This window comes from Passer domesticus, chromosome 7 (assembly GCF_036417665.1).
Source record: "Passer domesticus isolate bPasDom1 chromosome 7, bPasDom1.hap1, whole genome shotgun sequence".
In the NCBI taxonomy this organism is placed as follows: domain Eukaryota; kingdom Metazoa; phylum Chordata; class Aves; order Passeriformes; family Passeridae; genus Passer; species Passer domesticus.
Window position 1 is genome coordinate 9488599 of NC_087480.1, and position 213542 is coordinate 9702140.

Here is a 213542-nt window from a genome sequence, read left to right on the forward strand (position 1 = left end):
AGCAGCCACTGAACTGAGACCTTATTGACACCCACCTCAGTAAAAGACAGACTCATCCCCATCTGCTTGGGTGCCCGGGATCCTGAGCCCTCCTCTCCCTGCCCTGCCCAGAGCCAGGCCGCCACTGCCCGCCCTCCCTCCCGCTGTTTCTTGGGTACTGCTCTGGGTTTTTTCTACGCTGTACCCTGCACGCCCTGGCCTGCCAGGATGTCCCACAGTTCCAGCTACCGTCGCACAGCTTCTGATACATCTCGTCCACTACCCCGGAATTTTTGTTCATTCCAGCCATTCCAGCTGGGTGCTCCTCAGAGTCCTGCTGGGCACTGGGATCAGCTGCCCCAGGGTTTGAGGAGCAAAGCCTCTCTTCTCTCCTCCATCCCTTCCCTCTGGGCCCAGCCGCCATTGCCGCCATTGCCGGGTGCTCCCCGGGCCCGCACCACAGCGCCCCCTGCAGCCCTGGAGGAATCACCGCCCTGCCCCGCCCAGCGGGAGCCAGCAGCGCCCCTGCTGGCCGCGCCCGGAACTGCCCTGCGGGGAAGCGCCGCGGCCGAGCCGCCCCGGGCTCCCGGCGCTGGCTGCTGGCAGGGCAGAGCTGCTGGGTTTGCCTTGTTATACACACCCACAAAGAACTGTTATTCCTATCCTCACATCGCTGCCTGAGAGCTCCTTAAATTCAAAATTATAATAATTTGGAGGGAGGGGGTTTACATTTTCCATTCCAAGGGAAGCTTCTGCCCTAGCAGAGCAGGACCTGTCTTTCAAACAGAGACAGATTTAAAATCTCTGTATTAGATCTTTCAGTATACAGGGATCCATATTTCCAGCCAGTGGGTTACTGCAATGTTGCAATAGGATATCTTTCTCTTCCTATTATTTTCCTCTGTCGCCTTCTCAGATTCTGGACTGTTCTGTAAATTCCCTGTATTGACAATTTGCTATCATCCTTGGTGGTTTTCTTCCATTTCTTACTTTGTTAGACCCCAAGCTGTTGGAATTGGATGGTAGGCAGGTCTTCAAGTGAGAGTGATAAAAAAGGTCTTCAATTACCAGAGCCACCCGTTCTTACCATATATGCTGTATGGACTTCTTTCTTCTAAGTAAATGCTTCTTTTTTTCATATCAGTTACATAAGGAAATCTTTTCACATTCAAGGTGATATATCTTGGGCAATAACAAAGAAGGGAGAGACCAATATTCCACAAACACTATATTCCCCAGAACTACAGAAGACAAAGCTCATTTTCTTTCTAATTTCCTTCCCATATCAACTAATACCTTATTTATATTAATTCAATGAATTCTAAATAAAAAGAGAGTTGATTCCATACCTAGTTCTGCAAAGGCTCACACCAAAATTAAAACAGATTCTTTGAAATTAGAAGAGAACTGAATGTCAGTTTTCTGCGTAAGTCTGAAAATTTTATAAGTACCAGACTGCTGGCTTAGGGGAGGATAGGAATCTCTGATCAAGTGGAAAAGAAAAATCAGAAATCCTTAAACCTCTAGTGAAAATTTTAAATCCTTTTTGCCTAAACATCTATTTCTAAGAATCTATGTGCTGTTTTCCAAAGACATTTTCATTAGAAGACACTTCTGCAGATTTGAGCTGAGATGTGGTAAATTCTGGTAATATATAAATGCACACAGGTAGGAAAACAAACTTTTGATTGGCAGTTAACTGAAGTGATTATTCACTACTTGGATCTAAACTAGATTCTCTTTAAGAAGAATATATTTCAGTAATTAGGTACAAAAATTAAATATTCAGTCATCAGATGTTTCACAATTGAAATGGGTATGAATTGAATATAATGCCCAAGATTTCTTGAAAACTGTATTCATAGGTATAACATAAAAAGAGAGTATCCACTTTATTAATATTATATAGGGAATACCACTACATTTTTATTTGATTTACTGCTTCCTGATGTAATAAATATAGATGAGCACAGCAAAGTACAGATTTAAGTAAGAATTGCAGGGTTGTGTTATGCCAGCAGTGCCTAGTGTACAGTTAATCGGAAAGCAGAAGGTAATATAAATTGTTTCTGACATTATGGCACTATAATAACACTACATTTCCAGCACAGCTCCATAGCTCTTAGAATTAGAAGGATGTATCCTGACGATACCACAAACCCAAGAAATATGAAGATATTTGTCCATACTGACTGTTTCCACATTTGTGTCTTAGTTGTGCAATTGTAATTGATATGTTATTATGGTTACAGTCCATGTATGGTTCTGATAAAAGTTGCTGGATTAATTCGCTTCTGCTACCTAAAGTTGAAATAGATTCCAGTAATGGAGTAATGACTTTTATTTATGAACAAGTTTCCTCTTTGACCCTGTTCCTATACAAATCTTGATCATTCTTCCATGTATTAAAACATATTCTTATGTGCCAGACCCAATCATTCTGCCAGGATGTATCTGGTACAATCTTAGCTCCAATGATAGGGGTGATAAACCTACTACACATCTCTGTGGTTTTAGGATTTCACCTGTTAACTGTTCTTTGGGAAAATGAATAACAACAAAACAATGATTCAAGTAGTCTCTGAGCCTGTCTCTAAAACTAACCAGCAAAAAGTAACTTTCAGAGAACTTTAGACATACTGTAAACTCTCATAATGAGAAGAGTAAGTCTTTCTCGAGGCAGCAAGAAACATCTTTTTTACAATGAATTCTGAATATTAATCCCTACAGTGTTTTACTAGATAGACTAATGCATTTACTCTGCTAATTCACATAAAATTTCCAACTTTTAAAAACAATTATTTTGGCAAGAATATTGTGTAGAAGACAGCTTTATAGATTAGCTGTAAACCGCACAGCAGAATATTTGTTAAACTGTCTCTCGTCTGCAGCTTTCTAATTTCATTTTATGTCTCTGTTATTGCCTGGTAATGAAAGGTAAACAGGAGAGCTTCAATAGTTTGTTCTATGGCCACTCATAATCAGATCTTAACTAGATGTCCTTTTGACCTGTTTTCCAAAATGAAGCTGTAATGTCTGTATTCATTTTCCCTTCTGACACTGTACTTTCCCCTTGACTCCTTCTATCTGTAGTTTCATCTTGTCCCTGAATCCCTTTTCATCTTCTCTTCTGTCTCTCCCCACTGTCACTCTATCTGTTAACTGTCTATTATAGAATTAATCAGTTTAGCTAATCAAAATGCTGACACTGACATAAAGATTGTTTAGTTGTGTGTCCATTACATTCATGAAGAAATAACTGGTTTAAAAAAAGGTGTAAGACACATTTGATAATACATTTATTAGCAATTATGACGTGATTTGGTTCACGCTGGGATAAACAAAATATTAGTTAGAATCTCTCTGCCTGAGCTTCTCCCTTGCAATTAGAAATAGGAATGACAAAAGTAATAATGTCTGCTTAGTGCAGTTAGGGTGAAGCTTCAACAGAATCCTGCTGTAGATTCTGCCATGACTTTATGCTAACACTATGGGTTTAGCCTACTAACATCAGAAAGCACAGTGAGAACGCTGTGTCCCAAATTCCATAGCATTTTTCTAATCCACTATTAGACATCACAATGAAAACACATTAGCTAATTATAAATCATTACCTTCTCCCGCTCAGGTAGATACTCTGAATCCCCAGTGTCCCAGAACACTATAAATCATCTAAACATGAAGCTTGATTATGCTGCAAAATCTTGGTTGTATTTAGTAAGAGAAGCTTTGGGAAAGCATCTGGTATGGCCTCAGTTACCACAGAACTCATTAATTCAAGTCACTGAGCATCCCTAGCAAAGTGTATAAAATATTTCCATGGCATTGATATCCACATAAAGGCAAGTAATCTACCATTTTGTCCCAGGACACACTGGGTTCACTGTAAGAAAGATAAACTGGGATGAGGTCTCTGGATTTCTCCAAAATCCATATGGATTTTGTGCCATTTGTACCTGCTAATCGTGCCATAAGGCTAATGCATAAGCAAAAAGGCAAACTGCACATTCCAAATGCTAATGAGAATAATAACAACAACAACATGTAAGGGGCTTCAGAAGGTAGAATGTGGGTGATAATGGAAATTTGTCTCTCAGCACAGATATATTTTAGATCACGACAAGACTGTCCATTTGTAGATTAGACTGTGAAGCACCATTTTATTGGAGACAAGTTACCCACCCTGCTGGCAGTGTGTGAAACTGAGACTCTGACACATGCCATATTCATTCATTCACTTTATCTCCTCCCTTGTTCTAACATCTATAATGTTATGTATAATTTCTTTCATAATTTTTTCAGTGCACCATCAGCTGCCAGTGTGGCAGGTGGCCGTCAGCCTTACTTAGCTGCAGAGATGGAGAGAACTTTGCAAGAGCAAGTGAACAGGAAGAAAGTAGGGCCACTAGCAAAGCAGACAAAAAAAAAGACAGCAGGACATTAGAAATAGGCTGGAGGTGTGTAGAATAGGAAAGGTAAGTAATTTGGAACAAGACAGAGAAATTATTTGCTAAGAGGAACATGTTTCTGACAACTGTCCTTAATGTCTAAACTTCCTGTACCTGTCTGTAGCTTTCAGATCTGCTGTCCTTACCAAAAGACATTTGTGAGCAGAGTGCTCTACAGCAAAGCCAAGCTGCTCCTCAAGATGCTAATTTTGGGCCTGAAACTTCCTGGTTAGGTGAGCTGGGGCAGTGGCTCTCACCTTGTTTTTTTAAATGTTTATATTTATAAAAGAAGAATATAATCATGCCTCATGGGGATGCTCACAGTAATTCATAAGTAATTCATAAGTAATATGTGTTAAGGGCTTTGAGCTTGAGGAGTGCTATATATACAATCATGGACCTTATACCCTACCTGTCCACACAGAAAACCATTTGTTTAAAAAGAGAGATAAAGTGACAACTGCCATCTCAATCTAAATAGGGAACAATACCATCCACCCTGCAGCCTGATCCCTACTCTGACTGAACTGGAACAGTCTCCATCCTCTGGGAATGATTCTCATAAAGGAACACATGAAGCAACCAATGCATGCACATTGGAGTGAGCAGATGTCACATGTGTCACTAAAAGCATGTGTTACACTCCTGCATCATGAATGTGGTGCCCTGCTCTTCACCTCTACTTCTGGCTTCCTTCAAAAGTAATGGTTTGAATCTCTGTTCTTCATCGGCATTTGTGCAGTAATCTGCAGCAATCTTCAATCTCACACCTTGACTACTTACGTGGTGCTACAGCCAGTGGCACTGGTTGATTATTTCACAAATGCAAAGGCAACTGCATTTCATATTATCCCTAACTGAACGGAACATTGACCCAAATAATGCCACAGTCTAAGATTAAGATTAAAAAAAAGAAGCAGAGAAGCACCAAGGTAAAGTGACCTGCTGAAATCAGAGGAAAAGCAAATATTAAGGGAAGAACAGTCTTTGCTAGGCCTATGAGATGGACAACTCTACCTAGCATTGCTTTTCTGTCTCCATTTTGTACAGTTTTGTGAGCCCCAAAGCAGCAAAAAGAAAAGCCCAGTAGGATCCATACAGCACAGTGTCAAGGAGATGGGTGAAAGACCACAGAGAACCTGACTCAGGCAGACGCACAGCAGCTCCCTGTGGATATGAGGGGCGTCTCAGGGCTGGTGTTCAAGACACTCGGGATGTCCACCACCCGTCCCCCTGCTCCCCTGCGACTACCAGGTTGGCCCTGCCCTGTGCTTGGTGCTGGGGCAGCTCGTCAGCTGACACACACGTTGTGTCTTTTTCAGCATCAAGGATGAAACGGGGAGACTTTATATGAGTTCCTTCCTTTAGAGGAGGTTGGGAAGGACCTAACATTCCCTCGTGTGGGATTCAACTCTTCTTGTCTTTCTTCACTTCACAGCACTGTGGGCGGATGATGCTTCCCTGCTGATGCGCTGGCACTGGAGGAGGGATGGGGAGAACTCGGGCGCAGGGCCGGCAGCCCCCTCGGGAGAGCGCACGGTCCCTCGGCATCCCTGGCTGCGGCCCCTTCCAGCCCTCCCTCAGCATCCCCTGCGCTCACGTCTCTCCCCAGCCCTGTCCCCTCAGGAGGGGCCCAGCGGCACCCGCCTGCCCCGGCCATCACCAGGCCTCCCGCCCCCGGCCCCGAGCCGCCTCTGCTGCCTCCCGGCTCACAAGTTCTGGGGCGCCCGCATCGGGCACGGGCACCTCGCCACCACCCCCGGCCTCCTCTGCCGGCCCCGGCGCGGCTCGGCTCGGCTCGGCTCGGCTCCCCGCCCCTCCTTCCTTTCCCCGCTCCCTCCCCCGCCCGCCCACAGGCGCACGCACCGCACTCTCTCTCACATACACACACACACACCGAGCCGATGCAGCTTTAAAGGGGCAGCTGCAGCCCGGGGGCCGCCCCACGTGAGGCCGGTGCGCTCCCGCCGACCGCAGCCCCGAGCGCTGAGCCGCGGCCGGAGCCGCCGGGGCTGGGCGGGCGGGCCGAGCGGAGCGGAGCGGAGCGGAGCGGCTGCCAGCCCGCCTCACGCCAAGTTTGATCGATAACCCCCTCCCGGCCCGGGCGGAGCAGCCTCGGCGGCTCCGCTACCCACCATCTTTGGGGGAAGTCCCTGCGTTGGGGGGGGGCTGCTGGCGACGGGGGAGAAAGGCAATCTCGCAGCCAATGAGCCCTGCTAGACTGGGGTGAAGACGAGAGCAGAGGGATTTGGGGAAGGAAAGAATAAAAAAAAGAGACGAAAGGAGGGGGACCATCCTCCCCACCACCTCCGCCAGCATCGCCACCGCCGTTGACACCGCTCCGAGTCTCCAGTTGCGCCCATGCCTGTGCCGCCAGTTTCGGTTTAGGGGCTGAACCGCAGGGGCTGAAGAAAATGGGGCAGAGCGCGCCCCGGACCCTCCTGCTGCTGCTGGCGGGGCTGCTGGGGGAGGCTCTGGCGGGGTTCCCCAACACCATCAGTATAGGTAAGCGCCCGCCGCGGCACCGCGACCCGCGCCCTCCCCGCCAGCCGGGGGGAAGTTGTGAGGAGGGGAGCGGGGGGCGAGCCCGGGCGCAGCGGGGAAGGAGCCAGCCCTGCTCCGCTTCGTGCCCCTTTTCGGGGGCGAGAGGCAGCGGCGGTGCCCGGGCTGCGCCGGCGGGCGGCTGCGAGCGGCGCCGGGCTGCCCGCACCCCTCCGGGCGGCGGGGATCGGGTCCGCGCTCTGCGGAGCCGTGCCCTGGAGCAGCGCATCCCGTGGAGCACATAATGTGAGAGAGTCGTGGCGTGAATCTGTAGCGACGTGCCCGAAAGCCGGGGCCGAGCGAGCCGTGAGGCTCAGGGCAGCGAGTGAAGCGGGGGCTGTTCCCTGCCGTCCCTCGGAGCATCATTTCCCTCGGCCGCGCTATCGCTCCACCAGACCGTGAAACCGCACGTTTGCCACGCCGCACGCCGCCGTGTCCCCGCACATAACTACGGTGCCGATATTTTGGTAGTCTGGACAAGATTTAGGAGCTACGGTTCCCCAAGTTAGACTTTTAAATCTCTGTGTGGGCATCCGTGTAGAAGTGGCCTGGTTTTCAAGGTGCACCTGCAGCTCCAAGCGATTCTCATTGCTCAGGGGGCACCTGGATGTGGTGTGTGGCTTTAAAAGCCTAACTTTGGACTTGGAATATGTATTTCATGTCAGTGCTCTGTCAGAGTTATGTGCTCACGTTCAGGCTGCTCCTGTTCATTCTCTCCTGCAGTGTGCAGCAGGCAAATATAACTTATTGCCATTGTTTCTCCTCAAAATTAATTCTGAAATACCTTTTTCCTCTTTTCCTTTTTATTTTTTTCTCCTCACCTAGGTGGACTTTTCATGAGGAACACTGTTCAGGAGCACAGTGCATTTCGATTTGCTGTGCAGCTATACAACACAAACCAAAATACCACAGAAAAGCCCTTCCATTTGAATTATCACGTAGATCACTTGGACTCTTCCAACAGTTTTTCAGTGACAAATGCTTGTAAGTAAATACCTGGTTTTAAAAAATACATTAATTTGTTATCTATGCTGCATTCAGTTCCTTCCTGGTAGTTCTTGGTCATACAGTATAGTGCAACAAATGTGTGTAGTGACTGGAGGTTTAGTAGATTTGCAGCATTATATGGAATACCTTAGGAAAAGTTCTCTTACCACCTCATCCCCTTAGTTTTGTTTTTCAGGAAAACAACCATGTTGTTGATATAGCAGTGCTGTGTAGCTGCAATCAGTGAATTGCTGATGAAGAAAGATCCCTTTTCTGTTGAGGCTACAACCTAGCTGTGTGAAAAGGCATAATTTGCAAATAATGTATTATATAGGGAAAAACCAGAAACCACTGTTTAGAAGTGACCTTGAGAGGGAGAAGGCTAGAGGGGCTTACTTGCCTCATCTGCCTTGAAATACTGAGTTGTTTTCTTACACTGAGAGTCCTGTGCAAAGCTGAGGAGACTGTAAACTGACACATACTGTTAGAGCTGAGGGGAGAGAAAATGGAATCAGAACACTTGGCATTAGGAGAAATAGCTCTGTACAAGCAGTGCACGCATACAATTTGAGCTTTTATTAACAGAAGATGCAAAATAGAACTTTGAGTATTGCTGATGTGGTGTTAAGATGCAAAATCTCTTTCAGAAAGACTCGTGCGTGTTCTGCATTTTAAAAAGCATTCATTTACCAGTAGTAGTTCCTGGATATTTGTTTTACTGATGTATCCAAGTTCGATTCTATACAAGTTTTATTGTAAATTACTGAAAACGAAAGGAGTCCTCTTCCAAGGTAACTAATGCACTTTGCAATGTGGAGATATATGTCTGTACATGATCTAATGGACCGCTGAATGCAATGTACTAACTTCACATTATGAACAGGTTTCCTCTCACAGTTTGCATGTTTATACTCACAGTGTAAAATGGTCAGAGAGGAAGCATTGTACTGAAATAATTAAGAACTTGAGTACAGAAAAATAGCATTTTTTGCTTTAAAACAATTACGTGTTTTGAATAACTTATTTATTTTTTTATTTGCAGGAGATAGGATAGTTCTTACATTCCTGTCCCACTGTATATTCTGAGAAAGTTGATGGTTAAAAATATACAGTAAGGAAATATTTGGACAAATTTTGGATTGATATTCTAACATATCCCCCATGTGACTGCTTCTTGGTAGTGCAGTGTTACACTCTCCAAAGGACTTTGAAGTAGAACCTTTAAAACTTTTGTAGGGGGGTTAATTATGTAATATACAATAAAAATACTTGGTAAAGTGGGAAAAAATGGTAAATAAAAGCGTGTCTCTACTTTGCATCTTATTTTACTAATCCTATCCAGCTTCAACAGCTCTTACAACAAACATCAGACTATTAATCCTTAATCAGTGTAATCCCTTCAAGAGGCTGCATCTCAAGCACAGTTTCCTAAATATCAATTATATGGATTTAAACTAAATACATTGAACTGCTTGGGTGATTAATTATTAATTGTTTTTTAAAAGTTGTTACCAGCTCTTCTCCCACCAACAGAAGTGATCCACACACTTGTTCAGTATATTTAGTCAGTGTTCTACTCATCTTCTGACATCTAATGATTTTTGTCAATGCTTATTAAAAGCTGTGGCAATTTTAGTAAAGTGGGATGGTTTTCTGTAGTACAGGGCTGCATGTTCCACCACCCATATTACCAGTACAGTAAAACTGGGAAAACTGAAATCTCTGGAGAAACTGTCAACCAAAGAAGATGTACCTACAGTAACCTATTTTAAAGCAGAAGATGTGAAAAAAGAAACAGACGAAAGAAAAGGTGACCTTGTCTGTTCTGTGTCAACCATCTCATAATACTGTTGATAAGAAAAGAATACAGTGAGTCTAAGTCACCAGCCATAGGCTTCAGCAGCTGAAAATACAAAAAAAACCCCATCAGAACAGTTATTCTTTTGAATCTGGTACCAATTATCTTTGAAAGTCAGAACACTTAATGTGTATCAATGCATTAGGATGAATTAATAGCTCCTCACACTACCTAACCAAAATTCCAGCCTTTAACCATATCCTCATTTCTTATGGGAGTGGCAGATAATTTCAGTGTGCTGCCATATCCATGAAGGAATTCTTTCCACAACATTTTTGCCTCACTTGGAGATAAGCATATATTGTCTCCAGAGCTGTCACACAGCCGTTTGATCAATATTTGCAATTGGCAGGGTTCCATAGGAGAGAAACCTGCAGTGACTCTGCCTTCACTGGGGAGGGAGGCTGAGGCTGACTGTGTGGTGGGATAGGTACAGGAGCTGAGAGGAAATTGAAGAAAGGAGCATGTGTAGCCTGAGCCTAATGCCTGTACTAGTCAGTATCCGTAAAATATTATTTTTCATTCTCTTTTGCATTGATTTGTATGATCATGACTGTAGTAAGTGTTTCTGTGTGCAGGGATTGAAGGGGCTCTGCTCAGAAAGACTTCGGTTCTTACTGTGCAGCTGCACATCCCGTTTGATGCAATCTGGTGCATTCCAGAGGAGAAAAAAAACCTCTTCTGAAGTATTCTCATGAGCCTGAGAAAAATAGCCCACCTCTGCTACGGCAGATTTGGCAATATCCCAACCTGGGAACAAACTTGTTTAGAAGCAGAAGAAAATTCCTGCCCTAAGCCCCTCCCTCTCATTTCTTTTTCAGTTAAATGATGCATAATCTGATTTATGTACATGTATTCCCTGCTTTGCTGCTAGCACCAAGCCTCTCTCTGTATATTTAATTTACACACATTCATACAGTATTTATCCACTCTGTATTTATCTGCCCACTTATTTATTTAGCCGTATGATATCTTAACAGAGAACAAATGCAAACACAGATGAAAATTCTAGTGTATTTAAAGGTGAATTGAAGTTTATCAGTTGGCTCTAGGGAAATTATTACATTTCTTAAAATGTGCAGTTTCTTGCTATCAGTAGAAACAGAAAGCAAGCTAACTTGACCTATGAATTTCTAAAATCAAAATCAGGTTATATTTTCTTTTAAAATGCTCATGTAGGGAGTGAGCTAGCCTTTTCAAATAATATGAATATGACAACTCAAATATATAAATTTGTCACTGAAGCAATATCTCCCATGCATTTCTCATAATCTGCTGAAGGATGTTGGTGTTAATGTTGAATTGTGTGTATAGTTCTGTAGATCACATTCCCTAGAAATAACCCACGTCTGTGGTTCTGCTCTGCACTTGTAGTGCACTATACTAACACTGCTCCAGCCTCTGCAGTGTCAGCTCATTAGCACACAGATCTCATATTCCCTCTCTGCACTGTCATTGCAAAAAATTGCTGTTGTACACCTTTACAGCCAACAAATGTGCACTTGCCTTATGTACAATTTTCAAGAAATATATAGGAAAGTAAACTAAACGTTATGCATAGTCTTCCTTGAATTTCTCAAAGCATTTTTTAATGAAAAGCATAGTTTTCTTTAAAATCTGTTGATCATGTAATGACAGTGGTGGGATGTGTGCAGATGAAAAGGGGCTGTAATTGTAGAATCTAATTAATCTACAGATAGATTCCATCTCTTAGCTAAATCTAACCTATCAGCTGCAAATTCTTGTACCATTAATTTTTCTGAGTTTTTTTCTTATGTATCTTCTTAATCCAGAAAGCTTTTTCTATTTTACCAAATATAGATGTGTAGTGGGTTTTTTTTTCATGAGCATTCATTTTTCAAGAGACAAAAAAAAGAGGGAAGATGCAAAGGCACGCTAACCTTAGGTTGCTGAAATCCTGTAGGTGGTTGTATTGGCATTTTCTTGAAGGGGTCTGATTTCAGACTTGTAAAAATTTACTTTAGCATCCTTGCAGTCCTTGTGTTTAATCCTAAAAATTCAACTTGGGAGGTTTTAATGGGAAAAGTGCATGTTCATTGTTGTGAGAGTGTTGCAGAAAGTGATACCTCAGGACTAGTAGCAGACAGCTTTTGCAGTTTCTCTCAGAGCTGCTCCCTCTCCAAGACCCAGGTGTGGGGGTGTGTGCTCACACGCACCCTCGCTCGCACTGAGCGCACGTGCACGGGCCCACGTTCCCTTTAGGTGCTGTTCAGCATTTCTTTTTGCCAGTGGGCAGATAATTTGCTTCCCTTGCATCTGTGTGCTCTTTGGCCAGCTGGCAAAGGACACTGATGCTGCAAGTGGTCAGCTCCCTTCTGCCAAAAGCACAAGCATGTGTTGCTGGAAGCATTGCCAAGTTTGGGCCGGGTGCTGCTGGTTTTGCGGGAGCAGCGAGCACAAGGGAGATGCCTGAACTCTCCCAGTATGGAATATACTCTGATTTCTCCAGTGTTCTGTGATAAAACACCTGGAAATGTGCTTTCTACACAACTCTGCTCATTACAGACCACTGAAAACGCCTTTCATGCTGCAAAATGCACTCAAGTATCATGTGTACCTGCTGTATGACCAAGAAAAGCAGCTGGCTTCAGCTTAGGGGTCACGGCTTTTGTGTTATTGCTCTAGGTTGAAAGGTGAAAGGTGTGTTCCAGCCAACATTTGTTTCCACTTCATGGCAGAGCAGATGATTTGTCATGAAACTTAATGTGATCCCAGTGTTAGCAGAAGGAAGGATACCATAAAACTATGTTTTATTATTTCTTATATTAATTTCAGAATAAGCTTACTCTCCTCTGCTGCATACATTACATTTATGTACTGTTTAGATGCTAGGGTGCCATTTAGCTTACACAGTAGAGATGGAAAAAATACAGGGATGGACACTTTTTTGAGAAACTCTGAGTTCACTAAATGAATAAAGAATAAAGCATGGTAAAGAGTGCCATTGACTTGTTTAGTTTTGGAAAGATTTTGTGCAGATGCAGATATGAAATTGTTCCATTATCCTATATAGCACTGGGTCTGGAGGACCCATGGGGCTGTTAGGGCAGGTTGGAGAGCTACTGATTAACTACACCTTCCCATGAAATGTGTAACAGCTGGAGTTTATCTCTGGGAGGAAATGGAGATGCCATGATGGGAAACTAGCCTGTGACAGAAGCTTTTAACAACCACAAAAAAAGCCCCACAGTTTTGTTGAAGGCTGATTTGGGAGCTTGTCCAAGAGCTGCAGAAAACAGTGGGTTTCTTTCCTCTGGGTTCACTGTGTTCAGTGTCTGGGAGGTGGGAGGCCATCCTACTGCCAGTGTAGGACTGTTATGCAAGAAGGTGTGAAAGGAAAGAGCTGATGTATTTTCAGTGTTTCTTTATTGTCACAAACCATCAATTTAACATTTTCCATTTAAAGTACCTATTTTGTCATTACCAGTTTTAGAATGCTAATTTTGATTTAGTTGGGCATCCTTAAAATGTTTTAGAATATGTTATTTTTGAACCATCAACAGTGTATTTTCATAGTTCATTTCAAACCAAGCCAAGCCATATAAATGAAAACCTGCATTCATTTATTGTGAGGAAAGTGTTTTGGGAATTGGTTTTGGACATTTAAGTTACAACCTGAGAGCAGTACTTTCTATGCTGCTGGAGAGCAGAGATCACTGGAAGACCATCACCCCTTTTCTAAGGAAACTCATAAGTCAGCCTAAAAACTCTGTGCCTATTGTCAGGAGGTTTGCTATGTGAAGGCTTGTACTCCACTAGAACAACGTGGTGATCTAAAGCAAAAAATTTAGAAATGATTGATGTAGATAAAACCACTTTCTGTGAAGCTGTGATGATCACTGCAGTGAAGCAATTTCCAAATTTCACCCATGGAGATTCTATTCTAAATATGTATGCACTATATTTCCTGTCAGAGCCAGAGGCTTCCCCTCTGTTGTATCACCTGCTTTATATTATTGTTGATCTTCAGAATATCAGGTGCCTTTGAAACTTCAAATTTGAAATCATCTTTGAGTTTTCATGTGCAGCCATCTGAGAGAGACTCCAGGGTAGACACTCCTGCTCTGCTGCTGGGCACTAATAATTACCACAGAGCCTCACAGTACACACTCCAGCCTGACTGTTTGGAGACATTTCTGTATCAGCAGATATAGAATGCAGAGTTCATTTTATTAGTGCACAGCAATGTGTGAAATATTCAAAGGCAATGAGTACCCTTTGAGTTGGTCTCACAAAGATGTGTTAGTGGTGATACTATTGTATACACACAGAGCAAGAGAGAAACAGGTGACAGGATTTCTGTGTAAAGAGAAAGAGTGAACGTAGGAATATGTCAGTGAATCCACTGAGCAGTCGTTCCTGCATATCCTTGCCATTGCATCTGAGGCTCTGGATCTGTTTTACCATCTTAAGTGTTTCTAAAATAGCAAGTGGCAATGTGCAACTCTGACACAAACACCACACAGGAGGCGCAGAAGCCCTTAATGCGTGAGGATCAATCTGCAGAGACACAGTGCTGTGGAGAACTTGCCCAGGCACTTGTAGAAGGGGTGAATTGCTTTCCTGGAATGGATAATAGTGCAGGTGAGCACTCTTCTGCTGGAATGGAGTGACCTATCTGGTCACTTGCATGTCATTATTTTGCTGGACTGTTTGGATTCTTTAGATATGCTGAAAGTTTTTTTTGCTTGGTTTGTTTCAAGTGCAATTTACTTGTTTGCTTTCAATCCACTTATAACTTAAGTGGTTGGCTTTGAATGCTTGGTCCTGCCCCTTTGTTGGGGCAGATATTTGCTGGAGCTTGTTCAAATGTAATGCTTGAAATTCTGGTCAAGAATTTAAAAAATATATTGGGCTGTATGGGTGCTCCTATAGCTTGAGAGTTTTTTAGTAAAAGGACTGTCTTTAAAATTATATGCAGCTCTCTGAGTAAGAGATAGCTAGTGTCTGATGGTGTATAGTCTGTGCATAGCCACTCATTTTGTGTATATTTCATTGTTTTCACACATCTTTCTCCTGGGCTGATGTGTGGAGTTGTGCTTGCTGATTTCACCATGGGTAGTTTTGTCACTTGCAAACATCAGGTATTTGGGTCTAGCCTATCTGGTAAAGGGACTGAACTTGGGAAATGGTGGAATCCTCTGGTGGCTCATAGCATGATTTGGAGTAAATTGAATTGTCCTGTAATAGCACGGTTTTTCTCTCTCTTATACAAGAGTAGTAAAATTTACCTCTGTCTCAGAGGTACTGCAAGGCTGTTTCCAGTAAAAAACTTGGAGAGCTTAGGCTAACAGCACCTTCTTCGATTTATGATCCCTTCTTCCACTTCCTAAAAAAGACAAACCCAAAACCAAAAAACAAAACGGGAAAAAAAAAAAGGAAAACAAGAAGAAAAAAAATCCCCACTAAAATCCAGCCTGCTTTTGATCCTGTTGAAAGATGAATTGAAATTGGCAATTACAAATTTGCTGTCCTTGCTGTAAGAAGATGTTCATTCCCACTGATGGACCTGGGAGAACATGTGTCACAGCCATACAGCAAGCCAATCTGTCACTTGGCTAAGGAGGAGTTTTCCTCTCCTTACCTGAAATAAACAAAGCTGTTGGAGAGAGAAAATATTTGATACTGGAACGTTTTTTGTCTGCTATGCCCTTTGGGTCTTTATAATAGGTCTGGTCCATAGGACTGCAGCACAGCCTATGCCCAGTTCTTGCTTTCCTGACCCCACGCTCTGACTGCTCATTTGAGTGATGGGAGAACGACCTGTCTTTGCTGGAAGTGCTGCTGTCTGTTGATTTCTCCCAGTGAGGTGTGCTGTAATCAGTATCTCACAGCTGCTAGCTTTTCCAAGAGATGTGCAGCAGTGCATTTCAGGGGTGGCTGCCTCCCGTGATTTCTTTGTCTCATTTCCATTTCAGAGATCTTCGTCTGATATGGGTGCTGCAGCCCACTTAGTGAACATGGATCAGGTCTTGTGGATCACAGGGCTGCTGCATCATGACACACATCTTGATTTGTCTTTGTACTCTGCTGTGCATGCTGAATTCCCTAAAACTTTTTGGTGTGGTTGTCATTGATGTAATTTGTGTTTTTCTGCTGAGGGGGAGCTGCAAGGGGGAAGATGGCTGGGGAGAAGTAGTAATGGGAAAGTTTTTTCTGGTGATGAACTTTTTGTAGTTTTTCTACAAGAGAGCATGGTGAAATACTGATTTTTACCAGTTACAGAGGTTTTGTCTTCCTTAGACTTTACCACTTGTGTCACCAAGTTTGAATTCTAATGAAGTCTGCTGGTCAGAAAACTCAAGTTCATGCATTCTTTTTTTCCCAGCAGTTAGATGAGAGCTAATTAGTGTCTATTGATTTGCAAACGACTGACCCCAACTCTAACCCTGGATTGACTCAAAACTGTTAGGGGGAATTCTAAATTATCTAGCAAGTTTAATGTACTCACCCATCTTTCTCTGAAGTGTTTGTGCAGTGGTCAAGTAGCATCCCCAGAGTGGCTTCACTACTGTTGTGGAATATGTGAAAAGCACTTCAACCTAAGGAAGTGCTGAATGAGCAAACATTCTGCATAATACCTAACTCTGAATTTCTTTTTTAAAACATTGCTTTTTTGTGCCTATTTGCTTATGACTTCTTGATGAATAGAAAATGGGCTAAAGAGAAAAAAGGTACATGATCATAATGTGCCAGCTAATCCTATTTCTTTCCTATTTCAGCCATGTCAGCAGAGTGATTCTCATGACTAATGATAGTTTTTATATATTTATATCGAATGCCTTGGCCAGCTCAGACCTACTTCCTCTGTAGAACCATTATCCCACTGTTCTGTGCATCCCAGAAACTAATTGTATATCCCAGAATATCATGATTGAAATGATGGGAGCTATGTGACTTGCTAATCTTTCATTTCAGATGTAGTTCCAAAAAGGTTTTAAAGATTTAGATTGGGATCAACCAGAAAATGTGAGAATTAAAAATAAAAGCTTTTTTTAATAGTTTCAGACCTAAAAAAAATTACTCAGCTTCAGTTGAAGTCAAATGTTCCATTTTGGAAATGATGATTTCTGTTTTGTGCATTTTTTCCTGGTTGAAGCAATTTGGTGAAGCTTATCCAAGTTAGCAAGACATTTCTGCAGGCACGAATCTGCCTTTTTCATATAAAAGCACCTGTTCTCTCCAGTTTGTATAACAACATATAGATTATGGATGTGAATATAAAATTGTGTGTGATTTGGAAGAAATCCTGCTTTTTTTCAGGGTATATAGTTCAAACTGCTTGTGATGGATTTTATGGATAGACGACTTTTGTCAGTCAAAGTATGTATAGAATGTCTTTCCACACCATCTACAGGCAATTTACTTTATTACCTGGAGAGGCAGTGAGATGAGCCCAAAATTGATCAAAATGAGACCAGTTAACCCTCCTGAAGTTTTCCACTACTCCAGTTTGGTGCTCCAGGTGCAGAAGCTGCTCTAAAGCATGAATCAGTGTAGCTTTCTACATGCAGAGGGTAGTAAATGTTGTGAAGGTTTCTACAGCTGCAGTGTCCTGTTTCAAAGGTGTGTGTTCATATGTGTCAGGTGTGTTTTACTGACTGTTACAGTTCTATGTAGCACAAAAAGGGATTGCAAGTGGAGATACTTAGTAATGCATATCTGTAGTGATCACTGGGACCTAATGTTTAGTGCTTTATTGTTCTACCTTCAAAAAAAAAAAAGGCCTCTGTATCCCATTAGAATAAATAGGGGCAGTCAATGTGGGTGCACAGTTTGTGGTGATTGGGATGGGCTGGCCCAGCCTCATCCCCAGTGGCACAGCTGTGAGCAGCAGGTGAGCAGCACTGACAGCAACGAGCCATGGAGTGCCCAGGGGCACTGACCAACCTCCAAAGGGAGCAGAGGGCACACAGGGGCAGGGCAGGAACATGAGGGGTGTAAAGGGCTGGGCTAAAGAACAAGAAGGGCAGATGCTTGCAGCCTTCTGAGGTGACCTGGTGTTGCTCTGTATGGGCAGGTGCCTGAAGCCTTCTGATGTGGTAAGGTGTTACTGTGCGTGGTGAATGCTCAAAGCCTTCTGAAATTGTATGGTGACACTCTGTGTGTTGTGGCTGTCTCAGCTGTGACAGTGAAGATACATGATGGGGTCTTCCTCTGATGTGATTTACACAGGGTAGATTTGGAGTAGCTCTGTGAAATCAGTAAAGGCTAAAAGCAGAGTGGTCCCTCCTGGGCTGTTCCTGGCCCTGAGTAGGGTCTGTGGGTCCAGGATAGCCAATGGATTCTCCAGGGGAGACCCTGAACATCTTAATCAATAGCACACCTTTCCTCCAGGGCTGTGCAGGTTCTCCAGGCTCTTGGCTTCAGCAACTAACTGAATACATCCTTGTGTTGCATTGCACATTATTTCCTTCTGGAACTTTGGGAAATTTAGCAAAATGATCACGTTCAGCAGTAGTAAGTGTCCCCTTATAAATGATGCTGGGTATCTCAGAAGTATCTGTAATAGACTCTGTGGAGCAGAATCTGCCAAGGAAAGATTTCGTTTTTCAGTTGAAACAAAATAGTGTAAATCAAATAGTCTCCAGTGGAAAGTGCTGACCCTGCTTTTAGCAGAAGTCTCTTATACCATATCTACTTTCAGATTTTCTTTTTTTCCCCTGCTTTCCCAACTGCAGGTATATTTTTTGTAGCTGTGAATCTTTCACTACTTTTCTCTGTATCAGGTTATGTGTTTTGCAATTCTTTTATGGATAGAGGCTGTGTGACATTAAAGACTGTAGACTCTTCTGTGAAATTTAACTCCTTGTGTCTCTTAGGTGCTTGCATGACTAGTGATAGTCTTGACTGAAAAACATTGCACCTTTTTCTGAGTCATTCTAGAGATAATTCAAGGACAAATCTCTGGTAGAACAGGTCTTTTGACTGAAGCATAAAGCTAGCATTTTAATTTATTTTCATGTGTGAAAACGCACTGTTGTTTTTCATAAATGGGGAACCTATTGTGGGTAGTGATGCTAACTCCTGCATCCTGGTCAGGTTCCAGCTTGGATCAGTATCAACATAAATCAGTTATTCTCCCGAAAGCTTTATTTAGATAAATTATCTGCACTTCCTGTCTTAAATTCTTACTGTGTTGTTCTGCAGTGCTAGCCCCTGTTTCACATAAGATGCATTTGAGATTTGAGGCAGTCTCTGCATATGCTGGAGGATACAATTTGGTATTAAAGTATATTTTTCCTTGCGGGCTTTTCTGCAAAGGTTCTGTGCTTCCTTGGTACTGTCTGGAGATTCTCTGTGTTAATAAGAATTGTTTTGTTAATTGATTCCAGAATCTGCTGCACTGGAATAGTCTGCCTTAGTCAGGATCTCCACCTGAATTTTAAAATGGCATCTTTCTGGACAAAATTCTACTTTCTCCTATGTTGTCTCTAAAACTGATTATATCAGCCCAGTCTATTTCTTGTATATGCTGGGTTGATTTCAGTTTACAGCAAAATTCTCTATAGGGAGATTAAAATCAAAATTAATGTTTTTTTCAAGAAGACTGGGTAAAGCTGTGTATCAGATATGAATCACTTCAGTTTCTCAGAGATTCAGGTCTGTAACTGAATGTGCATGGAGTACACTTGAAAAAGTATCTGAAAACTCCAAAAACAGGAGACCTTCTGCAAAGTGGGTGTGATAAGGGCAAAAGTAGCATGACAGTCTCCCCTGCTATCCTGGCTGCCTCATTCCTGGATGAAAGAAGCTCTAGAAGTGTAGAGCATTAAGATCAAACCTCCTGGATAATCAGGACTGTGACTTTGTTCTGCGTGACAGAGAAGGGCCTGCGGTTCCTGCTGCTGCTGCCTTTTCCACTGAGCCTGCCAGCAAAAGGATCAATTAGTGCCAACTGCAGGAGTGCAGCTCCCTTACAAAGGCCTGTGTCCACTTAGAACTGTTCATTTAAGCTCTCATTATGAACTTCAGGTTAAAAACAGTGCATGCTGCCACCTCATCATTTACCTGAAACTGAGAGACTATTTTACTGGTTTAGCCATCCTCCTGCCTAGTTCAGGTGCTTTTTTGCAACTGAGTCCAACTTTAAATCTCCAGGAGAAGTGGATCATGTTGTGCTGAGATGATTACAGTTATGGTGTGTAGAGATTTATTAACAATATAGAATAGAAAGTAGTAACACTAAAATATTGATGATCAAAGATGTGCAGCTTGATAAATTCACCCATCCTTAAAAGCTGGCTTTTTTTTATGAATGCCCTGCAGACAATTTTACTTTAATAATAAAATCAAGGCTTTTGTTTTAAAACAGTCACAGCCTGCTTCATTTCTCAGAGGTGTAGAGGTTGTGAGGTTACCCTGTTTGTCCACTGGTGAGTGTTCTCTTTTCAGAGAAGTTGGTGCCATTAATCCTTTTGCTGTTGGTGGTTTTGCTGAAAACATCCACTGCAATGCTGGCTGATTGTCATTAAACTAGCAATAAGCTTGTAAATTGGATAATGCTACAAGCTGAAGATTATTTTAATTGCCAGGATATAAATCTTCTGAGCAACAGAAAAGGCTTTAAGACTAAAAAGTGATTTTTGGATATAGGTGGAACAATGTGACTTCGGAAGCTTGGTGCAGCAGCACTTTGATTACCTGGGTAATTAAACAGATCAACACACACAGATGTGCTGTTGCTTCCTGCTCAGACTGTGTTCAGAGGGCTTGGGCACTTCTGCAGAGCTCACCTGATGGAGTTTCTTTGGAGCATTACACTCCATGTGAAGGAGCTGAGGTGATGGCCTTGGCTCCCATTCATGATATCTGCAGAAAAGAATTGCTGCAGTCTAGTGGTGTATTGAGCTCTCTGCAGTGGCTCATGGCACCACAAATCCTGCCTGGAAGCCAAGGAGTGCCATCCTCTAGGTTCTTGGGAGAACTGATCTTTCCTCTGTTTTCCCTAGAGCACATACCAGGCCTCTTGTAATTCTTACAGTGAAATAGGGTAGAAAACCTGTAAGAATTCTTGGTGGTTAGGAGATTTTCCTGCAGGGGATGTGTGCCTGAGCCTAGGGCTGGTGACCCACTAATGTGCAGCGTCGCATGCTGGGCAGCAGTGGTGCTGCAGGACTTGCCCGCAGCCCCGCAAGGCTGCCAGGAAGAGACTCACTACAACCACAGCAACTGGATCTTTTTCACTTCAGGGCTTTGGAAGCTTTCTTTGGGATCTCTACTCCACAGGGATGTGGTTTTTCCCTTTAGTCAGCTGTCTTTATTCCTTTTTCTATGTTCTCTGTTCTTGCTTTGCTTTTAGAGGTAGGAGCATAATTTAAAAATAAATGTTAAAAAAGCTATTTCACTTCCCAGAGACAGTGAACAGGACTGTGAATGGCGCCTTCTGTTCCCCGTCTGCCTGGGTTCACCTCGCGCCCATCAGCCTTGGCATTAGTCTCACTCACATGGAGCTGTTTGGTTTGTTTTGCTCTCAATAACTCTTTTGAGAGTGGGCAAATTTCACACTGAAGTAGTTAAAAACCCCGAACTTGGTCACGTTTCCTTGTAAGTGACTTAGTGTAAGTCACCACCCAGGCTGGGTTTGCTCGGATCACTGGAGCTTCTGTGAATCCAGTTTGACTTCTGAGGTATTTACCAGTCCTTGAGGTCGTGTGAGTTTCCTGCAAAGCTGGAACTGCTGAAGCACTGGAGGGATCCTGGAGCTTTCAGTGGGGCCTGTATGTAAATACAGGAACTGTGTGAATGAAAACCAAGAGTAAAATTCATCAGCATTTCTTTACTTTCTTGAAGGCTGCCATGCCTTCTGCACTGATACGAGACTTCTGCAGCTCGGAGTGATGAACCCCCTGAAACAAATGACTGAGATTAGTATTATTTATAGATAGCCACAGAGATCATTCATCCTTCTCAAGCTGTTTATTTTTGGGCAGCCCAGTGAAACTGATGAAATTGCCAGTTGTCTGAAATGCTGCTGCCAGTTGTTTGAATGAACGGTATTGATTATAGTTACAGGACTATTCATCTCATACTGGCACGCATACAATACATGGATTATAAAAATGTTGTCTCTGTTGACAGCTGGGTTATGAAATGATACACTGAATTATATGTCCTTGCAGGCAGTGTCTGCATTGACTTTTCTTACCCTAATTCAAAAGTATTAAAAGTTACTTAAAGGAATGCAGAATGGAGCATTAGACTTTGAAAATATTTTTTTTTGTACCTTTGTTAGAAACAACCAGTTGACAAGTTTATGTTGAAATGAGGTGACACAGAAAAACTCCAGTAAGTACTAACTGGTTTAAACAGTCTTCTGCTGTGGAGGTGAAGAACATTTGGCTTTAAGAGTAAAGGACTTCTTGAAAGTTGCAGATAGAAAAGAGACTATTTAAGTGTACTCTTATTACCACAATTTTAAAATCAAAGAAAACTTTGAGATGAGCCCTGTTTGCAAGGCATGCAGTAGTAGCCTTCTGGCTTCAGAGCAAATACCTTCATCTTTCTCATTTTTTTATTTAAAAAAAATGCATTGATGCAGTGATTGTGTTTGGCTACAGTTACCCTCAAAAGTTTTCCATTCTTCATTTTGTCACTAACTTAATGGTGTGTATCCCAGTTGCCTGGGTCGTTCCATCACAATGTCTTTTGCCATGGGATTCACTGGAGACAAGGTCAGCAGATGGCCTGTTGGCTGTGGAACAGGCTGTTCTTCTAACTTGAATGAGTTAGAACCCCAAAAGTTGAAATAAAAGCCCCTCTCACATTTTAGAGAATGTGCTCTCTCATTAAATCATTGCAGTATATTTGAAGGATTCATATTTTGAAAAAGTATGATCATTAAATAAAGATTAGATAGGTTTTAAAGTACTGTGCTTGAAAATTTCCATTGTCTTACTCTGTAGCCATGAGTGACCGAAAAGAGTTAAGATTTTAGATTTAAAATGCTCAGAGCAGTTTCATTTTAGTTTTACTCATGCTTACTTGTTTATATCTGAAATAACACCACTGCCTCCAGCTGCTGTCCTGAGCAGACTTTCCCTATATTTGCCTGAACTAATTGGTACAATGAGCATAACTTCAGTAGTACACAGCAGTGACAGAAGTAACTGTTGCATGCTAGGGTGTGTTTTAAAATGTGTTTGCAATTGTAACCAATCTATTAAATAATTGCATTTAAAGTTTCCTTAAATACCCGAGTCCAAGTCACTCCAGCTGGAGTTGATTGACTTATCATGCCTCATAAAAACAGATCTATGTCACTGTGGTTCTTAAAATGATTTTTAGCTGTTCTTTTTGACGGTACAGGGTTTACAGATTTGCTATGAATTTGTGTGTTGTTTGGTTACTAAAGGGTCATGTTCTTCCACAGCTTGCATTACGTGTGATAGCCTTCAAGTGGAATATTTTTACCATAATTTCAGGTTTTTCACAGCATGAAGTACCAATTTCATGAATAGGAAAATATTTTTTTCTCTTGTTCTTTCTTTTCCTTTATAGTCTGAGATTTTTTTTTAATCTGTAAAATTCGTAACGAGAAAATTAGTGAAACTAATCTTGCTCTTCATTTGAGTGTCTCTTGTCATTGGTTTTTCAGATCCTAGCCAGCCACTTTTTATCTGTCTGCTTCCTTCTGCTTGCCTTTCCTTTGTCTCAGTCTCTGCAGTGAAGCTGTTCTAATACCACCACTTTAATTGGTGGTGTTTTATTCTTAAATTCTTTCTCCAAAAATTTAATCTCCTCTTATGAGACGGGATATGCTCAATCTCTATGTAAGTGGATGAGTTAGCAGAATAAGTATCTACCTATTCATGCGAGAACAGACACCCCCACGCCCATGCTGTCAGCAGGGAGAGATGGATTCTGTTGATAATTTGTGTGGTGCAGTGGCTGACAAGATACAGTAGCAAGGATAAAACACTAGTGACTGCACTTGGCAAAATTTAGTGGTCTCTTCAGCTGTGAATGGGTCTGCTTAATTGTTCCCCTGCTGAAACCATGCATCAGAGCAGCACAAGCTGAGCAGCTGTGATGGCTGAACTTGCTCCTGCTGCTCATGAGCCAGACAGACTGTAAATGCAAACAGTAGGTGCTCCCCTTACCTCTAATTAAAGCATGGATGTGGGTTTGACTGTTCAGCTGCAGTGTCAACTTGCTCACAAAGCCAGCTTGGGAGGTGATAAGCAGGTGTTTTTACTAGACACTTTGCCATTCTGGCTTCCTCGACAGAAAGGACAGCCTGAGGGTGAAGAAATGTACAGTGATGAATCTCTCCTTTTTTTTTCTTTTTTAATTATGGAAAACTGTGGCATTTCTACAGTTCACTTTAGTGTAAAGAGGAAAATGTCCTGTGAATCCTAAGGAAAGGTGTCCTTCCCTAAGCAGAATTGTCTCATTCTTCTGTGGAGCTGCAATATGACTGCTTCTGTCCTGCTTGTGGTTTAAAGACACAAGATCAATTGTGATAATAAAGATTACCTGTGATGGTTATCTGCTCTAGAGAAGAGAATGGCAGAGGAAGAAATAAGAAAAGGTGATAATGTCACTTGAGAGGTTGCTTGTATAGGGCTTGTAGCTAAACCACCTTATTTAATATTCTTCAGTGTTCTGTGCTCTTGTCCATAAGGGCATTAACACCTTGTTGGAGAGTTTGGATGTTGAAACTGAACACCCTAATGTCCAAACTTGCCTTTCAACAGTCTACTCAGCTGTATGAAATGCTGTGTGGATATCTAATTCAGGCCCCAGCTTTGTTCTGTGTGAGTAGCAATATCCATTGCGGGAGGCAATCTGTGTAATCTCTGTTAGGTGTCAGTTGGGGTGAGTTGTGTTGTCTTTCAGGAGAATGAGAACATGTAGGCTTGCTAAGCTTAAATAACTGGTTATTTTCCAGATCTAGTTAATCACAAGCCCAAGTCCTTCCTCTGAACCATCCTTCCAGACCCATCCATTCAGATAGCCTTTTCCAGTCTTGGGCAGGAATTACATTTTTAAACTCTAATTTTGCTGTTTTAGAGGAAGAGCCCTTGCTCTTGTGTTTGACAAATCTTATTTTTAAGAACTCTTGGGTTTTATTTATATTTTTCTTTTTATTCAAACTTGGTTTTATTCTTTTTCACTGCAGTTGTGTCATGGACTAAATGTATGTCTTGTACAGACAATATCTGCTGATAACAAGGACACAGATTTTAAAGTTATGTGTAATAGTACTGTGATCAGTGCTGTTTCTTAATAAGCAACACAATATTATTGCTCCATTCCTGGGGAGAGTCTCACAAAGATGAGTTAAGTTTTCCAGAGTGGGATTAATTTCTCACTTGCTCCCCCCAGTCTCCCAAAACTGGTATTCAGAAATAAATCTTTTAGGAGAAGAATTTAATTATCTTGCATTTCCCACATTGTTGGCTCTAATTAGCTGACTGTGCTGTGGATTCATGCCCTCACTTGGGAAGTTTGAATGGACTCTGTAGATAAAACAGTTTTAGAAAGAGACTTCAGAACATGAGTTGTCAGGAGGCTACAGCTCTGTAGAGCATGATTAGTTTCACTTATTACCTTGACCCAGCACATTTATTCTGCTTAGCTGAAGTCATGAAAATCCTAGATACTGAATTTATTTACATTTGTTTCAACCATCCTTTTGGTAAAAGAAAATATTTTTATTGTGAAATTTCCATGGTTTGCTTTATTTGCAGTAATACTCTCCCTCTTTTATGTTTTTATTCAATGTTAATTGTGTGATAGCAGGGTATGTCTTGTTTGAGAATGGGTTTGGATGTTGGGAGAGAGGAAGAATAGGACCAAGTGTGTGAAGGGAAGCCACAATTTGGAAAAGGATCTGGAACCAAGAGTTAAGTTGCACTTCTTTCTAAGATGTGAAATGGCTTGAAAATACTCACTTCTAGGGGACAACCTTGATGTGTCTGCTGTCTAGAAGGATTTTTAATTACTGTATCATGGGAAGATTTCATGGAAGGGGAAGTTGTTTTTTTTAAAGAACAGAAATGAAATAATTTGGAACTATTGTTTAGTCCATCTATTCATGGCTACTAAATTATCCTGTTACTGTCAATCTCTTTCTATTCCTATAGTAACTCAACAAAGTAAGATGAAAGATTCAGTGTAGTTTTGTTCCCCCCAGAGTGAAGAGGAGGCTCCTAGCAGATGGCTACCACTGAATCCTTGTATGACCCAATAATTTGGATGGAATTAAATATTACTATCAAACATAGATTAAAACAATAAAATCCCAAAGATTAAAGAGACAGGGTAAATTCATTAATTCTGTATACTATGTGTGAAGTTATTTCCTGCTGTCTGTACTTCTAGCACCAACATGACAGTCAACCAGAGGGGAAAAAATGGCTTTTTTTTCCTTTCATTTTTGTAAGTGGCAGCAATTGCTGACTTGTTAAAGGATTACACTTCTGTGTTTGTTAGTCCCATCACTTTGTCTTCTTTTTATTTATCCAATAGCAAGAAAAGAGAGAGAACTGTATGTAAAAGTATACTGCTAAATCCATAAAAAATTTTGAGCAGTCCATGGTTTTTCAATCCATGGGGTTCATAATTTAGTTTGTTTGATATGGATTCTGTAGGTCTCAGGACTTCTTGAAATACTGGAATATACTGACAGTGCTTAACCAAAACTAGTGATAACATGTGTTTACATTTCTGGCAATGTTTTTGCAGATTTTTCTTGGTTTAGTGGAAAACCATAAAGGTCAGAAGCTTGCTGTATGTCCATGTGGTAACTTCAGGGTTCAGAACCATGATCCTAACCAGAAAGAGCGTTACAAGTGTATTATTCTAATGAGAGATTAGAAACAAATCAGAATATTTTTAAATGTGTCACATTTACTTAAAGCAGATTCTGCAGTGAGTTTAGCCCCAGAAGCAATGAATAGCATAATAGAGGGACTTGAATGCCTGCTTTTCTTTTATAGGTGATATCTGTAGAACAGGAGGTAAGAAATATTGTCTGGGCTTCTTTGGGAAGCTTGGAGGAGCTGATGAATTCATCAATCCCTTTTATGCAGCTCTTCTGGAGGATTTAAATCTTCCTGTCTTCAACTTATTAAATTATTATGAGAAAGTCATTCTATTGTTATCAAATTCATTTTTCTTATACAAGTTTCTGTGCTATTTTTGTTATAGAAAGGTATTGTCTCACTGATAACATTGCCACTGGGAAGGAGGGCTTGGACTCACTCGTGCAAATGGAAAATACACGGAGAAAATCAGAGTACAAAGAAGTCTTCTGTGCCTATAGCTGACATTTCTTTGAAAATGAGGTCTCTTAAGCCTTCTGGTATAGACTGGAGAGACACTTCACTTAGTCCATTAATCTATCTCAAAAGCTTTACTACCTGAGTTCAACAAATAAGTCTGTTCAAGGCCTACAAAATTTTCAAGTCCAAAAATGGTCTGTTGATGGGACACTTTAAAAAGCTTGACTGTCAGGGAGTTGGTTTGAGAATCGGAGTAGGAAAATTCAGTAGCAGTAGCCCAACCTCATCTCCTACAATGCATCAGTTTAATCAAATACAATTATTTGGGCACATTATCATAGCCCTTTCTGTTGTCTGCTGCTTAGGCAGTACAGAATTACATGAGATGGATTTGTGTGTGATGCAGAGAAAGAGAGGTTTCCTGGTTTGGAACCTTTGTGATGAGCTGCTTTTTGCTGAATGATGTGAGTGCTTCTCTTGACTATTACACAGGTTCTGACAAGAGACAAATATTTTAAATTTACCTTGAAACTGGCCGTGGAATTTTCAGGTTAAAATTGAGAATCATGAATCTGTAAAGACTGGAGGATATTGTGTGTTACTTTATAAGAAATTAGTAAAGCAGAAATTTAATAAGTTTTTATTTGGTAGGACATGGTAGATTTAAATTAAAGTAAGGCATTATTTACAATCTCTAACTGTAGTCACATATCAGTTCCTATTCTGTTGTGCATAGCAAGCTGATTTTTTAAAAGCTTTTTTGACAGGCAGCTGAAAAATTAATCGAGTTCATAGAGTTCATGAAATGGTTCCTCCCGTCACTGTGTCTGTGCCTGCTGTGAGTAAGGGCTGCCCAGCTCCTGAGCCTGGTCATGTCACCCAGAGCTGGCAGTGACTCTCTCCAGTCTCATCTCTCACTAAGATTCTCCCTGTCCTTAGCACAGTTTTGTTCCATGGTTGACCTCCCAGAACAAGTGGTGCTGCAAGCAAGGGAGAAGCGGCAGTGGGGACAGGCCTTCAGGGTGATGATGGTCTTCTGGAAAGAGCTCATCCTGCAGCTCACTGCAGAGCTTGAGGAATGGTACAGCCCTGGGGGAAATTGCCTTAAGGCAGAGAAATTTATTGCCATCTGTCATCCAAAATGCTGCAGTTGAGCTGTTTGGTAAATTGGATGTCAGACCTACTGTCCTAAAGATACACACTGTCCTTTTGAGACTGTTTCCTCCAACTCTGTACTGATTTGGGTGTTGCACCAAGAGTTGTGTTTCAGACAGTGGTGAGACTCATCTGCTTGTTCCTTGGCTGAAAAAAATATCCCCTAAATGGGATAATTCCTAATGGTTTGTCGTAGACTGAGAGCTGACGTGTCTAATTGAAGGAAACATCCACAGTGCATTTCTCTTTAGAAATTCCTATTTACTTTCTGCCGTAAGGATTGGTGTTCTTGTTCCCAAAACCAGAAAAGGCTGGGATAGTGTTGCAGCAACATTGTTGCTTTGGACTTCCCCTTGCTTCATTTTTCTCTCCCTTCTAAGCTTACTCAATAGTTTTGCAGGATGCTCGGAATTTTTTGGAGTATACAAGCAAGTTGTTAGCAGATTTAGTGATTTTTGTAAAAAGCCAGAGAATAATTTTTTTTGATACTTGTAATAAAGTGTCAGAATATTTTTCAGAAGAAAGCTTTTGTTTGCTAACCATATTTCCAGTAGGGAGGAGCTGCAATGGCAATAACGTAATCCAGATTTTTTTTTTTAAGTATCTGTGGTTCTACATTCATTTATATTCATGCTGATAAGACCACAAACATGGTAAGGTCACAGGAGGATTTTCTGGCCTGCATGATGTTTGTGAATAAGAGTTCCTAACTCTTAGGAATGGAAGTTGCAGGAGTCTTCTCATTTTCTGTTAACTCTCCTGGTAAGGGGGAGGGAAGGAGGGGCTGTAGTTGATGCATGGATTTGCAGGTGTTTTACTGCTAGGAGAGATTTTACTAATGTTAGTAGAGAAGAGACCAAGGAGGTGTGGAAGTGTAATGATGTAAATCAAACTAAATCATCTGACAACCCCTCATACAGCTCAGTTGTAATCCCTCATGGAAGTGGCCCACTGGAGTGAGCACCATGGTAATTTGACCCTCAGCTCTGATTCAGTGTCTTGAGCTTCAGTCTGTGTCTGTCCATCAAAACACTGAAACATGTTCTTAAGTTTGTGCACATAGCTTTGGGATGTAGGACATTAAGTAAAACCCTCTGTGCATGTAGACCAAGGTTAGGTAAGCTGTGGTTCTTCAGGTGTGTGTGTTCTAGAAAAAGTCAGATGCTGCCCTGCACTGCCACTGTCTCATGATGCACTCAGGATCTCTTGGTCCTAGAACCAAAGGGCTGCTAGTCTGGCCTTGATGTGAGGCAATTAGCTCTTGTTTGTCAAGTGGAGGTGTGGGAAGAGTCCCACTGCTCTATCAGCATCACTCATACCCCTGCAGACCACAGTCTCATGCTGTTGTTAATGATTTATGAGATTGTTCTCTGCTTATAAATGTTGCAGCATCTTGTGGAGCACAAAAAATGCATGTGCACCATGTTAACATTTTGCTATGTGGGTGGCTGAGAGCGGACTTTAAACCAGTATTTAAAGCTATGGCATGGTGTCCAAACCCTCTGAGATTAACAAATAATTCCAAACTAGGTCTGTCTCTCTTGGCCTCCCCTTCCCCCTCTGAAAGGGCAGCAATCACTTAAAAATTAACATGTAGCAATGTGACTTTTCTTTCACAATCAGGCTTTTGCTATACCATTTCCATCAATTTTGGCTTCCACTTTATTCAGCTGTGCACCAGACAACTCTTTTGTTATGTGCCAATTAACCCAGCTTGATAAATAGTGATTATGCATAATTCATAAAGAATAATATTCTTCTTGTTTCCTGTAAATAAGGCACTGGCTTAGCTGAGGGTACTGGACTGTGAAATACTGTCAGATGTGATCATGAAGGTCCAGGAGGCTGATGGCAAGAAAAAAAATCTGAGGGCTCAGGGAGATAGAAATAATATCAACACAAATAGATGGGAGGATGGTTTGGAAGGGCAGTTGGGATGTTGCTAAATATCACTATTTCTGTAGTTTGCACTTTCAGTGTGATTAATCTTTTGGTTCTAGTCCAGCTTTCACTGAATTCCATGTGAACTTCTCCAGTGGTACTGGTGGGTATTTTATTGGACCCCTAAGGAGCATCTTCAAATAATTCCCTGGCTCCTGAAGCCAGTTTCCACAGACATCCTGTTTCTGCTTCTGCATTAATGGATCTGAAGCCTCTCAGACTGATCAGCTGACAGCAGTGGAACACAAGGGTGAGAATTGCATAGCCCATGAACTTTTGAGTAGAATGGGGGAGGAGACACAGAAATATGAAATCCAGTCCACTGGTCCAAGATGTACTTACAGTGACAGTTCTTGCTGGAATACCATTGCAGAGCCTCCAGGAAAGTGTGAGGGACTGTTGCTTTGGGTAAGCTGGGCTGTCTGTCAGCCAGCACCATGCTCTGCAAACATAGAGCCAACTGGAAACCCTCCAGAGCTGGAGGCTGCTTGCACAGCTGCTGTCTTGGCATTTGCTTCCCCGTTCTCCTTGAACAACCTTAATCATGACCTTCACCTCCTGGTGAATTTTACCCAGCTCAGTGCTTCAGGTGTGTTGGCCACTTCGTCTCTTCTCTCATCCTCTGTAATATATCCCCACAGGCCTATAAGTGGCACCACCTCAGCAGACTCAGCTCATCTTTCATCACACTGCCAGAGCCTTGTTTTGATTTATTGCCTCTCACCACAGTGGCCCAGAATGAAGTCAACTTCTGAAATCACTTAGGAAAGGATCTGCTGAACAAGCATACATTTAATAAAATGCCTCTGCCTTTTTACTTCCTCCACACTGAGATGTTCCAGTGATATAAGAAATCCCTTCAGAGTACTGGGGTACTGGAGATTGCAGCTGCTGATTCACGGCATTGCCTTCAGCTGCTGCTCTTTGATTCAGCCCTACGTTCTGCCTAACATCCTCAGCTACAAAATGCTGCCCTTTTCTGATGGGTATGATTTATTTTATTTTTTTTTTCATACCAAAAAGCTCTTGCTTTCCCTTAGCCTATTGTTTAAATTGTTAAGATGGATCATCTCTGAAGAAGGTAACAATAGTGAAGTGGGTACTCCCTGGTCTACCCTATCTTGTCAAATTCATGTTAAAAACACTTTTTTGAACATGTCTTTTTGTTCCAAGGCAGAGTGCTTAATGGCTTGTGGAACTCTTATTACTTTGAATATATTTACAGAAACATTTGTGTAACTGTGTTTAATAACATGCATATTCTAATAGAATATATTGCCTGCTTGTAAATAAATGGCTGCTAAATTTTTTGGTGTGTTATAACTGGACAATTTTTGAAAGAATGGGGGTTTTCATATATTCCTCCTACCAACATTTTTAGAAAAATTGCTTTGGAAAACAAGAGATACAGTTACAATCTAAAGTGATCAGAGCAAGCAGGCATGACATACCATATTAAATTAAAAGCATTTCAAATGGTGCAACAGATGGAAACAAGTTATTTCACTTGAGTGAGTGTTACATATTTGTGTTGCATGCACGCTGTCCGTGCTTCTGCAGAGATTAGTCACGAAGCAGGAGCTGGATATTGGATGTGAGGAACGCAAATGATCGTTGTTTGCTGTGAGTATATTTAGACTCTCCTGCAGAAAGCTTTGACAGGTCCTCTGGCTCCCTCACACAGGTGTTAGCTCATCTCCCATGGTTCATGGAGAAAGGAGTGTGTGGTTATGTGTATAGGATTGGCTGAAGCGTTTGTGAAGGTCAGAGCTCAGTGAACTGCTTTACATCCACTCATTAAGTTCCTAACACTCTCTGAACCCGAGGAACGCCTCTGCCATAAATCTTAAGCATGCAGGATGGTGGAGCTGCAATCAGGAGCAGAGTGTTGGCATTGCACATGCTGCTGCTGTTGGCAAGGCATTGATTATCCTGGAGCAGCTGAGCAGAAACCTCTCTTCAGCAGGGTATGAAAGGCAGATACCAATGCCTTTCATGTCTCTCCAGCAGTGAGTTTGACTATCTACCAAGAGAAGCCTCTTGTGCTTCTCCTGCAAGCATCTACTTTGGTGTCAAGATCACCATAGGCAGAAAGCTGAAGAGGTCACAAAGAACAAAAATCCACAGCATTTAAATTTGACTTCTACAACAGTGTTACAAAGTCTTCTTTCTAAAAGCTCTTTAAACTGTGTGGTATGTTTTTAATAGCTTTCCTTTAAAATAAATGCTTCTTGTGAGCAGCCTGTGGGTATGGTGGGATCAGGATGAAAAGTGTTCTGTTAACAGTAGAAGATTGTGAATTACCAGGATGGGTTTAAGAATAGAAAGCTTGGTGGTCTGAGAGCTTGAACTCCCATCTTGTAAAGACACAAGCAGGATAATGTAGTATTCTGATCAGCATGTACCTAAGTATAGTCCTTAAGTACCTAACACGTTTTTAAAATCATCTTCAAAAAAATCAGTTGCTTTTTATGGCCGATATATCTGCTCTCACCTGTGATCCATTTTAAACTTAAACCCCTGTTTTATTTCTTTCAAACTCCAATGGTTTATACTTCAAAATGAATCATGATTATCTGACTCACAGCCTTTCAAAAGGAATGTTCTAATAGTACTCATAATCAATGGTATATTTTTTTAAAAATCCGTGTGTAACAGGGATGCCAGAAAAACAAAATCCTTTCATATTTTGGTCCTGAGAAGAGTCTGACACTTCCTGAAAACTGGTGGATTGACTCCTGGGTTTCTTCCACCATCAGAAATGTGTCACAACAAATTCATGTACATTGTTAAGGTTTTATTTGACCACAGTCATATATATAAAAGCCAAAATGTGTGAAGTTTAATGAGTCAAGTATGTCATAAGCAATTGGGCACACTGAAAGAAACCAAGGTTGTGGCAATGGGTGTGTACAGCACTCGGCACCAAAGAACTGTATTTGTGATTGGGGTTCCAAAGTCATCTTGAAAAGCAGATAAGAAATAAAAACTTCTTTAACAGTGTGTGATGGAGTTAGGAAATGGTGACCAAAGTAATCTTGAACAGGATCAGACCAGAGAGTGTTCAAGGCTGCTTGGATCTGAACATGTGTTTAGAATTGCTGTCCAGTAAATGGTTTGTAAAATATGAAAGGCATAAGGATTAATCCATTCATTTACTATTTAATAATATCCCCCTCCTGCTGCCAGAACATGCTGTTTTTATTTTATTTGCTCTACTAAAATAAAATGCAAACTGAAGTGTGTATATTTGGAGAAGACATTAGATAGAAGAAAGCAAGCTGAGTAGTTCTTTGTAAAAAGAAGTAGACAAAACATTGCAATTTCATAATTGAGAAAATTGATGCCATAACTGAAGTAACAGGAGTAAATTATGGTTTTGTTTTGTGCTCTGCTGTGAGGTTTTGGGTTGGGCTTTTTTGTTTTCAGGGGATATTTTTTTGTTTGTGAGGGCATATCTTTTTCTAGGTAAGATGAGAAGTCATGTTATAGCCAGTATCTCAGGAAGATTTGTATCCAATTTCAAGTTGTAGCTTCCTTGGTTCCCTCCTGCCCCCAGGAATTTTCACTGGTAACTGTTCCAGGAATAGCTGCTTTCAGAAATGCATCTTTTCTCACCTGAATTTTAAACAATATTTTCTTCATGACAGAATTCAGTCTTAATTAAAATGTAAAAGATGGTTTTATTGGCTATAGGTAAATGCAGTTCACTTAATTTTACATTTTTAATATGATGGGCTTGTCTTTAAAGGCAGCTCTCAAGTCTGATTGCCTGGAGCCCCCTGAAAGAAGCTCATTCTGCATTCAGGGGCACTGCTGTGCTGATCTCCTCAGGGCTCAAGGTAGAGAATTGTTGCTTTTCATTCTGTGTATTGAAATGAAAGCAAAAGAAAGTAGTAGAGGCATTGTCTGTCTCTCTAAGAGAAAGTCTGTGTTCTTACTGTAAGAGGTAATGTTAATGGTAACCCTTGCTTTATTACAAGGAGGTCAGGATGGAGCCCTAGAAAATGGCAACTGCTCTGAGTTAGGCTGCGTATTATTCCATTGTAAAGTAGTCCCATTAGTCTGTTGGCTGAAGCTGACAGTGAGAGTTGTCTGGAATCCAAGACAATTGGCAGAAGGAAGTGGAGGCAATAAAATTATTTCACAGCTGAGGAAAACCCAGAACACAAAACGAAGGGAGCAGTTTGAGCAGCACATGGTAATGTCAGCTGGACAGAGCTCCTACAGTGCCTGCCCTCCCAAGAGCTGGGGGAGTATTGCTGAGACAGGCTGACAGTGCCCTGTGACACAGGGTGACTTTGTCAGACCTACTCTCTAGGAAACTGATATGGACAAAGGGGAAATTACTTGCTCATAAAACAAGTAATGAAGGAGGAATAGTGTCTGAGGTATTGTAGCCTCCAACCCCTGACTCCAAAACTACCGGGCTGTTGCATCCAGGGCCAAAACGCACTGGATGCCACATCTGGGAGAATCCTGCTGACTTTTACAATCCAGTAAAAAATGGTGTCATCCAGTGGAAAAGCATGTATTAAATTCCACCAGTAACATATCCCTTTTGTTAGCTTTATATATCTCCTCTTTAAACAAACAAAATCCAAACCTGCTTGTAAATGTTCCTAGTAGCGCTTCAGTTGTTTATAGTAAGAACTGGAAGGAAAAAAAAGGTGTCAGAAGTTTTGACTTTAGCTTCTAGGCAATAGACAGTAGAAATGTCAGGTCTTATACAACCTTGTTGTGTCAGGAATACTCACAGTCACTAAAACATAGAAAAACTAAATACCATTAGAAAGCAAAAATAAATTTTAAAAATACATAAATCATCTAATAACTTGTGTGAAGTGGGACGTCTTTTGAGATTCTGGCCTGCAGCCTTCTTGGGATCTGAGTGAAATAAAAACCAAACAAACAAACTTATCTGGTTAATCTTAGCAAGTTTCTGTGGTGGGCCTGATTTGACTGGAGGAAGGATGGAAATGAAAGTAAAAGACATCTGGGTTCATTGGGTTACACTGATGCCTAGGATAGCTCAGCTGCTATTCAGTGTGGAAACTAAGATTTCTATTTATTTGGCTTCAGTAGTTGCATTTTGGTCAGTTGGTTTTGGGGTTTGAGTTTTTTAGGGCTTGGTTTTGGTTTTTTGCTTGGTTGGTTTAGTTTAGTTTTTTTGGTTTGGGGTTTTTTGGTGTGGTGGTGGGGTTTTTTTGGATTTTTTTTTTTTAAGTAAATTCTTCTTAGGACTGTTATCACTCTGCCTCTGAGCATTTTCCTTCCTTGGCAGGAAACACCAGTCTGTCATGACCTGAAAGTTTCTTATCTTCTCTTGACATGTTTGAGAATTCACAGACTTCTGTCATACCATCACTTTCTCTCCTGGACACAATGACACGTGGCAGCTCACTGTGAGAATAAGTCCAGCATTAAATCTCCATTAATAAATACTCACCTTGCACCCAATGCCAAAATAATGGTTTATCATGATCTCCCATTGGAAAACTGCTGCTCAGGACCTCTCCCTCATCTGTAGATATTGAAACTTTTTCAGATCAGGTTATAAAGCAACTTGGTTATGTGCTGTCCTTGGAAACAGATGTGCATCCACATAATTACGAGCAGATTCATAGCTCAGCAAAAAAACCTGCTTTTTTTCTTGAGGAATGAAGTTGAACTAGGACTTGTCCAAATAATCTCTTTAACAGCCAAAGTATGTGTTTGACCATCTGTATTTTTCAAATAGGGAAAAAACCCCAATAAATCAACTGTGATTAATTAAGGAAAAATACCAAAATTCTTACTCAAACATGAAGGTTGTTCTGATTGTCAGTAGAAAGTAGCTTGTAAAAAGAGCTTAAGGCTAAGGTTTAGTTAGTCTTTTTAATTTTTTTCTTGTGGCTCAGTGATATTAGAATAATAGTGTAATTAAAATGAATGTAATTACACATTTGTTTTTTGGAAAACAAGCACAAATACGACTCTGGGTTCATGGATATTCTATAGATTTGTCTGATTGCAGAGGAGATTAGGTCACAAACTGTGTGGAAGACCTAATGCTACAAAATTTTAACAAAACTGTAAGTTAAAAACTGCAAATGAACATGGAGGACTGAGATAATTAGCCTTTTAGCTTTTCCGTATAAAAACTAAGGTTTATTTGCCTTTTAAATAGGCTGGTAAAACTAAGTTGGCATCCTACAGTGCATGCAGTGTAGATAGTCAGGAATAATAAACTATTAAGACACTCCATCAAACAGTTAATCTTTCAAATCTGCTGTGACTACAAACCTGACCCAGAAGAAATAAGAGTGGGTAGGTAGTTGCATTTGTTAGAATATATTTTTGGTGATCCTCCAAAATCAGGAGGAAAAATAATTACAAGTACTCTGAGGACCAAATCCGAGCTCTCGCCTCCATGCGAGCAGCAGCTCCATGTTGGCTCCAGGGTGTTACTTGGAGAAGGTCCTGCTTCGTCAGGGTGTTCACAGGCTGGTTTTTTTTCTTAGATTCTTCACCAATTGATGATGGAAACTTTGCATAAAAGAGCACAATCTGGTATGAAAATAAAGTTTAACTCAGTTGAGTCACAGTTCAGAAGTATTCCTCAGTCTTACACCTCATAAGGGATGATGGGTGAATCCAGGACTATTTGAAAAACTCGTGGTTTTTAGGATGAGGAGATCTTTGAGAATGTTGGTTTACATTGCAAGAAGGGATGATTCCTTGGTTTTCTCTGCAGTTCAGAATCTACATAAAAACTGTGCCTTTAATATATACATGAAAGAAGCTTGATCAGTGTATGCAAGGACACTCACTCCATTAATCCCACTTCACTGATTATTCCTATGGAATTAGACGGTTTAGACACCATTTCAATGATCTGGAGACTAATGTAATTTTTGTTTTTCCCTTTTTTATCTGTAAGTTAATGCTTTTTATTTGTTACTTCAGCAGATAATTTTTTATGGTAGCTTTTCTGCTTTATATCCTGCTGGTATGTAGTTTAACAAAATGCCTTTTTAAACAGTGTATTTAATTCCTCAGTCATGCCTCTGGGAATAAATTCTTACTGTATTATAACTTCTTTTATATCTTTTCTGTGGTTGATACCTCTACAAACTTTCCTTTCAGAAATTACCACCTCTTATTTCCTTTCTGTGTCTCACCAGCTGCTATTTGCTGCTGGTCATGTCCTGTTACAGTGGCTTAAATACTTAAAGAAATTCTTTAACAGCGGCTCTAGTTTTTACATCTAGAGCTTCAGGAAGAAAATCAAATTTTCACACCTGACTGCTGATTTTAGATGTTCTCCATGATGCTGTGTCAATGAGCTGATATTGTGGAGAATCCTTTTTTAAATTACTCTTACAGTTTTTAGTGATCACGAATGGTAGTATTTATGGTGGAAAATGTGATGGTATTTGAGAAGTAGCAATGCTGTACATTTCTGTGTAGAAGTCATGTCTTCCTTACTGGGAATTACTTGGTTTTTTACGAAGTTAAATATGCAGTGTTTTTGCAGAAGTGTTTAATGGATGTCTTGGTTTAGAGACAAGTTTTAGGAGAAAAAAACCTGAAATTAATGTTTCCTCTTAAGAGAAGGGAGTTTGCCAATGAGAGAAATTAATACCAATGGGTGAAAGTGAAAAAAACCCAAACTGTTTATTAAACCAAAAAAAGGGTGCACACAAGGCACAGAAAAGGATTGATTAAATGCTGGAAATTGAAATTTCCAAACCTTAACCCCCACCCCTGCCAGGCCTGTGTGGCCAGGGGGCAGAGATGGCAGCTGTCCCCTTTGTGTCAGGGAAGGGGAGGCACAGGAGCTCACGCAGCCACTCAGGCAGAATAGATGGGAACCTTTCTGGTGTTGGTCTCCTCCTCACAGCAGGCAAAGCTGGTTGGTTTTGGTGTCCTTTCCTTTGCTGGTTGGTCCCTCCTGAGGCCTGGGCTGTCTGGCACAGCCCACACAGGCTGCCAGCATTGGAAGGGGGAAAAAAAGAAAAAAAAACAAGCCAAAACAGTTCAAGGGTGAGGGAAAAAAACCACCCCAAAACAAACAAAAAAATCACCCCCACACAACCAAAAAAACTGAAGGATCTCTGCTGGAGTCCAGAGAAAAAGGTGGGGAAAGAAAAAAATGAAGCTTCTTGCCTAGGCAAGCAAAACTAATCCAACAAAGGAGCAATGTAACGTCCCTGTCCACGGTGTGCAGAGCACACTCTGTGAAGAGTTCCAACAGAGCCTTCACCTGGGGTTCCCAGGCTCCAGCCCCACCCTCTGGTTCATATTAAATCTATAGCAGCCATTTCTGGAGGCTTAGGGAATTAGAGGATTAGGGAATAGAGTATCACCATAAAATCACCCCAATACAATGGGGCTGGTTGTAAATTTTTGTTAAATCCAGTTCTTCACAAGTGTAATTGTTAATGAATGAACATTTTTCTGGGAAGCCTTTTTTCATTACAAATGGGCCATGCTCATCCCTGTTCAGCAGTGGTATGATTAGAAGTGCTGCTGTGCTGTATTGTATTGCAGTTGTACTGTCTTTTTATAATCCAGAGCCCCAGCACCTCACAGATCAGGCTCCCTCTCTATCTGTGATGCAGACTCCCTCCAAGGAAAGAACCCAGGTCACAAGAACTTTGTGCTTTTCCTACAGAGCTGAACAACAAAGAAATTCTTTTTCCTGCAATGTCATGAATCTGGCCATGTTTACAAATCGAAGTATTTTCACTTTTGTCCAAAATGGTCATTGTTCAATCTCTATAAAGGATGGGAAATAATGACGTATTTTCCCAGATAAGTTCATGTGGAAAAAAATCATCTTTGTCTGCATTTTGAGTTTTTTCTGGTGCAAGATGAGTTCCTCAGGACAGCAGAATGGTTAATGACTAAGAGCCTTCAGCTTAAGGGATATCAGCTTTAGTCCCATGAAGCAACAATATGTGCTCCTCATTTGTGTTGTCATATAATAAGTCACAGACTTTATTACTCTGAAAGATTTTAACACTCTGTTAAGAAGACACCATAATTCCTTACTGAAAAAGACCACACAGAGATTTTAGAGTTGTGGACTATAAAGGAATAAAACATTCTGATTTCTTTGAATCAGATCTGAATCAATTTTAGATGCCAGGAAAAAATACCCCTTAACATTCTGACTTTAAGGCAGGCCTGACATTTGTCATGTAGCTCCTCACAGAGTTCTCAAGGTGCTACTCAAGGAAGGAAAGTTATTAACAGACAGGTAATGTAATCCCATGTTTATTTTTGAAGAATAAAGAGGGATTAGTGGATTGTAGCAACACAGGACAAAGCACAACAAAAATTAAATGTGTTCAGGCCAGTTTAAGTGCTACAAAGTTGGTACAATCGTTACTACTCTGAAATTAGTATATATTATTTCATTAATTCACTCCATCTACTGTATCATACAGAATAATTTCAGGAATGGTTGGAGGGCTTACCTCAAATATACTTTGAAAGTTTGACTGTATTCATATATATCAGATTTTAACACCCTTGTCTGTCTTTCTTAGTCTGTTCACAGTTTTCCAGAGGAGTTTATGCCATCTTTGGATTCTATGACCAGATGTCCATGAACACCCTGACGTCGTTCTGTGGAGCCCTTCACACGTCCTTCATCACCCCGAGCTTCCCGACGGATGCAGATGTGCAGTTCGTCATCCAGATGCGGCCAGCCTTGAAAGGAGCCATCTTGAGCCTCTTGACTTACTATAAGTGGGAAAAGTTTGTGTACCTCTATGACACAGAACGGGGTAAGCATTGTCATTTTGACTGATTTTCTGTTTCATAGCTTGCTCTAAGTACTGCCAGCATCAGTACGTGCAGCCCAGTTTTCTTTGGGATGTAGGTAGAACGTTCTGATGGTCCTAGAAAACAAGTTTGTTCTGAAGGAGCTAAAATGAATGGATAAATGACAAGGAGGCATCTTCATGTTACTGATAACTTTTAAGGAGATTGTCTGAGAAGAGTGTTAGCAAAGTAAGTATTCAGTTGGCATGCCTGGTTTCCACGGAACTGCAGACTCCACACTTGCCAGGGTGTTTGAGTCCTTGCAAAATAAATAAGGTCAACACTGTGAAAAAGGCTGATAAGCAGGACCTTCCACTGTGCATGACATTGCAAATCCCACGCCACTTTGCATAAATGCACATTTCTCCTGTCACTGGACAAAGGCAATCCATGCTAACACACACTCTGGAGATGTCTAAGCATTAGTAATGGTCTAAGCATATATTGTGTAAAATCTCTGCTGGAGCCCAGAGAAAAAGGTGGGGAAAGAAAAAGATGAAGTTTCTTGCCTAAGCAAGCAAATTCTGATCCAACAACAGGAACAATGTAACTCGGCTGTGCTGGGCTGGAGAAAAGATGCTCTAGATAGCTCATATTCCAGAGACAAATTGACGTACATGCCAAGAATGACCAGAGTTATGTTTAACTAAGTGGAAATGTATTAAAACCAGGGTGTTCATACTTAAGCCAATTGTTAACTACTAATAAGCAGAAAATGTAGCAAAAATATGTCTAGCAAAATCTGTCAAAAGAGAACTAGACATCAGAAACCATTTTCTGTGAGGAATCTTTCAGCTGCCACCTGTTCTGAGTGTGTTGAATTTGTTGAATTTCCTGTTACAGATTTCACCTGGGTTGCATTTTTATATCAAATAGATGTGCCAGTGCCCTTCTTACCAGCTTTATGATTTTCAACTTCAAGAAATTTTTCAGATCAAAGGGATCTCAGTAGAGACAAAGAAGCTTAAATTCTGTTCCTGGCTCCCATGACAATATTTCCTTAGGCTACTGCATATTGTTAAGGATCAAGTCTTCAGTGGGTGTGCTTTTCATGCTGAAGAATAGTAGCATCACCCAACTAAGAACACAACTGAAACCTAAAAAATAATGTATTGAAAAAGTAATTTTCAGTCTGATTCAGGTGAATGCCAAGCATTTCAAATTTTGAGTGATTTGGAGGTGTTAACTATTTCTAGCACTGAAAAACCCTAGCTTTGAGATTAAGTAGGAAAATATGGAGAAGTTGAGAATGCCATTACTTCTGAAATCTTATAAAATCATTACCCATAAATCTGTTTTTCTAGTTTAGTCCACTTTTAAATGAAAGCTCCTGTGAATAAGCAGTTTGTCTGAGTAAGAAAGGCTTATTTGATGTGGCCAAATGCAATGAACTTACAGTATGTGATGAAGTAAAATGCCTTTAGTTCCAGGACTGATGAAACTTACCATGATTAAGGCTAATAAATTTGCTTCGGAAAGAGTTTCACCAGTCATTCAAGAAATTTGGCACTTTAGACTGGAAAAATCATCCAAAGCTATAACAGTTTCACTAGAACTTGTCTAGATGACATAACTGTCAGACTAAGTGAGATAATAACAGGAGTCAGGAGGAGGGGAGACTTGCAACCTCACACTTGCATTTATTTGCAGTTCTCAGTGTGTACAATCTTTAGGTGGACACAGTCTGAGCTTATTATGATGGCTAATCCCTTTGGAACACTTTTCTCATAATCTTACAGTGACTAACCAAAATCTTGTTGTGACCTCCTGCATCTCACAATGGTGTTAGGCCGGCCCTGTGTTATGTCAGAGTGACAAATCTGAGTGAGATGACAGTGAAGGTCACTGTAGGGTTGTAAAATATAACACAGGGCAAGATAAAGGACAGCTGTGTCTTTAGCATGGAAGAAGCATCAGTACATATAGACAGCTTGATGATGGGCTTTAAGTTGTTTGGGATAAACTTATATTTGGCCATTTTATCTGTTCTTCCTAGTTGCTGCTGTTTGGTAACATACCTATTATTTGCAAAGATGGGAAAAATTGAACAGTTTATTAGCCTCACTTACTGCTATTTTAGTTTACTTCATAGAAACTTGGTACCCATCCTATCAAGAGTTTTAATTCTTCTAGTATTATAATAAATTAGAAAGTTTACTATAGGAGAGATGCAGGGCAATTAGGTCCTGAGAAATGGAGGTTAGATTCCTTTGAGGAGTGGTAATCATGTGGGACCTGAAACATGTGGCAGTTCCAGTAAGCTCACCAGTTTCTTGTGATAGGCCTTCAAATGCCTAAATAATCCCCAAAAGTTTGGACAGCAATAATGGGGAATGACTTCTTGTGTCAGGTAGTGAATAGAGTGTACATGTTCTTTTGCTAAGAAATGCAAACACTAGAGCTGTCCCAAATTTTAATAATTCCTGTCTTAGATACTGAACGGCTTTGGGGCACAAACAATGTGGAGAGAATGTGTTGAGCAGTTAGTTGTCAGTTCCTGAGATAAACTATCATTTAAATAGAGCATTTGTAGGAATATTATAAACTCACTGAGAACCTGAGAAATCACTAAATATCAGACTATTCTTTCTTATGTTCAATATTATTTATGGACTGAACTGATGTTGTAAGTAGCTTTACCATATTCAGCTGAAGTGAAGCACCACCATGTATGAAGCATTGCTTATACTGCTAATACCACAGCATGTTACACATGTCATACAAAACTGCGTAAAGCTTCTTGTGGTTTATTGAACTCTTTTGGTTTAAGCTTAGGAAAATGCAGCTTTGTAGAATTTTTTTCTTTTTGTTCTTTGCCATCAAGTCGTGTAATTGTATGGTTTCCTCCTCAGTGATATTATGTACAATACTGTGGTGTTTGGCTCCTGCAGTGAAGACCAAAGATAAATCTCAAACAACAGAATAAAATTAAGATGTATAATTACATAGATAGGTGGTGAAGCTTTTAATCAGTTGAGTGTGTACATTGTGTATACTTATATTCTTAAGTATAAAATAATTTCTGTTGCTGTGAAATGACTGCAGATTGTGCTCTCAAATGTATATTTATGTGAAGGTGTAAAATTCAGTTTCTTGAAAACTGCTAAAGCACAGGGAAAAAAAAGGTGAGATTCATTAATTTCACCTGCAAGAAGTATGTCTTATTGTTAATTTCATTTGATAAACTTATTCTTCTTTGAAGAAACAGAAATCTAAGAGAAATACCAAATTACATGTCTCTTCTAGTACCACCAGGAAACCCAAAACATGCTTTGCAGAGTGCAATGATGCTTTAGGAAATGGCTGCTTAGGGACGAAAGGACAGTAAGTGGTGTGTAGAAGAAACAATCATACGTTCACTCCATGCCACATGCTTTTAGTTCATGTGAAAGGGAAAGGCAGGGTTGATTTCTGTTTGTGTTAACTCACATCAGTAAGTTGACACTGTTGGTTGCTGTGATGCGTGCAAAGTATCTGATTAATTGTATGGTGCTAACTGCCTCAGTAGGCTTCTCTGCAGCAGGACTAAGACTAATTAAGATTATGTCAGGATGAGATGAGGTGAGGTTATGTACAGAAGGCCATTAAGAATTTAGGTAGCACTTTTCAGGAAAGTCACCTTTTGTATCTCATGCTGAGGATTGTGTTTCATCAAAACCCTCAGGTTTACTTTTAGTCTTCAGCTCTGTCTCTTCTCTTGCTTTACTTTAAATCAGATGTTGTTCCACTGAATTCAGTGAACTGAAGTAACACAGGTGTGAATGTGTGCAGGGGTAAACTTGTGGGTTTCATAATCATCTTACTGTTGCTTGAGAGTGTGAAATACTGCTTAATTATAAAAATGATATGGTGAACTGTAATACTGAAGCTTTTGTTTATTTAAATTTTCATAATGTTAAGTAACATTTTGGTTTATTTTTGCCAGAGAAACACAGTTTTGTACAGATTGTTTGCTTTCCATCTGTCAATGTAACACAGATGTTTTTTCCTGAGTTATTTTGATTTGTCATACCTACTCTGCACAAAGACACATATTTCTGTCAGGCAGATCATTTAAACAAAACCACACCAAGTGATTTCTGTGATTTGCATCGAGTCTTCAGGTCATAGGAATCATTGCAATACAGGAAAGTGGCCAACTGTGTTTGTGTAATGCCTTCCTACTCAATGGCAGCTCAGTCTGGACAGAGGTATAGAGACATCACAGGTTTTTTGTGGCGTTGTAACCAAACCTCTCACTAAATCTGAAGTTCTTCTGTCATTTGGTTTTGATTTAGTATATCAGTAGATATCTAGCAAGACCTAAAGTAATGGAAAAAAAGCCTTAATAGGTATGATTATTGTTGCATAATTTTTTTTTGCTAGCAGTGGCTAGATGAAAGCTGAGGCAGGGAAGTGTTAATCTAATGCCCCAGGTTGTTTGGCTAAGGAGAGTTGAAAATGTTTGCTTTAAAAGCAATTACATCTTTAATCCTTGCTGCTACCAAAAGACAAACATTTGACTTGAATGTAATGGATAGTTAAGGATACAGAAGGCCTCAAAATATAGGTTCAGAAAATATGACCAGTCCTATTTCTTCTAAATATAAAACTTCCTGGTGCTCTGTTGCATAAAGAAATGCCAGGTGAAAAGAATTAGGAGAAAAAAAACAGGTACAACTGGAAGCTTTTCAATGATCATGTGTAAGGCATCAAATTGCCTTAAAATGGGTTCAGCACAAGGCAATGAGGTCTGATTCCCTGCTTCTGCTGAAGACAAAGAACAACTCTGTTGAGTTCTGCTTTTGCAGAATGAGGTTAGTTATCTATTGCTATCAAAGGACAAGACACTTCTGTACTGCTTTCCCTGGGGAATGGGAGATTGGAGCTGATAAAAGTGGTATGTAGAACCAGGCTCATTATAGCTTCCACAAAATTAAATTTATGGGTTTTTATTTTTTTTAATTAAGTAAGAGTTGCATTGAAAGGTACTCATATGTAGAATGTATTTTTTTTTTGTCAAAACGTGGGGTAGGATTAATTTTTTTGGAATCTAAAAGGACTGTGCTTTAGTACTTGGTAAATTCCTAGAGATTTTAGAATTTTGGGTTCTGGTGGACCAACTCTCTCCTGAAAACAACAATGAAGAATGTAAACAGAGAGTGACTGACCCCTGTTTATAAGCACCTTCCATGAGCAGAGAAGTGCAAAAGAGCTCCTCCTTCTACGTAGCTTGTTTCTTAGACTTTTTGTCTTTCTGTGTGTCAGGAAGTTTTATTATAAAGATCATTCTTCAATGAAGGGGAAAATAAAAATCGTGGTAGTAGCTACACCAGCATTAGTAAACCCTGAATTCAGTACCTGCTGTTCAGTCAAATGTCAAAAGAATTGATGTCTGAGCTGTTCATTAATATGTTTATTCTTCAGAGCAGGGGAGTTATCCCACTAGCTGAAAAACATCTCTGAATCCCTTACATAAAGAAAAAAGGAATTAACAGTGGCTTACAGTTTTCTCAGAATTAAACATGGATTTGGTCCATTTTAAAATTATAATTCTTGTTTGCTAGTATGTTTATACCTGCTTAATTCTTCTCAGTTTTGCCTGTGAGGTTGATGCATTGAATTTTGCTTGCACTTTCAAAAGTATGAAAGGTTTTAATATTTTGACATTTTCTTCTGTAAGTATCAGTCTGTGGTGAAGAACAAAGCAACATATAAAGCTTGTTTGGGAGCCTATAAAATAAAAGTGACCTATAAAAAAGAGCCTATAAAAAAGTGACCACAAAACGGAGAGTTACTACAAACTTTGATTCTTCTGAGTTTTTTGGCTCTTTGCAGGAGTGTTTTGGTCAGCAGTCCAGGATATGGGGACTGTACCAATTGCTGGCATTTAGGTAGCTATGTAGATAAGCTGTCTCACTCTCCTTTCTCACTTTATGTAGTGTAGGGAGTCAAATCCTGCCAAGACCTCCCATGTCACAGGACGAGGTGTCACAGGTCTCTACATTTTAAGACTTACGTGCCCCAGTAACTGCCATGCAGAAGTTTTCTTCTAGGTCAAAATGTGGCATCTTTTGCATGGCTTCCCTTGAAAGGATGTAGTTTCAGGTTTTCATGCTCTGCTACAACAGAGAACACACACAGTGTAAAGATCCTTATGATAGAATATCCATTATTTAGATTTAAAGAACAGTCATACTCAATGTACTTGCATGCGAAAGGAAAATGATCTTTCTTTCACTATCAGTCTTTTGGGCATGAGTGATTTTACCGTCTTCTAATACCTAGAATTTATATTTATATAGGGTTTAAAGTCGCAGATACTGCTTAGAGATGTTTGTATAAAATAAAAGAAATTTAACCTCACAAGGAGGCAAACCTTGACATACTTATTTAGGGCACATTGTTTCATTGCTTTCAACAGTATAATGTATGAACCAAAGCTCTATTCAGGAAATAAGCCAGGACCTTAATTGAGATATTTCAGGATTATTTTACTGTTTGATTTTACTGCCTAAATATGTTCAGGAATAATCTGAGTCTGAACAGTTAAATCTAGCTTTTGATGATCGCTTTCCATTTATTTCTTTGGAAATCTCTGAAGTCTCATACCAACTCCTTTTATCTTGGTCTCTGTGGTACACAGATATAGAAAAAGCCCTTTCACTGATCCTTGCCCAAACAAACATTGAGACCCTGCATGGGAGAATGGATGTTGGCCGGTTTTTAGGTGGACTGAGAGCCTTAAGCTTTTTCTCCTGATCTTTCCCATTAGCTGCTATTTGTTTAGCTTACCCCTGGTAATCACTTAAACCATTTTACTAGCTTAGGAACAAGAGGAATGGATCAACTTTGAAAGTCATCCAGCACGAGATGTATCATGCTGGCAAGATGCAGCTTAAGACCAACAGCAGAGAGTTCATGGGGGTATTCTGTATGGCAGCTTTGTGCCTCTTTACAGCAGTTGTGTACACACAGTGGGCTCAGTTTGGTGTTGAGATGCCCGGGCTCCATGCCTGAGCATCCCTTGAAGCTGTTGGAACATACACCATTGTCAGCAGTGTTTTCCAACAAGAGAAGTAACTGCATATGTACAATATATTTGTGTCTTGCTCCATGGAGCCATGGAGAGCAAGGAAGTGTGTCAACTTATTCATAAAGGGTATTGCAGTATCCTCATATCCACATTCACCCTGAGTGTGAATCCAGTTGTGTCTGAGCAAGTGTCAGAGTCTGTCTTGACCTTATGTGAAATCAGGTCATAAACCTGAGGCAGAACAGTCTGGATACAGAGAAGGAATGGGCAGGTTCAGGATAAATGATGTCTGGGAGTCTAAAGTAGGATGTGTCCATCCTTGTTTTACTAATGAAAACAACCAGAATCCTCAGGATCATGAGCTGAGTCCCTGAATATCTTTTGTAGTAAACAGGAAAACCAGCAACTTTGCTACTCACTAATGCCTTGCAGAGATAAGTCTGCAAATTATTGTATTTATAAACTGAGTTGGGTAAATGCATGCCTTTAAATATTTAATCTTTTTCATAAATATGCATGTTTTTTCAACTTTTGGTAGAGCCGTAACATTTAATTTTTTTCATTGTGTGCACAAGTAATTTAAGTGGCAGATGCTTTTGTTCTCAGTTGATTTTATGTCGGCAACAACAAGGCTTAAATGGTCAGAATCTCACTTTCCCAGATTTCCTGAAACAAAGCCAAAGTTTCAACTGTTTCCAAGTGGAGGTGGAGCGGGGAGGGGCTGGAAAGATACATGTGAAGCATTGTTGGCCCTTTTGCTCTGTGGCAAAGGCAAGGACTTGACACTAAGCCAAGCCTTGGAGGGGATGGAGAGCCTTTGCTTGGAACCAGAGGAGACAAGATGGAATTTGTGGATCCTGGGAAGGAGATAGGACTTTTTAGACTAGGGAGGAAGTCTGTAAAAAAGAAAACCTGTATGCAAAAGACTGAGAGTAAATTTTTATCAAACCTATTTGTTTGATGCATCTCACCCAACAGATCTAGGAGTGTCTGAAAGTTATTTTTCTTGATTTCATTATTTTACATCTCTATATGCAGCACAGCTTTAAAAGTCTGGAAGTCTTTGGTGTCTTTAGCATATGGATGCTCCAAGAAAGGCAGACTGGCTTCACCTGGGAGCTTGAGCTGATTCTGTCCATGGAAGTAAAGGGTCTTGCTGACTTAAAATCTGCATAAGGCAGCTGGTACTCTCAGTGGGGCTGAAGAAAGCAGCACTATGTAATGCAAAATCAAGATGAAGCAATTTTCAAGTATGTACCAAGAAGAGATGTGTAACATTGCATTAGTATGTGAACTTGACTACTTCAGTGGAGCAGCATGTTCTGGTTATCACAAGTTTTCCAAAGGAAGGACGTTTTGACACCTCGCTCCTTAGTGCACTTAGGGTGGCAGTTATTTGGTATGTTAGTATTCTTAAAAGTTTGCAAATGCCATCACCTTTCTCTGGGTCTTGACTGTGTTTGCTCTTCCTGTGCATCTTTCTTCACCCAGAAATTAGTCTTTCATAGCCTGAGTAGACAACTGCTGCTGGTGGCCTGTGGTATTTACAGAAGAAGGGTTGTGTCTTACTAACAACAAGGCAACAGGTTCCCAGCATACCTGGGAGAGACTACACCCTTCTTTGAGCTTGGTGTGGTGGTGGTGAGATGATTTTCAGCCCAAAAGAAAGCAAATGAACCATTCACTGGGTGAAGAACTTCTGTGGAGTGAGCAGAAGCTGTTGTAGCTTAATAGAATGACTGTAATAGTTGGAAGTAGTAAAAAACACCAAACACAAAGGAGATTTTTCCAGTGCTTGAGAAATACATGAGTAAATGGAGTATCTCAACGAGTTAGTAAATCAAAGTTTCTCCTTTCACAGAGTGTCCTCAGATGCTCCAAAATAGCTTCTCAGATGAGCAATGATATGCATTTTCTTTTCTCACTGCTAAAAGGGAGACTTCATATGCAGTTTGAATTTCTTTTGATACAGAACTATACCATGCTGGGTGAATGGTGTGTAAGAATTTAGCTTTGTTAAAGCCTTTGTGCTTTTGAAGCAGTTTTTATTTGATGGTCTCAAAAAGCAATGAGAGAATGTTGTATGCAAGGGGTTCCAGTCCCACTTTTCAGATGGAAGATTTGATGTACTGATCAGCAGGTTAACAACCTGGTCTTTATCTGCTTACATGTATGGAAATACCTGTGAGTTGAAAGCACTGTGAGCTTTGACTTAAGAGAGGTTCAGAATGTCGTGCTGGAAGTCAATGGCTATGGTTACTAATGAAAAGCAGTTTTTTATGCTCCTGCACAAGAATTCCTTAAATTTTACCATTAATTTCCCTTTCCACCTGGAAAAATACTTGAGCCTGTGAAGAACATCATAATGGATTAGTTAGAAGTTTTGTATTTACGGTAGTTGTTTAAAGATGCTTGCCATGGAGTTTATATGAATGAATTCATTGGTTATGTCTTAGTACTCTCCTTCTTCTATGACACTTGGCCAATTTACATTTTTTCAGGCATCAGAGAATTTACCAAACTAGTTTGACCACATGCCTTTTCCTTTCCAGAAAATATCAGCTGTTTTAGTAAGCATGAAAATTACTTGAGTGCTTTGTAGAAGGAGAATAAATGTGAATGCATTTGTGACAAGCCCACTCAGCTAGCAGGTAAAATGACCTCATATTGTATTTAGGTTAAGGAGTTTTTAAAGGTTTTTTTTCTCCAGCAGAGATAGATTTTTCTCTGGTTTCTCTTGAGACATTTAATATCACACCTCCTTTTTCTTTCTTTTTTTTTTTTTATTTCCCTTCTTGCAATTCAGATTAGAACAGCACTGTGAGCCAGCATTTTAGGAGGTATATAAGATATGCTAGTACAGTGGGATGAAAAATAGCTCCATAAAGTGATTAAGTATTAATCTCTAAAGAAAAAAAGTTAAAATTTCCTGACATGAATTTTATACTCGGTAACAAGTAATTATTCATTTCTTCAACTCTAGATGCATAGCTTTTCCTGGCCACCTCTTGCTTTGATTCATGATGCAAAGAATCATTGGGAGGGAAAGGTGACCTGAGGTTTTATTCCTCCTCAGCCTGAGCTCATCGTGTTCACAGGCTGTTGCTTTGCACTTATAAGTATTTCTGACTTACCTTGGTTGTCAGCAGCCCAAGGAAACAAATCAGCAGTCAATGATTTGCACAGCTTAGCAGCATTATTCAGGGCCCCTCTTCAGTTTGTTAAACTGAACAGAGTTGTCATCTCTTACAGCAGCAAAGTATCCCCTTTAATGCTGAAGTGCTTCTCCTTCAGTACTTAGGGCCAGGTTCCCCATGCCCCACTCCACGATGCAGGTTAGCCCTGCAGTGTGGATTTGCACGTGGAGTACATCTGTGCTCCTTCCAGGGATAGGATAGAGCCTGAGTAAGGTGCTTTTGCCAAGGTGGTGGCTTGGTGAGCAGTGTGGGCTGGTGGGACACACCTGAGTGTGAAGCTTTTCATAAGGCAGAGCTGTGGCTGCTGGAGCACTCTCGGGTCTGTGCCGTGCCCCAGCACAGTGCCTGGTGCTGGAGCTGAGAGGCTGGGAGCACACAAAGCTGTGCTGGACGTACCAGCAGCAGCCTGCAAGGGTTAGCACATACAAGAAGTGGCTGGTAAGGTTTCTTAGGAGCTTCTGAGGTGTTGTTTGCTTAGAGGATATTTTTGTCAATGCTGATGGTAATAATTACATGCAGTCAATTGTCAGGGCTGTGCACATATTAGGTGTAAGAGGACTGCTGTTATTTGCATAAAATGCTAATGTCTTTATAACATTTCTTCTGTTGTTTATGAAGTTATGAGTTATTTCTCTACTCTATATTCATGTTCAGAAGAGCAGTAATTCATTTTTGGTAACTCACATTTTGATTATCTACCTAACTGTACTTGAGAACAGGTTATAAAGGAGCAGGACCACTCTGCACAGTGCATTGAACCCTCCTGCCCAGGGCCTCATCCACATCCAATTTCCTTTGTTCACTTGTGGCATTTTTTAATCAGCACTTATGTGTGGTGAGTATTCAACTGGGACTTCTTTCCCCTTTGCAAAGTAAGAGACTTCTGGCTGTTCTGTCTTAGCCTAATGAAAGGCTGTTCAGTGAAAAGCCCTTTTGCTCCTTTCCTGTTCTTGTGGCATGGCGTACAAAGCAGTCTAAACACAGTGGCTCTGAGCTGTTCTTCAGCTGTCTAGGTCTCATAGTCATAGTTAAGAGGACTTTTCTAGAGAAGAAAATGTATGAAAGTGGTCATTAAATATTTTCTGAGGGTACCTTAGAATATTTTAGACACTCTGAAACCATTAAATAGTTATGTCAAATAATGTGACATCTTCAGGTGTCTTTTTTAGCAAAAAGTGTTTCATGCTGGTCACTCTGAGGACATAATACTGTAATTTTTGTAGCTATATATGGCTTTGTAAATTCATCCTGTGATCTCCTTGGTGATATAAAAATAATGTTGTAGTCTCCGAATTAACATGGGAAAGGATTTCTTAAAACCCTTGGGTGTCTTTAATTTAAGTGGAGTATTTAATACAGAAGTATGTGTGGTTCTAACAGTTGAATGCATCAAAAAAACTAAAATGTTGGATGGAGGTATAATATAAACAGTATTTTTACTCTATTGAATGTAATTTTCAGTCACGTTATGTCCTGCTGAGCCACCTAAAATATTTCAAAGAATCCGTACTTGTCGCTCATTTTTATGAAATTCCAGAGTCATATACTACATTGACCTCAGTCTATGTGCATTAATTCATCAAAAACTTAATTTGATGAGTTTAAGTCAGAGCTGCAGTATGAAATCATTTCAGTGCAATTTATTTATTTTGCCAGCATTATAAATACATAACACCATTGTAGACTGGATTCTGTCATGATCTGCTGCTACAACTGAAGATACTGTAAGTGTGTTTCTAGATCAAAGAGTGCTATTTGCTGCAATCTTAGTTCTTACTGGCTTTTTCCCCCCTGCTTAAAAAAGGAGATATGATTTTAGGAGCCAATATTAGTCTACAGTTTGTGTAGTTTAGCACATCTTTTATTAGCAAGATAAGGCTTTATTCTTATTCAAGGGGAATGAAAAAGAAAAAAAGAACAAAAATAAGGATATGAAAAATAAAGAAGCCAGTCTCCTGACATTGTTTGGCTCAGCAAGATCAAGCCTTTCAGCTGACTACACCAGTGTCAGTAATTGCTCTGTAGATAGAATTGCCTATTGCTGGCATTATCGATCAGCCAGGTTTGTCCATGAACTGACAGTGATAATCTCAAATTAGATCAAGTTTTTATTAAAGGAATAAAATCAAATCATGCTTGACTGTAGACAAATAATAATGAGTTATATAAACACATAATTATTGCAGTACCATTTTTGCAGAGATTTCTTGAAAGTAAAGCCCCCTGGGTTTTTTTCCTGCCATTTGTTACACAGTTCTCTGGGCAGGCCTGTGGATTTTTAATGGCTTTGTAATGGTTGCCACAAGGAGGTGGAGAGGGGGGTGGGAGTGGAGAGCTGAACTTCTCTTTGAAAGGGGAGGTGTTTGAGGGGGAATACAAGGATGCATAAGTTATTGCAGCCTCGAGGCAGCAGTAATTTATGCACTGACAGCTTGAGTTTCATGCTATGCTATTTTAAAAAGCCTCACAATGAAGTGTCTCTGTTACACAAGTGTCTGTGGTGCTTTAAGAGATTCCACATCAAGTAGACAGTTTGAAGAAAAACTTTTGGAACACATTAATCACAATGTTGTAGTTGTCCTGTTTCAGTAAGAAAAAAAGAGTCATAGAAAGCAGACTTATTTTCCACATCTTAACATGGATTTGAGAGCCCTGAAGTATTTTGCAGGGTTGTCTCACTGCTTATTTGTCTGGTTTTAGATATGTTGATGTAAGTGAAAATTGTCTGCATCTGTAGTATTTTAGTTATTATTGCAGTCATGCTCTCTGGAACCACTTAGCTACACTTTTCAAAGAAACAACAAAATGGATGTGAATGGCAGACATTTAATAGTGACCCATTTGATTTTCATGTTTTCCTTATGCTACAAATCAGAGGAGAGTATAACTGCACATAACATATAAGACCAAACATTGTTTCCCTTTTGACGTGACCATATAGTAATATCTCTGTATTAAAGCATCATTTCCTTATAGGAAAGTATTCAGCTTGGTTGTTTGATTATGAATTCTCAATTATATAGTAGTAATTTTCATTATTTTAACAAATTAACATGAAACTACACATCTGGAGGCATGAATAAAAACTGACTTCCACATTTTGAAGTGTACAGAAGTACACGGAGCTTTCATGAATAACATAACATACTGAGTGTAAGCAGCTGTAGACCATTACAATTTAGATTTAATTTATGTAATCTCTGGGTTGACCTGCTTCAAAAACTGGCCACAGTAGGCAATGTCAGCACATCATTGTCTGTCTCGTAGTGAATTTTAGATGCCAGCTGCATCCTCATAACATTTTATTGGGTCTCCTATGAAAGTTATGGATAAAAAGATAATGTGAGCAATGATGTTATTTGTTCTTAAGTTTTAAGCACTACTCGTATCTTCTTGCTTTATGGGATATTAATTTGCCTTTTTCTGCAGATAGTGTTTCTGTGACTTTAGTGACCTCCCTCTGACTCAAAAGCTGGGTTTTGTCAAAATGTTTTTAACATTAAAACTTTTACTGCAGGGAATTCAGACTGCTACTGGCTGTAACCAAGTTAATTCAGTTGTGTAAAAATCAGCATATGCCTCAGAGCATAGCAAAAGCCATTCATGGTATTTCTTTGAAGTGAAGCTATGTGGACATGCACAGGTGAAGATTTGACCTAATGTATTGAAAAATAATTTCTTTACGTGTCCATTTCAAACAACAGAATTGTAACACAGAGACAAGAACTTGTACAAAGCCATTCTTATAAAAGATTTAAAAATCTGCCCTTTTTTTGATATTCAAATTTGCTCTTTTTTCTAAATCCCAGATAGGTAATCTTTTGTACTCCACATGAATAATGGATGTTATTTAAAATGTTTGCTTAAGAACAATGAGTTCATTGTATCAATAATGAGAAGTTCTGCTGTGGACCACTTTGTAATGTTTTGATTGTCATGATTTATACCAGTCTTGAGGTCAGATGGTAGAACTTCACTTAATTACTGTATTTAACCTACAGTCATTACTAAAGGTGGGGAGGGAATACATTTTTGCTTGGTTCTGCAACGTCTGTCACAATGGGGATTCTTGAGAACTACTTTAAACAAATAATTGCAGATTATTACAGTGGAGTGGAGGGAAACGGAGAGGCTTCAGTGGACATTTAACTAGAAAATTGAGAATTAGCTTCAGTTTTATTACTTGAGGTGTGTTTATGGGAGTTATAGTAAAAAGAATCACAGCCTCAATTGTCACACAGAGACTGGAGTCTAGGAGCAATAAAAGGGGAAATTGCCGTGTCACAAGGGACACTGGTTTTCTGTAAACTAATAAAAATGATGTTATAATGATTTCTCTGTGATCCCTCGGGGATTTTTAGGGACATATTTGTTAAACCTGAAAGCTATTGTATTTCCCTGGTTTTAGGTTTTTTTAATGAATGTCCCGTACATAATATTCCTTGGTGCAGTGTCGTCTTCTCAAGTAACTATTCACAGTCTTTTCTTGTTTCCTTTCCAGGAATTTGTACTTTATTCTGTGATAACATAGCCTAGTGCTATGTAAAAAATGTATATTTTCTTTCCTGCCTGACAGAATTAAAGCTTAGAAAGAATAACTTAAAGTCAAGTGGAACCTGAGAAGGAGTGGGAAATGTTGAGTGAAACAGAAATTGCAAAATTCATTTTGGACCAAGCTGAAAAACGTCAGTTTTTCTGCAAGACATCTGGTCCATGCTATTTCAAGCCTAACTTTTAGTTTAATCTTTGTTCAGTTTTGAAAGTAAGTATCATTAACTTTCATTTCAAAAAATATTTTCCTTCCTTTTCTTCAGCCTGAATCAGGTATTTAGTTATGAATTTTATTTCATTAAATTATGGAATTATTGCCCTTTTGCATTATATAAAATTATTTGAAATGTGTTTATCATTTATAGATATTAATGGGCACATCCTAAATAAAAAACATAAAATTATCATCAATGTATTTTGCTACAACAAATCTAGCAAGTTTTAGTTACAGTTCTTCAGATGCAGAGCAAACTTTTCCATGTTTGTTTTATTTTCTGCTCACAGTCATCTTGTTCCCGTGATGTTTCCATGCTGTTCTATAGTGATGATCATGCATTATCTTTGTAGATGTCTTAAACATTGTTTTATTGGTGGGAATGAGAGATGCTTTCCCTTTGCCCCAAGTGTTAGTTTGTATTTTTGTTAGGAATTATCAGTAACTTGCCAGAGCCATGTCTATTTGTAAGATCTACTCAAGAGGCACGGGTGGTGGGTGTGGGTTCCAGCCAGACAAAAGAGCCACCAGACAATGAGCTGTCAGGTTTGCTTGCTGTCATATTTCTTCCCTGTTACTTTCCAGATAAGCAGCCTAAGTTGTTATTTTTTCTTGCCTCATACAGAAGATGAATGGTATTTGTGGTACCATGGGAGTCAAATGAAGCCGTGGTACAAAGTTGCATCTTCTAGTGGTGAGAGTATTTTTGCAGATGGAGTAGATCACCTAGACAAAATGGAGTGTTAAGACCCTTATCTCTTAGTCCTGGTGGCATGTATTGTTCATTCTCACACTAGCCCTTACAAATACTGGGATGAAAATCCTATTAAAACTGAGACCTTTTCCATCATGTTCAGTTTTCAAAGCAAAGACCCTAAGCAACAGGAAAGAGACTCCAAAATCCATTAAGCTACGTAACAAAAAATTGCCCTGCTAGTAAAGCAAGCTTATTTTGTATTTCTTGTGGAGAATGGAGAAGTTGATGTCTCTACCATCAGCTGTGGCTCTCACTGTGAATGACCACTGCATGCTATTTTGTTCTAGCAGCCAGTTCTAACAGTGTTATACAAAGGCCCCTTCCAGGCCTCTGGTCTTTTTAGAGAAGTCAAACCACAAGATAATCCTTTTTTTCTTTTGAAATTAATAGAAATATGTAGTTTAAAAGGCAAGTCTCTGTACATTGGGGTCTTGCTTTCTAATGGTGCCTGGAAGAGACTTTATGCATGAACTGTGCTTGTTTCACTAATTGGATTGTTGCATTCAGCTGCTGTGAGTTGCTTTGACAATACCCAGTGGAGCCTCTGCATTTTGTGAGCGAGGGTACAATTATGGTGCATCAGTTTCACCACAACTGTAGCTGTTTTAAAACCATCACATTTGCTGGCCACTCAATAAAGGTCATTCTGTTTGTGACAGAACAAGCCAGCCAGAAAAGAATTACATGGCTTCTGGCCAAAAAAAAAAAAAAAAATAAGGGCACCAGAGAAATATTTTATCTTTAAAGATGTCTCCCTTTATATTTTTTTTTTCCTTGGGATTATATCCAAAGAAATGAAGTGTATTATTCATGTGGCTTTTGGGAGAAAGAATATTTGAAGTAGCCTTTTACAATGCATCACTGAGGTCAATATGTGTATGTCAGATACAGGTGTTGCAGTTTTATTTACTATGCAGTGTAGAGGGATGCAGTCTGATCCATCAAAGTAAGGAGAAGCTGGCTTCCACCACATTCCTCCAGAGTGTGGAACAACTGCTTTAATTCAGTCTGAGTGCTGCTACATCAGAGTCTTCATCTCCCACTTTCTTTGTGCTGGTAATGTTATTCTGGAACACTTTGGGGAAAAGGCACAATTTTGGTCTTCAAATGCCAAGTGAAAATTTAAGTAATTCTTTCAAAGACAACTGCTGGTGCAGAACCTCCCTGAGTATTTCAAAGCAATCCCATGGCACTGGAATGTTAAAGGTGGGTCCAGAAGTGTTTGAAGGTCATGCTCAGTGTTGTTGCTCTGAGAAACTCTGTGAAGGACACAGCAACTGAAGCTTCAGTAGGGAGTGAGATCTTTCTCAAATTGTCAATAATGTATTTTATTTAAGTGGAAAATCATTGAAGAAAATACAGATAATAGGAGGAGCTTTCCTGTGCCACACCAGATGTGCAGCTCCATTCAGAATTCCTAGAGGAGTCAGTGGGGGGTATGTCCAGTGTATTAGACTTTTCCATTCTGAATATTATGTCAGTTAGCTGTGAATTGACCTCTGCAACTTTCTAAAATGTGATAATTTGGATTAAAATTTACCCTTTCTCCCTTCTTTGAGAAGTATATTTTATATATTTTAAATTTGGAATGGCAAAGGGTCTTTCCTGTCATTCAGGTTTAGATGCTTAGATCTAAACTGAGTATTTTTATAAACTCTTTCTGAATAACGCACACCAATCTCTTTGGAAATATAGCTGGAACAATTGCAAATGATCTCTGAATTCCCACAAAAATTCTACATGGCTTTAGCTGAAGCATATTTAAGCTAATATTAATTGTCAGTGTTTTAAAACTCTTGGCAGGGAACGGGCAAGATCTAGAACATACACGATTTAGCTCTGTTCCTGCTTCACTCCCAAGGTGTTATAGTTCCAGGGTGTAAGAGGGAGAATAAAATACTACTATATGTGGAAAATGAGGTGGGAGTATTATGTGGAAGGCTGAAGAATTAGAAAGTCAAGTTATTTCTCTTCTGCTGTTCAGGATAGATAATGTGATAAATGCACTCATCTCCAGAGTCCAGAGGGCATTTGGGATTGTGTTTATGACAGGTGGAAGGTCTGAAGTGGTTTATGCAAGAGTACCTGGACACTGATGTAACAAATCAATGGAGGTGTAGCAGGGATGTGCTCCACTGCATGCCCATAGGACCATGGTCTCAGCCCTTTGTGTTTCACAATGCCTTTATTTTGAGTCATCCTTCAGTTCCACATCATCCAAAGTGACAGAGGTAAATCACAATGGGGAAGTAAATCGAGTGGGAGCCATGAAGTGTAGCAGAGGAGGACAACAGTGCTGTTTCTGAAAGATGGGAGTGAAGACAAGACTTCTGTTACAGGGGAGACAAAAGGGATATCCAAAGAATGAGGACAGAGGTCCAAATTGTAGACCTTTTAAAACAGGGACAAAACTTTTGCTGCATTAGAAAGAAAAGGAATCAATGAAGTGATGTGCCGTGCTCCAAACAATGAGCAGGAGTATCTGGCACCGAGAGCCAAGGCCTAAGTGGGAGCTGTTAAACATAGCAGTACAGCTGGAATGTGATTCTAGACCTCTTTTACACTACTTTACATAGCACAGTCACAATCCAGTGTTTAAAGAATATGCTTTATAAATGTTTGTGCTTTTGTTGCCCTTTTTGTATCAGAAACAACAGTAATAGAACTTTTTGCTTTAAAAAGAAAGGTGTTGGCTTGGTATTTCACTGCAGGGAGAGTGTTGTTTAGTATCGAGTACAATCAGGGGGGACCAGCTCCGTGGAGTTAGCACAGGCATCATATTTTGAGCCTAGAACATCTGTACATTAATAATTAGTAAGGTTAGATGGAAATTTCTTATTGAAGTCAACTCCATTTGCTTGCAGGCGTGACCGACCTGATTTTAGCTTGTATTTCATACCTGCACAGAGATAACTACAGTGGCAGGAAGTGTTAAAGAAATCTTACTTCGTTTACTTGGGCATAAACAACAGAAGTGGACAAGAAGTGTCACCCTGTTGCAGGAGGGCAGTGATGGAATGTGGACCTTTTGGTTTACAGTATTGATTTGCACAAAACACAACATTTCCACTCTTCATACCAGGAACCTCCATTGTTCTGTGAAATCTTGCTTTGCTTGAATGACTACAGTTATGGTAACCTGGGAGATCTGAAGAACTATCAGTTCTTGGGTCTCTAGCTGTGTATGCCAGTTTACTGTATATTTCTCCTTCAGATTAGTTAATGCTGAAACTCTTGTATATTTTAGTTTGCTAACCATTGTAGTTTGCTAACAATGCAATCAGATTTGTGAGGCCTTGTATTCATGGAAGAGTAGTCATGCATCAGTATAATATCAAAGTAAATGGAATAAAAGAGTTCTGTTGTTTCACTGAATATCAGATTGACTATTCAAATAACATATAAGTATTTTAAATAATAATAAACACTTGGCAGCATAATTGTATGCAAAGCCCAACTTAATTGGAGTACTGAGCCTGTTTGGTCTCAAGGATGTGTTTGCTACAGCTGCCTAATTTTGCAAAGCAATTCTGAGAAAACACCAAGAACATTTTAGTTTGAATTTATAAAAATGGTATATGTGGTTTACATGCAACCCTTCCTTGTAATAGTTAATCTACTGCTCTGCAGTAGATTGGTGTGGAATTTTCTATTTTCCTTTTCGTCTTCAAGCTAAAGATTGATAGTCTGTCTCCGATATATGTACATCCCATTTAGGCAGACAGTCCTTATCTGTGCACTTGTTGAACATGTTACAGTGAAATAACTAATTAACAGCATATTCTGTAGAGAATTCTGTGCCACTTTTTAAACAGGCCATAGAGTACGTATCCTGAGATGCAGATATCCTATTTTGGTAAGTGGTTTATAAAGGCACACAGGACAGGTCTTTCAGAGGTATTTAGGCTTTCACCACACAGAGAATGACATTGTGGAATGCACGTCAATGAGAACTATGTGTGGCTGTCATTGAAGGCAGTGGAATGCAGGTACCTCAGCTGCTGAGGTTCTTCAGCAGCTGCATCTTAATTGCCTTTGAAAACCTGCTCCCACCATCCTACCCAAGTTGCTTTTGGAAATGAAAGACAGATATCTGTGGAAATGTTACCTCTGCTGTACTGCCAAGTGAGCCTGTTTCTGAGAGAACCATAGGCAAAAGTACTAGTTGTTTTACATTCTCTGGTTATTGCCATTTCTAGATCATTTAACAGAATATTTACTATTTACCAAGTACACATGCAAGAACAAGACTTTTTTCTATATTTATAATATAAAGCTAAGACACAATTTTACATGTGCGGTGATTTTACTGCAGCATCATGGATAGATACGAGTCTGTAGTTCAGCAGCAGTTAACAGAGGTCTAGAGGACATGAGTTCATTAAGAAAGCATGACCTTTTGCTGATACCATTCTGTGTTTGGTGATCCAGCAGTGTACACTTCCATTATGCTAATTTTTGGATGAATTTTGAGGGCATATGTGTGTCTGTCAGAAAGTTCTTTATATGCAGGACCAGGTTTTGCCCAAGGTAAGGTAAGGTTGAAGTTCTACTGAAGCTGCCTCTGAGGTCGTATATGTTACCTGAGTCCAGTTTCCCTGTGAAGCCTGTCATACTGGTGTTGCCAATTGTCAGTTATCAGAGCAGTAAATTAGAAAAATTCTGCCCATGCCCAAGCATTATTACCTTTTTTTCTTTTCTTTTTTTTTAAAGTATCTTGTGCTGTAGAAAAGTCTGCACCTGAAGACCAGACCTTGCTGGTTTGTGGGGCCAACTCCAAGAGTGCTTCTCTGCTTCTTTCCCCAACTGAGCCCATGGAAACTTGGAGAGATGAAGCCAGAGCTAAATGTTTGAATCACATCCTTGTCTTTGTTTAGTGAATCCTCATGCTGAAATGTTTGCACATTTCTGTATGATGCAGCCTAATATTTGATGTGAGCTGCCCTCCTGAGCTAAGTCAGGAACAGCATGTGCCATAAGTGCCCAGAGATCTGACACATATCTGGAGTATCTTGCCCCATCTGAGCTTATTGTCTCCAACCCCTGTGTTTAGAATGTGCAAAATAAAACATAGCAGCCAAAACATATTCTGTGTGTTAGGAGAGAAGGGATATCTGATGCTAAATGTCTGGTTTTTGGTGCAACAAGAGACTTCCATTAGCCAAATGTTGTTACAAGGTTGAATAATAAAAGCAAGGCATTGTTTCTTCTTTAGTCTCTTTCTTGAATAGCAGGTGAAGCCAAAGGGGTTTCCTGACTGGGAGGCAGTGGGAAGTCTCTAATCTGCAGGCTGCTTGAGCCTGTTGTGTGTCACTACCCTGCAGAATAAACCAGGTTATTTTTGAGACAGAGCATTATGCTGCAAGGAAGGGAGTTAGGTCACTGACACAGAGCACTGAGCCCGTCCAGCCTCCTCCTGCCCCTCATCTGGGTGACGTGTTCTGCAAGGTAACTTGTTACCCCCGAGCTTTGTGCTGGGTCAGCTGCTGCTGTTGATGCCATGTGAATTCTCCGGTAACTTTGTGAATTGTCATCCTGTGGTGTCACTACAGGAGGAATCAGTATAAAGCAGATCAGATCATACATTTAGTGCTCTGGTCAATGCAGGTGAACTATTTGTGTGTTCAAGCTCAATTCAGACCAAATCTGTATTACCAAGTAGTTAGCAGGTATACAACTGGTTTAGAATTAATATGAGAGGCTTGTAATTAACAAACACATCATTGTTATGAAGAGAAATGTACTGAAAAAATATTGGAAATAGTGATATATAAAAGCTCCATATTGCCAGCTATTAGCAAAAATGAGGCAGAAATAGGTAGTTGAGTGACACAAACGAAACACGTATGCAGACTGTGAATATGGATCCATAAATTATCATTTATATTACCATAAAAACTCATTTAAATTTCAGAATACTTTTAAGCTCAGTAGTCACCCTTTGATTGCTTTTGCTTTTTTTCTTCTTTTTTTTTTTGTGTTCAGAATAAATGAAAGGAAATTAACTTATGGGCTGAGATATGAAACACATTCCAGCTGCAAGGGCAATTAAAACGCTGGCTACTAAAGGGTGAGATGTTGATGAGGAGAGACTTTGAAAGGGTGATAGCATCTGTTAATGAAAATTCTCAGAGGCATAAGATCTGTTTGCTCAGGTAGTTTGGAAACTGGAAGTGTAGATAAAGGTTAGGAAGTGGAATAAATATTTTTCTAACAGGATTGACTGAAGGTCAGATACTAAGAATAATTTTACTGTGTCTGAAGACATAGTAGCATTATGTCAACTAGCATTATTTTTTTTCCAAGGCATTTATCTGAGGTGAATGCAGGGGGTTTTTTTGTGATGAATATGTATTTCAATTTATAATCTGAATTATGATATGATACACAGTCTCCTGTGATTGTTTCTTCAAAGGAACAATATCTATCATGTTTTAGACTCGGCAGTTCCAAACATGTTAAGAGAAGGCAATAGTCCACACTCATGCTAAAAACCCTAATGTATCATGATAAAGAGTTAACTTGTATTACCAATATTTTTAAGATTACAGCATACTTTGAAATTATGTTTTTCACTCTTTGAATATATGAAGCCAAGTTTTAGGTATTTCCAAAATCCTATGCTGTTGATAGATTTCCTTTTTTCAGAACGTCTGCTGCCTTTAACAGAATAAAGGTAGTGATTCTCTCTTTTGACTAAAAAAGCTATTTAAGCTTAAAAAGAATTAATTTTTATTTGCTTTCTCAGATGGCAATTCCTCACAATACTTTCCTTTTTAACTCTATTTGTAATTGTATCACAATTCTGCAACTTTACGTGGAATAATAAATAATGGTTTCCATCAGCATCCCAGCTCGCTGACAGCCTGTAGCTATTTGGCTTGCTCTAGTAAATAAGAGAAAAATGTTTTCTGAAATGCCATATGGATGGAACGTGGCTTTGCATGGAATGTAAAGACAGGTTGTCTTTTCTAGACTGATAATTGTTAACTCTGTGGTTCCTAATTAGAATCTTTTTTTCTGAGATAAATACGAAAACACAATTAGGTCTGTATTTTAATGTGCAGTAAATCAGCCTCATTGGTTGAGTGTTAGTCAACACATTGGGATTTTTGTTCTGGTTTAGTTTTTCAGTTGCAGGTAGAGGCTATGAGTGATACCTGATGACGATGCTTTACACAACGTTGTTATTTTATGTGTTTTCTTCCACTGATTTCCATGCGTGCTTCAAACACAGAAAATTTACATGACATCTCTCTCTCTCCTGACTAGAGAGAGAATATAAGACACTGTCATACAAATGTACCTGAAGTTAAGGACAGATGAAGTTCACATAGGTCAGCTCTCTGTGTCTGATGTCAGGAGGATTATGGCTGAGATATTTTCTATCCATGGTAACTAGATCTAGGTTGTTTTTTTTTGGTAAACTATGCACAGGGGGTAACAACAAACTAAAATACCCATCTCTGGTGAGTCTGAAGGAAATGGTTGGTACTATCTGTGTGTCTTGGTTACTTCTGTTTTTATCCAAATAAACTTGTGATCTGATTATATCATTCAAATGCTTTTCAGCTGAAGGGTGGTTGCAAGGAGCAAGACTTCTTGCTTGCTCTGTGCAAGAGGCAGTAAGAGAGGCTGCAAAACCATGGTTGTGAGATAGAAGAGATCAAAGGTGAAGAAGACAAGGGAAAGCCTCTACAGAAAGCTGCATCTTGGCAAGGCTTTGATATTGTACTAAAGTTATGCTGTTAGCTTCCTGATCCCAGAAGGATGCAGGATACTCAGCAAATGGTTTATTCTGGATTTTCTGATGGCACTTGGAGCATGTCCTTGCTGAAGAATTCAGGGCACTCAGGGAAAATGGTATCAGTGATAAGTACCATAGGAATTGAACTCCATAGATTTGTATCTCACTGCGTATGTAACAACACTGTGCTCACTGCCTAGATTTAGAGTTTGGGCTCTGCTGGATAGACAAAGCCCTGGGCTTGATAGAGCTTCCCTGGTGAAATATCTGTACTTAGCCATTTTAATTATTTTTTTGTTATTCAGCTATTCTAAAGCTTGGAAGTTAAAACTACATTAGCATTAAAAGGAATTACAATTTGTCAATATGCATGTAAAAGTTTTCTCTTTGGGAGAGCTCTCTGCTACTCCTAGACCCATGTCTCCCAGGTCTCAGCACTGTCTGGTGACAGAGTGCCCTCACAGCTCTGGTAGCATCAGTATCAGTTTCATCACACAGAGTGATTGTGTTGTCCAGTAATATGTTGTCCATATCACTGGACAACACAATGCTCTTCACCTTCTGTCACTTCTCAAAATTCATTATTCCTTTTTCTGATTTTCAGTGCTGATTCTGCCTTCTCTACAAAATTGTTTACCTGTTATATTTTCCTCAAGTGAAATCTACTCTGGTTATGACGTGGTTCCATCTTGTCTGTTCTGTTACCAATCTGTATCCAGAAGCTCTTCACTCAATAGGTATTATTCCTTTGAAAATTATTTAAATAAAGATTTGCATAGCAAAGCTAAAACTAGAACACAGCTCTTTTGATAAACTTTGGATCATATCCTTGTACTGAGGTATCCCTATCTGTCCTACGCCAGCAGATTTGCCCACAACACTGTGAAAAGTCATATGAGTAAGTCCCCCTGTGGAAGTGACAGCATTGCTTACGGCATCTTTTTATCCTGTCCTTGGTTATTGAACTCTTTGATCCCTTACTACATTGCTCTCATTTTACACTGGCACAGCTTCATTCAAACAACGTAGTTGCACTGACCTAAAACTTGAGTAAAATGAGAGGTGAGTTAGATGCAAGGTTGTTATGAAAGAATAGATCAAGGTGAAATGGATTCAGAAAGAGACATTTAGGGGGAAAAACGGGTATTTTACTTGCATTCAGCAGCTCTGAATTTCTGTGGTTTTAGCTGTATCCCATCCCTAAAAAATATGAACCAGATGGTTCCTGTAAATTCTCCTCTAAAGCCAGGCAAGTTCACATTCACTCAACCAAGCTGTCATACCTATTTGTGTATATTTCTCTGTTTACGGATGACAGGTTGCAGTACTGTAGTGTATGTACAGAGGAAACTAGAGGTTTACGGATCAGAAAAAGCAGAAATTTAAAAAAAATAATTAGAATGTGTTTGCTACTTGGTCTAGAAGTTTGTCTGCTACCAGAGTAGTGGAGTGTAACACTTCATGTGTTGGTTACCAGCTAGAAGCAATCAGGTCAAAACCAGATGGATTGCACTTATTCTATTTTATTTAATAATTTGAACATGTGTGAGACTGAAAGAGCATTCCAGGGTCATCATAATTTGCTGAATTGCTTCCTGGTGACTTGTTTAGTAGCTTGTTCCTCACTTCTTCCCCTACTTATGAAGTTGTTAAGCAGACCTGGGTTATGCAAAGCATACTTACCCCACCAACGTGTTGGGATTTTGGATTATGAGGAATTTTGGTGTTGGCTAGTTGTTTTTTAACTCGTGCCTAACATGTTGATCTGTTTGCTTTCAAATTAGTGTTAGGTTCAGTGCCAAACACACAGAATATCCAAGTATATCTCAACTTACCAACTCTGGTACACTTGAAGTGTAAGCTGGTGTCATAGCGATTGTATTTGTCATGGGGGATTGCTTGGCTGGATTGCCTCCTTTTTGGTGAGTTCATTGTGCCCTTGACAAACACAGCTCAACACTTAAATCCCTGAAGTTCCCTCATGGGCTGGAAGCGTAGATCTCTGTATCATGTCCCAGATACACAGTTCAAAACACAAGTATTCAGATCAGAGCCGATGTTCATTCAGGTGGCACAAGCATGCTGTGTGTCAGGAATATACACCCCTCATAGATTGCTGGTATTCAGCAAGGCAAAGGGAAGAGCGAGTGCTCTTCCACATCTGTAGGAGGCTAAAGGTCCAAGGTCTTAACACGAACATAGAGGAAAAGAGATTTACATGAGTGGTAACTTTTTTCAGTAAGTACTTTGGTGCCCGCTGCAAGGGCTCATGTGATACTCCAGATGTTCCAGTGTGATCGTTTAGTCATGTCACATTAATGATTGCTGTTATTCAAACAAAAGTTCAGTGATGTAACACACAGAATTTCGTATGGCTGAGCAAACTGCTGACATGAATTTTGCCTATGTGGATGTGGGAGAAGTTTTGTGAGCTTTCAGAGATGCAAAAAAGTGAAATGTCCTCTTCACTTGTGTTAGTAGGGTCAGTGGAGAGATGCTTTTATCAAAGGAATAATCAGAAAGACTGAGGCACAGACTTTGCTTCCCTGGCAGAAATAGCAAGATACTGGCTGAATTTGTTTCTTAGTCAGATTCAGAGAGGACTGGCCAGAATGTAATTCCATCTGCGTTGCTTAAAGTACAGAGACAGCATTGCAACAAATAAAATTTTCACTACTTTACAAGAAATTTATTTAGAATGTTTTCCTTCTTTGCAAGTTTCAGTCTGCAAAACTCAAAATAGTTGCTTCAGCTCACTGAGAGGCAAGCTGGGCAGTCGTTTGTTCTCGTTTTATTACTGTATTTACCTTCAACCCAATGATTTTGCAGGCTGTTTAGATGAGGGCTAGCTCTTTGAATTCATCAGTATTTTAAAAATAAGTCAGACAATGGCATATTTAAATGTTAAGGCCAGGGTCATCTAAACTTTTAGTGGTGCTGATCAGATTGACTTGTGAGATTGCACTCAAAGATGACAGGAGCAGCCTGTGTGTTACATGACCTGGCAAGTATGGCTACAGCCATCACATGACCAGACTATTCTTAAATCTGTAATGCCAACTTCTTAATAATATAGTGCAGAGAAGGGATGTGGTGCCTTCAGATGAACTAACCTCAGAAGCAGTGCTTCCAGAAGAATGCCTGCCTTTCATCCTACTATTTTTCATGTCCAAGGTATGACTAAAAAAAAGAGGTTGAAAGATTAGATTGGGGTCTAAATAAATTTTTCTTGTGTTCTGTATTGGTGTTAATGACTACAGAATGAGTAGCCACTGAATTTTGGTGATGATATTATGGTCCCTGTTTCAAGATAATCTCAAGTTTTTCTTGCCTTAACTATTTTTTGGCTGTGTTGACAGAAGTAGTATGAACTGGCAACAGTTGATGAAATCCCTTCCTGCACAACTTCTCCACAGACCTTCTCCACTGGTGAATTATCAGTTCTTTAGTGTTTTGGAGTAAATGTGATGGCACACCAAAGACTTCAGACCAGAGTTAGCTGCCATGGCTGGCTGTTGCCTTCTCCTTTAGGGGGAAAAAGATGAGAAGTACCTGTAAGAGTTCTGCACCTCCAGGGGGCTGATAGGTGGGCATTCATGTGTGTCCTGAGGGCAGGGTGTGGACAAGTACCATGTGCAGGCCTGGTCACTGACACTGCACACCACATGGGAAATAATTTCCCTGTCTGTTACCCACGCAGTGCTCCCAAAATGGCACAGCTTGCATTGTTATGCTAAAGAGAAAGAAAAGTTCACATTTCAAGATAAAACAGCCCTTTTAGTTAAACAATCATACTGCTTATGTAACAGCTCTTTTAATGGTAAAGTACAGCTGGAGCCTGGAACATGTTTACAGAAATCCCACGTAACGATAAAAATGCGGTAAATGGTGCTGGAGGCATTAGACCTGGGGAGAGACCTGAGACTGGAACAGTGAGGATGCAGGAGCCATCCTGCATCCTTCCTGAGAGCACGAGGTTTGAACCAGGCTTTAGTAAACCAGGAGAATGGGCTCTGTAAAGGTCATCAGAGGACTGGTGTAACGAGCTGTTGCAGGAAGGGCAAATGGTTCTTCTCAAAGCAAGGATGGGAGAGGGCCCAAGAGAGAGGAGCTGGCACAGCACAGACGGTGCCCATAGGGAGGATTTCAAGAACTGGCGAGGGTAGAGGGGACTATGATGGTGAAGATTTGATGTGACAAGGAGAAAGAGGAGGCAGAGAAGACAGAAATTACAAAGCTCTGGAACTTTTTGGTCTTAGTTTACTGTAATTGTATTTTCATGCACAGGAGAAAGGCTGCTGAGTAATCTTGCTCTTTCTTGAAATGGTAACCACTGACTAATACACATGCATACAAAAATACACATATACTCACACCCACACAAACATGCAATTGCACAAAATTAGGAAAATTGCCCAACTTTCTTCTGAGATATTCAAGGTTTGACAAAGCAAATTCTGACTCAGTGTTAGCTGAAAAATGGTGTCTTCACTCCAGCATATTCATTTTCCTTCTTTCCTTGAGATAGTTCACAAGCTTTGTATGTGTCATTAGCAAAAAACAGAGCTATAAGCAGATATATTTGAAGTGTCAGTTTTTCATAATATTTTCAACTAATTTGTTCAATCTGGAGTAAAAAACCTGGACTTATGGACTGTTGCTGTTTACAATAAGCTCAAGGTTCATACTTAGATGTTATATGAATGATGAAACAAAGTTGTAAATATTTATTACTGAGTGAAATCATGTATTTTCAAAAGCACATCTTTGTACACAAAGCATTTGTAAAACCCCATTAGTGGTATTTATGTTTCCACATAAAACTTCTTCATTTGCAGCCAACTAAGTATCTTAGGCTTAGATCTTCCTGCTACATGTAATGCAATCACAATGCTGTCACAGACATCAGAACCATTTTTGTAAAATATGATGTTAAGGAAGACTGAGTTCATTGTGCTATACATATGTAAATGCCTCTCTTTCAGTAGTCTCAGAGGAAAGAAGATGCCAGAAAGAATTCTCAACCAGCGTACATATTAATTGTCACCACCTTTCATGGGATAGTAAAGTGCATTCATACAATGAAAAGCATTAAGAATCAAGGAGGCTGCACAGGGAAAGTGAGGGCATTTGAGTGAGACCTATAGAAGTCATATGGTAAATTATGATAATCTAATTGTAATCCAGAAAATCATTCTTCTCTTGTTTGTGTCTGTAATGAGGTAATGGTGCAGCTTCTCTGGCTTCAGACAGCCACTACAAATTTACAGCAGGCTATGGAAGATCAGGCTGCAGCACAGGTTCTTTGTTTTCCTTGTACCTCTACAAGGATATCTGAGTTCAGAATAGCTACTGGTGTAATTCACAGCTGTGAACATGTTGTTCCTCTGTAGCTCAAACTCCTTTTAGTTTCAGAGAACTGGTTATCACAGAACATCAACGAGATGGTTGTTGATCCTGTATGTTTATGTGGATGTGTGTAAGCTCTTAAAATCTGGCTGTGGATAAGAAGTCCACAGTACAACTAAATAATTGGACTGAAAGTTTTGCATTATTATCTGGACAGAAACAGCACTCATATGGATATGCTTCAGTACAATAGAACTCTACTGAAAACCACTGGGTGTGCTTGAAGTAGATGACCTCTATCTTTGATTGGCATCTGCTCAGAATTGAAACAATTAGAACTATGCACAAAATTAAATTTTCTGAATGAAAACAGGTTCCTAGCTACATACTAAAATGAAGGAATGCAAATCAATATCTGATGTTTTCTACATAAGCATGACTTGACACAGATTCTGTCTTTAGTTCCACCATTTTTCACTTAGGGACTTGACTTGGGTTCTGCCTTTCGCCGAGGCACAGCTGTTCACAAGAAATTGAAATGCTGCTTGCCTCTGTAATTTCCCACTGTGTAGTCCTTTGCTGTTCTGTGCTGCTTCTCTCCTGCATAGAGGATGCTAACTGAGTTGGTATTACCTTAATGAACACATTGGAAGTGTGGTTAATGCTGCTAGACTCCACATTTAAAAACATTTTTTGAAAGCAGAGTGAGTATCAGTAAAGTACTCTCCTGTGGCTGTGGCTCCAATGACCGGTACAATGACTTAATTGACATTCTTGTGCAGTGCTTGGATCCCTGCCAGTTAATGACCCATTGCTGCAGTCTGCACAGGCAAATCACCCCTTTTGTCCTGCTCCTCAGGCTGATGGACCTCTGCCCAAGTAATGGCTGCAGGCTCCTATTCTCAGCTGGCACAGACCCCAGCATGACCATAAACATCCCTGAAAGGCTCATAATATGGTATATTGGACAGATTCTGATATGCCTTGCAGTGATGTACCACCAAGATGTTCTGCTGAAGCTGATGACTTTGCCAGTGGCATGGCTGAAAGGAGAAACTGGTCCCTATGGTGCTGTTTTCTCAATCAGTGAAGCACTTGCAAGCTCTTAGCTAGTCTGTGTCCCTTTAGATGTTGCAAGTTTTTGTGAACCCTTTGTCAAACATTCAAAATAGCTTGTATTTTTGTTCTGCTTTTAAATAGTTGTATTGTTTCTTCTCCCACAGGATTTTCCATTCTTCAGGCAATTATGGAAGCAGCAGTACAGAACAACTGGCAAGTGACAGCCAGATCTGTAGGAAGCATAAAAGATGTTCAAGAGTTCAGAAGAATTATAGAGGAGATGGACAGACGGCAAGAAAAAAGATACTTAATTGACTGTGAAGTAGACAGAATCAACACCATTTTGGAACAGGTATCTGCTTTTCAGAAATTGTGATCTCTCTGTGACAGACATCATCAATATTTCTAGAACTGCTTATTTCTAGAGATTATTAAGTATCCCTTGTGATGTGAGTACCAACAACTGGCCAGTTGCCTGGTAGAATTAAAATGCCACAGTGATGCTCATAGTTGGTGGTGGCACTTACGTGTTACCTACCAGGAAACATCACCATGATATTTTTTCCCGAATATTAATAATGAATAATTTTTAAGTAGATAAGGAACCTAGAACCTCATCTGCCAGAGTAATATCACTGGAATTGAGGCTGCTTATAAGGATTGCAAGACACGTGCAGTTTTTTAAGTAGAACATGAAATAAAAAATAAAAAGCCAGTGAAGTATCACAGAATCATCTTAAAGAATTCCCAGAAGGAAATCCCGTTAATGAAAAATTACGCTGGTAGTCCAGACAATTCATTAGTACATTTTGGTGCATAAAGTCCTCCCCTCTGCACAGCCAGTGCTCTTGGCAGGCTTAAAATGTGGGTGCTGGAGTCTAAGCACCTTTGTGGGCAACATCTAGAGTGACTGTTTTGCTCTTGCATGGCTTTCCCAGTGATTGCTTTGCCCCAGAGGAATGGCTGTACCCTCTGGCCATCCCAGGGTCTTGCCCACTCTGCCTGTGTCAGGGGTTGTGCTGTGCAATGTGCTTGAAGAGGTGTAGTAACAGCTAAAAATTGTCAGAAGCAGACACAGGACTATTCCCTGCTGCCTGGGCTCACAGTAAAGCTGGTGCTGGTGTGGCACCAAATCCATGCTGCTTGGTTAGTCACAGGCATGTGGGAATTCACTTGCATTAAGACTGAAAAACCCTCTGATTGCTGCCACTTTGTAGATTTAACTGTGGGTTCGTAGTATGGAATAGATCAAGGCATTCAAGACATATGGCACAGATCAATAACATTTAAATTTCATGAAGCATTAGCTTATCTCTTGGAAATGTTGTATTGTAAACTACAAACAAACTGACCTCACTGTCATAAACCCTGGGAAACATGAAAAATATATTCACTGCCTTCCTTTTCAAAATGTTCAGTTCCTGTCAGGCCTTGAGGTGCATCACTGAGGGTCAGGCTGTGGGGACAGCCAGGTGCCACAGCTGCTACTTACAGAGTAAGGAAGGAGATGCTCAAGAGAACAGGGCACAAGCTGTACTAGTCCCTACCTCTGACAACTGGTGTGGTTGTGGTGCTAATACGTGGCATTGCATTTTATGCTGGATTTTTAGACAATATGGTGAGTGCTGTCCTTAAGGAACTTCATACTACAAAGTGTAAGAAACTTCTCTTTTTTTTTCTTTCATTTGCCCATGTTCTTGGAAAAGATGCAAAACACCATACCTACACACAGCCCACTCTTCTGAAAATGCTGCAGGAGAGCACTTCTGAGCCAAGCTGACAGAGCTCTGTGGGCCCCCACTCAGCTGGGAAGCAGGCCTTTTGTTTGATCTGACTTCATTTACATTTGTTCTCATTTTTTCTTCTGTTGTCCAAGTAAGAGGAAAAAAAGTCAAACCACTTTAGTGCCTAAAAGGAAAGCTGTATACCAAGCAAACCACGTAGCAAAAAACTGGTGACTCTTTTCTTCTGCTACTATTCTAAATTCAACTCTAGTGAATTTTAAATTTTGTTAAATGTATGATTTGGTCTTCTGTCAGTGTGATCAACATCTGTTAAGTAAAAATTTGCTACTGGGGTGTCCAGGTTTCCCCAAACTCTACAAAATATGCTGGTGCCCCTGATGCTAAAAATATCTTCTGTCAACAATTTCCAAAGGTTTTTTAATTGGATACTGAAAAACAGTTACTTAAATTTTTGCAGGGAAAGTCAGTAATGGTGGATGGACCCTAGGTTGGTAGCTGAATAGTTATTGTTTGTAGGCCTTTCCTTCCATCTCCTCTACTTACCCTGTTATCTTCTCATAAAGCAGTTAAAAGTTTTCACAAACATGTGTCATATTTAAATCCATCCATCCAGTTTGCTCAAGGGAATGGAGAGTTGTCTTTTTTTCAGCCGAGTGTGTTTGCTGATAGCATAATATTGAGGGGAGAGATAAGTCTGGATTTGCATATTTCAAATCTAGCGTTTTATTGCAGTTTAAAAAGTCAATTCAGTGCTATGTGTGGAGTCTAGGAAGGCTGCTCAGCTGAGAAGCAGTAACATGTGAGCCTGTTACCCCTTGCTGATGCACATTTGCAGCTGGGTTTGTTTTTCCCAACGAGAGCAAAAGGAAGCCAAGACACCCTACCTGTCTGAACCGCTGTGTCAGAGCACGGATGGACAAACTGTGTCCATAGAGGGCTGGTACAGGCTGCCTCTACCAGCTGCCTCTCCATCCCTCTCCCTTTTTTGGCCTCCTAGGAGCAGAACTCCAAAGGTCAACCCTCCCATTAGCTTCTGGGAGTGCTGCCTCCCTCCAGAGAGGGAGTTTATGTGGTTACTGTGTGGCACCTGCTATTTCACTCTGAGTCAGCAGCAGCACTTGCCAGTGACCCTGGATTTCAGAGGCTTAAATAGAACTTATTCAAGAAGAAAAGTCATAGCAGAAATAAACAGACTGTAAACCACTAAACAGTCTACACACGCACTGAGTTTGCTATCAGACTTTTGGGCTCTTGGCCAGCCCATTCAGCAAGCTTGTCAGTGCTCTGCTCCAGGAGCCATGTATCATGGCTTTGTGTTAGTGTGGGATTCAGTAAGTGACCTCTTTTCCTGTATCAGGCTGGTCAGTGTGTGCACTTCTCTTCCTTTGATCCTTTTTTCAACTAGTTCAGACCCAGGGTATACATCTCTTCCATGATTCAGGCTCATCCAAAGACAATTACACATCTGGGGATTTTCTTCTGAGACTGCAGGTCATTCTGGAATATTCTGTACCTTCCTCCAGTGAGTCAGTGACCTTGAATATTCTGTGTGCCTTTAGCATATGGCACATGTGTGTATGTCCCTACATTTCCAAGACCTGTCATACGAAGTATTTCTCTTCTCAGGGCTGTCTGTACCTGATCTTCCCAGCTGTGAGTATAAGGTCAGGGAAAGAGGGCACCTCAGCTCCTACTCTGCCTGAGTAACCTGCTTTGTGCCAAATTGCATACTGCAGGCTGATTTGTTTTCATTCCCAATTCAGAAGATTTTATGATGGGCCTTGTATTTTGTCCTGGAGGTAGGTACCCTGCCCACATCTTCTCAGTAGAATAGAGGGAAGCAGAGAAATCAGTAGTTATTCTGTAAGTTGCCATCTGTTTGTTCACTTGCCCTGTAGTTCTATAACCCCTGAGCATGTGGATCTACATCCCCCTTGCACAACAATACTATATCCAATTCAATCATCTACTGGCCTCTCAGGCATACAGATAGCAACACTTATATCATGCAAAATTCATAAGCTCCCCACACTTCTTGTCCCTTGATGCTAAAATATTCTGTATTTCTTCACAGATAGATATAAAATTTTGTTCTCATAAACAGAAGAACATTTTCTTCTGAGAGCTAACAGTAAGCCTTAGCCTGTTCAACCATATATTTAGAGACATGTTTTTGAGTTAAGAAATATGTTTTTCTTATTCCCAGGATAATAAGCTGTATTTCAGACTAGAGTGGCTTTATGTCCACTTAGAAGAAAATCTCCCGAGGGCAAACAAGGAAGAAGAAACTCCATTCGGAATCAAAATGGTGAAACTTTACAAAAGACCTGTTTATTCCAGAGACTGCCTGCTTTTATCGAAAGGATGCTATCTCCAAACTTAGTCATGAAGGTTAGGCTCCAAGGCAGTGTCTGTATTAAGTGAAGGCATCTCACAAAGCAAAAGCAATATTACAGTAGAGAATGCAGTCCCCAAAGTTTTACAATGACAGCCAGACTGTCAAAGACAACTTAAAGTGAAGCCTCTCTAGGATTAAGAAGGGTAATCTGATTGACTGAACTCTGTGCTGTGCTCGCTCTGACTGTGACGACCTTTGAGTGTGAAATTCTGAGATTAGGATGGAGGTGTGCAGGGTTTCTGTACAGCCCCAGCTGCATCTCTCTGCAGAGCTGCTCGCATCTCAGAGGAGTGAGCTCACTGCACAGCAGTTTTCACATTTAGGGTGTCGTAAGAATTAACACAGAACTGCAGTATTGGGTTGATGAACAGTCATTAAAAATAACAATAGGGAAAACTATAATTGAAAAAATTCAAGACCGCTGTCATGTAAACTCCCTGGTTTATGTGTTCCATTATAAACAGATGGTCTGGTGGGGGTTTGCCTGTGTTCTCTGTGGCAATTTAAAATACAATTGCCTACAAATCCAGAGGGCCACTTGAAGCAGAGCTATGAGTAGCTTCAGCTTCTGCTTTGCTTTTGAAGCCTGGCAGTGCCATGTCCTCTGAAGGCACTGCGCTGCTCGGAGCAGACCCTCCAGAGCAGTGTGCCCGTCACCTTCTCCAGGGCTCAGGGCACAGCTGTGTCACTGGCTGACTTTATCCTCTGTCTGCAGCTGTGTGGAGCAGTGGGGTTCAGCTGAGGCTCCAAGAGAGTATCTGCTTTGTGGACTGTTGTGTAACATCACACTGAAACTGGTACAGTTCATTTTTACATTTCCAATGAACTAGAAACTTAAAATTTAGGACGTTTCTTCATTAGATACCCATGAGTATTGTTGAAACCAGGATGTAAAGCAGAATGAAAGGTCACTTATTTCCCTTCACACCCAGCGAGTTTCAGCAGCTCGCAAGTCCATATGGGCATATGGGGAGGAAAGGGGAATTGCTTAGGTCAGGCACCCTCAGGAGGTAGCCAGCAGAAGAGTAAGAATGGGGATAAGTCAAAAGTGACAACTGTATGTGCCTTAAAGGGCCTGCTCCTGTCAGCAGAAACTCATAAAGGGCAGGAGATGAATTGCTAAAGCAGAGAGAGTAACATCTTGGGTTAATTGCCCACATACAGCACATTTCACACTACCTGAGGAAAGAATTTCTAGCTTGTAAAAAGGAATGTCTCTCCAAAGCCATCATCCAGATTTCATAAAACAAGCCAGGTTCTAAATGACAGGAATTTATCAGAGCATTATTAGTCATCCTGCAGAATGATTGAAGTAATGGCACACAAAGCATAAAAGTGTTCAAAAGACATTAAAGCACAGTTTTAAATGTATCTGATCAAGTAATAATAATAATTAATCCAGAAACATCTCACTGTAAATGTGGAAGCTGCTGAGTGTGGACGATTGCTGCCAAGCTAACTATTGTTTCTTGTGCCAGGGGTGCATGAACCTGAAGTCACCATTAGTGTTTTTGTTTTTCTGTGATTGTAGAAGTTACTCATTTTGTGTTTTATGCTAATTTATGGGATATTAATTCACACACCAATGCACACACATGCATCTGCTTTTAGTACCTTGCATATTTTTACCACAATATTTGTAGTATTCAGTTATGCTGTTACAATCACACTTATATGGCAACCTCTGCATTGCCATTAAATGTACAGAGAACCAAAATCTTTCTTTAGTTATGCTGTTCCAAGTACAGAGTCAACCGCTATCCTGAAGATGATATTTAAATTGATATCACTGTGCTCATACAGAGATTGTATTTGCTTTGAACTTCAGTTAATAGGTAGCTGTAAAAGCTCAATTTGCTGCACAGCTCACCTTTCTATGCAGCTTTTCAGTGCACAGAAATGGTGCACGTGTTTGCCCTGAGCCCTCTGAGGTCCCACTCACTGCTGAGCCTGTGTCCACACTGTCTGAGCTGCTCAGGTTGCTACCCTTGAGGACAAGCCTCAGGTGCCATTGGCCCTCACCTTTCCCAGCTGCTGCATTTGGTGAGCTTTGGGAGCAGATGGACTCATGGGTGATGCTTGTGCCATACCTGGACTGGAGGAGGGGATTTGGTCTTTTATTAGTTCTACAGATATTTTTCAAAAACAACATTCACAAGAAGTGTTTTTTTTAACGACACAGAGTATTTGAGGGAAAGGGAGAGCTGGCTATAATTTGTTCAACATGTGATTCCCTGGGTTTTTGTCTTTCCCTACTTGTCCATCTCACCATCTCTAATAGCTTTGGGAATCTTTGTCACCTCTTCTAAGTTCCTGACTGATTTTGAAACCCCTTGCTCAGTCATCTCTTCCAAGTTTTAAAAATCAGTTTGTGTATAAGTTGCTTTGTTTCATTCGTGGCATTTAAATGTGGTTCTTTCTTCTTATACAGAAAGGATAAGCCCTTTCATCTTAGCAGACATTACCTTAATTTCTGCATCTGTCTCTCAAATAGTTTAATGCTTGAAACTCTGCTTCTAACCAAAGCCTTTCCTTAATTAGTTTCCAAGGCAACCAACCATCTTGGCGACAATTCAGATGAACCAACTGCAGGGAGAGGAAGGAAACACACTATCAAAATGAATAGTAATAGCACAGTACCACTGTGCAAACAGGCGTTGTACATCACCAGAGACAGCACGATAGTTCTGGTGTCTCATCAGTTCATTTACAAGGAAAGAAGTAAAAGAAAAGCTGCACAAGAGTGTGTGTCTTTTTTCCACAGCTCACTAAGCTGGGATTAATGGCTTCAGTGTGATATGGATCACGTATCTAGGGGAGGAGGAGAAGCACTGGGGCTTTCCAGGGCCCCTCGGGGACCAAGTGCATCTCATAGAGCACAGTTCCACTGGAGCTCACAGAGAAAGATTTTCAGAATGGGGGCCACCCCCTGGGCTTTTGGAGCCCAGGTGCTGGTGGTGCAGTCTGGAACACCCTGAGAGTTCATAGCTACATTCTTGTGGGGAGACATCCCCAGAGTGAGGGCCAGAGGTGTGATCCAGGGCTGTGGTGTGTTTGCTGCAGGCTCCAGATGCGTTTGGATCAGGCATTCTATGGCACAGTACATCCCAGTCCAGTCTCTCACTGCTGTAATTGTACATTCATATGGGATTCCTGTCACCTGTGCAATTCCACCTGCCTCTGGGGAGCAGACTTAAGACATCAGGGGGAGCTTGGACTATTTTTAGAGAGAATCAGGCCCTATCAATCAACTCAAATACAAACTTACCCCACAGTATCCAACCAGTCAGCTGGAAAGCAGTGTAATAATTTTAGAAAAAACTAATGTTCCCTGGCTTAAAAAAAGCCCATGTTACTAAATTAAATTTGTTCGTGTCACACCATAGGCATTCATGTGGAGGTATAATGGTGTATGTATTATTGGAAGCTCTTTCTTCCAAAATGTGTAATAAATAAAATTATCAACCATATACATAGACCCTTAAAAAATACCTTAAGTATCTTCTATCCTGGGAAAATGCATGTAAAGAATCAGAAAAGAAAAATATTGCTGTATCTCTGTTACCTCATATAAGTAAAACAGTCGGCCCTGCTGCATAAACTAAACCTAGTAAAAATAAATTAACTCTTCATAATCTTTTTTAGTTCATGGTTTATGCACCAAGTTATATGGGAATATTGCAGAGTGCTTCTTATAGCGAAGCAGAATAAACCTTTCAGACTCTTTGAAAGCATTGAATAAAGCAAATTGAGTGCAATTCCAGTCACAGTAAAATGCTACTTAAAATAAAAAAAATAAGAAAAAGTAACCTTGTCTTTCCTAGAGGAGATTGCACTGACTTTTTTTCTTAATTTTGTAGGGCATTTGAAAAGGAAAGGAAATGCTTAAAAAGGAAAAAAAAAAGAAAAGAGAATGGCTACTATTCAGTATTTTTGGTCTGCTTGAAAGCAGTGCTCTGCAGTACAAAACCCCTTCCAAAAAATTCTCGTGTGAGCACTGGGACTGAATTACTGCGACACTTCTGGGTTATATCCAAATAATAGTTTGAAGTGATCCTGACATGCAGTAATAGTTTATATAAGCAGAATTCTTTTTCCAAGGACTCTTGTCCAATTCCAGGGAATAACACTGGGATTTTACTCTAACATGCTGATGGGAAGTATGGAGAAAATGGGAAATTTGTGCGTTTTTAAAATGAAAACTGTGTGACTCAGTTTACCCGATTTCTTCCTTTCTTCCCCCAGTGAATATAGATCCTTTTACGTTTTGAGCAGCTAAGACTGAAGAAGGTTGTGCTGTGGGATATGAAAAGAAGAAGTGAGCATTCTTTATATGTGTGTGTGATTGCAAGGGTGTGCTCTGAGAGGAGTTGGATGTGCAGTTTCGTGGAACTGAAAGCCAGAAGGGACAGTTGGATATCTCCTGTGCCACAGGGTTTGGGCACATGGTCCAAAGGGCACTAAAAAGCTCCTGTTAGTGATGTGGATACACCACCAAGCTGTGGGACAGGGCTGAAGCACTTCTGGCTTCTGCAGGAGGTTTGGACAACTGAGATTTAATGTAATATTACTATTATTATTAGCAATCTTTGTGAAAGTGACTTCAGGTGTTGTGGAATTTAGGGAGGCACACTAAGCCAGAAGTCAGCTTTGGTAGAGGTGGTTTTGACCTGTCTGATATGGACTTGCAGGTCTGCAAGAGCTGCTGAGGAGCAAGGAGGCAGCAAAAGGAAAGAGAGGGTATGGGAAGCTGGAAATGGGGATGGTGGGACCCTGTCACACGGGATTGGAGCTGGCTGCACTGTAGATTGAAGGAAATGTAACTGCTAGTTACATAATAAGTTGCTAGAAAAGCAACTTATCTGTGATTTCTGTGAGATGTAAAGCCTCCATGGGAAATTTTAGGTAAAATTTAAATTTCAGGAGAACTTGGGATCTTACAGAGGCTTGAAAAAGTACTGGAACTTCCTTGAATGTTAAATCATCTTTCATGATCATTTCTCGAGGGAGGATATTTCTCAAAAAATATTCTAGAATGACATAGGTAATTTAAATATTGTCTCCTTAAAATTACCTATGTGTGAAAACCACTGCTGCAGAGCAACATATGTAATAACTCATTTGCTTCCCATAAATACAGCTGCAAAAACTCCTCCAGAACACAACTGGATTTTTAGTTTATTACCGTTACTTAAGAATGTAAAGAATTCACTAATTAAAAATTTCTGTAACACTTCTCTTCAGGGAAGCTGTCTGGGAACAAGTATCTTTTCGTGAAGGTATCTTGGCAAAATTAGGGGGAAAGCAATTTTGAGTATCCTTTTCATATGGCACAAAGAATTTTTGTTTTACTTGTAACAGCCCCTTGTATCTGATCTTGTTTTTAGTGAACTAGCTTCAAGTGATGAAAGGTAGTTTAAGTTTTGATTGTTTTTGACATGAAGGTCTTTGTATTGAAGGATGTGATTTGTGAAGAGAGATGCAGTCCTGAGAGATATAACATTGGTTTTGTCTGTCTGAACAAAGAAGAAATTTTGATAGAAAGTTTATTTCATAAATTTTATTCTGTTTAAAGAGTAAATTATTTTGATTATGAATGGCAGTTACCAGAGATCATAAAACTCTTCATCTCTGTGTGCTCTGATCTGTTGTTTTGCAGTCGAATATGTCCTTTAACAGTAATTGTGCCAACAGATTTATTAATCTGACAATATTGCTAAATCATATCAAGGAAAATGAGTTTAAGAAAAATTTTTTCAGGGCACAGATGATTTTGTCAACACAGTGAAAGAAATTAGGGGAAAGTATCCTGGCCTCAGTACCAATGTTGCTGTTTGTGGTTTTTTTTCTGAAATAATTTCTAATGTAACCTTTATGCACAAATTCAATGTGTATTCCACTACGCAGTCTTCAATCAGCAAATGTCAGATTAGTTATGGGAAAAGACGTTTTAGCCATATGGAGGGAGAATGAAGTACAGCACAGCTTTCAGATGTTGCATTTCATTACCCTCCAAGGACTAACGTGTACAACCATCATCTATCTGGAGATGGCCTAAAAGCAGAATTTCATTCTTGATGTGACTGTCATGAAGGAGAGAGGCAAGGCAAAGAAGGACACAAGAAGGGGGCCAGAGGGGGAAAAGCTAATGAAGTGCTTCAGAGTCATCATTTCCTCCAAGCACGTTTTTGTCCTCTTCTTCCAGGAGATTCCGGTTCTCTAGGAGAGGATCTCCCGTGAGAGATTCGCTGCGGAACAGCCAAAAGCTGCTTGAATAATGTTTTCTGTGCCCAAACAAATGATCTTGATATTGTGCTGTAGAGAAGAGTGAGGATTTGGTTATAAGATGTTGGCACAAATGTATAAGGTGGCAGTAGCATGAAACTGAAATTCTTAGGTCTATATACTGCACAAAAATACAAAATTGGGACTGTGTGGGAGATTTCTGACTTTCTGTAAAGGGCAGGAAGGCTCTGAAATGGTGGATGAATTAATCTCAAATATATATTCAGTTATTTTTATCTGTAACAAATAATATGTGCATGGAATCTTCATCTTAATATTTAACGCATTCTTCATTTAATATTTAACTCAAATTTAATATAGTACTCATTCTTCATATAAATGAAATCATTGTTTACTGCATATTCTACAGCATCACTATCCCTGGTGGCCAGATTCCTGTCCCATTAATACCAAGTGAGGAGATAAATTGCCTTCCCTGGGTTTGTACTACAGTTACAATCACAAGGTTTTGACCCTTTGTGTGAGGGAAGCAGCTCCTACAAAATGTGGAAATGATTTTGTCTCTGCAGAATTAAAGGCAGGACAGGCATCACTTGTTTGGCAGTGACAGATCACCAGTAGCTGGGATGTATCTTTTATCACCATGAGATTGTGGTTCCTGTGGAACCTCAAATATTGGCACTGGTGGGGTTGGTGTGATAGAAAGAGACAAAATCATGATGCCAAAAAAGCCCTTTTTTATGAATCTACTGAGAGAAGATTGAACCTTGTCTAGTGTTTATAATCCTCAAAGGGAATATGGTCTTCCTTCAGAGGCTTGTGTGTAAATTGGAAAACATGTGAGTGGGCTCTGCCAGCTTACAGTAAAATTGAGCTACTTGGGTTACAAGGGATCTTATTTTCACTGTGGTATCTGGTTAGATGAGAAAAGTCCTGTTCCCACGGGAGAAGTTTTGTTTTCTGTTCTCCTGTTTTTCCTAGTCCTATCTGGAAATTTATGTGACAAGGGGTGACCTGTGCAAACATAGTGAAGAATGGTGATGTGCTAGTGTCCATTGCTTGCATGGTAACGCTCCAGGGGCTGACCCCTGCATTGCTGTTTGCAGTGCCCTGAGAACTGCAGTGCCGTGGCTGCAGACCCCATGGGCAGCTCCCCAGTGCAGGGAGGGTCTGCAGGAGCAAGCAGGAGGCCAGGGAGAGGACTCTGCAGTGCTTCAGAAGTTCCTCCTTTTGCTGAGGGGTAGGAACAGAGCTGAGGTGCAGTACTTGCAGATGGCACTGAAGAGAGGTTAAACATCTTGCTAACATACTGACAGCTTTTTGGGCCTTGCCTTCAGTTTCTATTAAACTAATTGGATGGTCACCCTGATGCTCTGTTCCTCTCCTTTCTTTATTTTGTCCTAAAGACAAATTAGCTGGTACCACTGGTTCAGTAAGGTGTTGCATCACCAGGCACAGCTTTTCAGTCATTCAATCCAATGTAGGTAGGAGCTGCTCAGATCTGAGATAACTCCAGTAACTCAAGTAACTCCATCCTCAGAACAGAAATGCTTTCAATAGGGCTGGGAGCTAGAAAACACCTGACCTGCTAGCCAGGTGAGAAGACAGTGTGCTCCACAGCAATTTAGGCTTGCCAGACAGTTGTTGCTGTGCTTGATATCCCTCTGTTCCCATGAAGTGCAATCAACACTGATAGCTGATCCTGATGACACTGTTAAAATTTTTTTATCCCTGGTCCATTTATCAGTTTTACTCGTTTGCTGTGGGAAAGAGAGTTGTGTGATCACTTCTGACATTTGCTCACTGCTTTGAAGGCAAAGGTGTAATAATTGTATATCTATAGTGAGGTGTAAAGGCACATTACTGTCTAACTAAAGGAAGCTAAGTTCTCCTGTCCTCAGAAATGTGCATGTACACTTGAAAAACAGTAGACTCTTTTTCAAGTGCGGGCTTTTTGTAACAATGGAACCCAAATTAATGGACAAATAACCTCAACAAAAACAACATTTTTTGACTCTGATCTTATGGGAAGTTTCATTTTGCTTACTACTATAGGAAAGAAGAGCTCTAGAGTGAACACTGCCTCATTGTTCCCAGATATGGTCAAAATGGAAAGACACATTACAGCAGGTCAGATCTCTGCCTGTCATTCCATTAAAGTGGCATATTTCTGCCACTTGTCAGGTATGAAAAGCACAGTAAAAATTTTCAGACCTTTTTTGTGGCAATACTGCCTGTCAGCATCAGTATTATATGTTATGGAAAGATCTAATAGACTCATAAAATATTGTGTCTTTGAGCTGTAGATGAGGTAATCTGCACTTTTGTGATCTAGTTTTTTAATTTCTTTTCTCATTTGTAAATAAAGGTTAACAAGTCCTTTAGTCTGACCTCCTGGTCAGACTGCACTGACCAGATGGCAGTGGATTCAAGTGTAGGAAAGATATGCTCCTTACAGGTGTTAATTGGATATGGTAGTTTTCCTTTCAGTGCTGCCAAATTCATGATAGCTCTTTCTCTCAGTAAAAGTGCAAGCATATCCTCTTAGCTTATATTTTTCAATGCCTTTTTAAAATTAAAGCTCACAGAGGCAGGAAGGTAGATTTAAAAATGACTGAACTGCTGGGCTTAGAGGGTTGTGGTCAGCAACACAGAGGCCAGCTGGAGGTTAGTTGCTATTTGGGGTACCCTGAGGGTGCTGGGGCTAATCCTCTTTAACCTCTCTCTGAGTGATCTGAAGGTTGTGGGATGGAGTGCAGTCTCAGCAAGTTTGCAGATGATACCAGGTTAGGAGGAGTGATACACCAAGTAGTTGTGCTACAGCACTTTGGCAGGCTGGTGAAGTGAGCAGAGTGGAACCTCATGAAGTTCAGCAAAGGGAAGTGCAAAGCCCTGCTCCTGAAAAAGAACAACCCCATGCACCAGTACAGACTGGGTAGAGGCTTCCTGGCTGGAAAGCAGCTCTGCAGAGAAGGATCTTGGGGTCCTGGCAGTCAAGCTGACCACAAGCCAGCCCTGTGCTGTCACAGCAAAGGAGGCCAACAGCATCCTGGGCTGCACTGGATTAGCATGGCCAGCAGGTCACTAGAGGTGCCCCTTCCTTTCACTCTGCAGTGGTGAGGCTGCATCTGAAGAGCTGTGTACAATTCTGAGCTCACCAGTGTAGGAAAGACATGGGTGTCCTCATGAGAGAATTGTCATTTTTGCTCTAGAAATACCACAGTGTAAATACCAACTTAATATTAGCCAGTTAATAGCTTTAGTGCTGCCTTCGAAACTTTAGGAAAAATCTGAAAAGGCAAAAAATTTGTAGTTGCCTGTTTGTTATAATGATGACTGATGCAGTGGAAACAAAATTGTCTTTATGCTAGCATTCAAAAAATAACTCCCCTAGGCAGAAGGAAAAGTAAAATTGCCAATGGTGATTTAATTTCTCAATCTGGCATATAGGTCTGCACTTCAAGTAAGCCTGCTGCTGACCAGCAGATTTTACTTTTATTTTGAAAGCAGATACATTTTAGTTATGTTCCCTCTAGATGTTCTCTTAATTAATTGGAAATATCCAAAGAGTTAATTAAAAACACAAACTTTATTTGATTCTATATCAAACCTGACATTATGATCTTTTTATCTACAAAGCAAGAATTATGTGGGATCAGAAATCTGAATTATTCATGATGGTTTCCAGCTATTTTTTTCTCTTCTCCTTTGTTCAGTGTAAAATCTTATAAGCTTTTCTTTCAGTCAAGGTGAAAGCAATATTAAGTCTTGGAAGTCAAACTTACGAAAGACATGTAGCTCTGTGAAATCCTTGCCCTGTAATCCTGGCTTTCTATTCACCACCACTATTCAATATCCCACTTTCTGTATAAGCTTCACAATATATCAGCATTTGATAAGATTTATTTGTTATACTCCTGTTATACTGTTATACTTCTGTTTTCTTTCTTCATAAAAAAGCTTTATCCATCACTTGGCTCCCCTGGGAGTAACACATGTCTGTGATTGTTTCTGCTGGGCTTGCTAATCCAGCAGCTCCCTTCAACATGCTGGACAGTTGGTGCAGGGTGGAGAGTGAAGGAGAGTGAGTTGTACTTGTTAAGATTTAGGACAGCTGTGTAGTGTGTTGTGAATTTTAAACACATTGTTAAGATCCAGTTCAATAGTTATGAGCCAGCGTGGTCGATTGTATGAATAGAAATGCTGTCAGGTCACTTCTGAAAGATGCTTTATGAATTACAACTTGACTGTAGTATGTTGGTCCTCTCAAAGGTTTAATAAACAGAGGCATTTTGAAGACATGACAACAGATGAGACGAAAGTTGAGTCTGATCTATGCTAATGAGTCCTACATTTGCTATTTCAGTGTTGCTCCTGATGCCTGTAGCAGTTCCATGTATGTTTTTCTTACAGCCTCTTACAGACTTCATCTGTGGTGATATTTTTCTCTTAAATGAATACATTTCTGAATAGAAATGTAAAAGCTTTCTTATTTGTTGGTAAGGTTAAAACCACAATTGTTATTCTTAAATAAGTTGTCTCTAACCTGCCTTTAAGGTGAAATTAAAATGTACAGAGAATTCAGTATGCAAATAGCATGCACACCAGATGATCTGAAGGAAGCCTGCATATTTCCACAGAAAACAAATGTGAGTGTAGGAAAGCAGATGCTTTCTACCAACAGAGTGTACATACAGTTCTCAAGAGGACTTGAACAACAGTTTATTTTCAGGCTGCTGGAAGTATGCAAATTCCTACAGAATTAAATGTGAATTTAAAGGAAATGGCATCTATTAAGGACAATACTATCCAAAGAGGCAATTGGGAACTTAATAATTTAATCAAGAACTTGAGCAGGCTCAACAGTATATCTAAAGTCAGTGACTCAATGTCATCTGTTTTTAGCAAAGACATTAAATGATTACGCTTTCTTTTAAAGTGTGGTCTTTGGAGTGTGTTTCTCTGATCATGGAGTAACTTTGTATGGTTATGTATAGATTTGCAGATGGTTCATCAAAAAGCATCGTCTGTTTGCTTGAGCTGCTTGTAGGACATAAACTATGATAATACTTGTGTGTATTGCCAGCATTATGTTTGCTGGTTTTAACCCAGCAAGCCTGGTTAGAATAGATTATGTCCTGACATGCATGCAATCAGCACAATTATACATTAAATTCTTACTGGTGGATGTTGTTCCAATTGATGGCTGTGGGACTGGATGGATGTTTCTGAGGTTATAATCTGAAGGCAAGGGCACAGTTTTGCACAAGTGGCATTGCTGGTGAGTCAGCTGCCCGCTGTGTAGACATGGGAAGTGTTTGTTTTCCTTCCTTGTGCAAAAGCACAGGATTCCTGGAGTGGGGGGAGCACACAGGATGGCAGAGTTCAGGCTTGCCAGACAGTGCTGCCTCCACTGTTCCCCATTGCCCTCAGAGAAACCAGCTGCTGAGTTCATCCTGCTGCCCTTTTGTCCCTTAGCAATTCCATGTAATGACTGTTTGTACGGAGAGATGCCCAAGTGAGGTCAGCCAGGGCAGGCGATGTTGCTTAGTGGAATGTGCAACATAACATTTAGTGGCAATTTTGACAAAACATTGTAAGGTCAGATGTATGCATTTATATGCACCAGAAATGACAGGTTTTGAGGCCTTTTGGAACCTGTCAAAAGGCAATGAAGGTCACTGCTTATAACTTTGGGAATTTAACTTTAGACATTCATACATGAAAAGGCTTGGCCAGGGTTCTTGTAGGGACCTCCCTGTACAACTTGGAGCCTGCCCAGCCCTGCTGTGCTGGTACACGTTAATAAATACAGTAAGATATAAATAAATAAATATAAAAAGAAAGATATCTATATAAAGATATTTCTAAAGATCTAACTAAATAAATACAGTAATAATGATGGGCTGTGTCCTGCACCTCTCCTACACTCCACAAACAGGGAACAAAATAAAGAGGAGTTTGGGTAGATACTGCATTACCTCATTTCAGAGCAGAAATACTTGAACTGATAACTAAAATTAACCTGGTCAGCAGGGAGGACACTGATCACAAGAGTGAATTTGCCAGGTAAGGTCATCTCTGCAAGCAGAGTCTTCCCAGCCCTGGGAGTTACTCTTTGTGGTACTCTGTCCATGTGTTTCACAAACACCAAGGACTATGTCTTGTCTGTAATGCCACAGATCTGCAATACTTGTGCTGCCCATGGATTGAACATAGAAGATTATCAAAATATTAATTCTCTGTCTCTTTTCCGCTAGTTAAGAGTCATCTTCTTACAACTGAATAATATGCAATGTTTTTCTCCACACAGGTTGTAATCCTCGGCAAACATTCTAGAGGCTATCACTACATGTTAGCTAACCTGGTAAGAATTTTTCTTCATGGAAAGTATAGCTGCATTTTAGAGGGTAAAATATTCTGTTCAGGTTGTGGAAACTTTAATCAGGAAGTGGAAATGCATGGATGAGTACTTGGATTTTGAGAAATTGCTTCAGTAAATACTATAACTGGTATGTCATCTCTACTCAGTTTCTTTTGTCAGAAAATGTCATGTCCTCTACTAATTTTAAAGTAATAATTTAACTATATATTTTCCAGTAATTTCTATCCTCATAAATTAGATGTTTCTATCCTCATAAATTGTGACTGTAATTCTCTATAAGTGTATTTTGAATTTAAGCACTCAAGGAAAAATAATTGTAGCATGTTTCTGTATAAGTGGTAAAAAGCTGCAAATTAGAGCAATTCTATCAAGTAAACCACCAAGGCTGTTTAGCCTTTCTTTTGTATTTCAGAGTGTAGGGTGTGCCTATGCATGTGCTGACCTACCAGGAAGAGGCTGTACATTTCTATCTGTATCAGAGCTTCTTCTGGAAAGTAGGATTGACTTTCAGGGATGTTTGTGATGATTTTGAAACACCATCTACTTAAATTCCTTACAAAAAGTCTTGTATTGTAATTAATCTTGCAGGAAGACTCATTTTTAAGTTCTATGCTTACTGTGAGTAGAAAAATGTGAGTTTTTCCAAAACTCTCACTTTCCAGTTGGCAATCCTAATTACTCAAAGATTCTCTGTATTCATGTTTAGTTGTGATTAAAGTAGAAAAGACAAATTTTTAAATATCCTTATTTAGTATAAGTACTGTATGACTTTAAAATGCATCATTTTGCATTATAAGAAGCAGACATGATCTCGCTGATTAGCTCGTGCATAGAAATACAGAGATTCTTATTCTGGGTTGCCTTTTAGTATGTGTAACCACTGACATTCAGATAAACATGACTGCAATCAAGTCATACTAATCAAAAAGACTCCAATTTACTGCCTCAGGTATAAATAACAACAGAGTGGGAGAGAATCATCCCGTTCTGCTTGCACGTGATGTGCTGAGTGATGCTGTGATGGAGAAGTGCCTGGCAAGAGATGGAGTGGTTTTCTTTCCCAGCCCTGAACCTTTGCGTTCACTTTGCTGTACAAATGGGATTTGAGGTCCTTGACCAGTTTTTATCATGATCAGGACAAAAGAGGAAATGGTACTTCAAGTTTCCCTGCTGTTTTCTTTCTGGCTGGCAAATATTACCTACCACATTGCCACAACCCAAAAGGGAAGTTTTCTATTGCAAAGAATAAGAAAATGTTTTAAATTCTGTTCTATGCCACTATCAAAATCCTAATTGTGATAGTAGATGTCTCCTTGGTAGAATATTTTCAGCTAACAAGAGGGATGTTAGGCAGTGTCCTTTGCTGCACTTGTAGCAGGTAAAACTGAACAGAGGAAAGTGGCTCTGGATGACAATGATTTTTTTTTTTCTACGTGTGTCCTCCCAGGGTTTCACGGACATTGTTCTGGAAAGAGTAATGCATGGAGGTGCCAACATTACTGGATTCCAGATTGTTAATAATGAAAATCCAATGGTTCAACAGTTTCTACAGCGCTGGATGAGGCTTGATGAAAGGGAATTCCCTGAAGCCAAAAACTCACCATTAAAGGTATTTATTGTAACCTATCAGTGATGGACATGATATGCTTTTAACAATTATTTGGGAGTTTTTAACCCCAGATATACACATGAGTATGATACAGATCCCCAATGAGAATATGTCACAACATTCACTGTCCTTCCAGAAGAAAGAGGCAGAGGCTGTTACACCAAGTGCCCACCATGGTGGGAGCTCCTCCGAAGCAAAGGCTTGGTCTGGCAAATCCTGTCACTGTGCAGTGGATGTAAAAACTTGTGATGTAAACCTCTTGAGTTAGTCTTGGGCTGGATATGGGGGCTAGTTAGATGAGGTTTTAGATGCAAAATGTGGATTACTAGTCCATTTTAATGGTAATAGAGAATTTCACATGCAAAATGAAGTAGCTCTGGATTCACTAAGGAGCCACTGCTGCCTCCTAGTTACCACTGGCAGTTACCTCATAATCTAAGCCTCTGTTTTGCACCACTGTCCTTTACTTAAATAGCCTGGCTATTAAAACTGAAATTAATAATTTTTTTAATAAAACTTTTGGATGAAAGTCCCGGTTCACTGAAACTGTCACAGTTTAGATGAAGTAAATGCAGCTGTTATTAGGAAACTTGCAACCTCTTACTATCTCACCCGGATTTTTTTCTGCCTCAGTATCTTTATCATAGAGGGGGATGCTGTTCACTGTCCTGTGAAGGAGTGCATCAGGGAAATTCTGTCCAGGCACAGAAGTCATAAAATCTTCTAGGAGCACTGCATATTAGTAATCTTCCTTCTTTCTCTTCTTCTTTTGGTGGGATCTGTTCTTTTTCACTGCTATCCATGTGTGAATGAAACCTGGGTATGGAAGTATACAGACTGGTTTCTCAGGGCAGCCAAACCTAAAAACCACTGCCCTGACAAGACAGTTCATGGCTTTCATGTTTGATTTGGGAAGGACACATGCAAATTGATGGAACAGATTTGGAATTCAAAATTACTTTGATAAACTGGAGTAATGTGTTGGTATGAGTAAGACAAAATTCAGGAAAGCATTAAAATACTAGATAGGAAGGAAAAATCCAGCCCAGTCCCATGCATGGGGGCCCCAGGGTAGGGAGTAGCCCTGGGCTGGGCTAGAGACAGAAAAGGAGCCGCTTACGAGGGTCTGCTCCTTCTGCAGTGCCATTCATTAATGACTGGTGCCATTTGGAGAGATGCTGTTCCATCCCTGGGATTGTGTCATTTCTGAGGGAGGAAAATTTTCTTAATCCCACACCATCTCACAGCCTTTCTGGCATTTCAGAGGCAGAGAAAGGCAAACAGAGGCCCACAAAAACCAGATTAGTGTATTGTTGCCTGTGGATTAGGACTTAGGCCTGCTTTCTAAAGCTTTCTGGCACTGATGCAGAAGTGAAGATAAGTATCCTACTAATCTTAAAAGCTCTGAAATATACAAAGTTAACCTGAGATGATTTTATTCCACTTGAAAGTAATTTACCTTGAGGAAAAAATTATTCTCCCTCCTTAAAAAAGAATCTTAAGTATATGGTAGAAACACAAAGATTACATTACCTTTCCACAAATGTGCAGCTCATTATAGAAATGTGCACAGTATTTGTCAATCAGACAAAAAGCATACTTAAGAATTGATGTACAATATTTTTGATTAGGAAATAAAATTGCCTAGAGATTAAAGTCCTGATGTTTAATTTATTCTGTATTTTATCAGCCTTTCCCTTCTTTCTCTCTTTTTTCTCTTTGCATGCTCATGCATTTATAAGTAGAATTCAAATAAAGTAGAAAATTAGATAGCTCTCTTGGCATGACTTGGAAGGGGCTGCATTAAGGTTACTGACAATTGACGCAGTCTGCTGAAAAAATTATCAATGTGTAAGTTTTATGTAGTGCTAGATTGGACAGCTACTACAAGACTTTTTTTAATACAGGAACAAATACATTAAAATTACTGTCCAGTTCTGTATTATTGTGTGGATTGTGATGTGTATAACCTTTGTTAACTTTCTAAAAGAGGAGAAAGTAATTATTGCAAAGCATCACAGGGAGAGGTAAAGGTGGGCAGGATCAGAAGAGTGCCTGTGCTGTACAGTCAGAGCAGGAACCACCACCCACTCCCAGTAAGTTTAATCTGTTGTCGTTTAAAGCTCAGTGAAATGTCTGCTCTATCACCTTCTTCACAGCCCTACCTTTGCACTCTTTTTTATGACACAGTTCTCTTGATCTGCACATGCAGATGCCCTTTGTTCTGTGCAGGGTTCTTGTGGTTTGGTATCAAACTGAAAAACTTGCAGTAAGATAATAATTTTAAGAAATGCAGAACCTCCAATTGTGCTATCTTGCCCTACAGGATAGAATTAATTTCTGAACATAATAAATCTTGTCCACAAAGATACTAGCTGAATAAGCAGCTGAAACTTGGATTTCTGCCTTTCTAACTCACACATGGGCAGCAGGTCTTGTGTCCTGAACTCCACCACAAGGTTCCTTAGGTGGCAAGATCTTATGGGACCACAGAGAGCCAAAAGAAGGGCAGGTGCACCTTCCATTCTTCATTTCTTCCTTTGTTCTCTTACAAATGATGTGGAGGTATTGAGGTTCACTTACAAGGGACTTGAAATCTGCTCTTACAGACTGAGCATGTTCAATTGCTCCCAGTAGGTTCATGCTGAGAGGGTGTCCTTTACACAGACCCTGAAAGTACAGGTGTGCTGTAATGCCAGTGGAACCCAGGGGTGTCATATACAAAGCCCAGGCCACTCCAGGAGGGAAGAACTTTCAGACAACAGATACATGTGGAAAAAATACAAAAAAAATCCCTCTTTGATGACATTTTCTAGGTGATACTAAATTTATAGCACTGGGGGGGTGTCACCAGATAACATGCAACAAGCAGTGAATGAAGTTGACAGCAACAGGAACATGTAAGTTAAGTTGTCTGGGGGTTTTGTTCCAGAGCTGCTGCTCCACAGAGCTTAGCACCCTCTGCAGATTTATTGTGGAGTAAGGGAAGGCAGATGGTGAATTACCAAGGTGATGTAATGCCTAAAGTGTATTTTGTGATTACTTGCTTGTATAGCTGTTTCCTAAGAAAAGTAATCTTATCTATTCCTTGCCACAGATGCTACCTAATCAGGATAGTGATCCAAACAGAAATGATTTATGTTAACTTCAAGTCAAAGCTCTCTTGGCAATCTTGTTAAAAACAAAAAAAAAATGCCTAATGCAAAAACTCAAATATGAGCTTTCCTTTGGTATCAGTATGGTGCAGCATGGAATTGAAGACATTTGTAGTAAGCTCATCTAGATGAGCAAGTTTCCAATTAAATTGAAATTTTATGCAACTGTGAACTAGTATTGTTATTTTTCTGCTATATGCTATACAGAATGAAAATATTTTTAATTTGTTAATTGAAATAGGTGGAATTGTTACAAAGCACCAGCTGAAGGACAGAGAAGCAAGCAAAGGGTCCACAGTTGATAAGACATCTTGGGGTCAAATTTGGTTTTCAAAGTGCAGTTCATCTCTCTAGCTTTCTGGAGACAGGAATACTTCAGATTTTTTCCAGCCCCTGTAGTGATATAAACTATTTTAAGAAGGTTCAAATCCACTTACTGATAAAAAGATAAAAAAATATCAGTGTGAATTTGGCTTACTGGATAATTTTGGGTCCATGGAATTTTTGTTTTATATAGCCTTGCACCTCATCTCTAAACAGTGACCAGCAGATCAGTCACCAGTCCTGAACAGCAAGTATGATTCTTCTGTTCTAACAAAGAGGAGGACTTGATGTGATACCTGGGGCAATTCTAAAATTGCAGTTCGTTGCTATATTCTCTTTGTATCAATTGCAGTACACGTCTGCACTGACCCATGATGCAGTCCTGGTCATAGCAGAGGCTTTCCGGTACCTCCGAAGGCAGCGTGTGGATGTCTCCAGGAGAGGCAGTGCTGGAGACTGCCTGGCTAACCCTGCAGTGCCATGGAGCCAAGGAATTGATATAGAAAGAGCACTGAAAATGGTAAGGGCAAAGATAACAGCTAAAGAGCAAGAGCAGCAATTCTGTAGTGTTTGTGTCCCGCTTCATGTGCACAGAGCTTCTGTACTCACACAAACAGCTGCAAAGTAAAAACAAAGTTCATGATGAACTTCAAAGGATGGATTAAATATATTCAGTAGAGGGTGAGGTGTTGCATACTAGCTCTCAAAACTGGCCAAAATTTCTCTGGTACTGATGCAGCAGCTGCCTGGTTGTCCCCACCAGAGCACCTACAGTCCCCCAAATTCCCTGGGATGCCCCAGCTTCCCAGGAGAGCAGGCATGAGCCATTTTGCAATCAAACACCTATAGGGGGTTTGTAAAGGCAGGGTGAGCCTGCAAATCTGATTAACATAACTAGACTGGGTCTTTGGTACATGTGTTGTAATTCTTGCAGGGATAGATGTGTTTATGAACTTAAATGCATGTGTGCAGTTTTGATAATTTGCCAGTAAAAAGTAAGCTCAGATTGGTTTAAAACAGTGGAGAAATTGTTGTTGGTCATAGCAGTACTGATAGATCTCAGCACCAGCCTGAACCTAGGAACAGTTTAGCCTCCAACCACTTCTGATTCCTGGCATAACCTTACACTCAGCCAGATTACCTTCTGCAGGGCCAAATTTTTATCCTTAACACTAGTTATGGCATGGGATCCTACCTCACTTATGTCTCTAATATTGTTGATTTTTAACTCTTTTTAGTCTGCTATTTGTGTTAAAGCAAGTGACTACAGAAAAAGTGGATAATGTTTTTGGAGATACAAAAGACAAGACTGCAGCTTTTAATCTGGCTCAAGTAACTCTCAAACAACCCTGTTAGCATTGATTATATTAGACAGGCATAGAACTGGAGTGAGTGAGATCAGAATTAAGCCTGTGTTAGATGTAAACAAATCCTAGGTCAATCTTCTTGCACTTAGCTTAATTACTGCTTTTTCTCAGCTACCAAATTGGGAGGATTATACCAGAATATCATAATGATTATAATCAGATTTATCACTCTTAAAACTGAGATGGTTCAGTCTCACATAAAAAGAGACAGAGCTTTTTTATGCCATTTTTTCACCTCCTAGCATATTCCCTAACTGCACATTCATTAGTGTAGCATTGCACACTTTTGAAGAGAAATAACTAAATTCAATCTTCACAATAAAGAATTTGTACTGTACTGATATATGAGGTATTCATATCAATAGAGAAAACCAACACTGCAATAGGACACTCCCTTATTTAGGAGAACTTCTTAAAAAAACACATTACAAAGATATTAAAAGGCACGATTGGCAAAAAATGCAGAAGGTTGACTTTTAGCTGGTTGCCTTGAACTTTTTTAGCTATTCAGAGTCATGTAAGCGAGGTTTCCGTACACCTCAAACAAGAGCTGCCCAAGATCATCCCACATGGCCTTCCAGAACCCATCCTGTCCATCACCTTATCTCCTTCTATTCAGACAATGATCTTGAATCTTTGCTCAGGAAAAAAAAAACAACCCAATAATTTAATAATTTTTGCTCTCCATTCTGTAGCATCAACTCAGATAAGAATGTTTTTTCCAAGATATCCTTGAAATATCTATCCTGTGGCAGCAGGAAGTCCAGTGCCTCACTATAGTCATCTTGCTGGCAGGATAGTTAAGCATTACTTGAAACTTCTTCCCATCAGCCTTGAAAACTGTGCATATCTTTGTTTCTGAAGCTGGTTCTAACACATCTGGTCAGTGGCAGACTGTTTACCTGGACAGATCTGGACACTTACAGATAGTCACTCTGCAATTGCCTCCACACGCTGCCACCAAAAGTGTTTGAGTCCTGGCAAGCCTTCCTCTCTCAGTGCAGCCAGGTTTTGCTAAGTCCCGAGTTGAGAAACAAATTAAATTTGAAGCCAAAAGGTGTCCAGTGCACGAAGTTCATGTCTCAATGGGCATCAGGATGGAGCCAGGGTAACAAGCTCTGTGAGACACCCAGTGACTGCTGTGCTAAGGTAGCCAGACAGCTTCCAGTAAATGCCAGAGGCAGGCACAGCAACTCACATCTGGATGCAACTTATGTGTCAACTACCCTAGAAATACATTTGCTCAGTCCACACTTGATAAGACCTCTTGGGGTCAAATTTGGTTTTCAAAGTGCAATTTATCTCTCTAGCTTTCTGGAGATAGGAATACCTCAGATTTTTTCCAACTCCTGTAGAGATATAAACTATTTTAAAGGAGGTTCAAATCCACTTACTGATAAAAAGAAACTCCCTATGTGGCGGTGAGAATTTGGCTTACTGGATAATTTTGGGTCCATGGAATTTTTGTTTCATGTAGCCTCACACCTCATCTCTGAACAGTGACCAGCAGATCAGTCACCAGCCCTGAACAGTTTGTCTTTGACTAGTCTAGCACCTCTTCCTGTAAGTTCTACAGTTTTTGCTAAATATTAAAGCTAATTTTCCCCTACTGAAGTTTGAAACTGTTACCTTTTCTGCCTGAGATGACAGCTTGTCAGTGTTGATAAGTGATAAATGAAAATGCCTCATCCTTTCATACAGGGAAATAAGAAAGGGGTTTTTTTGAGACAAAGTACTTTATACTTCCCCTTCAGATGATTCATGTGAGTAGGTAATGATAATGACTTACCGTCTGTACTCCCATCCATCCTGACTGAGACCAAAACCCCATAAGCAGTAGAGACAATTGTCTGTGCTCATTCAGAGAAGACATTCGTTCCTTTCTCCTACACTGGGACTGATCTTAAAATAAAGCACTTCCCAGAATGAACAATGAGATGCCATTCTGGTCTGAACTGCAGATCACTCTGTGCCATATTGTGAGGGGTTTAACTGCACTAATTGTTGCTTGTGCTTCACTGATGCTCCATTCTGTACCAGTGAACCCAGCATGACCAAGCATGGCAGGATCAGCCTTTCTTACATTTAACATACCTGCAGGGCTAATTTTATTTAAATGCAGCTCACTCTGAGTCACCAGCTGAGTGCTAACAAATATTTACAGCTGGAACTCAGAGAATGGGGACTGGGACTGTTTTGAACAGTACAACTGGCTGTGTCAGAAGCAGTACAAGTCTCTTACATAGATAAAAAATAAAGTGAGTCTTTTATTAAAATACTTTTCTGTTTATTCCCTCAAGGTGCAGGTTCAAGGAATGACAGGGAACATCCAGTTCGACACCTATGGGCGGAGAACAAATTACACAATTGATGTGTATGAAATGAAAGCTGCTGGATCAAGGAAGGTGAGTTTCAAGACATGGATCCAGATGTAACACCATCTCAAATACTTGTTCCAACAAACCAATGAAATTCAAAAATACTAGAGATGCAGTGTAATGACAGGGTCCTGAGGAGTGCCCCCTTCATGCTGTCTTCCCTATCCCAGGAACCTTGTTGCATTCAGTTCCTGGACTAAACCACTCACACTGTTTAACATCTGCACTGGTTTTCATATCAAATTCAAAGACAACTTTTTCCCTTAAAACCCTTCTGGAGCTTTTTCACTGCCAAACATAATACCTGTTGTCATGGTCCTGTGCTTAGTCCTGTCTTCTAAATTCCTCTCCATCTTTCTCTCCCTCTCCATATTGGGCTCTAGAACCACAGTGAAGCTGGAACCATTGAAACCTTCTGGAATGAACAGAAATTAAGTTTGGTTTTATTTATCATTTCATAATAATTCTCTTGTCTCCTAAATAAAGTATATATCCTAAGTGGGATAGTTGCCTAGATCGGTGTTACAAAAGAAGTTTAAGGAAGGTGTTCAAAAACATTAGGTAGACAGGGTGACAAAAGTACTGACGGGAGAATATATGCAGGTGAGTCTCTTAAATCCCCAGATTTCACCTGGACATAGGTTCTGAACTTGCTTGATCACTACTGAGATTCCTTAAACAATTCTGCACATTTGATAACCAAATACCTCTAACCATGGCCCAGCCACTTGGGAGGGTGCAGAGAACAGTGTTACTCCTGTGCTGTGCAGAAATACAAAAGCTATTGTGATAGCCCAGCGATGCAGCCAAAGGTCAGCACCAGCCAGCTGATAAAGTCACCTCGTGCTCACAGAGGGTTTTGTGTCCCACACAGGAGGTAATGCAGCTGTGCCTGCATTGCCAATGATGTCTGTGCATCTAAAGCCAGCTCAGGTCTGCAGGGGCTGTCTTGGATAAAAATCACAAAATCAGAGAATTTTACTCAGAATGCTGTGCAGTTTCTTTTCTTGTCTGTAGTATGTTCTTATGCTGTGGATATATGGGAATTTATTCCACAGGCACCATACTGATGTGAATTGAGATAGGGAGAATTTAATGTGTTTTCACCTATATTTGGCTTGTGCTGAATTGCTCTGGGCTTAGAACATTGTTTCTTTAAGAAAATGGATGTAAAGCTGATGTAGTCCCTTAATGACAAAAACAGTGAATGAGAAATTTTACAAAGCCTTAGGTTTTGACAGTTGCTCTTACACGTTCAGGTACCAGAGTCCTTGTAAAGGTATGTAATGAGGTAACAATCTCCATTTTTATAGGCTGGTTATTGGAATGAATATGAAAGATATGTGCCAGCATTAGATCAGCTGCCCTCTAATGACTCTTCATCTGTGGAGAACAGAACCATAGTAGTCACTACCATCTTGGTAAGTTTTATGTTCGTAGTGTGTTTGCGTTTAGGAAACAAGGCACGTGACTCCTGGGGTGCGTTAGACACCTTCTCAGGAGGCAGATGTTGAATACTGTGTGAATTCAAGTGCCTGGAAAGTTCAGTATCTTCCAGAGATATTCTGAGGGCTTGACCCTGCTAACTGATGTATGTTTCAGTAAGTCTGCTCACAGGAGGAGCTCACTGAGCTCACCATTGTGCTTTGCTGCTTCCCAGACACTTGAACTCAATTAAGTGCCTCATGTAAGTGAAGTTATTATGCATGCCAGTAAATGAGCACAGAGATTGATTGGCCTTTGTGCTGTAGAGTCAAATCTTGCACCCCTCACTCAGGTACAGCTCCTGTAAACTCAACCCCTGTGGACTGAGTAAGGGTGGCACAATGAAGCCTGTAGAGGACTGGAACTGCTCTAGCACTGGGTGAAAAGCAGCCTTTTCCTGTGCAATTCCAAAGGAGCAAAGCTCTTCCTGTGTGTCACGAGCAGCAGCACCTGTGTCAGTCCCAACACCTCTACAGACCTGCTCTGTACAGCATTCTTTGGAACTTCTGTGCTTTTTGCAGTTCTACTAAGCATGAGTTAATTTTATGCTGTTTCCTGAAGCATTGTATTTTATACTCCTGTGGATTTAGTGAGATATAATCAGCATTTCAACTAGAATTTTCCAAGAAGGCTAAGGGAATTCAGTAACAAAAAATGCTGCTGAGGATTTCAACCTAGCTTCCCTTAGGCTTCTTTGAAAATATCTCCATCAGAGCCCCATTCTTGGCCACTGGGGCCTTAGGAAATTGTGGTGATGGTACAGGTGTTGGATATGTCAGTCTTTAAACACTAAAATTTGAATTATTGCTACAATGATGCTACTTGACTGTCTAATCAGGCCTAATTCTGCAAACAGATGTGTAACTTTGTTTAAAAGTCCTGTTGTCTTCAATGGCTCCTTACTAGGAATACAGTCAACAGTATGTGTGGCTGTAGGACCAGCCAAGGAGTTTTATGCTGCAGAAATCTCTAATTTCTGTACCAAAGCAGTAAATATTGTAAATATTTGCCAGTTAATATAAAGGATAATAACAGCTCTCATTTTGTGTGGTTTACAGCTGTATTTTACATTCATAGACTTTTGATCTTTACTTTTGTTTCAAAGGAATCACCATATGTAATGTATAAGAAAAACCATGAACAACTAGAAGGGAATGAGAGATATGAAGGATATTGTGTAGACTTAGCTTCTGAAATAGCAAAACATGTTGGAATAAAATACAAACTGTCAATTGTTGGAGATGGGAAATATGGAGCTAGGGACCCTGAGACTAAGATATGGAATGGCATGGTGGGTGAACTGGTCTATGGGGTAAGTTTCTCTTAACCTTCATTTTAATGTTCTTTATAAAAAATATGCTCAAAGTTAATAAACTGCAAAATAAAGATCATCTGTTTGAATACTACCTTTAAAATTCTAGATATTTCTTTGTATTGCCATTTTTATAGTCTGCTTTTCTAATTGTTTCATTGCAGGAAAGTGTCACTTTTTTACTGCTGTTCTCCAAATCAGAGTCCACAAAATGTTGAGAAGTAGCATTGGGCAAACTTCAGATTCTTGTTTATAACAGAATTTCCAGTTTGCTCCTTATATGCTTCTTCTTCATTTGCCAGATCTCCTTTTTCTTTATCAGTCTCTTAAGTGGGTGGGGTGTCCATCTCATTAAAGGTCTGACCTGGGATGCTGAGCCTTGCTGGGTCGCTGATCTTGGTTTGAGTTTTACCAGACCCATTTAACTCCATGGTTGCTTTTCAGGGTAAGAAGTAATGCAGGTGTGAAATCACCCACATGTTTTTTCTCTTTAAACCCTGGGTTTGGCTTCAAAAATCAACTGTCAGACAGGAAAAAAAATAAATAAAAGCTAATTCATTGCATTCTTATTTATATTTCTATATTGGGTGTATATCACTTTGTTTAGTAAGAACAAAAACAGTCCGGAACTACCATTTTAGAATCTTCTTTGAAAATTAGAATTTTGGAATACTGTTAAACCAGATGGAAGGGGGAGAAAATTGGCTTTGCAGAAGACTTCTCAAGCTGATATTTCGTCTTTTTTTTCCTCAAATGCTAATGAGATGATTTGTGATTCCGCCCAAATCTTTTTTGCAGTTTATTTTTAACAAGCTTCCCTTTATTAAAAATATCTGAGCAGAAGTGCATATTTCAATTGCATCCTTTTGTTCTGTGGCTGAGTGTAATTTCTAAAAGTCACCTCAAAATTTCCTTGGGCTAATGCATCATCATTCTTGCTTGGTGAGATAATTATTTTCAAATAAATCAGTCTTTTTTAAGTAATTGCTAGATTTTTCACAAGTTTTCTTACTCTGGAGCAGTCAGTCCTGATGCCTTATTATGTAATTGGTAGCCTGTTCAACTTGAAAATGTTTTATAGGAATAACAATGGTTTTGTTGTATTGTACTGTGGCAGGGAGGGGAATCTACTGATTACAGAAAGTAAACAAGGCTCTGGACCCTTGGATTACTTCTTTGCTTCCCTGTTGCTTTGAGGGTTGCCATTATGCAAATCTTCTGAACTTTGCATGCCTCAGTTGTGCAATTTGGGAAACTGAAGTTCACTCTCTCAGAGAACACAAGTCCATTGAGAACCTCTGAAGCAAAGGTTTAGTTCAGTTCCAAGCAAATTACACTGCACTGGAAACCTATACCCTCAGTTGCTCTGTGTGTGGTTCAAGGAATATCAAGAGTATCAGCTGTAATTGGGTCCTTTTGATGTACTTGCAAGTGACAAGCAATGAAACTTGTTCCTTCACTTATAAAATAACCATACCATGTGGAAAAAGCATGGCAAAAGGCAGCCTGAAATTGCTGCCAACAGAGCACAGGGGCTGCGTACACTAGGGGAGGAAAGGTGTGACGTGGGCTGCAGCCTTTGTGTCTTGAGCCCAGTAAGATTAGTCTGTGCAGCTGCCATACAAGATCCACCTGCATAAAGGGCCTCAAAGGTGCTCTGAGGGCTGGAGCACCTGTCCTGTGAGGAAAGGCTGAGAGAGTTGAGACTCTTCAGCCTGATGAAGTGAAGGCTCCGAAAAGACCTTAGAGCACCTTCCAATATCTAAAGGGGCTGTAAGATAAATGGGGAAGGATGTTTTAGAGGGTCATTTAGAGATAAGACAAGGAGGAATGGCTTTAAACTGAAAGAAGGCAGATTCAGATTAGATATTAGGAAGAAAGTCTTCTTTGTGAGGGTGCTGAGGACCTGGCCCAGGTTGCCCACAGAGGCAGTGGATGCCCCATCCCTGGAAACATTGAAGGTCAGGCTGGACAGGGCTCTAAACTTCCACATCTAGTGGAAGATGTCCCTGCTTACTGCTAGGAGGTTGAACTAGATGATCTTTAAATGTCCTTTCCAACCCAAACCAGTGTGTGATAAGCAGGCTGGCTGCAGCTGCCTTTTCCACAGCCTCTTGAGACCAGCCTAACTCAAGAGAGCTCTGCCTCCTTAGCATCAAACTTAGCCCTAATCACAATTGTGACCTTTCCACACCAGCAAAACCAGCCCTGCAGGCACCACAGACCATTCCTTAAAACAGCCCCAAAACCACCCACCATTCTCCTTTTCCCCTGCAAAAAGGTCAGTGCCTTTGTATTCTGAGCACAGTTTTCATCTGTGTTTTCTCGTTAATGAAAAATTGAGGAATGTTTCCCTCCCTGACCCCCAGCAGTTCCTGTACTCATGCTGTGAGCTCTGTTACTGAAGCCTCTCCACTGCAATGCTCAATTATTCAAAGGTCAGATGTGTCCCGTGAGGTTTGAGTGCAGACCCAAGTTAATGCTTGCAGCCCCGTGCTGCTGAGCCAGCTCCCCAAACTGCCCAGCTGAACTGAGCTTGCAGGCTGCTTGGAAATCCACCTGGCTTTCTGGAGGCAGGGAAAACAGCCCCTGAACTCTGAGTGCAAACCTCAGCAGCCCTCCAGACCTTTTCCCAGCTCTATTTGCAAACATTGTGAAATACCCTTGGCCTCTTTCTCCATCCGTGGAGATGGGGCTGTGTACCACACTCACGAGGATGTGCACTGAGCCCTTTGAAGATGAGAAGTGCTCTAGAAGTGCTAATTATTTGGAGCAAGCGCCTCATTTACCTGCTAACTTTCCTTTATCTCTCTACGGGCTTAAAACTCTATTAGGGAGCTAAAACTATGTTAAGATAATGCCCCTGTGAATCTTGTCAGCAAAATTACTCAAATTTAGCTCCTCCGGATTCCATTTTGGGAAGACAAGAGGCAGATTAGATTTTAAGTACCTTTGTTAGCATCTGTGGAAGATAGACTTGGTAGGATGAAAGGGGCCTGATTGGTTTTGGTACCAGTTATCCAGCAGCTCAGCTGAGCTGTGGCAGAAACACAATCCTTTAGATTGCATTTGTCTCAAGTGATAAGCAGTGACTAGTCATTTGTCAAATACAGCATATTCCTGACCCAGCAGCCTCCTTGCCACCACCTGGCACTGCTGGGGCATCTCAGCCAGTTTTTTGAGTACTGAACCCTTTTTCATAGCCCCATGCATGCAACTCTTTTCTAAAATTGCTCTTGGCACAATCATAGGAAATGAATGGCTTGTCATTTTAACGTTAAAACCCTAATTAACTGCATTTAGTGTTTGGGTTGTGCCAGTTCATTGTTACTATTGCTCTCAATTCCTGTGGAAGGCAGCAGAGTCAGGGGAGAAAGGGCAGCCTCCAGACTCTGCACTGGAGGGGATGGTCCCCAGTCTGCACTGAGCTGCACCCAAAGCTGCAGGGGTGCTGTGTCACCGTGCTGCAGGTCTGGGGGGTGGCACAGCCCTGACTCCAGTGAAGGACTCGCTGGAGGTCAGCATTAGCTGGGCTGACTGGAGCAGTCCCTAGAGTTACACACTGACATTTACACACTGAAATGCTTCCCATTAGAAATGCTCCCTCCCCTGTCTCATATCACGTCAGGTCTGGTTGGAGGGCATAAAAGTCTGCTGTGCTGTTGGGTCCCTGCAGTCAAGGACAGTCTCAGCTCTGCCCCTTGGGCCTTGTGGCTTTGCAAGAGGCTATGCCCAAGCACTTGGTTACAGAGGGATGGCAGCCCTGGAGGCAGGGAATTCTGCCTGAGCAGATAATCCCAAACTCCTCTGCTTCAGGCAGGAGAACCCAGCAGGCTTGTTGGAAAGGGAATAACAAAGCTTTGTGGTTTGTTAGCAATTTTTAAATGTTAGTGATAGTAGTAGTAATTATAATTTTAATACTAATTAATAATAATTAAATTTTATGTAAAAGGAAATGTTTTTGATTTTTCATAAGTCAAAAAGTGTCAGTTCAGGCTGAAAAAAAACCTTTAATTTTGCTCTTTCACTCCAGGGGTATCAAAATAAAACTCTTCATCCTACCAGATACCCATTAAAGCACTGTTATTTTTTTAAACTAAGAGAAATTTCCAAAGAATAACGGAAATTTTCAACAGAATAAAAATAGAAAATAGGTAAAGGCAAGTAGCTAAATCACTCTTAGTCCAGGAGACTGGATTGCTATTTAAATCTAACCAGCAGAGCAGTCCAGCAAGGCAAGTGCTGTCCTGCAGTGACCCAGGGGCTGAGGAGCAGCAGCAGCTCCCTCGGCCCCTGTGCTCGGGGCTTTGTACCCACCAGCTGCTGAGCACTAGACAGTCGTCTCTTCTCTTCTTTGGGGTCAGCCTCTTTCTGTAGGCTTTTATTTCTTCTTCCCCTTTTAAAGCAGGCTGCTGTTCTTCCTTCCCTGTTCAGCCAGGGGAAGCCATCCCTCCCCTGGCCTGGTGCTTTTCACAGTGCTGAGGCTAATTGACAGTAGTTTTAACACAGATCTTAATTGTAACTACAAATGCTTTGGGAATGACAAGAGCAGCCAGACCTTACAGCCTTTAAAACTCTGCTCAGGTTGAAACAAGCCTTTATAAAAACCTCTCAATATGTAAAGTAGCACAAAGGGATGAAGCAGGGCTGTAAGGGACGGGCAGTCCCCGGAACACACAGACTCTGCAGTCTGTCAGAGTGGGACTGCCGGCACATCTCCTGCCTTGAGCAGGCTGACCCGCCCGGGTGGGGCTGGCCTCTGGCTCTACCAGCAGCATGTAGAAATACTAAACGTGGCACTACAGCCTTTGAATCATAGCAGAGAGGCAGACTAATTTGATCCCTACTTTTCCTGAAATCTCCCACATGCTCCGAGTCTGTGGCATGACTGTGCCATGAGTGGGTGAAGCTTCTCCTTTGCTCCTCGCTCCTGGTTTCTGCAGGGGGAAAGCCCAGGTACAGCTGTTGCTGCTGCCCTGCAGCTCAGACCGACCCTTGTCCTGTACACATGGACAGATGTGGGGTCCCTGGCCAGGCTGAGCTGTGCTGGGGGACAGGACCACAGCCCTGGCACAGAGCCACACTGCCATGGTCCTGGGCTTTGGCTGACCTGAGTCCAGGCACAGGCAGAGGAAGCACACATGTCCACCACCCCAAAAGCAGATGTAGCCTTTATGTCTCCATCTGTGAATGGCAGGAGTGTGTCAGAATGAGCTGTGGGCATCCACAGAAATCACAAATGGATTTAAGTTTGACAAACTGTGGCAGACAGGGCCCGCTGCCATTTTAACACCTTAATACCTTTTTACACTGCTCAGCTAGGGCACATTAAGACTTCAATGCAGCATGTTGCGAGTCAGGTATGACCTGTTGGCTTTAAATAAGTGTGAGTTAATGTGTTAAAACCGCATTGCCCCCATGACCTGGCCTCTCAACACACCCTGAATATCCTCGGGGATATTGGACTGCCTTTACAAAGGTAGCTCTTACCAGCCAATACCACAGGTGATGTGTTGCTCTGTCTGATGCTCTTTTCTGGTACCTGGAAACTCAGACTGCACTGAGAAGTGTTAAAACATGCTCTGAGACAGTCACCATTGCAGTGCAGTCTCTTCAGGTGCCCCTGTGTACCTGCATTCAGCACTTTTGGGGTGCACAGAGGTTTGGCTGCTGATGGAAGTCCTTCAGTCAGTGTCCCTCCCCTACAGTCAGCACAGAGTGAGGGTGCTGCCTGGCTTCCTGTCACACAAAGTGACTGCAGTCCAGACCCACTTCTTGAAAAGTGACCCTTGAGCAAAGGAGGTGTTCAGTTCTGCAAGCAGGAGTGACCCATTGCCTGTGCAGGCAGGAGCACAGCCCAGATCTCTCACTGTCTCTAGAGCACAGCTTTGAATTTGAGAGTCATCAGTAGGTCTGTAAGCAGAAGAATCCCATTCCTCCTTTTGGATTATAGAGGTGGAACATCTTATCATTTTTCATTCTCCATGTAGAAGGATATTTCCATTTGCTATTTTTTTTCTCCCTCCCCATAAGCGTCTGGAGGTTTGCAGCTCCCTGGGGTCGTCTTTGAGCAGAGTGGGCAGCGCCTCTGTGCTGCCTGTCCTCTCTAAATCCATCCCTCCCACACTAGTAGGCAAAGACAGAACAAGCCTCAGAGGAATCCATGACATTTCTTGCCCGGCTCAAATGCAGTGAAGATGATGTTTGAAACACCATTAGTCATGAGTGATTAGCAAAGCTCAGTTGTTGAGGTTCTTAAACCCCTCTCCAGTTCTGTACGAAGAAGGGCATGTTTGTGGTTGTGTTCTTTTTAATCGAGCTCAATTTGTATGGGTTCTGCTTATCTGCAGCCATAACAGGGAGGGAAATTCTCAACAGTGCTGCAGTTATTAATGATCCTTTAGGGTGCTTAGACCTCTCCATAAGCTCTCCATTTCAAATACTGTATCTCTAAATAAATAAGCAAAGAGAGAACTATTTTTTGACGTCCCTAGTGCAGCTAATATTCAGGGAAGTGGTGAGCAGCCAGGTTTGGGTGTTGGATTGTATCTGGTCCACTCTCAGTGCCCTGGTTTCCCAAGCCCCTGTGTGGCTGTGCTTGTTCCCTCTGCAGAAACCATTTTTTCACTAAAGGATAAGGGTGGGTTTTGGTGTTTCCAATGCAGTGAATGCCTTTGGTAGGGATAGTAGGAAGGCTATGTATCAGAAAATTAGTATTTGTATCCCGTTTAATATTATAAGGCAGTTTTAAATTATTTACAAAGAAATCTGCCCTGTATGATATGAACATAATAACAATCAGGGCTTTAACAAGTAATTTGTCTGTGCTTCAGCATCAGCTTCATCCCCCCACAGGAGCATCCTGCATGAACTCAGCTGGGCATGGAGGAGATACAGACCTTGTTGCATGCTGCATCAGCACTTAGGAAGAGTTCCACCATGTCTACTTTGGCAATTAAAATATTACTTTGGGAGAATTAAAATTCTCCAAGTCCATGAAAATGCTCCAGAAACTAAATGCTCTTACAGCTGAAGCAGCCTTTCCCTCCCTTGACGGGGTGTTCCAAGGCTGACAGTCCATGTGCAGAAGTGCCTGGCAGGAAGGCACCTGCTTCCCACCTAAGCTTCACTTCACATGAAGCCATTGCTAATTCTCCACAGGGGTCCTGATCCATTAAGCTTGCTCTAATAAGGATTAATTTGTAAATACCTCATTAGTTCAACAGGAAGTACAGTGGCATGGTCAAAGTGTTCAGTCTTCCAGCTGGCTGTGGACTCTGATGACATTCAAAACTGATATTCTGTGTGAATCTCACCCTGACTGCAGACATCTGGTATTTAGCAGGAGCTCAACAAGCAGCAGCTATAAGAGAAATATATGTTTTGGGGGAATTCCTCAGTGAACAAGTTCCAACATCTTGCAAAGACGTTACCTCACTGTACCCATATTCCCCTCCAGTCTCTCCATTACTTAGTTGATGAACACATTGATCTGCCAGGAAACATCCAGGCATCCAAAGGCATTTTCAGTTTTTATATTCAAGCCACATTCAGCTAGATTTTTGCAGTAAGTGACCACAAATCAGCTGAGATTTTTTCCTTGAGGAAAGGGCCACTCAAGGGGAAAGGCAGTGTCCCAGTATGCATGACAAAGTCCCAGTACACATGTCAAAAGGGACTGAGCAGGGCTTTCAGAGGGGGCACCCGGGGCCCTGATTTCCAAGTGGCTTCCTTACATGCCCAGGCATGGTTTTATCAGATTATTCCAAGCAGTGAACTTGTGCATGTACCTTGTACATGCTGGTATGAATTGTCAAGAGATATTCTTGGGTGGCTGAGCAAACCTTGGGGTTGTGTGTGCAAATGGGTGCCCTGCAGAGAGAGGCAGCTGTGGGGAGGGCCAGCCCTCATCTGACAAGGCTGTCACTGGCCTTGGTCTGCAAGCCCTGAGCAGTGCTCTGGGATGGCTGCACGGTGCTGCTGAGCACCAGCAGGCACCAAGCCCATGATGCTCTGATCAGCTGTATGAGAAGCCTTTGCCATTTCTGATTATCAAATGTAAAAACCAAACCAATAGCTAGGAGGAGGAACAGACCAGATATTAATGACAGTCACGTACATCACCATCAGATTTACATAAAGACATATTCAATTATTTTACAGCACAGATTTTAATCATATCTTATTAACATTTCACATTAACTTTTATTCAAACTTCCACTTAATCAGGCTTTATTTTTCCACCAGAAAGAGATGCCTGTTTACTAGTGGGGAAAAAAATCTGATTTAAAAGATGCACAGTGGTTTAGGTACTGATAAGTCAAGGTTTCCCTGAGAACAATTTTTTCTTTCTGAAATTCTTAATTACCAATGAAAGACCTTCTTTAAAAATATCAATAACATGAATAGTTAGAGTGTTAAAAATAGTTTATGTAAGTATGTAGATTCTCATAACACTCTTCAAATGAAAAGGACTCTTTTTTTAGCATTCCATTCCACTCTCATTCAAATACACCTGCTTGAGTACTTGGCTGGATCAAGGCTAGGGTATCTAAGTAGCATGACTTGAATCTTTGTAGCATAGAAATACAGGTACAGATAAATATGTTGAAATTCTATTCTGGAATGTCATTTTTAATTCAGGAAACTAAGTAATTTGTTTTTACATGCCTGCCAACCCATGGACTCCAGCAAGGATGTATAGATTGAAGGGAAGGTGAATGATGAATGATGCAATAGATGCAATTGTGCTTCCAGGTGTCCCAGCCCCAGAGCACAGCCTGTTACAGGCCTGTAGAGCCAAGGTCTCTAAGACAGGAGGGCAGACTGCATTCTCCTCAGATTATCCAGGCTATTTACTCCTCAGGGATTCAGAAATCTGTGTTAACTGTTTTTCAGTGACCACAGAAAGGGTCTGTCTGTTTCCTATTCCCCTTCTGTCCCTTACTGCAGTGGAGTTTTAAAGGAGCATACAAGTAGCAGCACCCAAGTGCAGCTGAAATTCAGTGATGGATTACTTCTCATGGGCTCCTTTTAGAGATCTTGAACTAGTCAGTAAGGCAAGAGAACTTGCTGAAAGAATGGAAAAGAGAAAATTAAAACATAGCAAATACAGAATTTGTCTAAAGTCTTCAATACAAATGGGTGGTTACAGACCATTGCTAGAAAATGACATTGTATTGGTTGCCATCTCACTGTCCAATTTGTGTAGTGTTTATTCATCCATTTTAACTTAATAGAAATATCTCCTGCTGTCATGAGCCCTTTGCACAGATTTGATTGTAATTTTACTTGTTAATAATTTTCTGTTAATATCATGTAGTCCTTAAATTCAACGACTGCAAATAGTCTGCAAAGAATTTATTTCCACTCACTCTTGTAATTTATCATCTGATTCATTAGCCTGAGACTCTAGATTGTGATTCTGTTGTGTATGACTTGTAACTAACTTGGGTTTGTTTTCCCTTTTCAGAGAGCAGATATAGCTGTTGCCCCCCTCACCATAACATTGGTACGAGAAGAAGTCATAGACTTTTCCAAACCCTTTATGAGCTTGGGCATCTCCATCATGATCAAGAAGCCTCAGAAATCTAAACCAGGCGTGTTCTCTTTCCTGGATCCTTTGGCTTATGAAATTTGGATGTGTATAGTCTTTGCTTACATTGGCGTCAGCGTAGTTCTTTTCCTAGTCAGCAGATTCAGCCCTTATGAGTGGCACTTGGAAGACAACACTGAAGAACCACGTGACCCTCAGAATCCTCCTGACCCTCCAAATGAGTTTGGAATATTTAACAGCCTTTGGTTTTCCCTGGGTGCCTTTATGCAGCAAGGATGCGATATTTCTCCAAGGTTTGTTCCATATCACTCCATCACCTTTTTGCATTTTATGGTCATTTTCTGATACCATGGTGCATATATGTTACATTCTCAAATTTCTTTTTAATTCCAAAAATTTTATTTTGACATTTCCATTCAATATTCAGCATCCTCATCAAGCCTCCATGCTTGCTAACATTTGCCTCCAGAGTAAGTAGCATTGCTTATAATGCCATTTATGCATTTCTGCCAAACTTATATTCACCATGTTGAGGCTGTAAAATGCATAGGGTTTTCTGTTTTCAGCAATGCTTGGAGGGCTACCGTGTTTTTGCTGCATATCTCATTTTACGGTCATCTCCTTGGTGCATATAACACATTCTGCTTTGCAAAATAAGATTTCTTTTTGAAAGTCACATGCAACAGCACTTTAAAGCATCTCCACTCCCATCAAGGCTCCTGCTAGTCTTTTTACTTTCTTTTGAGCCTAATTTCTCCAGTTTTGTTCTTTTGAACCATCCTTTCATCCTTGTGTTTACCACCATTTTGCACACGTTCATGTCTGCAGATGTACTGTGCTGCTGTCCTCTGTGTGTGTCGTTAGTGCAGTCCAGTCTGATCTGCTGTCCCTCTGTTCATAGTCAATATGGACTAATAAGCATTGCCAGTTTCCATAAAGATTTTTCTTACTCATGAAGACGTTCTTTCTGGATAAGGCTGTAGTAAAGTATGATTGATATTAGTACCAATTTTAACAGAGAGAACGGCTATTAACTATTGTAGAATTATATTTCTTTTTATAGAAGTATTTTAAAAACCAAATTAAAATAGTGAAGCTCCCTCTAATTGAACAATGCATACCACAGATTTTTTTTTTTAATAACATTTGTCATGTTTCTGCGTTTACACTGGTAAAATACTTTGGTGATGTGCTTGTTATTAGCAGTAAAATTATCTAGTTTCTTAGTGATGGAGCAGTAATTTTGTATATTATGACAATAATTTAATAACCAGTTTCCCGCTATTTTATTTATTAAAAACACCTGCTGAGACTAACAGCAGTTTTCCATTTTAAAAAGTTGCTATTTAGGGGAAGAGAAAGATCTTTTCCCTAAGTACTGACATTCAAAACGCACCTTGTTGGTCTCCAGATTGCCTTTTTCAATACCTGAATCATTGAAAAGGTGCCAGGTTTTCCTGATCCATACAGCATTAGGAGTCATGAGTTGCCTCATTGAAGCAAGTGACAAAATTTCTATGAAGTTTCTTGGGAAGGATCATGATTTTGTCTGTTAGAGTACAGTAATCATCCTATAAATTTGTGTGTGTTAGTTTCCCCAGTTCCTGGTGTCTGGGTGTGCTGCTCCCTGTGCACTGACAGCTGTTGGCCTCCTCCCCCTGTTTGCACTCCCTGTTTCTGCCTTGTGCCTCAGTCCTGCACTGACACTTTGCCCCAGTGCTTGCTGTTAACGGGGATGAGTAGGGATAACATTTAAATTGCTGTTGAGCATGTGTGTGCCCAATATAAAGGACCGGGAAATAAGCACTGGGACATCACATGGAAAGCTGCAGGCATCTGTTTCTGCTAGGTCTGGTTATTGACAGTTAAATAAAAGTGCATAGGATTTCTGGGAAGCTCTCATGTGACTCTTTGGCATAGTCATCCATTTGCCTTATATAACAAGTGGAACACACTGGATTTTTTCAATACAACCACAATAAGTGCCTTGGAAATACCTACGAAAAAGAAAAGGAGAGAGACAGCAGTATGTCTATTTATTTTATCTGTCCATCAGAAGCTATTAGCTCAGTATTAATATATGGCCCTCATTTGAAGATATTGTCCAGTTATTTTGTTATCTTCCATGATAACATTCCAGGCAGTTATATGCATTGTAACAGGAATAAAAAAAAAAAAAAGAAAAATTTAATACTTTGGTTTAAATTCCAGAAACACTGTTTCTTTGACTGATGTGTTGATTTAGGTTGATTAAAATGTCAAATTTCTTTTCTGTAGAAGGGACTATTCCCAAGTATTCGATTCTTAATCCGTATTTTGTACGGTTACACCATTCACAGTGCATTGACTCTATGACTGTTTCATACTATTTTATTGCCACTAAAAGGGGCTTCATTCTTCCATTGTGAGTTTTGTCTGAATAAATTTCTTATATGAGAGCGTACAGCACTCGTAGAGAGATGCCGACAAGCAGTCTGGAGAGATCACTTTTGTACTTGCTGATAAAGGCTCTTTCAGCTGCCTTTGTGTGGAACAGCTGTGACATCTAATGACTAGTTAGATCTATCCTCGGTGAGTATGCTGTGTGGATATTCCAGAGGATATATCCCTATACTCTCCTCTCTGTATTTAATAGGAGTCGTCTAAACAGAATCAGAGAGCAGCCAAAGGCTGGGGGCTAGTGCATCCCTTGATGTAATCAACATTTATTTCAGCAGTTTTGTTCTGCTATCAAAGGCTGCTGTGTTTTCTGCATAGTGAGCTAAAGCATTGAAAATTCACTTTTGAGGGATCAAAAGTAGATTATTAAACTTGCTTTTATGTAAGATGCGTACAGCAAATGGAATCAGGAAAAAAAGTCAAATTTGTAACACAGTTCTGAGCAAAAGTATCTTTGAAATCTCTATGAGAGCATGTATTTTCATTGTGCTCTTTATTCATGTAGAACAAAGAGGCTAGATTAATTAATTGCTGATGAAAAAAGACAAGGGGGTTATCAAACATTGTCTCAAGGTTGGTCATTTAGAGGGTGTATTTCTAGGCCCCTGCTTTCACAGCAGAAGACTCAAGAGACTCCTATTAAAGGCCATGGGAATGTCTTTGTGGGATTTTCACATTAGCAATGAGAGGGTAGCCTGACATTCCTGAAACCCCCCCTGCCATTCCTGTGCTGGAGCATCTCAAGCCAGCGCTTCAGATGCTGTGTGTGCCCGTTGTGTCCCCGAGGGCTGGCGAGCAGCGGGCTGGGGTCCCAGCTGAGCTGTGCTCAGGGTATCAGGGGCTCCACACTAGCACAGGTGTTCAGGGCTGTTTGTCAGCATAACAACTGTCTTGTATCGATCCAAAGAGCCCAATTAAAAATGGAGTAGCGTGAGAAGCTTGTTATGTATCTATAATATAGGAAATCAAATATCTTTTATGGCCTTGAGCAGAAACAAAATCCAAGCTATTTTCATAAATGATGTTTTGTTTGAATGTATTATATGTATTGTTCTCCTGGAAACTGAATGTGAATTTCAATGTTTATTTTGTTTTTTCTCTTGTTACTAATTTGCTCTCATTTGACTCCATGCTTCCTTTTAAATTTCCTCTCAAGGTATGCGCTCTTCCTATTTACTTGCTTTTGAAATCACCATTTGACTTTGTTTTGACAATTGAGTTATAATCCTGTTGTTCCAGATCTGTGTTGCTCCTCTCATTTGTTAGCACTCTAATTCACTTTAAAATAATGCCATACAAATTGAGGTGATTTGGAAAACTATATTAAGCTAAAGCATTAATTGATTGTTTTTAATTACATTATTGCACATGTGGACAGGTATGGCTTGCACCAGAAACAGTGGTGCTGGTATTAAAAGCTTGATTGAGTTTTCTATAATTATTATCTGCGTAATAGAAAAACATTTCTGTGGTTTGCAGTATAAACCAAAGAGCACTCTCTGATTACCAGCCCAGTGTACCTGTACTAACCCTTTTTCTCCCTCTACACCAGCCCCTGCAGTGGGTATAAGGAGTCTTCGTTTGAGCAGATGGACGGGGGGAACTGGGGTTCCTTGGTCAAGGAGGCTGCCAGGCCATGCTTGTCCATGTTCGTGTTCTTCATCTCTCTGTCTGTCTTTCCTTCAGTGTCAACTTTGTGGTTTATTTGATTTTTCTTTTGCCTCATCCTGTGACACCAAGTGACAGCTATGTCAGCCCAGATGCTCCATAGTAGCTGCTGTTTAATCCTTTATGTGCTTGTTGGAAGACTGTGGAGAAACAACTCTAGTGACATCCAGTTTTCTTTGGAGTGACCTCAATTCTTCTGAGCAAGACCCCTCTCTTGCACGTAGGACCCTCGTGGAAGTGACTTTTTCATCAAGGGAGCCCTCTGTTCCCATCTTCTCCTGCCTCTCAGGTGGTCTTTGTCCTGTATCTGTCTGACTTGGTTTGTGCAGGTTACCAACCTCTGGGGTGAGGTATTTTTACCTTTCTCAGTGTGCAGGATGCTGTCTGAACATGCAGCCTGGCACAAACCTTTTATTGTTGCAGTAATGGGAGCTTGAGTTTTCACTGGTTTGGAAAACGCTTCTCTTCTGCACATCTCCATCCTAGCAACCCATCTGTCCTACCAACAGAAGGAGCAGCTACCAATGCAAGCAAGAGATTTCCTATGGGAAACTGTAGGGAAAATGAACACATACTATTTCATTCTAAATGCTTCCACTGAATTTACCAGAACACCCTGATAAGTCTTTTCTTCCTCTTCCTCTTCCTGTTTCAAGACCTACCTTAAAGCAAAGAGGGCCGTGGGAACCTCGAAACTCCAGATAGAACTTGTCCTGCAGTAGGGGAGTAGATGTTTCATCTGCTGGACCTGCTAGCCAAACTCCTCCTCCATCTGTCTCTGAAATTGTCCACATCATTGCAGGGAGGAGAAGTTCAACTCCAGGTCTTCTCTGAAGATGGAAAGTGTGTAGTGAAGAAAGGAGTTCAGCCATCTGAAAGCAATAGACTGTAGGTTTAGTGAGGCATCTTTGTTCCCTCCGAGGTTATGAGACAGATGGACAACTTTAGATTTATCCCACACTACAGCAAGTGAGATAAATCTCTTTCTGAGAATGTCAGGCTCTTCTCTTTTTCTCTGCTGGCTCCAAAGGAAGCCTTATGTGACAAGTTCAGCAGGCACTGATTTGTAGTTGGAGAAAATTGTGTCAGCCCAACTAAGAGGGTATCAAGCTTTACCAAATAGCTAAAGCCAAAACCCTACCTGTTAAGGAAGCTGGCCAAAAAGGCCTGCAGCCCTGCCTGAAATCCCACGCACATGATACCTACAAAGAAAGTAGAGTAAGGTAGATAGATTCCTTAACTGCAGGCAGTATTTTTTATTTATATTGCTGCAAGTTCCCCTTGTAGCAATTCAGTAGCCTTGTGGTAGTGAGCACAATGGCTCCACAGTCCAAGTTGGAACTTGGAAGCCTCTTACCCTCTTGGGTAAGACAGGCAGGGAGGCCTCCTGTGGTGATCTGGTGGATGTGTTCTTCAGCCTACTCTGAAGAACCAGCCTTCATCTGCCCTCTCAGTGGGAGCTGCTGCTTTAGCTCCTTGGGCAGAGGAGAGTGGAGAACAGTGGTGCTTCACCTTTCTCCACATTCCTCTCCCATATTCCAGATTGAGGTCTCTGTTTTTATTGTGTTGGTGATTTTGTCTTTGTTATGATCTTTAATGTTGGATGGATACATTTTTTTTTTTTTTTTTTTCTGAATAATTTGATGGCATTTTCTTAATGGCTCAGGCAATCTCAGGCTCTGGCCAAGAGTGGGCAGTTTACCAGCAAACCCCCCGTGTGGGTGGGGTGGGGGCACGTCACGAGACTTTTGGGTTTTGCCTATCTCCATCTGTTGGTAGGACAACTTGTACCCACTGTCTGGGGATGGCACTGAGGGGCTTGAAGGAAACAAATAAACAGGTAAGAGTTTTCTATTTCTTCTCTTCACACAAACTGAGGACTGCAGCACCCAGGTTCCACAGATGTGTCTGAGATTGATTCTTCCTCCATTGGTATCAGTACAGCTAAGGGAAAACATGAAATAGCTTTGTCTCAGCAGTTGAAATGATTCTTGGTCAACAAGCTGTATTTGAAGAACAAGCAATGTACATGGCAATGAAATTCCCCACCCAGCTGAGTGTAGTGTCACTGCCACCCTTCAGCCCAAATCCAATACTTCGAGGCTGATGTTCAGTTGTGTAAAGCATCAAGATCTTGCTGACAAGATCCAGACCTGCTGACCATTAGGCATTTTGTAATTACATGCTTGCAAATAGGCTTTTTCTTAAGTCCTTATGGAATCCCTTTTAAAAAAACAAAACTCAAAGACTGCAACAAAAACTAAACACAGGGGGTTTTTTTTCTATTTCCTTCTCTGTTGCTCTGGTGCTTATAAAGCAGGGATATGCTTGACTTGGAACAGTGCAACATGCAAATTTTAATTAACATAAAACATAAACCAGCCTCTCTTCTCACTTCAATATGCAAATTCAGTTTGTAATTCCTGCTAGGTTGTGATGAGAGGAGGATACCGAATCATTTTTGGTACATTCTTTTGCATGCTTACTCAGATTTCTTTTTACAGTTTACTGTATGTTACATTTTGGGAGTGGATGCAGTAAAAGGTGCATTTGTGCCCTCTAAGCTGGGCAAAGAGACATGATGCTGTGATATCCCAGCATGTTCAGCACAGGGAAAGGCTGGGCACACAGAGACAAGAGAAATCTTCTGGGAAAAACCTTCTCCAACAAAGGATTTGTGGAAGTCAGGAGAGCTTGTTCCTCTCCTCAAATGAATTATCTCGTAAATTACTGTTCTTGTTTTCACTGAAAGACTACAAAAAGAGTTGCACTAGGTAAGACCAGGTGTGCACTGATTTTTCACTCCTGAGGGAAGTTATCAGGAGCTGGCTCACAGTCCACCTGTTCACATATACCTGGAAGATCTGGACAAAAGGGTTGTGCATGTGAACTTCTCTTCAGTGAAGAAAGAAAAAAATCAAGGATTGTCTTCAAAGCAATTTAATGATGTGTGTTTTTCCATAGATCTCTCTCAGGGCGAATTGTCGGAGGAGTCTGGTGGTTCTTCACTCTCATCATTATCTCTTCCTACACTGCTAATCTCGCTGCCTTCCTTACGGTGGAAAGGATGGTTTCACCCATAGAGAGTGCAGAGGACCTGGCTAAACAAACTGAAATAGCCTATGGCACTTTGGATTCAGGCTCAACCAAAGAATTCTTTAGAGTAAGTCTGTTAAATCTCCCGTAAGTGCCTAGTTAATGGGTTTCAGAGGTTTGGTTTTACACAGCTGTAATAGCCATTCTATGCTTTGTGCAAGCAGGAGAGGCCTGAGTGCAGATTTTAATATCAAAAGGCATTTTATCAAAAATGAGTGGTTTTGCTTAACCTGAAACATCTCAAGATGGAAAACCCAACCTCTGCTGTCACGGGAAGGGTTTTGTAACACCAGTTTCAGAGCCTTGGTCTGATGAGCAATAATGCAGTGGTTGGCACAATATTTAGCAGAGAAAACTCTTGCAAGGAGTGTTGCTCTTGACCTACTTGCTGTGTGTGCCCAGCTGGCAGCCAGTAATGCCATCCGACGTCGGTGCTCACTTGCCAGGATGAAGGGGGATGGGAGGACTATGTGCTGCTCATCCCTGGTGGAGCAATGATTGCTGCCATTGTTGTGTCTTCACTGCTCACCAGCATCTGACTGTGGCTGTATCTGACAGTCGGGTAAAAATTTCGTACCCCAGAACTCTGGTTGTTTTTCACCTTGGTTAGGGAGATGCAGGGTTTGCAACATTTGGGGGTAGGGGCAGGTGCACACTTTTATTTAAGATCATACTTCCTTTCTCCTCTTGCCAAGCCACAGGCTGAACTGCAGACAGTTTGGTGAGAGGCATTAGAAAATCTAAATATGATCTCAGTCCACTTTTATGTCTCTGAAAACGTTGTCCTGAAAAGCTCTCATTTCTTTCCAAGGGTGAACTGGAATGCTCAGGCCTTTCAGGGAGCTCTTGGTTCTCTCTCAGCAGTGCCAATCAGATGCCATTCAAACCAACATTTTTTTGTACAGAAGAGTGGTCAGTGCTGCAGGACTAATTACTGCCTGTCATGCATACTGGCCAGGTGCAAGCAGGAGAGAGGAGGGAGGCAAAAAACCCCTTGCTGCTGTAGGCGGATGAAAAACTGAGGGCTCCTTGGAGAAATACTCAGGGCTCCTTGAATTTACTTAAAATTTCAGTGCATGACACAGACATCTGATGTAAACCTGGAAGGGAATGCAGAGGTGTTTTATGAAGCTTTTGCACTCTGCCTGTAATGTCTTTGTATTAAAAGAGATACTCAGTGGTTCTTAATTAACTGTGGTAGCAGGTACATTACAGCAGCTTCTGTTTGTTTTAAAATTCTGTGAGATAAACACTGACCTTGTAAGACATTAGTATATAAAAATTTTTATTCTGCTTAATTATCAACCCAAGGCAGTATTATGTCTACAACAAAAACGAGTTGAATGAACCTGTCAAAAGAGGTAGCACAATTTGTTCAGAAATATTGGTGCTGTTTATAGTCACTATACTGATCTTAGTGGGAAAAATGCCTTCTTTTGACTATCTTGTTGCAGTTCATATAGAAAGAGGAATTGTATGGGGATGTTCCTTCATTTCCTTAATAGTTTGACACAACAAGGAAACCCCTTCTCACAGAGAGATCAAAGGAATGAGTGTTTCATGTGAAAGGATACAAAGTCTGGTAAATGTATGAATGCTTTGTTGTGCTGCTAATAATCTTGAGATGAGCTGTGTCTCTCTGCTGGTGCTGGGAAAAGCAGGGTTGTAAATGAGCTGATCTGTCAGGAGCTGCCAGCTCCATCAGGCCAGGGCAGGAGCTGGATGGGGATGGACAAGAGCAGAGCCCCAGCAGTGTGGAGAAAGGCTGGAAGGGCCAAGTGGGAAGAAGAATGAGCCCTAAGTGTGCTTCTCTGTCTTTGGCATTCTCAAGACACACAACACAATTTCAGTTGTATTAACTTTTGCAGAGTAATTAATTGGAATAGAGTGATGCATCCATGAAAGTGTTGTAATTAGAGTCTTCTTCAGTTGATTTGAAAAGGGCAAAAGCTTTGCCTTAGAACAAATGCGTATGTACAGTCGTTATTAGTTACTTAATAAGACAGTAAAGGTGGCTGAAACTTTAAATAACTTAGAGGATTCTTGCTTTCGAAGGTCATGCAGCACAGACTGCACCTCTCTGTGTTTTAGGGTACTTGTTCTCCCTTGGCATATCTTTCCACTCTGCTACCAAAGGCAGCAGTGGAAATGACAGTGCTCTAAGTTGGAAAAAGCCATGAGTTCTCTTGAGTACAGGGTGATGCTTATTCTCTGTGTAAGGGAAATATCCTCCACCTATTTTCCCACAGCCTTTTGCTAGTTTAAACAGCAGTTAGCTGAGTGGCTCATGATGATTTACTCAGTGAGAAGGGAGTTTGGCTTTATAACTGGGCCATGGCTTCATACAGGAGGTTCAGGACAGTCTCTCCAAAATCCCATCAAGAAGCTTGTATGGGTAAATCTCTTTCTAGACCTGTAAGGCTAAAATGTTTTGCAGAGATATTAGTCAAATCCTGATCTTAATCACTGCTGTTGGTCAGTGGAAGGTGCCAGACTGACAGTAGAAAGGAAAAAATGCCTCCTGATGCATCATAAAGGGATGACACGTGAGTGAGCTTCAGATCCCCACATCTTGTCTGCATGTGCTAGAAGGAGCTCCTCCAGGCCATGGCTCCCTTCTGCCAGCCCCATTTCCAGACAGCATCACTTTTGAAGGTTTTTTTTACAGTGTGGATACCTGAAACTGGACTGATACCAGCCTCTCAATTCAGATGAACAGATGGTAATGACTTTGAGCCACTTCAGACCTGGGCAGACTCCAGCTCCTGACCTATTTTCCAGCCTTGGCGGTTTCCCTAAGGATGGCAGTGTCTCCCGGGTAGAGGCTGTCCCAGCTCTGGGGTTAAGCTGGGTACACCACTGCTGCCTGAGGCTTGCACAGCGGCTGCTTTGGCGTGACACTGCTCTCACAGTCCCAACACTGCTCTCACAATGCCAACACTGCTCTCACAATTCCAACCAGAGCTGGTATTTTATAACAGTTTCACTGCAGACACTGTTTACACTCCTCACTTGTTGGTGATTCTCTGCATAACGGCATTTGTCCTCCCAGTATATCTAAGATTCAGAGGAACCCTCCTGTATTCTCATGGTTGTTGCTTGTTTCTGCTCAGAAACATCTTACATTTTGCACTAATTAGCTTATAAAGGCGTTTAAATGGCAATCAATAGATTACATCAATTCCCTTTTGGCTTTCAAAGGGCACTCATCCATATTGAAAAGGAAAAGAAAGAACCTCTCCTGAGATATTTATTAACACATGGACTCAGATTAAGGACTCCAAAATTCCTCTTTCTCTTTCTTGAAGGTTGGTGAAGGCCTGTATGAGAAAGAAGTTTCAAATCCCTAAGATATTTTTAAGGGTGTATCTGTTAGAATTAACATCTTCTAATACATTCAATTAAAGCTTCAGCATATCTGAGCAGCTTATCAAATCAATATAATGCCATTTAATCCAAATTTAGCACTGAGCCTAAGTATAATACCACACTCTAATACTTCACCTCCAATATGCATATACTCAAAAGGCATGACCTTTACAATCAATTAGTGATTCTGATCTAAACTTGGCTGTATTTAAACTTCAGCAGGACATGTTTGTAGACATTTAGAAATATAAATTGCCCTTGAATTTATGGTTGTTTCTTTTAATTAATAGCAGATATCTCTGTTAAGAGGCTTCTGCAAAATACCTTGCCAGGTGTATGTTTGATCATTGACAAACACAGCTGACCTGATGGTACACTTCACTGAGAATTTATGTAGTTAATCACTGTTCACAAAATTAAGGAGAACAGGAGGTCTCCAATGAATATTACTTTATTGTAGAAATTTTTCTTTGTATATTTCTCAGCACAAGTTTAAGGATGTCCCCAACCAAACAACGCAGCTACCAAGTGGCTCTCCCGTGCCTCAGGTGGTATGACTTGCCCTGAAGTCAGTTCCTGATTTTTCCTCCTGGAAATGTCATTAATTGCCAGATTTGTTAGGAATTTCAGTAGAAAGACTGAAGGTCCTTTTGGCATGATGGTTGTTCCAGCTCTTACAGTTGGTTTTCCTCACAGAGTGATTCTTTGCAAACCAAGTTTGGATGTGAGTCCTTTCTGGACTTTGTCTATACATAAAATATTTACAAACCCACAGTTTTTAAGACACAGGAAGTCATGTTAAGGATGGCCCCTTAATATGTTTCCCATTTTGAAACTATTCTGAAATCAGGATAGTTCATCAGCGACAGATAGAAAAGCATGAGACGCACTGGCAAGAGGCTTTGCATTTCTGGTTGCCCATACTGAGGAGCGGTGCATGCAAACAGCTACCAGAAAAAGCAGTAATTGGGAAGGGGATTGGTGCGGTATCTCTTGAAAAGAAACTTAAGTACCAAATTGTTTTGCTGGTAAAACTAAAGATAACATAGAAAACAATTCATTGGAAAGCAAAGAAGAAAACACCAGGCAGATTAACACCAAAACAGAAAATGAACATTTGTCTGAAAGAACGGTGAAAGAACAAACTCCAAAATACTCTTGAAATTAAAAGAAAACATTCCTTTAACCCATCAAAAGGATTTAGAAATACCTTCAGCTAAAAGCAGATGGGGTAACTCAGACCTCCCCTCCTGTTCAGTAGAGCCTTGTGTTGGGCTCTGTGAGGAGGGGCCATGGTGGCACCAGTGGGTCCCTCCTGGCTCGAAACAGCCAAGTGCCACTTGCCTCCCCAGCTGGCAGCATGCAGAGAGGGTTCCCCATTCAGTGCCTCTGACAATGGCAGGTAAGGCCAATGCCAGTCAGGCATCCAAGGAGGAGCACAGCTCCATGCCAGAGCCTCAGGAGAGAGCGAGGAATTATGACCGTAATGCGTTCGGAAGCAGCAGTGTGTTACACCCCGTTATAAGTTAAAGAGCTCATTGCTTTCCTCTGATGATAAGGTTGTGTGAAGATGAGAGGGAAATAAATTCCACGAGCAAGCAGTTTAGGTAAGGAGAAGCCTTGGGTTATACACCCCTAGCTGCCATATGATTTTTATGCATTCTGTGCAATCAAGCGATATTGAGATCATCATTAGAGGCTATTAAAAACACCATTGTGAACTCTGTGCACGCAGCACTAAGGGTTTCATCTGTAGTTAAACTCTTTGATTTTTAATTTCAAAATTTATTTTGCTAGTGAAGATGAAGGACTTGTTTCTAGCACTGCAGTCATACAAATGCTTTGCTTTTGCCTTAGGATAAAACTATGATTAGCAGTTTGGAGCTTTCTGTGCACTTGACATCGAGCTAAACAACACAGTCATCATAACAAATTCCTGACAAAAATATTGAGGTGTGATTGTATTTATGAGCTTTAAAGAATAGAATATCACAGAAAAGTGGTAGCTTCAAAAATTAGTTTTATAGATCTGAGATACTCAATGTGGCAGTGGTTAATCATAAAAAGTACTGTAGTTTAACTGTTTTTAAACACAGAAGGTGTGAAAATTTTCTCAACCTATATATTTTCTCTCTCTTCCTGCTTGATATAGGTGGGAGCATATACAAATATTAAAGGGTAACTGCATGTGTGCAGAGAGATCAGAGTCTCTCCATTGCATGGGTGATAGATGGTCTGCTGGTGGGGTTCATTTAATCTCTTGAACCTCCTTTCTGCCTTATGGCCAACAGGCAGTTTTAGAGGCAACAGGAAATCAAATGTGACATAATTGCAAAAGAAATGGTTTCCCATGAAGTGATCTAATGTCTTTAGGCCTATAGATTGGAGAGGAAAATGTATCCTTACAGGAACTAAAATTAACAGCTCATCCATCATCTACTTCTTGGAAAGGCAGCATTTGAATGGAGCTGGGCTTAAGGTGGCTGAACCATTTTACCAATTTCAGCAGGCAAGCTAGGATTTAGCAAAGCTTTCAGTCAACACTTAGTAACAAATATTTGAATAAATCTCTCAATTATCTTCAATAACACATGGCATTTGTCTATCAGTTCTTGTGTTTGTGGTTTAGGCTTTCCATCTCACCTCTATTTCCATACCACCCAGCAATCACCTTCTGTAAGAGCAGGGCTGTGGATTCTGGGGACCAGCTAGTGAGAGGGGCTGCAGCCATGGGAAGCTGGACACAGAGGGGCTGCAGCCATGGGAAGCTGGACACAGAGGGGCTGCAGCTGTGGGAAGCTGGACACAGCAGCTCACAGTGGGTTAACACCATAACTGTGTCTGTACCACAGAGGCAAAGCAGAGAGTGCCTGGGGGGAAAATCACTTGCTGTTTGAATGCTCTACTTTTTGGAGAGAAGCTCTATGATAATGATAATGACATTGCCCAAGACTGCGAGGACCCTGGTTTTTCAAGTCTCTACTACTTTATGTAATGCTGCTGTGTCACATTAGTACATGCTTATTAGAGATTCATTTAAAATACATGGGTGCTGATAAATGACTCACAGCACTGCTACTGTTACTTTTGAATAATTAGAAAATACATGAAGGTTTAGAAGCTCTAATGATGTGAATATGAAACATCCCCTCTTGCAGTCCGCTGGGATTTCTCCATCATTGCCTGTATATTGGCCTTTTCTGTCTGGAGCTGAAAACTCATTAGACCTGACAGTGTTCAGATCATGTGCTGGAAATGCCGTTCTCTGTTAATTTATTACAGGCCAAATCCAGAGCAGGGCTGGTTGTGCTGCTCAGTTGCCCAGACAAGACAACTCTGCTGAATATGTCACTGCTGGAAAGATGCCCCTTAGCCTGACGGCTGACGTAAGCCTCCCTCCAGCCAGCTCGAGTGTGTGCTGCTCCTGCTCCCCAGGCAGGCAGACAGACAGACAGACAGACAGGCTTACCCAGCACAGCTGTCCAGATCCCTGGTGTGTGCCACCCAGCCCCTGTCACCCCTGGCACTGCTTCCTCGGGGCGAGCGCTGCCCGAGCGCCGGCTCTGGCCCTGAGTCACGCAGGATTTACAAAGGCAGCTTGTCTCTGGTAAAGACTTCCATTTTAATTTCCCAGTCAGCACTGCAACAAGGAGGAGTAAAGGCAGCAATAAAGTGAGGAGATGAATATAGTCTGAAGTTCAGTGTTGTGCCAGGAAAGGGCGTTTTAAAACCTTGATTTACATTCTGCTGCTCAGACTGTTACTGACATGTCAGCAGCGTCTGGCTGCAGCCGGAGTGACTCTGCTTGTCTGTGTGAGCAGAGCTCGCTGCAGAAAACTGCCTGTTCAAAAGCAGCTACAGCACATCACCCGCCTGCTGCCAAAGGTCACACCTTTAAAAGGACCATGATACACAGGGAGAAAGTCTCAAAAACGCCTCCTGAAATATTGTATTATTTCTGTAAGACACTTCCTTTTGTAATCAGCCCACTGTCTGTGTCAGGTGTGGAAAAACTAATGATGCTGAAGCCTGGAGGGCTTTATTAAGCTGCTTCCCCAGCTGTTTGGGTGGGCAGCACTGCTGTGGAGTGTCCTTCCCCACCATCACCACCTCCACCAGCCCCCTGCTGGACTCCCCATCCCTCAGCCCCATGCAGAGGTAGTCTGCATTTTGACATAGAGGATTCTAGAGAAAAGCAGCAGCCCAGGAGTTTGCAGGCCTGATCCTTCTGCTCTCTGGGCTTTGTTTGCCCCAGCTGGGAAAGAAAATGCCATTTCTAAAGTCTAAGTTATCTTTTGAGCAATAAACCAACATGACAATGTCTCCCATCATATGCTTGGCTTCAAAATATTATTAGTCACCAGGTCACCCTTTCTTTTACGTGTGTGCATACACATAAATCTCAAACATTTGTGTGCTCCTACAAACATGCAGACTAGTTTACATGTGCATGCTTGAACCTTGCTTTTCTGTGGCATCCCACAAATTCATAAACTGTGGGTGGAGATTGGTAGACTTGGGGTTTGGCCTTGCTGGAAGAGAAGTGCCCTGACCTACTTTCTTCTGCCGAGAATGTAATAAAAGCAAGAGGTTCATGTAATGATGGGATTGATTTTTCTGTCCATATAGGTAAGTAAATTGCTGGCATCACAAGTTATCTGTGGCTAAAAGCTGTGACATTGATCTATTAGACTCTGCCCTATGACCTTCAGTAAATGGCATCTCTGCTTTCATGTCCTCACTGGGAAAAGGGGACTAATGGTGCCCTCTGGCCTTCATGAGACCTATTTTTACCTTCTCAGTAAAGAGCTTGGAAATCTCCGGCAGAGGGACCTTATTAATAATATTTATCATGTTCTTATGTAGCACCATCATTAGGCTGACCATCATTAGGTGCTCCAGGGCTGAGGGTTCCCACCACTGTCCCTCACTCCCCCCCAGAGGCAGCTCTGCCAGGGATGACTCGACATCAGGCTTGGAGGGAGTGGAAAGGCACCAAATCAAAGCCTTATCCAAGCAGCAAACAAGTGGTGCCACTCCATTGCAATTTGCCATGGTAGAGGTTCAGTTAAGCAGCTGCCTAAACCCCGTGGATATCAGTGGGGCCCAAGCCAGGCAGCAGCAGCAGTACCAAGGCAGTCTCTTGGCAGTTTTTTCATTCCTGTTTAGTAGCTTGCTTTTAAATGGTTCATAAGCTCCTGGACTCATTAGCTGCTGCAGAAGAGCTGATTGCACACGTGGAGGAAAAGCAATGAGTGATGATAATGAAGCTACGGTTCACACTTAACTGCCCAGGTTCATTCCAGTGAGGTGTGCCTCCATACACAGTGAGGTGTGATCTGTATAAAGGCAGCATGCATTATTCAGATTAAATACCTGCACTGATTTTAGTATGGACCGTTGTGTTTTGTATCAGCAACATCTGTCTGACTTAAGGGCTGTAAATTTCCCTTGTTAAGGAGCTATCATGTGGTCATACAACCTGTGCAGCAGAGGAGAGTGGTAAGTCTGCTGCTTTAGGACCTTTATTGATGTCTCTGCCTACCTTTATGTGTATGCTGCAGTCAGGATGCTCCACATGGTTTTTTAGTTTGCTACACTTTGTTTATCACTCCTAGTTTTGAAGGCAGAGGTAAAATTAACAGCAGTAGAGTCTGAAATTTCTTGAAGTATAAAACAGAGTTATACAGTTATAAAATATATAACTTAATTTTTAAAATAATATTTATTTGAGTATATGTGGGTCATGACTGGATGATAAACAACCCTCACCTATAGGAGAACAATTTGAGCTTGACTGCTGGGAAATCTCTTCCTGGTCCTTGTCATAAGAAATTAAGGACCTTTTTAGTAATTTTTAATAAAATATCCCAGCGAGCTGCACAAGGAGACATTTTGGAGAAGACCTTCAGGTTGTGGAGGAGGTGGTAGGGAGAGTTAAATGTTCTAAAATTGGTAAAGGACATCTCTGTAACATACTTTAACTAGAAAGGAGAAGCGTTGCTTCCTTCAAACACAACAGCTTCACCCCTACTCAGTAGTGGAGGAGGTGACACAATGTCACTTTTAGCAGAAGTGTGAGACAGATGTCTGCAGAGGGGGAAGGGAGTTCAGTCGTTGGGTGAAGGCTTCATATTTTAGAGCTAAATTTAACCAATGTCAAGGAATTGTCCAAGGTGTGCTGGGGCTTGCTAGGTATCTCTAGGTGATTTGGAATGTGCAAAAGTGAAACCAAGGCACCAGGTCTGGCTCAGCTGGAGCCACATCTGTGGTTGCTGGATTGAAGAAATAGCTGCAGCTGAGAGGCAAACTTGTCTCACTTCCCATGCCTGTGTCACTCACTGGCCACGCTTTTGGATGCTACCACACACTGGCTGATTTTTCATTTCACTGCTTGGAGTCAACCACACAGCAAAACTAGGAGAATTAGAATGAAAGACAGTGTAAAAATTGTGGACTGATGGAATTGGCATCTTCTTTTCAAATGAGTGCATTGCTACCCAGAAGCAACGTGTATTTAGGTGCCAATTAGTAACGGGCCAAGTGAAGTGAGTCCTTGGCACGAGAGCTGCTGGCTCTGCTGACAGGGAAGGGAGCTGCCTGCACCCTTGGCTGTGGTGTTTGTGGCTCATATTTCTGCATAAACATATCAAAATAAAGAAAAAAAAAAAAAAAGCCAGCATTATTGACAAAGCAAAGGCCAGTTCTATTTATATCTGCAGTAAGGCTGCAATAATGAAGACGCTTTAATGTGTCTCAGGGCCTAGATGAAACACTGAAAATGTTGCTTTTAAGAAAAAAATTATGATAATATCCCCTTGAAATCCCGAGGAAATGTGTGTGGCGGACTTCTGGAGAGCAATATCAAAGAAATAGGAGTTGCAGAGCATAGGGAGTTACTACAGTTATGGGCTTTGAATTGGCTTAAATCTTTGCTTTTAAGTTTTTTTTCCCCAAAGGATCTCTTTAAAAGTAACACTTTATTGACAGGGAGAATGTTTTACTGCCACTGAACTCTAGCAACAGTGCAGATCTGTCAGACCTTGCCTTACTTAGGAGTGTAAATCCTTTCTCTGTGGTTGCTTCTGCTGTCTGGCCCCTTTTATGGGTGTCAGACTCCTAGTGGGGCTGGGAGAGGCAGTGTGAATGACTGCAGAGGGGGACAGATGGGTAAGAATGTTCCTTCAACACAAAATTTGGAGCTTTATAGTTAGGAAAGACATTTTTATTTTCTGAAAGTCTTTTCGGGGCTTCCAGGGTAGTTGGGTTCTGTTGAGTCAATTGGAAAATGGGAAAAAAACCCATTTACTAAAAATACCATCTGTCATTTCATCCTGTTGCATCTTTGACCAGCTTGAATCAACTGGTTGTTTCATTGAGCAGGTTTAAAATATGACTCTAGGGGCAGAAAATGCCCTTGAGCATTGCTGAGCACGTGTGCAGGTGTCACAGCTTGTCTGGTGGCACTGTCCCTTTCTCCAAGAAGCCTCATCGTAGGTAATTACTTTCACCTTATTAGGAATTTGGGTGAATGACTGCAAAAATCAGCACTGAGCAAGCAGGACTCAGTGTCTAGAGCCCATCACATCCCTGGTCCTCTCTCTCAGGGCCCTTGAGATCCTCAGCCAGACTGTGCTCCAAAACCAATACATGCCTGATGCATTTTAGAGTAACCTTTCCCAGTCAACATGTGCTTTGTTTGTTTTTAGCTTGAATTTTTGTCTACGTCTACTAGATCAGATTGCTATTCTTATTTAGTTAATTTGATAATAATGAGATATTGTAAAAATCCCACTTGGCAGAAGAAGAGTTACATCCCTCTTTGTCCTGATGCTGGGCAACCAAAGCTGTACAGACCCTCTTTAGCTAGGAGATGCTCTCTCTGCCTTGCTTTTCACGCCCACTACCCAGCCAGCCCCTCTTGTAACTGGGCTATATCATTGTCTCTCTGAGTTCCTGTTGTCAGATGGGCTGATATTAATTGGTTTGCATTTTCAGTTAGTTTTTAGTTCATCAGGAAGGATAAAATAAAATCCTGCCCTCCGTGCTCCTCTCTATCCACTGTAGCACCACCAGCTGAGCATGTTAATCTGAGGAGCAGTGCAGGCAGGGCTTGCTGCCTGTGAAGTGTTTGGAGGCTGGTTGTTAAGCATTTCATTATTCAAAATGCATTAAATTGTCCTGGATGAGGAGGAAGCATGTCTCGATCATCAAGCTGATGGACATTAGCAGTCTTCCACCACAAGTTTGCTAAATTTGAACTAGATTTAGCTACTGCCTGCTTCATTCCTATTCTGCAAGGAAAGCTGTGGACAGGGAACTGGCAAGGAATATGAGGCATAAATTCGAGGTACCCACAACTTGGACTGAAAGCCTTATATAAATCCTTGGGATTTCTAGACTTTGGAGAAATGCAGTTGGCATTACTGCCTTCTGTTGACCAAGCAGGAAAGTTTAACCGGTAGTCCAGGATACAAATTCTTGACAGTCTGGAGGTGGCTTTGAGATCTGAGGGTGGCTTAAATGTTACTGGTGGGGAAGAGCGAGAAGGGGAAGTAACACATTTCTCAAAATTGCAAGGTTTACAAAGCTTGTATGCTGAGCTAGAGGTTGTTAGGGTTTGCTTAGTCTCAAAACAGGGAAATCAGGAAAAAATAGAGATGGGTGACAGGCAGTTAACCAGTGATTTTTTTTTTTCAGCTTATTGCTAATTTATATTTGCTGTCTTTTAGGAAAATTCAAATTTTGAATATTTGATTCTTGATTCATAAAAGATTTTGTAATTACTATTTAAATCCCTTCTTTGAGCATTTCTGTTGGCAGTCACTAGAATGTCATGGTCTCCTGTATCATAGACCTGCCATCGCCACTGTGAAAAACGCACTGCCTTGCTGAAAACTTGTAATAAGTAAATGCCAGCCCTAGCTGCAGTTAGTGTAAAAAAAAAAAAAAAAACAATGCAGAGGATTTGTGTGAAGAGGAGAGGCTCCTTTGGCATCTGTTGGCCATGATGGATGAGCTGGGATTTCCCATCCTCCTTCTGGCTTGGTAGCAGAGATGCACATGGGCGGATAAACCCAGCACAGAACAGGAGCTAAGGCTGGGACAGGCACACACCATTGCTCATTCCAAGGCTGCCAGTTACTCAGCAATCAGTAGAATAAATGTCTGAGATTTGCTTCTCCCTCCCCAAACACTTTGTCATTTGGTCTTTGTTCAGGGCAATGTATCTCTCCCGGAGGTACCTCAACTTTTTTGATCTGTTGGCGTTAATCAGTTACAGGGTGTCATTATACACCTCTAAGCCAGCTAAGCCCAGGGAGCTCAGTCTTGCCAACATGACTCTTCATTTCCCTCCTTTCATCTCTCCCAGAGGTCAAAAATAGCTGTCTATGAGAAAATGTGGTCATACATGAAGTCGGCCGAGCCCTCGGTGTTCACCAAGACGACGGCGGACGGGGTGGCCAGGGTGCGGAAGTCCAAGGGCAAGTTTGCCTTCCTGCTGGAGTCCACCATGAACGAGTACATCGAGCAGCGCAAGCCCTGCGACACCATGAAAGTTGGAGGCAACCTGGATTCCAAGGGCTATGGTGTAGCAACCCCCAAAGGCTCAGCATTAAGGTGGGTGGAATAATATAACAATATCCATGTTGTTATAGTATTCCACCTACCCTGATGTATTGTGTTGTCATTTTCTTTCTTGTGGATTTTGAGGTAACTTAAAAGTTTAAAATCTTCAATATTCCATGGAGTTAAATAAGACGGTAAATTATGGTTTCATTTATTTAATGCATCCATTTTTTTTGTGTTCTCTTCGTGTTGTCCTCTCTGATTGTTTGTTGCTGTTTTAATTTTACAGTTCAATGGCTTTTTCAATTTAAATGGTAAAAGCCAAGTTAACCTGCCATATGTGACGAATGTTAACTGCATGATGTGGTGTTGTTACTTTTTTTCTCAAAGACGATTTCCCCATCCCGCACACTTCAGTTTTGAGCAAATGTTATCCTCCATGCCACCTTCCAATATTTAACCCTGTATTTGCTGTACAGACATTTTGATAGCTCCACGTTCTGTGAAATTTTAGCCAATTTGTCCTCTTGTGCTCCTTTTTTTATACGTTACGATTTCCTAAGCATTTGTGCATTTTTTCTTACAAGTTATGTTTTATCGTTTCAAGAAATGCTGTTAACCTGGCAGTATTAAAACTGAATGAGCAAGGCCTCTTGGACAAATTGAAAAACAAATGGTGGTACGACAAAGGAGAGTGCGGCAGCGGGGGAGGTGACTCCAAGGTCAGCCTCAATGTCACCACAATCGGGTACCTTAGCAAAGAGTAATCGGCAAGGCTGTTATTTTGCTTCTCAAGAAAAAAAATCCAAAAAGAAAGCAGATGAAAATTATTTCACTAATTATGGTGGGGGAAAAAACCGCTATTTTCTTGTTCAGTAGCTCTTTCAAAGAAACAGTCTTATTTAATATCATCAGCGGGTTTGTTCGAGCTTGGAAACCTTATTTAACTAACAGATAGAAAGTCTAGTGTTTGTGGGAGAGTAAATCAGTGAGAGTAAATCATACTAGAGTAAATCAGTGAGGTAACCATACAAGAAACCAATTATCACCTCTGGTCACTGTCCCAACCCTTGAGAGCAAGGGTTTTTGAGAATTTTTTTTGCCAGGACCAGCTGTGACAGCACAGACCTGGAGGTGAAAGAGCTCCTGTTTCCTTTGGCCTTCTGGGAAGATTTTGGAAATGTTACCTAGTGTATTTAAATGTCACCTTTTGTACAGCACTGACCAGTCTTCTGCACACTCCAGTGCAGGAGCCCTGTATCTGTGTTTGACATGCCCTTGATACAGATGTGGACTCAAATCTGCCTCCAGTGGCAGCAGTGGCAGCCTGATCACTGCTTTCCGCTGAGCTGAGGCTCCCCCAGCCTTCCAGGCAGCCTGTACTGCACTTTCCCAAAGTTGCTTCAGTGAGCTCATGTATTGCAAATGTTAACTAGTATGCTTTCCTCTTGCCAACTTTGTTCTGTAGGAATGGCAGTCCTTTTCTGCAGTCTTTAACCCAGCGAGGATAAGCTAGAGCTAGAGTTGGCTGGGTGTTGTTGGTCACCGCGGGTGCAGGAATTACCAAGAAAATTAATTTAAATGACATTGTTATACTGAAATGTACTGAAATTCATTTTTATAGTGACACTCTCCTACATCTAGTAAAACCAGATCTTTAGGGAGCAATAACTCCTAATCTCGCCAATAAAAATGTTTCAGATTTGGTCCAAAATCAATAATAACAGTAAACTGCAATTTCGGACAATTACTGCAAATTACTGCAACAATCTATTCATAAGAGTTGCATACAGTTGGCTGTGTAGGAAGTTGCTCAGCTTGTCATGTCTACTGCTAGCAAAAGCCACTGTGTAATATTAAAGGAAGGAAAAACTCTTGAATTTGGATTGATTCAGTAGCTGGAGGTCTGCAGTGCTCAGCAGCAGCCTGGAGATGAGCAGAAGCTTTTTTATGCTTTTTAGCTCTGCTGCTCATCCTTCACAGAACATTTTTATATGTCATATTTGCCAGTATATTAAATGTTTAATATCCTCCTGGGATCCAGCACCTCATTGTGTAATGCTGCCTCCCTGAAAGAAAACTCTTCATACAAACCAGCTTCAATGAACTTCATTGCTTCAAGTTCACTGAATTAAACCCAGCCATTAACACTTACAGCCCTAAGGAAACTAAGGAGGGCTTTTTAAATGGTCACAATTAGGGCAGGGCCATCCTTCTATTTTTGCTTGTGCTGGAAGATGTTTTACAGAGAACAGTGCTGTCTATTTGGCAGGCCCTTGGCCTGGTCAGGCAGTGTTCAGTTGAGGGAGTGGAGTCTGGGGTGCTGTGCTGATATGAGTTGGTACCCAGAGAAGAGGGAAGGGGAGCAAACACAATAATGTGTGTTTTGCTGGTTTAGCCCCAAGTGATGTCTGTCTGCAGTTTGTTGTAACACGCTGTGGTGAAGGACTTGTTTGAGCTATAGTCACCAGCTCTTGGGGCACAGTTCAGCTGGCAGAAGTCCCCAGAGATGAGAACATGGGATGTAGAAGACTTCCCACAGAAGATTAAGCTGAGGGAGGCGGAAAAGGAGTTAGTGGCTGTTTCTAGAGGTGTGGTAAATCAAGGGCTTTTTTGTTACGAAGTGGCTTTTCCTTTGAAGTAGTTCTGTAGGCCCTGAGCCCTGCAGACTGCAGTGTGGCTCCATTGCAGCAGACAGGCAGAGCCTTCCCATCACTGGCCAGGCCTTGCCCCAGCCCGGCAGGAGCCCCACTGCTCCCTTAGCAAAGATGAGCTCTGGTGCTGCCCCTTGTGCACTGCAGCTCCAGGAGTCTTGCTGGCCTCTCTCTCCTCACTGTCCTCCCACCAGAAGTTGCCCCCGTCATCTCATCCCATCTCTCTGGTTAATTGTTTATATGAGCACGGCTTCATTTGTAGATCATTCAGAGGAGTCGCTGCAAAACTGTTATTTTTTTCCCTTTTCCCTTAAAGGAGGTGGCAGCTGGGGGAATCGGGGTGGGGTGGTGAAGGTGCCTGAGGTGCAGATGCAGACCTTGCCCTCCATCTCAACCATTGCTCACTCGGGGCAGCTCTCTCTACCGGCTGAGCTGACAGACTCCTCTCTCAGCTTCCCCAGTAGAGACCCGGGCTTGGGAAATCGCTGCCCCCGAGTCGGCAATCAGCCTCCTCCCACCTCCTGACAGTGGGTTCTGTAATGGCTTGTGTGTAGATGCGAGTCATGTCAAACTGATGGTGCCAGTTTCTTAAGCCGAATTCCTCTGTGACTCTGATACTTTAGCTCTTGCTGAAAGCCAGAGGTGAGTATGAGCCTGTTTGCTTGTGCCAGTGCCCATCGTTGTACTGCAAGGACCCGGCCACCCCTCCCCTGCTCGTCCTCCCTGCGGCCTCGCGTGCCGTGTGCCTGCGCTCGGAGAGGAGTCGTTCTGAGTTGTGAGTTCGTCTCTTGTTACCCTATCTTACCGCCTCTGGAAAATTAAACAGTGACTTCCATTTTCTCAATGATTTTGAGGCTTGCAGCAGGAAAAAGAAAAGGTGTTCCATTGGCTTTCTGCAGGTTTTGAATCTGTTGGTTTACAGAGAATGCCTGTGGGCATTCCGTGCTCCTGGGGTTCACTCGATTCAAGGCTAAAGAGATTGTGCCATTTTAATGAGTTTGTTTTAAAGGCCTCAGCTGATATGTGTCTTGTTTTCAGTGATGCCAGTCTGTGCCAGTGCTGGTGTGGAGCAGAGGGCACCAGTGTTGGTACTGCCCAGGCAAAAGGAATGACCCAATTTCAGTAGTGGTCTTTATTTAACAAGTCTGAAGGGGAATATGCTCCATCCATACACAATTTCTCTGGGATGCATGTCAATACATGTGGGCTGACTTGGCTGATGCAGACGTTCTGGTACGTGCATCAAAACTCATTCACTTAGCCCTTCTAAATGCGCTTGAATTTTGTTTCATGGCAAAATTATTCTCTCTTCAAATGCTCTTATACATGCAAGCTGAGTTCTCAATCAGGAGAGAATACAAAATAGCAGTTGTAAAAAAAACATATTCCAGGAAATATGTTGCAGTGTATTACAAGTTTAGAAACTAATTATTTTGTTTATTATACAGTCCTATAATCTTGGAGCTGAGTTATGGCTGAATAGGGATTTAACAAGAATTAGACAAAAGGGGATGCAGACGGCGGTCACAGCCTGAGTGACTTAAGTGAAACTAATTATTCAGTTGCATAGGAACAATTTCCTGCTAAGATAAATTTCCATAGTTCTGCTGTTGATAAATTTCTTGTGTTCTTATACCTTCATGGTAACATTTAATGACAACAAACATGGAAGGAGAATGTTTGCATGCAGTTTCTTACCTACTTCACCTGCCAAGATTCCCTGCTAATTATTTGACTTAATTTATTTAATATATTCTTTTTTAGGCTGATACCCCTTTTGGAGTACGTCAGAGAAATGGCATGCAATGTAATATTATTTAATTTCCCAATTGTTTCTTTTTCATCATAGAACTACTTTTCCAGTGTGCTAGTTGAGTTCTGCCCTCAGAGCTGTGCTCCATACAATATCCCATTCCCAAGACCTTTGGAGCTGTGAGCGTGGCCATTAGCAGATGGGATCTGTTCCCCCGTGTCTATGTGCTGTTTTGCTGTGATACATTTTCAGCACAGCCGTTAGCATTTGCAGCATAATTTTTTTAAGTGGCATATTTTTAGAAGAAATCTGTTATGCTTTATTTTAGATGATACCTGATGCCTAAAGAGCACCATTGCCAAACACGTCGTGCATAAAAGAGAACATTTGGGGAAATGGCTATCTTAAAAAGATGCAGCACGATTTATTTGAACCATTTGTTTGAAATTATGTTCATCAGCATGAATTTCCTTGTCATCCATACTATAGGCCTGCGTTATGAGCTGGAAAAAGATAAAATGGCTGATCAGAGCCAGTGACAGTAACACAGAGCTAATTCATGCTCAGAGCTGGGAAAGTAATACAAAATTACTGTATTGTACAAATTAGTGACAAAGCAAAATAATGCTTTAAAAGGAAGACACCAGAATATTGGTTTAATTGACAGCTATTACTTTATAGCATATTAGGAAATAAGATTGTGTATGTTTTGTGGCAGTGATGAAGTCTTAATGCTCTAGGAGTTCATTGAAGCATCTCAGAGCACTGCCAAGAAGGGCAGAGAGCCTGCTCTGGTTTGCAGAAACAGCAGTGCTGTTGTGCAGATTGTTGAGGGTATTTTCCTGGAAGTGGAACTGGGAGAAGTGGCATGATAATTTGGGAAGAGTAGGTTGCCTACACTGGGAAGGAGTTGGTGGTGTCCAAGAATTAGGAACTGTTTAGTTTTGCCAATATAACCTTTAGCATCATGGAGACTGGCTTTGCTGCCTTGCCAAAGCCAACACAGCACCTGAGTGTGCAAGGAGACCTGTTTGTGCAGCATTAATTGTGGCAGACCTGGGGCTCCTGCCTGGATGCCATGCCCTGCCTTTATGGCCACAAGAAATCTTAAAGACTTGTTAATTGTGCACTCCTTTTCATAATATCTGTGGTGCTTAACAGTTAATTTCCATAGATTGCTTACGTGAGTCATTTATCCTGCACTGCAAGTATCAGTATGGGAAAAATCAAGGCGGAAGGCTCTGTGGTACTGGAAAAGGAAAAAAGGAAAAGCAGCAGCTGGAAGTGGAGCTCTCAGCAGCAGGAGCACGGCCCTTCCTTTGTATGTCTCCCTGGGGGTCTGGGCTTGGTTGTTTCTCTTTAATAGTAGCTGCTGTCATTTAACATACAAAGGGAAAAGAAAATGCCTTTCTTCTTCTTCTTCAAAGTGACTCTAATGTTTCAGTATTGTGCTCACGTGGACACAGCACTGGTGCTGCTCTGTGGATTTCTCTGTGCTGCTGGCACTGTTACCCTGGGCTGAATGCCTCTAGCTTTTGCACACGATGTAGCTCTTCCTCCAATGTCTTGTGGACTAGCCTTTGGACTAAGCAGCACCTACCTGCAGCCTGCTGAGGACCCAAGAGCAGGAGTCACAGAAGAAGCCGTTTCAAGAGGAAAATAAAGATGGGGGGAAAATGGATGTGCCTAGAGACAAGAGAAAGAGAAGGTATGGGGATAGCCAGCATGCAAGGTAAGTTGAGTCTCTTGCTCATACCCATCCAGGTTAGAAAGGACCCAAGCAATGGCAGGAAAGGTCCATGCTGCTCTTTCAGATGTTGCAAGTTTGAGTGTGATGTTGGGCACCTGCCCTCCTTTGCTCTTCTTCCACCCTCGCCACATCCGTACCTCAGGTATCAGGCACTGCTGTGAATGAGCTGCAGTGACTTGTTATGGCTTGTATTTCCTAATCCAATCAGCGTGTATTATTGCATTAGCACTTGGCACTTCTCTTAAATTATGATCCTGTTAGTACAGAGTTTAATTTGTTTGAGCTACATTTGTGAAACATATAAATATTCTTTCATAGAGACACTGCTGCTGCCAAACACGGGCTGCAGACTCTACAGAGAGCAGAAGAACTCAGCTGGTAACACATCTGGCTCTGTAGAGGTGTGCACAGAGTGTCTGTAGATGATGCAATGACATCATGCACCCTAATTTAAAGTGTATACCTGGTGACCAAAGGAAAAACACTTCACATTCCACAGGGATAAACGGGATGCTCCAGCCTGTAATGGCAGGTTACTCCTGCCCAGTAATGGAGACTATAACAAAGTTCTGTTGGGGACAACTATTGTGCTCAGTGCTCAGCAGGAGATAAATCCATGCCCTGGCAGCCAGGGAGCTGCAGCCCCAGGATGCTTCTCACCATCACTCAGGGCCCCAAGGCCTTGGGCAAAGGGAACTGCTGCTGGCTCTGCTCTTGAGGAACAACAACATCCTCTGCCAGGGGATTTATCGCTCTGCCTTCAAGCGCTACCCCGGCCATTGTCATGCAGCATATTTCTTAGGTGGCTGGGGGATATATAGGGCTTGAGGTGCTGAGTTTTAAATTTTCTAATTGTGCAAGCTCTTTGTCTTTCCAAACTAGATGGCTTTCCCTTTTATCCCTTACTCTGCCCACCCATAAAGCATTTCAATCCCTCAAATGTTGACTCTTGGAAATGTGCAACTGCTGGTAACACAGGGCAAGGAAAAAATGGTGTGGGTCTGAAATGGTAGCAAGCAGCAACCAAGGGCTCACTATTTAAAAAAGGAATGCCCAGTGCTTTTTGCATTTTTTCAATGAATATCGAATGTTCAGTGTGGAATACCAAAGATCACTTTTTGAGACAGAAGGTAGGAAATAATGATTGACAAGAAGGAACATGAATTGACCATATGGGTTTTTGCCTGTATTTTCAAGGCTCTTCACTCCTGCTTGAGATACCAGGCAACTGTAGTCTTTAAAGAAATATAGTGAGTTTGGATAAACAAAGTCTTCCCCATCCCTCACATGTGGGTGTGTCACAAAACATGAAATCATGGCACAGAGACATTGCTAAATTGGTAAATTGCAACAGGCAGATGGATGATCTGATCTGAGCAAGGGCAGAGCCCTTGGATGATGCACTCACCCGCAGGTTTTGTATCTATTCAGAAGTTATTTCAGTAACAAGATCTGACAAAAAGTCCATTCAATAGTTACAGATCAGGCTGGGATTTATACAGCTTGGGGGAATAAAGTGCCTTATTTGATTTAGATGGGTCTTTAACCTCGAGCAATGCCCTCTAGAGAATAGTGCTGGGTTTGGTGTATCTTCCTAGGTTGTTTCTATCTTTATATTTTAATGATACCAAGATGGTTGTTAGTGATATTTTTTATGGTATCCTGTCAAATTAAGCAGAGAGCCTGGACTTGATTTCTGCCTTTGTCAGTCCCTGCACAGCCGTGTGCCTGTGCAGGCTGGCTCAGGGATGCAGCAGTGGCCACTTGCCTTCTGGCCCACTCAGCTCCAGTCTGGAGGCTGCATTCAGCATCACCTGCCCTCCTCCTGCCAGCAGGGCAGGGAAGGCTGGTGGGTCTGTGTGATGTGTGGTAGTGAGGGATTTCTCTGCTTGGCTGGAAGCAGTGACAGGCAATGGTGCCATTGTTCAGGGTCCCACTGAGGGTGGCTCAGCTGGTGCTGATAAGACCAAGATTGTGGGACCAATCCCTGTATGGGCCTTTCATTAAAGAGTTGGACTCAATGGTCCTTGTGGGTCCCTTCCAGCCCAGAATATTCTGTTATTCTGTAATCTCTATGCTCTTCAGGTATTTGCCTCTCAGATCATGGTAAATGTGACATGTCCCACAAGCTAGGGCAAGCTGCCCTCTGTGCTTTCCCTGAAGTCAGTGGGGATTAGCCAGTGACACCAGGAGGAACAATTAATTCAGTGTTTTACCCAAGAGAATTTTAGGAAGCATTTTGGATTTAGAAAATTCTTGCTTGTTTGCATTTTATTGTTCTTGCCTTTCTCTGACACTGTGAGGTGGATTTTAGAAACTCAAGTGTTTAACATCTGAACTCTTTGATGTTATAATGGTTTTGATTGGGTTGTGCTGATGTCAGCAATCCCAGGGATGTTCCAGCCAGCAAGGACAGCTCTGGTCATAAGGAACAAAGGAAGACATTTCTTGCTGTAGAAGTGAGAGTGTTCCAAATATGTCAGATTCCTAAATTAAAAGGATTAGGCAAAACCAACAGGGATTATTTAATTATAAAACAAGTTTCTTATTATTTAATGATAAACAAGTCAAAAAACACTTTATACTGTACTAACCAAGACCTGGTACCACCATGGACTCTCACCTCCTTGACATCACTGAGATTTGGACAGGAGGGTAACGAGCCCTTTGCAGAGGCTGAGCCCTTGGTCTGACCATGGGGCTTGTCCAGGGCAGCACTCTGATGCAGAGGGAGGATGCCACCTTTCATTAGGAGAGACAGATTTGGTCTCTTAGGAGGGACAGATTTGCCAGAAGCCTCTTGTGGATTTCTGTTGCTCTGATGCCCCAAATCAGCAATAAATCTGGCCTAGCCAGATACTAGACCAGATTTACAGCTGTTCTATGCCATGCAGTGTGACACAGCCAGAGCCCAGGGCTGTCTTTGGCACTGTGATTTTGCCTTCTCCTGTGCACCCAAAGGGCCAGTGCCAAGGTACAGGGAGTCACAAACAGCTTTGCTGTAAGTGCTGCATCCCAAGTGGTGTGTGCCTGCATTTCCACGACACTTCTCCAACCAGAGGAATTTGTTGTCTGCTGTTTTACTGCTGGGAAAAATGAACAAGGGTCTGTTGCTGACCACTGTGCTGCAGTACACAGGGAGGTCTGTTAGCCAAGGACAGTTCTGGTGGCCATATTTGCTGTATGTTTGGAGCCAGCATCCATCTGCTTTTTTGAGAAGGATCCCCACTGTCACTGGCCTTAAATTTCTTAGCTCCACCTCTAAATGGACTCTGTCTTGCTGGGTGAGATGGCCCACATGTCTCCATGGTGCCTCCATGCCCTGCAGAAGCCTGCGGAGCTCTCCTGTGCCAGGGTCACTCCTGAGCCGTGAAGCTGCAGTGGTTGGAGTTGTTGCCCAGTGTTTGACATCTGAGCCAGCCAGGCACCCTCCCTGGCTGAAGTGCTGATCAGGTCTCCTGCACCTTGTGCTCTGCTATCCTGAGCCACGGCCCCAGGCCCACAAGAAGAAAGGATGTTTTCAAGACCAGAGAGGAGCTCTGAATGCTGAATGTTATTCTGGTCTTCATTGAAGTTAATGGGTGATTTCTTTATCCTCTACCCCCAAAAGAGCTACATTTGGACTCTCAAGATGCTGCAAGCAATACTGCTGTGAAAATGCCACACTGTACACCTGAAACTCTACAGAAAATCAGGAACCAGCTGACAAAGGATGAAGGAACACTTACAGCTGTAAAACCCAGGTAGTGAGAGGTGCCAGGGCAGCCCATGCACTGCCCATCCTTCTCATCCTGTGCCCTTTAACTGGTGCTTTGAAGAGCCTTGTTTGTTGCACCTTTACTTTGCAGCTTGCTTTTCTGAAAGATTGCATCTAAAAATTCTAAATGAATGCTGAGCAATGGTTCATCTGGTTTGAAAGGAACAGTCTGCCGAGTTCATTCACTCTTCTTGGCAGTGATTGGGTTTGGGTATAACATTTATATTACATCCATTAGAGCATGGAATGGGATGTGAATTATCCAAAGCTGTTCCAATCATCACTTAAATCTTTTATAGATTGCAAGTAATAAACATAACTACAGTGTTGCTGAGACTTCATGCCACTCAAACACCAGTTAGAGCTGAAAAAAGTCTGCAGATTATTGGGTGAGATGTTCAAGTCCTAAAGTGACTTCTGTTCCCAGTTCTCACCTCTAGTGATCATTGACTCCTTGTATCACCTGCTGTGACTTGTGAGGACCAACCTAAACACTGGCTGCAAAGACACTGGCATCTTTCCTGGAAAACAGCCCTTTCCTGGCAAGATCACAATGTTCTTTTCGTAAATTAACAGCGCTTTTCCAAGAAACTGCTCAGATTCTTCACTGCAGTCCAAGTTCGTTCAGGAAGGGTCCTGTTTACAGCACTAGCACACAAACATGATGGCCAGTAACTTTAATCTAATTGCCAAAGGAGCAGCCTGGCCAGCCTTTGCAGTCATATGTGGGACTGCAGCCTGCTGGGCATGTGTCCTAAGCTGGGTGAAGTTAGTGATGGCAGTAGGTGGAACATCTGGTTTTGGGTTATCTTCTTTAAATAGGTGCAGGTGAAATAATGACAATTAACCTAAAAAGCCATTAATCATACCACCAAAAACCTGTTATGATTTATAATTTGAGAGGGTCAGAAGTTCTACCTTCCCACTTTTGGGACTAATAAAGATCTACTTCTTCAATGATTAATTTACTTGTCTTCTACTTCAAGCTTGTTCTGGCCAGAAAGAATGGAAAGAAATATTATAACACCACCAGTTTTCTCAGTGGAGATAATATTTACTGTAATTAACCTGAAACTGGGGCTTTGGTAAGAGGAGGTAAGGTAAGAAATCCCTCAGACTGGTAGGGATGTCTCAAAGAGAAGAGGAGAGAGTGGATGGCCTCTGAGTCATTGTGTCCTCTCTTTTCCATATTAATTGCATGAATAGAAGATGGGTAATAATGAAATATAAATTTAATAAATGCTTTGTGAAGAGCACACAGTAGCTCCTTCTTCTGAGAAAGAGCATCTGCATGGTGAACATACTCAGCCTGGAAACAATGCCATGTTTTGTACAGATCAACCTGCATGACAAAGTGCTGTAGCACCTCCTGAATTTGAGGGAGAGGTGGCCCAAGTTCTTAAATTGAACCTGAAGCTTTGGGGATGCAGCTCAGAAGTGAGATTTTAATGAGTTTGTTTTTCAGAAATCAGCTCATTCCATGAGTATCATCCTGTCCTCTGGGGCCACCAGCAGCAAAGGGTGCAGAGAGCTTCTGGGTCTGGTGTGCTGTTCTCAGACAGGCTGAAGTGCAGCAGGGAGGAGGCCCCAGGGCCCCACAGCAAAAGGAAAAGGAGGTCCCCTTTGGGATGGTGTCATATTAAATCTGGAAAAAGACTGGCACAGCTTGTTTTCTAGCAGTAGCTGATGGCTGAAGTGGGGAAGGTTATGCTGCCAGCGTCTGAACAGTCTCCTAACAAGGTGGCAGAGAAACGAAACAGCTGAACCACCTATAAAAGCCACTTCTGTCAAGGAATAAAATCATGTTTGTGGCAGTCTCTGTAAAGCCTATAAAACAGGTGGGCACTGATCTTACAGTCATGCTCTTAAAAGAAACAACCATTGCAGATGGCTTAATTCCCCTCTGAGGGCAGTGCTATCCCTTATGAGGCTCCTGGTATTGTTTCTCTAAACACAAGTCTTCCAGTCATTTGTAGAAAAAAATCTTAGCAGGATTTGGAAAAGCTACCCAAGAGAGCCAACCTCACAGGCTTAAGCCTGGATGATTCAGATCATACTGGATGAAAAGCAAAAGCAAGGAAACAACAAACTCCTTCAGTTATGGGGAGGAAGAAAAACACTGCAAGCTTCTGGACAAGAATACCATCCTGTGGAATCCAAAATGCTGACATCCTGGTCCAAATGGCCTCATCTCATTTTCTTGGCATACAGAGCACAAGAAGAGAACACAAGCTCTCAAACCTCCGAAAATTTTACTTTTTTTCAAAGCAACCAAGCTAACAGAGAGAGATCTGGAAACTACACAGGGGAGATGAAAAGGAATCCCATCATAAATTGAAGCATGGGAAAACAGTGGAAGCCACCTGGGAAAGGGCCAAGCACGTAATAGGATATCCCATATGGCTCAACAACAGCAACATAATTTAAAAAAAAAAAAAAAAAGAAACACAACTGGAAAGCACAAAGGTATCCTAAGAAAACTACAAGGAAATTGAGGTCCTTTGGGACAGAGCCCCAGAAAATGAGGATCCTCTGAAGTACACAGTGAGAGAAGTAGGTGGCAGGTGAGACAGCCTTCCTAGACAAGTCATTTAATGTCTTCATTCCTCTGCCTCTTAGGCAGTTCTGAATGTCCCCCCTCAGTCAAGCAGTCCCAGGACAGGCTATGACAAATCCCTTTCCTAGACCCAGCAGCCATCACTCCTAGAAGAAACTTGCAATTCCCCCTATAACAACCAACAGAACACTGCACCTTGGTGGCCTTGGTCTGGCTGGCACTGGCAGGGTGCTGGCACTGCCCAAGGGACACCGTGGGACCAGCTGGGTGTGAGCTGAGGGGTGGCACAGAGGATTTGTGTTCCATGGGCACTGCTGAGCACTCAGTGAAAAGTGCCAGGATGCAGACGTGGCTCTCTGCACTTCCATCAGAATCTCAGCCAAAGCCATGACTGACTCTGACTGTTAAATTGAACCAGGCTAGGCAGCTACTCAGAGATGAGCAATGGGAAAATGTATCAGCAACCAGGCTCACTTTCTAATATATCTACTTATCTTGGGAATTTGGGATTTGAGGAGTCCATCATGCACCAGCTCATACTGCATTCCTGAAGTGCTGGACCAGGGGTTGCAGAGGCATCATGCCTTCTCCCACTACAAGGTTTCTCAAATCCTGCTGCAAAGGAAACAGCTTTTGCATTAGGAGGTTTGGGGATTTATTTCCTGGAAGCAGGTAAAATTGTTCCTTAGGACTTTGATGAAACCAAATCACCTCTCTCCTACCCAGGCTGAGGGAATGTGGTACCTCACCTGGCAAACAGGACTGTGACAAATGATAATGAAAACCCCAGTTTAGGCAAATTCCCATCTGTTTAGTTAAGATAATTTTAGTTTACTACTTTTTTTTTTTTTTTTTTTTTTTTGGCAGTTGTGTGTGCACAATTAGCTGCAATCTTGGCTTAAAAAAAATAAAGCACCCTAATTAGCATATTAAGCCTCCTCATTTCCCAATACTGTATAATGTTGTGAAAGCTAATCTATAATGTATTGGATGTTATGCAAATTCTCAGCACTCCGTATGGGGTTTACAAAGGCATGCAAATTAAAAATAGTGTTTGGAATAGGACTGGGGGGAGGGGAAAATTTGCACAATAAAATATGCAGGTAGGAGGAAAGGTGTTTATAACCTTCTTCCTATTGTTTGTGTATTCTCAGCTGCACAATGCTTTTCAAAGCTGAGAGATGTATTGCATAAAATGTCTCCAAATTGGATAGTTTTTAAACGAAATTTAAAATGAGAGTACTGTTCTCTGAGCAATAATTCACCCTGCTCTGTGCTGGGGCTCCTAAGGGGAAGGTAAAGGCGCTGAGCTTTCACTGCTGGCACTGCAGGCGTGCACAGCTGTTCATTGGGTGTTCCTCTGGGGGTCACCGGGGGTCTCGACACGGCCCAGCTGCCCAGGAGGGTCCATGGTGGGGGCTTGGCCGGACCTGGCCGCTCCCCATGGGTGTAACCGAGTGGGGCAGGTGCATTCCCTGCGCCCCGGGGTGCTGGCAGTGTCTGGGGCGTGCTTTTACCCCGTTCATGTTTTATAGCCTACCTGTAGGAGGCTGCAGGCCGAGCTGCAGCACAGCTGGCTCTTTAGGATGCCGCTGGCTCCTGGTGGAGCAGCTCTGCCCGCTGCCAGTGCCAGCCCAGCAAACACGCTCTGTCTCTTGTGGCTTGTCACTGCCACCCGTTGGCTGTGTCCAGCTGAGTGTGTGCAGCCAGCCCTGATTGATACTTAATTAGATTACAGCTGCTGCTTAAAAATAGCCATTTTATAAAAATAAAGTCTTGGCCGCTGTCAAACTGAGCCCTGTGCAGGAGAGAGCGGTGCTGCCTCTGCCTGGACAGCTGGGAAGCTCTGCAGTGGTTATCCCACCCTTGATGGCTTTCCCTGCTCTTGCCTCCCTGCTGGCCTGGGTGACACTGCACAGGGTCATGTTGGAGCAGCCCATGGAACGTTCAGCTCAGGAGCTCTTGAATACAATCATTTTTCTCATGATGTTCCACGAGCTTCCTGGGCTTGGCTACCACCCTCCTGCCAAAGGACATGGAGCCTCTCTGAGAGCAGCTCTTCCCAGCATCAGCCACCAACAGTCTCACAGCCATCCCAAATGCAGCTTCTTGGCAGATGAGGGAGCAGGGCTTTTCTTTACCTGCTATTTCTTCCAGCATCTTGCCCTGCCCAGGTGTGGCAGGTCTCAGCCATTCCTGTTGCTCAGAGCTGTGAGCCCTCCCAGTCTGGGGATGTTTCCCTAAATGCCAAAGTGCAATTTAGCTTATATTTAATGTGTTTTGTATAGGTCTTGCTGCTCTTTCTCCTGAGTCTCTTCTGCTCTGCAGAGAGTCAGGCACTTTGGGCAGGGGTGGGAGAAAGGCAGAGAGCAGCAAGAGCCAAACACGAGGTTGGCACTGGGGCAGGCATGGGCATCTCCTGCATCCCCTCTGCTGACAGCAGGCCTGAATGGACCCAAAGCAGGCTGTGCACGTGTCTGCCTGGTGTCATCCCGTGCTAAGTGGCACAGCATTGCTGGGGATAAGAAAGCAGACCTGTGCAGGGATCAGAGCTGTTCAAGCAGGAGCAGGAACTGATGTCCCTCACACAGGGAGCCTGTCTTATGGAAACAGGCAGGAAAAAACCAAGACTTCACACAAGGAGGAAGTGGAAATAACCTAACCTAGAGTTCCTCAGGTGCTGCTTTCCCACACGGAAGGGCCAGATGAGCTCAGCCCCCCTGGGCTGTGGGCTCTTGGCAGCACGAGTCAGCAACTCCATTTATCCTGCCAGCATTTCCCACCCTGGGCACTTTGAGCCGGCATTTCCATATTCATCAGTTCCTTCACAGAGGTCTGCATTTGCTCATTTTCTGCTGCGGTTGCCTGGGCTGGGGCAGTGGAGATGCAGCAGTTGTGGGCAGCGCAGCCGGCGCGGGGCTCGGAGCGCAGCCCTGCAGTGCCGGGAGGAGCCAGCGCCGGGGGACGTGGCTGTGGCAGCCGGCAAAGTCCCCTCCGTGGAGCCAGCCCGGGGGGTTTTGCTTTGCAGATGTGCACAGAGACCCGCCAGGCACGGGGGCTGCCGGGGATAAGGGGCTGCGAGCGCTGTTGGGCCCTGGGGAGCCGCAGTGTCTGGTGTGGGGGATTCTGTCTGTCAGTGCAATAGGGCCCGGCTGGATCAAACCCACCCAGAGCTGTACAGCTACTGCACGTGCCTGTGGCACACCAAAGTGGGAGATTGGCCTTGCTTTGTTTCCACTGCCTTCATTTAACAGTGAGTGCCGATTACTCAAAGCGATATGGGCAGGACCTGGTAATGTAGAGATGCTCTAGCCTTAACTTAAGGGGATGATCCAGTTGCCTGCAGTGTAAATACTTTGTGGCCAGGAACCCTGCTTTATCGCTTTGTATAGTTTTAAAGTAGTTTAAAGATTGAATAACATAAAATAACATAATATAATGTTATTTATGTTATTTCCCACGTGAAGAACTCCTGTAAACCTTGCAGTATTGAAACTCAGTGAACAAGGCATCTTAGACAAGCTGAAAAACAAATGGTGGTACGATAAGGGTGAATGTGGAGCCAAGGACTCCGGAAGTAAGGTCAGTCGCTGAAGGTCTTTTTGTACTGATTAGCAATCACATTTTGACCCACTGTTTGTTTATACCAAGAATGACTTTCAGAAATTGCTATTTACATTTTGAAGGTTGAAAGAAAAGAATAGAAAAAAATAAGTCTCAGAACATGACAGCATTTTTCTTATATGCAGTAAGAGACTGTAGTTGTAAGTATATATGTGTGAGTATTTTGCTAGAAACATGCTAAGAGAAGCCCCCAAAGCCTCCCAAGATGGTGTCTTCATTTAAATGTGCAAGTTTCAGCACAGTCACTGTCTATTATTCAGGCCAGCATCTTTTCTTATTTTTATTGAAAAAAAAAAACATTTTTGCTTCAAAATTTTTGCTCAGGTTCTCTACATGTCAGTTTGGGAAACAGTCACATGCTTGCTAAGGGCACAAATTTTCAGGACAGACAGCTGATAAGGAAAAATTGCCTTTCCTGCCCTATTTGCCAATTCATTTTAAAATTTGTTGATTTTTTAAAAAATCTAGAAACACTAGTAGTGAATCATTACCTAAATATTGTATATTCTTTTTTATTCTGCTTTGAACCATTTTGCTGCTGTACTGTCCTGTCATCCACCAGCTGTGCTGGCAGGACCACTGTAGACCCCAGGGCAGGTCCCACCCCTGAGGTGGATTGGCCCAGTAGCTGCAAACTTAATTTGTGGGGAATATTTATTTACACCATTCAGTTAAAAGGAGGATTTTTTTTTTTTTATGCTTATAGACCCAGTGGGGAGAAAAACTCTGTAAAAGTGCTGGGCTTGTTGGAGTGAAGGACATTTTCAAAGGCACCAGGAGGAGGAGGAATCCAGCTCCAGCTGAAATCGGTCGCAGTTGAGTGCCTAACTCCCTTGGTGCCTTTGGAAGTGCTCTCTGTAATCATTCAAACAGAAAACTATAATTTCAGAGCACCCTTTCAGTGTCAGAGGACAATTTCAAGTTCCAGCGAAGCCAATAATAAAATTTCATTGATTTCAGTAGGACTGGAAGTTGCTTAGGGCACAGCCCAGTAGCTGTTGTGTCAGATAAATTTGGGATCATGGGATATCTGAACACACGGCAGCTGCCAAAGGGAGCTGTGATCAAAAAGAGGTATAAATGATTAAGATCTTCAGTGTAAATGGCAGGTTGTTTGCTACAATCACATGTATCCAAACTGTCTGTGAAACACACAGACACTTACAAGGTAAATCATATACTGTGTGCAAATTTAGCTCTCCCTAGAGAGACTCGTTAACAGAGCTCTGTCAGCAGTGCCTTCTCTGGGCACAGACAAATTTCTTTGCACCTGCCCGTCCATCCTGGCCAGTGTGGTGTGGCAGCCCAGCCAGCTGTGCCAGCCAGGAGCTGTTCCTGCCCACAGCCACCCAGCCATGCAGCAGCAGAAGGGTTGCAGCTCTATTTAATGCCATTCCAGAACCTTGTTTTTAAAAAATGCAAGCTTCTCACCCATCTGACATGTATTGAAGGAAGATAAACCCTGACCAATGATTTTTGTGTTACAATGTCTGGTTTCATTCAATAATTCACTCTCCAGAAAGTGCTAGTTTAGCTCAGGGCTCTGCTGCTGGACCTCTAAGTAACTGACCATCTTTCTAGGGTGGGGTTTTTTTCCTAACTGTTGAAAAAAGGTAGTTAAGTTCAGCAGCATCTCACAAATTTTACCTGCATTGACCAAACCCATGTGTATAGTGGTTTGGCTTTTTCTTTTTCTAGTTTTGTCACGGCCTTCTGTAAATCCTGCTGTTTTATGCAGCCACGAGCACAACTTTCCCCCAGTGCCTTTGCTAGCAGGGGTGCTCAGCCCTAGGCTCTGGGACACCGAAGGCCTGGGGAAGTCAGTGGCCAAACAAACCTCATTGCCTTGGAGTCAGCCAGGGTTTCCCCCACCAGAGGGTGGAGGAAGAGCAGTCACTGCTGTGCAGCCCCGGGCTGCGGGGATGGGGGGACAGCACTGGTCCGTGGGCCGGACTCTGAGCACCATGAGTGTAGCTCTTCCAGCTAGGCCTAATGCAAATAGCCTGTTGTCTGTCTGTCTGTCTGCCTGCCTGCTGCTCTCAGCAGAGCTAACAGCGTGGCTCGTTTCTCTTAGGACAAGACGAGCGCTCTGAGCCTGAGCAATGTTGCTGGCGTGTTCTATATCCTTGTGGGAGGCCTGGGGCTGGCCATGATGGTGGCACTGATCGAGTTCTGCTACAAGTCTCGGGCCGAGTCCAAGAGAATGAAGCTCACCAAGAACACGCAGAACTTCAAACCTGCTCCTGCCACCAACACCCAGAATTATGCTACCTACAGGGAAGGCTACAACGTGTACGGCACAGAAAGTGTGAAAATCTAGGGGTACGGCTGCGGGCCGGGAGGAAACCCTCCGGGTGTTCTTCTTCCTGTCCTTTCTTTAGCTGTCTGTGCTATTCTGTGTGTGCACCAGGGGGCTGCTGTAAGAGGCTTTTGAACCACCATCTTGTGGCTGTTTTTAAGTATGAGTCATTTAAATTTCTTCCCTGATCAGAAGTAGGATCAGAAAGGTACAATTCTGGTTTACACACAGAGGTAGCTGGCTTCGTGCTGAAGTGAGTAACTCCTCTCTCCAGCATCATGCTAGTTCAAATGAAAGTATTTTGTTAATTGCTTTAAAAGTCGCTATAATCAGAATTCTCATCTCTCTTGTTACTGATCTCTTCGTTTTGTAAACTATAATCAGGTCAGGTAAGTGCTTTTAGGAAGTTTCCAAAAAAACTTGCAGTAGAACCAAACCTTCTACACTAGAATTCATTGTTTCTAAAGCAGGAAAAGTAGAGCTGAATTGCTGACAACTGATTCTGAAAAGGCCTGGTTAGCCCCTTGGCCACAGTCTGTGCCTCTCCATGGGCTGAGCACCCCTGCCCCTCGCTGCCAGGCAGTGATGAAATCTCTCTGGTTTTATTTTAGATCTTCACCCTGACAGCATGCAAGACAAAAAGCAGCAGAGAATGTGGCTACTTCGTGGATTTGGACCATCTGAGCCAGTTGTACTCTCTCCGAGGTGTCAGGCATGACACGCATTGATGATGGTGCAATGTACTTTTAATAGGAAAAACTGGTATTTTTTCCTTCAGTGCCTTATGGAAGACTCTGAGACTCACAACAATGCAAACCATCACTGAAATATTCTTGCTTTGCTTCAAAGAAGTAAAAGAAAAAGAAGAGAGGAAAAGAAAAGAAAAAGAAAAGAAAAAAGAAACAAAGGGAAAAAGAAAAGGACTGGTAACAAGATATTGGTATGTGAAAAAAAAAATTCTTGTAAAAAAAGATCAGTGCAACAAAAGCCATTCTTTGATACCACTGCACAGCAACTGAACTTGTGTCCTGAAAGCAAGCGCAGCTGGTTTCATCAGCCACCCCAGTCGTATCAAATTATGAAACTCCTCCTGACACCAAGCCTCAGAAATCTGCTGCGTGCAAACGCGGACTGGCCTGCCACTGCTTGTATGAGCTGATGTCAAGATGTTTCAGTATTTACTTACAGTGGTGTCATTTTAGTTTTTTTTCTGAGCCACTTTAACCTCTCCAGCTAATTTGAGCAATTCTGTATAGCAGCAAAAAGGAGGGAAAGAATCCGTGCATTCAAACCAATTAAGGTCAATGACTGTGAATCTGTAAATCCAAAAGAAAGTAATTTGTGGAACTGCATGTCTTGCTTCCAGATCAGTAAATTAATTTCTTGACAAGGTAGCTAAAGTGTGGGAAGAAAATATTGCATTCCTTTTTTTTTGTTCTATCATCAGGCATACCTACAGGTGCTTTATTAAAATGACATTGGGTGGCTTTTAAAATTAAAAAAAAAGAGGAAAAGCTACTTGCTGTTTAAGTTCAGACCATATATCTCTTTTCTTGCTGTGCATTTGCATTTTAATTCACTGTTTAATATCAAGCAATGAAGCAAGAGAAAGGCAGGTTAGTTTTTCCCAGGGCTGCTTCTGCTTCTCCCCAGTTCCCTCCCAGCTAAGGCTCCTCAGCACCGCTCCTTGTGACACAGAAGCAAGGAGAGAGGACAGTAACTCCGGTTTAGCTGCAGTTCCAGAGTAATAGCAAGCGATCTAACATGACTCCTGCTAGTACTGTGATATTATATCAGCTCCTGCCAACTCTTGTTTCATGCCTGGGGAGAGGCTGCTCCTGGCCCTGCCCCTGTGCGAGGAGGGCGCCGCGCTCCGGCCGCCTCTGCTCGGGAGCAGCTCGCTGTTACCCACATCCAACATCTTAGACAGCAGCAGCATCTCAGCCTTGAACCTCTGCCTGGAAACTACTTAACTTCATCTCTAAAAATAAAAATAAAAATTAAAAAAAAAAAAACAGGAAAAGAAAAAAAAAACGCAAAACTTTAAACATATTGTCAATCACTTGGGAAATGTTCAATGGAATATCTGCTTACTAATTACCTCTAATCGACAATATGTATTTTCCGTAGTTTATGATAGAGTTTTATTTCATCAATAACATACAGTGAAAAAGAAACTCATTTAAACCAGTCTGACCCTTAGGCATTTAGTTTGCTGATGATAGATTTGAACTTTTAATAGGATTTAAAAACAAACAAAAAACAAAAAAAAAAAAATAAAAATAAAAGTCTTGTTAAAAATATGTATTTCCAACAAAATGTAATATAAAATCATTTTAAAAGCTCATAGGAAAAATAATTTATTGTTCAAGTTTTTAACGAGATATTGACAAAAAATTGTTTTGTTTTCATTTTGTTTTCATGAAACTCTGATTTTTTTTTCAACTTCTGAACACGATCACGTCCCCAGCAAGGGTGAGCTAAAGCTGTGCAGTTATGAGTTGTATTTAAAACAAACATTTTTCTTAAAAGCTGTATAAAATATGTATGTTTATCAGATCAATTTTTAAGAGTGGAGGCTTCACACCAGTGAAGGGAGTTTGGTAAATGGTTCGATATTTTTTAAACTTGCATGTAAATCTAAAATGTGTTGAGTGCTTACCAATTCTGGCTACCAACTTCAAGCTATCAGAAGTTTGGCAGTAGTCTCATGATGATTTGTTTTGGTATATTTTTTTTAATTTGTTTTGCTTCAGGGGCTTTGAGGGTTCTCTCCTTTTTCTCTTTTTTTTCTCCTTTTTTTTTTTTTTTTTTTTTGTTTTTTTGTAATTTAAGTTCCTATTTTTGGTCGTTGAAACTGCACTTGAGTGAGCAGAAAAATTGCCAAGCAAACTAATGGCTGTAAAAGCATAAACTGCATGTGTGGACATCAATTACTGAGCCTCATTTTGATGAGGTGTTGTACAAAGAGTTTTAATACATTTTGTAAATAAAACTGTAAAGAAAAAAAAAAAAAATAAAGACCTTGCTTCTCTTTTCTTCAGAGGAGAAAGAGTCCCTCCCTTTGGCCAGTCTGGGCTGCTCCTCAGATGTTTACCACAGAGCTTTGAAAGGTTTGGGTTGGAAGGATCACCCAGTTCCCACAGCCATGGGCAGGAACACCTTTCTCTAGACCAGGTTTCTCAAAGCCTTTCCAGCCTGGCCAGCTCAGGGGCCCCAACACTGAACTGAGGGCACTGCTGGGAAATGGGTGTTCCTGGTTTGGTAACCTGCAAACCAGCTAATTTTTATTTTCTTGATGGTGGAAACTGGTTGATCCTGCAAGGAGCACCCTGTGAGGAGCAGGGGAGAAGCCTCGGGGCTGCAGCCAGGCTGGGAGCTGCTCTGCCCTGCCACTGCAGTGGGGAGCAGTGTGGGTAAACAGATTCCTTAAATATTCACTACACAGATGTATTTTCCTGCAAGTCCCAGCTTTTCAACAATGCTTCTTTAAGGAAAAGAAGAAAAAAAAAGAAAAAAAAAAAGAAAGAGGAAAAAAAACCCCACCAACATTGCAGCTAATCCCAGCTCTAATTTATTGAGTTTACTTCACCCACAGTGTAGCTTTTCCAAGTCACCACAAGCTATGAACCGTGGGAAGCAATCCTGGTGTTAGAGAGCTGGTGTGTACCCAAAGCACACCCAGCACCTCTCTGGCCTCAGCACCCACATGGTCCCATCAGGATCCAGCTCCCTGGGCTCCTTCCAGGGACACTGAGGGTGACACTGCTGTTAGCACCCAGGGCCTCTGGGGCTTCTCTTGGATGACTGAGGATGAGAAGATCAGCCTCTGAAAAATAAAAAAAAATCCCCCAGTGGAGGTCTTGGGCAGTAGCACTGCTGCAGAGCAGTGGGCATGGACCTGAGTGGTTTGGTATCTGCTGGCCAAAACACCCTGCAAAACAGGAGGTGCCTGGAGTGTCCCTGTGGCGCTGCCTCTGGCTGCAGGGAAACAGGAAAAATGTACTGGCAGTCACTGGTACCTTTCCCAGGTCAGCACGTGGTGCCTGGCGTGGGTCCCAGCCGTGGAGGGATTGAGCCCAGCCCCAGTCCCTGTGGGAGCTGCCAGTTGTGCTCATTGTACACGAGTGCAGGGGGGGCACGTGCTGAGCCCACCCTGTGTCTTCAGCCGAGGCTTCAGCAGGAGATGGTTCAGTCTGGAGCCTCCCTGGGCCACAAGGGCAGTGCACTTTGGGCCAAAACCTGACTTGCTACACACACTACAGCAATGGCAGCAGGGCTGCTTGGCACCCTGGAAGGCTGTGCTCCAACACACCCAGCATGACCTTGTCTCTAAACTTCTGCAGATGGGAAATAATAATAGAAGGAAAAATTCAGAGTAATGCATCAAATTCCAAGAGCCATCAGTGGCAGCAAGAACTCAACAGTGTTCAAGTTTGAGCCCAAAAATCCAAACCAATAGCAGCTCTTCCCCATGGCACACCACACCTGACAACAAAATAAAATAAATACTGTATCATTGTGGCATAGCTTTTGCTTCAAAGGTTTTGTGCAAAACACTGCAACATTTATTTTTTCAAAAACAATTGTTCTTTATGGTTATTAAAATAATATTATGTCATGGATATTGCAATTAAATTACAAAATGTCTTTGGTGCCCATATCCATCATTTCAGTCTGGAAAATGGGCTCTATTTTGCAGGCAGCAATACATAAACAAGATCTGGATAATGATAGCTCTATTCAATTAACCTAAGGGATTTAAGTACAGAGATGATATTTGCATGGATATTATAAATTTCATAGTAGTATTTACTAAGAATATAATAAATCTGAAGTTGGTATCAGGGAGGACAGTGTCCCCAGGAGCAGCAGCACCCACAGCCTTCCGTGGCACAGGAAAGGCCCAGGCTGGCATCACACCAGGGGATGGCAGCAGCAGGGCCAGGGCACCACTGCTGCATCCCCCCAGCCCAGGAGCCCCAGGCTGCAGCCCCAGCACCACTGGGACACTCCTGATGTGTGCCCTGTGAGCAGCAGGTTTGGCCAAGATCTGCCCATCAACATCCCAGTCCTGCTCTGACTCTGTGCTTGGGCTTTCTTGTCTTTATTTCATCAGCTACCAACAGAGAAATTACTGAGGCTGGTTTGTAATGTGGCACCATCACTGCAACAGCATCAACAGAAATGGTTTCCAGCTTCCCCTGGGTGCAGGCACTGCAGCAGCTGCCCCACCAGGCAAGGAGCAGCACGCAGAGAGGAGAGTGAGACAGGAGCTGTGCATACACACCTTCCAGCAGTGGAACCTCTGCCCCTCCCTGGTGCAGCTGCTAAAGGTCACTGGGAGCTCCTGCAGAGCTGGTTTGCACCATGGCTCTGGCTGCCTGATGTGCTGGATGGTGGTGCCTCCATGGGCTGACACCAAGGGCAGGAAAATGAAACCTTGGTGCACACACCGAGTTTATTTATTGCTGTTTCTATCACTGAAGTGTTATAGCCTTTAATTATTTATGCCATCATGGCATTTTGAGAATGACAGGACATCTTACAGCAGAGCAAGAGAAGATCCTGCTCTGCAGCAATTTCCCACTGGTGAGGAGGCTGTTGGCACCTCCAAGCAAACAGGAGAGCTGAGACCTCAGGGTGAACTCGGAGCTGATTTGTAGCAGCAGATCAAAACCAGCATGTGTGGTGGCACCTGGCCTGCCCCAGCAGACGGTTAGGGGGATTCTCCCACCATCTGTTTTTTGTGGTTTCAGGGTTTTCTTACTTCATCCCAATTTCGGGCAGGGAGGAGTTGAAAGCAGCAGTAGAAAACAAGATAAATTCAAAGAGAATTGTCTCTGAGGAAGGGCTGGGAAACTTGGCAGTGATTACTGAGCTGCTCTCTCACAGTGGGGACCAGCACAGGGCTCAGGAATGGCACTGAGCTGGTGACTGGACCACGAAGGGTTAACAGGGGTGCAGGAACGCACCCCAGCCTTGATGGCAAGGAGAAGGTAAAGCCCTTAAAGCCTGTAGAAACGCACAACACAAACCAGAGCCATGATGCTGGTAATGACTGGTGCTTTAGATAATGTTTAGCACATAAATAAAGTAATTGACCAATTAATGAGCATGTGGCAGATGCTTGATATGCTGTAACAAGTAGGGAAGGGTGTGATGTAACACCAGGAATTGATTAAAGGCATACAGAAGCAGAGCAGGGTGTGGCAGAGCAGGGCCTGGGCCCTGGGCCCGTTGATGTGGGCAGCTTGGGGCAGGGCCACAAGAGCAGGGACAGGAGACAAGGGCTGGATGCCTGCTGTGGGGACAGAGGGGCATGAGGGGCACTGTGGGAAAGGGGATAACTGTGGGGTAGCTTATGTTCACTTACAGCCCAGAAAACCACCCTGGGCAGCATCACAAGAAGCATGGCCAGCAGGTCGAGGCAGATTATTGTACTCTCTCTGCTCTTCTGAGATCCCACCCGGAGCAGTGTCCAGCTCTGGAGGCCACAACACAAGGACATGGAGCTGCTGGAGTGAGTCCAGAGGGGCCACAGAGAAACTCAGGGGGCTGGAGCCCTTCTATGGAAACAGCCCGAGTTGGGGCTGTTCAGCCCACGGAGGAGAAGGCTCTGTGGGACCTCAGAGCACCTTCCAGTACCTAAAGGGGCTACAAGAGCTGGAGAAGGACTTTCTACAAGTCATGGAGTGCTAGGACAAGGGGCAGTGGCTTTAAACTGAAAGAGGGTAGGTTTAGATTGGATATGTGGGGGAAATTCTTCCCTGTGAAGGTGCTGAGGCGCTGGCACAGGCTGCCCAGAGAAGCTGCGGCTGCCCCGTCCCTGGAAGCATTCATGTCGGGGGATCCTACCCCGACAGAGGGCTGGAGCGGGGGGTCCCATCCAACCCAGCGCGATCTGCAGCTCGGTACGGCCAGGAAGCCGCGGGCTGGGCAGGCTGCGCTGCCGTGCTCGGTGCAACACTGACATGCAGCGGCGGCACCGGCACCGGGCCCGGGCCAGCGCCGCTCCCGGCGGCCGCCGCACCCCGCCCGGCCCGAGCGCCCGCCTTCCTCTGCTCTCTGCTGGAGCGGATTGCTAATATCGTTCCAAGCCTTTCGATAAATGCTGCGTTTGATTTCCAAATATGGCCTGAGCAGGCTAATTGCCAAAAAAAAACCCTCCAAAATTAATGTAAGAGCCGTGGTTTGATCCGAGGCAAATAAATATAAATGGTGTTTATTTAATATTCCCCTGACCTTTAAACAAGGGATGTTTGCCAGTGTTGAGGGAAAACACCTTATTATGAAATTGCTGAAGCTGCGACCTATCACAGATGCTGCAGATTATACAGAGCAATTAGAACATCACATTAGGGCTTAATTAATGGGTTCTGGGTACCAGGTTTTCCTGGGCCAGGACCAGGGTAGAGCTGCTTGCCCACGGTCCCAGCCCTGTTCTTCCCCTCAATCCTCTCAAACCATAAAGAACATTTAGGTTGGGAAAGACTTACCATTGGGTTCAACCCTTAACCCAGAGCTGCCACATCACCACTAATACCGGCCCGAAGTGTCACATTCACACCTCTTTTGAACCCTTCCAGGGATGGTGGCTTCACCGCTGCCCTCGGCAGCTTATTCCAATGCCTGATTAACTTCTCGGGGCAAAAGTTTTCCCTGGTATCCAATCTAAGCCTCCCCTGGAGCAACCTGAGGCTGTTTCCTCTTGTTCTGTCTCTTGTTGCCTGGGAGAGGGACAGCAGACTGACCCCAACCTGGCAACAACCTCCTTCCAGGGAGAGGTAAAAAGTGATTAGGTCAAGCCCGAGCCTCTTTTTCTCCAGGCTGAACACCCCAGCTCCCTCAGCTGTTTCTCCCCAGACCCTTCCCCAGCTCTGTTGCCATTCTCTGGACAGGCTCCAGCACCTCAGTGTTCTCCTGCCACGAGTGGCCCAGAGCTGTGCACAGGATTCGAGGTGCGGCCTCACCAGCACAGGATGGTCACTGCCCCGCTTCTGTTGGCCACACCATTTGATGAAAGCCAGGATGCCCTTGGCCTTCTCAGCCACCTGGGCACAAAGTCACTGAGTGTGCCAGTGGCAAGCAAAGCCACACAACCAGCCAGCTCCACGCTTCCTCCAGCCCTGATTCCTGGGACTCATGGATTCCCCCTGGCTGTACTCTGTGTACAACTCCCATCACCAAACCCTCACTGCTGTCTCCACACATGCACCTGAGTCCCTGCAGAGACCCACATAAGGAGGAAGGATCAGAAGGACCAGCTGTCTTTTGCAATGTATCTGGGAGAGAAAACCCTCCCAACAGGCATGAACTTGGCCAGAAACTGTTGCTGTGCCCCCTCTCAGGAAATCAGGACATTGCAGAGCACTTATCCCAGTGCTCTCTTATCCAACTTATCCCAGCCACAGCACAAAGCTTAATCCTTCCCTGCTGACTGCTGCAGTTTGCTGGGTGTGTCTGCACCGGCCAGACCCATGACAGGGTCAGTGTAACATCCCACACCCCTTCTCCTGCCCGTGCTGCTCCAGGGGCTGCAAACACCGCGCGGCTCCTGCAGGCGAGCACAAGCCCTCCTGCCAGGACAGGTACATGCTTCCTTCACGCTGAATTCTAAATTATTGTTTCAGCTGCGCTGTCAGTGTCTGGGATCACAGGCAGGCTCCTGCTCTCTGGAGATCACGCTGTATCCAGAGACCCCCGCAGTGACCTCAGCCCCGCCCGAGCCCCACCTCATCCACACGGCACTGCAGCCCCAGCACTGGAGCGACTTTGACAGAGGTGTTCAATTTCAGGCTGCCCCAATGAGGTAATTAAAAGGACCTGAGTATTTAGCTTAGTTACTTTTCTTTTTAGTAATTCTTTCTCACCTCCAATTAGCTGGATAAGTCTTACCCAATTCTCTTCCCAATTTGTCTGTGTCTTTCTTCCACTGCAGGGCCAGGATTTGTAATCTTCTACGATGCAGTCAGTAATCAGAACAAAGGTAATCAGGAGAGTTTTACTGACCAAGTCTATAAGCACTACAGTTTCTTACGATTTAATATTTGAATACACACATCAACATGTTTCTGTTCCAAATACCAGATTACTGAAAGCACACAGCACCAGGGATGCTCAACTTTTGATCAAAATTCCCTTTACACTGTATTAAAAAAAAGTCTCACCAACATTCCAACAAACCAAAACCCCAAAATATTTAAGAGTCCTTGTGTTTAACAGTATTAATATTTGATACAAAATTGAGATTTTTAATGGCATTTGGACAAGGGACAAATGGCTCAAAAGAAAGGTGCAAACTTGACTGAATGCAGGAAGGCAAACCCGGAGCTCCTGGGCACCCCTGGAGAAGGGCAGCACGTCTGTCACTTCACAGCAGGCACCACGCTCCAGAACCAGCCCCTGGCATCTAAAAAAGGACAGGGACAGAGGGACGGGAACCACCCCACATGATCCCAACTAACATCTGATTTTCATAACAATCCAGAGAAGTAATAAAGTGACCACACAGAGAATGATTTACGACCCATTGAGAAAACTATTGTTTATTTAGAAAAAAGGTTACACTGGTAGAATTTAGCAGATAAAAAAATTCTTTTTTTTTTTTTTTAAAAATGTCATTGTGAAATTTTCAGACTAAAGTTCAGCAATACAAAGCTCCTGTAGCTGTAACTGAAACTTAATTTATTTCAGTTTTGAAGAGAGCATTTCCAATCAATCTAAAAACAACATGACAAACAAAAGGTGTGACAAGGGACAACTGAGCACAGGTTTAGATTGGGATGGGACAGGGTTCATTCATTGTTTTTTTAAACAAGTCAACGTTATACACAATATACAAATAATCCCTAAGCATTGCATGAAAACAGTGCTCCCACTTAACTTCGTTTTTTTAGTTACCGATATTAAAAACAGGCCAAGTAATAAATAAAAACTGAGTTTAAATGAGGTAAATCCAAAAAGGTTCAATAACTGTTTATTTGTGGTTTTCAAACATCTAAAAGAATGCAATTTCAAATTGAAAGTATTACTACTCAGGCAGTATTTTCGACAAACTAAAGTGGAACTATGTACACATGAAACCTCATTTGCACTATGGCAACTGTTTGTTTGCAGCACATTGTGCTAAAATATGGAATAGGTAACACTTTCAGCCAGGTACTGAAAATAAATGTATAAGAAACTAAGCAACAAGTTAAAAATACAGTAATGTACAACTTAACAATTAAGTCCTTAGCATGGGGAAATAAAGCAGAGAACTGAATAATTTAAGGAGATGCAGATGGGTCCTCTTCATTCACAATTTTCTGTGCAATCTATACTCTGGAAAATACATTTCTGGTCACAGCTGGATATCTTCCCATTTCAATGTCACCTGCAACATAATTAGAATTAGATGTTCAAATGAACACTGATCTCACAACCTCATGGAATTTTATTCCATTCACAACTCAAAGAATGAGGGGGGAACTAAAACTATTTTTATCATTCCCTAACTCTAGCTTATTCTACAGCAAGAACTACATTACTATTAGTGAAATACTAATTTAAACATACAAATAGGAAACAAGTAGTCACTTGTGAGGGTAGAAACTCCTTTAGAGGTGCAACCCCCTCAAAATCTTACTATCTCTAAATTAGGCAAGAAATAAATGCAGTCAGTCAGATATTGTACATTAGGGAGAACGACATCAAAGATTTAACAGGAGCACAGGATGAGATTCCACAGCTGTGCTGCTATACAAAGCACTTTTTCATACTTCACCATGCACACAGTGGGGTGCTGTCAGTGTTCCAGGCCAGAAGCTCCAGCCCATTACACAGCTGGATGTGAATTCCACAGTACAACTGACATTTACCTGAGCACTTGTTATTTACACTCAGCAGAACATAGTTGTGCTTTTTTACCTAATGACTTTATATCCTTAAATCCTCACTTTATACTGAATTGCTAGTCAAGACAAAACTTCATATTTTATTATTAAAGAAGCTGTAAGTGCTCAGTAGTGAACTTCGTTTACCAAGACTGTCTTTTTCCTTTTGTTCCAAAGTAGCATTTAAAAGAACAGGGAAAAAGCTGGGATTCCTCTACAGTGATGAGACAGTAACTGCTATGAAGGACAAAGAGTCAAGAAAACTCCAGCAAATTCTTTCCAGAGAATGCTCATAGCTTTCAGTTTAGAAAATATTCACAGAAGTATCTTTCATTATTTCCAAGAAGATAAAAAGAAATAGTACTAAGAAGCAATTACCTGAACTCCCATCTTTTTACCACCAAAGAGCACCTGGTACCAGCACAAGCTGAGGTGCCCAAACCCAAACCCCTTCACTCAGGTGTCCTCCACCACCATGGCTGAATGAGCCTTGACACCAAATGGAACACGAGATCCTTTTTCAAATAAGCCCCCTTTGATCTGAGGTCACAATCCAGGAGTGGAGACTTTTCTCAGACACTCGATTTTTTTTTTCCTTTTCTTAAAATGTAAAATTGTACACTGCCTTATGTATAAAGATTAATAACAGTCTGTGAGTAAAGTTGGATAGATCAGGTGAAGTAATTTAAGTTCACTGGGACACTTTCCTTCCCAAATAACTGAAAAAAAAAAACATTTCAAAACTCCCAAAATGGCTCAATGTAGAGGAGGAAAAAACCCTGCCCTTGTACCCATAAAACAAAATTTAAGTGTCCACATAGCTCCACAGGTCTGAAAAAAGCCCCAACCATTCAGAGTCCCATCAACTACAAAGAACAATGACTTTTTCAGAAGATTCAGTCTGAATAAGGGTTACTCAAAATACTCTGAAGTTTATTTTCTTTCTTTAAATAGTCCATGTTTCCATACCAAAGTTTTCTTTTATCTTGCTCCTCAGATCAGACCAGATAAAAGATGATGCAGAGACAATGAGCTGACCAACTGCACTATGCAGCATTGTGGTTTAAAACTACTGCTTTTGCTGAAGTAAGATGAAGATACAAAACTTGAGTTTGCCACATATTAGGCAAGATTTTGCTAAGTAACACACAGATTATCAAGGCTGATGACTATCAGAATTACATAAATCCACCTCTAGTTTTGGATGGCAACTTTTCTTGGAAAAAGCAACAAAGATGCAACTCCACCAAACACTGCTGACATGCCACATCCCCCACCTCTTCTTTCCCCCCCTCCAAAAAAGAAATCTGAGCATCTATATCATCTCTGTGATGATGATAGGGAAATATGTTTCTCCTCAAGCAGTAATAAAAAATTTAAAATACTTTTAAATTTAAAAGATTTAAAATATATTTTAAAGATATAAATAATAGTAATATTTAAAAAACCCAACACCCATACACACAAAAACCCCCAAACATGTAACACCATCAATTAAAAAAAAAAAATCCCCAGAAAACAGCCAACCCCCCCCCCCAAAACACCATCCAACTACCCTGGGTGATTTTAGGCTGTTTTGTCTGTATATCCATTACCAGTCAACAGGACCCATGGGAGATATCAAATCAAAGAAATTATTTAACATTTTTACCTTTCCCGAAAGAATCTTCATTATCTATGCTTGTCTGAAGATTTATGAGTAAATTCATTGTTAAGGAAAAACATATATTTTGCTACATACAATAAAAGGAAGCTCGTTTGCAGAAATTTTCTGAAATGTCAGTGTTTGAAAGGATATTGTTTCTTTTCTTCTTTCCCCCCAGTACTATCCCGCTTTTCTTTCTTCTCTGCTTTTTCTTTATCGTGTCTTGATTCCTTTAAAAATACACATATGGGAAATAGCTTATTATGGTACCCATTGTACAGGACATTTAGGAGGACTGTAATATTTAACATTATAACTGGACATAGCTAAAAAACATCATCACTCAAAATGACTACTCAGCTTCCGTGATTTCTGAGATTATTTTATCTTTCTCATCCAGTTTCCTGGCAAGTGCCAGCAGCAGAGCTGCAACTGAGAACCACAGTTTGGTGAATACAACTGCAACATACCTGCTTTCACCAAAAAAAGCTGTGCTGACACATGCATGTGGAAATCTGAATTACAGGCTAGTTTATATGTAAGAGCAGTCTGCAAATATTTGAGATTATTCAGAACCTTTAAGTTCTCAATTTTCTTGGCTACTGCCAATATGAACTAGTCCTCCAAACTATCCTGCTCCTGCCAGGAGTGACTGCTGAGATATTTAAAGCCACAAGATATGAAAAGTTTCAGAAGTATTTTCTTACGCATTCACAGCATATCTTTTAAATTTAGGCTATAAAGCAGCAATAAATTTTAGGAAAAAAATATCAGCTTGCTCTATCAGCAGCAACAACAAATAAACAGGAGGAGAAGAGGTTATTTTACCTTTTTGCTACCAGAGGAGCTCTTCTCCATCTTTTCTGCCTTGATTGAATCACCTTTCTCTTTTCCTGAAGATTTTGACTTGTTTTTCTCCTTTTCTTTTTCATTTAAGCGAGGGGAATCGGAAGGACTTTCACTTTTGCTGTGTTTTGAAGAACCAGCTAAAAAAAGAACAGAAAGTTGTAATTCACAACAAGTAAAAGCCTGACAAACACCCAAAAAGTAAAATACATACTTGTGCCATTTTCCTCTTTGCGGCGTTTAGTTGAATCCTGTGGTACCTCTCGGTCACTGTTTGAATGATCCTGGCACCAAATACAATTATGCAGATGTTAGCACACTAAAACATACTCCTGAAGTAGCACCTGCTTGTATTCTAATTCTGGAGAACTCATTTTTGAACACTTAGAACATAACTGAGGTGTTATGTCTCATGTGAAGTTTCTGGAGATCGGTTTGGAGGCAGCAGAGGTTTGAATGCATTACTGCAAACCGACCCTTGAAACAGTAACAGAACAAAAAAGCCACCTCTGATATAGATCACTTCTGCTCAAATGGGCTGTACAGCCAATTATCACTGCAATTACTGCCAGGGCTTGGAACAGAAAGCTTTCCAAGGACATACCAACTGTCTAAACTAGTTCATTAAAAATGTCACCAACCCTTTTTCGATCTTTCCTGTCCTTTTCATCTTTCTTCTCTCTCTCTCTGGATCTTTCCCTTGACTTGTCCAAATCTTTCTTCTCCACTTCTCTCTCCTTACTCTTGGACAGTGCTGGAGTAGTGTGGTTTATGTAGTGCTGTTAAATTAAGGCAACATCACCAAATATTAATATGTATTTCTATACATGAAAATAAAAAGAAGTCTTATTCTAATATATCAGACCGAGCTCAAATATTAAACAAATACTTTATTAGCAAAACAAAGAGTGATTGAAGACATGTTCAAACTTGTCATCTATAATTTAACCTACAGCTTATTTACTCAATTCAAGAATATTTTCTCTTAACTGAAACAATTATATTAACTACAGACAACACTGTTCACCAGGACTGCTGGATGCAAGACCACAAATCAGACAGGGCTACAGGAACAGGATATGAAGGTTACTGGACTAAGTTAACACCTGCAGTCTTGCCCGGAATGAATGAACAGAATCAGCTGCTTAAACAAGCTACAATTTATTCTTAAAGAATAGTCTTTATCAACAAAGTATTTAAGACAATATTTTCAATAATGTCTTTTAATCTAATTTCTAACCTTCAAATGAGAAAAACAGCTGAACATAGAATTGCTCTTTTCTCTAATATGTTCTAGACTGTTATCCCACTTTCTCTTCTAACCAATTCTGCTAAGCTCCATAAAACAGGCAGCACATCTGTTATATAAATATGGATACATTACAGTAATTATATCTGTCTTTTTAAAAACAATTATATAGTTAGAGCTAAAAAAATATTAAGAGCATATTTTAAATTAAAACCATTTCCCTTGGTATTTAACTTATACCAGCACATGGATTTAAATCAGCATACTTCATTCTTTCCCCAGTTGCATAAGTTAACAATTTTATTTGGGGACAAAAATATCTTTATTAAAATGTGCTCTGTGTTTCTTTTTAGAGAGACACCTTACTTAAAAGGACACCAACAAAAGAGGGAAGTCAAAAATTAGTTTAAAACAATCAAGATATAACTTGAATGGAACCAATTAGTGTTTCAACTTTCAAAATTTAAGTAATCCTGTCCTCCAGTTTCAGTAAATGTTTAACTTACCAAAACCTGATGTTAGTGATCCTATGTTAAAAGTCACACTGACAAAACTTAGGTCTCTTTCCTTTCATTTCACTGGAATTTTATTCTCCTATAACAGACTGAACCTTCAGTACTTCTTGCACTAGGTACTTCTTTTTGCTCACTCTTCTTTTCTTATTAGATTTCCTACAATGCCATTCCACAAGTAAATTTTTTCCTCCTCTCTCTTTGCTAACAATGACATGCAAGTAAGTTTGGAGAAAACAGCCCCATTCAGTTGTCTCCTAGAGCTGCTTTCCACAGGAGAAAAAAGCAACCTCATAGCTCTGCTTTCTCCTATTCCATTTCTTGTGTTTGCATGGCTGCCCATGACAGACTCCAGTGCTCCTCTACCATTCCAATCTACCCTCCCCCACCTCCTTTACCAGAAAGACTATCATCTTGCTTCTAGAAATGCTGCCAGCTGATGACACATCAAATTTTGGGTGCTTTGGTGTGGTTTGTAACTGGGACAAATGCCAAAGCAAAAAAAAAAAAAAAAAAAAAAGAAAGCAACACCTAACTCAAGTCTGGCACCATTTATTTTATAACCTGCAGTGCAAACCAGAATTTCCATTGTCTGGCTCCAGAAACTGAGCAAAGTCAGGAAAAAAGAGAGTCTGTAAGCAGAAAACAGCACCAGACTTTTAACTTTCACTGGAAGCTGAACTCATAAATCTTACAGGCATCTGAACATCCCATCCCTTCCCCAAATAAGTACATGGAAGTAAAGAACATTTAACTTGTCTTACACCATGTACAGGGAACACTGTCATGAACTGCTTTAATTCTGTCAGAATGGCACTGAAGAGCGGAGATTAGTTCATTAAGTGAGAAAGATTAGAAAAGAACATTTAAAAAAGGAAGGAATGGATTGGACACCCCCCCAGTTCCCCAAACAATTAAAGAATAAATCCATTAAAAGGTCACACAACTGCAATACACTTCCAGCTAGTCTACACAAACACATTACAGTTAATTCTAAAACATAACTTTTCAAATTATCTAGAAAAATAAAGCTGTTTGCTGTTAATTTGATTACAAATAATTCCACTGCCTGCTTAATTAAATCAATGTGCTAATAAGTAAAATAAATATTTTTAAATAAAACTTTAGCTTAAGTAATGAAAACAAACAGAATTTCAATTAACCAACCAAATCTTGACTCATACAGTAGGGAAGGGAAAAGTGAGATTTTACAGATTCCCATATACCACTCTTCAGGCAAAGGTAAGCTCAAGACAAATACTATAGATTTCTAATTTTAAAAAATTAAATATACAAGATATGATAATTTATAAAAGTATCTAGATTCAATCTATAGACACTGCAGTTTCATCAATGGTAAGACTAAAGGTTGTTTCCCATATACACTATCCCTGTAATCAGATACAGTTGGTATTGGAAAGAATCAGTTAAAACAAAAAATCTACCTGCAAGTGCCCATTAAAGAATCACAGCTATTTTGATTTAACACGTACAAAGTGTTCTGAATACTTTGCATAAAGATAACTACAACTAAAACAACAGTGTAAATACAGAACACGGAAATCCATAACACATTTTTAAATTAAGTGAATGTAAGTAATCCTAGGTAAATTCAAATAGTATCCAAAAAGTCCAAATGGTCAGCATTTTCCAAGAGATAAACCTTTGTGCAGTTTAGTTACACACAGGTACTGACTGTGAAATCAAAGACTAACAGCAACTTTGGAAGATTTGTCACATCCCCTGATGTAACAGCAGGTGTGCAGTGGCTGTGACTGTTACTGCACAACAGTTACAATGTGCTTGAGTTCTAGAAAGAGCAACAAAATAGTTACAGAATCTGCCTAAAATACAATATTCCCAGTGCTTGTTAGGCCACACCCAGAACACGGTGCTCAGTTTTGGTCCCTGCTATACAAAAAGGATGGGGACAGGCTGGAGATGGTGCAGGGAAGGGCCACAAAGGCTGATCCAAGGCTTGGGAAGGCTGACATGAGAGGAAGGCAGGGTGAACAGGGTCTGCTCAGCCATGAGAAGGTTTAGGGGAGACCTTAGCACCACGTCCCAGTATCTAAAGGGTGGCTACCATGGGAGATGCCCTTTTAACATGGGAAAATACTGGGTAATGGATACAAGTTACTCCTGGGAAGATTCCAATTGGGCACAAGAGGGAAACACTTCACACCAAGAACAATCAGCCATTGGAGCATCTCCTCAGGGAAGCGATGGATTCCCCAACATTGGACACTTGTAAAATCTGGCTAGGGTGCTGGGCCAGCCTGACTACCACATTTTTGCCAAAGAGGCTGGACTAGCTGATCCCTTCCAACCTGGGATTCTGATTCTATGAACTCCTGAGAGCAGAGTATCCCCTCTCCTAAGATAATGAAACAGAAGTGAATTTACAGGAAGCAAATACACAAAGATGATAATTCAGGAGGCTGTCTCTGATGCTCAGAAACACAATACTGTAGTACTAGAACATGAATACAGTTGTATGGGGAAAGATTATCAATAGTCCAGAGATGTCTCAAATATTCTTTAACTGACTACTGTTCTTTAATTGGAGTATTCAAAACCCCTCAAACAATTTTAAGAACTATTTTAGCTATTCTATTAGCTCTTCAGCCAAACAAATGGCTTAATCATAAGGACATTTCTGTGTATTCAAAAGTTTTAGAGAGGAATAGAAGAGACACTGACATATGACATCTCTTGATGACAGAAAGGTAAATTCAGGGGATTTTTGTTATATTCCTTCTACATTATCAACTCTATGTCCTGTACAGAGGATTTACACACCAGGACAAAATAACCCCATCCCTCTATTACTATGCTAGTATTTACTGGAATGGAATTTGAATTTCTGATGGGAGTTTGCCACAAGAGCAAAAGTCAACTTCTCTCTGCAACAAAACATGAAAATAAACTTGGCTGGTTTCTAAAAGATTCAAACCTTTGCTGAAGAGTCCTTGAGTTCGTTGAGGTTGTCCTGTAGAAAATGAACGGAGATGACACGTGAGCTGGAATAGTTTTCAGAAACCAGAGGGACTTTGGGAAGCACGGCCGTGCCTTGAAACAAAAAACAGCTACTCCTTCTGGAATAAATCTTATGTTAATACCATACTTTGAATAAAGCTAGAAACTGAAGTACTTTTTAAAAAGAAAGCGGTGGGGGAAAGACAGTCATTATCTATTCTCTAGACTTTGCTATTAAATCAACTACAAAATAATCTACATCTAATTCTTCCTAAAACAGTGAAAACACACTCTCCTGGCTAGACAAAAATATTAAGAAAAAGTAGTCAACTCTAAATACAGCTGAACAAGAGGTGAAACAGGTTTGAAATACTTGTAAACCTGTATCTTCTCCACTTTCACTTAAATGTGGTAGAAGTCATTCTAGAATGACCTTATGCTGCTATTTATAAAAAAAGTAATCTTTGAGAAGTTATCACTGTCACCTGTTTCCTCAAAACTAGTAAAAGCTATTTGAATTCTCCAAAATTAAGTTAAATAGTTCAAGTAAATCTTACATAGAAAAATATGTACTTTTAAAAAAACAGAAAAAAGAGAAGAACTTGTTCTAAAGTTGGTAAGATGGTGAAGTTTAAAGACCCACATAATCCATCACAGTGCTCTCGATGAAGTATTGGTAACTTACAGTTTTAAATGTTCAACGTACTGCAAATTCAAAGATTCCATGAACATAGATGGTTTAGAAATAATATAAATATGGAGCAAGGAATGGCTACCCTGAGTCTTCAAGTAGGCTACGCCCATGGTTTTGTGCTGCGCTTGAGTGCTTGGGGTTTCTCTTTGCTGGGTAGGAGGCTTGGTGGCCACATCTGGTTTTATCGTAACGCAGGGCTCAACATGGTGGGAACCCATTGGAAATAAACAAACCTCGAAGGGAAGGTACAACAGAAGCTGCATGCGCACTGAATATACACAACTACAGGAGAACTGATCACCAAGGAGACTTTAAAATGGAACTCCTTTCAAGACTCCTCCTTAGAAGGCACATATCGGTATGATGCTCATCAAGAAGCCTGATGAATTCAGAGGTATCGTACATCCCATATCATCCAGGAATCTTCAGTGCTATAGATTCTTCAAAGAAGTGCAGAAAAATATGCTCCACTCTGTTGCAAAGACTCATTTGCTTGTAGCTACCATTGCACTCCAAAAAAACTGACTGCTTAAAGCAATGAGGCACTTCTGTGTAAAAATTCTCTTGAAATTTCCAAACACTATTTTACAAAATTTGTGCTAGGTCCTTGAAGCATTATTTTGGTTAATTAAAAAATATTTTTATAGAAAAAAAGACAGTCCGCCAATAAAGAAAAGGAATGCATTTTCTAATGCAACATAAAACCTCCAGTGGTTCCAGTGTATACTTGGCACAAAACTTGAAGGAAGTCGAATACTGGCATCCCAAACTTGTGAGCCTAACATGGGTGCTGCCTTCCTCAGGCTATACTAACCTTTACTGTTGAGGAATGTGATGGAGAAGAATGTGTATCAACTTTGCGGCGTTTTTGTTCTGAGGAAAGAACAGAACAATGGCATTATTAAAACAGTTCAAAGAGTCTGAGAATAAAATAATGTAACTTTCTGAAGTAGCAACACAATCACAGCTAGATTTCTTACCACTATGTGAATTTTGTTTTCCTTAAGCTATCTAGAATAAGCAGCATCTTTATGACCATCTTTTATGACCTTCACTATCTTTATGAAAGTTTGCAGCAAAAGCATAGTGTAAACAAACTGCTGCAAAGTTATGCTCACTACAAACTTCCATTTTACAGAAGTCAGCATCTGAATTTCAGAATTTCTATGAAGACCCTGAACAGAAAAGAATTATAATCCTCCCTTATGGGGTTTGCCTTCAGCAGCACAAATATAAAACTCAACATCAGCCTCAGATAGTAACTTAAGGATTTGCTCACCCTTAATGCAAGAAAGGATTGATAAAGCTTTCTGTATCCTTCTTAAGGATGCAGAGGCCTGTATCTTTCACTTTCCCTGTTTTCTTCCAATTCAAAGGTTGTCATGAAGCTCTCAAAGTACACATAAGGTTTTTGCATTACACTTTTGCCAAATTTGTATGGTCAAAGTTATACTAACACATTTTAATAAAAGTCCATTTGGACTTACATTAAAAAATGGCAGGCTTTGTGAGAACAAGCATTCACTGGAGCTGTGTGAAGTTCACACATTCCCATAGTTTGCCTTTTAGAGATATTCTGATCACCTCCTTTAGCTATTGACTGTATTGAAAAGCCAGTGCCAAAATCTTACTTATTATGTAATGATTCTCTCCCAACTTCTCCAACATTCAGTGATTTTCAAGTGACACATTCTATTTTTCTAGACAAGAAAAGAAACTGAATATTCAAACTTACCCCTTTCAGATTCTGATGTTTCTGATCGGGGAACAGGTGACTTCAAGGACCCAGCTACTGGCACCTTTTCTCCTCCTTTAGCATTTTCCTTGGATTTCATTTCCTTTGCCAGATCTCTTTCTCTGGACGGCTCCTTTTCTCTCTCCTTTTCTGCAGTTGACTTCGACTCAATGATGGTAACAACCGTCTTGGACTTTTCTTCTTTTGAAGCCTTTTCTTCTTTCTTCACCTTTTCCTTCTCTTTGTCAGATTTTGGCGTTTTCTCCTTGATCTCTCTTGCTTTCTCATCTTTGTTCGCCCGTTCTTCCTTCGGTTTATCTTTCCCATCTTTCCCAAGTGCCTTCATCTCCGGAGTGGCAGCTGGAGTCTTGTCTTTTTTTTCTTTATCTTTTTCCTTCCCGCTTTTTTCTTTATCATCTTTCTCTTTAATAATTTTGCTGCATCAAAAATAAAATGACCAGTTAGCATGGATACAAAACACAGCTCTAGCTTTATCACAGAAGTTTTACTTCTGAATGTCTGACAGAATTTCCTGGAGCAGACACAGTAAGATTTCAGATTTACTGTTTCTTTATCAGAATAGCAACAAGGAAATGTTCTCATTTATCTTTTGCAGCTAAAATGAAATGCATTTATCAGTAAAACTGTGTATTTTGAAAGAAATAATGTCATGTTTTAAACTTTCAAGAAATGGGAGCCATTTACACAGAACCCAGAAGTAAAATTAAAAGGCAGATAATTTCCAAGTGTATTTCTGTGGAAGGAAGAAAATAGAGACTGTGTAAGAATTGTTTTTCTCACCTATTAGATGCACTGTTTCCATTGCTTGTTGTCACCTTCGGTGTAGCGTTGACAGTTTTATTAATAACTTTCACCACACCCTGAGACTTCTCCTTTAGTTTATCTGCTTTAAAAAAGAAAGAACAGCTCTACTTCAACAAGTTGATCTATAACCTACTGGTTAAAATACAACAAGTAGTTGAGCATAGTCATGTCAGGTAACATGTAACTAACAGCTAAAACAGGCAGCAGATCCTCTCTCCCAAAACCAAGTGAAAATAAAGAACACACACCAATCCCTATTGAGCACCACAATTATATTTTTTTGTTTTTAGCTTAATGAGGCAAATTTTGAGAAAAGCCTCTAATGTCAGAAAAATTCTACTAAAAATAAAGATATAATAATCATAGGTGTGTTTACCAGTCTCCTCAGTAGTGCCCTCTTCCAGTCTAACTGTATTTATTGTGAGAGACGTTGGCATCCCAGCACCACCTGGCCCATTTTGTACTGTTGCAGGCACAGCATTCCTGGCAGGTGGGTCTTTGTGGTGAAATTCATTTTCAGGTATCATGAAAGGCTTCCTACTTTTCAACTGTCCAGAATAGCTGCAAGTCGCACAGATTGTTAAATATGCACAAACATAAAGCAAAACATGGGTTGAATCTTAAATGTGGATCTAATCTAACAGTTCATCTGTTATTTATTTCACAGTTTTTCCTAACTGATACGCAGTTTCTTCCCCCTATATTGATGAGCTCAAAAGAAAAAGAAAAACAAACAAACCCACTAGACACAGAAGCAGCCCTACTTCCACACCCTCTTCCTCACCACCACACACACACCCCTGGCCAAACACACAGAACAAACTGACTGCTGACAGAACTTCAAACTGTCAGGGCAACCTGAACTGCCCCTCAGGCACACGAGGGTGATTCCACATTCACCACAGGAAGATGGAACATGTAACTAAGCATTTTAGAATCATATGCACTTCCAATATCTAAACAGTCTTGCAGCAATAGCCCTTGGCTTTCTTCCTTTTACTATCCCTCCTCTCTCCTTGCTGCTCTATTATTTCTCTAAAATTAAGCTATGCTCTTGTGAGTAGAAACCTTTACTATTTTAAGGGTTTTACTAGAGTCTTGCAAAGGAAATTAGTGATCATCCAGCACAAAATGAATGTTTTCATTCACACTGCCAGCACCAAGATGCAGGATAGCGAAATCTTCTGTGATAAGGTAAAAATCAAATGTTAGGACTGTAACAGTTCCGAGTCTTTAGATGCCTTTCATGATCCACTTTTAACCACTTTCTTAAATAAGTTGTTGTTACCCCATAGCCAATGCATATAGATCAGGTCTCTTCTCTTTCTCTTCCTGACATATCTTGTGTACTCTTCTTTCCAAGGCTTGACCCAGGTTCAGCACTTTTGGATACCATGGAAGGATTTTGGTCAGCACAATCAGGATGTTTCTGATATGTGTGTATTCACCTGTTTCCAGACAGTGCACAGAAGCCTAAAACATAAATTAAATCTAATGAAGTTGGGGGTTTTTTTAAAGCATTCAAAAAACATAAGGTTTCTGGCATCTCTATATACCTTAGTTAATTTATAGTGCCATTTGTGAACCACGTGTCTAAAATTCTCATAATCCAATTGATCAGCCTTATTTCCACCATCAAATCCAGTTGCTCGTAATATAGTAAGGAAGCCTGGATAGTTGCCACATTCCTACATGAACATCAACAAACAGGAAAAAAATTATTGTTTGGGAAACAAAACTGGTAATTCTAAATTCTAAACTCTAAAGAACGAGACACAATCACACTTTACAAGACTCTCTTAATTTTTCTAAAGCTAATTTATGTTGAAATTTTAGTTATGGGTGAGAGAAAAGATTATTAATAATTTAACTAGCTGGTACAAGGAGTATTAAGGAGAGTTTCCATATGCTCCCTAACTTATCTTCAAGGTAAACTATGTGAAAATCAGAAATGGAAAGGGTTTTTTAAGCAAATATTTTTTTTAACACCATACAAAATTACTTCTACCAAAACTACATGAATTATAGTAAAATACAAGTCAATTTTAGGACTATACCATCAGAAAAATCCAACTGCACTGTTTTTAAATCAATCAGTTTCACTAAACCCATTTTTACCGGGCTGGATTACACAAATGGTTAGTACATATTCTAATGAGCAAACTCATTTTAGTCATTTCCTATACCTTTTCATATATGACTCTGTCACTGTGCCACCTGGTCACAGTCTCCAGCATACAGCACAAAAACCTGCCATATCTACTGGCTTCATTTTCTGTGCAACTTGCAACTGTATATATAATATCAGAGAAAACCTGTGAATAGAGGAAGAAAACATTACTATGACCTTACTGAATTACAAAAGCAAAAAACCCAACAAAAATTTAAAATTTCTCTCATTTAAACCACCATTAAGCTGGTTTCTAAATGCAACAGAGACTGCTTATAAAATATTGTTTGTTTCCCAAGTGCTGGTCCTTTATACTCAGCCCAGAATCCAAGCATACAGCTGCTGCTGACACACTGATAGTTCAAGTGTCTTTACTGACATAAGTGTTTTATTTTCAAATTAATAATGATTTGAGCTGGTAGAAGTAAACATCCAGCCAAGCTGATGCAAAAAAGTGTTTTTCTTTCTTGGCCCACACGGGTCCATCAGACAGGGCTACTTGAGCAGAAATGCTCTTTTGGACACATGAAATCAGAGCAGGAGCAGTGACACAAACAAGCCCCACTGCCTGCAGCACTGGTTGCCAGGGTCAGAAGGGTCCCAAGGATGTTGCTGGTGGGGGACAAGCATAAGAAAACTGGTTCCACAGCAGAGGGGAACACAGCTAAAACGGGAGGATGAGAGCAGGTCAGAGAAACCCAAGTTACTTAAAAGTTACAAAACCTGAAAACAACTCCTATGACAGCTAATGACTTTACTCCAACTCCAGACCCATTAGGGTAAACACCAACAACATTTCTTGAAAATAAACCCCTGAAGCTTTAAGAACACTTTGATCAGAAGATCTGAAGTACAAAAGTGAACTTCTGACTGCCACAGGATCTTGTTTACCTCTTTTGGGAGGCAGGGGAGACACTAGTTTGGGATGTTTGCAGTGGTAATGATGAAATTACACACACAATTGTAGCTACTTACTCGGTCATAGCAGAGAAGTGTGGAGAAATTGGGTGTTTTCTGCTGATGCACCAGTTCAACAAAGTGAGCACAGTAAACTGCATCAATTGCCGAAAAAATGCAGCGAGGAAATATACACAACTGTAAAAATTTGGTGATAGTCTCATTTTTGGTAGATTCTTCAAAAAACAAAAGTTGAGAGAGGAAAAAAGAGAATAAAGTAAATTAATGGTTTATCATTCAACTACTCACTTCCCAAGAAGTTCAGTATGACAGATCCATACTCTGGTGTTTGATTTCGATCAGAAAAAGTCAATATAAGAGCAACTGTTTGAGGGTGGGGAGAGAATAGCGGGGTGGATGTAGCAAATGTTTATTTCTTATTGGCAGAATTCTTCTTTCACACAATGGAGCTAAAAACAGGCTCTGGGAAAGCTTCAGTACACAGGTTCTGGGAAAGCCTCATTAAACTCCTCTTGCTCAAATTGTGCACATCAGCAAAGTGAACACCACCTGCTATTTCCCTAGAACACCTTCTTTCATCTTTCTACATGGGGCTGACTTTCAGTTTGGTTTCCTTCAAAACTGAAGAACATGCTGTCTCTACAGAATCCACTAACAACCATTTTTCCAATTAATCCAACACACAGAGGAATTTAAAGAAGAACAGCCTTCAATAAACCACCACCCCAATACACACACATTTTGTGAAAGTTTCATTCTACCACTGAGTAAAAGACGGCACTGTATCAAGGGTTACCTGTTTCTGTTTGACCAACCACAGGCTGGCAAACACATACCCTAACTCCTCCCATGGCAACAAGGAGCATAAAAAAAAGCTGAGAGGAATGTACAGCATGAAAGCAAGGTCAGAGGCAAGTACAGAACTAAAGACTGCAAGTGGATGCCTTCAAAGGAAGAACAGCCATGATCCTCACAAGGGCCACTGGTGGTTTTGCACAGTCATAATATCCAGGGTTTACTTGCTTCAGCTTTGCGATGCTCATGGAATAAAGCTTGCTCAAGAAAGGACTGTCAAAACTTTATGTTGACTTTGTTTAATTTTAGTATCTTCCCTTCAAAGATTATAACAAATATTTGATGCCTAAAAAAATAAAAAATCGATCAAGGGAATCACAGTTCATAGGACAATCAAGTGTGTGTTGCTTCAGAAGTGTACAAACAAAGCAAATGAACAGCCTGTCAGAACAGGTAGTCTCCAATTGCTAAAGCTACCAGGTTACTCTGCCAAAAATTAACCTATTCTCAAGGGTACAAACACTACCAAAAGTTTGTAGACAGGAAGGCAGTCTTAAAAAGATAAATTAAATATCAATAATTTAAAAAATAATAATAAACCCCACTACTACAGTGGATGTGCTGTTCTAGTTCCTCATGTAGTGCAATTACAGATTATTTATTTTAATGTGCAAATTGCTGAAATAGTACACTTGCCTCTGGATACAATGCTGGGAAACTTCTTTCAGCTGAATCCCAAGCACAAGAGCTAATAATAAGCGATTCCCAGTATCCCACAGAGAGTTATATGAACACCTATGTAAATTATTTTCTACACACTTTTGGGTGCTTCTTTAAGTAGACAAATTTACCAAGTCACCTCTAGACCAAGTTTTAATCAGGCAGTAACTTTTCAACCTGTAATTTCTTGTAGTTCATTTGCTACAGTACATAAAATATTTATAGGGAACAGTGTTTCTTCATTAAACCAGTTGGATGGATCTTACATGAGGTGGACAACAAAACTCTTTTCCACTGGATTATGCTAGGCTTCTTGGGACAGACGAACTACTACTTCCAGTTACAAACTCAAAGTTCATCCAGAGAAGAAAACTGACCAGAGAAAAACATTGCAGATTAACCATACCAGCAGAGTTCACAAGCAACATGAAACATTACAGATGTTTGTAGGAGAAAAGACTTGATTCTGCTTGCTGCATATCTGCTCTATGAAATGTGCATGCTGTTTCACTGCATGGGGCTGCGAGGCTGGCACAACACTTATCTTGTCATTGGAACAGGGTTTATGCCACCACCCAAACCCTGGCATATTGCTCCTAATCACAGGACTCAAAGTAAGGTAAGTCAGACCAATCGTCCTGTAGCAATTATACTAATTTAGGAGCATTCTAACTGCAGTTAGCAAGTACAAGCCAGCTTGCAATTACAAATTTCCACTGAATTGGTCAATCTCTAGCTTATTTTCTAAATTAGGGCAAAATTTAAAAGGTCTTGACATTGCAAGCAATAAAAAAACTTCTCTATGAAAACCAACTACTCAGCATTTGCAAAGACACACTCTAACGAAATTTTACCTTGCTAACAGACTTCAACACAGAAAAAAATTAAATTTTCATATAAACATTAAGAGTATTAGTGCAAGGAAGTTCTGAAGATGAAACACTGACAACTACAAAAACATCCACAGCATTTCCCTTAGACACACTTACTTGCCAGAAGCCAGTTATCTTTCTCTAGTTTCAGTCTCTGTAGAACCCTCTGCACATGCTCCAACTGCTTCTTCTCCTCTTCAAGGAGCTTGTCCTGCAGAGCTGTGCAACGTTCTTTTTCTTTTTTCTTTTTATTTGGAGGCTGTAAAATGTCAGCATAACTCATTGAGTATTATACCTAAACTTGCTATAGACAGAGCAATAAGTTCCTGGTAATACTAAACAATACTTGAAAAACTTTTCACTCAAAAATGTTCTGCTCTAATAATCAACTGATTTTTATTTTATGAACACTGGCTGACTATAGTTAAAACAAGAGTGAAAAGAAACCATAGATACAGGTATAAAGACTTGCTTTCTGGAACTGATTTTCCAGTAATTTTCACTTAGTGGAGTCATTTAACATGGGAATTATGAAGGAAAGTCAATCCAAATTATGTTAACATGGCAAATTGGAATAGATGAACCAGGTGACAAAACTTCCCAGATCAAAACAAGCTTAATATAATACGTCATGAAAAGAAACTTGTTCAGGCTAGAAATTTGGACAACAAAATTATATCAACATACCATTTCCTGATTGTCATCTATGGCTTTCATCTGGACTTTAAGTTTATTGACTTCTCTGTCATAGCTGCTGTGTGGCACAGCAAGGTCATACATTGTTAAAGACCAGAATGTAGCATAAAACTGAGGGCTGATGTCATCCCAGACTTTAGGGAGGTGCAGAGAAATCACAGCTTCGTGAACAGGAGCCATCACCAGCTCACATGATGTAATGTATTTGTGAACTTTGTGCTGCTGTTTATTTCCCTTCTCAGCTTTTTTTAGTTCATCATACTTTGACTGTGAATAAAAAAAAATAAAAGAAATAAAAAACTAATTTAGATACACAAAAATTAATAATATAATTTATCTTTTCTCTAAAACTTTTCTATACAACATTTGCTTGTAAAATGTCAGTACATAAAGCACTGAAGAACCTCATACAGAACTTTAGTCTTCATCCTCATTGCACAGATTTGTCTTTCTTCACTGATGCTGCTAACTGCTGTTACAGTAACACATTATGCTATGCCAAGCAAAAACTGCTTTCCATATCAAACTTTTTAGATGCAGGAACAAATTAATTTCTGACACTTCCTGAGAGAGCACACCATTTGGCAGCTGCAACACGTTCCTCCACGGCAAAAATCCATCTAAAACACCTGCAGAACAACTTACACCTTTGAGGGAACAGGGAGGGAGAGAATTCCTAATGATAACCCAAGACATCCAAAGAAGTGACTTCATTTTGACTTCTGTCTGTTGTGTGAAAGTTGACACATGGACCACATTTCCTAAGATGATTAAGGACAACCTGTTCCAACCCATAGCTTCTATTTCTAACTCTACTAATAAAACTTTTCAAGTTTTATTTAGCCAACAAGCTTTATCTGGAACCTACTACATGTACTGGTAACAGGTACCAGAGAGCAGCACTAGGAGCAGACAAATGGAAGAGTTGTACTCACTGAAATGTGGTGTGCATACATGGGTCTTGAGAGGAAAAATGCAGCATCGTGAGGTGTGTGAAACTCATTACAGAGAACATCAATAGAAGGCACTCGCTTAATGTAATCCTCTGTGCTTAGATTGGATGCTAAAAACCCACCAAACTGTACCAGGGTATCATGGCACTACAAGTGAAAAATACAAAAAGTTAGCAAATATTATTATTTTGTTCAACAATTAAGTTAGGGAGAGCTTCAAAGTTGGCCTTTTTTTTTTCCTTTTTGTTTCTTGTTAAAAATGCTAACACCAAATTGAGAAAAAAATTTCGCATCGGGGAAGAATATTAAAATAAAAAACCCCACCTAGAAAAGCCAGCAGAAGTCAAGAGCATTCTCTTCTACCAGAATGGAATGCAGTTAGTTCCTACTGCCTAAGGCAGCAACAGAATTATTTTTCAAAAAAAGGAAGTTTCACTACCAAAGTAAGATTGCAAGGAAAACACAACGGACACTTAAAAAATAAGAATTTCACTTTTTATGACAAAGGATGCTTTGCTCTTTTACTCAGAGGTCACTTGTCAATGTAACATAATAAACTTTTAATACACCCATATATTTTAATAGAGCATCCCTACAATTAGTTTTAAAAATCCTATGTGTTTGTATTTACTGTACTAGATTCTCATATATAATTTTGTTATTTATGTCCTGAATCCGCACATATTGTGCTGATACACTAGAAGTGAACAAAAAGAAGGGAATCTCATAAATACAGGTGTTTTTACTTGCCTGATCATACAGTTTTCCCACCAGCTTCAGATGTTTTTCCCCTCCTTCTTGAAAGACAACACCATTTCTCTGTTGAGCCATAAGCAGGCACAGTGGGAGGGCAAGATCATGGTCCAATAATGCATCTTTTAATCTCTGCGATGATTTCTTTGTATTCCTGATTTGGCCAAAGTATCCACCCTGCACAGTACAGAAAAAGTTACTCAAGCTAGGAAACAGTGCATCAGGAATGGAATCCATATAAGCTGACTGCAGAAATACTGATGAATTAACAGCAACAGTTTCCTGTCCATCAGTAAAACTCTCTGGATCCTGTACTGCAATGTATGTATAGAAGAATCAGAAACTAACCAGTCTTGCATGCTTTAATCAGTTTTTGCTACTCCCCCTGAGCAGGGCTGAGCCAGCAGGCCTGCAGCACATCCAAGCTCAGTGGCTGCTGGAATGCACAGGTCTGTCATGTAACACTCTCCTGAGCATGACAGCTGGATGCACAAGAACCAAGGTTCACATCTACACTGCCTTGGCTGCCTGTCTCAGGCTTGTAAGCTCAAAAGAGGGGGCAACTCTGATAAAACACACACCTTTCTCAGCTGTGCTGCCAGAGTTCTTGAATCAGAGTCTTTAGAAACACCAACAAAAAGCAACAGTCATTATTAAATTTAACACAAACACACCTCAGCTTTCAGCTGCTCTCCACCAGTCATGGCTTCCAACTGCTCCATTGTCATTTCTTCAGTAATTTCTATCCCTGCCATTTTCTGCACCACCTCTTTCAAAATAAGCAAATCAAAGCTGCAAAGAAAACAAAAAAGTGGAGTAAAAACAGGACAATTCATTTAACAACCAGAAGCTATGACATTCAATATATATTACAAAGCAGCACCACAATGAATGTTTAACAACATTCTCATTCTTTTTTCAAGAAGAAACTGGTATGTCCAGCACAAGGATTTCTTTATTGCAAGGAAAAAGCCAGTGCTTAGAAGCAATGCAGTCATTCAACAGCTGGATTGGAAGATGGTAGTGAGTGCGGTGCTATTAAGTATCAGCAAATTAATCAAAGTTTATTGATCTCTTTTGTTGCTTTCTATGTTTCAAACTGTACCTATGCAGTTATTTCATGAGTATATTTTGTTAAGGGTGTCTAGAATACTACACAGCCTCAAATGTACTGGCAAAGTTAGTCTGGAGAGGTTACTTGGAAACATGGAAACCATCTTAGTTTTACTTGAAACACAAAATATATAAAACACTCCAATAATCATCCTGCCTAGGGACTAGGTTGTACTTCCTGCTCTGAATTCCATAAGGACAATGACTTTTCCTCAACAGAAGTACAGTAAATTCTATCCCAATCACACAAAGCAGCAATGTTTTCCAGTTAACTTCTGAAATTTGTGTGACTTACTTATAAAATAATTTCCCCATGCCTTCCAAAAGAAAATTTTATCTTCAAATAATTCATATGGCTTGCATTTTTGTTTGCTGTTCCAACCCTAAGTATCTTTTCTGTCTAGGAACTGCAATATCAGCATAAGTTCCAATACCTGAATATTGCAGTCCCATGAAATTGGCCATACCAGTAAATCCATTTTATTCTTATGATCCCAAGTACTACACTGGCTTTTTTCCCCAAAATACTTACAGTCGTGATTTTGAGGAAAGATAATAAACATTACTTACCCTTACTCTGCAGCTCAATGTGATTGCCATCATCAGAACAAAATGTAGGGATAGAGGAGCATATGAGACTGAATGTCTACATTGCAGGGAAGGGGAAAAAACTACATTTCTCAACATAACTACCCTAAAATGACAGGCTGTATTATCACCATTGGTAAGGTTCCTTTCTGTAACCATATGGGGATTTCTAACAGAAAAAAGTTGATACTGACCTATGTGATAAAATTAAAATCAAAAAAGTAAATGAAACAATAATACTCAGTGATGACAATGGAAAGACAAAAGAAGTCAAATTGGAAACCTTGTTTTGAGTTATGATTGACACTGACACATGAAGAAGCAATTCAATCACCACTAAAACACTGGATAAAGTATTTAAATAATATTAAAATGTCAAGAGCCATCCCTGCAGAGAAGACATTTTGAGAAAAGAAAAACAAACTATAACAGCCACACTGCTTTATATAACAGATACTTATTTTTTAAATAATGTACAATAATGTGTATGATGAAATTACACACTGGAAGGTTTCTTCCCCTGTCTGGTTAGGTGTTAAGAAAACTATTGAAATAAGTTAAAGATGAAAAATCACTGTTTCAAGAACGTCACAGCTATACAATTAGAGGAAAAGTCATGTACTAAAGAGTGCATCATTCTTTCTGCTATTTAACCTTCCCAGTGCTATGAATGGAGTTTGCCACTGCTACAGCAACAACTACATCGAGTGCCTGTGTATGAGCAAAGACCTAAATCACACCTCATTATCAACTGAGTTTATAAGGATCCATTGTGCAATACTTGCCTTTTGCCAGCTTTCAGCTGGTTGGCTACATACTGCAGGAGGCCTGCAAGTTCAATTGGGTATTTTCGGAAAACGGCACCACAAAAGCTTGCCAGACCTAAAGCAAAAAGAAACAGCTATGACTGTACCTGTTTATTAAACAAACATTAAACTGCATGTGGATCTTAGCAATGCATGCATTTCTGGAATACAAAGGGGAAAAAAATTCCTATTGATTAAACTTGACAGCTCTCCATTTTGTTTAAAATATTAGCCAGTAGGTGCAAGTGAAATATTGATCATAATGATCAATGGTTGCATAGATCATGGGGGAGGTGAAATATTTTGAACATTATTGTAATAAATAAAACAAGAATACTAACTCTGCAGCCAGCTTGAGATTGTAGTGTCATCATGCTTCATTCTCTCCTTCTCAGGGTTTGCCAATGCTTCAATGATACAATCTTTAGTGGAGTTAAAGAAAGTATTTTTCCTCAACTTACAAGCACAAAAGTTACAGGGACTTGTTTTTCTGGCTTTCGTAATACATGAACATGATATATAAATACAGCAATCACTAACAATTTTGGTTTTAAAAAAATAAAACCATGAAATAGTAACATAAAAGCAGTATTTACCTCAATATTTATAAGATCACTATGCCTTCAATATTGAAAGTAGTAAAAACAAAGAATAATTTTCATAGTATGAAAGAATTAATAGGGAGGGTTCCATAATCCACTACAAGTGCAAAGGTATTTGCAAACTTCACAGAAATTTCCAGCAAAAAGTAGTGAGAAAACAGAGACAATATTTACTCACAGATAGCATTTAATCTGGCTACAACTGCAGCTTTATCAATAAGTGATGTAGCAATTTAAATCAAAAGGATACATGCCAAGACATCATAGTTCAGGGAAGTGAGGTATTTCAGTGAATCAACAACCGGAGTTATCAAGTTATCATATTTTTGTATTTGTGATAAAATCTGCAAGTGACAACAGACATTCAGCTGAACAGGGACAGTACTCCTTATCTTTCACATAATAAAAGCATTTAACAATACTTGTCTTCAAAACCTACAGAAAACATGCTTATAATTAATTTTTCAAAGGTCCTAAACAACTGTCAAAGTAGATTGGCAATGTCATTTATCTATCTAGTACCAGTGAAACATGTCTCTAACATGTAAAACCAATTCTGTATAATTTCTCTTTTCAATTATCAGCAAATAATGAAAACATTTTTTCCTAATATTTCTTAACCCTGAATGCTAGCAGTAGGATTTCCTCTAGCTACATACAGTAATAAAAGACTATTAAAAAAAAAAGCTAAAACCATGAAGCTAGGTCATGAAAGACTGCAAGCAAACTGGATTCATCAAGGTCTGGGATGTTCTCTTTGGTACATGACACACATGTGTTTATATTGCAGCAGTAATTTCTTCAAGTGCAATCTAAAAACTGGTAAATCAATACTCTTAGGTCACATTCATGAATAAGATGGAGGCCCACCAACACATTTTTACAGCTCTCCAGAACTCTGTAGCACCAAGCAATCTTAAAAATCCCTCCCAACTTTGTAGGTGTATTTCAGACTTCAAAGCTTTAAGTTTTCTTCTAAATGGAAGACTCTGATCTTTCTCCACCCCACTCACAGATAGCTGTCAGAACAACTTAACCTGAATTCACATTCTACATAATGTGATCAGCAAACCCTGTACCTGAGCTCCACCTCTGCTATCTCAAATTAATTTTTTTCTGCAGTTATTCAAGAGATGTTTCCACATTTAGTATGTCACTAAGTATTATTAAGTCATATTAAGATCTTACTTGTGCACTACTAAAAAATTACTGTATTTTAAAATTTGCCACAAAAGTAAAAAATAATGAAATTAGATCTGCAGGTCCCTTCCTGAACTTCAATTATCTGTTGTCAGGATGAAATAGCATTCAGATACATGTAACTACATACATAATCAAATAAAATTGTAGGATTGCTGTGGCTGAGCTTCCCAATTTGTCTTCCAGAGGGTTTCACATTTTCCTTAGTTAAACGCCTGTAAAAGAGGACATATTTTATTACAAAAGACAAGCTAGAAGAATATTAAAACAACAGGTCAGTTTCAGTGGAGAAACATCTCTGTAAGTCTCAGAGACTAGGTTCTCACTAGCAAATGCGTTTTCAAGACACCTCAGCATAGGAATGCTAATCTGTTGAGAACTGGAAATAGAGAAATGCTCCAAGATGCAGACAGTACAACCAGCCCAGTAGTCCCTCTGTTACTGTGGACCATATTCTAGCTTCAACTTTGAACATTTTGCTTTCCAAAGTAGTCAGTGAATCCTGCAGCATATACACCAAAGTACCATGTAATGCTGTTAGTTGCTGCTGGAAATTTAACTTAGCCACAGACCAGTCATTTCTTGTTGCATTCAGCTCATTGAAAAACAGTATTTCTTTCTTTGTGTTACAGTTCCACAGCATTTCCTACTGAAGATTTGAGTTCAGCCTGAAACCTGCAGTTGACAGTAAATTATACACACAGTGACCTTGAACAACTGACAGCTCTGTGGTTCACCTGCACAACCGAAATCCACTGTACAGGGGAAGGGGGGAAAGGTTTATGGGGTATGCAGCAAATCAGAAGGGAATCAAAACAGTTGTTGCTAGCTTTCACAGCTCTGAGTGCAAAGTTTTACCCAGAAACAGTTAGTTCAGCCTATATGGAAGGGTTCTGATTATCCACATTGTAACACTACATCATTTGCGTTTGGCAAATTGAGAACCTAATTCCCTGACAATGACATCAAATGTGAGGTAAATCTGGCATTGCAGTGAGCCCACTTGAGGGTGAGAACAAATCATTCTGTTCAACTCACTGCCATACATTCAAATCTACAGAGATCATTACAAGATTCTTGAGACTCTTTGGAAGAGAGTCTGCACACCTAGAGGAAATATGTAGCACGTGTACATTTCATAAGCAAAGCAATTTATCAAAAACCTTACCCATGGAAAAGGCTTTAAGTCATTTAATGGGGCATTTTTCAGAGATTATATACACTTATTGGTAACAAATTTGTCTTTATACTTGCTTATTTGATGGTTTTTAACTACAATACATTAAATGCTTTATAAACAAGGACTATTTGGGAAATTATTAAGTCATTAGACAGGGAATGTATTTGTCAAGCTTTTTTTTTCTCCAGATGGTGATATGCAATACACTGTACTACAGTTTATAATTACTTATGGAAGAGACTACTTACTTCATGATGTATTTGGCTCGATCTATGGTTTGAGCTTTAACTTTCACAAGCAGTGGGTGACTATTGTATGTTTCATTCTTCCACTGCCCATAGAGACGGTACCTGGAAAAGTTATACAGGAAAATGAATTTCAGAACTGACAATTCAGCAGCCCATTCCAAAGGATGGAAACAAATCATTCAACTCACCGGTACTGGTATGGAAAGGTTTTGAACATTCCCCATAATTCCTCAGACATGCATGCATTGCAGTCCATCAAGGAAAGAGATGGAAGCAAGACTTGATCAGTAATACTCAACAAACAGCTGAACAGGGTTTCCTGGGATAAAGACAAAACCCAAGGTAACTATCAGCAAGTGCCTCAAAAGCAGTGTTATACATGCAGTGCGCAGATGCACAAATGGAAAATTTGATTAAAAAAACCCAAATACACCATATGATCAAGACTTCCAGAACAAAAATCTAAATAGGACCTAGAAATATTTCCCAACAAAAATAATCTAGTAAAGAATAGGACTATGGATAAAACATTGACAGTATCTGCCTATGTAAGATACTAGAACAAAGCTGCTGAAATCTTCTGCAGGTTGCACTCATTTTTGAATCAAACGTACCATTAAAAAATGGATATTGTGTGGACTTGCATGAAGTGCAACACAGGAAAAAATTCATTTCGGCAACTGCTTTCAATGTATTGAGGTATTCCTCATCTTTACTTCTATTTTCAAAATTTCAGATAAAAGCCCAAAAGCGTTATACATATTTGTAAGACACATTTCCAATTTCCGTGTTTTCAGTATTCTATCCTTACCTTTTCTTAAACATTTCTCTTTTCCACTGAGCTATTTTTGAATAACTATAGCAGCAATGAAAAACAACCAAAACAAAACACAAAACCCAGAAGGGATTTTTTTCTGCAATGATTCAGGAAATCAGGATAAGTGAGAAAGGAACAAGTAACAATGAAAACTGCAGAAACCTCATATTGAAAACCCACTTGCTGGTTTAAAAAAAACAAACACTAGTTTTCGTACATTAGATTTCTACTGAACACTTGGATTTCATTGTGAACAATACTGATAAATTAGAAAATTTTGAAATAAATAAATTAAGCAATTAAAAAAAGAATCATCGTAGGAATAAACACCTCTTCTACTTCCAATTTGTCTTTTCTCTATGCTTTTCCCCACCTTTAACTGTATTTGTAGAATAAATAGCTGGAGGATTTCCAGCTGATTCCAAGCAAATAAGAAGTAAAATGCACATTTGGTCACCATTACAATCTTGCATAAAAACACCTTCCTCCAAAACTCACCATTTTCTCTTTATCTTCCTGTTTGCTTCCATCAGACTGAAACTATAACAAAGACAACCATGTTAATATAACAGTTACAGTTTCAAAAAAGGGCTATCTCAGCAAAAGCATAAACCTGAAGGGCCAAGCATCTCTTAAATGTTTAATTTGCCATATCTGTCAGCATTAACATATTTTTAAACAGCAATTCAAATGCATGGATGAAACACATTCCTTACGTATAGAGGGGCTTTGTACAATTTTGTCCAAAAAGAAGTGACAGCTAGAGCTACAAGGAAACTTGCTATTACATATGAAATATTGAATTTTCTTACTGGAGAGGAAAAAAATTGCCTAAGCATTCACCTTCTACCTAAAAAATCTGAGGACTTCCATTGCAGTTACCAACAGCCATAGATTATTTCCCCCATCTTTCTCTCACAGTAAGACCCTCTAAAGCTTTTAGTCTTTGTTATTAAATTACTTTTTCTCTCTGCTTGCTCCACTCACCATGAAAAGCATATTAAGCTATCACACCAGTAAGGGCACAATTATTTTAAAGGTACACTTTAGCATGAAAGCTGCAGTGCAATGTTAGTAGTCTAACTTTTTAACTACTGTATGGGTTAACTTAGAGTCAAATTACCTTCAGTTACAAGTATTTCTACTGCGTGTTAAATGTAATTTCACAACTAGAACATGCTGATGGCAACAATGCATTAAAAATAACTTTCCCTATGTTACCTTAACCACTCTGTCACTGACGAATTTCTTCACAGTTCCAACCTAAAGCAAATAGCTAAAATGTTGCTCATTCTTGTCAGAAAAAATACATTTACCTGTTACATAAGTATATTTACAGTAAACCTGCACCAGAGATTCCTATAACCATGTAATCTCCATTCCAGTGTACATATCCTTAGAAACAGAGCTTTCTCACAAACCTTCAATATTTCAATTACAAAGTAATCCTAATAGTCTGCTGACAGCAATAAAATGCATTAGTCCCTTAAATTGTAATTTCCAACTTAATCCCACTGTCAGTGCAAAACAGCTATCACTGAAGTGGTATCAGTCTTCTCACTGGCCAGCAAGAAATGAGCATGCCATGAAATTAAAGTATTTACCACTGGGAAATCTTACCATTCTGGATGAGAAAATGCTAAGAAATTACACAGAGATATGGAGGTAGGGAAATAGTTGAAGTTTCTCTCATTTTACTACAAAGACTACATGGAATCGAAAGTTACTGTAGGTCTCTAACCCTATCACTGCATCTTGGAACCTAACAAGAATAAATTCTCCTGACAAAATCTGCTATTTTGAACAAAAAGGTATTCAATCCCAAGAACTGTGTTAGCTCTGCATCATCAGGTAGAGCTGGACATGGAAGCCTCCCCACAGGCAGTACATATGAGTAGTCAAATACCTGTTAGTTGCAGTTGAAATAAAAATACTTTTAAGAATACAAAAGCCACAAAACTGAAAACTTCCCCTCAAGTACCACTTAGATCAATCAACCTTCTCCAATTTTCTGTCATAACTTAAAATAAAACACTGGGCAACAAAACCCATGTTTTTTAAGTTTTGAGGAGATGGACTGGTTGTTCATTGATAATAATGCTAATTTTAAAATTATTTATTCCAAAGTTTCTCTGAGCTGCTGTTTAAAAAAAAAAAATTGAACCCTCTATTGTTGATTTGAGAATAAACCAGAAACTGACAAGGTAAATTGCCAGAAAAGCAGCAAAGCAAATCATTAGCCTCAATCTGAACTACCGAGTACATTTAAAGGGAGTTCAGAATATAAATTCAACTTTCTGCCTTCTAAAACAGGTCATACTGCCAATCCTTCAACAGACACATGGTCAAAAGACAATAACCCATCTCAAGGGATCAAGGAATTTCTGAAGTTGGCAACTTGAAGTGACTTCCACATCAAACTCATCCTTAGCAGCATATAAAGATTTGTCACTGACACAAGATCAATACCAGCAGCATTTTAACTAGGTAGAACAGGGGAGAAAACCATGAAGTAAAAGGACGCAACATCCCCTGTTACTCAAGTAACCTGAACAGCTGGAACAGAAAGCTGAGATTATTTTTACTGCACATGTATTACGTTATCAATCCTTGCTGACTACATTGTTGCTGTAATAATGTAGATGACTTCCAGACAGTCAGTACCATACATCTACTGGGTTTTTTAATTATACACACAGATAATATTTTTAAATATGAATACCATAACAGAAAATTAGATATCACTAAATATCTGTGGTTATAAATCTGAAGTGCCTTAAGTTGTTCATAAAGATGCTTACAGATCATAAAATTGATCAAAAATTAAAATAAGATTCTCCAAGTTTGTCCTTAGTCAAGATGTTCTTCTGTTTCAGCATTTGAGTATCACACAATTAGCAAGACAAGCATTTTCTGACACCAGAGTAATTGGTATTTTTCACATTTTTACCAGCTGTTACGTCATACCAACCTCTTTCATAAATGCTTTTCCAAGGCGCACTACTTTTGCAAATAAAATGGGATCGTGGGACAGATGAGGACCAAGGTAACAAAGCATGTTGAACACTTCCTTTCTCAATTCCTCAAAGCTCTCTGCTTGTTTTGGTGCTCTCTTGTTTGGCAAAGAGGAAATTGGTGACCCTTTAGCTCCTTTAGGTACACCAACTCTGAAAAATAAATGCACAGCATTCCACATGAAACAGAAAACCTTAGACATGTATTTATAATTAGGCTTATCAGTGAATTCATGCTGTGAAGACACTGCTTTTCCCCTGGGTAGCAGCAGAATCGTGGCTGTCACTTTACCTGCGGTACAGAGGCTCGATTGTCACGTGCACGAGCTGGCAAAGCGCGATCGCGATCGGCTTGTGCGAAGTGGAGTAAAACGGAGGCATCTGATCCATAATGCTTTGTGCATGGTGCCAATCACCAATTTTTAATAAGGCTTCCAATAAGCCAAGTTTTTGATTATCAGGAGGCTGCAAGATAATAAAGAATAAGTGTGTTCATAAAGTCTTCTTAATGCTTCTCCTTAAGCAGCTGCAATCCACAGCTAGAGAAAACAGCCTTGTATATCAACCGTGTAATAAAAACATATGCAAAACAAAACTTAGCTAGACATTTAGACAGTAAGCAAACATCAAAAGAAGTTATAAACCAATCCATGTAAAAGTAACATCTGGATCAAAGAAAAAGTTTATAAGTGTCTGGGGTTTTTTAAAGTTGTCTGATGTATGTCAGATCACGTATTTTTTTCACACTGTCACAATCTATTCCAGTTTATTTCCTTACAGGACATTTTAAGAACAATGCAAGCATTTGAGAATCCTTTATGCTGTCTGTTTTTCTGGGTTTAAGACCACAAACTTCTCTTGCAAAAGCAGATTAGAATTTTAAAAAAGCTAAGCCACACTCAAACCCTTTCTCTATCCTAGTGTGCCTGTGTAAGTTTCACATTAGCATCTATTCTAGCAGACTCTAGACTTAAGTGCAAGTCAGTCTACACAAAGTTTTTCCAAAATTCCCTTTGTAATACAGGCATAGGAGGAAACAGGACTCAAAATTAAGGTCATGCCTTAAAGCACTATTTCAGGGGCATGGTATTGATATATTTTATTGTTATAAATTGGTTTCCCTGGCTCCTAAGGTAAAAGTCTATTCATAAGTGACTAGCAGGAAGGAAAAGTAGCTGTAAGAAACTACAAGCCCAAGATGATGTTTACACCCAGGGAAGGAAGATTGCAAGTCTAGTACAAAATGTTTTCATTATTTTAAAGCAAAATATAATTTTATTTAAACCACACAAGCAGAGAAGGTCGACTGACAAGAACAATAATTACTTACAAAACAGACACTCACAAAACCACAGGATTGGTTTTAGTGAGGTTTTTCCCCCCCTTTTAAAACTTTAACACTGGCAAATATTTTTCTGATAGTTTTGAAAAGAGAAACCAGCATAGCACAGGGTAACATGCACAGGAAAGCTCCACAGCAAAACCAAGTCAGGTCTCTATCCACGCTGAACTTGGGGAGCTCACACACTGCTTGACTTTTGGGTAAGCAAGTTCTGCCATGAGCTGTCCAAAAGCCAAGACATGTCTGGCACAGAGGGGTCAGTCTGGAGCTGCTGTCAAACCCATTCCTGCTGCCCACACTGACCTGTCCTACCACACAGTTATGGCAAATGCACCTTAAAAGGCAAAAGCAGGCAGCACATTTGTCAAGCCTAAATTACTAATATTAGAGTCATGAGATAATAATGAATTTTAACCACACAAAATAAGCACGTTGTGGATCTAGAAATGAGTCAGGTCAATACTTTTTAAACACTGCTTTCCTTATGCAGGCATTTATTCCATGATACTGTATCAAAAATAGCACATTAAATGATGTGCTGGATACAATGTGCCTAAACTTAGGCTGACAACACCTTTCACATGTAGTTACTCCCCTAGCTGCTATCAAGTGCATAGCTAAGCACATACAGAAATACTTTTAACACAGAAACAAGCTTTTTAATTGCATAATAGTGTGTGCAGTCACAGAAATTGGTTTCTGTTAAGTACAGCTCTTAATTTTCCCATCACACAGGCACAGATTTTGTCATTTTAATCCTTCAGAAAAATGCTGCAGTTTCTGCTAAAGCTTAAAATTCCCTAGTTCTTAATTCTAAAGCTTAGTCATGAAAGCTTTCTTAATTCCTCTGACATTACTTGCAATTCATACACTACCCATGTCCCATCAAGAGTTTATTTTTCCATCAGAAGAGGGTGACAAGCACACTTCAGAAAATTCTGGGCAGCCCCATCTGACAGCAGGGAAGCTGGGCCAAAGCAATGTGGGGTAAGCAAAAGGGAGGGGATCAGAAATTGAAAGTGAGTGAAAGAAACAGGCAGCAGCTGTGGCTGCAGCTGAGAGGCAGAGGGCAGTGACTGCATCAGGTGCCTGAGGGAAGAAAATGGAATTAGATTTTTCAAGCCAGGAAAGAAAAATGAAAAGAGAAAGGAAGGTCAGAGATTAACAGAATCAAAGTGGTGTAGGAGAAGTAGGAATAGGTAGACAAAGCAGATTGATAAGGAACACAGCAGGATACAGAAATTCAAGAACAGAAACCACCAAGACTGATTGATCCCTCCCCCCACTCCAGCTTAAAAATGCATATATCAAGCATTTCTTTTTTCCCTTTTTTTTTTGTTTTAAATAAGGTGTTTAAGAAGTACTTAAGCACTCAAATGAAGATTACAACAGAACGGCGTCTAACAGATCAAATAATTTTATTTCTAAAATAAGGCTTGGACACATGAGATCAAATCAGACCTAGGGCAATATGAACCTGATTTAGCAGGAACTTAAATGAGAGTATAAATTTATATACATGGAGATACAGACTTAAAAGAAAGCACAGTGAGCAATTGCAAGTAGAAATCCTCAGTTATAAGTTTTTTCTACAATGCAGGATAATTATGCCAACATTCCTAAGTCTGGCAATTCTTTATGTCCCAATTCTTGATTGAGAGAACTAACATCCTTATTTTTATGAAATCAACTCAAATTATACTATCGTGGATCCTAGAAGTGCAGCTGTAAAAGGCTGTGAAGTGTATAAATGCTGGGGCATACTTAGTGGAGCCGATACAAAAAAAGGGAAGAAAGAAATCAATTAGCCACTGAACCAAGAATATTTTATATACAGAAATCCAGAACAAACCCCAAACCATGCATTTTTGCACATTCCATACAACAGAAGTGTGGCTGGAAGACAAATACAAGCCATTCAAGAAGCACCTGTTTTTCAAATAAATGTAAGCATGTTTTTATAACAATTGTTTTGTTTAATGTAATTCAAACAATTCTACTGAAAAGAAAGCTACACACCTTTTCTGTTTTCTCCTCCTCTTTTTCCTTTTCTTTCTCCTTTTCCTCAGTCTTTTCAGATGACAAGACGACCATGGTAAGTTTTCTGACAATTTGTTTAGCTTCCACTATCTCTCGCTTGTGCTCCTCAATGATGGCATTATCCCCTGGCAGAAGCTGAAAAAACAGAACATTATATCTCAAAATTGAAGTGACTAACTCCTACTGTGGATCACCTGAGCTTGGATAAGAATTTTGGCCTTTCTTGTTACTAATGTCACAGTGTTTCAGGGTACCAGTTTCTTTCCCTTGCTGCCATCACCCCGAACTGGGAATTACACTAATAGCAAACCATTCTGATATCAAGGACTCGTGAGAAATAACACCACTCCAGTTCTCCATAACCACTTGTTGTCTGAGCCCCCCTGCCCTCCAATTTACCATCCAGCTATAGCTTTATGGCAACAATTACACACATACTCCATGATAACATTAACACAACTCAGTGCCTTTAATTCAAGTGAATATTCAAAATATTGCTCATCTAAAGGGAAGAAAAATTTAATCACCAAAGAAAACCAGGTAACCTACTCAGCCACACACTTCCATTGCACCTTTATTTTAAAGAAATAACATTTAAAGCTTACCTAATTGTTTATTTATGGGCAATGTGGGTTAAACACATGTAACATCTGTTCTTCAAAAACCATCTTAGATAAAGTACCTAGTATATAAAAAACCTCAGCATAGTCTTGTACTTAAGAATAACCAGGGTGAGGAATATAAACCTACACTCAGAGATTAAAAGATACAAGTTGTGAGACAGAAGAAAAACTTTTTCTGACAAAGCAAAACTTCAACTTAGCTCCTGAAACCAAGATGACATTTTCCCTGCAAGCAAGTAATCAATTTACTGCAGAGTCATGACCTCTTTGATGCACTCACCTTTTCTTCTAATGGTTTTAACAAGAGATTTTTATTCATTTTTCTTTGCCCAAACTGATCATTGAAGGGGGAAAGAATTCTTCCATTTCACAGAAATTTGGGGAAGAACAAATCCCACTTGGAGAGGTAAAAGGTTTAAGGAGGTGCATTTTTCTCATTTGAAAACACAGGAAAACTACTAAGCTGCACCAAGAAGCAGCTAGTGTGGAATTTCAATGGGCAAATTGTATCTTCAGGATGCCATTCATTCTATATGGCTGTGGGTATACACACACTAATTGAGAACAGTTTTTACAGGCTTGGAAGTGCAGAGGTGGGGAGAACATTCTCAATATGAGTGATAATCCTGGCAGTGCTCTCCTATGGGAGCCACACAATGAACACCCCTCCAAACTCAACATCTACATGCTAATTATTTGATAGAAACTTCCATAACAAGTTAAATTAAGCCTGAACTGAAAAGATATTTTAAAAAAATATACCATCTCAAACATGCAGAGACAGAGACTGCAGAGAGATCCTGGAATGAGACTGAGAATCACCACCAGGCAGGTGAACAGTGCAAATGCCTGCAGGGACCCTCGAGCCTGAGGCTGGAATAAGACATGCCCATACCTGCACAAGTCTGAGCTGAGATTGCACACGCAACTGTAACCCCAAGTCTCAGCATGTTTTGTAAGCTTACAAACATTCTCTTAAAAACAAGCTTTATCACCACACATTCCTCACTCCACACCAATTATCTGAGACATGCACTCCTACTCTTGCTCCACCCAACACATTTTCAGCCAACATACTCCTATGAAGCCAGAGACAGTTATTGGCAAGTCAATATTGATGAGATTGTGACTGCCTCACAAATTAATGGCAGGACTACATTCCAAACCTTCCACAGATATAACTACAACTCTTTCCTTGATTTCAGTGCAAGAGTTCAATCTTAAATTACTTAAGACTATCCACGGATATTCTGAAATTAAAAATTCTTGTATAATGTAAAACTAATTTGATAACTACAACATTCTGTTAACCATTCATCAAACTGGAATGTTGATTTATAAGAGAATAAGTCTCTGATTATATCTGAACATGAAGGTCCATTTCCTTCCTTCAACCTAACAAATGGCCAGAATTCTTGTAGAGAATGAGAGGTCTATTCAGGAACCTGCAAGCATTTAAAAAAAAACAACTGTACTATTAAACTAAAACAATGTTTGGAGCTGATTGTCCTACCACTTTTCTCAAAAACTGATCTTGTAACACAAAACTTGATGGGTCTAATTCCTAAGGAAGGTCACTTAGGCATTTACCTCCAACTTCCTACTCTGCCAGAAGGTAGACAATCTGGAGGATGTTACACAGATAATTCAAATAAAATTTACCAGCATTTATGTGTGCTTATTTGAATATGTGGCATAAAGAAAGCACTGAAAATTTTAAGAGTCACTAAGTATTGTACACCTACAGGTATTACACAGAATACAATGAACTTGAAAATTTAGAAATGGGATAAAGTATCTGATTTTCTTTTTTTAAAATGTCCTCAGCTTTGGCTGAGGTACTAGCAGAGTAGTACTGTCACTTACATGAACGTAAAGATCTTCCAAATCAATGAGATTGTGTTGCAAAAGGACAGCAGCAACTCTGTATAAGGAGGAAGGCGTCTCACCACTGGGATCCTAAAATGGACAACAGCAAAGTTTAAGAAAAAATAATCAAAGCACAGCAGAAGGCTATAAAACAGGAACCGCTCAATTTCTGTTCAGATGAAACATTAACCCACAGTTCTCCTTGTTACCATATCATTTAACAGCTATTACTTCCAAGTCACTAGACTTTACTGTAATACACATTCAGTATTTTCAGAAACAAAAACTTTATCTTCACACTCTATGGTTCTTGTATGCAATTCCTAACTATGCATTAAAAAAAAACCCCTTGAGTATTTTATCAAATATCAACCATGACTCCCCTGCAAACATGCTCCTCACTCCTGGGGATAAGTCTTGTTTATAATGCACAGTCCCTTTGTTCATGCCAGTCCTTACATAACTCTACAAGTTCAAGTGGAAGGTACCAAGATTGTTTTCAGCTCTTTTAAGAGAACATTAATCATTCTCCTGTAAAATACAGTAAGAGACTCCCACTCAAATAATGAAGTTATTGGTTTTAATGCCAGAATTTTACAACTTAAAAACTAATTTCTATGTGTAAAAAAAACCATCAAAAAAAGCAAATCAAACAAAAAAACCACAAAAAAAGACAAAACAAAAAAACAAACAACTGCAGAAAATCTGTTATTACTGACTGCAGTGCAACCACCAATCACAAAACCCAAGAATTAATAATGGAAATGCATTACCTGATAAAATTTGAATTTGAACCCAAGGATATGGCATAGAGTTTGAGGTTCACACATGTACATGTAAGATTCTATCAGTGGTACAAAGAAATCATCATACTCAGGCCTGCACTCATAGACTTCTAGGATGATATCCAAAACTCTGTTAGGATCAAGATTGAAACATCCTAGTGGAGAAGGACAGAGCAGAAAACCTTAATTTTCATCCTCATACAGTTTCCAAAACACTAATGCATTAACTGTTAAAATTAATTCTTTTCAGTTAAACTTGAACCTGATTTACCAGTACCAAAATAATCTGGATCATCTATAAATACAGTACTGTTCATTTTGATTTGTCAGATACTGAACTACACAAAAGTACTAAACAGGAATTCCAACCCAGATTACAGCAAAAGTAGAATTAACAACTTAAAGGGAACATTTACAGTTAAAAACCTGATCTCACCAAGACCACAGGGGCAGCAAAAGGCATGGGCTGCTGCTGCTTCTTCTCTCGGGCAGCCGCACATACTCATTCAGTCACACAAATCAGCCAGCCAGTAATTATTTTACAACCAAAAAGCTGTTCTGGTTTTAGCTAGACCCTGATCCTCCTGGTGGTCCTGCCCTGTCAATTCAGCATTATTGCCAGCAGAAGAGAGAGAAGTTTCTTTATCATAAGGGGAGCACATTTTTTTTTTTAATAAAATGGCAGCGTAGCCTTTTGCCCATTATTACACTGGCACCATATGAGACAGGCACTGGTGCAAACATCAATATATTGTAAAGAATTCTTTATTCAAAAAGAAAGTGTAAAACAAGGATAATTACAGGTATTTCCTATTTTTAACATTCTCCACTTTGTGAGATGCTCATCATGACTCAACTTAGAAATATGGAAAAATCACTAAAGGAACTAGACAAAGGAAGAACATTTACTACTTCTCATTTCTCTTCACAAGGAATCACTCATTCAGTATCTTCAAGAATAAAAGAATGTTCATGCATTGAACTGATACATTCAATGGCAAAAAGCATTACTTTGTTATGCTCCAATCTGTCTGACAAGCATGTCTTCAAAAGATGTTAAAATCACAGCATGCATATCTAAGGCTACACCATAAATTCAGTATTTAAGTATACCTACACAACATTCCAAAAATTAATTTTTCCACAGAAATGGGAACTTCAAGATACCATAATTCTATCCAAGCTGATCTACTTTCTGTAGTCATAAGATCATACAGGAAAACCAATGCTCATATTCTTTCAATAAATTCCTTACCTATTAAAGATTTGATATTTTCAAGGATTAAATCACTAGTGATATTTCCAGATAAGTCTTGACCCAATTCTGCAATAAGCTTTGCATAACCTTCATTCTCTTCTCTTAGTAAATTAAACTTCTGTTGCTTATAACTGCAAATAAAGAGAAATCAAATACTGTTGTGTAACATGCATCCAGTGAAGCTTACTTATGCTCTTAGCAAGTTGTTATACAAAATGCTAATTTTGAACACATTTTTAAGAACTTGTTATTAACCTGAGCTGTGGCAAAAACTATTAAATGCAGTATATGAATACCTGTAATGTAGCACACTTTCTCCAAACAAATCCAGCTTTTATTTCAAATGCAGACAATTAAAAAGATTAGACTCACACTTAACAGGAAAGCTTGTTCTACACACTACTCTGGAGAACTGCTCTGTGGCAGTCCATGCTTAAAAATCTATTCTTGTTTCCTGTGATGTTCTTTGACACTGAAACATGGGATGCAGAGACAGAAACCAAACATATACCAAAAAAACATAACCCATGTTGCCCAAACTAAAATGTTTGCCTAGTTATGAAAATAAAACCTATTCTTAACTAATGCAAGAGCAATAATTACTTTAGCTATACTTTGTAAATTAACACATCACAAATAAATATTAATTAATCTTCATATATGGAATCCCTGTAGCAAAAGCCATAGCTAATGTGAGAAAGATTTTATACTCTTCTTCAAGAGTTTGAAAACTAAGGGCTAACAAAATTCTTTTGTCAATGGTAAATTCAAGTGCAACAAAATGTATTTCCCAAAGAAAACAGAGTACTTGGTAGAAAACATTGTTACTAGACTAATCATCACTGCCCCTCCCCACCCACTCCCCAAACAACCCTTGCCCCAAAACTTACAATAGTTTTGTCTTTATTTTAACAGATTTTTGATTGAACTGTTGAGACTGCTTGATGAGTCCCAATGACTCCAGTGTCTCTGGATCTAAACGCTCCTTTAGCACAGTGTCAGATACAAGATACTAAAAAACACCAAAAACACACACCAGATTTGTCAATTACAAAGACCTAGAAACCACACAATTACTGCTTTATGCTACATGTGCTTTCTGACTACAACAGAAAAAAAAATTGCATTTTGCTTCAAGCACAGAAGCAGACAAAACTGACACACTATTAACTGAAACTGGAATTTTACAGTGGTACATTTTATATACAAGAGCACCCTGAAAGCCCTAGAGTCTAATTGCCGGTTACATTTCATAGTACCCAGGGACATTACTACCAAGAACTGCATATTTACAAAGCGTGTTCTTTATTTTTTAAGAAGTCTTATTTTCATATGCTGACCTTTCCTACAAATCAAGGATATCCTATGCATTTAGGAATGCTACTTCTAAACACAAGAGGAGGTTACATTAAGAAGTGCAACTCAAGACATACTTCAGAAGCAAAATTTCTGGTAAACTTGCAGGTGGAAAAATTTAAGTCCTCTCAAAACTCTTTAAAGAACTCAAGAGGGAGCTTTAGAGATGAATTTTTAAATTATTTGGGCGTTTGGAAAACACTCTTACAGTCTTTTCTGGAGAAAAATAAAATCAAGCTTCAACACCCTTATTTTCCTTGTCAAATTTTGACATGCAATTTGTAACTTACCAAACAGGCCAATACCAGTTGTGTAAAGTGATCCCTCTTATTTTTTTCTTCTAAACAACTTGTTTCAATATCTACAAAAGAAGATGGGGGGGGCGGGGAAAAGCAATTTTTACTTGTGAAATTTTGGGAGTTTCTTCTTTTAGTAACTTTTCTGATAAACACTAATGATAGCACAAGGCAAAGGAACTTATTGATAGCATGGCAGTTTCTTACCACCCACTCGTCCCCCATGGGGTTCACCTAATATTCTGATGACAATTCTCACACATCCACAAGTCTCATGAAAAGGTAAAAGAGAAACCAGAGGAATGCTGTAATAATTTTCTTGCCATTCTCTTTGTTGCAATAATGTTTACAGCAAGCATTAAAGATCAATAATAAGCACAAAATCAGAAATATGAACCAGTGAAGAGAACTGCATGACCTGGCCTTAAGGCAATGTTCTAATCTTTTTCCCAGAGGCTTCAGAGAACTACCATTTACTGTCTGTCTGCAGCCTCTCACCAGCTGTGGTTCTGTATTACCATTAATGTCTTCTGGATTGTCAACTACTGAAAGCAACTACTCACTCCTATGGGAAGGCAGGCCATGGAACACTGGCCAGGGAAGCAAACCTAATAAAGCAGTTTTAAAAAAGTACATCATTACAGGAAGTGAGGAGCTGCACAAGGAGTAGAAAACTCTGTAAGACAACGCAAGAGAGAGCTTGCAATAAACAAACCAACAAAAAACCCACCACACATACCCACAGAGAAAACACCAGCAACAAACATGTCAGAAAGAAGACCCTAAAGAGACTGAAAAGCAGTGATTGTAGCAGGGTAGAAGTGGAGGCAACAGACCAGCCAGATCAGCCTGGACCTTAGCAGCCAAGACTCTCAGCCAAAGAACAAGCTGCACTAAAAAAATTTTCCAGTGTATGTGGATGAGTGGACAAATCAAAATTCTCATATATTGAAACACATACAGTTGGGGAAAAAAATCCTGATAGTAGCAAATACTGATTAGAGTAAAAAAGGGGTTAGAGGAAACAAGCAAGAAATTGTCAAATGTCCTTTGTCCCAAAGTTTGAAACCCAGCTCCTTAGCCACACTATTCTCTGCTAGTGAAAGCATGGCATTTGGCTACACACTAATTTAAAGGAGAGAGGGAAAAGAAAAATAAATAGAAAAAGGCAGACAGATACACTAGTTTCAGTTGTTCAAGAAGCAGCTAATTCAAGTCTTCTAATGCAGATTAAAAAAGAAAAGGACATCAATGTAATACTACATTATGAAAACTAGTTATTACAAAATGATGGCACAAGTACACAGAATGAAACAGTATGAATAGAAGTCAAAATTTATCCTTCAGATGTACACAGCCAAGGCTGCACATGCAAACTTAATGAGGTGCCTCTCTTCACAGGCAAGCACAGCACACAAGATGCCTCACTCCTCCAATACACACAACACACAGGATCTGTGATGAGCAGACCAGCAAAAGAATTTTGTGAAATTTGTTAAAAAACACAGACATGGAGCAAGACAGAAACTGCAGGCAGTTAAAGCTGGAAGACACGAGAGCAACAGCTTTGGATCAACATTACAACATAAAAATCCACAAGTTATCACCAGAATAAGACATGCACACCTTTAGAGCCTGCTCAGCTGGCAGATAGTGACTCAATGCCATTTGCCCTTACATTTCTGGACATTTAGCTCCATTTCACTAAGACTGACTGTACAGACAAAAATATTTACAGAACACATTCTGAGGAGAAAGGATCTACCTACCAGTAAGTCAACTTTTATTAAAAACACTTAAGAATGATAACATCACTAAGTCACTGATGCCATTAGCTAACATCCAACACTCTTACAAGCTAGCTCCTTTAACTATTCTTGGCAGATCAACTTCCACTGCCTTTAATAGGCAAACTTCTGGAAACTATAACAGAACAAAGCAGAATGAAAAGACATTAACAAGTGAAGTACAGATACACTGAGGAAGAATCAACACATGCTTTGTAAAGAGAAATCATGCTTTACAGATTTAATGGAATTTCCTGAAGAAATCAACAAGCAGATACACAAAACATGAATTTCTCCAAATCTGTTGCAATGATGAAAGGAAGGGACCCCAACTCACCTAGTATGCAGAATACATCAGCTAGGATAGAAGGCATGTCTTCTCGGAATTCCTAAGAAACAAGATCCCATTTAATGAACACAAATTCCAATATGCAAGTTTAGAAAATGTTTGCATTATATAACATAATGCTTCATCATAAAGTTCAGATCACTTAGTAATGCATATTATTTCTATTCTTAATAATTTCTATTAATAATGATGTTTAATTACTGACTAATACGTAATATAAGTGCTGTACTAATGTAGTGATACCCTGTAACCCTGAAATGTAATTTAAGAAATGTATTTTGTGACCAGGGACAAAACTCCCTGGATAGTCCCTCCACCTCTTTAACCCAAAGCTCTTTATCCCTGTGTGATGAGCAGGAGCCCAGAAAGTGACCTGCAGTTTCTCAGGCACCAAACAGATTATGACTTCCTACAGCAACCAAAGATCCAACATTTCTCATGCCACCCCAAGAGCAAGGTGCCCTACAGCCTTGCCTTCCCTCAACACCAATGCTCGAGTTCAAAAAACCCAAAAAGGTTACGCTAGATTATTGCAACACATTTTTCCTTAATGTTCCATAAACATCAAAACAGCAACTTAGCAAAAATAAGAAATCATTTCTAAAAGATTTTTAGTTTATTTTTCCTAATTCACTATCTTAAGAAATCGGTATTTGGTAAGCTTGGAAGTTTAGAGGAAATTACACTCTTGCTTATTTTCTCCACTTATTTAAAGTGCTTTAAGAAAAACCTTTTTCAAACAAAAAATAAGTCTAATGCATTATTTCAAGGGCCATCACAGAACTTGGACATCCCAACAGTAAAACGGAACACTGTCACACTGTTATAAAAACCAGAAGGTGGTATCACAGATGTGTTGCATGAGCAAGTGACATTTGTTTCTAGCATTTATTAACAAATTCAGTCTTCATGTGCCATTTAAAAGTGACTTAACTTTTAATTTATGCTGAAACATCTATTCCTCAGCATTAGAAAAGTAGAGGGAAAAAAATTAAACCTTGCCAGTCTACATATATATCAAATATATACAAATGAAGACTTTTACAAGAATGACTTTTTAGACATGTCAAAGAAAAATCTCTTGAATATTTTCCTGCTTGGATGTCATCTGGGCTTTTATAAGAAAGATTTTAGTAAGCATGCAAGTGTTACAAACATATACTTACTATGACATCACCAAGAACATTAGAAGCTTGATCATGCTTTAAGTTTCCTCTGACAACGTGGTACGCAAGCTCATACAAAGCCTGCTGAATATCTGTGGAAAGACAAGAGATGACTAAGGAACACATTAGCTAATCCTTTGCCTGTTAAAACAATGTTTACAGTAATGCTGCAGACAAGTAAAGGGGATATGCTCCCCTTACCAATAAAGGGGATTACTTTGTTATTGCTAATAGATTAAAATTGATCATCACAATCTAAGACTTCACACAGGCATAAAGTGAGTGATGATCCACTTTCTCTGGAGAGCCCATGGAGTAACAGTAAAATGGGAAGAAAAATTACCATCCTGCATACAGTAACTGAGTCTTGATAGTTGGCTTAACAAAGACACCTTTACCTTCTAATTCACATCAATATCATACTATACACACATAGAAAACATTACAGTACTTTCCTACTCATGTCTCATCACAGATACGCTCTCAAAAACCATTTCTCTAGAAGAAAGTAAAATTTAAATGGAGAAAAAAATTCTTGATAAGGATTATTTCTTCATTTTTCTAAGGAAAGTCTCCTATAACTCAAGAACAACTAAACAGAGGTATTCCAGCTGAGAAAAACCTTACAAAATGTAAACATGCTGGTTGTAAAATCAGCTGTGAGAAACCTGTAAGGTTCTTAAATAATACACAAAAATGTTGTGTTTTTACTATATGAATAATAACAAAACCCCATGCTTTCGCCTTGCACTTTTACCACATGGTCTGCTCAATAAACTGTATTCAATAACAAGTTATACAGATCTTAATGCCTTAAATCATGCAGTCAGTAATGTGGTGACTACAGACCACTGTGGGTCAATTAAAACAATTCACTTTTCACATAGACAGGGTAATTTCACACTTGCATACCTTAGGGTTCATATATTTAACTTTTAAAATAAAATCTAGTTTTATGTTGAGTTTGCAAAATGGAATTCCATTTTCTACAGCACAGATCAAACACTGCTGCCATGACCCACTACAAAAAAAACCCCAAAACCCAGATATCTGAAGCAGTCCTGGTAGTGGATGTTTGTGTTTGTAGTATTCACCTTTAGCACACACTAATGGTCACCACACACGAACATTCCAAGCACATACCAAGCAAGGGTACCATAATCAACTGTTTCCAGGCTTGTTTTCTGTTTAACTAAAACCAACAGACAAACCACACAACTTACCTCTGAAACCCACATCATGATTTTTGTTTTCACTGAGAGCACGACACAGCTGCACACTAAAATAAAACAAATGTTTAAAAAAATCATTAGATTTTGAATCATTAAGATACAAATGTTTTGGGGTTTTGTTTTCATTGATACTTTGGCTAAAACAGGTTCTGATTTGGGCAGTTTAAATGGATGATGACATTTTAATTTCTCCAAAGTAAACCCTAATTCAGAGAACTTATAGCAAAGAAACACAAGATTCCCAGTAGATCTCTTACACATATAAATATTCTTCCTAACATTATATACCTCCTGGAGAAAAGTAAGAATATGAGGGAATGTGGAAGCATGGAAGTCCTAGCAAAAGCCTACTGTCATTATCCAATGAGGAAATGCTTCTCATAGAATTACTATAACTATGGTTATAGTTTGTAAAAAACTGCTTGTAAAAAACTTTTAACATTAAAATATGTGCATGATTTCCTCATGCAATGCTTCACCAAGAGTAAGACACAATTTTTCTTTATTCTAGTCCCTAAAAAAATCCACTCTAGGAAGCAAAAACCTGTCACATTGCATTGTCACTGGCTGCTTGCAGGGCTCCCTCAACCAAACACCATATGCAAAAAGCACTCCAAGTACTGTGCAGACTGTTACACGGGATAAATTAATAGTCCTCTGTGTTAGAAAATAAATGCTGAAAGAGCAGGATTCTTCACTATCCTGACAGCTTAGAAATGGACATGATTCCAAGACATAAGGATTTTCCCTCTTCTCTACCACTACTGACACCCCAGCAAGAGGTTTCAAATGCAGTTTCATATTTAAAAGTGACAGTATTTAAGAAAGGTAGTGATTTATCTTTACCATAACAGACACCAGGGAATATTTTAAGAACTTTTGTTACATTTGCACATTTTCAACCAAAAGTTCACATATTTTGCAAAGTATCTTTCATGTGCAGAAACTGAGGAGGGTATCAGAGCTATGTCTCAGTCCTACATAAGATGGCAAGACTACAGTTTGCTGTGGGAGCCATTTTAAGCTGTCTCAAATAAAGCAGATATGTGCAATTGTTACAGAGGCTTATCATGAAAAATAACAGTAAAAAATAGTTCTGTAGCAATCCATTACTCATTCTATTTGCATCCTATATAGATTATCACTTCTCTAGCAGGACTAAACAGCTGTTCCAGCAATCAAAGGATTATAATTAGCAAATATAAGGTATACAAACCATTCAGACAACTGGAAACTGGGGAGTTTCACACAAAAATCAGCAGAAACATAGAACCTCGGCAAAAAACAAAGGTATGGCTAAGATGTATATTGCATATATGTATATTCTCTTCAATGCTATTGAAGAGAATGCAATATATTTGGAAATAACCAGAACAGAGACAGCAAAACAGGTATTTTATTTTTCATTAATGGTAAGCAAACATTTTCTTAAAGAATAGATTTTTTTTGTCCCAGCTGTCCCCAAAGACTGTATCAATTCAATAAAAATCAATTTTCCTAAATTTTAATTACTTCCTCATAAAGAAGGTACCCTATAAGCACTCATTTTTAAATTCTCTATACAAGTAACAGTAAATTGAAACATCAGACACCAAAAAAAAAAAAAAAATTCTGAGACACAACTTTGTCCCCTATGTCCTAAGATGTTATTCTCAATCAGGTTACAAGAGCAACAATCCTGTCTGCTTGGACTGACGAGGTCTTTTAAGTACATCTTGATACAAAATCAGAGTTTCAACCCCTTCTCATTCCCCTTCCAGCAGTATCAAAATAGTATTAACAACACCACATTACTTTAAGACACGAATCTGCTTGATCAATATAGTAAAGAACTCTAAGATGATCTGCAAAACAACATACTTAATATTTGCAATTAGAACACCCTGAATTATTAAACTGGAGAAAAAAAAAGGAAGGCCAAAGTATTTTTTTATGATTCTCTTATTTTTCAGAGGCATTCTCTCAAAGCAAGACCACCTTTCCTGTAGGTGCTGCCAGGCAGTACAGCTGCACTGATTTAATGGTTTGTTGCTGCAGAAATGGGACATTGAGGAACGCTTCCTCCCTTCTCAGCAGCAGTTTCAGCCCTTCCATCAGTGCCATCAGTGCAACCGACAAACCTGGCAGAACACTGGTCAAAACCCAAGTCTTCAGCCACTTCTGCAAGTCGAAGCATTTACCAGAAGGCCACAGAGGCACCCTGGTGACTGAAGCCAAGGCAGAAGCCCTCCTTTCCAGTAATAACAAACTGAATTTTAGTTCACCTAGTCTCAGCTGAGTGCATGAAATTAAAATCAAAACAGTTGCACCTTCACCAGACACAATCTGGTAAGTGTTCATTTGACCTATCACTCTGACCTGGCAGCTCATTGCTGCAAGCTTAGGATGGAAAACTTCCCTGCTCTACTAAAACCTATATCTCTTCATCTGAAAGTAAAACTGTCAAAAATGTTTTTAAAAAAACACACAGAATCACTTTTGAAAACCACAGATTCAAAATTAAATTTATTTTGGACTACGCTGGGATAGATTTGCTTCGAACACAAATTCTGAAGCAGTGTGAAGAAGTCTGCAGGGCAGAGGCAGCACCGGAACTGAGAGCTCCCAACTCACACACCACACAAGGTCCCACAACCTCCATTTCCCTCCCACGCAGGGATTAAAGCAGTAATTATCACAAAGTGCATGTGCCTGCTAGCATTTAAGTGTATGCATAACTCAACTGGTGCAGGTAGCTCTTCAGCTGAGATAAAGCACAATCAATTGCATTTTGCAGTCAGGATGGCACAACTGCACCAAACTCTCTCGATGGTTCTCTGCATGAGCAATGTTACAGTGTTGGGTTAAAGTAACAAATGAGCTGGAAGTGCCCCAAAGATCGAGTCTCAAAATTTCATATTCACAGAATGTTAAGCTTCTTCAGTTTATCTTGAGGCTTAACACATTGCATGAATTACCAGGCAGGTACTTTACTAAAGCCATCCATCCACACTAAAGGCTCCTTGAGGTGCTGAGTCTCCCCCAGGACAAGGGAAGGCACCAGTTACTGTGTGTGTTATAAATGTCCATGTGGGCTGCAGTCACGGAGCAGCATCTTGCTGTGGAAAACACAATTTTCCTACAAAGACAGCACACACAAGCAGCTCTACAAGGAGTCCAGACTGAGCAGCATAAGTAGTCACATTTGCACACCAGTATCTGCTAGTGATAATAATAATAATAAATGAACATAATTTAGTAAAGTGTACTTAGATAGAGAAGGATGATTTGAACACAAAAGTGACGTGTAAGACAACCACATCCTGACCAGTGCAGTTCTGGCAACTCCATACACTTGAAGCTACCATGTTTATGTATTTTTATTAGATACTATTACACATCAGTAGCTTGATTAATTAAATTCAAAGCTTGTACAGTTTTGACTAATGTCTCTGAACAATGTCTTAGAAACAAATGGTCACCACTGCATTACTAATTAACATTATGACACTCTTAAGATGTACAAAATCCTTACCTTCTGATTTCTGGATAGCACTGTTAAATCATGACAAGTTGATCACACAATCAAAAATATCACACCATTCAAAAAAAAAAAAAAAAAAAAAAACCAAAACAAACAAACCAAAAACAAATCAACAAAAAAACCCAGAGCAATAATCTTAAGCATCCATTAATAATCCCAGTAGATGCTGAAATGCCAAATTAAAACAAACCATTTTCTTCTCTCAATATAGCTTCATGTTCCCCCAAAACATAGAAATGTGTTTTCATTTAGGTAACTATTACTGCCAAAATACTACTTCAACTGATCGAGGCAGATCATGTAAGCCATTTCATGCTCCAGCAGTAAATATTTTTTTCCATAAGAACTAATCTTTTCTAGTAATTATGAAGGGTTTTTATTCCCTTAAAATGCCTACCAAAAACCTTCTAAATTTTTGTAATTCTTCTATTTGCTAGTAATGTCAGTTTTGCCATCCTGCAGCATCCATCCCCTTCCCATTTTTCTAACATCATTATAATGACTTGTCCTCACTTTGAACCACAAAGACTGAGAGTGAACTTAGGCCTAGACCTAATTTTTATTCTTGGGCATACTGGTATTAGACAAATAATTCAATAAAAAAGTAGTGTTATTGAATTTATTTCCTTTTTACTTTAATGCTTAAAAACATTTCATGGGTTTCATTCTGAAATGATAGCTCTGTTTTCCTCCAGTTAGTCAGGAGATAGAAAGTTTTGGAAAAAGAAACAAAGAGTTACGTACTGAAGACTCTCCCAATAAAGTTGGCTTCCTAAAAAGTTCTCTAAATATTGTCTACAGGTATACACCTTAGATTCTAGAAAATAAGTTCATGCATATTCCTCAAATTTATAAAGCTACCACTGCAAAACCTGACAGCTGTTATCCAGACACAAGTAAATTTCTTTTAAAACAGATGGCCTCATCTGCAAACTGCTCTTTAAGTCACGCCTGAACATCATCTTAGCAGTCTTCCAAATGAAGTGCAAGTACCACAAATGCAGGAATCCAGCTAATCATTTTGTTTTATTGGTCCCATGGCGGATGAACACTTTCTTCCCATCCTGTTTGAGAAGTACTGCTCTGAGGGGAGAGAAGAACCCTCGAAGGTTTTATCATGGTCAAAAGCCATGTAAGCTGCATCTTCCAAAGCTCAGAGTGCTGAGAACCCAGAGAACACAGGGCAGTGCCATTACGTGGGCAGCGAGGAAATGTCTGTTCTGCAAACTCCACACGGCCTCTCAACGTGTTCAGCTTGTGTATTAACACAAAAATGGTTCCACCATAATTCAAACCAAAAATTATACAGCCATAAAGGGGGCCCCCTTCACTACAAAATGGTGGCTCTGGAAATAACAGTGTTTTGTGCAGGGATTCTCTACATTCTCTAATCCCCAAGCCACTGTCATTTCCCTCATGCACAAGGAAGATTCATTGCCAAAGCTGCACAACCTTTCAGAAAACACGAACAAAAGAAAGTAATAAAATGAGTGACTATCAAGAAGTGTTTCTCTAAGTGATCCTTGCAACATCCATACTTAAATCTCCAAAATTTTAAATTTTGTTGTTATTTACAACAAAAACCAAAAGCACGTGGAAGAATTAAAATACGAGCACATAAAAAAATACAGTTAGTGCAGAGAACACCCCTGTTTAAACTGACAGAAAAACGAAATGACCCAACTGGTGAAGCCCCCCTTGAAGAGCTGTACTCCTGAAACACAACATTTAGTGAAGCTGCCACATCAAGATGGCTTAAAACAGACACGGGCCCAGGATGGAAAGCTCCTGACACACCTGGATTAATTTGAGCGGTTGCCACCAGTCCCCTCCGTGCACAAAGGTTACTTTGTGGGATAGAACAAGCGTGACTACCTGACCATATTTTGCCTGGGTCACACAATACGGGGCCAGTCCTATCAGAGTCGGTTAAATGGGGGAACGGGGGCTGGGGCCTCTGCCACAAAGGTCACTACCGTAGAGCCGGCGGCACAGGAACGCTGCAGGGTCCGTATTGCCACGGGGGCCGGCTGAAGACGAGCCCGACCCCCGACAAACCGGGCCCAGAGGCTGGAAGGGGGCGCTCGGGGCGCCGGGGAAGCCGGGCCCAGCTCCGGCGGCCGAGCGGCGGCGGAGGGCGGCCGCAGCCGGCCGAACCGGACGGGAGGGCGGCCCGGGCCCTCCTCCCGACCACGGCTTCGACCCCACGCCCCGCAGCAAGGACGGAGCCCCGACTGACGCCGTCCCCGCCGCCCCAGCCTCCCCCGGCTGCCGAGGCCCGGGCGCCCGCGCCTCCCTCCCGCAGGCCGCAGCGCCCATCCCTCCCCACGGCGAGGCCCCGCACTCACAACTCGCTCTTGCCGCCTTTCTCCCAGTTCTTTATCCACTCGGCCGGGAGCAGCGCCGCCATTTTCCCCGTGCAGCGCCGAGGGCCCGGATGGAGCAGCGGCGGCGCCGGGTCAGAGGGGACGGACGGGCCGCGAGAAACCGCGGGACGCGGCCGCGCCGTGCGGGGAGGCGGCGGGGCGGACTGCGCCTGCGCGCGGGGGCCGCGGGGCGGTGCCACAGCCGCGCGTGCGCGTTAGAACGGCGGGGCGGGGCGCCTCGCGCGCGTGCGCGCTGGAATCCCGGGGGCGTAGGGCGCCGTGCGCGCGCGTTAGAGCCGTGTGGTGCTGTGTGTGTGCGCGGGTGCGCTAGAGCTGTGTGGTGCTGTGTGTGTGCGTGTGCGCGTGTATGTGTGCGCGTGTGCGTTTGTGTGTGTGTGTGTGTGTATGTATGTGCGCGCGTGTGCGCGCGCGCGTTCGAGTCTTGTGTTGCTGTGTGCGCGCGCGCGCGTTAGAGCCGTGTGGTGCTGTGTGCGCGCGCGGGCGTTAGTAGCGCGTGTGCGCATGCGCGCTGCGGTCGCGGGGCGGCGCGCGTGTACGTGAGGCGCCGCCAGCCCCTCGGGCGGCGGAGGGGCGAGAGCGGTAAATCGTTTCAATAAATAACCTGTTAAAAAGGGATTTGTGTAAAACTTCCTGTGACACATCTAAATGGTCGTTCCGATACGAGTACTTAGGACGCACAGTTGTGTGGATGTCGTATTCCGCGTGTCACCCCTCATGACTATTTTGTTACATGTCGCTTGTCTCCATTAAGTTTCCACAAGTTGTTCTGTGTTCCCTTCAGTTGCTAATTGCGATATTAGGGTTAAAATACTCCATTTGGTCGGGTAGCGCGTGTTTTTAGTCCTTCCAGACATTTCTCTTTCAAGTCAGCTACGTTCTCAGTCTCATTCACACTGCCTCCTCTGCAGCAGTGTAAGTTGTTAAACAAATACGATGAAACTTCAGAAAACAGGGAAATTGAAATAAAATCTAAAGGTGAGGCCTCAGTGCCCCTGTGCCCGTGTTGGTGCCAGCACTGCTGTGCTCGCTGCCCTGTGCTCTGTTCTCTGCACTGAAGTGAAACGTGCAGCCTGCACGTTTTATATATATATATATATATATATATATATATATATATATATATATGTATCAGTGTAACAGCTTTCCACTCACAAAATAGCTCAGAAAGTCTAGCATTTCAGCAAATCTACATAACTGCCTGAGAGAGGGAATAGTGTTGTTTCAGTCATTCTCGGGCAGTTCCTGCGAGCTGTATGTCGTGCTGAGTGCTGCTGTTCTTGGGCTCTGTGAGCAGCACCTACTTCAAGGGGATCCCTTACAGCCCCTAAACTCTGCACTAACACAAGGAGTAAAGGAGGCAGATTCTCTGCTTCTCATATTTTAAATTAGATACAGACCGCATTCCAGGCATACCATATGCAGTGTGATACACTCAGTTTACAAATGCCTAATCTATTTATGATAGGTTATTTTAAAAAGAAAAATTCAATAAATATATTTAAAACATATGTGTGGATGATAAGAGGCACAGAATTGCAGGCCTAAGGAATAACGTGAGAGGGTGTTATAAGCAAATGCAATAATTCTATTTAGAAGATCAGCCTAAGAGTCACACAAACAGAAAACAAGAATCTAGCAAAACATACTAGGTGCAAGGAACAGCTATGTAAGGTCTGAATGTAAAAATGTGAGATTTTGCCTTCATGATGAGGATAAAGAGATAGTTATGGAGAAATGCAGTAGAATAAAGCCATCAGGTCCTTGCAGGACCAACAGGTTAAATGCCAAGTTTACTTAAGGAATCTAAACCACTCATTTCTTGAAGTGTATTAGTCACAGACTGGGATGGGTTGCAAATAAAAGATAGTACATGCAGTGTAGAAATACATGTGACTGAACCAGTTTTAAAATCTATTCTAAGAGTCTGATTCCACAGTATTTCTATGGTACTGAACAAAACATTTAGTGGTAGAATTCATATAAAATATACTCTATTAATATGCATCATATATATATGACATATAAGCTCTAAAACATAGACAGTCATGCAATTTAATAAAGTAATGTAGGCAAAGCAAAATATTTGTAAAAGAAGTATGTACCAATTCCTCTTCATGGTAATATATTTTTGACATAGAGTATGTTCCAGGCTATAAAATCATACTCAATTTTGACTTATCCTTGCTTTTGTGGTGGACATGTTTAGATAGTGAAATGTCTTTCTGAGTACCACCTGATGTTAGCTGAATTGTGAGAAATTCCTAGGTTAAAAAATAAGACTTCTATTTTAGTTCTATAAAACAGCCTTTATAGTTTATTCATCTTTTCATGAGGCTTTTGTGTGCTAGAAAAAGCATCCTCGGCATCCTAAGATTTGTATGAATGAGTCAGAGAACCTTGTTAAACTCTAGGACAATTTTGTGTTTCTTTCTGTTATTTCTACAGGTTGACATTTACCTTTCTAAATAATGGAATAAAATAAAATTTTGAAAAGAAGGAAGAATGATGCCTGCAAAGGCAGGATATGTCACAGCACAGTCTTAAGTCACCTACTGTGCTTCCTGCCTGAATAAAGAAGTGCTCTGAAGGCTTTGTCCCAGCTGCATTAAAGGAAATGCCTGTGTCACCACTATGGTAACAGCTGGATAGCAGCAGGAAGTTATTTAACTGAACAGTAAATACAAGGTTTTCAAGGGTGTAGTACATTACCTGGCAAATACATAGCTGGAAAAATATCAGTGGTAATTGGATCTTAGAAAAATGTATTTATTCTTGGTTTTCTAAGTAAATACTACAGACATCCATTGGGAGAGCTGGAAATGTACAAAAGCAAAAGAAATAAAACATCCAACAGCTCATTTTCCTCTGCATTAACCAGTTCCACGGAATTCATGTGACAAGACACAACTTTATTATCTGCTCTGAAGGTTAAACAATTGAGGGCTTTACTTTTTCTGCACAGACAATTAAATTTTTTTTAATAAAACATTTTTTATTATTTGGCTTTTGTCTCATGTCCATGTAAGAATTAATCGTTCTAAATTTCCCCCTTTTTTAACAATAATTGTTTCATGATCCTGTTCTTTTTTGGTAGACATTTCCTAAATTCTCACACAGAAGAAATAAAAGTACAAAGGAGGCATGATTTCACATTATTCAGATGATTTCTATTTGGTAAAAGCTGTTTAGGCAATTAAGAATCCTAAACATTAGCTAATATTGGCTGTTTCCATTCACCTGGACAACTGAAATGAGAAACATTCTTAGACAGTGATTGTCAAATACATCTTGCAACTTTTTGGTTTTTTCATAGCTAAACTCAGTGTCGTGGCATCATCCTGAGCTATAAAATGTCCCAGATTTAATTCAGATCAGTGAATGTGGAGGAGCACACCATTGTGGAGAGCTTTGCTTGTTTTCAGCTCACAGGAATCAGCATTGTTTCACTCAGAGTTTTTTGCTTTTCTTACCACTTGCCAACACAGGCAAGAGCCAACTGTAGATTTGGGTTCCATTTCCAAACCCAGCTGGCCTGGGCATCTTCTGGTCAAGGCTTAACTCGTTGGTTCTGTGTATGTTCATGAAACCTGCTGGTGAATAATGAAAGGCAGAAAGACTAATTAAACTCTTCTGCACAATGCCTGTGAAGAAGGGGCTTTGTTAAAAATGGTGCTGGAAGCAATGCCTGGTGTAATGTGATTTGGAACAGCATTTGGTGGGCAGCAGATCAGTTATTTGCTTGACAATATGTTTCACTTATTCAATGTGCATTTTTCTCCCATCAGAGCATATAGCTCTAAAGAATCCTAATTGTTTTTTTCTGATTATCATTGATGAGGAAAGACAAAAAGACCCCACACAAAATCTCTATTTCAGCAGCAGCTTTGAGCAATGGATAAACCTAAAAAAACCTGGGAAAAGGATAATTATTTCTTTAATCCCAGTATCACCAAATGGAAAAATGTTAGCGGAAAAGTGGAGATCTCTAAGACACTTGCTGCTGGGATTTATTTGAAAAATGAAGACAAGCTGATCTAATGGGCCTTACTCCCAGCCTGAGCCAGAACCATTGCATTGACAATTCCTGCTTGCCTGCTCTGAAGAATGATGGCACAATAACAAACTAATAAATTAATTAAGCAATATTTTGTCTTCCAGTGCATACACCTTCCTTGAAAATGCCATATCAAGGTAAATTACTGGAATGTCAGGATAAGAGTATGTAAAGTGTGAAAATGCAAGAAAAATCTATGAATGTTGCATATTTTGCAAATTGAGCTGTGACAATATCACTGGCAGTGTAATTTGGAGTCTTGTAGTGCTTTCTAAGTCCACTAATGCAGAAAGGCAAAGTACAACTTGTAGAGAAGATATTCCTGGGCTCACAGCTCATTGATCTAGGAGCTGGATATTCTTCAGGATGGTTCTATTACACCTCTTGGGTTACACGTATCCCACAGAAAATGTGATGACTCTGGTGACAAGGTCCCTTTTGGTGCTTTCATGAGGCTGTGGTCACACACACAAAGGGTTTGTTGTGTCAGCTCCCTGGCAGTGTGTCCAGCTTTGGGAGAGCCAGGCAGCCCGTGCTGCTGTCCCAGCAGCTCTGCAGCTCAGTTTGTCCTTCTGCCCCCCTCCTCTGGCCTGTGAGCAGAGAAGCTCCAGGTGGCTGGAGCCTCTGGGGAGGGTTGGCTGGGTGCTGGTGATGCAGGAAGTTTAGGAAGCCAACGTTTGCAAACAGTCAGCACTTATCAGTGGGTGGGCAGTACCTGCAGTGTGCCAGAGCTGTTGGTGTGGCTGTTAGTCAAGTTGGCAGGCACTTATCCCATGGCATAGGTGCCTCGTGCTGGTTTACTGTGAGGGGCTAACAGTATGAGTGCATTGATAATGACAGAATGTGAAGGTTTGAAGGTAAAACCTGAATTTGGTAAATCAGGCTCTTACCAACGTGGTCCACAGCCTTGTTTGGGTTGTGTACCCCAGATACCAAGTATGTAACAATGAAGTGTGTCTGTGGCTAATGATAATCATGTCAGAGAAATTCTGAACCCCTACCTAAACTTGGGGCTTGCAGACTGTTAGGAGTCAAGGAAGCTATTTCTGGAACTCTCGGTTGGGATTCCTCATTCTTGATCATAGTGTGGAAAGCAGTCTGGGGCACCTTGTCCATTGCTCTCTGTTCTGCTGCTGCATCTCTTCCTGATAATTTGCATGAGTTCAAGGTCGGAGGATCCTTAATTAAATACATCTGCCTTTAACATGTGATGAATATATTTTTTAAGTTTCTACAGCAATATAAAACATTTAATAAACTTACTCTGCTAAGATCTGGATAGTCATGTTGAGTTTCCCACATATATAAGAACTCTCAGACATCATCAACAGGATGTGGGGATAATTAACGACCAAAGTGATCAGTTAAAAGGACACGTTTGTTAACCACAGCATTCCTCTTTGCTCTTCTCTGTCCTGTCAGGCCACACATATGGAAACATGCAGGGAATAGGCAAGCATTGCCTTGAGCTTGCCATTTTTCTACTTAAACTTACATAGTACCTGTGTGCCAGAACTAATATTCCAGCATGAAGGAATTATGAATAGAAGACCATGTATGTAGTCATGTGTCACATGCTTGCTAAGTCCAAAGTCCCAGCTCTAGATAATTATTTCTTGCAATAATCAATTCAAACAGAACTAAGATAAATCACTAGTTGCATTTTCCTCTTCGTTTGGCGTTTATCTTAGCTCGTCTGCTCGGTGGATTGTGAAAGAATGTAAACAGTTTGTCTCTCATTTGACATCACCCTGAAGTGAACTTCACAGTAGTTTCAGCAGCAGCAGCATACTAAGTCATCAAAGGATGATTTGGTTTTTACATGTTTAGATGCTAACTTTCCCACAGAGTAAAGTTATTATCAAGTTTGCTACTGTTGCCATTATTCAATGGTTTTATTTTTAATGAGAAGGTATTTTATTGCATTGTCTGACAACACTGGATTTGGGATTTATAGGAATGTTTGTCCTGCATAAGATTCCATTGCTGAAATTGAAAAGGCTCAGGTTTTTTTTCAGCTTTTCCTGTTTCTGTACTATAATTATGCCTCTATTTTTCTCAAACTTCCCTTCAGATTCCTCTACTGCCTTCATGAAAATGTGACGAGAATGATGTTTATCACCTGCTTGCAACAAAAAGAAAGAAAGAATGTGCTGTAATAGTAAATGCTGTGGATAAAGAGTGTCATTCTGTTTTGGAAGAGAGAATTAGATTTGATTTTCTGTGGACCAGCATACAAATGCATGGCTTTCCTATCAAATGAATCTCTTCTTCCAATGGTAATGAAAGCACTGGATATAATTCAAGGGAAAAGACAGCTTTCAGACATCTGTTACTTTTTAGTTATTCAATTTTCTATTGTCATACTCAGGAGAAAATGTTCCTTGTCAAGTGGCCATTTTGTGATTTTTCCATATTTGATTTTCGTCTTTGCTGCACCTCTGAAATCCAGCTCTGGATTGCATAGCTTTTTTCATTCCATCCATTAATTTGGTACTGATGGTCCAATTGATAAGTCACTGAGATGAGTAGGAAATAAATTACATTAATTTCTTAACAAACACAACTTCCCATATGAACCTCTGTGACTCTTGAACCATTGTTGACTAAACAGTTTGTGTCAAAGAACTGTGTGCTAAGTCCAGTTTATGTTTATCTGACTCAAAGTTGTAACTGATTGAAATTTTTAACACTATTGTGTAAAGAAAATTTTCAAAGAGACTATACTTTTGGTATTATCTGTTTTTTTTCAGTTCTTCAATCTCATATTTTTTTGATGGAAGGGTTTTTGAGAGGCAATCAAGCTCCTGCAGGGTTGAGAGCTTTTTTATTTAAATTTTTACCTTAGTTCTTGATTTAGACATCAAAACATGAAAGTGGGTCTTTGCAAAACCACTTTGTGACCTCTGAAAACAATCTGCTTCATTTGGACAAGTATCAAACCTCAACAGAGCAAGGGCCTTTGTGAAAATCACTGCTAATGAATGTATTAATAATGTGGTATGACAAGGACTTAGGAGATTAAATATTCATGTTCACATTGCAGTGTTAAGGTGCAAACCTCTTATTGTGCCAAAGAGTCTTAAATAAATAATCTTGGCTTTGGACAGATGTGGAATAAGTTGAGATGGATGTGACTCAGTACTGCAATGGAGCTGTTTATTTCTTACAGGCTCAGCACCACCACTGTGCTGCATCAGTAAATATTATGTTCTAGATTGCAGGTCATTCTTTTCTAAACGAAGAGCAAGTGGTATGTGGAATTCCATCCTAAGTTATTGAATATTGCTTTTGATTAATAATCATTATATGTTTTTTCTGATCAAAGTGAGTTTGTTACTAATCATCATTTACCTTATACTATACTTACTTGTAATAACTACAAGCTTTGATTGAAACTGTGGTCTCAGTAGGTGCTGGTCAACAAAGTGAGAAGCAATCCTTACTCAAAAGGGCTTTCAGTGTAAGCCCTGGAATCTGCAAACATTCTAATAAATTGTATAATTACATTGCTTCTCCTGAAATTGTCCACACTCTCTGCCACACATCTTTGGAGATATATGGTCTGCAAAAAGTGAGTTGCTGCTGTTGACATGCACGAGGGGAAAACCAGAAAAGTGTAAGAACATTATTCCAGGTAGCTGGGTTTTCCTGAGGAAAGAGGAAGAAGTCCCCAACAGACAAACAAGCACCCTGGCTACATTAAGTGTACTGGTCAGCAATGAGGTCAACTGAGATTTTAAAAATGTTAAAACAACATTTTAATGTTCAGGACTATCTTAGTCTTAGCCATGAGAATGATAAGATGATTTTTTGGCTACAGCTACCAAACAAAATAGCCTGAAGCTTCTGTCTGATTTGGAAAATTCAAGTCCCAAAAAAATGGTGGTTTAACAGATTTAAATTTCAACAAGCTGTAATTCTGCGAGGACAAGAGGTGAGAGCAAGGAGAGCGCTGGGATGAGCATTTTCCAGACGTGAAACCGCCTGAAGAAGATGGTGTGACATGAGGGGCCTGCTGGAGGTGCTGAGGGAGGAGAGACGAGGCCGGGAGCGCTGGGAAGGGAGGCAGTGAACGGACGGAGAAACGGAAAGATCTGAGGAGAGGGGCCGAGGGGACCGAGAAAACGGAGGGGATTGTGGCGGTGAGCAGGGTGAGAAGCGGGGCAGTGGGGACCGAAGGGCTGAGGGGCGGGATGAGAAGCGGAGCAGTGGGGACCGAAGGGGCTGAGGTTGATGAGAAGCGGGGCAGTGGGGAGCGAAGGGCTGAGGGGGATGAGAAGCGGGGCAGTGGGGAGCGAAGGGG

General features: G+C 40.6%; 2 protein-coding genes across 7 annotated transcripts; one reads left to right on the plus strand and one right to left on the minus strand.

The window, feature by feature from the left end:
- The first annotated feature begins 6337 nt into the window (after nucleotides 1-6337).
- Nucleotides 6338-148422, plus strand: GRIA3 (glutamate ionotropic receptor AMPA type subunit 3). 5 transcript variants are annotated; one of them, XR_010365820.1, is made up of 17 exons: nucleotides 6338-6932; nucleotides 7794-7952; nucleotides 39701-39940; nucleotides 70031-70218; nucleotides 86569-86622; nucleotides 88088-88249; nucleotides 92081-92248; nucleotides 95396-95500; nucleotides 96787-96894; nucleotides 98064-98270; nucleotides 107743-108119; nucleotides 114898-115096; nucleotides 127772-128019; nucleotides 128576-128690; nucleotides 143907-144021; nucleotides 146138-146385; nucleotides 146974-148422. XR_010365820.1 is itself a non-coding variant. In XM_064426792.1 (16 exons), exons 1-15 carry the CDS (start codon nucleotides 6842-6844, stop codon nucleotides 146381-146383), a joined length of 2667 nt encoding a protein of 888 aa, XP_064282862.1. In that variant the 5' UTR covers nucleotides 6338-6841; the 3' UTR covers nucleotides 146384-146385; nucleotides 146974-148422. The 5 variants fall into 5 exon arrangements, 4 of the variants coding, with proteins under 4 accessions (XP_064282862.1, XP_064282861.1, XP_064282864.1 ...); XM_064426792.1 differs by lacking the exon at nucleotides 143907-144021; XM_064426791.1 differs by lacking the exon at nucleotides 128576-128690.
- Nucleotides 148423-155883: 7461 nt separating this feature from the next.
- On the minus strand, nucleotides 155884-205338 carry THOC2 (THO complex subunit 2). 2 transcript variants are annotated; one of them, XM_064426796.1, is made up of 39 exons: nucleotides 205144-205338; nucleotides 199264-199319; nucleotides 198041-198132; nucleotides 196863-196914; nucleotides 194733-194803; nucleotides 193977-194098; nucleotides 193084-193217; nucleotides 191817-191983; nucleotides 191041-191133; nucleotides 188531-188686; nucleotides 185462-185634; nucleotides 185127-185322; nucleotides 182654-182695; nucleotides 181527-181657; nucleotides 181339-181440; nucleotides 180041-180125; nucleotides 178961-179054; nucleotides 178450-178530; nucleotides 178088-178184; nucleotides 176276-176393; nucleotides 175599-175778; nucleotides 174831-174995; nucleotides 173887-174162; nucleotides 173317-173458; nucleotides 170870-171027; nucleotides 169911-170039; nucleotides 169281-169412; nucleotides 169013-169197; nucleotides 168101-168285; nucleotides 167701-167806; nucleotides 166900-167336; nucleotides 165979-166037; nucleotides 164448-164483; nucleotides 160372-160509; nucleotides 159945-160014; nucleotides 159713-159870; nucleotides 159038-159114; nucleotides 158891-158938; nucleotides 155884-156740 (listed from the first exon to the last, which is right to left on the minus strand). In XM_064426796.1, the coding sequence occupies exons 1-38, from the start codon at nucleotides 205203-205205 to the stop codon at nucleotides 158911-158913; spliced, it is 4785 nt and encodes a 1594-aa protein (XP_064282866.1). In that variant the 5' UTR covers nucleotides 205206-205338; the 3' UTR covers nucleotides 155884-156740; nucleotides 158891-158910. The 2 variants fall into 2 exon arrangements, with proteins under 2 accessions (XP_064282866.1, XP_064282865.1); XM_064426795.1 differs by having other exon boundaries at nucleotides 167701-167803; nucleotides 205144-205337.
- Between the last annotated feature and the right edge of the window lie 8204 nt (nucleotides 205339-213542).

Bases quoted from the DNA above. Each gene is read 5' to 3' on its own strand.
- THOC2 (XM_064426796.1), bottom strand. From the start codon at position 205,205: ATGGCGGCGCTGCTCCCGGCCGAGTGGATAAAGAACTGGGAGAAAGGC. The intron at 166,038-166,899 runs GTAAGTTTGAAT...TTCTTTCCTCAG, and splicing joins AACATCAGAATCTGAAAGGG to AACAAAAACGCCGCAAAGTT. The intron at 158,939-159,037 runs ATATCCTTTCAA...CAATGAATTTAC, and splicing joins GGGAAAGAAGAAAAGAAACA to TCATAAATCTTCAGACAAGC.
- GRIA3 (XM_064426792.1), top strand. From the start codon at position 6,842: ATGGGGCAGAGCGCGCCCCGGACCCTCCTGCTGCTGCTGGCGGGGCTG. The intron at 88,250-92,080 runs GTATTTATTGTA...TATCAATTGCAG, and splicing joins CCAAAAACTCACCATTAAAG to TACACGTCTGCACTGACCCA. The intron at 92,249-95,395 runs GTAAGGGCAAAG...TATTCCCTCAAG, and splicing joins TAGAAAGAGCACTGAAAATG to GTGCAGGTTCAAGGAATGAC.